This window comes from Strix uralensis, chromosome 16 (genome assembly GCF_047716275.1).
Source record: "Strix uralensis isolate ZFMK-TIS-50842 chromosome 16, bStrUra1, whole genome shotgun sequence".
Lineage (NCBI taxonomy): Eukaryota > Metazoa > Chordata > Aves > Strigiformes > Strigidae > Strix > Strix uralensis.
Window position 1 is genome coordinate 11,711,541 of NC_133987.1, and position 242,533 is coordinate 11,954,073.

The following is a 242,533-nucleotide window of genomic DNA, read 5'->3' on the forward strand; positions in this document are numbered from 1 at the left end:
AATATTCTTTTAATGACTAACAGTAAATTTTTATCTAGGTATTTTCTAACATTGGCAATCATATACTCAATTGGGTATAAAACTGTCAATTTAAAATATATCCAAAGCACACCCTGTGTTTTAAGTATTTTTTTGACAACGCAAAACAATTGATCCCAAAAGAATAGGATGGAGGAGCACTGAAAAGAACATATAAAAAAAGATATTGCTTGTCTCATGACAGGATCATAAAAGCAATTTGTGCTAATTTAAGTATTTTCTCTATTATAGCCGTCATCCTTGTCTTTGTATGCTATTTTGTAATAATATTGTAAATTTTGGTGTACGTCTTTTTCGTGTAGAAAACTCTAATCACCCATCTGTTTTACACTGGACAAAAAAGATCCAGTGGCGGAATAGGTAGGTGGTGGGAAAGTCAGCAGCAGTTTAATATGTCTCTTGAATTTTCCCGTGTTCTTGGTCTCCCCAGGACCACGACATTAGACAGTCTTCATGTCTGCTCAATTTCTGTGCTGTGTCTCAAAGGCCTCAAGAGCTGTTGTAGCAGCCAAGAACAGCAGGAGCGCTGCGATACTGCCCACACCTCTCTTCCACAGCTCCCAGCTGCTGGGTAGAGAACAGTTGCCAGGTCATTGGCAGCAACAGAGTCTTGGCTTTAAGGATATTTAGCTTAAAATGACAAGTCATTTCAGCTTCCATCTGTATGAGGCAACATGGACGTACAAGTGTTGCAAAAATAGCCTGTCAGTTCACAGTGGTAGTTATGATGTTTTCCTTCCTCACTGATGTGAAATATCTGAGAATTATCTTTGCTCAGCGAAAGAAAAATGGAAGACAATAAATATCATGGAATGCTCTGTCCACTGATGAGGTTGCACTGTGTGGTATCAAAATAATTTAGAAATGTTCTGAAACTAATAGGAGATCAAATCACTAGAAGATCACCCGTGATGGTACACTGTATCAGTTTCAGTGAATTCATCAGCACTTTGCTGAAGCAGCACGTGCATGGGCCCTTTCCCCGTACTTGGAGTGAATGGCAACGCAAACGAAGGGAATAGTGGTCACGTGCATCAGTCCAACCAGAAGCTTCTCTGCCAAGTAGAGTTATGGTGAGAACTAATTGTAGAACTTAGAAGACTCCTGGGATCATTGGACCTGCTCTGCTTGACTTTTACTTATTTCCTGAAAATAACTGCTTTGCTTGGGGGGAAAAAAGAAACCCAAGGCGTTGTGTAGCCTGACAGTCCCTGGGCTATCCCATCTTGTGAAGAGTGATTATGCACCGATCTAGTTTAAGACTTGCCAGCAGAGCTTATTCATGTCACGGCGCATCAGGAGGAGGAGGGAGGGCGGCGTGAGGATCCATCGGTGAAGGGAACTGTCATGGCTCCGCACTGTGCTGGCGGAGGGACTGTCCCATGGCTGGTGGCTGCCTGGGGAAAATGGAAACCTACCCATGGTGGCACATCAGGAACGTCACAGGTTGTCTCTGGTAACTGGGCTTACATCCGCTCAGTCTGTAGGACAGACATAATTTCACATTAACATGCTTCACGAGATGTTAAGGATTAGATTGATGCACGATGTTCTGATAGCGGAGGGGTGCTAGGGCTGTGTCAGACTGTCTCGGGAGCGCAGAGAGGATCCACAGTGGTGTCAGAGACAGGTTTTTGTTGGAGAGGGGTTTGCCATGATGTGACAGCGTGGCTGCCAGGTCCACAGGCCTCCAGCGAGGTGGTGGACGGGGCTGGGCGGGACGATGCCCCGACTCGTGTCCGTGACCAGCTGCTGGCTGCAGACAGCCGCGCAGCCTCCCCACTGCTCCCCTGCGGCCTGAGTGCTTGTCTCCCCAGTGCCAGCGCATGACAGCACATTTCAGCAGGGCTCTGAATGATTAAAGGAAAAAAACCAAAACAAAACAAAACAAAAGCGGAAGCCCCTGGCCTGGCCCTGAGGCGGAGGGAGCCGGCGCGAGGCCCCGCCGCCCGCTGCCCGGGTTAGCAGCACAAGCATGGCGGCCGCTCGGGCTCGGCGGGAAGCGGGGCCGAGCGCGGCCGATCGCGCCCGAGGCCCGCCCGGCGCCACGGAGAAACCCGAGCGCTGCCGAAACGGCCCGAAGGCCGCTGGGCGCCGCGCGCCGCCGGCCCGAAGCGGCTCCCCGTGAGGGCGGGGGGTGTCGCCGAGCGGGCCCGAGGGCGGGGCCGCGGGGGCCGAGCGAGGCCCGGCCGGATGTGAGTGGAGCGGCCGCTTCCTGTTTCCCCGCAGTCCTCCCTCTCCCCGCCTTGGGTGGTGGCCGCTGCCTCGTCCCCGCTCCCAGGCACAGGGCGGAGGCGGCCGCGACCTGGTGCGGAGACCGCCGCCGGCTCCCTTCTTGCGCGGCCCTCCCCGCCCCTCTCAGCAGCAGGACCCGCCGCCGCGGCGCAGCCCCGATGCAGGCCATCAAGTGTGTGGTGGTGGGCGACGGGTAAGTCTGAGGGGACCCCTCGGTCGGGGCCTCGCCGTGAGGAGCTCCGCCGGCCCCCGGGGAGGAGGCGGGGGGGAAAGGGGGAAGGGTGTCCCGCCGTGGGGCGGGGAGCGGCGCGGGCCGCCCGGGCCCCGCCGCAAGTTATGGGCGGCCCCCCGCCGCGGGGCCCGGGCGCGGCCCTGCCGCCCCTGAGGGGTGCGGGGGCTCGGCGGGGCCGGGGGTGTCGGCGCCGAGGCGGGGGGGCGGCGGGGGGGTGGGTGGCGGCCGCGGCTTCCTGCTGGTGGCGGGGGAGGGGAGGGAAGCGTGGGGCAAGGCGCTGGCTGCTGCGAGCAAATGGTGGCTGCCTGGGGAGCGGGAGGGCCGGGGTTCTGCGGGGGTGTCGGTAAGCGGTGGGTGTCTCCGGGGCCCTGCGTGGCTGCCGGGAAGGTGCTGGGGCGGTGGGTGCTTGGCGGTGGCCGAATCGTTCCTGCTGGTGCTGGCAGAAGCGGCTCTGCCTGCCCGGCCCAGGCGGGTGTGCGCTGCGGGGTAGCTCTGGCAGGGGCGGGCAGCTTCGCCCGGCTCAGCCTGGAGCTGGCGCTTGCTTCTGGCGTTTCGTGTGTCACTGGGCGCACTGAGGAAATCAAAGTGTATTAAAAAAAAAAAAAAGTACAGTGCTTTTAATGATATGAGAAATTTAATATTGATTTGAAATATTTTTGAAATTAACAAACTTATTACTGTTTATAGCTTGACTTTTGACATCTGATTCTCGCAGTAAAACGAAATGAAATGTGCTGAACTCTAAGCAGATCACAAATGCTTGTGAGCAGAGACTGTTTTCCTGCATGCATACATAGTCTTGCAAGGTTCCTGTTTAAAAGAAACTGATAAAGCCCTTGAAGTACAAATAATTAACAATATACTTGTTTGTAAAGAACTGTTACATTTACAGCACTCTAATGTGGTGTTACTTCCAAGTGAAACAACTTGAGGATGCTTCTTAGCATCGAGTAAAGTCTTTAGGTGTTGGGTTTCAATGTGAGGAATGCTGGAATTGTGGTGGGGAAAGAGTTTGTGTGTCTACTACTTTTGAATGTTCTCCATGATTCTGTTCCCATCAACTCGGAGGCATTCTTTTACTGGATGTCAGAGCTCAGGGGAACATCACAGGCCGGCTGGAAAACAAGACTTGTCTTATGCAGTTTGAGAGGTTTTTTCCCTTAGGAGAAACAAAAATCCCAGTGTAGGCTGAGCATAATTGGTATCACAGCAAACTTCTGTAGATGACAGGAGTGAAGTGTAGCTAAATGGTCTTGCTGCTGTCTGTAATTTCACATGGTGGCTTAATCTTCAAGTTATTTGTGTGGAGTTGTTTTATGTTGCTTTGGTTTTTAAGATGTAGAATACCTAAAAAGGCAGCTAACTATGGTTGAGAGATAAATTTACTCAGTGAGACAACTTTGTTTTGCCTTACTGTATAAGATTTTGAGCAATATGAGCATGAAAGTGGTATCTTAACACAGGAAGACTTTTCATAGTAATGTGATTCTTTGAAGCTAGATAGGATAACTATGGACTGTTCTTTCGGTTATATTGATTTTTAAAGCAAACCAGTTGCTTTCTATCATATATATATTTTTTTTAATTCATCTGAACTGTATTGTTTGTGACAATGCTGTAAATAAATGTGATGCATTATGTTTGGCTGGGGAAAAAAGTTCAGTCTACTTCCTCCACTAGATTTGAGATCTCACCACAGACAAACTGTATAATGTTCAGTAATTCATTCAACAAAACAGTTTTTTTCATCATTTGCTTTGTAAACCATCCCACTGCCGAACATGGTTATTCCTCTCTGTGTTGGAAATGAAAGTCGTGTGACTCTACCTGAGTTTCGTACTTATGTGTGAACAAATTGCAGTTGTTTAATTTGTTTTCCTTTCTCCTTAGTTAGAAACAAATCTCTCTTAAGGCTTCATTCAGGTACTATTACTCAGTTTTGGTAGCTTTGTATCATTCTCCATGCGGTGTTTTTAAGAAATATTTAACTATTTGTGTTTTGTCTGTGCTGCTGCTGCTTCTTCAAAAGTTTAAGTGTTACAGGTATTCTAGGAAATGTGTAATGTTTGCCTTGGATAAGGCTGAAGCTTTAGTGTTTCTGTAAAACAATGCAAGTTAAAGATTTGCTTATGTAATACAAAAGTTAGGTATTGTTTTATGTACCCTCTGCAAAGATCTGCTAGGAACAAAATAAACAAAGCTGTAGAAGTACCTGTGTGACTTTTTTAAATTTGTAAATGAGTAGGCTGTTTCTCATACATAACTCATGTTTGTTCTTGGAGCTTGGACTGGTGTCTGTTTAGACAACTAATCTGACTAGAAAAAAATGGCATGTATGCTAGTTGTGCTATCATATTTTGCTCTTGATTTTTTTCTTTACTGAGGATTGTTTGGGGAAAAATAAATGGCAACTGTTGCTTTCACTCCTTGATGATACAGAGCAGTAGGAATGTGCAGGACAGATGAAGAGCATTCCACTTGAGTAACTGCAAGAATTGCTGTTGATTGACACTTGAGAAAAAGCATTGGTGTAAGTTATTTTTAGCAGCTTTTGTTTTCACTCTGAAAAGGCAGCTGTTAAGTGGTATGAAATCTCCCGTGATGTGGTGTAACGTTAGGGGAAGTTATGCATTTTGGAGAAATGATGACTAGATGCCACAGAAATGGTCACACTTCATGCTCTTTGGTAGACGCTTTTAAATTGTAGAAATGCTGCAAGAACAAGAACAGTGAATTAAGAGTCCCTGTTTGGAATTTTGCTTAATTTAAGGCCTTAGCTGCTAAAGCCATGTTGTATTTGATTTGATAGCTTGTTGAGAAGGGGGGTGGGGTGAGGTAGTTGGCTTCTTACTGGCTGTAATGCAGCGTTTGTGGAAGATGCAGAACACCTCAGGTCCCTCCAGTGCAATCTGTAGGGAGTGCAGTGACTTGAAATGTGCTAACTTGTGTTACCGAACTTTTGAAGTTTAAAAATGTTGTAGTATTGTAGGTACTGAACAGCATATTTGGGACAGGGTGTGTCATAGTGAGTAAAAACAGCTTATCTGGCAGAGCCGTATGTAACTAAATCTACTATGGCAAAAATACTGAACTTTTGATCTGAGGGTGTACTAGAGAAATCTCAGCTACTGTTCAGTGTTTGAGTGAAGACCTGGGCTGTGGTGCATCATGTCTGTTAGGGAGGTAGCTCATGTCGATCAGAGAAAGAAAGAAATAAATTACATAAAGCTTTTTATGAAGGCTGCCACCTGTTTGCAGATATCGGTGTTTCTGCAATTAAACCAGCAAGCACTTCAGCTGGCCTCCATTACCATGGCTGCAAATGGGAACTAAGTTCTCACAATTAGTTTTTAGTTGCGGGAGAGCAGGAGGCTCTAAGCCTTCTGTACAGCTCTGGTGCCTTTAGAGTGGAGGAAATGCTGGTGCAGGTCCTCCAACAGCATTTTCAGTGCATGTCACATAGCATGGCTCCAAGCAGCTCTAACACAGTGGGGAAACTCCATAAAACTTGTTAGCATAAATAATGGCAGGAAAGAGATGACATGTTTTGTTTTCAGGAATTAATACCTATGTGGTTATATAAATACATTGATTCCTGGATGACACCAGGAAGCAATAAGGGATTTGGTGCTCTCTTTTTTTTTTTTTTAAGTCTTTCACTTATTGTTAAGTGGTTAAAACGCCAAACTTCTGTAGGCCATATTTTTAATTACAGTCAAATGTTACTAGTTTCATTATGTAATAGTGGGTGGACAGAGTTATGATTAAGTAGTTGCTAGAAATCTTGTTATGACTAATCTTGGTTTGATGTTATTTTAGTTTCTTAGTATCAGCCTTTATGTACAAGGATTTATATTTTGCCAAACAGAATTCTCTTTAGGGGAGTTGCTTTAATACAGAAGTTGGAAGTCTAAAAAAGTTGATAAAGTACTTGGAGAATGTACTTTATTTATAAAGGTAGGCATTAGTGTTTATTTTTAAGACTGGTGACCGATCTGATTCATAGGGCAGTGAGCCAACAGGCAAGAAAGGCAGGAAACCTAGATGGAGCAACTCTGAAACAGAGTTGTTGAACGTGTTTTTTCTTGTTTAAATGACTCTGGCTGATTGGTGTTGCAGAAACACACTACAGGCACTTCTAAGCTTGGAATGAAATCTCTCACCACCTCCTTCCTGCACTGTTTTGATTAGCCAGAGCAGACTCACCAGTTTCAGTGCAAGGTGAGCAAAGGAGCCTGGGTGCAGAGAAAAGTTCTTGATTCACTGCTGAAAATGTTGAGTTCAACATTAATTTGTTAGAAGCTTAAATTACCTATAATGAACTTACTGGAAGATGAAACAGGTTCTAGAAGTGTGAGAACGTGTAGCCTCTGCACCTCCAGAAATTTCCCAAAGAAACTGGCTTTTGCTTCTCTTGGTATTTTGGAGGTTTTCACATTTGTCCTTCTTAAGCTGGACCAGCGTAGCCCACTTCATAGCGTTGTGAGTGCAAGTCAGCAATATGATCAAACTGATCTGACTGATAGCTCAAGCAGCTAAAACAGCGAGTTGTGTGAAGAGCTTTCCTTAAGTCCTTGTTCTGGCTTGTTACAGAGTCAGTGAGTGCTAGTGCAAGAGATAAGATGGTATCTCCTCTTTTGACAGCTGTTAAATTAGCTAGCTGCCTTGTCATACTGCTGCCCAGTTCTTTCCCACAGAAGTTTTTGAAGGGTAAATACCTCTCCTGCTTTTGAGCACAAATATATCTCAAGCTTTTGACTACAGGAAAATGTTCAGAGGTTGTACTTGTCAAGAACAGAATTAAATGCCCCCTTTTTTGTTGTTGTTACAGCTGGGTAAAAGGGAGTGCATGGTGAAAGGAAAAAAAAAGTCTCAGACTGTACAAGGAGCTGGAATCTTGTTTCCTTAGAAGCAGGTGTGAAAAGTAGTGTGGAAAACTGCATGGTATGATCAGAGAGAGTTGCAGCAGATGGGATGTTATGCTAGGTGTCAGCTCAGAAACATAAAATTATAATTAAAAAACGGACATGTAGGATAAAATCCTAGATAATTTTGCGCACCGAAGCAAGTCTTTCATAGCTCAGGCATTTAAGGTAATGTTGTCAGATGCTGCTATCTACTTCTTGAGCCAATGCAGTATGGAACTGCTTGAAGTTTAATGGAGAGACTTGTTACAGATTGAGCTACAACAGAGGTGGTAATTTATGGTTGTGACAGAGCTCAAATTTACTTAACCTGCGAGTCACTAGGTAAGGCTCGTTGGTTAATACTCAGTGTTAAATCATTTTAAGTAATGTTTTGAAGATGGTCTTTGGTAAATGAGGGGACAGTCCATGTGCTGACAAACCAGAAGAAATGCAGTGATTTAAGTGGAAGATACATAGTAAAATCCAGATATGAATGCCTCAAGGTTTGCAGCTGGAGAGCTAGTAAGCCCTTGAGTAAAGTTTGTTCCTGTGAGTTTGGTTTTTTTTTTTCTTCTGCAGAAGCTAAAGGATAATAGGATATTTTTAGCAACACCATTTGGTTCTTGGGTTTGGTTTGTGTTTTGTTAAATATTAACTGTAGTTCTAGACTAAAAATTTAATGAGTTCCTTCAGCTTGTGGAAGGATTTAGTTCAGGAGGTTCATGAGTCAAATCTAATACAAATGGCCAGATTATATGTGTAAGTACAGTAAGGCTTCAAAGTTACTGCTGATTTGCTTTGAGCAAATTGTTGTAGTGATAAAACATCTGCAAGACAGTGCAGTTTTCCTTGCATGGGAGTTTGTTTGAGAAAAGTGATCGGGAAGACTGTAAGTCTGGGCGTTATTGCTTTTGAGGAACTGGTTGTACACTCACCCCCTGGAATCTCTTGCACTTCTCAAGTGAGAAGTCACCGTGAGAACCAGTCTGCAGTGTCAAAACACCTTTGCAGAGTCTATTTTAAAAAAGAAATAGGGTCCAGTTTCAAGTTTTACAACCCTTTAATTGAAACTGTAACAAAAATTCAATGGTGGTGGTAATCTAATGTTTGACTCTAGATAAGATGTGGCAGGGAGGGTGGAAAGAGAAGGAACTGGCTGCCAGTTTTGAAAGAAACCTGGAGCAGAACCTTGTCTTGCCCCCATGTGAGGCTGTTCAGAATTAGATCTGTGGGGAAAGGTCTGGTGTTCCAAGTTCTCCAATACTGGAATGTAATTTATCTATAAATCAGTTTATGAGATGTTTGAATAGTTGATGAATGCATGTGGGGAGTAATTTTGCAATAGCAATAAATATTGTGAGGATTATAATTTGTGTATTTTCCTCAAATACTCAAAAGTAACGATGTGTTGAGAAATTGTACTTCTCAAGGTTTTTCAAACTTATGTGGAAGTATACCATTTTCTGGAAAAGGTAACAGTTTTGGAATTGTGTAAAGGGTATCTGGAAATACTCTTCAGGACTTTTTTAATTTCAGAGAGCTGGAGTAAGGTGGTCTTGAGTATTCAGTCAAGTGACTAGCAGATATTAGTAGTCTTATTAATACTTGTGGGGTTTTTTGTCTAAAGATTATCAAAATCTGTTAATTTACGCTTCAAAAATGGATGCTTGTATTAGGTGTGTGTTCATTGCCAGTAATTTCAAGGCTACAGTCTATTAGCTCTTTTCCTGCACAGTAGTGACTACTGACACTCAATTGTTCCTTAGATGACTGGATATAATCAGTCTTTTTCCCTAAAAGGAATACTATTTATCATTATTCAAGATGAATGTTTTTTACATGTGCACTTTGTCTTTTTACAGTGCTGTAGGTAAAACATGCCTACTCATCAGTTACACAACCAATGCATTTCCTGGAGAATATATACCCACTGTGTAAGTACTTATAAAATCCTAAAAACTCTTATGTCAACTTCTCTGTGCTTACTGCCATTCCAGATTCCTTATTTGAATTGGCTGCAAGCACCCTCACTTTCATCTTAAAAGTGTAACTTGAGTATCTAGGTGTCAGGAGAAGCACTTTGGGCTTAGTTGTACCTGTGCCTGTTCATGCTCCATCAGTTTAGCCTCTCTGACCTCTAGGCCTAGCTTATTATATACTAACATTTATCAGATGTTGTTCTTTTAAAATAATGTGTTATTTCTATCTTTGATATCATTCATAATAAGCAGTCCCAAGGCTGAACAGCTTGTAAAACATCGTATCATGGTCAGAAATAGTTGGTTTATATGACTAGAGATTTTTTTTTGTTCCTTCCACTTTTTGTGCTCCTGCCAATCCTGTGCTAAGCCAGCCATGGCTCTAGCTTCAGGCATGATTGTGGGGATTAATTTATTTTGGTGCTTCCCATTTTCCTGCATGTAAGGATTTGTCAGTATCGGTATTAGTGGAGTTCTCTTTTTGATGGCCTGTTGGGGGGAGGTGTTTATACAGAGCAGCTTCTTTGCTCTTTTTGGATGTCTCTATCTGGCTATCTTGCTCTCTAAGTATTGATGAGTTTTTCAGATAACAAAATATATTCTAGTGAGATGTACAGGTGACTTTACCCTTCCAAGACCTTGTCTTAATTACTCCCATTTCCTTTTTTCGGTCTTAAACTCTCATTTTTACATCACCGTGTGCTTGTGTTCCAGTCAACCTAGTTTAGCCTTCACAAGTCATTAAAACCTTTGCAACTATAGTAGTGATGAGGTAAAAATCACACCTCTACTGGCCCCTCGTTATTAATTTTGATATTTTATTGGAGAGGTTTTTGATTAGCAGGATTAATAAGTTTTGCTTACCTACTGTTGTCATTAAGGATTCCTTGGTTGTTGCTCAAATCTCCTGTTCTGAATCTTACAAAATGAAACTAACTTGCTGGATGTCCCACTAAGACTGGAAAGGGCTTGCTAAGTGCATCACCTGCTTTTCTGTACTTACTGAGATGAACACTTCCTTTGGAAGAGCAATGAAAAAGATGACTTCTATTCAGACTGGACCAAGTCTGTTGTGCATATTTTTTCTTTCCACTACCCCATGCCAGGCTCAGTATTTAAAGAACAACTGTAGGGTTTCTGGGGAGCAGAAGGATACAGTAAAAATGTTTCCCTTTGTAGTGTTCCCAGTCAGGACTCTCTAGGAAAAAGACCTTGGGTGCCCCATTTCACTGCAAGCTAATGCAGTTAACTCTTTATTTTTCAGTTTTGACAACTACTCTGCTAATGTAATGGTCGATGGAAAACCGGTCAATCTGGGTTTGTGGGATACAGCTGGTCAAGAGGACTATGACAGACTACGTCCACTCTCCTATCCGCAAACAGTAAGAACTACAGTGTGAAACTAGAAAAAAAAAATCTGTACAGCTTTGTCTAACATAAAGGTTTTTTCTTTCTGAACATAAGGCCAACGTTGTCACACGTGGAGTTGTATTTATTAGTAACAGTGACTTGTTGCAAGCTACCTTCCTTCATCTTACATGCTGTAGTTGTAATGTTATAATCCTTGATGTGTGTACAGTTGCACAAATGTTAAAATTTGCATGCTTGTGTATTCGCATGCACTGATACATGTTGGCTTTTGTGTAGCTGCAGCCTCAGAAACAACTGGAATGCTTGATTTAAAACAAGAAACAAACAAACAAAAACCCCAAAACAAACCAAAAAAACCCTCTGTGAACAGTCCCATCAGCTAGTCCATTGATTTTAAGTTTAGCATGCCTGCCAAAAGCAGGGTTTGTTTTTGTTTTCAGGCCTGCTGTTTGGCTGCAACCTGACACTGTCACTGCTAAGCACTTGATATTGTTTAGTCTCTGAAGATGTTCTAAATGTGAAAGAGGCAGCACTGAATGAAGATATTATTGGTATTGACAGAGGCTGCATCAGAACTTTCGAATGTACTTAAGCCTGTGGTTATTTTATTATTTACTGTAGTTTGTGCTATAACATCAATACAAATGTGCTTCTGTCTTCCATGCTTGCAATTGGTTAAGTCCTGTCGGCATGCTGCATCTTTCCTTGTCTAAGGAAAATGCTGAAGTAATCTGCTCTCTTCTTTCCAGTGTGACTTCAGCTACAGTTAATCTTTGTAGAGGCTGGTTTTCTAATCTCTTCAGAGCAGTTACTTTTATCTGGTGGAGCTGTGCTATAGGTAAAGAAAGGTGGTAATTTACAGGGTTTTTTGGCATTGATTACTGTTGTTGTTAACTGTCAAATATATAGTCAATGCTAATAATGTAAAATGCAAAATTGTTCCAGTTATTCTACAGCATAACTGCTCCCTTGAATAATGTGAATCTTACTTAATGAACTCTGGTGCTTTTTTAGTAAACTGACTTAATTCACAATTTTCCTTAATTCACTGCTCACTAACTCTTACAATTAGGCTTTTCCATCAGTTACGATACCCACGATGGATATGAACTTGCCAGTTGTAGGCAACTCTAGTAGAAATGGCGGAAATATCTGCCTTTCCTAGGAAGAGAGACAGTGGAAAGCTGTTTGTTTCTAATACTTAGATATTTATAGGATACTTAGAACTTAAGCTTTGCTTAACATTGTGAAAATATTTTCAAAAAAGTATCTCAGGGTAGAAGGAGGTATGTTGAAAGATTTCTCAACAGTGTGAGAAGGCAGAGTTGTAAGGCAGAAGATTGTTCTTCCCTGTGACAAAGGGACAGAATGCATGTGCATGTCTTCAGCCTGCTAAAAGAACTGTGGCTTTTTGATAGACTGCAAAAGAATTCCATGTCAATCTGAGCGTACTTTTGGGAAAAAATCTCTTCTGTACAAGCATGTATAACTGTTAAGTAAAGGTTTGAAGTACTTTCAGTTACTTGGATTGTGTTTTACAGCAGAAAATGAAACAGGGTGGTAAGTCTTGGATTTACGAAGCAGTCCAGATTTTTACACTTACACAGTATGTAAGCTTCAACATCACTTAGGGAGAAAACCCCACAAAACTAACAAAAAGCACAGAGGAAGAGAACAGTGGAGCTGATGAAGCCAGACTTTTTTTTATCTGTATTCAGCCTCCCCCTTCCTTTGCTATGCTATTTAAAACTTGCCCCTCACATGTTCTGGTGGCCCTCTCTTTCCCTATATGGGCACCTGAACTAGGTTGTGGGCAAGGTGAAAGCAGGTATTGCTGATTACTTGGCCAATATGTGTATCTCGATTAGCCAACTGGCAGTTCGACAGCTGTTAACTTCACAGGAAGAACTTTGCCATAGCGGAGGCATTAATTTATATGTTTTTCCCTTATTCATATTTTTATATTTTTCAGATTTCTCTCTATATACTGAAATTTAATACCTTCTCCTGAATGTATTTGAAATCTACTGGTATTTCAAAATATTGGGGGAAGGACAAAGTTGGGACAGAAAAGGTGGTTAACTTCATTTCCTCAGGAGACCAAATCAAAAAGAAAAGCTGGGAGGATGCTTTCCATGAGGGGTTTGCTCTTGCAAGTTTCCTCTGACAATGCAGACAGACATTGAGAGGTTTAGGGGGAAGTTTGGTGCTCTGTTCTGGAGGCAGGTAGTTGGTTGTGCTGAATTACAGGGCAGCATCTCTCTCAAGAAGAAGAGCCATGTTGTGAATATTTGTGAGCACACACTGCTGACTGAGAGAACGTTTTCCCTTAAATCCATTTAGAAGTAACTTTATCTCCTACTGTTACTAGGTTGGAGGAACCAATGGTAAGAATCTATCTTCCAGTCTGACAGATCAACCTATTGCCGTATGTAAAACTTTAAATAAACTTCAGTTCCAAGTTCTGTCATCTTGTCTTGCTTATGATAGTGATAAATTGGCCCCTATTTTTTAAACAGCTACTTTTCTTGGAACTATCAAATTACTAGATCTGAGAACTGTTAGCAAATCTCTCTTTTTGTTAGCAAATCTGAGTTGCTAAGACTAAACCTTTCGCAAATAGTTTTTCTTCTTACTTACAAAGATTGGTAGTGTGCAAGACACCTGAAATCTTCAAATAATTCCTCGTGGTTACACTGAATTTTTTGATCTCTGGAGCTAGAAAAGGAGAGGGTCTGCATAATGTGCAGAACTTCAGTCACCACAAACCTGCAGAATTGGAAACCAGAAGTAGTGGCCATAGTATCACATGATTTGATGTTGTTTCTTTCTTCTTCTGGGACACTGCTACGGAAACTTGTTGGGGTGATGCATGAACAACTGGGTTGCAAGTGCTTAGCAGTGCAGATGTCAGATGCTGACCTAACAAAATGCCTTGAAATGCAGCACAATCAACTAACATTCTGAAATGCCTGATTCTGTACCACATTTGATACTGGAATAAGTACGGATGCAGAGGTAGGTTGGGGGATATTGGGCTTGTTTGAGAGATGCTTATTGAGTTTTGAGTCATACAACAAGATTACAATCTTCCTCAGCTTAGATGGAGAAAACGATTCTGAATGCTTGTAGACTACAGTGTCATGTATGAAGCTCACAGGTTTTTGACTGTACAGCAGTTAGTGTAAACATGTGCTCTAAAATGTTTTTACCTGCATTTACTTACAATCTATCTTCTGCCTTCAACTGAAAAGTGAGATGTGTAAGATCCCTGAAAACACCCACTTTTCTCTCTGCTTCCTTATTATTTAGAAAGAGAAGGAGCTTTGTGGTTTTTAATACCCTTCTCAATTCTAATTTGGTTGTATTCTGAAGTCTTTGCATACTGACATTCAGTAGAATTGACAGTTCTACAAGATTCTTCTGATTTGGGCATGGAAGTAATAATTGTGAAAACTATCATTTTATGTTTTTTTTTTTTAATTCCATACTGAGTACTTTGCCATTTAAGACTAATTTAGAGTAGTATATTAGTGCTATATTCGTATTTTAGAAACTGGGGCCAATGGTAACACTTTGCAACACCCTATGCTGATGAGTTGCACATCTTTTGGGGCTTAGATCACTTAAAGGTCTGCAAAGAGTATCCAGCCTCAGGTTAGAGGCCGGTCTAACAACTTGTTGCTGCTTCCTGGGTTTGTCAAGGATCTGCAGTGTTAGGTTTTGGTGGTTTTGGGGTTTTTTTGAACGTCAGTGAGGGAGATGACATTTTGAGGAAAAAAGCTTGCAGTGCAGTGGTATTAGCATTTTAGTTGCTGGCTACTGCAATAGCTGATTTTAAACTTGATTACAGTCTATTTGTTGTTGGTTCCCCCCACCCTTTGTGTCTGCTTGTAGCTGCCTGGGAAGGGATTTCCCTCTGGGAGAGCTACTGCTAATGGTCGTGTGCAGCTGTATCCTTGACCTTGCCTTTTGCAAGTGCGATAGAGGTGCTGTGACACTGGCCTTTTCAGGGTGAGGAGATTTTGTGAAGGTTGCTCTGCTGGGCTAACTTCTATCCACTTGTTTTGCAGGATGTCTTCTTAATCTGCTTTTCCCTTGTGAGTCCCGCTTCCTTTGAAAATGTCCGTGCTAAGGTAAGTACAAGCTGGTATCACTTTGTTTCTAAGGGTTCAGCATAGTGTTCACTTTATAGCAAGTGTCTGGAAAATATTAGGTGATTTTTAGTTACTTTTTTTAAATTTTGGTTTTGGCAGGCAATGCGAAATGTAGTTTGAAAAGGCAGAAATCCATTTGCTTAACTTTTAAGTCACGAAAGTTCAGGGCACATCAAATACTTTAAGTATGAATCATTCCTTGATACATTGATGTGGTAACAGTAGTTTTCAGCCAACAAGGTGGTAAAATCACAAACAGGAACTTCCCTTTTAATGCAATTTAAAGAAAAATACTAAAGCACAAATGCATGTAAAAATTAGGTTGATACTTGCTTCTAGCACCAGCCAGGGGTCGAGCACGTGCTGTGCTGCTGTTGCAGTCTGTCATGCCGTCGGACAACTGAGTGTACGGCACTGTGGAGACCTCGCGAGTAAGAGGTGGTCTCATGGGTGAGGGAAATGCAGATCAGGGGTTTTCTGGTGTGTGGAGAAAGTACAGCCCTTAACAGGGTACATTTTTTAAGTCTATGGAAATACCTGTTGCAAAATATTTTTAATGAAGCCAGCTGTAAGCTCTTTTCTAATACTGCCTTAATGGGGCCTTGTGCTCTCCCCTTTACTCCTTGACTCTTGAAAGGGTCACCAGCCTTTTAGTCGTAACGTTTGAGAGCCTTTGTGGAAATCCATCCCCCCACACAACCTGTGCTGTTTTTTGCAGTGGTATCCTGAGGTGCGGCACCACTGCCCCAACACCCCCATCATTTTAGTGGGCACCAAACTCGATCTCCGGGATGATAAGGACACTATTGAAAAACTGAAGGAGAAGAAGCTGACTCCCATCACCTACCCACAGGGCCTTGCCATGGCAAAAGAGATTGGTATGACGGCAATGGGGTTACTGTTGGCTTGATCTAAATTTTGGTTGTGGAGGATGTTGTACCTTAATTAAAGGAAATGCCTGGCTTCTGTGGTGGAGGCGGCTAGAAGCAGCACTGCTCCCATTGTGGAAAACTTTGTAACTGCCTTTTTGCTCTCCACAGGTGCAGTGAAATACCTAGAATGCTCAGCACTTACACAGCGAGGCCTCAAGACAGTGTTTGATGAAGCTATCCGAGCAGTTCTGTGCCCCCCTCCTGTAAAGAAGAGGAAGAGAAAATGTCTGCTGCTGTAAACGTTACCCTCCCCCACCCCACTCCAAACCCTGTGCTTTGCTCAGAACAATGGAGCATTCACATTCAATGCCAAGTTTTTCTGTTATAAATTAGTTCTCTTCCATAAAGTCTTGAACCAATCAACAATTTCATGGTTTCATTTGTTTAAAGTATGAAAGTTAACTTGCATTCTTCTAAAAGCAAACTCCTGAGAAGACAAACCTATGTAAAGCCTTATTTTTAAAATCCTGTTCTTGCTCAATTAAGTGTTGCCAAACTATCTGCTGAACTAAGTTGCATTGTTGTGCTATGAACACTAAGCACTAAACTGTTTTTTAAAGATTCTTCTTGAAGATGACTCTAATTTCTGGTAGGAAATGCAAAAACACTTTCTAGTTTTTCACAGTAAGTAACAGTACCGTATAATTAGCAAAACACTGCACTCTAATGTGTTTTATTATTAAATGTTTTCTCAACCCAGTCATTGCATAGTGTTGTATATCGATCCTAAATCTTTGACAATGACTGACACCCTCAAGTCACAGTGTAAAATGCTTTATCATTGGTAAGGGCTTGGTTGCAATCTAGTTCTTGCTGCTGTGATTTAAAAAAATAAATAAATAACTATTCTTACTGAAGTGTATCTAGTCCTTTTGACAGCATTGTATTGTGATGGAGAAATGGAAGATTGGGTTGGATCAGATGCTGGTGCCAGACAGTATTTTGACACTGTACAGATGACTTGCACTACACTGCCAGGGTAGCTGAAACTGAATTGACTTCTAGTGCAGGTTAAAATCAGAGACCGTTTTCCCAGAGGTGCAGTAGTGAAGAGGTTGGTGTTCACAGGTAAATCCCGTTGGATTTCAGGTAGGGCATTCATTTAGGTACAATTCTGAACCAGTCATTCCCACAAGTTGTGTAGTAAATGCTTTTTCTTGTAGAATCTTTTCTTACTGAGCAATATAACTTGTATTTTAAAACCTTTCTGATTATAAAATTTGCCTTTTTTTTTTTTTTGGTAGAGTAGAATGTTCAGGCATATTCTCCTTATTTTCCTGTTTTTTCTGACCCAGTAAGTTATGCTTTCTGAGGAGCTTTTAGTCCATTAACTAGGTGTAAAAATCATGTGAAGCAGCTTTACACATTTTAGTAATTTTTATATTTTAAACCTCTATAAACTATGAACCTTCTCAACTGTCACTGCCGCTCTCCCCACCACTGTAACATGACTAACGCAGACAAGTGTTCTCTCTGTCACTCCATGTACATGTGCAGCATAGATTGAGTAATGGTGACTTGGGTCTGTGAGGTTCTGTAAATTAGTGCTAATGTTCTGTACATTCTAAACTGGCAGGAATACAATGTTGAACTACACCCTTTCAACCACTAAAGCAAAATTTAAAAATAAAAGTTGCAAAATTGTGAAGTTTTTACATTGATCTTTTGCTAATGCAATTAGCAGTATGTTTTGCATGTATGACTTAATAAATCCTTGAATCACATGTGTGGTAATGTTTGAGTTTCTGAGCAAGTGTTCTCCTTCTTGTACCACCCTGAATAATCTTCTCTCTTTGGGTGCCTGCAGCAGTGTGGCCTTCAGCTCTCCTCAGGGGCCTGTGTGCAAACCAGAGGCTCTTTCACTGATGCTCTGATGTTAAGAACCAAAATTAAATATGGTACTTTGCAATGTTTTTCAGAGGCTGGCACGAGCATTTGCATTGTTACAGCTCAAATGATGTTTTAAAGCTACAGCTGACCAGGGAAAAACATACCTGTTTCACACCGGTGTATGCAAACAAGAAGTGCTTAGTTAAAAACCTGTTAGTTACTTTAACTGTTTGTAAAACCATGGCTCTGGTGCAGTACTGTTTGTGCTTAAATGCCTCATTTTCAAGGTAGAGCCAGGCGCTAGGGCTGTGAGCACCCCCAGGCTGCCCCCTCCCTGGGGAGGAGCAGGGGCTGGGCCTTTGCTGGGGTGTGGCCTCACCTTGCACAGCAGCTGTAACCTAGTAAGTGGTGTCACACCCAGCACACCTGAACATAAGACAACACTTTTTTAGAGCTCATTTTATTTTGTCTCCATATTAAGTATCACAGCAGGAACATCCACATGGTTATTCTCAACCACATCATAGTACTTCTTTCAGTATTTTTTTAATAAATGCTGCTGAATCTTTCAAAAACAAATGTTAAAATGGCTGCACACTAGAAACAAGGAATCCACTTTTTTAAAATCAGTACACTGGTTAGGCATTTTTGGGAAAATAAGATGAGGGCTCCTGATGGAGCCAGAGCTAGTGACCAAGATGATGCCAGAGCATTCTCATGTTCTCATTAAGTGGTTACAGTATTAGTTCACTTTAAAATCAATAAAAGTAGTCATATGGATCAACAAATACAAAAGACAGGTAGATTAAAGAATATTGCACGTGTATATCCAAGCAGCATTTAACCACAACACTCCCCCCCCCCCCCCCCCCGCCCCCCACTACCCCCATCTGTAAGAAAAATAGTGCAATCAGTCAGCAGTGCCGACTAACAACCAGGGCACACGCCTGCCCGCTCCCCCACCGCACACCTGGGCACTTACCCCCCTCTGGCCGCTGAGCTGCTGCAGCCCCACGCCCTGCCCGCTTGCTCTCTGCGTTCCTTCCTGGGCGCTCCTTTCGTACAACACCCTCGGGGCTTTGCACAGGTCACAGGGCGCTGAGACAGTGGCGTGAAGTGACTCTGAAGCAGAACTGGATTTGGTTTTTTAAGGTCTGACAGGGCTCTGCTCTAGTGTGTTGGCCAAGCTGTCCTCACACCCACCCTGGCTTTAGTCAAGTATTCAGCTGGCGCCTCGGCTCCTGCACGCCAGCACGCACAGGCTTAGCTACAACTTGTGATACTGTTCCGTTTTGTAAAAACCTTCAGCATAAATGCAGAGCCTGTGCTTTAACCAGGATAATGTTACTTGAGGTCACTGCAGAAGCAAGGGTATTAACACCCTTGTTTAGTTTATGCAACACCAGAAAAGTACTGAAATACACTTAGGTATGGAAGTGGAACATGTCCTGAATACTTGAAACCTGCAAAAAAAAAGCCCCCACAGCTCATCTTCAAGCTATGGTTATACTACATTGGTGTGACATTCTCGTGTTCGACAAGAAATACACGATCCACGTTCCTGAGACAAACTGTCCAGAGCTTTGAGCACAACATCTGGCATGTGGTCTGTGATCATCTTGGGACTTATTAAAATGCTGCTGAAGACTGTTTCAGTTGACCATCTTGCCGTATATTTAACATCTGAAGAGCACAACCTAGAAAAACCCAGAAACACCACACGTACAACGGCTCAGACTGCCAGAACTGGAGCTCAACACCAAGCCCAGAACAGGCACCCTGGAGCCTTCAGCCCCTGCTCGGGGAGGCATCAGAACCGTCTGACAGCGGGAAGGTGGGCACCCAGAGAGTGCAGTTCTGACCTTCCACAAACAGCGGGAAACGCTGCCGGGCAGTGTCCCTGGAGGCAGCGCTACGCCCAGTTACACTGCGCCTCAACAGTGACAGCAGCTGTCAAATAATCCTGCTCAAAGAACCACGGGAGAGAGCCTGAGCAAAGGGGGGTGAGGGGTTAAGTACTGCACATTCACACGGTTAATGTCAAATTTAGGGAATAAGTCACAGTGGCAGCAGTAGGAGACTAGACACTAGATTTAAGGCTGCGTGTATGTATTTAGGATTTTATTTTATGGAACAGTGCATGACGGGGGCTCTTGTGTGCTAGTCCAATTAAGAAAAACCATGATTAATTGCTGTGCTGTGGAGTAAATGAAAGAAAAGAAATGAACTCAAAAGTAAGGTAGAAGAGCCGCCCTTGAGAAAACGTGCCAGGTCACAAGTGTTAAAACATCTAACTTGTAAAATCAGTATCAATATTGTTAAACATTAAAGACGTGAAGCTTAAATACAATATTAATCTACTGAACAGGAGGAAAAAAAGTGGATTTCGTCTACAGCCCTTTTCTTCCCTTTTCTGTACAGTACAGATTTTTTTCTCCCCCTGTAAGATGGTCTTGTGCAAGTTACAGATGCTCTTATTTCCATTTGGGAATGAAACAAGAGAGGATATCAAGTACTGCCTAGCTTGTGGGCTGTTTCAGGTTGTTTTGTCTAAAAAAACCAACATCAACAAAACACAAACAAAAAACCCCTAAACACAACACTACCCCAATCCTCACCGTTTCAGCTTGTCTGCCATCTTTGTCTCACCTTCCTGCACCCAGGAAGCAAAGGACAGGGAACTAGAGGCTGCATGGGCACTCTGCTTACTGGGGCAACTGGACCTCTCCAGTCTGGCTGGGCTGGTGTTATGGGCAATAATTTGCCTCTTTCTCATTGGCAATATTCATGTGACTACTCAATAATGAGGTATTTTGTTATCGCTTCACTCCTAGCAGGACATAGACAGTTGCAGGTAGGAACTGCAGCCTGCTAAAGCTGAACCTCACAGTCATCTTGTTTAAAACCATCCCCTGAGCACATGCAGTATCTGGGCAGAGTAAGGCACGCAGGCATGAAGAGGAACAGTTTCCAGGGCTTGAAGTGGAACAGAAAGAAGCAGGGTGGCACAGAATAAAAACTGAAAGGCTGGCTAATGCGTCATAACCACAGATGGGTATTGGAGATGCAGATGAGACGCAAAGCTGGACACGTGTACTTTGAAGTGACAAACAGCTTTAAGATTTTAGGAAAACAGGAGAGCGGTGTTCATTATTCTACTTACCTCCTAGAGCTGGATTCTTCTACAACATGGATAATCTTTCCAGGAAGATACAGATGAGGATACTGAGGCGGTGAATTTAGGTGTGATTCATCCTCAAGGGCGTTGTATGAAGGTGACCGATGAACCATTAAACTCTCCTCAGCTAGGAGTGGCTGGGTAAGGGCATCTTGGTTTCTACCATCCAGCTCAGTTGGGAAGTTATCTGGATCTCCTCCAAATACTTCGTACCAACACCCACGCAGCAAAATCTGGTACTGAAATCAGAAAGAAAAAGAGCTGAACTGAGGTTTGGCAGCTCTTCAAGGAACTTATTCTAGTTGTGTGCTTGCACACACATCATCTGAAACTACAATGAAAAGATTAAAAATTACTGTATGCACATGCTCCCCAAACTTCTTGTTTGAGAAAAATCTCCTTTCTGAATTCTCCCCATGGTAATATCTACTTCACTGATATCTAACCCAAGTCACTAGTAACACTACAGAAAACATGACATCCTTTACCAGTTGAATGTGTGGAATCTGCTCTGCAGATTTACGTTTTCTTGCACCTGTAGCTTCTAACTCTCTGTTATCTTATTCTGTATTTACGTCACCCAGGCCCTCCACGACTCCTCATCCTGGGACTACACAGAAATCTTGTGGGTAAAGCAGATTTAACTTTAGCTGTTCAGAAATGGCAGTTTTGAATCTTTAAGCCACTCCCCTATACCTCCCATCTTGCCCAACATCACAGTGTTTCAGCACTTTTAAAACTGTGTTTTCACACTAACAGTAAAAAGAAGAGGTAAGCAATTAATACTGTAACAGAAAAATGTTTGCTTTCCAAATTAATTCTGAAGACAAAATGTAAGTAAAAGAACTAACTTACTGATACTAAATGGTTATTAAAGGAAGTAATCTTACTGATTTTTCATAATTTTAGCATAATTTTTCCCCCATTTTCATTTTTTAAGTTTCCTTTATCAGCAAATCTAGCAAACAGATAATTTCAGGTCTTGGATGTTACACACAGAGGTATCTTCCAGGTCTTCCTGAATCTTAATTTCCAACAAGACAGCTTTATAGGATAAGAGACTAACACAAACGTCGCCAAATTAAAAACAAACTTTTGTTCCAAAACACAATTGTAACTCTCATCATTAAGATTAAAAATACACACACCAATTGTCACTTCATTAAAGCTGGGGCTTAACCCAGGTAACAATTCCACTGACTTTTAACCAGGAACTGCATTTAGTTACCTTGGGTCTGTTGCAGTTTGCCACAATTCTCACTATTCTCCTCTTTAAATCCTCCATGTTGGGCATACTTAACCTGTATAAACACACGTAGAACAAAGTAAAGCAAAACCTCCTATTCTCTGCAATCTGACACGTCCCTGAAAGAACAATTTAAAAATATTTCCATCTCACCTTGCAACAAGGTCCTTTCCAACAATGACTGAAACAATGAAGTGCTTAGTGTAATCTGCCAGTGATTTGCTTAAAAAAAAAAAAAAAAGATGCGCTTTAGATACACTGAAGAGATATGCACACTTCAGTTTTATGATGATCATTATCTTTCAATAAAAATACAAATATGTGGCAACAGCAGCAGCATTTGCAGTCAGTTCTTCAGTCAGCTTTCAGACCTACTTGCTACAGATGACAGAGTAACTTCAATGCTGATAACAGCATGTGTGGATGTCAAACAGGCCAAGCAAGACTAGGCGGGTGAGCATTTCTGAAACATTTATTTTAAACTCTAATTATACTACCTGACAGATATTTCATTCTGTTATTCCCCCAAGAACTCGACTGTAATTCAAGATTGAGCAAATCTAATCCTAGTGGAGAATGTATAAACAAACTCCTAACACAGTCCAGCCCAGAGTTATCATCTAACATATCTGTCAACTACTTTGAAGATTTTTACATCTTCGACACAGAACCAAATAACAGAAGTCTCTTACCTTAACAGTCCTCCTGGAGGAGAAAAGGCGTAACATCTTAATGTTGGGAAGGAGTTCCTGAGCATGATCGCCAATATAGAAGCTGTTCCACCACCCAAACTGTGACCAACTATCACAAGTTTATATTCCTACAGACAGAAAGAGAAGTCTGAAACACAGACGGACACAGAAAAAGCTTTGAGTAATTTTTCTGGCAAACCAAATTACTTGGAAGGTAACTTACTGGAGCAATTGTAAAAGCCTGGTTTAAAATTCCATCATTTATTAGCTTTCGATAGATGTAATTTGCAGCTTGAGTTATTCCCTACAAGACAGGATTTAGTTAGAAGAGTATATCCAATCTGAAGTGTGATACATGTATACTTTAAATACGACACCATCACAGAAAAACTTTCTTTTTGCAGAGTTGGTCTTCTCTTTTAACATGCTCCTGACAGAGGTCTAGTTATAACCAAGTGCTCTTGTACATAATGGTTAAAAAGTTTTTGGAATGTTTAATAAGGACATAAAGTCTGACAAGAGGATTACAAGTTCTACCTTGCAGTTCCGGAGGCAGTATTTGATGCAACAACCAAGTCACTGAAATAATTTGTGCAATCCATCTCACAAGGAGAATACTCTTCCATTTAACTAAAGGATCTCAGGTGTTCACAGTTTCCTTACTGCTGAGATGATTTAAAACAGCTACAGACTGCACACACCTTATGCACAAACCCATTCTCTAGAACATCCTCCAGCGTCAAGTCTTCACAATCTGCTGACAGATCAGTGAGAATGTCCTGTAAACAAGAGCTTTTGTCAGAGCCCTCTGCAGGGCTTCACGGCTCTTGGGTCCCGCTCTGCTACTCGACACTGTCACAGGGACATCACCAAGCCGACTTCCAAGTTTGTAAGCAACACAACACTACCCACCATAAGCCACCACCCAGGCAAATATATACAGCAATCACAATTCTGATTTCAGCAACTATTTCCAAGCTGCACAGACAGACATTACAAATGCACCTCCACTCACAGTGAAAAGGAATTACCTCTGCCCGCCCTCCGTGCTCTCTCACAGCGGCACAGGGAATATCACCCCTCCAAGGACAGGAGGGCTGACAGCTTAACCCTGGAAGACTCATACCTGAGAGTGAGTTGTTTTCCCATGTGCCCGTGTAACAAAGTTACCTCTAGAGTTCACCCATTTCTACAAAGCTAATTACATAGATCAGATGGATGATACCTCGAAAGACAAGGTTCCTCTCACTGCAACCACAATAGCTTCTTTTTTGTGATCCAAAGCAACAAAAAATGGGATCTCATAGATCTGGAGGGGAAAAATGTAATCAGTAAAGACACCAACTTTTTATAAGAGTAAACATTTGTTCTCACCTTCTGAAAGCTCTCTTACTGAGCTCTCTTCAGTGTATTATGGAAAGAAGCTGAATTATTTTCTTATCAAGTTATTATAAGTGTCTTTATTGCAATACTGAGACAGATTTATGTCAATGGTTTTGTGGCTGTTCCTTTAGATTAGGAAAAAAAAATCAGAACTGAATGTTTCAGGGCCTGTTTTCATTTGGCTTTGCATCTTGCATGTTATAAATGCTGAAGGCAAAGTAGAAACTCCACCCCTTGCTTTCACTGAATTAATCACTAAGTTTTTTTGCTGAATGCCTGTCCAGATTGTTTACCTTGTTATGAAAACTGATATGAATGAAGTCTCTGTACTGCAGTCCTGTTATTTTTAGGATGGATCCAAAGTGAAAGTTATGACGATCACTGCCAGTTATATCAGAATCTGTTGGTCTATTTCCGCAACTAACAAACACAGAAGAGAAAAACTTTCATATTCAAATTTTTAGGTTTCCTTTCAAGGAATCAAACTCAGTTACATTTGCAGAAGATTTCTGCCAGGAATCAAATGTTCTTTTTAAATTTTTTAATTTTTTTTTTTTCCCAGTAATACCAGTAGTCTGATACAAGATGTTACCTCCGCCCACAAACCTGGTTTTGCCTGAGCAGCATGCCATACATTTTCAGTTCAAGGACTGGCAAATACACTGTTGCTACAGGACTACAAGCAGGGTAAACAATGCAATAAGAATTCTTAAGACTACAGGCCAATGACAGAAAATACAAACAAGCAAAGAGGAAATTAAAAAAACTTCTGTACAGCGGGTTTATCTCATGTTTTATCCATTGTATTATGTGATTTGGGTTTTTCTCCAAATCATTTTTATTTCAGTAGGTTAAATAATTTCATGTTACTAATTAAGAAAATCATGATTACAGTCACAAATGTCAGTGGTCACTTAAATATACAGTAATCCTACGCAGCATTATGCATACTTCAATACTGACTGTAAACATTTTTTTTAGTAAAGGGAGAAAAGGGAATAAAAAAATGGAGGCTGGAGGGACAGGTAACTTTTGCTAATCCTTTTAAGACAGGGAAAACTGTTGATACACACGTATTTCTACACATACATATGTGCCCAAAAGGTAGCTCGAAAAAGCCTCATTTGAGAATGTTGGGTTTATTTCCAATTCTTCCTTTGTCATTTTGCTAAATGAATTTTATCTCTCTCAATCACAAACTTATCTTAAGAAACAAAAGCTAATCTGTTTCTGGGGGTGGAAAGATGTTAGAATTTTGTTTCTACTTTGATGTTTGAATTTGTGAAAGATAACTCCACCAGTCAAGCTCATGTACTCCCAAGAGTGATATAATTTAATGCAACAAAAATTTTGCTATTGAAACTATTTTATTTCTGCTAATGCTAGTTAAATAAAAGGAAGTTATGTGTTTTTAAGCTCTTGATCGAACCTACCAGTCACCACTGAGCTTACAGAGTGCAGTAAATGGGTTGGTGTATATGTAGTAGGGCCAGCCATAAGCAGCTGCGGCAAACAGCATGTAGTGAGCAGCATTCTCCAGTTCAATATCCAAATCGTCTGTCTGAAAGGACACAGGGAAAGAAAAGGAAGGAGAGGAAGAAAGGGGTGTTAGGCAGCCCCAGAATAAAACCTGAACACATACTAGTGAAAATCAAGGCATGATGAAATACGCACTACCCAAAAGGAAAACCTCAAGGTCTAAGAAGAATCAAAAATAGCCACTCATATTCCAGGAATAAGTCTGTTTATTTACATAGCTACGCAGCTCAAGGATCTTGAAAAGCTCTCATTAAATTAATTTCTTCCGATACTTATACACCAATAAGCTCAATACTGAACACAGCATTCACTCCAAATATGTTAATTAAGGATGTCAAAGGAATGGCTAAAGAGCCTGTAGCAGACCTCTCTGGTACGCATGACTCCATCACACTGGCTGGATTCAAAAGGAATTTGATAGAAATTGGTTGAAGTAGAATTAACATACTTCGATGAAACACAGACCAGAGAAGGTGAAATAATTTACAAAGGCATTTTACCATAAAGGACTAGCAAAAATTAGCAAACTGTAACCTGGTTTTGCTTCTTATCTTGTCTGGGTATTTGCAGTAGACATAATTTAAACAGACCACAATACTAAAAGACTAGCTTTTCAGTTCTGTGCACATACTACTAAATACTAATTTTCTGTTTCCTTTCTCTCCCAGCTCTTGTCATCAAATGTCCTAAATGGCTCCTTTTTGTACTTACTTCCCCATTCATGTAAGTTCTACTTATACAAAAGCAGACAAATGTTTTGACTGCAAACTCATCAAGATGTCTTCACTGCATGTATTAATAAACTGTTGTGAATTTTTATAGCGGTGTTTAATTTTGTTAAACAAACAAAACCAAAACACCCTTGCGCAAAGAACTGCATTTCAATTTGATCTGGCACCATCTCCTAGAGTAATTGCGCCAGGCTGCAATGACCCTATCTTACCACAAGGGATGATGGAGAATGACACAGGACTTCTTCAGGCTCTTTTGGGCAACTTTCCATTTTATCTTGCTCTTGATGGAGCAGAGTCAAACCAGCTGCTATGTCACTTGGCACCAGATCAGTGTCCTGTACAAAGAAATAAAAGAGCGCTTAAAACCATCCCACACCTCAACATGGCAAGACTCTCATAAGAAAATGCACACGGAATTCTATTTTTTCAGTTTATATAAATACATTTCACTCAGAGACAATGTGCATTGGAGAAATAGGTCACAGCAGCATCTAACCTCCCACCCCTTTTGTACACATTGAATGTTTTCTTCAGTAAGACCAATGACAATTCTACACCTGCATTTCATCACTTAACGAGCTACCTGACAGAGCACTTGCTCAGCCATACAGCAAATAGTGGTCCAGAGATTATTGATCACTGTTCTATACCTCTATGTGGAAAGTCCTCTATGCTGAGAACAACTAGGAAGGATTTTACACAGGAGAAGGCTGAAGGGTTTTTATTCAACTATCTGGGGCAGTCATCTCTCTGTATGACTCACACCCTTTAGCCTATAAACCACTGAGTAGGCTGTAATCAGCATGCCCAAGTACTGCTTAATAAACAAGAACTGTTAGTTTTGAAATCATGAACAGACTTCAAAGTCAACATTGAACTCTGACTGCCCAAGCAGCAGGTGACATAAACTTCAGCTCAAACAACACTCTGATTTGGCAGACGCTCTCTGTTGCCAAAAAGCAACTTCCTGCATGTGCACGCTCTAGTCTGGCACGTGCTCAGAAGTGGCCCAGAATGGGAAGGCTGCCTTAACATACTGTGGGGCTCATTTTTTTAACAGTCAGAAAGTAGTCCGATTCTTTGCTATGGGTATAACTCCTTACTCATTGTCAGTAGGAAAAATGCCTCGATCTTCATAAATTTAGGAAAAGAAAATCCCTTGTTGTCCTGACTAGTTACTCACCTAAGGAGAAAGAATACTGTTTTCTCACAGCCCTTCATGCTTGTGAAGGGAGAGAAAAATCAGTGTTGTATACCTTGTACAAGAATCACCTTTAATTTTGAAAGTGGCATATTCAAAACCTGATTTCAAGGCACAGGCTAGCAGGGACCTCTGGCTGAACAAAGGTACATGTGTGCTGCAATGTCTGCGTTCAGAGCTAGACAAAAGAGAAAAAAAAGCTTTCCATCTTACTGAGAAGTAGTTGCGGAAAAGCTCTGCGATACTCGTAAAAGCCACTCGATGATCATCATCTTGCACAATACAACAACACAGTAACCTGATTCTTTTTTCCCAGACTCTGGTGGCCGTGTTCTTCACGTTATACAGCAACTGCCCTGACTGACTGCTTTCCAGGTTCCGATTTACACTATCGGTGAGGTAAAACGTCTTTTTCCCCCCAAGTGGATCAAACACGATTACAACTCCAATGATGGTAAAGATGATGATAACCCAGCTGCAAAACAGAAGGAAGTGGGATAAAAAGACCATGAAACCAGATACTTCTGACAAGTATGCAAGAAAACACAACTATAGATCTTGACAGACAGAAAACAAAGTTAGGTATGAACACCGTCTGTTACGGTCTTAAGGGTGCATGTTTTGTTATCAGGCTTTCAACGCACTAGGCACAGGAACAAGGCCGTTGGCTCATTTCACACAGGGCACCAAACTCAAAATCACAGCCCTGTGCTTTGGAAATAGTAACCCAGAGGTGCGAATGCTCCATTTTTCACTACCAGTGAAGTGATCTAGTTACTACCCTCTTCACACTTACCCAGCTTTCTACATTCCCACCTATCCCTCTTACCCTTTCTGATCTTCACCTCCTTTCCTTCACTCTAGCATGTACTCTCTCAAGGCCAGTAGCTCAAGCTTGTTTAGGGAAGGATACCAACTCATTCTAGCTGTCTAGATTTAAAAATTCTTCTCCTTTCTATGAGAAACCACAATAATTTATAAGAAATATCAAAGTCTCCAACTGCTGGAAAAGCCTTCAATAAATACATACAGAAAACACGTCAGCAGTATTTTCCATCTCACCTATACTGTCAAGCTTAGATTTGGCGGGGAGGCATCTTTACCTTGCAATAACTGTCCCCATGATGACATTTATCACAGTCTTCTCACAGCGCACACTGCTGTCTGACACCCATACAGCTCCTAAAACCGCCCAGATGAATTCAGGCAAATAGAGAAGTAGGCGAGTATAAAGTAGCTTGGGAAGTGATTTTCTTGGGCCTGGATTAGAAATTGTTCCTGAAATGACAGGGAGAATTTAAAACAAGAACTGTTCATAAATGCATCTTAAGTACATAAAGTCCTACCTGGATATATGAAGTTTCTGAGCTCTACAGAAAGTAAGAAACTTAATTGAAACTATAGAGTATTTTCACACTAATGCAAAGCTATCACTGAAGCTGAGAAAAGAAAAACAACAATAGCTGTGGTTCTTAGAATCTACTCTACTAATACCCAAAATCACTCTCTACTCTGAGACAGTTCTGCAGTGAACTTGAAGCTGTAGTGCTGCACCCAGCAGAAGCCAAAGCAGCATACTGGAGCACTGGCTCACCTACACTTCCTCATGACTTCTGGTGCCTGCTTTTATTATTTTATTTAGCTTTTAGTTGGCTGAATATTTCATTTTTAGATGCTACTTTGCTGTGCTACAATGAAGTTTGAGTCACTAAATAATAAATTCACTCGTATTTTTATTTAGGAAAACAGAAGTAGCACCATTACCAGGACAAATACTTAAGACTATTTTCTGTATTGTTAGCATATTAATAAAGCTCTTCCTTTCAACACTCTTAGGCAATAAGAAGGGAGTAATTTTTGCCCAGCTCAACTCCTTAAACCAGTTTGTTGATCACAGAGTAACGAGGTGGTGGGGTGTGTGTGCTCACGTGTAGTCAGGGTAATTTGTAAAGGCTTAAAACACTGCAGAACAAAAAAACCTTTGGAAACTATCTTCCAACTATCAAGCTGTGGTTCATATCCAGTGACAAAGCTGTTTAAAAAGCCCTTGATCCAGTGGCCACTTATTCCCACTCCTGGGTGGTAGCCACAGCAGCAGCACAGATGCTTACACAGACGCAATCAGACGGAACTGTAGTTCCTGAAAACAACTTCTTTCCCAGCACCACAACCCAGGGTGTGAGTTCTCCAGTCAGGATCACCACTGGCATCAGTAACCCCCTGTCAGTACAGTGCAAGGGGTGGTGCAAGAACCAGCGCTCCCAAACCCACGCACTATAACCCCAGTCCAAGACATCTCACCCTTAATTTTCTTGGAAATTCAGCCTCAGAATTCTTCAATTTTTTAGTTATTATGGCCTTGTAGATGTACTTTTATATCAAACAGCTCTTTTCTCCCTGGTATTTACATCTCTCACCTCCTCAACTTTGATATAAACATAAGCAGTGTAACTCGGCTAATTTTCCTTTCCCTCCTCTGGAAACTGTAGGAAAACCAGTGGTTAGATTCAAGGACAGGATTATCATCCACATCTCTGGTCTGTCATAGTTTCTCTTCATGTACTCTTTATGTGTCTTTCCATTTAAATAATTTAAATACTCTCTTATTTACAATATGATGTCAGAACCAACATATTAGAAATTGTGGGGTCTCATCTATTACTCCAGAGACCTCACATATATTTCAAATTAATCTTCCTAGCATTACTTTGACAATGAGGTGCCTCACCAGGAAAAAAGCTTTCCTAGCATTTTTTAATCCAAAATGAACCATTTCTACAAATGACTAAAAGTTGCATTGGCGTCCTTACTTCTGTTTAGCCATTCACTTCAAGTGGTAAGTCCTGCTCTATTCAGAAGTACTTACTGCGTTAGTTTGACATTTATATGGATCACTTTCCTGCGTGTGTTTTTTCCTAAGCAATCCACTGCAGCTAATGAACTTTCACAAGACATGACTAAATATGCCTATGCAAGGCAAAGCTAACGTGGTACTTCAGATGAGAAATTGATTTTGAATAAATTCCCCTAAATTCCTGTCAGAGAGGTTGAGCTGTTCCATTAGAGGTCACGTATTGATGGTGAATGCAGAGGGAGTTTTCAAGATGCTCTGATGGCAAAGAACATGTCACTATTAGCTGCACTAATCTATTGTGTCCATTTATTATTTTAGATTCCTAACAGAGGTAATACTATTAAAGCAAATATGTTAATGCTGACAGTTTCTCAAGTTTAACTACCATTAGAGCACTTGAATTTGATTTTTTTTAATGTCAACTCCAGAGTAAAAAAACCATCTATATTACAATCCTACTAGGCAAATATAAAATATTATTATTAACCATTTACCTTGCATACTGATGTATACAAGAGCAGATAATGCGCATATTATAGAAGCCAGGAGAATGAGGAGGACGAGCAAGTAGCTGTGCAGTAATCCTCCCCCAGGACAGTTAAACTGCCCCTTATGAACTGTGTAAAGAGCAAGAATTCCAATCCACCTACACGGAAGAAAGATAATAAAAGTTATAGTTGGAAGGGAAAAGTGCATACTGCAAAGTGATCACCTGATATATAGTTTTTATCTTAATGAAAGCATTCCGCAAAGATTAATAGAAAGGGAGTTGTTATATAACGAATTTGTCAGAATGAAACGACCGCACGAATACTCAGCAGTAATTACAACAAAGTCGTCTGCAGACCGAGCGACAGATTCCCTTTAGGGCACTGCTCATTTCCGCAGGTGCCAAATATAACGGAGGCCGATCTAAACAAAGGAATCATCGTATTAATTCTTGAAGTAACGAAACGCCATTAGCGCTAGTCAGCGATTAAATACAACCAAGCGATTATGGTTCCGTGCGTACAGAAGACAGCGCAGTGATTATATGACGCTACGTGATTATCTAACTCAAGGGACCCTTCACAAACCCGCCGCTTTCCTCCCCGGTGATTCAACGCTTCGGATGAAGGGGCCAACGCCGCAGCTGACGGCCGAGGGAACGCCTCCGCCGAGAGCCGCTCAGCCGCAGGCGGGCCGCCAGTGCCGGCGGCGAGCGGCTGCCGCGCCGGGAAGCGGCCCCCGAGGCGAGGAGAGGCGAGGCGGCGGCGAGCGCCTGCCCGCGCCGGCCCCGCGGGCGCTGAGGTAACGGCCCCGCGCGCCGCCTTACCACACCAGCCTGACGAAGAGCTCAAAGGCCCCCGGGAGAACAAAGTCGTCGCTGCCGATAGCCCAGCGCCTGCCGAACACCACCAGCCCTGGCATCCTGCGGGCCGCGCCGCCGCCGCTCCGCCACGGGCGCCCGAGGCCCCGCGCCGCCGTCCCGCCGCCCCTAAGGCCCGCGCGCTCCCGCAGGCCGCGCCGCCCACCCGGGGGGCGGGCGCTACGTCACGGCGGCGCGACGTCACGACGCTCCACGCGGCGCCCCAACCTGCCCTGCGGGACTGCCCCCCCCCCCCCCCCCTTCCGATTGGGCCAAGCTGCGCACGCGCCCTGGCTGGCGTCGGCCAACCCGGCCCCGGCGGGGCGCGTCAGGCGCGTGCGCGACGGCCTTGCCCCGCCCGAGGCACAGGCGCATGAGCAGAGCGGCGCCCGCCGGCTGGTGCCGCCGAGGGGCTGCGGCCCAGGGGACCCCGCCGAGCCCAGCGGCACGGGCGGGCCCCGCCAAACCGGAGAAACCGCTGCGCTGCAGCGGCAAGTGAAGTCAGCTTGAGAGCTGCTGGCTTGTGTTGGAGCGGCCCTGCTCCACTCTCGGGCACTCGCCGGGACACACACCCGAGAGGGACCCTGCAACTGAATCGAAGGACAAAGCTAACCCCGAGGAAGTCAGTAACCTACGCCGACCCTGCAGAGTGCGCTCTCCTACCAACAGGCACAGACCTCACGTCGCTCTGGGACTACAGCTAGAACTGTGTTTAGTTACAGGGTCAGACCTTGTTTTAATCAGATCTGAACAGCAACGGGATACTCAGTGTAGTGTCCGAGATAGGAGAGCGCAGCATCTTGGCATATGCACTCTGCAGATAAAAAACACTATTCACATTTGGGGCTAGGAATGATAACCATCGCTAACTAGGGGGGCAATGATGGTAAACTAAGTTAGAGAAGATAAATGATTTCTTGAAGATACACCAAAAACATATACAAGCACCAAACCCTCCTCCACAGTAGCCTGGAGACTGACCTTTTACGAAACAAGCAGAACGAAGTCACCATTGCTTCATCCAGTGATAATGCCCCTTGTAGCCTTAAAAAGTTAATTTCAGCAAACAATGACATTAAGTAACTTGTCCTTACTACAACTTTCCATCCAGTCCCAGGCTAACAGAAAACTTTAATTCAGGAATAAAAAAAACCATTTTCACCATTTCATAAAGTGTTTATTGAGGATGGTAACACAGGATAAATCATGCAACAGCTCAGTAAAAAAAGGGAATCATTTAAAGGATAAAGAATGGTAACTGGTGCTGCTGATTTTGAAAAGTTTATAAAAAAAAAATATTAATTGTCCAAAAGTGACATCAAAAACCACTTGAAGCTGAACATGGAAGTTGCTTATAAAGCATTCATTTAAAAGAAAATGTAGATACTGTTTAAAATGATCACCTACAGATTACTGTAATCAACAACTTACAAGTCTCCCGTTTCTATAGCTGCAGTGGTGTAGCAGGGCTGTACATCCCAGATATTTAACCTTCTTTTCCTGGACAAAGAATACAGTCACAAACATTTGCCACTAAGCAACACAACTGCACCTCTTACCCTTCACGACCTGCGCTGCCAAGTGCTTTCATCCCTGGGATTACCTTCCCAAACATCATGGCAAAACAGGAAAGGGCCCATCCTTGTGGCCTCAACAGATTTCCTTACTGTCCTCTTGCCATCAGCCTGTTTTAGAAGGGGAACAGCTACAAAATGTGACTGTTTCCCTTCTAGCACCAACATATATTTTAAATAAGGAACTCCATGTCAGCAGATGGCACAAAGACTGGGCACCAGCACATCACACTGAACATCGGTGGTTTCAGATTTAGAGTTGACATATATTCACCTTTTGGAAAAAAATAAATATAGTGGAATGAAAATTGAATCAAAGGGAAAGAACAGATGACTACCATCCATCAAGGATGCACATATCTGTGCACTGGGAAAAAAAAAAAAGAAAAAAAAAAATCAGTCATTTCAAAGAAATTCTTGAAAATTAAAAAAAAAGTTTGCACTTGTTCCTGGTCATAAACAATCTCACAAAAATTTCACTTTTGGAACTATTCCAATTGAAACTATACACTGAATTTATTAATACAGTATAAGTTTCTTTATGTAAAAAATCTTTATACATAGTAATAAAAAAGATAAAGGCAAGATGCATCAAACAGAAATCTGCTGGTTGTTTTTCCTCCGTTCTTACAGAGCCGCTGATGACTACCTGCACTATAAAGAGCTGTGTTTCTGACTTTCTGTCTCAAGCATCTTCGCCTTTGCTTGTGATAAGGATTGTTCTGTCCAAGCATCCAAAAGGACAGATGCTGGTGATGGTTTTTTTGGCACTTACGCTGGCAAACTGAGCTTCTTTCCCTTGAGTACTGTAAGGAAAAGTAGGAAAGAAAACAATTAGATCACATCTTTGTTTTACTAGGAGAAGCACATACTGTTTAAACTTCAAAGGGACCAAAACCTGCCACACAGAGTCACTCGGTTACAAAACAGGTGCACCGCAGACAGTCCTCCCAAGCTTGCCTCTCTCTCTTTAATACATACTACTAAAACTATGATAAATTAACAACTATTCCAATCCTGCCCTCTTGTGGCACCCTGGAACTCTCACTTTTCATCCTCACAGGACCTACCAGCCTATGACTGTGGTTTCTTAATAGTTAGGACTAAAAAAAACACAGCCCCATATAGCTTTGTAGATACATGATGGAAGCTGGAATGTGAATAAGGACAGAATTACCAATGCACTCAGCAGAAATGACTGCTTCTACACTTAGCATAAACAGAAAGATCCAAAATCCTTTGGACTCTGAGTATTTAAAACACTGAGAAAGGTGTCTGTAAGCATGGAATCTGCACAGAACAGTGTACGTTGTCAGGAGAAGCATAAGGATCACGCTCATCGATGGAAGACAACAGCAACATGTATTTAGCCATACTTATTTTAACCTTGTCAATTAAGTTCATCAGACCACTTATACTCTATCCATACTCAAAACCAATCCTCAGAAATGCCCCATGCTAGCAGGAAGTATGTTTCATAAATCTATCAAGGAGGTTCCAGCGATAATTTGCACACAGAATTAACAACCTAGTAATGTCGATATGGCAGATTCCTGTGAACGTGTTAATTGCTACATTCCACAACCTGAAGTTATTGCACTACTTACCTTTTGTAACATACAAATAGAAGAAGTCACAGTAAAGAACGGTCTGGACCACACCAGCAACAACAGCTATGAGGTCAAAAAATCCCTCAAAATAGTAGCGCCAAATCCAGTTGACTAAGTACAAGGCACGGTACAGACCCAAGAAGAAAAGGTAGTGGGTAGTGATGGTCTCTGCTTCCCCAGTTTTGCTGATCATAAAAAGTTGAGGGAGAATAGCAACCGATTCAAGATAGATGGAGAAGGTCCACAGTATCTGAAAGAAAAAAAAAAAAAACAAACACACAGATATATTCAACTGCCTTACTGATAACAGAAGCACAGAAAATATTTGACTTGGCCTGACTTTTGACTCTCTAACAACGTTATGAAAAGGTACAATATTCTGGCAAACTATGCTTGGTACAGGAAAAACCAAGTGAAAGCTTCATAATCAACCACAGGATGATATAGGGAAACAACTCTCCTGGCAGACAACAGACTCTCCAAACCAGCTGTCTAGTGAGCTGGCAGGTGTAGGTTTACTCATGAGAAAACTTATGTGCATCCATGAGTTCAGGATTCAGTCCCATGAAACACAGCTTACAGAGCTGGTGCTGTAAAAAGCTGCAGGGAAGACAAAGTCCTTTCTTCCCCATGTTATTCCAATTTTTTTAATCTACTGGTTTAAAGAATCAGTTAATACGGAACAAAATTTGAAATAGTGTCTCAAAGTATTGCAATTAAAATTCCTTTATTTTCTAATAAAATCATTTTACTGTAATAAATACAGAAATGCAGCTCAGCGCACTTAAAATAAGCATCTAAAGTTATTCTCCATTTTGTGGGGAAAATTACCTGTTTGAACTCTCTACAATTACATTTTTAATATACTTTTTCTCATAGGAAACCACATAGCTGCATTTCAAATACAATACAATTCTTTCTAATACTCCTGACCATCTGTGTTTCTACAAAATTTAAGAAGTATTATAATTCCTTTTGTTTTCACCAGGTGGCACCAACTATTCACAAACTGCATTCTGGGACATTTCTTTAACAAATATAACAAAAGAAAGGATACTTTTGAAATAATATAACCATCAGAGCATACTGTCTTCTGCTTAATAAAATAATCAATGTTGATAATAATGCTAGTCTCATGAAGTGGCTTAAATTTTCACAGAAATCTACACTGTAAAGATGCTTTAAGGAAACAGGATTAGCCTGAACCTACTAAACATATGCATCTTTCAAGCATTCCTCAATCAGCCTAAAAATACTCACCTTCATATTTTGGAGAAAAAAGTACAACCTCCTGGCCACAATCAACTCACCTCCAGAGGAGAGAAGTCATGATTGACAAGAAATGAGAGTCCACCAACAGGAACTATCAGAAACTCCACTCTGAATGTATCATGGTTTCCATCATAGGTGGCCTTAAATTTCATGTAGATCAGATACACAGTGGCATACGAGCAGGCAATGTAGATAAGCTAGAGCAAGGGAAGAAAAAACAAAAACAAAACAAGACACAGAAGTTGCAGGATTAGATCAAACTCACTGAACAAAGACATTCCCAGGCACTAAGAAGAATTAAGTGCTGTCTTTTTTGGTTGTTTACATGCTTTTGCAGTTCCAGGCTATGTGGTAGTATTTATCTTTCCTCAGCAGAGTGATAATTCAAAACCAACAACTCTGGCTCTAGTGGTTTTGTTGCTTTAAAAGCATCACCTTGCCTCTGGTTGAAGTGACTGTCCACAGTTTCTTTACAGATCTTTCCTGAGTAGACAGAACTAAGGAATTGACTGGAGAAGGAATACCCCTTCTACTACTGTGGGAGAAGCATTGGCCCAAAACATTTACATTAAAAGCATACATGTAGTAATGATGAAAGGGGTCTTCTCACATTCAAAAAGCCTGGGAGTGGTGTGGCCTGTGTGGCAATCAAAAACCTATTCGATAAGCCCCATTAGGACTCAGCCATTTAACATATCACAAATTAGCTGATTTCATTTAGACCTTTAACCATCTCTAAAATCTGAAGAGTGGCAAGTGGACTATGTTCTCCACCAACCAACAGGCCATAAAACCTGCAAAACTAACAGACTGCTAGAAGCACTGAACCAGAGCTCAGTTTCAGTTGATGTCTAATGTTACAATTTTTAATTGTTATGATACGGTAGACTTCATAGTTATTCCCCGTGGAATAGGCAAATAGCTTTATTTTACAGAAGAGAAAACAGAATCAGAGAAAATACATGACTTTCTAAAGGTCAATCTGCCATCATCAGGACAGAGCCCACATTGTCCTGGAGACAACACAGTACAGTAGGACTAGACAAATAGTTTAGCTTCTGCCTTAATTTCATCACAAAGATTAAATATTCCAAGCCATTTATCACATTAAATATAGGTTCTTTACTACTGAAAAGTAACAGATTAAACCCCCACTGTATGCAGATCTACTAATCACTAAAAGCGCTGCTCACAGATACAAAATGTTACAAATGCTGTATTAAGGCGCTCAGAATCTGAAGACTCGACTACACTCGCACCCTGGCTGACTGGAGATAAAGGACCACAGGACAGGATATCAGATATAGGAAACCCCTACTACAGGTGTAAACTAATCATAATTGGTATGGTCATAGAAGTCACTAAGGAAGTGTGAATGAACTCCTTATTTATGATTTCTTCATGAGAATTATGGTGTGTTTTGGGACACCCAAAAAGTTTTCATTTTTAAAGATAACAAAATAAAAGAATGGTAGAAAAATGACTGCAGAGTGCACCAGCAGAAATGCATCTGATACTCAGATACAGGTACCATGAAAAAGAAACTGTAAGATATACAACACTACAGATCACAAAACTTAGTTGCAGGTCGTTAAGAAAGGTAGGCAGTGCCAGTTTGTGTATTTCTGTATATATTCCTGGAATGCAGAAGAAACTCATTTTCCTAAATATGTGATGATCACTGCCAAATACAGCTAGTTGGCACCTGTAGTTTAATAAATATTTCTCTAAATATATTGAAGAAAGTCCTAATTACAGAAATGAATACATTTTTTGCTGCAAATGACAGCACTTTCCTCAGATTAGAAAGTTCATCTAGTTATGCTCTGGGTAATCTTCTTTGTATAGTAGTTCCTGTTCTTTACAACTGTGTAATGTTATATACTCCTAAATATATGTAGATAGAACAAGAAAGCTGTGTTGGGACACTCGAGCAGCTTTGTCTTGGCACTACAATAATGGGCTCAAAGCCAATTACATCTAACAGTCTCTCTAAGCAGTAACCTTTAATAGAGGCTTACGTTTTGCAAGTTAATAGTGGATTTGAACAGAGGACCACTCTTTCATTACTGGAAAGACTCAGTTCAGTATGAAGCTATGTATCACAAGTGTAATTTCCCATATTCATTCCTTTTCTGGGTAGGAGGGCTGCAGAACAAAGACATGGTCATGACCCCTGAATCACAACCAATAAATGAAATGCAGAAAAACCTAGCTGCTCCTTCAGTGCACCCAACAGTAGCTTTCAATATTCTCAGAAATCACACAGGGAAAAAAGCTTGTGTTTCAAGAATATTTTACTTAATCCACAGTTCTGCATCTAGACTGTTATTATTAAAGCTTAAGCATAAACATTTGACTTGTTAGAAGACAAGAGTGTGAGTTTAAAATCTAAAATTTTATTTTATGGTATTATTCCCCTAATTCTTCAGTATGTTTTGCATTATTCGCTACCTAGTCTTTCCTCTTGGCAAAGTTATACTATCCTCTATCTCAGCTAAAGTTGAAGAGCATCAAGAAAATCCAGGAGTAAAGGAACTGGATTAATAATGTGTCTGCTCTGGTGCCACAAATATACCAACCTGTACTGGTGCCACAAACATGCTGCATTCTTCCAGTCTGCTGCTTTATTTTCTTGTACTCAGCACCAGAATTTGCAGGAATAAATAAGAAATAACAAAACCAAATTTGGGCTCACTAATATGCAGTGGACAAGCGAACAGGATATAATCTGATGGAAGCTGCATTTGTAAGAACGTACTCCTGTCAACTTTTGATCAGCCTCTGACCAGACACTAGCTGCAATTCTGGCAATGCATTTTGAATACCAATCTACCTTGGAGTGGATAAAAAGAGATTTACTTAAGCTCTAATGTCTCAGTTGAGAAATACAATTTATTTGAACCATTTTTCCAAAAGCTTTTATTTTCAATAACCAAAACGTCACTTGTTCTAGATGTCACAGTCCCCATACAGTTTTTAATAATTGCATGTAGGGTGTAGGAAAAAGTAGGGTTTTGAGTCCATCTCTCACATTCTTTATCCAAAGCTGGTCTAAAACTTATCTGTAGTAACTGTGCAGTGGGCCATTTAAAGAGGCTTTTATTAATGAAATTATGCACTCTGCATGCACCATTACTAGCTTTTCTAACTCTTCAGTATACTCTACCTTCATAGATGTGTTATACAATGAAATGAATGAAGTGAAGAGGTCCAGATAACGGGTAGTGAAGACCAGTGCAAACAGAAGCTGGCTTTTCCCAGAAATACCTAAAGCAATAAAGGAAATAATTAATTATTCAAAAAGTGGTGATGTGCTTTAAAACACTTGATGCCAAGGAGGAGAAAAGATATAGCCTTTATTTCTAAGCAAGTTGATTACAAAATTAGGACAAAATCCAGGCTTCCAAGCTGTACAAACAGAACTGTAAGGTCATATATCTCAGTAGCGTGCATGTAAGTTACCTTGTACTGGAAGAGGTGCTAGAACTACACAAGATTTAGAAGTTACTCACAGCAGATAGCGTGCAGGTGATATATTTGGAGATTACACTATCTGTTCTGCATTATCATTGGGCACTATGCAGCATGGCTGCATTAGCTTTCAATTCTCAGAGTGCTGTCACATGCCTCAGTCCATTCTTTAGATGCTGAATAGCTGGAAAGGTACAAGGGCAATAGATACTACAGATCCAGTGATAATCAGAAAGTATGCCAGCACCAATAACATGACTTTAAAGGAATAAATCGATTTTAAAACATAAGGCAATTAAATTCAAAAACTTAACTGATCACATGGGGGGGGGGGAATCAAACAGTCAAATCCAGATGTTACTATGTACTGTAACAAAATTTAAAAAAAGAGAGAAGTGAGCTAAAATGACAGACATCTACACTGCATCTTCAAAGTAACTTTCAATTTTAGGCCAAAGCCCCAACATCAAAATTTGTTTATACTTAATTTCAGCCACTAGAGCAGAGTTAGAAGCATAAAAACTTTGCACAATCACTCACTAAAAGCTTCTGAAAACTGAGGTGAAGCATCACTCCATAATACTGATGTGGTGGTGGTGGTGTCACAGCAGGGGGACAAAACAACCTAGCCTGTGCCTCTATCTTGTTATTCCAATTATTCTTGTTTTCAGTCACCCAGGGTGAAAATATTTGAATCTGTTCAGCTAAGCATGCAAATATTGTTCAAAAAACAGGAGGGAAAAATAGTCTTTAGGAGAGGGTTACGATGCACGGCTGAAAATCCTTGTCTCTTTATACAGTGATATTTCTGAGAAAGGCTTTTATTAACAGTGCCATAAAGCAATTAGAAGAAAGGCTATCTGCTGTGGTTATTGAACTCCTTTTCCACTCTGGCTTAAGAAACACTGAATAAACTGCCCCAGATGAAGAGACTTTATGTTTATACATAAAGTACAGGAATGGCTGAAACAGTAACAATTAAAAAGGGTTTTTGTTTGCAACTTTCATACGTGAAATGTCTGTGAGGTGAGCCTAATGTATTACCTGCAGAACAACCCCACTGCCCATAAGCAACTGTAGTACAGGAAACAGCCAATGCCTCAAAACCTACAGTTCTGTAGGCTGAAAAACTATAAAACAAAAGCTGTATTTTAAAAAAAAAACAAACAACAAAACAAAAACAAACCCCCAAAACAAACCACTTTGTAAAGTTTAGAAAAAAAATAGGTTTGACATTTCTTGAACTAGAACTATGCTGCAAAGACAGCTGAAGCAGCACTCTCAGCTGCATCCCAGGTGCACTCGCTGACATTACAACTCTTGACAGAGCCCTGCTCTCATGCCAGTAAAACCTCTCAGCAAGGAACGGTGTCCTAAGGTCAAAACCTACAGGACAAAGAAATCCACCTGGACAGATTACAGTACAACAACCATGCTACAGCATATAGTTATGTTAAATTATTTAGCATGCTGTTTTCTTTTAATAAATAGCAAACAGAAAAAACGGGGGAAAAAGCATGTAATATACATTAACAATTGATAACAGCTATAAATTTGTATCTGGAGGTATTGTCACATAAATACATGTAATATGCTTGACAAATTCCTCTAAGCCATTGTCAGCCTCACCTACCCCCCAAACCAAAAGTTGTAGTTTTTATTAAGGCTTTCAGTATTTTCACTGAATTTTGAATCTTTAGAACAGTCAAATTTTCCTGAAACACATTCTAGTCACAACTAATTTTCAAGTTAAGTAGGCTAGACTAAGCAAGGTTCAAAGTTTAAACCAAAGACCTACAGAGCGACAGGCAAACTGGGAAAAAGATCTACACCACTAGCAAAAATGAGGGGTGTAAACAGGTAAACACTCTGCCACATGAATTTGATGCATTTCAAAACTTTAGGAAATACAACAATATATCTGCCAGTGCTGACCTTGGCTTATGGCTGGCAACTGCAATACACTGGGCTCACAATGCCGTTCCCATCCTTCTCCCTCTGCTTTTACTCCCACAAACATTACTTAGTTCTTGAGCTAAATAAACACACATTTTTATTTCTTCTTCCCAAGCTCTGGGGTCAAATTTTGAAGAGTCAAACATCTCATTTTTGTTTCATCCTCACACATGGAAAAACTTCCCTTCTGCACTCTGGCTTGGCTAAAAGCAATAGAATGAAACTTTAATTCAAAAGCTCACCTGATTTTCACAGCCAGGGAAGACAGCAGAGCTGAAATTGTAGTACTTTCTCATCGACTTCAATTTGTTATTGTGAATTAGGTAAAGAGCAATAGGCAGCAGCAGAGGCATTCAGTCAGCCTGGCTGTGGAGTGTATATGCTACTTACTAACTATGAACTCCATATCACAACCATAAAATCTACAAACAAAAGTTTTTCTAAGGAAAGCCAGTCCATACTTTGTCATGAAAACTTCACAGACTTTTTGAAGTATTCAGCAAAAAAAGTAGCTTTGTTCATTATGAAGTCCCCATCAGCCACAGAACCGCAACTGCTTTGGTTCTGCTAATAAAGTACTAACATTAAGAATCCTGTACTTTCAATTAAAAAACCCAACCTAACTCTAAACACAAATTTGTCAGTCGAGAAAGGCAAAATTTTCCTTCAAAGAGAGAGAAGAAATTCCAAACCTACCTAAAGCAGCATTTTTTGAGACATAAATTGGCAGCAGACAGTGGCAAAGCACTGTCTAAAGTCTTCAACATAACATACAATCTGGTCCATACCAGACAAACAAAATTATGAGAGACAGTTACATTATGTAGCAAAAGTATTACACATTTACTATCCACACTACTTTTTTAGAGTGTTCAGCATATAATTTGACAAGCCTTGCAACTGCAGGTCACCTTTAACACTTGACAAATGACACTGAGAAAAGCAAATCAATTTTCAGGCAGTAATTCACAGTGCAAACAATCTAATTTGACTTGGAATGGATTAGAAAATACAGTCTGAACATGACAATGTTTGAAAGCACAGGATTCTTAAAGTCTCATGAATTTCCTAATTATGACATGAAGTCAATAATGGAGTTAGCTGCTACATTCTCCATGGCTCCTAGTAATTATTTTTGAGCTGTTATTTGGAGTGGCAAACATTTTTCCAAATTCTAAATTTGGAAACTCAAGTAACCAGTCATGCAAAAAATTGCTTCCCTGCCAGCTCTGAAATCATGACTTGATTTGCCTTCCCCTTGTTCTCTTTTTAACATATTGACTAAATTAGGATAGAAAAAAAAAAAAAGTTTGTCAAACACTGAAAACACAGACTGCTTCATAATGTAGATTATCCTAGCTTCACCTATTTTCCTCAATTAGAGGAGTCACTTCTTAGGAAAGAAAACAGGGATTGATGTGTCTTCAGAAAACAGTAGGTTGCGGCAGAGGTACACAGGCTGTCTCCCTGTTGTTTCCAGCTGCTTTTACAGGCCTCTGAGCTCCTCTTGGAACAAAGGCCTCAGACACACACAGATGCAACCAGAAGAGAGGAGTCGGCACCATGTGGTTTGCCAGCTCTTCATGGATCACAGCCTACAGTTTAGCAATCAGTTAGAAGCCTTATTTATTTTCTAAGCTTCTACTGCTTCAAAAGTGCACAGTTAAAGCAGCAGCTGGTTTGCCCACATCTCCTTAGTCACCAATAACCATGAGGTATAAGTTTATTTAATTTATAAACTGCTCTAATATGCAACGTAAAGGAATCACAGAAAGCCCACTAACAAGAGGCATTTAGCAGCTGCTCAACATTAACTGGTAACGATTTACGGGTTATTGTTGTGTAGGACTTTAAATACATATTTGCATAAAATAAGTCTGTATTATGTTTTTATTAGTAGAAACCACAACTGACAACAACAAACCACTACAAGGAACAGGATAGAGCCCCAAAAATAAAATTCCATGCTCCTTTGAGGTGCTCTTCTCATTCCAGACAAACTTTTTATGGCCTCACAGAATCACAGAATCATCTAGGTTGGAAAGGACCTTGAAGATCATCTAGTCCAACCATTAAACACTAAAAAACACTAAAACCTCAGACACTAAAGTCGTAGAAGTAATATGGATCTGGATTCACTCCTAGGGACTCAGGCAGAACTGGAAGACACCAAAAAAACAATCCCAGACAAATGTATCACCCATTTCACTTTTGTTTTTTCTCAGGAAAATGAATGAAGCAGACGTTTTCTACTGAAAGATTCCACGCATGTCTGCTTGTGTTCAGCGACGCTGGCTAATATTGTAAAGAGAAGAGTTGAGGGACCTATGTAATATAGGCCCATTTACTTTTCTGTGTTGGAGAAAGTAGTACCAAAGATAATGATTGGTTTGAGTGTACTTTCTTATAAATAAATCCCTAGTAACAGAGATCCTCAATCACAACTGATTTAAGGAAAACATCAGATCACTTTTTAAGCAGAAAGATGGGACTAGGTTTCATTGTACTATACTGTGTAAATAACCTCATGTCCAAAGGTCACTTAACAATCTCTTGGCTAAAACCCTATTTGAATTTTAGCCTTGCACTAGAATTTCTCATTTTCCTTCTTCAGAGAGCAAGAGATATTTAGGTTTTACATCATTAATTGTGTTGTTACTTGCAAACTTGACTGCATTTCTCCAGTAAGGCAGAGGACAGAACTCTACAGAAGAGCTGGAGAAGGCCAGGCCCTCTCCTGCCAGATCCAGACAGAATTCCTGATCCACTAGAGTGTGAGCCAGGGAAGTTCGTTAGGAAGGAGCTCTTGCTCCATCGCCTCAGAAACAATACTTCTGCACTACCACTGCATTTGGACTGCGGAGGCATTTGCTTGAGCTCTTTTGTAAAATTAAGAGCAGTTTTTACTTTATGTGTGTTTAAAACTAAAGCTATTAATCTTGCTAATCACTTGATAGTGCAAAAGAAAAAAATAGTAGAAGTGACTTGGCATGAAAACATACAGAAACTGTACTTCCTCTTACCTGTAGTGCAAATCTCTTTCATTTCCCCATCCTCAATTCTTTCAGGTTGCAGCTTAAACTAATTCTTCACGCTCTTAACTGAAGACTTTACAGATACATCTGTTCAACAGTGTTAACTCGGTATTTGAACAGTATTTCATGCCAACACATGGCAAACTGATTTCAAGAATAATCACTCTTACTAACAAAGGAGAAACTCACAAGAAAGAAGGCAAAGTCAAGCTCACAGTCAAACCCCAGGACACAGCAAAAACGTTATTTCCAGGGTCGGTGGCGTGATCCATTTAACACACATAGCACTGAAATGCCCATTTTGAATTACAACAACTCCTAGTTTTCTGAAAGAGATCAGCTATGTTGCAGTTAGAAGAACTGCTTGCAATTCCCTCCAACCGCCACACCGTACACTCGAAGCGAGGAAGCAAACCACATCACACGGAATTCGAGCAAGCACGTACAAAACACGGGAGGAAGCACAAGCGTTTCTCCCCCGGGCTGGCAGCGGAGCCGCGGGAGCGGGGCTTCGCCCGGCGCCCATCCCGGAGGGCGGCCGGGACCCAGCTCCCTCCCCGCCACACCTCTCCCGCTGCCACGTCAGAGCAGGCCGGGATCTCGACCCAGAGCCTATTCTCTCCAGCCGGGAGCCTCTCTCCTACAGCTTCCTCCTGCAGCTGGCCAGGCAAGCGAGAAAACACCCCAGAAGCCTTATAAACGGCACGAATCGCAGTTTAATTCTTCCCGCAGCGAGGGCGGAAAACAAAAGGGAAGAAGAGGGCGCGGTAGTCTGCCGCGAACGCAAACCTGTGCGCGGAGGGAAAAGGAGGGAGCGAGGGAAACTTCAGCATCTGCAAACTGCAAGTCAGCGACTCCCAACGCTGCACCAAAACCAGCTTTCACGCACCAGAGAGGCGCTTAAAGCTGCCAAGCAAACACGCAGACGGAAGGCTGTGCGCTGTCAGGAAAAGCGAGAAAATAAGCTCTATCTCCTCTTTCCCGATAGTGGCGGGGCGCGGGGAAGGGAGGGAGGTTGCCCGCCCCGCGGGGGACGCATTCCTCCCTCCTCCCCTCCTCCCAACCTGCCTCCCCATTCATTCGCTCGCCACCGGGCAGTTACATAAGGAAGGGGCGACCCTCCCGGGGACAGCCGAGGTGGTGGTGCTCGGGGATTAAAGTACAAATAATGCCAACCACCAAACCTTTAACGAAATCGCTGCTCCCCCGAGTGCGCCCCCACCCCGGAGGAGGGGATGTGGCTCCCCTTTCCTCCCGCCCGGTTGCCCACCCGCTTCCACGCACCCTGCGTTTGGAAAGGACTGAGTTAGGAGGGAGGTCAGTCAGGAGGGGGGCTGAGCCCCCTCCCGCCAGCGCTGAAGGGAGCGATCGTCCCTTTTCACCTGCCCGGGCGAGTTCTGCCCTCCCGCCCTAGGGGCCCTCAGGCGGCGACTCGAGGGGGACACAATTCCCTCCCCCCCCCCCCGCCTCTCCTCGCTTTACCACAGCCGCCTCCGGGAAAGTGGGGCAGGCGGGACCCCCCCGTGCTGCCCCCCCCCCCCCGGCTCGGCTGAGCTCTCTTCAGGAAGCGGTCCCTAAACTGCAGCAGAGGTGATCGCAGCACGGCCCACCCCCCTGCCGCGGCGAAAAGGCGGCGATCGCGCCCAGGCCCCAGCGAGGCTCCCCTCAGGCACCGCGGCCCAGAGCTGCCCAGCCGGTCCCGCCGCCCTCCCTTCCCTTCTTCCCCTCCCCTCGCCCGCCCAGCGGCCTTCCGCACGCACCCGCGCAGGAGCGGCTCTTCCAGATCTTGAGCAGCAGGATGATGATGGCCGCCAGGTGGGACAAGTCCCCGGTGAGGCGGAAGATGTTCATGGCGGCGGCAGAGGCGGCAGCGCAGCCCGGAGCCGGGGAGCGAAGATGGCGTAAGCTCAGCGGGCACCGAGCGACGTGGCCCGGGGACGTGGCCAGACAGCCACCGCGCCCGGTGCACCCTGGGAAACGGGAGGGGGCGGCCCCGCCCCTCCGCGCCGCCTCCCGCGGGGGCGGCCGAGCCGTTAGCCCTGAGGCGAGCCCCGGCCCGGCCGCCCGCGGCGGGGGGATGCGCGCGACCCTCCGGCCTCCCTCAGCCCTCCCAGCGCCAGCCCTGAGGGGAGCGGCCCGTGCCGGGCCCAGGGGCGGCGGGGTCGGGCTCCCGCCGGGCCCCGAAGGGTGAAGTCCTCGCTTCGGGTCCCGCGCTGGGTGTCCGGCACCGAGGGCGGAGTAGGCCACGGTCCCTTTTTTTGCCTTAAACTCTTCAGAAGCCCTTTCAGACGGATAATTTCGCGGTTCTTTGTTAACCGGCAGTAAGCAGAGAACAGAGCTGTGAGCCAGGAGCGGCTCCTGCGCGGGGGACGCTCCGGCAGCACCAGGCAGCCGCCGGCCAGTGGAGCAAGTACCGGGGATGAACGGGGAGAGAAACCGCCGTGAAATTCGGCCATCAGGCAGCTGGCTAGTGCAGCAGTTGGTATTTAATAGCTATTGCCACGTTTTGTGCAAATGAGCTTGATTCATGGTTAGTGGCCCAAGAGAGTATGCGAATTTCTAAGAAAAGTAATTATTCCTTGCAACAATAAGGCTTTGGGAATTAGTGTGCTGCCTCTTTGCAGTCCTCAATCCCTTAACCTGAAGGGTATCGCCATCATAGTTGTGCAGTGTGCAGTTCAAGGAGGTATCCCCTCTTAAGCACGGCTTAATCACCAATGTTCTCTAAAAAAACCAGCAGTCAAAACAGTAACAAAGCAAGCTAGAAAACTTCACAGGAATAGGATTTCCAATGACTCTGGAAAACAGGTTATCCCAGCTAAACAGTGGTGCTTTGCTTTTTTATACCATTTCAGAAAGGGGAAGTTATTAAAAATCTCCTGGTTTGCATTGTCTCATGCCCTGTTTGAGGAACTAGAGTAAGGACTTCACTGTTACAGAACAATGTACAGAACCACGTACAGAAAATTTCCCACAGTGGAAGGTTATGTCTGGTTGGAAACTATGAAAAAGATCCTAAGTGCAATCTTTCATTTTCTTGTTTAAAATGTAGCATAAACACTGAAATCTTTAAAGGGCTTACATATTCCCCAAAAGAAGAGAGAACTGATTAGTACTTCCTATTGAGTTTACCTTTTTTTAATAAGTACCCACAGTGTGACAGAAACAAATGTACTTATTTTCAGAGATCAGGCATCAAAGTCTGTCCTCTCAAGTCAGGTTATATGTTACATTTGAAAAGTTTAATAGATTTGAACTCTAAATTAGACTAATTATTTTAAACAGATATTGAATAACTTTAAGCATCAAATAATGTTTGATGTAATTACAAGCAAGTTGCTTACCTGAGGACACGTTAGGAACAGAAATCCAGTACTTGGGTAATTTGTACTGAAGACAACAGCATTTGACAGAATCCCCAGGTCCATGGTGTAGACTGCAACAGTGGGGAGAAAGTGCAACTACGTAAGTCCAACCTCTGTGGCTGCAATGCTGTGGCACTTTCATCACTATATAAAAGTGTAACAATAAGGTCCGAAAGTACAGTTTATGTCTTAGAGCACTGGCTGAACTAGCCAGATTAGCTGTTTGACACAGGCTTGATTGAAATAGGCACATTTTAATACGTTAGATGTAAACACTTCTAAAAGGACGACTACTGAAATAAAAGTAGCTAATAAAAACACTGACAGATGCGTATCTGGAATCTATTTTAATAGATACATTAAAGGCAGAGAGCTGACATCCCTTCTCTCTCAACCCCTTTCTCAGTTCATGCAGGATGTATTCAGAATTTGTTTGTGATCTAAGTTCTTTTCTGACATCTGATTAAATATTGAAACATGTCAGGCCCCAGTTAAAGATGACCTAGGGCAGCTTTAGCTTGTGCATCAAACCAACACATGATTTTAACTACAGCAATGGCTATTCTTTGATAAATCAATACAGTTATTTTCTATACACGAGTTTAAAATTATCGGGGAAAGGGGTACCAGGAAATATTATCCTGCTGTATTTGTGACAGATTAGTATTTTCCACTATTTTCATATTTCTCCTCTAGGAATTTAGTCCTGGCCCCTCTTCTCCTTGTCCCCCAAAGAGAATATCGGAGATATTAAGTGAGATGCTGTTAAATATTTATAAGGCTAATTAATAGCAGCTAAAACATTAGAAGATAGATGTTACACTGTTGCCAGCAAAGCAAGAAATCCAGCAATCACAATTCCTCCATTTAATACTCCAATGTACAGTCACTTGGATTGTAAACTCTGAAAATGCCTTGTGTTCCTGCATCATGAGGGCAAGAAAATCCTCTCATTAATCCGATTGGAAAAGCAGACTGATGCTGAACATGAAGGGGCAGGAAGAGACAGATGGACATCGGCTGCTTGCTACTTATTGCAGAAAAAAGTGTAATACATTTCTAGACTATCTATTTCTGGGTACGATTAAAGAACCAGATGTGAATTTTGATAAAAATATCCTATGGTACAAAACTGCTACAGGTCCTGATACCAGACAAGGTCAGGTGGGGTGTATGAGCTAGTCTCATAGTTTCTCTGTTTAGGGACTGAGTAGATAGATAGGGAAAGACAGTCTGATAATGGATCAGGCACTTTACTAAAATATGATGATCTGGATACCTGGATGGTACACAGATTTATTTTGTTCTTTGAAAAGTTTGTCATTTATCTGCACTTTTAAAAAAACAATGCACAAAATACTGTTTCTGAGGAGCAATTTCAGGTGTTCTGGGGTACCGATAAAAGAAATTTAACTTACATCGGAGTTTGTGTTTATTCTGTGCAGACCTGTTTCCCTCCTGCCTTACTGGAAAGGGAAGTCAGATCCCTCACCTCAACAGCAGTGGAGCAAGCAGTCCATGAGGCTGTCCCACATTATACGACACAGGAGAGAATATTTTACTAATTTGGACTGTAAGGGAGAAAAATAAGGTTCTTAGCCCATGTATCTACAGATCATGCTTTAAAAAAAACCCCAAACCCACACACTTATCAAAAACATTTTCACGCAGATAAAGAGACCACATTGCTTAATGTTGTGTCCCAGCGTAGAATATCAGCCTTTTTTGAGGAGAAAAAAAAAAAAAGAGGAAGAGATTATTTGAAATTTGATTTCTACTTCTCTCTAGGGAAGATGGCCAGTCACAAGGGAACAAGGTACTGCAGTTCACCGAGTCCTCGTTCCTCGACTGACATGCCCTAGTTGGCTGTGTGCACGCTCGGAAGCAGCGTGCAATATCGATAACCACAATGCAGTAAGAGCCGGAACACCAGCAAGTGCACTGTGGCCAAAGCTACGGGATTACCTGCTCAAGTGACACATTCCAGGCGACTATTCAATTCCTTGCTTATTTGTGAGTGTCATTTCAGGTAGCTGGACCTCTCCCATAAGCCCAGGTGCGTTTGGCTGGCACACCTGGGAGGCACATCTCACATCTGCTTCAGCGTGGGCAACGGGACTCTAACAAGGTCCCAGTCGAATATGATGGGGCTGCAATCTGTGTTATGGGAAAATAAATCAGGTGGTGATGATCCTAAGATAGGTGCAGCAGTCAAATGATAAGCTGAATCTGCCATAATGCAGTACATATTTGAGCAGATTATACAGAGGCATCTTAAAATTAAAGAAGGATGCCATTTTTTTTAAAGCGGTATTTTTAGAGCCTCACACTGATAGGAGTTGCTTAGCTCTGATGTGACAGATTGAGATCACTGGGAGTCAAACATTCCATGTACTCTACAAAACCTGACAACAGCCATAATACCAGCTTTAACAGGGACAGTTTTCAGATGCTGTGGATGGGTAGTTGTTTTCTTATCTTCAGGGATTGAAAGATACCACAAATGTGGCACTTCCTCAGTACCAGGTAGTAGGGATCTTTTCGCTATTGGTGATCCAGAACTAGTAGCCCCTTTCTTTTTTCTAAATGCAATTCAGAATATAAAGGTGTCAGGCACTGAAATAATAAACCAACAAAGTACTTCTTCCCATCTGTTAACCCCTTAAGAATCCTACATCCAATCAAATGAATTAAATTAAATACCTCCTCATACATACTGCCGGACAGGGCCACCTGTCACAGAGTTCACAACACTCCGAAGAGCTAGGCCTACACCAGAGTTCTGTCAGACTGTCAACAGTCGGGTGTATATCCCACGGTATGTACGGCAGTGCCTAGCAACCATCAGAGTAGTCACAAGTGGAGAGGAGAGCTACAATTCTCACAATATGCAGATAAGAAAATTATTGTCATGGTATATATTCAACAGCCAGTTTATGCATTAATCTGATTTTTTTGTCGTTCTCAAATATAAATGTCAGATCTAAAAGGATATAGGAAAAATTAAGCTTTGTTTGAACAAATGTTACCCACATCTACAACAAACAGCAACATGTCTTTAAGGATCAAAGAAATCTTTCTCTGTAGTATATTCTTCCCTAAAATCCTGATGGTGTGAAAAGAGAGGGACTCTGAGACATTTTTCCCATGAACGTGTTCCAGAGAAAGTGATCATGTGCATTTTGTATGTAATATACATATGCACAGGGCACAGATCTGTATGACTGGCAGTATCCTATGGCATGGATGCCTGCATTAAGGGATTCTGTGGTTTGTTTCACAGGAGTAAAAAAGAAAAAGTACATGTTTCAGTTTCTTCTTAGTGATAGAAGTGTGCTAGATTATGAATGGATAGCAAATTACATACATGGATTACATACCATGCATACTAGTGCTCTCCATCTCTCTCTCCATCTATTCTTCCCACAGAAATTCAGTTTCAACAGTTTTGAAGGAGGTATCTCATGAATCACAGTTTTTGTAGAATGGGTTTTTCCATCAGTGACCTTTACAAGAGGTACATTGGCAAAAGTAAAATTGCTTTTCTACAATTCTCACCATCCAAGATGCTCGCACCATTTTATGAACCAAATAGGATTTGTAATCTCACCGTGAAGTACAACATTAAGTGGGTGCTCCACATTTACCCCTCCTACACTACTCTTGTAAGAAATAGGTATGTCTTTGACCAAATGTAAATGCAATGTCAAAGTCATTAACATAATTATTAATTTAATAAAATAAATAAATAATCAAGGAGTTCAGCTATTTAAAAGCACTTGTGCTTGAAAGAAATTACAGCACAGATGGCACAAAACAAAGAGCTCGCTCCTGCTCCAATTAAAATCTAAACTCTGACTCACATAATGGTAGACGGAATCACTCCCAGGTACATTGACAGAAGAAGATCATTTTCAGCTCATATAGATTTTTGAAGTGCTTGGGATAGCTAAGTCACATATCTGACTTAAACAGCTGAACTGGAAATGTTGACTGTCTTCTTGACTATGAAAATATTCTCCTGCATCTTCACTGAAGTGCACACAGAATTCAAGTCAGGCAATTTCTAGAAATCAAACAACTTTTTAGTACTTTCACATCTAAATGAGGCAGAACTTTTTAATGTGAAAAAACAGATAAATCTTTATAATGTATTTGATTCATTAAAGCATTTTTCGGTTTCAGTGGGCATTCGCATGTATTTGCTGGGATTGATAAAACAATTTTTTTTCTATTTAAATAAATGTCGCAATCTACTGTTTACAGGCAGAAAAGGAAATGCAGTGGGAAAAGCTGGAATCTTATCATTAGCATTAGAGAAAAAGGTACAAGGCAGTAGCAATAGTAGTTCTTTGCTCATAAAATGCAGAACTAAAGCATGTAGTATTATCTGTAACATCATGTCACATTTGTTAGTTATAGGCAAAGGTAGTTCCTAGAGCAGCAGATTGCTAAAGGGGGAGAGGGAACAGGAGGGAGTGAAAAACAGCCATGCTCTCACTGCCTACTTTGCCAGTAACAAAGCCCTGAAAATCAGGTGGGCTCCTGCTGCTGCAGGAATTACAGAATATATGGGACCATGGTGGGAGCTGTTACTCTCAACAGCAGCACCAGCTAACATTCGTCCTTCCCCCAGCACCAGCAAAACCAGCAAGCCTCTTCCCTCCAGCGCTCCCTCCCAGCCCCACTCCTATTGCTTCACCACCTGTAGCAAAATTTCAATTCTGCTTTCTGTGCTGAGAAGCTAGATGTAATGTTTGCCATAAAGAGATACAAATAAAAGTTTGAAAGGCATTTACTACAGTACGGCCCTAAGTGAAAAAGCTAAACTTTTAAGTCTATGCATTGCCTTTTTTAGTCTAGAAAAGATAAAGACTTTTGCAATGGCAAAATGGAAAACTGTACCATGCATTCTTGCCATAAAATCACACTGAACGACATCAAAATGTATGTTCACATGCAGAGGATTTTTAATATATGTTTTTTCCGTTGTTTAAAATACTGAGGCATGGCATGAAAAATATTAGACATGTAAGCTATACGTTGATAAAACATATTAAAATATTTGTCATTTATAATTATGAGAAATTAGTTATTACAGAGCTTGTGAAAAGTACTGGATTGACAGTCCTAGTAGTGTGTAGACCCAGTGAACAGTTTTCCCTTAATATTCCCAGGTGTACGGTTCAACCCTACCTGAAGCGAATGGACTACCTCATGATGAACATAAGCAGGTTTCCATGGTGCATTCTGTTGCATGAAATAATCACAGTATTGCCAATGCCCTCTGTGTCAACAGGTCTGTGTTGAATACATACAGCCATGGGGAACATTCCACACAGGTGCTTAAATTGTAAGAACACGTCATCACTTCTTATCTGAGCAGGATTTAAACCAGGAGCCCAGAGATTAAGTTATTTTATTGCAACAGCAGTAACTTTTAGTATGTTTTCTACTACGTCACACAGAAGGATAGTCTCTGTCCAGAGGAATGTACACTCAAAGTATGAGAAGAAAACCCAACAGATGGATACAATACCGTGACCAAATTAGCCAACGTAAAAAGCACTGGGTACAATACATCACTCTCCAAATAACAGGCTCCTCCCTAACACGTAAACATATCTTTCAGTGATTTTCTCATGAGACAGACAAGCCATTTCCCGTTTTGAAATTTGTCTGAAGTACTTGGAGGGCTCCTGTCTTACTTGTTAATGGTAAAGGCAGGGAAAGGGGATACTTCACATCACGGTGGCAGATGTTGCTTTTCAGAAATTAACCACTTTGCACTCAGGCATCTCAAAGCTTCTTGATTCTACTATTCATGCTGAGCTGCAACTCTTTATCTCTAGCATCTCCTTTGTAAGCTCCAGGACACTGAAAATCAAAAAGCGAAGAGAAATATTAAGTCTTTTGATGTACCTTGATTTGCAGTCTTAAAGACTAAGTAGAACACTTAAGCGTTTGGTTTGCTTAATTGGAATTTATACCTTAAGCCCACCAGTGCTCTTGTTACATTTTAGCCTGTCAAAATAGTAAAATCCAATGAAAGTTAATGGCAACATTCTTTTAACTGGAGGATATGAAAGTGGTTGTGGAATAAAATCTTATCAATAGACTGGAATAGGCAAAATACAGATTAATACCAACAACATGTTCCAAATAACAATGCAGTAATGGATTGGTGTTACATGGAATTTTAAATATACTTTTCTTAATGTTAAGGTTGGCTTTACAGTAAAGTGCTTTACCCTTGATTAGATTCTAAGATAGTCTAACAGAGGTACAAGACACCTTTGTAATACAGAAAAATTATTCAGAAATTGTTGTCTGTATTCAAAGCAGGAAGAGGGTCTCATAGTCCTTCACCCTGTGTTGTTCACTGTTACAGGTGAACTATGTTTCTTTTATAAAGCTACCTCTTGTTGAAAATACAACTTACCTTAAGCTTAACAATCGTGGATTCAGAAAGGCAGGTGCAGTGTAAACACAGCACACAACCAGATGCCGAAGCCACTCAAACAAGGAGCACCTGAAAAGCAGAAAGCATTGTGTCTTAGTGTCACAATACAGTCCAGGTCTAGTACAGACTTACCCACCCCAAAGAGGTGCAACAAATTCCAACATTTGAATCCCAATTACATTCAGCTGCTCAAAAGATGACAGTGGCCAGAACGGTCACTTCCAGTTTAATGCACACAGCTCTGAAGAGAAGCATTTCATAGGGGTGGTACTCATTAGAGATAAGAATAATGAATGAGAAGCTCAAGAACTCAGGTGATATTTACCCAGAAAACTCCTCCCTTTGGCATATCTACAGAGAGAACAGGTCACACGCATAAAGGAGCTGGGCTGAGAGCACCACTTGTGCTTCTGGGAAGGTCTGCTCTAATTCCAGCAAGGGCATCATAGCAATTTAGTTCTCCTTACTCCTATTTTAGCACCTCACTATCCCTCTCTCTTCTTCAACAGCTTATGTCTCGCTGGTGTCACTAGAGGCAACAATATTTGCTGTCTGATAGGGATAAATTCTCAGCGTTGGCTTGACTATGTGCGAACTCTTACTCATTGTAGAATGTCCATTAACATACTTGTCAGGATAACTTGCCCAGAATAAACTGCAATATGGAGAAGTAAAATGTTAAACCACTGAAGCAGAGTACTAAGAAGCTGTAATTCCAAATAGGATGGAAGCAGCAGGAAAAACTATTCAAGGGGTCCTACAGTCTGGATAAAGATGTTAATCTACCTCAGTGCTACCTCCTTTCACTTGCAGCTCTGCAAACAAGGTTCTGCTGCAGATAAAAGTTGTGATCTGAAGGTCCGGAGATGGAGAGCCCTGCCTTAAATTTAGGTAAAGAATATGGAAAGAAGGAGAGTCAAAAGCTCTCTGTTTCAAGACTACATTTTACACAAGCTAGTGCTTAGCATAGTGTAATGCTTCTAGCAGCATATAGCTGCTAATGCCATCTGACAGTCTTCCTCCATTATCTCTTGCTGTGGGTAAATCCAACAACATCCTTGCTGTTTGTCTTGGTCAGGCATGTGATTCAAGGCATGAGTTAAATAGTTGATTAGAAAATTCGCTGTAACCCACCTTCAAAATAGAGGTCTGATACTGGTGGATGCTGCGAGACTGCATCCCACTGGTGTGTGTCCCCTTCCCTTCTAAGCAGGAGGAGGGAGTGACTCTACTCACCACTTGCAGCTGGGGTTTGCATTGCCTGGGTAGTGCTTGCACCGCTTTGTGTCTCTGGGGTGCTTGTCCTGGCTCCGTCCAGTGCCAGCTGAAGGCTCTGGAGCTGTGATGCATTCAGATGCTCACGCTGCGATCTGGTAACCATGGCGGCATTTTCAGGGCCCAGGTTTGCTATTTGTTCTGGGGACAATGCCTAGGATGAATAAAAGCCAGAAAAATTGGTTTAGGCTGTCAATTATATAAGGCAGGTAAGGACTCAGAAGTCAGCATTGTCTTGCATTTGGAATGAGGGGAAACAGCCTTCAACATTGTGTTGCTATAAAAGAGCTCAATAGAGCTTAAAAAAAATCCTCTGCATTTACTTCACTGACCACTCATCTATCTTTCACCCTTCTCTTTGCTGCTGGGATCTGACAGCTTGAGAAGCTTTCTATGCCAACATTGTATTGGACACTTCTTCAATATATTGCTGGAGTTTAATTTTCCAGCCATTTCTTTTCTGATTTGTTCAAAGACTGATGACATTGTGCATCCTCTTGTGTTTTCATTTTCTTCCTCTTACATCTGCTCTCAAGCAACCTCACTTGAGCCTATGTTTGAGCTTTGATTACAGTTAGCAGCAGAGCAATGAGATGAAAAAACCCCCATGCTTAAATCTCATTATTCAATTTTCTCTTTTAGACTGAACATCTTCCAAGTTTGGTCATATTAAAACTTGTGTTAAAAATGAAACACGGCAATCATAATCTTATGGTAATTATCTTGTATCACATAGCAATTAACCAGTTTGTAAAGCCTGCATATATTGGGCATGCTGGATTGCTTTGATTCTAGTTAACATTCTGCAGTCACAAGAATTTTAGCCCTCCTACACAACAAGCCTTCTCTGCCGCAACAACTCTGCATCCAGGTTCTGCTTTAGAAAGACTAAATTCCACTTCCAAGTAGGTCAGAGATTGGAGTAAACCCTTCTCAATTTTTCATTGTCTATTAAATGGTGTGCTCTTTTAAACTGAGTAAACTCACTGAAATGCCTACAGATCCAGAAATTTTGAACTGAGCCTCTTCTTAACTCAATTAAAGTCCGTAATACAATTTAATTTTTCATAAATCATAATCTGAATAATGTATGCAGCTGTAAAATTAATTTATACAAAACCTGTATAAAAACAATATCTGCTTTGCATCTTTCAAATACAGAAAACTCTTCTGAGAAGGTGCCCTGTTATTTGTTAAGCACATTTTGTACTATCATTACTATTCTTACTAACAAAAATGTACGCTAGTTGAAAGAAATTCCACAAGGTGCTATACATCTTCAGTTTTGCCTGTTTTTCAAAGAAATAGTTTCACTAAGGACATTTCAGGCTTATCTAAACTGTGGTACTGTGAAGAACAGTTAGTGTTCAAGTTTTTCTATTTTATGGAAGCTGACACAGTTAACTATCTGTTTAGTTCATCTGTCCATAAGTACATTCCTTGCCCAAGCATCTGAAAAGAGACCAGCCTAAGCAGAATATTAATCTTGTCACTAAGTCAAATAAAGTCTGGGGAAATGATCTCAAGATCCATGTTCTAATTTCTGGTCCACATTCAGAACTGCTGTAATTAGATGTAATTCCTTTCCGATCTGTATCTGCCTGTACAATCTGTTTTTCAGAGCTAACTCAGGAGAATGTTGCCAGATTTTAGGATAATAAAAAAAGCTCTTACACAGTCAGCAGAGAAATTTGTAGCTATGATAGCATCCTTGTAAATGTTAATAAATAGAGAAGAAAACTCAGATCTGAGTACAGTGTTGGAAGAAAGAGAGTCCATTCCCTGCTTTCTGTCCCTAGATCTTGCTTTTTCCTTGGGACACATTCAGAGGAATAAATAAAGCTTCTCTAGCATATTTTATGGCCATCACAAATACAGATGATATAGCTGAAAGTTAACGTTTCAGATCCTTGACTGCCTCTCATTTAACACACCATAGAAAAATTCTTGCTGAAACCCAAAACCAAACTATAAATCAGTGCTGTGGTTTGTTTACGCTAGAGTAAAAATGATAGAAATTTGGTTACTTCTTTAGTAATCAAGCTCTTACTTGGAAAATTTCAGGAGGTATACATCTTATTGCTATTGGCTGGAAATATGGCATCAAGTTTTTATCAAAAGCTTTTAATTCATCCTCATTTAAACCACCTAAAAAAAACCCAATAGGAACAAAACTCAGTTAATATTCCTTTTGTTAGATTTATTTTTAGGCTAATACAAATTTTAAGCATTTATACAAAATATCTGAGAAATGGTTTGCTCCAGTGCATTATGGAGAGAGATACTGTTGGTTTTTTTTTTTTCTTTCTTTCATCATATTCCAACATTACAGATCATCTGACCTTAACCATTGGTATGGAATGTACTCTACCTGAGTTACTTTATTTTGGAAAAGAGACAATGATAAAAATCAATAAAATCATAAGCAGTGTTATCAGGGAATGCTTGTTCACAGCCTCTTCTGATGCAAGATTAGGAAGCGCAAGCACGCAATGGGAGTTAATTCTTCACCCATTAGGTACTTACAGCATGGAATCATTGCTGCAGGCACTGGGGATGCTAAAATTTCTGAGAGTTCAATGTGCAGTTAAAGGATCACAGAGAAAAGAATCCATGAACAAAATTGTGTGACCTCTGGCTCAGGAAGTCTCCGAGCCTGTGAGAGCACTCTGGAGAAGTTATCACTCCAGGCTAACCCTGCTCTTCCGCTCTTCCCTGGGCAGCCCATTCTTTCCACCGTTGGAGGCAGGATGCTCGGTCAGCTAGAGCACTGCTCTGACCCCATACAGCCACTCTTGTAGCACCATGGTTCACAAATAGTGAGTGGGTCTGAAATCCTGGTTGGTTTTGCCCTCCTTGATTTACCCTTTCCAAACTACAGGACCCAAACAACTTCAGGCTGTGCTCCCCGAGGTCGGTTTGAGCAGATTCAGAGAACCTTATGGACAATATCACAACTTTTCCTTAGTGCTAATGAAACTGCTGGATGTCCATCCCTGCAGGTGACTCTTCTCTGGAACAAATGTCTTTTGCCAGTCTAGAAAAATGCGCTGCTACGTGAACCTGTCTCTTAATGCTTAATAACAATGCTTCAGAACCATCACCATCTGGAGTCTGAATTTTGTTACCTGCTATAGTACCAATCTCCTGTAAAATAGAGCCATTCCAGCTGGTAGCAGTGCCAAACACAGATTCTGTCATCTTCTTAAACTGTCTCAGAACAGGAGTGCTACAAAACAACAGGCCAATTCTTGCAACAGCAGCACTGCAAAAGGCAACAAGGTTAATGTTAAATGCTGCAATTACATGCAATGCTAAATATGCCCAGGATATACTTAGTCTGCTGTAAGAACACTGTAAACCCATTTTCAATTTAAAATATATGTACACAAATTGCATACAAATGTTTAATGCTTTGAGCAAAAACCTGGGTTTCACAATGCACCACTTAAATGGTGGGATATAAATGGCAGAGGAAACCTAAAATAGAATACATTTTAAACAACTAGTGTACACCTTCTATAACAGTTATTGCCTTTCTAAAAGCATTTAAAATGTAAAAAAGTGTCCTTTAGGCTCTGGAAATCTTGAAGGAAAACAAATTGCACAATAAATTTTATCAATAGAGATACTAATAAATATTTCATTAAGTATTAAATGCAGTACCTGAATTCAGCAGTCCTTATGGACATTATTTCTGTGGAGTTCAGAGCACAGAGAATAGCTCCTAATCCAACTAAATCAAAGCTTTTTAGTGTACTGATCGTCTGGCCAGAGTCTTCTAGAAAACCTTGCAAAATAGATCTCGCCTACAAAAGCAGTAAGATATTATGCATGAACAGAGTAAATATAATTGAAGATTTTGTTACTAGAATCTCAAAATCTTATGAGAAGCTACGGACCACATATAATCCTGAGCCTCCCCAATGTAATTAATTGGAGTTTTGCCATGGCCTTCAGGAGGAGCACTGTCACCACCTATACGTGACACTTAAAAAGGGCACTGTTACACAACCACTTCCCAAGTGCTAGTGACTTGAAAACACTCTGTGCCTCTTCTGCTGCGTCACAGGGAAACACTTCACCAGAAGAAACAGGCGTTGAACTGCCTAGCAGAACTGCCCAATTCAATGAAATTGCTAGAAGACAAATTACTCAAGGGGATCAATATGAAATTTTTAGTTTTTCTAATACTCAGGTTGTCTTGTCTTATTTAAGTATCATATATAGGTGGTGACCTGTGTTTAGGATTAATTTTCAGATGTGAATGGGATATTGGTGTCAAAATGCCTTTGCAAGCCTAAGTCATTTAGGATGGTGTTCATTCTAAACTAATAATTTAAAAACTGTGTGTCTAGCTTAAGCCTGCCACCAAGGCTTCCTACAAAGTCAGTGAAAGAAACAAGCATCTTCCAAGATTTCCTAATCTATCCACTATTCTGAGCCTCAAATGACTAGCTCAAATTGGCTGCCTAACTTTTAGACAACTGAAGTTAGGCAGGATAAATCTCTTTTAACTAGCTATTCTTACCAACAGCAGGAAATCTCAAAAGCCAACTAGTATTGTATGAAATTCTTCCAAGTGCTTCCTTCTGATGGTGCTCTTCAGAACAAGAATCTATTAAAGAGATTTGTGATGTTCTGCCAAAGCTGGCTGCCACCATGTCACCACCTGTGCAGCCGAGGTGCCCTGATGGTATGGGTCACAGTCAGAAATATGCTCTCAGTTGCATACAAATAAAAGCTCTGAACTCTTATTATGAAAGTCCCATTGACACAACTAGAAATTATTCAAGGAAAGGAAGAAGAGAGGAGCATATCTGCTAATAACTTAGACTTCTAGGGCAATGGATGCTGGGGTTGGGGGGCACACTACCTCTTCAGTGATTACTCTTAGTTAGGAAGGGCTAATACCTCCTAGCAGCAGTGTCTATTTTGGGGCCAGCATGAGAAGAGCTGCTGACCTCTGTCTACTACTTAGTGGGCAAGTGCTAAAGAACACACTCGTCGCCACCACAATTAACAGTGATTGATGTCCTCTTGGCCATCTCACAGGGAAGCCAGCAGCCAGCCAGACATCAGCACTGACCTACCTGCCCACTTTCACTGGGGTCACAGCTGCAGAAAAGCAGCAGGGAGTATGGATTGCTCTATATGTTTCCTAGGTGATTCCAGGACTTCAGTCCCAAACGGTGTGAATCCCGAGCCTTTCACTAGGAGCACATGCAAAAACATACTTACCTGGGTAAAAGTCCATTCTGTTTGCTGACTAAGTACAGAAATGGTGTCGACAGAATGCAAATCCAGCTCTTTGATTTCATGTTCAGTGAGTGCCAGAGCAGTGCGGCCCAGGGAAACAATATGATAACTCTTCCAGTCTGGCAGCGATCCCCAAACCTTTAGAAGAGATTCATTAATGTCTGTTGGATCATTACAAATCTTCCTCTATATGCACCATTCTCAAAACCCTTGGTTTTAAAAGTTCCCATAGCTGAAGTATGCCTCTTTGCACACAAAAGGCAGAGCTTAGGTATTGTGAAGGTTTTCAAGGTTCTACACTAATAATGATTAGTTTATCTAAAAACGCTGCAATTTGTACAGCTTGAGCTTGTTGATAAGTCAGCGCAGGGACTGCTGGAAGTGCTGCTGTAGGAGCAAGTACCACTGAACACAATAAAAATGCAAGTCTGTGTGAGATCCACACTGTTACACAGCTACCACAAAAGCAGCACCCGGACTACCCAGGCTTCTACAGCAGCTGCAATTACTCCAGTGGAGTGACTTTAAATTGCTTTTGTGACCAGTCATTCTTGCTCAGTCATTGACAAGGAAAGCAGAAATCGAAAGTAGAGAATTGGGTAATACAGTCAAATAGCCAATTCCTAAAGTTCAGATTTCTAGTTTGTGTGCATACAATATTTAAAAAAAAAAAAAAGTGTTCGTACAGATACAGTTAAATCTGTAAAGCTCTGTAAAGACAAAGAAATAAGCAGGGGTTCTTCTAAAACAGTACCAATGTATTTAAACTGTCAAGTTCCACTGCTCTTAACTTCATCTGTGATATAGTTACAGTGATTCAAAAGCTGCCACAGAGCAGCCCTAAGAAAATTTTGATTTCAGGAAAAGGTCTGCCTGAATAAGGAATAATGAAAGTCCATCAAAAGCTGAATTTTCAGAGGCTAGAACTGTCAATTACATTTAGTTGAAAATGATAGAAGACAGTAATGAGTGGTCAGTATCTCTCAGGATGTGGTCAACTGTCTTTACAGAAGAAAGACACTGGGTTTTGGCTGGAGGAATTGACTTGAACAAGATAAGCATACATTTAAAAAAAAAAAGCACTCCCTTTAAAATTCTCATATAGTTTAGCAACTTTGCTTTATGTCAGTCAATACATGACAGTTTTCTGGTACACGATTGTGCTGCTAACTTCACACAGAAAAATAAAACTAAAAGCCTGGTCCTGGGCTAAGTTTACCAATCATGCTGTCTGATTCATGGAAATATTTATTCCATTTTCAGGATATCTACAATTTAACATTTGTTCAAAAAATCAGAAAGGTCAAAGCTAGTAAGGACTTGCAGAAGGAATATCTCTGCAGTTGCCTACTAAATTGTGTTTGTACATCCAGATACATATGAAGCTGTACAACCTGCATAAAATTTAAAAAAAGGGCTAGATCTCTAGAATAAGATACTCCTTACGCAGAGTTGCAGACCATCTGCTGTTCATACCAACGTGCATATCCAACACAGGGCAGCCTCAGGACTGCCGAGGTGCTCTTCTCAACTATGACCCTCGGGTTAAGGATTTGTTTAAGAGATACTTTGCTGGACCTGCACCTCCTGACTGAGTTTCCACCGATCTTTTATGTTGGTTTTATGATGTCATAAAAAAAACAGAAAAAGGGTCTAAGCCTGGGAAATGTCAATCTTTTCCAAAGAAAACAGATAGTAAAAACCATTAGCCCAATTTTAAAGCTCTTAATTCTCTAGCTTAAGAGATACATGAAACCCATGCAGTTAAAAATGTCATGTGTCTATTTCCTGATCTAGGTCATAAACTACAGAATTTGAAGTATTTCATAAATAGTGTTATCTGACAGTGCTGGATGAAATCTCAGACATAACGCTATAAATAACACAACACATGAAACTGAAACACTCTTTTGTCCTCAGTCACCTAGAGACTACAGATCCATACATCTGTTACTATCACAAAGCTTGGAGACCTTCCACTTACAAGTGAGCTAAGCTTCTTACTTTCATTAAGACACAATCTGATAACTAGACTTTCTGAATTAGTTTGGGACTGTGAGTAGTATGCAGTTTCTTTTAGGGGAAATCAATCAATTTAGGAGAAATTAAAGCTGTCTTAATCAAACCTTTAGTCAAAGATGCCCTTTAGTTAATAACATAACAGCATCTTATGCACATAATTTCAAAGAGCTTTGCCTGTACTCTCTGATTTCTCGTGCTTCACCTTCAGTATTAACAGCATGCTGCATATTGCAGATATATAGGAAGTCTGTCTTTGTCTAGCAGCAATCTGTCTTACAAACACTCACACAGACAGACTATAGTTTCATTCAGTGCACTACAAATCTGTGTATCTTTGAATTGAATATAGCTGGGATGTAAGTGTATTAACCTTGTTGGCAATTTCTCTACACAGATATCACTCTGTAAGTATACCATTATGTTGCACTGCTGTAAAATATTTCAGTTCCCACTATCTCAGATGAGCACTGTTTTTATTTTCTTCTAGAATTATATTTTTTTTTCCTTTTTCCTACTCACATGTCTCTGTGCAGACAGAGCGAAGCTGTCTTGGGAAGAAAGCATTTGATGCAGTGGGCTGTTGTCCTACTGCAGCAAGGCAACAGAGGCAGAATTGCAGAGAGTCACCATCTGCTTTCGAAAATCTGGTTAATGCCACTTCTCTTTGAGCACCTGCAGTTCAGGAGTTTAAAAGCTGAGCTTCACTGCTAAAAACTGCACTGTTGGGCTTATCTACCCAAAAGTCATGGTCAGCTCCACTACTTTGGCTGCAGCTGCTGGTTTAGGGAGATGCTGCCCAGGCCCACCTTGCCCCCTGCTCCAGCTTTCCTCCAGAAGTCACAGCCCTCAGATCTCCAGGCATCTGCACTTGTACTACTTGCAGCCAACTGCACTCATAGATGCTTCCTAACCTCATTCTGTCAGAATGACGGAGCCTAAAAAGGACTTTTAAAACATTGGATCATTTTGACAGAACGGGATTACAAAGTAGCTAGCCATGCAGAGATAGAAGCAGAGAGCAGACAACCTCCAGCAGATGCTGGTGACAGGAAGCTGAAGATAGGCTGGGGATGGTAGCTTCTTCACCTCTGGGTTTTCTGCAACCAAAACAATTTGTCTTATTGCACCCTAAGGCTTTTTCCTGCTGAAACAAAAGTATGTTTGGGACACTACCTGTTCCTTGGCAGTGCAGGCAACCACAAAGCAGCAAAAGGAGGTCACCCCCAGGGAGGACTGCAACACCAGCAACAAGGATGGAGCGAGTTCTGACTTCCAGCCCACAGCTGGCCAATGCACTGCTGATGCTCTAACACCCTGCTGATGCTCTGCCCCAGACACAGCGTGTGAACTGCACCCAGCACTGCACTCTGCCCTGCATACTCTGGCACAGATCCTGTGCTGCAGTGCCAGATGGGGAGAAGCTTTAGTCCCAGGATCCTGCACTGCTGCTGCAGCACGGGCATCAGGTACGGGCTGAGCACAGGGCAGAGACCTCTCTGAGGAGCTCAAGAGGAGCTGCATTGCTGCACTCTGAAAGAAAGAGGTGACAGCAGTGCTGCAGGAGTGGTGACAAGAGCTGAGACTGCAGCTCTGTTCCTCTCCATGAATCTACAGCCTGGCAAAGATAGAGGTCTTCTTTCTGCTGTGTTTCCCTAACTTGCACTCACCAGTAACATCCTAGTAAATACAGACTAAATGCATGTGGAGTTTTCTCCTCCCTAAAATTTCCTACTGATGGGTTTGTCCCTGTCTGTGACAAAAAGGTGGGAGAACAAACTTTATTCAGCTAATAAGAGCCTCTTTCAGTCAGTTTGGTTTTACACCACTGTAAACTATATTTAACATTGATGTAGACAGTTTAACATGCAGCACTTAATTCTCAGCAGGCCAATCAACAGCCTATAGTACTGCTTGCTGATTTTCCATTTCTGAAAGAAAAGTGAGATGCAAGCAACTGGAAAACAATTCAAAAGTAAAAGTAGTCTTTTTTTTCAGCTGCCAATAACTCAGAACCACTTGCCTGTTGACTCCTGCAAGAGCAATAGTCTTCTATCACCATCTCACATTATTTTCCCAATAAACAACAGATATTCTTGCAGTAGTAGTGACATTGCCATAGCACGGTTATTTTAGAAGTGCATACTTCAATAGCAGCAAATCAAATTATGGATTTAATTTTCTTTCACAGACAGAATAGTTACCTGCTTGGCTTTTTCCTTCAAGACAATAAGCTGGGAGCTGTTAAAACCTGAGACAGTCCCAAGAAGTTCCACATTTTTGTCAAAAGTCCCTGTGTCCATGCATTTCAGTTCCTGAACTGACCAAAAGACATTTGCTTCTGCTAATTTAATAATTTCATCTGAAGAAGGAGCTCTGGTTCCCAGGCAATCTGGAAAAAAAGTCAAATAGCAAGAGTTTTCTTCAAGGAGACTGAAAAAAGAAAAGAAAACAAAGCAATATAGAGATTTAAGAGGGTGACAGACTATGAATTAACTGCAGCTGATGTCATACTGACAAATTAATTATCTTGCAATGAAATAATTTCTTTAAATATTTACATTGTTAACATCCTGTATATAAAACTAGAACTTGCCTAACTTGCAAGAAATGGTATATTCTTTGTCCTCCAAAGGCAGCGCATGCTGGGAAAGAAAATAGGAGCAGACATGTATTTCAGAACAGTTTCAATATAGGATGCCACAATAAAACTAAAATCTGGATGTGTGCAGTAAGAGTAACCAATATCTTGCAAGATTCTTTCAAGTCTAATTCCCTAAAGGCACCAAAACCCAGGCAAGGGCTTATTCTGAGGTAAAACCACCATTTGCTGTGAGCCTTGTTTGAGTAAGAATGAAATGCAAATCTTTGGGATGGCCTCAGTGGAAGTCTCCATACAGCTATGTCATTGCTCACAAAAAAATGTTGCAGCTGAATAAACTTCTCCACGTTCCAATAGCACATATGTGAATCTAGCTCAACAGGAAAGTAACAGACATGAGAGGTCCTTTTACTCTGAAATAGCCTGACAAAGATGTATGTCTTGTAAGACTTGCCTGACATTTAAACAAGGTGAAGACAGAAGCTGGATGTGTCAGAGAAACACGGTGCTTGTTCTTTATGTCAAGCATGTTGTTAAAATGTCAGGATCCAGAGAGGGCTGTTCGCTTACAACAGAACTGTTTGGGCAGACAAACTCCATTTAAAAATCTTATTTATGGTGAGGTTCTGGCCCTATGCATGATCAAACAAAACAGTTTCCACTGTGTGTTTTAACAAATCCTGGTCTTTGTTGGCATAATCTACCTCTAATATTGATGGAAAGCAGAAATTAGAATCCTAATGTGGTTGCTTACTGCTCTCTCTTCTGTCACTAATTTAGGAAAACCGTATTAAATAATTATCTAAACCAAATAATCCCTACATGTCTTCAGATACGGTCATTACCAGTAAAAAGCAAGAATTTCACAGATGCTGTGCCTGAGCTAAGCTCCCCCAGATAAATAAATTAAAGCGAGGATGTACAAAGTAGATTTGTACTTTGAAAGGAGGCAGAGGAGGGATTTATTTGCATCAAAGGAAGCTGCAGTAGTGGGTAGAACACTGAAAAGATTGAATCTGTTGAGCAAACGAAAATGTTGTTCAGCTTCCACTGTACCAGCTGATGTTCTGCTCTCCCTTTTCACCGCCCTCTTGTGAAGCTGCATTGTTTCACTTTCCCCTGCTGCAAAAGGTCAGCTTTTATCATGTAAATACTACCCATCCAGACACAATGTCGTTCCCTTCCCCAAGTCATGAAAACCTAATATTTTGTGTTCTTGGAAAAAACATTCATTTTATTATTTGTAACACACCAGCTACATTGGCGTGATTACAGAGGGAAATACTAATTAGACTCCTGGCTTTGCTTCCTGTATCTGATGCTACTTCACTCTTCCTTTTGCTATATAATCACATTTAGTTTGATGAAGAACATATTATATATATAATAAATTATAACATCTCAGTGCTTAAAGTAAGCAACTTGAATTCTTTTTCCAGCACTGCCACTGCTTTCTGGTAGCATCTCGGACGATTCCTGAATTTTGTCTCATATGTTCCATTTTGCCTTAAGCACCACCTTTGTCTTTATCTTAATGTAGACATAAATGTAAGAATTCTGTCACTGGTAACTGTTACTGTTATTAATATTAGTTCACAACTGGACAGGGGGAAATGTAGAATAGCAGGTTGGTAGCATGAAGAGCATCAGTGTTATTTAGAGCCATTTTCATAAGACCCAATTTTCTAGTGATTTGCAAATCAGCCATAAAACTCCATTCCTTATTGCAATCACCGTGTGAGTTGTGTGGAATTGGTAAGATTATGTTTGGTAACAGAACTTCAATACCACACTTGGACTGCAGAAGTATTTCTTAGACTAGCACAAACAATCCTTCAATTTTTCATCTCCCAGACTCTCCCCTCCAGCTGAGCTTGTGTACCCCAAGTAAAGAATGAAAAGCCTCCATAGCCTTGGAGCCAAGTTATCCTTTGACAAAGGTCATTAGCTTCACTGGCAGGTTTATATTGGTCTTGCAATGCAGATGTGACAGCTCTGTAACTGCACTGGCCATGAGTTAGTCTGATTAGAGAAGTCTTTGGGTTGGAGACCATCTAAGGAACCTGAAGGTGCACAAGTCCATGGGACTGATGAGATGCATCCACGGGTCCTGAGGGAACTGGTGGATGAAGTGACTAAGCCACTATCCATCATATTTGAGAAGTCGTGGCAGTCCGGTGAAGTTCCCAGTAACTGGAAAAGGGGAAACATAACACCCATTTTTAAAAAGGGAAAAAAAGACGACCTGGGAAACTACAGTCTCACCTCTGTGCTCAGCAAGATCATGGAGTGGATCCTCCTGGAAACTACGCTAAGGCACATGGAAAATAAGGAGGTGACTGGTGACAGCCAACATGTCTTCACTAAGGGCAAATCGTTCCTGACAAATTTGGTGGCCTTCTACAATGGGGTTACAGCGCTGGTGGATAAGGGAAGAGGAACTGACATCATCTACCTGGACTTGTGCAAAGCACCTGACACTGTCCCACACAACATCCTTGTCTCTAAACTGGAGAGACAGGGATTTGATGGATGGACCACTTGGAGGGTAAGGGATTAGCTGGGTGGTCACACTCAAAGAGTTGTGGTCAACAGCTCGATGTCCAAGTGGAGAGCAGTGACGAGTGGCATCCTCAGGGGTCGGTGTTGGGACCGACGCTGTTTAACATCTTTGTTGGTGCCATGGACAGTGGGATCGAGGCACCCTCAGCAAGTTCACCAACGACACCAAGCTGTGTGGTGCGGCCGACACGCTGGAGGGGAGGGATGTGCCATCCAGAGGGACCTGTACAGGCTGGAGAGGTGCAAACCTCATGAAGTTCAACAAGGCCAAGTGCAAGGTCCTGCCCATGGGTCAGGGCAATCCCAAGCACAAATACAGGCTGGGTAAAGAGCAGACTGAGAGCAGCCCCAAGGAGAAGGACTTGGGGGTATTACTGGATGGAAAACTGACTATGAGCCAGCAATGTGTTTGCAGCCCAGAAAGCCAACCGTGTCCTGGGCTGCATCAAGAGAAGCATGACCATCAGGTGGAAGGAGGGGATTCTTGTCCTCTACTCCACTCTTGTGAGACCCCATCTGCAGTGTTGTGTCCAGCTATGAGGACCCCAGCATAAGAAAGACAGGACCTGCTCAAGCAGGTCCAGAAGAGGCCATGAAGATGATCAGGGGGCTGGAGCACCTCCCTTATGAGGACAGACTGAGAGAGTTGGGGTTGTGCAGCCTGGAGAAGACTCCACGGAAACCTTATAGGGGCCTTCCAGTACTTAATGGGAGCCTAGAGGAAAGCTGGGGAGGGACTCTTGATCAGGGAGTGTAGTGACAGGACGAGGGGTATTGGTTTTAAACTGAAAGAGGGCAGATTTAGCTTAGATATAAGGAAGAAATTCTTTACTGTGAGGGTGGTGAGACACTGGCACAGGTTGCCCAGAGAAGCTGTGGCTGCCCCCTCCCTGGCAGTGTTCAAGGCCAGGTGGATGGGGCTTTGAGCAGCCTGGGCTAGTGGAAGGTGTCCCTGCCCATGGCAGAGGGGGTGGAACTAGATGATCTTCAAGGTCCCTTCCAACCCAAACCATTCTATGATATGAGTCTATGATTCACATTGTTGCTACCCAGAGGCCTAAAAAAGCACATGTAAGGACACAAGCATACTGAAATACCCGATGCTGGATGCCAGTCCAGTCCTGTGGCCCATGTCTAAAGAAACATGATTTATGATCTGATGGTTTACTTGTTTAAGGAAGAATGAATGTCATGCATACAGATGGACTAATACTCTGCTATTCCACCAGCTTGATCCTGCTTTTTTAGAGCATGATAATTGTGTAATGACTCCTCTGATCAACAGAGGTCATGTTTTTTTTTCAGGCTATACAAAAATACAACTCTGTGGAACACCCTCTGTCTGTCTCTGTACATGAATACAGCACCATCAGGAGCAAATTCATTCCCAGAGACACACAGTCATCATTCAGAGTTGCTGTTATACAAGCAGATGGATTTCCATGGTGCCTCAGGGCTTGCTGAGAGCTTGGACCTGTATTTTGTTAGGCAGAGAACCAAATGGGAGATTTTCAAAGACATAAAGGCAGACAGTACCAAACTCCTTGAAATTGTTGGGATCCAAATTCCCATTAGTGCTTTCAAAAGCCTCCCCCACAGCAGGGTTGTTTTCCATGGCACAGGATGGCATAGCTTAAAAATTCTGCCTGGGTGAATTTCAACTACGAGAAAGGATACAGTTATAATAATAGAATATAGTTAAAGTATGTACCTTATACAGAGAAAATGATCCATTTGTGACCAGAGATTCTAATAAATTAGTTTGGTTGCTAATTAAAATACCTTTTAGATTATAACAAACTTTGTCCATTTGGAGAGACAAAACACAGTGCCACCCATGTCAGATTCAACAACAGCCGAGTCAACATACGCTCTTGTCTGGCAAAGGATTAACTATGTGCAACCTTCTGGCACAAAAGTAACTTGCCACCTTCACTGCTTTTTAATTCAAGGATTTGCACTTAGATTACAAAGGAAAGTAAAAATAAACAAACCCCTCTAATACAAATCTTTCATCTTTTTCCTTTGGGCACTGAGGAACATTCTGGGAGATGCCGAACCATCCTGTAATGAAATTGTTTCAGCAATCAGCCAATGCATGAGACAACTACAGGCAACAGAACGAAGACTCACTATTTTTGCTAAAAGTCTGAACCTCTTTTAAGTTACTCAGTGCTCTACTTCTTATTGTCCAGTTTCTCAGAATGTATTTGATGACAAGGTGAAACAAAAAGTCTGTTTGAACTGCACCACCACTGGCACTTTGTACAGATACCAGGTGAAATACTGACCAGGTCTGGTGATAGATGATTCAATGTTGGCAGTGGCATTGGAGACAGATTCAAATACAGTTGAAAGAAGCTCTTCAGCTGAAGAAATTGGTCCAATTGTCTTTGCTATTTGTAAAATGGTATCAGGGAACTTCAAAGGGAAAGGAAGAATATAAGTAAGATTTCTTTCTCCCTTTTAAAACAAATCAATTTGCAGAGAAAAACTTGTGCAGACCTCAGCAAAGTAGGAGTTAGTGATAGCTCAGCCTCTGTCCTATTTGTGCAGATGTTTCAGAAGAGGAGAGTAAATTGGTTGCTACTGAAAGGTCAACAGCGTAAGTTTGAGGAGGAAAAAAAAATTAGAAACAAAGCAAATTCTGAGTGATTCTCCCCCTCTTGCATGTCCTCTCAGGTTCTGGCAACACCTGAGCCCTGCCTGATTGGAGTCTGTGTCCAGACCCTTCTGTAGCAATGAGTTCCACCATTTTAGTATGTGCAATACAGAAAGTACTTAATTCTGTTTGTCTTACATTTGCCAGATAAGTATAAGAATTGAGGATAGGGACCCAATTAAATGATGAGAAATAACTTTAACCTGTTCACCTCTTTTAGGCTTTTTAGACCTCTCTCCTCCACGCTGCTAGACACCTTCCTTTCAGTTGAAGAGTCCTATTCTATTTGGTCAATTATGAGCATTATCTCCTGAGGAAAAGTTGCTGACTGTGCTCACATATTTCTGCTGAGGAATGAATTCCTCATTCCAGTATAGTTTACCACCATACATAAAAACTATAAGATTATAAGAACTAAAGAGGGCAAAGAAACTACAAAGTGCAATGCTGAGGCTATCAGTTATTGTTACGTGTGCTACACCGGCCCTAGGGTAAAGGGCCACATAAGTAAATGTTAATTTGATCAGTATGTTCCCATTATTAACAGGATAAGAAACAAGGTTTACAGCTGGAAGGCAGGGGAATGGAGAAAACAACATTGCAAGGTGTAAAATACCAAAAATGTTTGAGTCTGCATCACTATAAACACACCCTTTTTTTTCTACATGTCAATGTACAATCATCATTGTGTACATGCAAATAATTGTTTATACTATCATCACATTCAAGAAGAAATCTCAGAAATTTTGATTGAGTCGAGAATGTGTGAAACATTAACACATGGCTCCTTGCCAGGAGAATTATCTACCTAGTTTAGCATTCAGGTTACATAATTTAGACTGCAATATGACATTCACAAATCCAAAATCTAATATTATCTTTTACAAATTTAAAAATTATAATAAAAGCATACCTTTTCAGCAAGGACATTTAATTCCCCTTTTGACAGCAGAGCTAGGAATGGTCCAACATCTAATGTTGTTTCAGCTGTCCAGTTGTTTGGGGAGCTGAAGAAATATTTTGGAAAATTATGTTAATGAAGAATGTTTGCAATCAAAATTATAGTAAAATTTCAGTTTTTCTTATACTGTATCATATAGGAAATACAGATACTCCTATGCCAATGTGATGATTTATGCTTATTAACATTAGATTGCATTTTCTCATCTCTCTGTGATATACAGGGCATTAGTGGAATTCTCAATATATTCAGAGAAAGCCTTCAAATATTGTGGTAACGGATATCTCTCTCTCTCTCAATAGTCATAGTATTCTTAGCATTACAGTGTTCAAGCAAGAAGAAATAATTCTTTTTTTAAAAGAAATTTTACCATTTTCTATCAGGTTCATACTGCAATAGTAATCCACAAAATGGTATCAAAAGAGAAGTAGAAACCTCATAACTAAAATTGAAACTGTCATTTTTTCAAGAATCTTATCCTAAGGACCAATGTGGATAATACTTCAAGCAAGCAATACTTATCAGTACTTGCTTATAAATTAAAAAAATATATATCCTTTATTCAAATATTTAACTATTTGCAGGTTTACAGTGGCCATTTTTCACTGCTGTTGGGCAACTGTAGCTTTCTGTGATGCCAGCAAGAGCTATGGGTGCTCAATGTTTCTGAAAAACAGGTCCATCACACATGGGAGAAGTGGAGTTTCCTTCTCATTCTGAAACGATTGAGTTCACTAAACAACTTGGGAAAGTAACTCAGTGTGGCACCAGTCTGCTGCCAATGCTGCCTTTTTAAAACTAAGGGAGAGAAACATGAAACACAGGTGATGGAACAGAAGATTTAAATCCACACTTTATTAGCTCTGTATTTTTGTCTGCTATTTCATTCATATGCAATGTCAAGAGTTACAGAAGGCAGATCTAACACCTGGGAGAGCCACATCTAATGACACCTATGCCATTTCTGTATGAGAGATCAATTCTATGATAGGTACCGTATCCCTTGAAATAATATGCTAAATTATTTGTGGGAATTTCAGGTCTTAAAAATTAAGTTCAGGTTCAGTTCTGAGTGGTGCTGGGTGTTTCAAAATGTATGTAACTTAGCACTATACAGATTTGGTCTGTTTGATACAAATCTGACATATGTTAGCCAACCCACTTGGTGATTGACTCAAGAAAGCACTTGGATAAATAATTTTTAGTCTGAAAGAGCCTGAAGAAGATAGTAGTAACAAATCTATTACTAGCACATATTTTCACAGAAAACTGTTATTTGGTTTGCTGCTCCACTATTAGGATGTTTGACTAGACAAATATTTTCTAAATAAAATAAAATGAAATATTATTTAGCACAGTGTGTCATGATTCAATGGAAAGGATCTGTATCAAGATTAATGCAGGGATGGGATCTGGTGGAAAATACAGCTATTCCATTACCAGAAAAATGCTGACTAGGAGGAAGCTGAATGAGCAACTGAAATGATTAGGTGGATCAAGTGACAGACTTCAGGGCTGAAGGGATGGTTAGAAACTATGCATTCGGTCTTCTGTTTCAAATGTAAGATACTTCTAAGAGACAATGCAAGAGAGAAACAGTATATTCTTGCCAGAGAGAGGATGGCTTTGTTTTTTGCATGACTGATACAGCAGTGTGGTTCCAATCAGCCTCCTAATCTGAGTCATTAATGACATCTAACACACTATCTGCTTTGTTACTTCAGTTGGTTGAACTTTATATCCCTCTGCTTCTTCTCTAACTCTCTCCCATTGCCACAGGTGCTTGCAGTCTTCTTTATTTCTCTTCTCAGACCAACACAGAGTATCACAATTCCATTTTCCCATTCTTTGCATTCCTGCGCCATTTTTTGCCTGTAATGCCCTTTCTCTTGCCGTGCCACAGAGTCCGTTTGCCTGCCCCTCCTCAACCATTACACTTTCTCTCTTTTTCCTCTGGGACTCAAGTCATGCAGGGTGTTCCTGGGGTTGTATTTTGTTCCACAGTTATCACGTTACACACAAGAACAGAAACATCATTCTAGTGGACAGAGACCCCAAGCTTGGCCAGTGATAGAAGTTGCTTTGTGCTGTTTTCATTGCAGTTCTATCTGGGCAAAACAAATGGTTGGTATTTGCATGGCTTAACCATCGGCATAAGCAAGGTGGTATATCTAATACTTTACCCATATAACTCAAGGAGTTTGTATTTAATTTCAGTCTTCTGCTCGTGGCTGAGCTGTTGGCAGAGTTTGAATTGATGAAGGGCTGTAGCCATTGCCTTCAGGGACATTCTGCCATGTAGAAAGGCTGGAGGTAAGTGGCAGATTAGATTTCCAAGTAGGTCAACATCATATTCATCAGCCACGGAGCCGTTCTGAAACAAGAAGCATTTACCTTGTTGGCAGAGCTAATCTTGGCTCTTGCCCTGTATCACTCAACTGCATCACGACACATTTAAACTCTGTGACCCTTTAGGGAACAAAGATACAACAGTTTGCACTGGCAACTTAATCTATAATTTCTGCTGAGACTACTTTATACTTTTTGCTTTTACCAATGCAACTGGTGATACTTAATAAGCACTTGTCAGAGCTTTCAGTGTATCCTTTATTCTATATTGAAGCACACATAAAAATAATTAATTCTGCCACGATCTCTACATCCAGGTGACCACCCAACACCTGCACGGGTGGTGCAGTTCTGCCTGGCAGCACAGCTGTCACGTGGCCCCTGTAACAAAGGGGCCACAAGCTCTTGGTGTCACAAGGCTTAGCTCTGACGGGTTTCTCAAGCAGCTGCCAAAACACTAGGGACTATATGATTGGTTAGAACGTATAAGGACATGAATACTCACAGCTACATCAAAGAACTAGTTTCCCCTAAAAAGTGGTGATTGCCACAGCTCCCAGTCAGCACAAGTCACAAAAACCTCCTGATCCCACCACCTCGCCCATGGAGCTTCCTGTGCCACACACAGCTCTACAGGACCAGCACCACTTGGAGCAAGGGGGAACAGCTCCAGGTGCAAACAGGTCAGCTCCAGGCTGTCCCGGACAGTTTGCTGTAGTCAGCAATGACATTTCATGAGAACACTTTGTAACAGGCATGGATTCAAGGAAAATTTTTAAGGAAACTATAAAAAGGTTTCCTTAAGCAGGGAACAATAAAATTGAAAGAGTACACGAAAAAAACGTGAGAATAAAGATGGATAAGTCAACAGCTTACGTAGAAGGTGACTGACATTACTATATGAAATGCAGTACAGTAACATGTGCCAACAGAACCACAGAATGGCTGAGTTTGGAGGGGATCTCTGGAGGTCTACCCCCACTGCTCAAAGCAGCTCAGCTACAGCAGGTTGTGGGGACCTTGGCACTAAGAGCTTCTCTGAGCCAGGCGATAGTCTAAGCTGCTCTTGCTTGTGATGGTGAAGAAATGAGCATGCAGTGTTACTGCCTTTTGGCCTCTCAGAGTCCATCAGCTCTGGTTTCACCGCACAAACACAGAGCAGGACAGCCTGTGTCTCAGGTGGCTGTCTGTATACAGGAGACCACGAGCGTGTGCATGCAGACTGGAGAGTACAACTAGGCAGGACAACTTTGTGAAGCACTACATGACAATAAAGGGAGAGAAAACTCATCAACCGCTCTCACTTAGTTTGGAATTGACAGTGGCTAATTAGAGATTACTTATTTTGCAGTTCACTCTCCACTGCTGACCCCTCCTAGCCATACCTACCAAGCACTCCTGTACTTTTTGCAGGACAGCATTCTTTTTGTGAAGGCTTGGATTCAAAAGATCCATCTCAGTCTTCCCCAAACTTTCAATGAAAGAGACACACAGAGGGCCTGAAACATACTCCAAGTACTCAATCCTGCAGAAAGAATTCAAAATTCACATAAACCTGACCTTCACACACCCATAACAACACCCATAAAATCTGTGATGACAGAAAAATTTAGAGACAAGTCTGGACTTGAAAAATTATAAACCGGCCAGGCCAGAAAAGCTGTAATTAATCCACACCTTACTTTAACTTACATCTTCTTCCAGTTCATCAGCACATGAACCTCACGTCAAAAAATGGCTAAGGGTTATAAATAGCTGCAAGTGGATGAAAGTGCTCTGAGATGCTTTAACACCACATGAAACAAGACTGTCTACAGTTCAGAAACTTTTCCTCTTTCTCCTTTCTATTAGAAATAAATCTCTGATGCATGAAGATGTGGTGGGTGGGTTAAGGACAACAAGTAGTTTTAGAGTAGGTTTCCTTTTTATCAAAGTCCAAGAAAGCCTGCCAAATTAAACAAAATGATGCTCTTCTCCACCCAGAGTGACAGGCAGCCTTTGCAAATAAAGTCGTATCTCAAAGCTGCTCAAGCCCAGCCTTACCAGGGTTTGTAGGCAAGAGCACCAGTGACTTCTGATGGTCCTGAACAAGCAACATGCAACTGTTAGCCAAATAACTTGCTGCAGTTTGTAGAAAACCTTGTATTAAAGTCTTTCTACTATTATTTTATTATTTTTAAACAGAGTCATGCCTTTTCAAACAGAATCCTTCTATTTTCTTACTTTTTTTCAATTAAAAATATTCCAAGAAAATAATAGTTCTCATTCACGTTTTTATCCCTTTAAACATGTAGGAAGAAAGAAATGAAGAAAAAGGAGAATTAACAAGTTGTACAATTCAGGAGTTCCTATCAAGGTACAATTATTATTTTTTTCCTAAGCAAAAACAGCTGTCACTGAATATTACTTGGCTATTTACATAATGCAGTTTTGCTAGCTTACAAAAATGTCTTTAAACACACTGAAAAGTTTTAATGAATTAACCCCTTTATTTTAGCAGACATCAGCAACAGTATAAGCAGCAACATTACAAGCTTTTTCATCGTTGCCACACCACTGCACCATGATTCAGTCTGCACACAGGGCGCTTCAAGGGGGACTGATTTCAAGGATGCAAAGCAATCCACAATTGTGACAAAAATGGGCTGTACTAAAAGACACCAAGTATTACCAACTTTCACTTGACACAGATTTTGGCTAGTCAGTGACCACTTTTTATAAATTACCATTTGTTTGAATCATCAGTTATCTTAGGACTGAAGAGATTATCAAAAAGTGCTCAGAAGCACTACTCTGAGTGTACTGCTACAAATGCAGTAACTTAAGATGTAGTAAGATGTAACTTACGGAAGCACCAGTAAGAGAAAGGGAGGAATAGATACACTGGAGATTTTCCAAAACTTCCAAGCCAAACAATTAACCTAAAAGCAACAAAAATTCAAGATCTTAGGCATATGGAAATTTTGAGGAAGAATGAAAGTATGGTTTACTTATTATAGCTTATAAATCTCTATCTCTATCTATATAAACCTCTGCGTGTTGACTTCAGAGGGTATTTTTCTTTGGCTTTTTGCAAGCAGTTTAGAGTTTTCTTTTTGTAGACATCAGTGATGAAACATCCTATATTTGGATGCATGAGAGCATTTGTATATTTTCAAACTTATGTATATTTCCAAACAGATTACTCATGAATTAGCAAGTCAGAAGGACTGTAGAAATTTCTTGCTTGTGACTTGTGACAAACGAAATTGTCAAAATAAAGTATGATAACAGACAAATTCACACATAAAAGACTTCAATGAAATATGAAGACAAGTTCACACATACAAGATTTTGAAAAAAATTAAAATAGAATTAAACAAATTCTAATTTACCTACAGTTTGGATATTGGGTAGTATGTTTATGTACACAAAGTCTTTTTTTACTTTTACCTGATATGGAGAAAGCAGATGAAGATTGTTTTCAAAGAATTTAAAATTGTTTAAAAAAAAGTCTGTGCCCATACTTTCAACGAGTTGACAAGTTACTCCTTTCACAAGCTGTCCTGTGCTGATAGGAAAAGCAGAGTTCAATCTTTTGAATATTCAAGCAGGATCTAGTCCTTACTCCCCACAACCATGTCCTAAGATACAGTTTCTTCACCACCTCTCTTCCCCATTTCTTTTAATTGAAAGGCTATTGAAAGTAAAAATGTAATCAAATTGAAAAATATTGACTGAGCCTTAAAATACCAAAACCTCTGCAACACTTTCATACAGATTTTGGATTTGGAGACCCTTTTTAATGAGGAAGGTGAATTATCCTGTGGTACCAAGGAATGAATAAACATAAGACGGTAAAAAATAACCACATAGTGTTTATGCTTACCTCAGTCACTCTCATCACAAAACTAGACTTAAACCCCATTTCAAGAGAGACTATTATCCATACCTTAGAAGGTCAACAGGATAGTTTTTCTTAGACAGTAATTCATACAGATACAAAGCCTGAAATAAAACCCACCATATTTAAAGTTAACCTTAAGTAATTCAGTTGCAAGATGCAATAACAGCCACAAGATTTTTGTATGCTTAACTCTCTTATGTACTCTAAAGGCATTTCTATGGTCCAGCTTGGCCAACCAAAAGGTTGGCATCCAGTGCTGAATTTCTTCTTCAGAAGACATCACTGACTGGCACTATGAAATGATGTTAAATACAGTGACGGCACACAATCATAGAATAATTTAGGTTTGAAGGGACCTCTGGAGATCATCTGGTCCAACCTTGCATCTCTCTAGACAGAGCCAAAGGGCTGACTGTATGTGCAAAAGTCTAGTATACAGTACTGGAAAGAGAAAATTTATGTGGCAGAATCTTGAAGACTTTTAAATTCAGCATATTAATGCTTCCCTTTCTGTAACATTGTCTCATAATGTTGCCTAGGCTCTAAGTGACCTCTGGTTGTTTATGTCAAGATATATTTGGGGCAGTTCTTTCCTTTTACCTATGTTCCTTGAACACATATATATTAGAGCACTTCCTATTCTCCCATCATACTAAACTGTAGTGGAATGGGAACTGTATAATAATTTTTACCTGGCTTCTTCTTAGTTCTTTTCCTTTCATCATTGAAGAATTATATCCAGTCTGCTTCCATAAATCAGAAAGAGATATTTCCTTAAAGAAAGCTCCTTGTATATCTTTGACTGATGAAGAAAAATCTCCAGATGCAGCTATCTAAAAAGAGGAACAGATAAATACATGGCATTTCAGAACTGATGCTTAGATTTACAGGATTTGCCCTTCTTTCTGTTCTGTGTAATATTTCTCTTAAGAGGATAAAGGGAAAACATGCCAGTATTAAAAATGCCACAGGACTAAGCAAGAGACAGCCTTCAAAATATACTTGGTGTTCAGAAAAAACACTGGAAATATTAACCATTGAGGTAAAACACAAATCTTGGTGACAACATTGTAAATCACGCTCTGCATATCTGGTTATTGTGCTCTTGTACAGAGAGAACCTGCTACACACTTGAGTTTATAATCACCTTTCTGAGGATCCCTTGCTGTTGTGCAGGTGATAAGTCAGATAAGTATTGTGATGTTGTGCCTCGAATAATCTGAGAAAGCTCCTTTGGGTTCATGCTGTAGAATGACTGGGTGCTAATACCAGTTACCAATGCACCCATTTGACTAACATTATAAAATGATAAAACCTGCAGAGATAACAGCACAAACAAAAAGAAAGTTTTCTGGCTTGTGAACAGCAGATGTATTTAAAAGCAAAAGTTAATAAATAAATCAAAACTATTATTGTTGAATACTTCATACATTTCTTGCCTGGGGATGCACTTTTCTTAGATTTCTTTCAATTCTGACAAGACTGTCCAGGGAACAAATGCGACAGTTTTCTCAGAGGCTCCTTTTTTTGAAACTTCAGAGAGGACCCTGATTCCTTCCATTACAGTATATTTGAATATATAGTCTGGGATCTCTGATCATGCAAATTCTGCTTAAGGCAGTAATACAGACAAAATAATATATACAACTGCCAAACGCAAATAGTCATTCTCTCTGTTACTAAAGAATTGCTTTGGGAGGTACAGTCTTGGATGTTTTTATTTGTTTTACAGTCTTGGATGTTTTTATTTGTTTTAAACAAAATTTTCATACCACTAACAGTACTAAAAAGTCATCTTTGTACTAAACTTTTCAAAATCTACAGTTATCATTGAAAAAAAGCCATTTCACTTTTAAAAATAGAAGGTAGGGAAGCTGTTATCAGAGGTACCTTTTCATAAGAGAGGTATTTACTGGATAAAATCATAACTTGGCTTTTTGCCCACCCAGAGACTTGGTTTAATGTTGCAATAGCGTTATGCACCGCTTCAGGTGACAAAGATTCCAGTTGACTTGAAGTTAGTCCAACCACGGCATCTGACAGAGATCCAAGGATATCATTCAATGTCTGGTTTTGCATGGCAATGTTCAGGAGCTGAGATTTGAGCTAAAGTAAATAGAAACGCAGATGGGAAATAAAAATCTGCCAAGAACCAATTTTCATTATCACACAAAATAACTGGAGTTTCTGGAATAGGCATTGGCAACCATTTAGTGACCACACACTTCATAAAAATTGAAAAATAGAACCACAGTTGGTCAAAGGAACATGGAATGGGAGGAAACAATGATAAAAGAATAAGCACTGTAAAAAACCAGAAATGGGCTTTTATTCTTTACATTTTATGACAGAGAACTATTTCCACTTATTTCTTAGATCCCAGTCATTTTTCACTCTTTTCTTTCCAAATTCAAGAAGAAAGTCCCTCCTCCTCTGTTTTCAGGATTAGGTTAGGCAAGAAGAATGAGCATTGCACCCACCTTCTGAACCTCAGCCTGGAAACCTCTCAACTGATTGCATTTAATCATTTGATGAAGTAAAGCCCGAGCCACAGCAGCATCCATCTGTTCCATGTCATCATAAAAGCAGACCAATAAACCTAGCCTATATAGAAGAAAATACATTAGCTAACTTCTGACATAAAAGGTGTAATTCTCAGAAAACCGAAATAAAGCATGGAATACCCTACTTGTGCTCAAAACTTCAATCATTTCTGTTTATCACTAGTGCCTTAAACTGCAATCTTTAAAACTCTACATGGCCTGAAACTGGAATATGTGACATATGCACTGCTCTCTGTATTCAGCTGAATTCTACCCAGATTGCTTGTGCTGTCAAAAATTTAACTTTCCTGGTTCTATTTGTTTGTGGCTGGATTTTCCCAGCTAAGGACTCCATGTCCCTTGGCAAAACTTGCAGTATAATCTCTGCTTTGAAAAGGACAGAGGGCTCAATAAGTCTCTAGAAGTGGCTTGCTGAGTTCTTATCTGGATTGATTGGATGTTTTGAACTCTAAACCCTGCTTGGATTTCACATGCAACATAACTCATGCATGTGTCAGAGCAGCAGCTAGAGCACTGCATAGTCTCTTTATCATTTCAGATTTAAACAAAGCCTGGTTGGTGTATTTCACATCAAACATATGACTGGCCGATGGACGAAGACCTGTCCAATTCAACACTGGCTAGGAGAAAACGCGCTGAGGCTCGCTGTCTTAGTTGTGCCAGCACAGCAGTTTGCAAGGCAGTGTTGTGAACCAGACATGGAGCTCATTTTCCTCCACAGTGCCTGTGCTGTAATATTAAATTCAGCATTTCCATTAACCTCTGTAAAGTGCAACCACAACCACAGTTGGTGGAGAGTGGTCATCATACCACCAAGGGTAAGCGTCTGCTCAAAGTGTCCTTCTGACCTGGGCCTGGTGCTTATTTACTGCCATTACCTGCAGCCCTGCAAAGGAGGTCTGAAGTGTGCATCCCTCTCTCTGGACTTTAATCACTTGTGATGGTGATGAATTCATTTGTAGGAAGCCTGAAACAATCCCCTGTCACTGTCGACAACTAGCCTTTGCTTTCATAATTTACACAGGACAAGAACCTACAAAGCCCAGCTTTCCTGCTACAGTCTCTGGTTTTTAGCAATTCAGTGACGCAGGCATAAGCAGAGTCTAGGCAATAATGTCCAGATGTGAACTAAATAAACAGCTGCACCACTATCACAAACTCAGTAAAACTCTGCAGCGCAGAAAGGTTTAACTTTTAGTTCCTCTAGTCCCTCAACAACAACCTGCTTAGCAATATAACAGAATACTGCTTCAGCAGCCCATCTGAATTCATGGGACATCATCAAACTAACATACAAATCAAAGAAACATCTATAAATGCATTTTTATAACAAATAATTACCTTCTGATGCATTATTGCACAGCCACCAAGAGCTCTTCGTCTCCTTTGAGATTAGCGGCAATGAATAATACTACTTCTTAAAAGTGCATTTAAATCATCAGAATGGTTAAAATGAGTAATATAAAATGAGTGCGTTGTAAAAATGGAATATATTAAAGATTATGGAGCATGACATTTCTCTCATCTGTGAGAATGTGGCACCTCTCATGAGTGGTAAAATAATTTTTAAGTTTTCTGACGTTGAAATTTAGAGTGTGGGCACAACTCTTCTCTCGCTTACATCTCTGACAATCAGCAATACTTCATGGAAGTTGGTGAGTTATATTGCAATAATGACAGGAGCTCTGAAGCCATAAAGCATATTCTCCATTAGTTTAAAACTCCAAGGTATCCCCCAAGGAGACTACAAATAACTTCAGACAGTGGCGTCTTGGGACTAAATACATCCATTTATATGACAGTGTAAATGGAAATGTGGAGTACAGCACTTTCTTGCAGGTAGCTCACTGCATATTTATAAGTAGGAGCAGTTTATTTTGTTTTTTATTAAAGTAAGTTCAGTGCTGATTTGACAGCCCTAAAAATGCAGTTTCCTGCTTACCCACATAACAGTCACATGCGTTTTAAATGTGGCTCATCTCTACCCCACAGGACGTAAAGAGGACAGCAGGGTGGGCTTTATACCTCTTCACTTCGTGACCTCTTTGGTGACACCCATGCCAATTAAAAAACACTTGCAGTCCTGGCCAGCTTGAGCTAAGATTTCCTCCTTCAATCCTAACTGTAACATGATTTCCACAAAATACCTCCATCTTTTGTGATTCAAACAGTCAAGTCAACTCATGTCCTGCTATCCCAATTTATTTTCTCACTGTACTGCACAATGCAACAGAGCCTTGACTGGATCCCCCAGATACTGCTGTAGTCCTCCTACTAGTATTACAGACAACAACTCGCTGCAAAGCAGGAGACAAAGCATTAGCTAATTAGGCACACCTCCAGAAATTCATAAAGTAGCAATTCTTCACTGTTGCTAACTAGGGTTGGATTTCAGCCTAGATTTTTCTGCTGGAAGGAAAAAGCTATGCCACATCAACAATTTCATCAGCTACTTATTGCTCCTCTCTTTTCTCTTTACTTATTCGTTCTCTCCATATGCAGCCGTAAACGAAAAAGAAAAGCAGTCTTGCCTGTAGATAGTTGAAGTGTTTCTCATATCAAATCCTGATGACTTTATTCTTTCCAGGAAAGCTTGTGCAAGCTCTGGTGTGATATCATACACTGTGTCCAACTGCTTTGTTGCGTTGTCATAGCTAACGAATAGTCTTATCTGACCATTACAAACAAAATAATGTGTCAGGATTGTGAAAAAATTACATCCAATAAAATATGTTTGACACTAAATTAATTGACTCCATGTTATAGAGAAAGGGAGAAGATGGATTTGGTTAATACAGTATCTCTGAAGGTAAAGCTGAGTGAATGATTCTCTGTCAAACTGTCAAATTATTTAAGGGTCTCCTATCATTGGTCCCCATCTTTCGGTACAAGTCACAGAAGTCTGTTACAGATAAATAATTACATATTAATCATAGGCACTTTCAAATTCCAAAACCAAAAGAATATTTGGTTGACCATGGATTTGGATTCACTTTATATTTAAATAATTAAAACATAGAAACTTCTTTTTCATGTTTAAGTTTGCATTTGTGTTCATATTGTTTGTAAGTGACATCACTTGACGATATATCCAACCACAATTTGTTACTTACTTCACTGAGACTAATTTTCAGAATTTCTTCTAACGGCAGATGGACCATGTATCTTCCCAAAATCCATAAGTTTTCTGCACTGACCCAAGAAGTTGATTCATTGAAAGCTGTTTCGTACAAATAAATACTCACTACAATGTTAAGAAAGTAATTATTTTTCAAATATATTGTATCCAGTATATTGTTTTTGGCAAATAATCAAAAAAATATCTGCAAATCAGAAAAATCCTTAGCAGAGTGTCAGGTTCCCTCCATTAGCTAGAGTCCAGCACCACATTTTTATGAGCCTATACATTTTTTAATGAAAATGAAATAATGTTTTAAATGTCTCAAATTTTCTCATACGAAAATGATTAATGTTTTATGTTGTCAAAATAGAAAATGGATAAAGTATGAGACAGGAAAAATTAAACCAATAATATTAAATATGGAGCAGCATTTTTTAAATTCAGTTCTCCTAATCAAATGTATTATTTATGAACACCAGGAAGGCATGATACTTTGTAACACTTTATACATCTTATATATTATTATTGATGATAGCACTTATTTCAGCAATGTGCAATAGCAATAACGGAGAAAATGAAAAATCATTCATATACCTATATGGAAATAGGTTGGCAAAAAAATACAAAATATTGCATAACAGTTAAAAGATGTCATTCATTTATAACATTCTCCCAAGGATTGAAAATTAAATCAAGATCCAAATATCCCTGAGAAAAAAGTATTTATGGACTAGGTGGATACTCTGTGCCACAACAGTATTTTCTCCAAGGTGTCATAATTTGGATGGCTCAATGTGTGATACCTCTGAACATATTCCTTAGCAGTGCTGATACTCACAACTCTGTTAAAATAAAATCATCAGTGCACTTTGAAGAGTTTTCAGTATCTGAAAAAAAACAGGCTACAAATATCAGAAGCTGAAGAACCCCATTTACTAAGTGATTTTTTTGAAAACACAGATCTAAGCAGCTTAGCTGAGACAAGATGATGCTCCCAGCAGACCTGTCTGTCAGGCCTGCTTTTTTAAGTGATATTATCTCCCATTATCAGGAATATTAAGAGAGCTGAAAGATATGATAGAAGAGTTAAACAAATACTAGCACAATTTAAGGATGTTGACTGTGGCCTTTAGCAGAACAGACTTCCAGTTACTAACCACGGCAGCCATGATCCCCAAAAACTTTTGCAATTTTTAAATAAGGTACAAAATTCAAAAGTCACAGCCTCTTATTTTTGCAAGGGCTACCAGCATGCTTTCTCTCTGCATATCTCAGCATTTTTAATATGAGTGGCAGAGAAATTTCTTGGAAGGTTTGACTCTTAAAACATAGAAGCCACATGTCCTCCTGCTCACCCAGGGATCCAGCTGCAGGGGCTGCCTGACACCATGAGGAGATATGGTATGATGGAAAAGCCCTCTGCATTTCTTCCTTCTGCAGGCACAACAGAGACACAGAGATGAGCTCTCCATCACCAAAACCAGCAGAAATGCTTGGGAGGTGGCCCCATAAGCACCACAAATATGAAGCTTCTTTCAAATTTCTTTTCTGCTGAGCTTCAGTGAGGAAGATGCTGCTTCTGCAGAGGGCTGATCCCTTTCCCAGGTGGTCCCAGTGCTGCCCACATATAAAGTGAACAAATCAGACTATTGCAGGACTCTTCTGTTGTCCCACACAGCGTATGCTGTGACCCATGGCGTGCCGACAGACTCGAGTGAGCTTTAAACTTGCCAACCTGGGTGTTGGTAGCAGTCCAGCTGTGCCTGCTCAGGGCTGATGGGTTCTGCAGCTCATACTACCAGAACTAGCTGGTCCCACCTAATGCCTTCAGGAGTGGATTCATTTTATCTGCACTGCTTTGCATTTGAAGCAGCAACCAGGAGGTACGAGAGGCATGGTTAGTCCCAGTCCCTCCTTAGCTGGGTGATGTTTTACAAACTGAAGGTTCACTGATGTTTCAGACACAACCCAAGACGTCTGATGCTGTGGGATTTTCCCAGGACTGCCGAGTATCATCAGGCAAGTTCTGCATCTTTGCTTCCTCAGTAAAGCACTGGCAGTAATAACACTTCATAGCAGTGTCATGAACTTCCTCTCTACCACTTAATGGGTTACGCCGATACTGAAATGACAGAAGTCCCAGGAGCGAGATTTTGCACCACTGAAGCAAGTGGGCATTTTGCCTTTGATTCCCAGGGAAAGAGGAAGAACATACACATCTAGAAGTCTAAAATGCCCCGCGACAGCACTGCTGGGATGTTCAGTGAAACCCAAGCATTGGTTCTGATATGTCAGTGCCGCTGCCGCTTTACAGCCCCCTCGTGGAACCCGTCCTGCACTGTCCCAGCTGTGGCACATCTTCTAAAGATATATTAACAAGGCAAACAGATGTGGTAAAATGCATAAAATCAGAATTAATTAACTTTGTCTTTATGTTGTCCCTTTTCTGAACGAGACCGTGCCAGGTGCAGTTGAATTTTCACACATCCTGCATTTCTTTTTTATTTTTAAACAGTGCATTGGCTAATGTATTCTGAGACGGATCTGTTTTTCTAGTCTGAATAGGAGTTCAGAAGTGAACAAGACACCTGTGCGGAGTTCCTGACAACTGTATCCTATTTAAGTCTTAGAAAAAGGACTTGAGTATTGAGACTTTGTGTATAGCTCTGTGCAGAAGAGGTGAAGAACAAACATCTTTGGAGAACTATTTGCCATGAATAACAAATATATTACGTTTACTGTATTCTGGAGCAAAGCTATTCAAGACAGTTACTCTTAAACAGACCTGTGCTAAATTTGGGAAACAATTCAGTACAATGTATAGGCCTTTTGCTGACTGTTTTTCTCTTATGATAAGCAAAAAGAAAATACTTTGTATATAACATACCACTCCTGTTATAGGATGTTTGTAGAATCTGCTTCATCCAGCCATACAGAGCTCTCTGTGTATTTGCTGAGGTTCTGTCATAGAGGTCCTTGAATACCGTTGATCTAAGTGATACAAGGGCGTATTAGTTCACTAATTAGTTAACTATTTTTTTTTTTTAAATGACACACATGGACAAATGTTTTTAGAAACAGCAACACATAAGCAGAAAGCTATATCCGGAAAATAGACTGAGACCAACCTCTTTTTAAAAGTGTATATATAGTCAGCAAATGCTACGTAGTATTAATTGTGTCTGGAAAATAAATGGCTTACAAGTTTCTGAAAGCATCCTCCTGCAGAACATTTGGGAGGCTCCCAATGATGTCAGGTTGGAGATAGTTCACTGCCGACACATGCAAAACCTGGCTTAGGATATCCACACAGTCCAAAGCACTCAAAGCCAGAAAGCATTTATCCAGTGTTATAAGGAACAAGGTCCTGTTTACTCCTGGGCTTTGAAAAAGTATCTCTCTAGTCTTGTCCCAGTCAATAATAATATTTCCCATTTCCTGCAAGCAACAATGGGTTAAAAGAACATATCTTTAATTAATTCACTATATTGTTCATTTTGAGGCCTGGCAGAAAGCACTCTACAAACAATATGGTGCAAAATACTGTCTGGTTGCATTACTTCAGATAACTCCTTTTGGCATTGGCCAGAGACCAGCTTGAGTCTTCTGACAAAATCAAAATGAAAACCAGAAGAGTAATCCAAATGGCTGAAGTTATAGGGCACGCTCTCAAGAACAACTTAGTTACTTGGAAAATGAAAGGATATCGGAATTGAACGGGTATTAATTCATAGATAATTTAATATGTAGAATATCTCTATTCTATTAATATGAGAACATCTCTAGAATAGATCTTTTCCCATGCAGTATTTCTTGCACCCATTACTACAAACATCTCCCCCAGAAGATGGGGCAACATCAAAGAACGAAGTCGAGGGAATAAAGTCACCCTGGTTGGGGACAGATTATTAGGTTGATCCATCTCATAAACTGACATGTCTGGGACAGACGGTTCAGAGCTGATAGTCCTGGGCCTCGTGATTTGTTCATGCAGTATTATTTTTAAGAAGACGAAATTTACTGTTTATTGAAAGGGCTTATGCTCTACTGCTCTGGCTCCCAGTGTGTGCTGCACACCTATTCTGTATGCTCTGGCAGCAGGAGCTGTTTGAATAGCAGATTACACAGTGTTTGTTCTGGACACTCACCTCCTGTGTCTGGGGAAACACTCTCCCTTTCTCCTGGATTAATCTCCACCCCCTCAGCGATAGCCATGCTGGAGGCCCTTCCTCCCGGCAGGGAAGATGCCGAGTGCTTTCATACATCAGGCTACGATCCCACCCTGCAGAGATCCTCTCTGCAGGGGGAAACCTCCCTGCGTGGCACTTGCTGACTTTGAGTGAGACTTTTAAGATGGATCACACAGGAAACACACCACAAAGGCAAGTAAATTATGTTATGCTGCCTCCCTGCCAAATTGCCTAACAATTTGCTTGCACACTCCCATAAGTAATTAACAAGATAACTAACTTCACCTTCTTTAGTCATCTTGGCTCTCTTTCTAGCCACTGAAGAGAAACAGATACTCCCCGAGAACAACTGGTCCTACCTACCTCAGATACTTGCGTAGGAAGGTAAGTCATTCTCTGGAGATGCGTTTCTCTCCACTGATTACAGAGAAAATCTAGATGACTGACTTGTCACCAAACTTTTAGACAACAAGATTTAAATGAAGGAAGTCCAACCTAAGGAAAAAGGCTCCTGGAATCTAATCCAAACCAGATAAATAACTGCATGGCGTGCACTGTGAGACCCACAGTCTGGCCCTTTCCCATTTATCTAACCCACTGACAGCAGCTTTTCTTTTTCACAAGTGCAAAGTGACTTACAATATGGTGCTTTCTGCTGTTGAAGAGATATTTCATTGCAGTTTGGAACTGCTGCTGATCAAGCTGTTGAAATTCGGATAGTAGTTGCCTAGGCTGGTATAAAAGGTTCTGCAGGTAACTTTTTATGGACACCTGAAGTATAGAAGAATATGTGTAATATACATAAAACTCATACTATTGTACTGGGGCATTTTTTACTCCCTGAAAATCTCTGCTTAAGGAGAGGTAAGTGCTTAGCTCCTGTCTGTGTTGTCAACGACTAGAATAACTATACTCAACAAAAACTGTAAACAAAAAAAAATCTAAATGTAATCCTGAAAGACAATATTTTTTAAATCCTATTCTTGGCTTCATCAGTGAGTCCTCTCCAGTGAGTCATTTAACAAAAATGCCCCAGTTTCTCACTTCATAAAACAAGAGTAATAATGCTTTTCTGCTTCACACAGCAGAGCTGTGAAAATGAACCTTTTAAAGAGCTCAAAAAAAATCAGGTTCTGCGTACATATTATTATTACTTAAAAAAGGGAAGGAAACATGCAATTAGATGGGAGGAAAAGTGTACCAGGTCATAAGGCAAAAATATTTTCTCACATCATACTGCATTACCAGTTAACAATCTCATGCCTGTTTTGAAAATCTAAGGGGAATTATAACATTGGAACAGAAAGCACAGTAAGGCTCATTAGCACCAGACTGGAGTAAAATCTCTTCTAATTCCTGACAGAATTATTTCAGAATTGGTTTGAAATTTGAGTTGAAACTGTTCTTTGCTGTCCTTGCTTAGCTTGCATTGCCACCAACAAATATTAACATAGTTAGGTCCTTGTTGTCTAGGGGGTTCAGGCCTGATTACAGCCTTAAACTGTTAATAAATCTGATCAAACAGGAAGGGGCAGTGTTAGTCTCCTGTAGGTTTGGATGAGCTGTGACAGTGAAACGGAGCTTGGGAAAAGGTTTGAGCGCTGTGGAGCTGCATGGCCATGGGCTTTTGGGAATGCCTGAGGCTCAAAGATTGCACATTTGACACTTTCCTTTTCCAGAGTGTGTGTAGGGAGGAGGGAGGGGGTCAGGTTTTGATTAGCAGACTACAGTTCTACTTAAACCATGTCCTAACCAATCGTAATGACCAGGGATAAAGACCAATTACTTTTTCCTATGTCAGAGTTCAGAGGAGCCTTAAAAGGTCGACACATTTTGTAGGATGCTCTGGAGCCTCTCATTCCATCAGAAGGAGTGCAAACTACAGCTGTGGTCAAAATTTGGGAAAACCCTGCCATTTTGTGGAGAAATACACATACTGATGTGTATACACTCAATTCAGAAACAGTCACTGAGCCTGAAAACTCCTAATTTCTGCTTTCCATCAGAGAAGAAGCAAAAAGATCTTTCTTATTATTTCTGCCTTGCATTCTGCTGCAATCTGAAAAAGACGAACAAAAAAAATATTCCTAGTTCCTATTTATCTGCCACACTGTAGATCTGTTAGTTATCTCTATTATTGACAACCTAGTTCTGGCTACAGAGATAGGCTGCTTTTTTCATTCCTTTTTAAATAAGAATTTTCATGCATTTTAAATGGCACAAACCTGTAGGCTGCTAAGAGTAAACATAACTTCCTGGGCATGAAAATATGCCATGACTTTTGTAAGCATATCTGCTGTCCAGACATTAGAACTGTAACAGAAAACAGGACCAAAAATGCCAGTAAAATAATATAACATGTAAAATAGCAGATTACAAAACAAGAATAAGAAAAGCAAACACTGTTACTAACACCATAATGACATGAGTATTCAGCTTTTTGGCCTAACAAGACTAACAGCTAACCTATTTAATGCAATGAAAATGTGTGGTTCAATGAGGAACGGAATTAATTAGTTATGGGGTTTTTAATCTAACTCCACAACCACCCAAAATAATCTCAATTTTCCAACATGTTGCCATCAGTACCACCTCCAGGCATGAGACAAGCTGTGCTGTGGCTAGTCTGGAGCTATAGGTGTGCTTCCTGGCACCCCGTTATGCCTGTTCTGACCTGCTTGTAGAAAGAAAGTACAGTGACTAATGGCTACTGCCTTTCCTTCAGCAGAGTCATTAATTTCAGTGTGTCTTCTCTACACAGCCATTGATTTTCTCAAAATATGTAGGAGTGGAATTGCCTTTGAGGCTTATATTGCTCTTTCAAATTTAGCCAGAATTAGCAAATAATTCAAAAGTCACCGAGAGGCAGAGGAAGTGGGATGGATGGGGGATGGAGTAGGACTGAAAGAAGAAGATGGACAGAAAGCTGGAACTGCATCTAATTTCCTTAAGAAGCCCCTCTGAAACATATAAACAAAGTTAATTATCCAAACTTTTGCAAACTGTAGCAGGTATTTATTCTCAGCCTCATTCTGTGCCTGGTTTTGGCTTTATCATGAAAACCAGCTTTTTCCTTGTTAAGAGGAAATACTCCTCACAGGAGATCTAAATCAAAGTAATCGCATGTGCCAATTTCATTCTACCCATAATGTTCCAGTTTCTGTGGAAATGAAACAGATCATATCTGAAGTGCAAGGTAAAACCGAAAATCAAGATGGTGAGAGTAATACATTACCTCTGAAAATGAAGTATATCAAGGATGGCTACACATGAAAAATGAACATAAAAAGTTATGGTGAGATACTGAGTTTTAATTCCTTTTAGAAGCATAAGTGGGAACAATTTTGTACATTACCATTCAGATATTTCCCAGTTATTACTTCCTCCTAAGGAAAAAATGATAAATATATGTAATAAATTATTATTTTTAGATTCTAGTATAAAATGTTAGTAGAGAGATCAAATAAAAATACTAACCACAGCTTTGTGTAATAATGGAGGCAAATCTGTAAAAGATTATCCTGTTACTAAAAGCTGATTTAATGTTTTACCATTCAACTGTGTTATACAAAAATACATGTATTATATGCAGTGAAACTACATATACACATATAATTTATTTATAAGCATTTAATGCAGTTTTGATTAAATGTATCTACAGAAAAACAGTGAAAATAAAAGGCTATTAAATAATAAGCAATCTTGGTTAAATTCTTTGCTGGCATAGCTCCATGAAGTCAAGAGAGCAGAGAATATGGTCCTAGTTACTAACCAGTACTGCATCTATTTTACTACACATAGCTTCTTCCATCCACACAAAATACATCCCTCATGCAGGAGTTCTGGTCTTACCTTCAGCATTCTGACTGTGTACAATCTCAGCATGATTCACAGATATCAATAAGAAACATATCTTCAAAAGTCTGGACATTTCTTCTAGTGTTTATTAGAATCAGAAGATATTTGGATTGAAAAGGAAAATAAAAAGAAGAGAGTCAAAAGGCCATATTCACCCAAAACTTCCATAGCTATAAATCAAAGACAGCCTAAGCTACAGAGTACAGATAGAGATCAGAATGATCTAAAAGTGCTTGCTCCCAAGTTTTTAATTTAGATATTTTTCCAGGATAGAGATATATTTTACGCAAATACAAGTCTGTCAAGTGTGCATGTGCAGCCAGATTTATTCCCCTTAGTTCCCTTTTACCAAGTAGCTCTTTTAATTTTCTTCCTAGTAGTACTGTTTATTTACTAAGTCACATTTCACCTAAACATGACTTAAACACATTTTTGTTAAAGCAAACAAACAAATCCTTTTAAACTCAGATAACACAGAAAAGAAATAGAGGGAGTGAAAAAGGAAATAGTAAAGAAGCTCCAAACAAACCCCAAGCTTTTTCTAGCTCGTTAAGTTGCCTGCGTGATTACTGCGGACTAGGTCTGGGACCATCCATTTGCTGACCTCTGAACTCAAACAGTGGGAGGGCCTGGCCCTCTCGCTTGCCCCATGTCAGTGCAGGGTGCTGCATGCAGGGAGGGTGATGGAGTGCTCCCCTCCCCTGCTGCTGTCGCTCTGCAAAAAGGGAGAAAATGTCCTTCTGCCCTTCTGAAGCACAGGGAAAGCGACACATTTGGGAATCGGAGTTCAAGACCCTGCCACTTCATTTAGATGGATCAAAGCTGTAGTCTTGGTACTCATCCGAAGTGTACCATCAATTTTTCACAATCAGATAGGACATAGTTTCTATGGAAATATCTGTTTTAGTAGCTCTTGCTATCCCTGCTGCTCTGTGCTATGCAGCATGAAGATCACTGAAGGATAAATTAGCTGGAAGGGTAGTAATGGGATACCTGGAGCTTTTCACCAGGGTGTCACTCATTCTCATCAGAAAAGACTGACAGTCTCACAGTTGTCCTCTGTGAAATTAATTTGTTGCTTTTGGTCTAGCTCCTGAAGGACAAGGATACACATTGCAATAATGCAGCAGGAAGGAAAAGAAGCAGAAACTGAGCAGGTCTTGCTCACACAGGTGTTTCTGCAGCCACTTCCCCACTGCAGCCCTAAGGACCATGAGCTGCTTTAATCCACATTGCATGAAGTTTAAGGCAGAGAGGATTTTCTATGTCTGCACCCTCTGCCTGGCCCTCTGCCCAGCCATGAGAGTCACCATCCCCACAGGTAAAAGAATTAATTAATCTGAGATATTAGATGATGCCCTGCTCTACAGATTGCAGTTTATTACACTGGGATTAGTCCCTGATTTTAACAAATGACATGGAGGGCCTCATTAGCCAACTTCTCTCTGGCCCTGAGATGACTTTGTCAGGCTTTCTCTCCCCTTCCTTCATTTCAAGTGCAGCCACACTTAATTTCTGCATTTCTTTTTGCTGTTGAATTTGGATCCATTATTTATTTATTTATTTATTTAAAGTTCTCTGCCATGGCTTGAGTTACAGATCTGAACATTTGATAAATACGAACGCCTTTTTCAGATTGTTTAATCTCATCTATCAGCAAGGTACTCTTTTATGAAAACGTCTTTCAACAGCCTCTAGCAATACTTCAGTCTATTGCAAATACTTAACTCCAGTCTTGAAACAGGAGTGACACAAACTGACGGATGACAAAAAATTTAAACATTAGACTTTAGGAAGCTATTGCCTCTGTCCTGTTCTTGCACGCACTGAAACCCTTTTCAGCAATTCTTTTGGGACTGCCACAGTACATGTCTCTCATTCAGACATATCTGGTTTCCTAGACAATGAACTTTCTTGTGTTTGTTTCTGCCTTTGCCCTATTAATTTTGCAGTAAGGTTTGATTACTCTGCATAGTTTAAATCATGCTACCAATGTCAATCCTGATTTGTTTATTCCAGCTCATTCACTTTGATTGGGGAGTGTATTTTAATTAAAACATGCTAAATTAATATATAAGGAGATTAAATGCTAAGGAAAGTGCTTTTTTATCCTGACTAACTCCAGTGGACAATTAGCAGGTGCAGAAAAAGTCTGCTGGGAAATAGCCCTGCCCGGTAAGAGAATCTGCGGGATGAAATAGTTCCTTTTGTCTATGAAACTAATCTGTGTGCAGAAATTCACTGCAGCTTTTAGACAATCCCAAATCACCCTGTGGAGATCTCTTGCAGATCCCATCCAGCATTTCCTGAGATCGTTCCTTGCACCACGGCAACACATACTGTGACCAGATCTCCGAGATGTCACCCTTGCAGGACGCTGGTTATGAGCAGCTCCCAGACTGCTGTCTCCTCTTGCTCCCTAAACAGCCACTCTTCCATGTAAAGAAATCCTAGACATTTTATCACTCACTCCAATGCAGCCGCTGCCTTATCTGAAGCTTGATAACCAGAAAGCTAACCTCATGATCAGGAGTCTTGCTGATAAGCCCTTGCACCGCCAGTGCCCACCCTCCCCCTTGCAGCCAGGCTCTCAGCACCTCTGAAAAAAAGCTCCGTATGCAGTGAAGGAACCCTCAAGGGGTTCAGGTTGGAAAGGGAGAGAGGGAAGTAAGGAGAGGGCAGAAGAGAAGGAAGAGATGGTGGGTTCTTGGGGAGAGCCAGGACCCCACGGCACTTTACCCGCCTCCGCCGTGTGTGTCTCCTTCCCCGCACTCCCAGTGCAATGAGCTGGGCGGCTCCAGCCAGGGACCCCGAGAGCGGGGGCAGGGACTGGGGCCAGCACCGCCTCGCAGCCTCAGGCGTCTGCAGCAGCACCCAGCCTTCCGCCGGAGGGGAGGGGAAAAGTCTCCTCTGCTGGGGGCTCAGAGGGTGAGGGACTCCGAGCAGGTGGAAGAAGATGCTTCCCCTCCCGAGGTGAAGGGAGCGCCATGAGCTGCGTGGGGGAAACACACCGGGCCAGGCCGGTGGTGCCCAGCGCCCTGCTCCCCCCAGCTGCCCACCCCAGCTCGGGCAGGTGGCCCTGGGCTCCTCGGAGCAGAATACGCACAGACTGTACCTGGGATCCCCTGGCAAAAGGGGGCTGTGGTTTCTGTGAGACGAAGTTGTTCCAACTTTGTGTGGAAAATTTCCGACTAAATCATGCCCTTGCACGGCATCTTTTTCCTGCGATGCAACACATCCAGTGCCACCTTGACAGAACAGATAGTTTAGTTACTCTCCAGGGCAACACACTGCACATTAGTGAGAACACTGAACACAAGACAGGAACAGCGGAGGGACGAGGCAGGTTCCCCAAGGCCAGGAGTAATGAATTTGGACACTGGACTTGCAATAAACACTCGTCGCCTTGGATGACAACTTAAAAGTATTTCAGGCAATTTAGTCAACTACTGGACTCAACTTTCTTTACACAGGGCTGTGTGAGCTGGCATTAACTGCACACAAATGCACTCTCAAGGTCTGGAAAGAGAACTCCGTTCCTTCCCTGACCCAACAAGTCATGCTGTGCCCCTGCCTTTGCAAGGAATTCCCATTTTAGAAGTACAGTTCTAGGTACAGTCCCTCAGGGCTACTCTGTACGTTCAACAGGACTAAGGATTTTGACCCTGTTGAACATGGTCCCCTAGAATTTAAGCATACTCTGTTCATAGCTTTTCCCTGTTATTGCTCACGCTTTAACTAGTGTCTTAATTTCCCATCTCAAGTGTAAGAATACTTGTTTACATAGAGGGAACAAAATAGGAAGTCATTAGGAAAAACCCACTATTATTTACATTGCACCTTCTGTGCCAAAACCTCTCAAAGCAATTACAAACCGAAGTCCTAAGTGACAAGACTAGAAAATAAGAGAGACAAAAATGCAGTCTCTTGTGTGATTTTTAACCTGTGGGATTAAAACACTTAAGTAACTTTGAAGAAGTTTGTCTTAATACATATTTGCTACATGAAACTAAATTCATTACACATTAAGAAACATATTTTCCTACTACTAAATGAGTACAAAGGAAGGTAACAAAACAAAAATGAATGGATTCACTCCAAAGCATACATAGCTCATTTTTCCAACAGACAAATCTGATTGTACTCTGACAAAATTCAACAGCACATGCTGAAATGAGAATACTACTGAGCCTGAATTACTGTTGAAAAAACCCACCAGAAAAACCCTTCACCCCATACTACAGAATACTTACTATTTCACAAAGATTTCTCAGTTGAGAATAAAAGGCGATTAAATTAGCAAGAGAAATCACTAACCATCAGGCAAAGGAAGTCGAAGGTAAGCTTAAAAAGACATGCTGAAGCATCCTACCTGGTGTAAGATCACCCATCGTTAAAAAAAAGACAAAAAAACCCACAACACACAACTTTTTTAGACTTCAAAAGCAAAAGATAAGTCAGCTCTTACTTTACTTACCAGCTGATACACAAGCTGAGGTTTCTCTGCTCTCTCACAACACTTACATCCCAAGCAGCGCAAGACATACGCCTGCCAGTTCTGTACTACTTATGATGCCGCTTGTTGTTTTAAAGGAAGGTTATATCCCAACTGCCAGAAATTATCCATTTTAAACAGAGTTTTTAAAACCACGACATGTTAAAATAAATAGCATTTATTGAGTGTTCCTGAAGAAAAGAAAATGTCCCAAACTAGCAAAACCTTCAAAATCAGGTCCCTAGAGCCTGATCCTCAGGCAGTTTGACTCAAAATTTGCAAGAAACTGCCTGCAAGTTTTTTAAGCTGAAAACTTTCGGGAACAACTTGCCTAAAAAGTTTGTTATAAAACCCATCAGTTTAAAGTGCAGTTTTGGCAAGTTCTACCATAACCCCTTTAGCTGGAAAATGGCATATGCAAAAGCAATGAGGATTTATGAGGCTTTGAGAGGAACATGAAGGAAAACCAACCAAAAGTGATACGGTTTTTGTGGACTCTTATCCCTTTAAACAATACTTAAATGCTGTAAATAAACACAAGGTTGTGCTGCTACTGAGAGCTTGATTTTCAACACAAAGAGCAGCTGCTGCAGACAAGCGTGGCTATGGTTACAAAAATGAACACAAAAGTTAATGCAAAAAGTCATCTCAAAAAAAGTTTATTAGCATGATTAAAAACATGTGAAGAATGACAGTAAGAGAGAAAGTAACTTAGCATGGAAGAATATCCATTTCAACAGTTTATATTGAACAAGGCTTGAACTGAATGGATAACTTTATTGCCAGATTTCACTTGATTTCTTTAACAACAGTTCACATTGAATCAGTTTCATCATTATTAGGACTATTGCTTCTGTTTGGATCTGATCCCTGTTGCAGGTAAGTATAAAAAAATATCCCCCATTACTGCTGGATTGCAGAATGTATTGTTGGTTTAAGAGCTGGTAAAAAAAGAAATTCTCAACTGGAGTCTGTTTAAAAAACAACCCTTTTTTCCTAATCGCACTACAAGGAAATACATTAGTATTTTGGCCTTTAAATTTCTTACATGGTATTTATTTAGCATGGCAGTCCCCGAATTCCCTCCCTTTAAAGTAACCATAAATCAAACCCCTCTTTCAGAGGCTGCTTCTTGGGTTAGATTCTGGAGATTTACTTCGTACACGCTTACACTGGCTTGAGGACGAAGACAGCATCATCTAGTACATAGTAGTCATTATACATATCACCTTCACATAGGTATGGCAGTCTGGTGAAAGCCTCTATGGCAAAACCAGCTTTACTGAAAACTTCTGGCAGGCTATTCACCTGTTCTTCCCAAGTGTGCCCTTTGATTTCCAAAACTTCTGAGGGCTTTTCCCACTTGCCACCTACTGAGAAAACAAAACAGTTTTGTTTAAATTAGAAAGAAAACTTTATTGTGTGTTGTATTTTCTTACAGAAAGCATATGACACAGATTATATTCCATTCCACTACAAACAGGAGGTTGACAAGCCATTTGTAGAGCTGTTGCAAGATCAGTTCAAGTTTTTGCCTATTGTTCAGAAGCAGCTCCTTCTTAAGGTTATCTTTTGTTACATTTTTAACTAGCAGTTCCAAGACTGGCTGAAAAGTAACTTCCACTAGTGAGGCTGGTGTTCAGCAGATTCTTTCTTTGTGCCCACTGTCTGGCCAAAGATGGCTTCAGGTAATTACAGTAAATAGAGCCAGCAAGTTGAAAATTATGATTTGCTGTGAAGCTTCCATCAGCGGACCACCACACTGTAACAGATGGCTACAAAACCTTTGTTCCTCTAGTGGCCACCTACTAGCTGATACAATTAACGGCTGCTTAGGGTCAAATAAAATTAAGAAGCTGAACATCTGTAGCATGTTGGAAAATGTGTTGTCATTTGTTATATCCAATGAAATAATCCGAAGGATTATAGGTACAACTCCCAGAAATTCAAAATTTAAAACTCTTCACTCATTTTCCAAGTAATATAATTCACAAATAACAAATGTTTTCTAGTTTGGTCTGTACCTTTAACCGGTTTGCTAAATGCAATAGTAAACACCCTTCTTAAACAGGAAGTTCTAAATCTTGTGATTCAGAGCGTTCTGCAACTCCAAAGATTTCCTAAGTTCCTCTTCCTTCAAGCAGAATCGTTTCCAGCGAGATACAAGAAATGGCATCTTTCAACAAATTAAAAAACATGCTTATGCTGGCATTTGACTGGATTCTGTACGGTGCTGGTAAGATTTTTCTTTAAGCTTCTTATATTTTCTCATGTAATAGCAGTTAAACAAGATTGAAAATGTTGTGGTTATGATTTGCGACATAGCTACAAAATAAGATCAGTAAAAAGTTTTACTGAGAATCAAGCTAATTTCTGCTATCTTCATAAAACTTTCAAATTAAACAACTGTCAGTAAGTGCTTTTTCTTCTAAAAATCTGAAATGCTCCTGTAATCTACAATTGCTGGGTCAAATCCTACTGCACTTCTCTACAAAGAATGCTCTAGCAGCAGCAGCACGGTTTCAGTGCAGCTGTGCTTGTTTGGGAGAACGGTTTGGGAAGTTCAGCAGACAGTATCTACATGAACTGAAGCCATGGAGTTCTGCTCTGCAAGGCCACCCAGAGCCCTAGAGTAAGGTGGAAAAGAGAAGGGGATCAGCTGCAGAAGCACAAGCTACTGCCTTTCACCACACAGGGTGCAAGTACACCAACAACTTATATTACTACAATTTTCAGATTGCTGTAGCTGCTATGGAATGGCTCTGATGTTGATCTGACACAGAAGTAGAGCTTCATTTTATTCCTGTAGAAGTCACAGACACTGAATCTGCTTGGATTTAGTCCATAAAACACTCAGTGAGAAAAACGATGAAGTGACAATGCTGATTATCCACCATGAACAGGCTTATAAATTGTGTATCAGCAGTAGATTAAGAAACTTCAGTTTATTTTTCTTCTAATTTGTTATATTCTAGGAAGTAGAAAGGGATGATGTTAAACTACTACCTTAATTTTCACTGCAATAATCTCAATTCCATTGTTTAAATAACTAAGCTATTTATTTGAATAAAATTAAATATATTAAACCAGTATTTAAATTATGGATTTCAATAAGGACTTAAAAAGAAAAATCTCTCAGACCAGTCATATTAAGCCTTACATTTCAGTTCCTTAATGAGAATTCTCTTCTCTGAATAACCTTCCTGTTTTCTCTGCACATTTTTAAATGTCAGAACTCACAAGCAATATTATTATCCTTAGAAACCCAGAGTCAATATATGTGATGAAGTGTCTAGGAACTATTATGAATTCTAATCAATGTTATGAAATTGCTAAATTATAAATGTCTCCCTTTATGACATTTCCACTGCCTGCCATCAGGCTGTTTCACTTGACTCAGATCAGGAACAGTGGAGGAGACACAAACCCTCGCAGAACTACTCCACTGGGCATCTAGAGTTATGTCACACCACACCACCCCCACTCCCCTCTTACCCCCCCAAATCCCCAAAACACTCAGGACTAATCTGAGGCAGGGAGCTACACAAAGTATTCTTTTGGTCTTCTCCAGGGCCAAAGGAGACATTTACGTATTTTAGACATATGAATCTTCTCTATACTGTTTCAGAAAAACAGCACGCCAAGCACGTTACCACATAAGTAAAACTGTTAAACGAACACATGGGCAAGCTGTAGGAATTAGCTAAAAGAAAAGTCTGCAGGAAACAACCTTAAATATTTCCAGTTCGAAACACAGTTGGTTTTCCTCCTTTACTCCCACTTTTTCTTGAAAGAACCAGAAGTAGCTTATTTTCTTTTCAGATTGTGCCTTGCTTTTTAACTGTCCCTCACATTACCAATTGTTTATTCTCAACAGGTGCTACAGATACCTGCCAAGTCACTGTAACACAACCCAGATTTCAGGAAGCTGACTACTCCACACACACTGTGTTCCTAACATGTGCTTTCTCTGCCTCTGGATGCTCCTCATCCCCACCTCAAGTCCTATGGTTTCGCTTTTTAACTAATAAACATGAGGATTTGTGTACTCCTGGATGCACAGATCAGCAGAAGTACAAAGTACATTTATTATCAGAAAATAACATTTCACTTCAGATCAATGATCTGTCTGTAGATGACAATGCTGTTTATATATGTGGAATAGCATTTTCAGATTCAATTTCACCCCGTTCTAAACAAGTAGGAGATGGAACAGTACTAACGAAAACAGGTCAGTTGATCATTGCTTTTTAATGAAGCATCTTAAAAGAAATAAATTACCTTTCCTAAATATTCTTTTTATTTACACTTTCAAGAATGGCATTTAAGATGGAAATACCAATGAAACTGTTAGGAGTATTATGACTATATTAAAACATTAATAGTAAAACCATGGAGGGATTCTACAAATAAGCATCTTAACCTCATTTGCTAATTACTGTTCTGTCGTATGATGTAAATGACTCTAGAATTCTAGAAAAGAAAGAAGTTTTGTACTCGTGTTATCTCTACATCCTCTTACATAAAGAGTTCAATTGCTATCAGAAAGGAAGTACCAACAGACAAATGAGAAGTAGAGAAACCGACATGTAGTGGAAATACACGCCACAGAGTACAGGGTCTCAGAACTGGGGATTCGCTGTGCCAGCTTGAGAAAAAAGTTTTAGTTCTGAGCCCCTGTATCATTTGCCTTTAGTTAAGAAAGGTATGAGACTTCCTTAACTACATTTAAGTTTTACATGCCTAAAATAGGGGGAAAAAAACTACAAAGCAACCCAGCTACTTTCCCTATATTCCTTCCTTCCTCTGTCTAATCACATTTCTGAACAAAAGCCTGTAAGTTTTATTCAGATATTCCTTTATGAGAGCAGAAAACTGAATTCTATTCTCCGTCTACCCCTAAAGGAAAGGTAGATAATCAAAAATAACAAGTCTCCATTGCCCTTGCAAACATTCAGGGAAACAAAAGAAAGTGATCTCACGAAGGATTTAGACTGAAAATGAACCAATAAATATTGATGGGTGTAAGGCTTTTTAATTCCTCAGAGGAAGAGGGCTGAAATGCAGAATCTTAAGCAAAATTATGTGAATCAGAAGAACTGTCCTTTATTCTAACACTCACTTTTAATAAAGGAGCAGAGAAGCAGCACAGCAATGGAAAACTCGTCTTCATCTTCATGATCATCGCCTCATCCTTACTGTTTCTATACAGCACTACTGTACTCACATTCTTTGTAGTCTACAAGGTAGGCTTGAAGTGATTTTTCTGATTTTGTTCATTTTTGTAAATCTAAGCAGTTTTAACATCTCCATAAGACATTCCTAGATTACATAACTTTTATGATTAAGTTTTAAAGAGGTGGTTGGTTGAAGTTCATATGCTGCACACATCTGCAAACTCTTGTGTGCCACATACGTGTACTCTCAATAGCAACCACATTTTCTTTTTTCAGTAAAGTCTCTAGAAGAAAAGGTATTCTGAAGTTAAAATTATCCTGAGAGTATTAATCAGCAAGTTGGAGATTATCTATCAAGGCACATTCAAAGAGCAAAACTAGAAATCACCATCATAAATCATCAACTCACTGGATTAGTCTCCAGTAAAAGTAAAATAATTTAGATTTAATCTCAAAGTATTTGTGAGCTGCAGTAAAGTTACTGCAGACTGACTTTACCTGTGTAATGAAATAATATTCATACATTATACATACACAGAAGAGAGACCGTGGTAAAATTTTAAAATATCAGACACTTGGAAGAAGTTTTATGATTATATACTAACAGATTAGAATGCACCCAGTTAAAAATTACATAACTACTGGATTATTTTTTTAAGTCTAGGACAAAATTTGTGTTCAGTTAAAAACAAACACCCAAAGCTGCAACTGGAATCTTTACACAGTAATGAGACTTTGACATGCAAGTGAGAACCTAAGTGGTGTGATATGGTAAAAAGGTTCTTTGCTGTAGTGATCACTGTCTAAGCATAAAGACAAGACAGTCTTTTTGATTTTTGTTTTTCTTTAAACTAGGTGAAGTAGTATAGTGGGGAAAATTAAAGCAATCACCTCACAGATACCAGTTTTTCCCCTGAGGAAGGTTTGATTATTTTTGAAAATTGGGTAATGCTTCAGGCTGGTCCCACTGTACTCAAAGCAAAAATGCTTGCAGTATCTACTACCAGAAGCTGAAAAAGGCCTTACATGCTTGAAAACTTCTCTGATTTTTCCAATGGTATAATCTGATCTAATGAAAGACTTATCTACAAACTGTTTGATGCCGTAATAGGGCAGTGCTTTTAACTATTCTGCTACCTTAGCAGTTGGCTTCTCATCTTATGTTTTCATCATTTTTTATTATCCCTTCCTCCAGTTAAAACCAGAGCTGCTAAAGAAAAGTGGGAATGAAGACCAAAGAACAGAGAACTGTGTACGTTAACACTTTGTCTGCTTTGTCTGTGAATCAGAGGGGTTTTTTTCCTGTCTTAAGTATATTTGTCATCAATTTTGTGATTGATTATTCAGTTAAAGAGACGTTCAGAGCTATTAAGGCTTCACTTCAGATTTGTACAAAACTAATTAATGATTTTACATTTAGCTAATTGTAACAAATTAGTTAAAATTAATTTATTTTTAATGAATTGCATACAGGATAAAGTCAATCTATGTAAAGGCCATCTCTAATACACAGCTTCCTTTACATTTTAAGTAAATTTTGTTTGAATTTCTGAAAATAACAGGTTTTGCTATTAATTTTTTGTTTAAACGGTGCATTCAGGTAAGCCCTAATGTATTTAAAACAAACCTATTAAGAAGCTCTATCACCATGTATCCTTGCATAAAAATCAGAAACCATACATTTGAATATCCATTAAAGATATATATATGTTAAGAGATGTAATATTAATGTAATTTAAAACCATTCTGTCTGCCAAACCGTATGTTCTTGAAGTGTTATTTAGTAACATTCCCAAAGACATATAAAGGGGAAAAAATCAGAATTATAAAAGGTAGAAAAAGATGTTTCCCCCAACTTCAAATGTAGCACTAACCTAAAATATTTTTAAATAATTTTCAGAAAATCAGTAGTGGACGAAAAATTTTTCAAGCAATTGCCCAAGAACTGCAAAAGCAGAAGTACGCTGAACACTGGCGACAGCCTGTGAGTATCCATCTACCAGTACTGGTATTTATGGGGCAAAAGAGGAACTGGGAGTTTTTAAGAGTACGCTGTTTCTATTTCCAGAGGAAATAGACTTTTTTTTTTTTTTTAAAGTTGATAAAGGGCTAAAAAAAGTATTCTGCACAACAGTCAAAGACATTATAAAGCATTCTAAATGACCATACACATAATTTTTAAATATATATATATATGAGATAGTATATACCTTATACAATGTATGTATGTACATTTAAAAATGAAGCTTCCATAAATCTGTATTTTGCCAAGAAGAGGTCTCTGCAAATGGCTCTGGACTGTTTGGTAAAACACACAGAGCTATGAAGAGTTCATTTTTGAAAAATATTTCTATTGTAGTTTCTTTTGCTCCCTTAGCCCAGGGTAACTAGCTGACAGAAACGTAACAAAACTTATAAAAGCTCTACATCATTCTTACAGGTATTTCCCCCTCCTTCAACTTACAGAGCCCAAACTAAGTATTCAACATAATTGGGTAAAGCCACACAACTTATTTCGTCATTCCAAATTTATGCCAGTAAGTCTTATATGACCATATGACAGTAATTTTGCATATGCCATGTAAGATATAAAAAATAACTTCAGAAGTCACAGGTATCTGCAAGCAAAGAAAATGGCTTCAAAAATGTTGTTTCTCTTGAGAAACTGTGTAAATTCTTTCCTATTCTGAGCATGGACCACACCACTTCAGAGATGCAAGAAGAAACCAAAAGACACTTCTGCTCTATTCATTTTTACTTCATGTATTTCCATACAGCCCCAATTGCTTTCCTGTGTAATTACCCCTTTAAAGACTTCAAGTCCCTGCTGACATGACCTGGTCCTTGGTTTGAGCATCAGATATGAACACAGTAAAAACAATGGATATGTTTTACTGCCTCTGTGCTCCCTGGAGATTAGGAAAAGCCTAGAGGAAAAGAAATATGTTTTGAATCCTGTAGATGCCACACGGATAACAGCAACTGGATAAATGGGGAGACAGGAGTTTACAGAAACAGTAAAGGGATGGAGCTTGCATCCATAAAGGAAATTCTGCCTTTTTTTTTTTTAAAAAAAAGTTCACATCAGTAATGAAATACTTGTACATTCTTCCCCTAGGATGATTTGGAAGACGACACTGTTTATCAGAACAGATGAGCATGTGCAGCAGTTCAGATTTGTTCAATATTTCTCATGCAAGCAAAGGGGCAGATGAAGTTAAGCTTCTTCACAGACTTCCTTTGCTTTAAAAAGAGGGGAGAAAACCCTGCAGGGCAGTGTTCTTCAAGAGTATTTTCTAAACAGATCACCAAAACCAAGCACATTGTACATTACATCTATGTCACGTATTACCTCCATTTTCTATTCTGCAAGAATAAGATCGTGGGAAAAGACTTCATCTTTCATAAGATAATGCTAACGCTTTATAGACGTTTCCTTTATCAGTCTAGATTTAATTCTATGTCTTTTTTCTTTTTCCGTAAATTTACATGTATTCCTTTTACATGAATTGAGCATTGTGAAAGATGTATCATAATTGACAGCAACAGAAAATGATCTTGTTTCATTGGTGAAATGCTGGGTTTAGTCATGTTAATGTGATAGCTATCAATGTAACAGATGTACAGATCAACAGCTACTGTCTTAACCAGAGCAAACCCTATGTATTCTGTAGACAGGCAAGCAGAAAAAAAAGACAATATAAATGCATGTATTATTATACTAAAGCTCATTTGGGATGGGAGCTCCTTCCTAGCCTATTTAGGAAAAGAAAGTAGTGGTCATAGTGAGAATGTTGCTCCTGCAATATTAAAATTCACTTGCTAGACAGACAACCCCCATTTTCCAGTCCTACCATCCAAAGTCAGGATTACATGGAGCACCAAGTTTTGTCTTCACATGCCTATTCAACATGGATACAAGCATGAACAAAAAAGCATATTATCTACACAAGGTAGTATACTTTTTTTAAAAAAGTAACTTTTTTTTAAGCATTTACTACCTACCCAATCTACAAAATCAGCACTTTTACAAGAGATCTGTTAGTATCAGACATTCTCCCTACTAAAGAATAGCTGTATCTTTTATCATCATTTAAATAAAGCAAAGCTTTGTTCAACAAATGAAACAGCATTTCTCACTTCAGTGAGATGAGAACAGACAACTGGGACAAAGCAAGGGTCCATCTAGCACAGTACTGTGATTCCAGCTCAATTACTATCAAGTATTTCAGGAAGATGGAAAACACACCTTTGTCTTCTTATTCCTGTCAATCAATCACAACGGCATTATTGTGTTCAACAAGAAAATTTCACAATCCCAGGCTGCTGGTGTTTACTACTTCTGAAGCATGGTGTCTCTATCATTTTTATTTTAGAGGAACTTAAACCAGTCTGGTTATATATTATCTAATAATGCCTTTATATAAATATGATGTCTATATTGGGAAACACAAAGGATTTTTATATGACCCTATGGGATACCTATTAAAAATATAAAGTTATAATAATACATGTTCTTATGTGACTAGTCTAATACCTTTATGATTTATCCCGCTTACTTACCAAATTTAGACATGTGCAGTAAGTGCATTACTTGTTGTTCTGTATGTTGAAAATAAAACTCTGAAAAGCCCCAGAAAGAGTTTGTGATTAAGCTACTTTGGACTCTAGATGTCACTATAATTCCAGAAACAGTCAGCACAGAAATATATTTTACCTCCTCCTCCACCTTGCTTTGTTCTCTTAAAGCATGTTTTGTGTTATTCACATAGACAGTTTCCACAATTACCCTCCCATTACATTACATGAAATAATCCAAATATCTCATATTGATTAAAATAATTTCTTCATTTCTAGCAACTGATTTATACACTGATCAAACACCTCACCTGCCTCATCTCTTCTCCATTCGTTCCCCCCTCTAAAATTCAAGTTTCTCTAGGTGGGTGCAAACTGTTTTTAATTAGCTGCTACAAGAAGTTACTCGAGCCATGAAATACTCTCCTCTGAATGTTCCAAGTATATTTTTTTTGTTAAATATAAAGCATATGTACATATCTAACGCTTTTTAAAATGTATCATCTTGTAGAGAACAGCTGAACAAAAATACTGAAATTCTAACATAATTTGTACATCATGAAGACAGTCTATTTCTTTAGACTACAGTTAAACAGATCTTAAGTGGGAAAGCTTCAGTGGAGTGACAGTAATTTTTGTGTGTGCTAACTTCCATTGTCTAAAGAAGTTTATATGGGCCCATATCCATGACAGTGATAAATAGACAAACTGAGTATGTTTTTAAGTTTCAGAACATATTAAGGAAACAAAACTGCCTTAAGCAAAGTGACTAATCTGCTACAAATCCCCACCACAAACAAAAGTATGACTTTGGTTTACAAAATATCTTACAACAGATTTCAATTTTCAACAAGTAGGAATGACCAAATTCAACAATCACAGAACAGGTTTCCAGTCCCTTGGGATTTATAAATTTAACACTCTACTCTCCTCCCAGTATACTCTAGGAGATTAATGAAGAATATAAGTGGACTTAGCGTACTTTCTTCCTCAATTATCTACCTCCTGTTGAGTCAGGAAGTTGCATGTGGTCTGTCATGTGGTTACCCAACAACATACAGAAAAGTAGATGCTGGGTGCAACAGCGATTGCAAAACATAATGGCACTGGTTTTGAAGATATGCAAACAAAAAAACCACCCAAATAACTTCTTCCATTTCTAATATGCCAATAAAAGACCAGAAAGACAGTGCTGTTATTCAGAGTTTTAAAGCGTTTTTAAAAGAGGAAGCCATATTGTTCCACGTTATAAGAACAGTAAGTTGTAACCAAATATGCTTGAAATACTGTACAGATGCATAAGTCAACTCCCCTATCTCATTTAAGACACACAACTTTTCAGAATAGTTAAAAAATTATATGCTCAAATACTGTATTTTAAGCAGTTCTTCATCTGATGGCATTATTTTTTATACTTAAAACCTTTCCCCCCCCGCCTCCCGTCAAAATACCACTGGCACATAGAGGAAAACAGATTCAGTGTGATGCATTCGGAATTGTCAGAATGTTAAGGTTATTAGTTCTGTATTTTCTGGGCATACATGCCTTTCCACAGACAAGTCTTAATACTCAAGGAGAGCAAGTGTCCAACAACGACTTTCAGCCACCAGCCTTCTGGAATTCAAACCATCTTTAGGGTGCCTCAACCTGAATCCACAGTCATAGGCACCTAAAAAAAGTTTCTAATCTCCTTTGAAGTTTAGTCATATGGAGATATTAACATGAAAATCTCTCATGTATTTCTTTAAAATGCAACCAGGGGAAATAATGGAGTTTTGGCACTGAATTTTACCTTTTTATTCTAATTACTAATACAACATAAATAGTGGTTGATACTTTGTATTAGTAGGGGTCTATATTTCACTTTGAGAACTCATGTTGGAAAGTGAACATTATCTCCCCATGAATTTTTAGGTGTGGTTCATCTGGAACACTTGAAACAGTTTGACCTAAACTGCTCTATTCACCATTAGACAGTTCTGATGGTTTTGCTCAGCTGGTCGCCAGAGACAACTGGGGTTACCTATATGACAGCAGCAGAGGGCCCTAATCAGAGATCAGTTTTTCCATGTTGCTCCAACACAGCTCAAATGTGGCACCCTGCAGAACAGGATATGGGACTTTAATATTTGAGCTTTTTGTTGGTGCCAACAACATATGTTGGGAAATTAAGAAAACAGCTTACATCATGTGGCCTATTTCCCTATGATTTCATACTTCTGAACATGTACCATACGAGTTATTTGTAAAAAAAACAAACACAAGAATGCTAATTGTTTATTAAACATTTCATTTGGGATACTATAACCTACAAACATTTTCTTTACCTGCCTAAATAGCTATTAATCTGTGTACTTACCATTTTCCACATACGGGTGAAATGGCAGAACTAATGCTAGAATGACTCTGCCTCTAGTTGGCTCCAGTACACTTCTAATATCTTTTAATACAGTCAGCGGTTGATCACAGCGATCCAGCAAATTCAAACAGCTGATAACATCATACTGAAATCCTGTGTTTTGCCATTCATTTATACCAAGCACCCTAAAAAAGGAAAGAGAAAGAGATACAGTCTGTTAAACAAACATAAGCTGCGTTCAGAGAGAACCACTGAACACAAAAATTCCCTATGGATGTGTTGACAGTGCAGGTAAGGTCAGCCATCTAGGCAATGAGAAGAGACAGGCATGATCCTTCTGGTCTTTTGGAAAAGAAAACTAGATCAACAATGGGCATGGATATATATCCAGCCATATGAACCTTTATATTGCTTTAGAACCACCAGGCAATAAAGGAGACAAAAAACAAAGCCCCACGTATTAAAAAAATGTGTTGTCCTAGAAGATGCTTCTCAAGGAACAACAAAACTGAAATATGATTAATGGCTTTCTGCATTCTATCCACTCTGATTTACCAGCGTGCAAACCCATTTGCAAAGTAGCTGTTATGTTCCCACTCAAGGACAGGTGAAGAAGAGAAATCCACAGTTCCTTCATTCCTTAGGTTGAAGTTTAGGGTTATAGGGCCTGAAATACTAACCATTACTCAACAAGACTGGATCTACTGCCTGCAAGAACCTCCAGGAGCTGCGTTGAGTGCATGAACAAAGTTCTGAAAGTGCTAAGGTTTTTGTTACTAGACGTGATTCAATCTTAACAGCAGGAGCTAAGCACAGCAAGAATAAAAGAATCTTTATACAGTTGTGTATACTGTGGTATTAGATAGACACAGATTATTGAGGTATCCCTATTACCAGGATTCAGTTTGCTTTCTCTGCAGTGCCTGTGTCTTCCTCTTGCAATTCTGGACTGTTCAATTAGACTGTTCATCTGAACTTCATCTTCCTGACTCCCTCGATTAAAGCAATTTATGCAAGCTATGAAAAAGAGACTTGGTTGTTGCCCATTTTGTCTTAACGGTAACAGGGAACATCCACATAACAAAAGCATTGGTAAGAAGGAACATCAGATGTGTTTGTTTTCCTGCTTTTGCACAGGTTAACCTTTTCTATAACAAACAGTAGAAGAATTGACTGAAAATACTGAATATTCATTAAATATTACAAATAGATTACTTTGCTGTAACATCTGATATAAAGGATGTCGGAAGCATTCAGTACAATACCTGTATTTCTTCTTCTGAAGCTGCCATATCATAGTTTCAGACAACTCAGTGGCATAGATTTCTTCGAAGTGAGGACTCATGACTTTAGTGACTTCTCCATCCCCAGCCCCTAAATCAAGAAGTCTGTGGGATTTCCATTCTGGATTTATTTTAAGCAGTCTTTGAAATTGTTCTGGGGAAAACACAAACATCGAGCCCCTTCCCAGCAGCCTGAAATGTAAAAACGAGAAATGACAAATTTTGTACACACTTTAACAGAGAGGGCAATGAAGTAATTTAGAATGTGCTTTGGCAGCAACCAGTCACATATAATAGTAGACAAGGTCACTGCTCAAATAAATTTTAAATCCAGTTCAACTTGCCTTGCACTCGTCAGAGATCAAACACATAGCCACATGCAGTTACAGTGGTTAAGACTTCAGGAGGAATTTGATTAGGTAAGGGAGAGCTCACGGGGTGCAGCTCAAGAAAATGATCACATTAAAAAAAAAAAAAAAGAGGGGGGAGAGGAAGAGAGGGAAAGATAAAGGCTGAACCTTATTTGTCACATTTGCAGATTTGAATCTCTGCCACCTACAAAAAAAAAAAAAAAAAGATGAAATAGCAGAGGAAATAAAATGGCTGCAGACACAGAGCATGCACAATGAATGAGGAATAGGATGTGGAACTAGGAGGGAAGCCAGGGAACAAGTTTAAAGAAAGGATGGGGGTAACACTGACGGAGTGGCAAAAGAGATTTAATCGTATGTTACAGTGGCTTTTGCTGCTATCTGCAGATCCTGCATTCAACATGAAGAGCTGTGGAATAGAAAATAGGCAATTCATTAAGGAATTGGGTAGACATGACAGTCGGATTCCTTATGGATCAAGTCAATGACATACCCGTCCGTAACTGTTTGAAGACTACATAGTGACAGATATCAGCTGTCATAGCAGAATTCAGATGAAAGAGTTAGGAGAACAAGCAGAGGAAAAAGAACTGGCCAGTAATAGACTGAAGGTAGATAAATACAGTTCTTCAAACTAATGTTGGATAGCAGGTTAAACTTAAAGACAATGAGCAGAAGTCTTTTATGTTCAAGGGGAAAAAAAGGTAAACAAAAAGAATCAAAGAACAGAAAAATGTGAAAAGGAGGTGGCCTAGGAAAGACTGACTGTACTAAAAGACAAAGAAACAAAAAGGATAGAGTATACAAAATCATATAGGAGAAACTAAAGCAGGATATTAAATGTATGAAAATAAACAGAATACAGCCAATTTAAGTAGAGCCCCCTTGCAGCACACTTGTGTCAGTCCACACTGTATAATTGGCTCATAGCTATTATTCCTAACAGCACTATGAGGTGTTATTCAAAGCACTGAAGAGCCTTTGAAAAAAAAAAATGGAAGAGAAAGGAAGAAGAGGAGACCAAAGGAACCTTTATATAAAGCTACAAGTAACTAAGAACACCACAGGGAAGCTCATAAATTCATCTGGTTAGAAAATAAGGAAAAAGATTATTTTTCCAGCCTTAGTAGACAGCTACTATCCTCGTATCAGACTGTGCAGATGTATGTAGTAGGTGCAGAGGTGGGGATGGTGGAGAAATCAGGTAAATGTAACAAAATGCATTCTTCATAAGGTCAAAACTGATAAGCTGTTAAACATACAACTAAATGGGGTGACATGAGCAAAAAAAGGCACTGACTTCTTTTGAAAAAATTGTAAAGCATTGACGAATGACTAAAGTCCCCTGAGCAGACACAGAAGAGACTGATGCAGTAAGACTAGAAGAATATTGTTTTATAAACTTCTCTTTTCCTGCCTTCCTGATGCTTCATCAGTCAAATGTGCTACATCAGAAGTTACCTGTTCAAGTACAGCTTAAACACAAAATGAGGTGGAATTAAATTTTACAGAACAAGAGACAGGGCAGAATTCTGTTCCACATCAGTGTTACCAGACACAACACTCAGACAACTTCTGCACTGCTTAGAACGCTGCCTAGGTTTGCAGTGGGTGCGCACACACTCTCTAGGAGAAAGAGTTTTAGAGGCAGTACAGAAGTGACTGGATATAGCCACCTTCAGCAAGGACAAGTACAACACTAACTGATACAGATATGGCAGTAGGTTAAGGGCAAGGGGGCGGGGGGAAGGAAAGCAGAGGGAAGAAGGATATGTTGTCTAACACAAAGAGAACGATCTCTTATTCAGATGGAAATTAATACAAGTAATGGTTATAAAATACAATTAGAGTCCTCCAACCCTCTCTTATTAATTGCAATTACCCCTTCTGTCTCCCCCATACTGGAAATGGTGTTCTTCAATTAAGAGGGCTGGGCATGAAGAGCACAGTATGGCATTTCAGATCTGTTAGACTGGCAAAGGGAAAACCACAAATTCAAGAAAAGCTGACAGATCAGGGGGTAGGGCTGAACACTTGAAAACTCTAAATCCAAACTGTATTTAGTTTACCTAAGATTGACTTTTCACTTACCCATTGATAGATGTTCTAGACATAAAGAGGCTAAAAATTGAGGACACAAAAGAGTGATAGAGCTGGATAAACAGCCAGCCTGATTTCTCAATGCTGTTGTTTAAGAAGATCTGTGTTCCTTGGTCAAGGTAACTCTGGACAAAAATAGGCTGAAGGGATTCAGACAACTGTTCTGTGTTGCAGACATACCACTAGAGAAAGAGATAAAGGATCATTAAAAAGTTCAGCAATATAAAACCAGAAGTAGTTAAAACAAATTGAATACATGGAAGGGTAGTATCCATTTCCGTAAATATAAAAATTTAGTTTTTCCTACAGACTTTTCAACAAGCTTCAGGATTAATTTAACTTAGATTTGAACTGTAATCAAGTGAGGACCAATTACTTGCTAAGAAACAATGCTTTTAATTTTTGTCTTAATCATTACCCTGTACTTTGAAGAAATCGACAATGTAAATTCCCTAGAAAGTAAGCAGAGGTCCTCTACGGAACAGAACCAGGCTGATAAAATAGTATGGAGTGGGACAACATTGTTTTCTATCTTCCAATTCACTCTCAACTTTTCCCCAGGCATCCTCTGAAAAGAAACCAGCAATATTTTTCCAGGAAAGGAAAATAAAGAATCCAATCAATACTTTAGACCGCAGCTTGTCTGTCTTACAGCATTGCTGGACTATGTGTCTTCACTCAGCAGTACCAACAAGCAGGTCCACAAGTCTTTGGAAACAATTAGGCCTATATGAAGCCACCTCCCAGCATCTCTACTGAACAAAGGAATAGGTTCCCACATCTAGGAAGTGATCAGCAGCAGCTGAAAGGCAGTTCTATACTTTTATATCAGCAAAATCTAAAGCCCAAGCTAAAACGGGCCAATGATTCCTTTCGCCTTGTGTTACTCAGTAACCACTCCTATACAAACTAAACTAACTCTGATATGCAAGCTATTGTTAATTGTGAAGAAAAAGAATGCTACTTTTTGATATCAAATCTAGCTGGAAAAGTAAAAAACTATACAATATCCTAATATTTTACTATCCATGTGTAAGGCATATCTAAACTTAATGCCTGCTTTACATTATTTTAAATGCAAAAAACTTGTTCAAAACAAGGTAAACCTATAGAAATTCTGAAATTTTAGGACCCTCATGGCCACCTTCTGCACCCCCAGCAAATGCCTCTAATGCTGTACCATTCTGGAATGTCAGCACTGGTAATAAAATTCAAAAGGTTGCTCATTGCTAGGTTACAATGCCAAGCTAAAAACCCCCTCCACTCAATATGCATAAATTACAAAAAAAGTTTTCAATGTAATTAAGAATGTCACTATTATTTTTCACTCTCCTACGCTTATGCAGAGTTATTGTCAGCCCTTCTCATGGGATGTCTAATGGCATTGTGTCTGTTTTCTCATATCAAGAATTATTCCCTACAGCTAACACGCTTTTATCTCCCCCTTAGATCTTGCAATAATGCTCCTTAATCTGGCTGCGTGTGTTTATTGTGCAGATAGGGATTTATAAGTATCTTAAAGAGAAATGGAGAGTTTTAACAGAATCATGTAAAAACGCATGTAGAGGGACAGCAAACGGTCAGCTGGGGTAACTCCCCAACAATTTAACACCTAAGATTGTGTCTATAGCCATACTATGCAAAAGGTATGCTTGTAACCTGATCCCTTCACATTTGTTGTACCTTGTTGGGAGAGGAACAGTCACTTAACACATTTGTATACAGTGTTCAGCACAATGGGACTTTCAGTCACTACTGTAATACAATAACGGGACAGGATTCTTATCCCAGTGTCCTGCCGCTTCACAGTAATCCCAGCAAGCAGAGGGGAGTAGACAGCTGCACCAAGACCATTATGCCAGATTCATAAACAGGGGCTCCATCAAACACTGACTCAAGTAGCAAGGGATATCGACACCCTTCACCTGAGGAGCAAACATATGCCTGCCTAGGTTTTCTTTGAAAACTACTTGCATAACGGGTACATTTTTGTCACAATCAGGCTCTCAACTCTGTTTTCAAATACAGTTGTAGGTAGCACAAGTAAGTGACCCTTTCCTCTAAAAACCAGATTTTGAGCAAGTACATACCACATGATGGAGCCTGGCACAGGGATCCCCAAGACTGCTGATTTACCAGTTTAGGTCTTTTCTCACTGCAGCGCAGTGCTAGTTAAATGAATCAGCACAATCCAGTGATTCCCAAAAGGAATTCTCAGTGAGTCGTCAAAAACCACTAAAGCAACAGCCTGTGTACTCTGTACATCCATCTTCAGAAGCCAATTTCAAGTGCCTGGCAGAAGCGAACAATCCCAAGGAGCTGAGGAGCAGGCTGGGATACATGTCAGGTTCATTCAGGAGGCTGCTGCCTAGCTACACTGGACAGGTTTGGAGTGGCTCAGATATCTGCCTTTTTCAATGCGTGGCCATTTTCAATCCAGCAGAAAATTTATCCAACTATCAAAGCCTTGGGAAATAGGCTTTGTTCCATAAGCAGTATGACCACATATATGCTGTACCTGAGCTCATACACCTTGGATCTGCACTGAACCGTCACCCGTAGTGCCAGGATCTGACCATAGAAACCAACAGTCCTACAGTTCTTGTCATTGAGACTTCTAAATATTGATATATGTTGACATCACCATTGGCAGAATGATGATGGTGACAACTGCAAGAAGCTTGTTCCCAGAAATTAGGCATTGTTCACAGACCTCGTCTAATTTCTTCTTCATGATTAATCTCACCAATAAGGTTGTTGGCAACTATGTATAGAACACTAGTGAATAACAGAAATGATAGCAAACTAGAAGAAGAAAAAAAAGCAGCACAGGATAAAACCAATACAAATTTCAAATGACAAAACTGGTGAAAAACAGCTTAATTCTGAAACTACTTCCTCAGAACAGAAACTGCTTTTGTTATCCTCTATGTACAATATCTGAAGAGCCCTTTTCAGGCCACTAGTTTCATGACAGAAAGCATATGAATCTCTTATAGCATAGCAGTAGAAAAACTACAGCACAAAAATCTGAAAATGTATGTTAAGACCTTTGTTATAATAAAAATTATAATTATTGACAACTCTTGACTAATATTAGTGAAAGGAAGAAAACGTTCTTTTAGCTAACTTATGTAAAACTAATGAAGCCAGTAAAACTGCAGAGAGTGAAAGTACCTGGGGCCTCAACATGCAATCCTTACTTATGAGTAACCCCACAAACTCAGTAATCACAAATCTTACTAAATTTAATCAATACTTTAGGTTTAAAATCTAGATCCCATAAATTAGAAACGGAGAGTATCCACTGCAGACCATCTACCTGTGAATGGCAATCATCTCCATAACACATTTCCTTGGTTGACTCGTCCTTCTAGTATGGTTTTTAGCAACACAGGAGACTTGCCAATTTTCTTTGTTTGCTAGAAGGAAGTTTTTTCTGTAAATCTAAATTCTACTTCTCCTTGTACTTATGTACTGAATGATCCAAACAGCAGACTGTATTATAAAACCCCAGTGATACACTCACTCACTCAGTAGCAAGATTCTGTATGTCAGTGCCCACCCAGAGCACTAAAAAATGCCCTGGTAATGGATCAGCTTGGAGAATTACGGTGTATAATTATTTTCTTTCTTTGTACAGCAGTCCTCAAGTACTTATGAGTCTTCTTCATTAGCTCAGCTCTGTATATTCTACTTAAAGTCAGTATTTTCCTTCAGCACTAAGCGTTTGTATTAACCTTCTAAACTCCTGTCAGATTTTCAGTAGCATTTTGGTAAAATGTAGCGCAGATCTGAACATATTCCAAATGCAGTCATATCACATTGCAAGGGTATAGTCCCTAACTTCTTCACGAAGTACTGATCCACGTGCCTATACTGCCCAAATATAGCACTAACCTTTTATTGCAGTCATATCACATCGCAAACTCACTTCTAGCTTGCCATCTACTACTGTTCCAAGGCCTCTGTGAGCCTCACATTTTTCCAGTTGCTCACTTTTAGAATTTTCCTCTAGATACAGCAGCATTAATTCAAAACCTCCCTGTGATTACAAACCCGCGCCATTCAACACCACCTGCAAACTTCATCCGAGTGTACTCACGGAGTTCACCAGGAAAAAAACGCAAAAGGAAGGTTTACATTTCTCAGGAGCAGCTCTGCCACCCCAACCCGACGCATTATCAGTCTCGGGACATCGCGTGGGCTCCCGATCCCGCCGCTAATCGCCGGACTCGCTCCGACGACCCTCCCGCGGCGAACAGCCAAGCCCACAGCACGCTTCGCCGGCATCCAGCCCCGACCACCCTCCCCCTGCGGCTCCGCAGCCCCGGTACCTCACCTCACCTCCCCAGCAGGGTCCCGGACGTATTTCACGCGGAGGGCACACGTCAACTTTCTCACCAGGAGGACCGAGCCGTTCCCTCTCTCTTTGTCTGGCGCTGCCCGGCCCGGTGCCCTCCTCAGCCCGCACCAGGGTCCCCCGCTCCTTCCCCCCCTGCCCCCGCGGCGGCCGGTACCTCAGGGCGTCCCGGCAGACGAGGCCCCCCCCGCGCCCGCTGCCGCCGGCGGAGCTCCCTTGGGACGGCGGGGGGTGAGGAGGCCCCTGTGCCTGCCGGCGCCGGGGAGCCCCCCGGCCAGCCCGGCCCCGCCGGGCACGGGGAGGGAAGGCGGGGTGGGGTGGGGGAGGGGAGGGGCGGCTGTCTCTGCGGCTGTACCTGGTGGTTCTCCCTGGCGCCCGGGGCTGGCTGGCTGTGGCTGCCCATCATATTCACGTAGAGGGACCTGGATAAAGGGCTCCTCAGGTACCTGGCAGGGCCAGACCACATCCTCCTCCTCAGCACCCACAGGAACAGGGTGTAGCAGCCCAGCCAGCCCAGCCACAGTCTCATCGGGGGAAGGGGCGCGGAGTCACCCCCTCCCGCTGCCGCCACCTCCCCTCTCCATGGCAGCGGCGGCGCCGGCAGCACGCAACTCGCCCAGCTCGGCTCGGCTCCCCTCCGGGGCCCGCACACACGCTCGGGGCGGAACGCGCGGCGCCGCGGCAGCGGGGGCCGGCCGGACGGCTTCGCTGCGACACGCCGGGGCCTCCCGCTCCCTCCCTTTCTCTCGCCAATCGCAGGGCGGGCGGGGCCGTGGCGCGGCACGGGCCGCCCCGCGGGGCGCTGCTTTCAAACCGGAGCGGGGCGGGCTGGCGGCGGCGGCTCGTCCGTACCCCTCCTTCCTCCCGGCTCCGGTCACCGGCGGGGAGCGCGGGCGGCCCGCCAGCTCCCCCCAACCCCGCCTCAGCGGGGCTCGCGCCGGGTCCCTCAGGCGCGCACGTGCTTGGCGCCGCCCTGTCACCCGCGCTGCGCGTGCGCCGAGCGGCCGGGGCGGGAGGCGCGGGGGCGCCGAGGGCGCGAGGCTGAGGAGAGGGGCCGCGCCCGGGACCCCCGCCGATGTCGTTGCCGCGCTCCCTGCCCGAAACCCTCCCTGGCATCTCCCACCTGCTGCCTTGGCAGTTCAGATTCCTGTCGGTCCAGGGGACCTTCCTGGAATTAGTACCTTTCTTTAAGGTTCAAAACTTTGGGAGGAGATCATCAATTTCAGAAATTCTTGGCTGCTACAGCAGTAAATGCTGAGAGATGGAAGTGGTGCTTCACATAAAGCTGTGCTTGGTTTCCATTATCTTCAGGTTTTTTCTGTACACAGAAATTTAAGGTCGATAAGCATGGAGGTGACAATGGTGTCCAAAAAGCGGATTCCTGGCCTGGTGTGCAATAGGTCAATAATCACACACTCAGGAGAGACACTGCTTATTTATTTTAGGGCTGCACAAGCCTAGGTTCTCCGTGGTTTCCCACAAATCAAGCATGCCAACAGGACTTTTCACACTATATTTATACACACAAGTCGCAGAGTTAGTAGTTTTCCAAGTCCACCCTCTCTATAATGATTGGTAATTTACATACAATTATAATACTGCTGACACTGTACTTCTACTACTATGCATGCTCAGGGGAAGAGTCTCCACCTGGGCAAGGGTCTTCTTGACCTATAGGTGTGATTTTTAGTATTATAATGAGGGTAGTTCAGCTAAGGATACATGGACCTTGAGTTTGCTTGCGAAGTTAGCAATGTATCCTCTTCAAGATCTAATGTGTCTGTGATGTCCTTGCTCAAAGAAGGCTACCTACTTGTTCTTCTGATTAGGGATGCCCTTGGCTTTATCATATACAAGGAACATCCTTCTTGACCTAAGCGCAATATTGCTACATTGTTCTAAAAGCTTAATCTTCAACAGGAAGATTCCTAAAAACCCCAAACCACAAGCATTTAAAGATAAATTGGGTCATTACAGGACTTGCTCTTCAAAAGGGACTTCAGTCTGCAGATGAAAGACTACAACCCTTTGAAATATAAAATTCAGCTTCAAACCCTCAGACATTGCAATTTTTCTTGTAAACAACTATTTTGCAATGGCTCAGAGTAAACCTTATTGCTGGAATTTCTGCAACATTTTGTTTCATAAAGCCTTCTTTACAAAACTTGCAACGTGGGCCCTGTGGCAGGAGCCTGTGTCACTGCACAGGATCTAAGGCCCTCAATCCAGGATTTTTTCTCCTGAAGCTGTGGGATGTGCATGCAAAGGAAGGAGAAGTCATCGTGTAGGCAGGAAAACAAGAACTTCAGAGTTGGACTCCTGCATCCTATTTCTGTGAGTGGGGATGCGGTGGGGCATAGTGGAGACTCGTGGATAAAAATATGCCCTTAATGCAACTAATACCCTAGAGAGGAAGGCTAGCCTAGAACAGACACATACTTATCAGAACATTTTTACCTGGGACAGGTCAAGCTAGCTAAACACCTTTTGGCTTTTCATACATTAGCATGTGCTTTGCTAGAACAAAAGCCATAGTTACTGTGAGTTTGGGTTAGGTACTACTGTTCTCCCTTATGCTCTAAGAAACATATGTTATTTGTGCTAACAACGTAGGAAGTGAGGAATACTGTATACAATTGAAACTGAAAGAAAATCTAGACAAAGCCTACCTCATTAATCAAATTCCAGCTGTGTATGGCATCAGGGCTATCATCTCTCATCTCAGAAAAATGTTTCTTAACAACCACAAGCAATCCGTATCTTTCCTTTTGATCAGATTTGAAAGGCTGCCCTTAATTTCCTGGTAAGGATGACACTGGAAATCAGACCACTGTGGGATCCGGGCTTCTACCTGGAATATCCTCTGATCAAGTACTAATCACATCCAACCTTGCTTACCCTGGGAAATCTGCAAAACCAGAGCAACAACAGAATACTGCCAGAGGATGTTTCTGTTCAGTTCATTTTCACTGACGTTTAACCTCCTTGAGGAAAGTTTTTGACATGAGAGCTTTAGACAGTTTTCCACATGACGATTTTTATTTTCTCCAATAGCTAGATGGGCTAAGATGCCTTTTTTGTCTATTTCTTTTTATTTGGTTTGGGATTAAGACTGTCCTTTCTATGTATGTTCTTGTTTGTAAAGACAGATTAGCTTATTTTTTCCCTCCAGGAATAAAAAAACCTTTATCATCAAAATCCAAAATGCAAAAGCTAAATTTGCTGCTTTTTAAACAGACATCTGCTCACAATGTGTAAACCAATAAATAAAATTGTTTCAGGTTAGTTACATGTTGTTCACAGGGAAACATATCCTAATTTTATCACATGTAAGATACAGGTAATAAATTGCATACCAAATAAAGTAAGGAATATGCTAGCTTTTGTCTTTGCATTGTTAGTATAAAACCTGGGTATGTTTTAATGAGATTTTTCAAAGTTCCTACTCAGTGTTACATTTGTCATTAATATTCTGCTGCAGTAGTTGTATACTAAGCATATTTTTCTCTTGACAGGCTACAAAAAACACACTATTCATGCATATTTAGGTAATAATTTTGATGTATTGTCATTTGCATATAGGCTGGTGGAACTGTAACCAATCACTGGACAATGTCAGAAAACTATTTGTTGTGTAAGTGTATGCATACATCATTCAAAGCAATAAGTGTGCTGAGAGAGGATTTCCAGAGAAAAAGGAATCACTTTTTTTCTACTTTCTCCTCAACTGTTTACATAGTGTTTCTTCTTTCTCTTGATGGAAAATTTCTATAATTGATTGAACACCTAGAGTCCAAAAGGTCCAAAACATACCCAAAGGTTTTAACACAGCCAGCATTTCATTTGTGGTGATCACAAGGAGCCTGGTCTGCTGGAGCAGGACTCAGAGTGACAGGGCTGGCTGCACAGCCTCACGTATTCCAAGATGTAAATCTGCAATTTTCCTGATCAAGTACAGCGATAGAACAACTTTCCCTTCTATTATTTAAATAATATTAAGAAAGTGATTACCAGAAAGAGGTCTTTAAGATAAACATAGATATCTAAAATCCTCTCCCACAAAGGTAACCCAGGAATCCCAGTTGTGGGTCTGTCCAGCTCTCTAAGACAACTCACCCCCAGTCTCACTTGTATGTTCCTTTACAAAACCAGCTAGAATTAATTTGACTGCATGTACTACTGAACTTTTTCCTGAGTTGGCTTAATTCTGTAAGAAAGAGCTCAGAAGTATTTACGGAGATGTGGCTTATCATAACTGTTCCTTCCCCTTCCTGCTTGTCTTTCCTGACAGCACCCATTAAGCTGTACAACCCTATTCAAATGTAAACATCCTACTAGCCATGTCAACATAGTATATTCATGAATTACTGAGCAGTTCCAAAATCAGCACAGCAGGGGACTGGGAAGGTCATTTTGTACAAGACAAGAACAGAGGCAGGCCTGTAAGTGCCACAAAACATAAATCTAATTTTTTCCTACTTAAAATTACATAGGCTTTGCTGCCATTTATTCAATGTTTTCACTCTATCACTAACCATATATTATATTACTACTATACTAGACTAACATTCCTTAGTGTCTATTAGATAACATCCTTTTAAATCTAGTAGACACTTTTACCTATTGATTTTCAATAAATAAAATTCATTTAGTGTATTAAGATCCAAATTCTCAGAATTTATAGAGAAACTCTAAGAATGGGATTCAAGCATAAAATTTCTCATTCTCTGAAGTTATCACAGCATTTCATATTTTATATCATACACACTTAAATTCTCTTTATCAGTTATGAGACTATTTTAGACACTCTTAAATTATCAAGATTAAATTGGGGCATTTTTCCAGCAGCAGGACTTCAAGCTCAGATACTATTAGCTAACAAGGAGAGAAAGCAGACAAACCAGCTGTTGCAAGACACTGAACTTTTGCCTTTGATCATCCTTTACTTGATTCAGGGCCAAAAACAATCTCATGTAGGTTTAGCGAGGATAACAAAGTTTAGCGGGTGACAGAGAAATGGAGAATAAGCGATGTCAATCATAATATACTGTCAACCTTCTATTCTTGTAATAAGAATACTACCTGAATTTAAAGCACTTTGCCAGTCCTCTTTTGGATTGACTATTGGTGTGACAAAAGACGCTTTTTTCCTGGAGAGACAAATGGGAGAATAATAAATAAAAAATTTGCAAAATTATCAATATTTTACATATTAAATAATTTGTACTGTACTTCTCAGATTTGTTTTCTAGACTATTTTACACAGTTAATCTCTCATATCTTAATGATGTCTTGCTTAGAAATCTTTGACTATTTACTTAATTCTAAAGATGCAGCAGTTTATAGAGGCTATTCAAACTATGCATTCAGTCATATCACCCCTTACTTTCTTATTTCAGCAAATAAAATGGTATCCTTACCAAACATTAAAAAAAAAAAAATCCAATTGTTTCAGAGAATTCTTGGTGTAATTTTGACCCTTAAAACCACTTACTAATTTTCCTGTTGTATAGCACAGTACTCTCCCCATCGTACACTATGTTCTAATAACTTAGTATTCGATCTAAGTAATAAACACAGTCATCTAAGAAAACCTATTTGTGGAACAACAACATTTTCACCTATCAAAATATATATTCTATGAGGATAGGATGAACATATCAACTTTAGGAAATATAGAAACAGTAAAGAAAAATAAAACTATGTTAAGTTATTTATTACCACTTTAAAGGAAATGTCAGGGAGAAGACTGTTTCATATAATGAATCAAAGATTACATTAACTTAAATTCCTTCAGATTTTTGTCCCTTGGCTTTTGCTCCTTTTGCCTTTCAGGCATACATACAATGCAGTAAATCTTTTAAAATTCAGAATCTAAACACAGAGTCCATATCTGCTTTGGTATTTGTGTAAATATTCTTTGGATCTGTAAATACAAGTGACACTAGTAAGTGTACCTAATGCTATTAGCACGTACAATGCAAATGAATAATGATATCTCTGACAAGACAGAGATAAAAAACAGATAATGCAACTTAAAACTTCATGACACTTCTGGCTTCTTACATTTTAACATAAATCTTCATACTCCTATCAAAGGGTTCATTTGGATTTCTAAATATTTAACAATGCTATCCCACTTTTTCACTCATCACTTTGAAAGCACTTTGTATTTCAAAAAAGGCAAGGAAACAATGTTTTCTACTCTGCAAATGTAAAAACTGAGGCACAAAAGACTATTTTTTTTAACACTGGTATTTAAAATCTCAAACCTCTTCATTAAATTATGCTAGCGTCCACCAAAATGCAGACAACTTCTTACACTCCCTTCTTCTCCAAGTTACCTATCACGATAAATGTAGAACCTCAGAAATGAGCTGGCCCAGCATTTTAAAATCAAGATACATACAATGCATCTTCTTGTACTTTCAAGTGACTGGCACTCCATAACAAAGGTGCTTCTAAAATTACATTTGCCCAGACAAAACAAAGAACAAAAATGAAGTGATTATATTATACTTAAGCTATCTATCACTACAAAATTACACACTGGATATACTGGAAGAAAAAGAATATTTATTAAACAGGAAAATTGTAAACATGCTAATGTATCTTATCATTACAACGTGTGAAATAAAAGAGAGGATTCAATGTTTCTGAAATTTTATCAAAAAAACTTTATTTTATAAAAATCACAGGATCCATTTAAAAGTTTAACTGAAAAGATTTGGTAATAATCAGAAATCAACCAACTTCAACATGATTAATCAGAAATTAACTTCAACTGTCAGCACATCAAATGAGTTTGCCAGTGTAACACTACTAAGTAGGTAGAGTGTGATTCAATATGTGTGTGCTTAGATTTGTCCAACTAACTGAACACTACTACACCCATACACTAATGTTTTTCTTACCAAAATGACATTCTGTATTAAGTACTAACAATATGGTACCTTCAAAATAATTTTCCCATTTAAAGACAGAAAACTGCATCTACCTACCACCAACTAGAGACATCCGGAAAGCCAGTGAGGATGCATGGAGCTTTTTCCATATCTGGCAACACTTTGAACAGCATTTGAATCTTTTTCGTCTTTAGCCTTACACAGACTTTTACAGGGTAGTTAATTACGCTTGACTTTTCCTGTGGTAGCTATCTTGATACTGGTCAGCCAGACACCATCTAAATTCTTCTCTTCATCTCCCTGCCATCCATGAGGGATGTCCACCAGACTCTTCCAGATTAACTTCAGAGATCTGCCATTTTATCAGTATGGCAAAATTAATTCACCATCTTTCAGTAAGCTTAAGAAAATACAGTCCCCTTGGATTCCAGGTGCAGGGTTGGGATTCCTTTACCTCTGCTATATCAATTCTTCAGAGGAGTTAGCAGTGACCACTATATACCAGAAATGACTTTATTTGGTAATTAAGGATAAAGCTCATTAAAGGCAAACAACTGAGGTAGTAAAAAACTCTGTGTAGGCTCAGCATTAAGGCTGAATGTGATCTGTGTTGTAGTCTACACAGACTGAAGAATGCAACTGTATTGAAATGGTTCAAACTGTGTTTGGTCCAATAGTCCATTTAACACAATTTTGCTTTTTCACATTTAAAACATACTAAGTCTTTTGTGGTACAGTTCAGCAGAAGATTTACTGACCAACTGCTACAAATTTAGCGTACAGCTGTCATATGACTATTCTGGATTGAAAAGCGAGTCCACGTCAGGATCTGTATGACTGCAATGCAAAGTGGAACCAGACAGATCAAATAGAACATGGCATCATGAAGACCTAAAAACAAACTGGTGAAGAAGATGAAAACACAGCTTTCAGCATGAAGAAGATTAACTTTCATGGTCAATTCACAACAAATTATTTTTCAAGCGTTCACATTATATACACATATACAGCATATACACATTACTGTGTATTATCTATTCTAAATAAAAGAAATATAAGTATCAGATATTGAATGTAATTCAATTATATTTTCTAATTCTACATACAAATATGAATTTTATGTTGTTTGCTTCTTTCATAATAGCTGGGAGGAAATTAGATAATTAGCACACAAAGAGTTAATGTTAGTAAACTGCAGGCAACCTAAGAAATCCTGTTCGCTACTGTAGTACACATCTGTATTACGTAATCTAGAAATCAATTTAAGTGATATAATCCAATTATAGAACAGAGCATCTGAAAAGCTTTAATAAGACTGAAAAATCTGGAAGAGAAAGAAAGCAGAAAATGGAAGCAAACATTTTAATATGAAATTATTTTATTAAGTTAAAGTCTGTGCTACTAGCTATCCACATAGTGTGTTGTTATAGTCACCCAGTGCTACATGGAAGTCATGATTAATGCACAAAATTCAGGTATGGTGTAAAGGGCTGTTTGAAATATCAAGCCTTATTTCATTTTGTTTTAAAATTAATGATTACAAGATAAACCATAAAAAGAATACATGTGAAATTAACACTCATTCTCATTTATTCTCACAGATGCATGGTATTTCCTCATCTAAATCTTCTCTAAGGACTAAGAGATAAAACATCAACAAATATGAATCAAAAAATAAAATACAGAAGTTAAATGAGTTCCCTTTTATGAGCAATATGGTTTCTGACAGCTCAAAACATACATTTAGGCATTCATCTAGTAGCTAGAATCATTATCTACTGGCGTTGTTAATTATTGGAGTCTAATTACTTAAATATCAGGAAAGTCAACTCAAACTGAGAAACAGGCCCTAAATGAACTTTCTCTCCATGAGGCAGTTTATGTTATCTTCTATTTTGTTTCCTTAGCATTCAGGGATGAGAAAGGAGACTCATGGAACAGCTATGGACATGACCAAAAAAACCTGAAATCTATGAAAAAAAAACTTGAGCAGGCTTTTGAATAAAACCTAAGACTTTCTCTGAATCATAAAAGAATCAACTCATGTCTCACTGTGTTTAACAGAAAAAATGCTTGCAACCTCCAACATAGCCCAGATTTATTTCTTAGTACATACACACACTCATACGACAATCACAATTTATCTCAAGTTAAGTACGTGCTAATGCTACATAAGAAAACAAAAAAACACAGGCTTACAAGTGAATTACTTAATCACTTGGGCAACTGCATTTAAGACTGGAACTGTTCACTAGTAGGTCACTGGTCCGTAGCCAATGTTTATTGGCAATGACAGTAATTTACCATTTGGATGTTGTTTCCTGGCCTGTACTCAACTGCATTTTCAGTCCACCTACAAGTAAACAAGGGCCCACATCATGCACACCACTGTCACAACTGCCGATAGTTAACTGTATGAGCAGTGTCAGCAGGGAGGCCACAGACCAATTACTTACCTATCCAAAGGTGAAAACAGGACTAAGACACAGTTAACAGGATTTGGGGGCTTGTACTTGGCTGTTCTGCACACTAAAGAGGATTGTGGTTTTCAGTACTAAAATTATTCTGCCTTTACACACGGACTTCAGGAAGGACAAAAAAAGAAAGAACATCTGCCAAATCATGCACACTGGTGCCATCCTGATTTGGTTTCACTGGAACAATATTGCCTTAAGAAAATAATATTACCTATTGTACTGTAAAACCTTGAGTTACTGCAGGAATTAAGAAAACTATCTATAGTATACAGAACAAGGAATGGGAAAATATTTCATTAAGGGACTGGGATAAATCAAGAGCAGAGCTCAGATTTCATCATAATAATAGCTGAACCAGTAATTTCAGAAATTTCCTTGCCTACAGTTTTTGCACACACAGGAATAAAACAGACAATCTTTCACTAAACTGCCCTAATATCACTCTGAATAGAATGTGACGCAGTCCAGTAATTCAATATGAAAGCATTAACAGTTTAAAGTGCCTCCAGTAAATAATGAAGAGTTGCTGTCAAATAACTTCATGCTGAAGAACGAATTTGAAAGGCACACTTCCAATAGAAGTTAGTTGTAGTTGCAGTGGCTTTCCAGAAGAGGGAGTTTTAAAACTAGCTATCTTTTCCATAACAAAAAGAAAAAACCAAACAACCCACCAAACTAAAGAAACCCAAACCAAAACAAAACCCCAAGGCAAACGGGTCAGGTAATGCTTTGCTAAGATGATGGACCAAAAATAAAACAAACAAACAAACAAAAAAACCAAAACAGGACCATTCCATTCTGCAAGCTATTGCTCAAATTTTAAGGATATTAAAAAATACTTAAGGTAGCTTCCACTACAAAATGCTTAATTGATGTGTAGTGACCACATTTCCTAAGAATGTGGTATAATGTGTGTATTAATGTATACAGAATCATGTGTAACACATATGGAATTGTGTACAATATATAGGCCAACCTCACGTGTGAAAAAGGTTACATCAAAAAGCAAGATGACTTCTGGAAGAGAGATACACTATGCATCGCAGAAGTCACACTTCAGAGTTACAATACCACAGGCAAAATCAAGAGATACTGGATTGCTCCTAAGGAAGAAGGCATCACTGTGACTAAGAAGTCACATTGAGGCAGAAGTAAATACTGGTACTGGTAAGTAAGAAGTTGGTGATGTTAATGGTCAATGCAAAGGCTTCACTACAGAGGAAGAGAGACAGTCTAGGTCTTTGGAATGCCTGGTCTAATACAGTACTGGCTTCACTGTTCAGTGATAAGCATATTTTCATTTCTGATCAATCTTAACCATCCACCTGGAGGTGTTATACCTCATAGATGAAAGAAAAAGGGGACTGAATTTTCCTTTCTTCTAGAATCTTACTCTGTATAAAACCTCTTCACTGTCTTACCAGCTTGGGTGCCCTAGAGAACACAACTGTAACAGAAGCCACCAAGATGATGATGAACTATTTTGTCTCAGAAGGTCTTCTGGGATAAGAATTTCACTTATAACTCATCAGTTGCCCTAATAAGCTGCTCAGGAATGTGGTCTTTACTGAGTCAGAGAACATATATGTGTGAATTGCTCAACAGCATGATGGCAACAAAAGACAGCAAAGCTTAAAAACCAGCAACTTATTGTTGGTTGGTACTCTTTAACAGAGTTTTGGTCCTCTAATGAAGCAATAATGAAATATCCTGATCTTAGAGGATGTCAATGAGTCATAATACCACATAACTGAAGAACCAAAATGTAATCACTGGAATGATGAGGAGGTGTAGGTGAGGTAGTGTCATCTTCGAGACTTTTTGCTGGAGGCATAAGAATCAGAAGATATATGATTTCTCCCAGCAGATAGCTTTTGATAGATTTTTTTTTTTGAAACAGTGTAAAATGAGCACCAAAGACAGGATATTTATGAAGCCCACTTCTGACAGCAGTATGCTATAAATAAAATGCTATCAAATGTATAAGATAAATAAAGAAGGGGAGAAGAAACACCCTTCCCCTGCAAGCTGTGAACTTTTTTTTTATGTGGTTGGAGTCATCCAGAATGTTTGAGAGCTCTAGCATTCCATGTGGTCTTGAGTAAGCAATATACCAAGAAATGAGGAAATGAAATTACAGTATTACACAAAAATCAGTGTGAACAAGAAAAGCTTATTTCCATAATTTTCAACTGTAAACTCATTGCTGGCAAGTGTGTTTTATGACAGCAAAAGCCTGGAAAGTTGCTGAGAATACAAAAAACAATGTTCAGACTTTTGATGCTGGAGGGAAAGATAAGGGAGACATCTGGACATTACTGAAGGAGATCACTGATGGTCTGCTAATACTTTTCTCCATTCACTCCACAGTATATTAACACACAAAACAAAACCCAAACTGAACACAGATAATAAAATACATCTTATTAAGATTCTTCTGCTTTGTAAGAAGTTCTGTGAAATAACCATGGAAGAAAACTAATGCGACAGACAGTAACTGTATATAAAAAGCAACTGCTTGTCTATAACTGTAATATACCCATATTTTCACTATCATTAAATAACGGAACTTTGTTCACAGAATCAGAATCACAGAATGGTTGAGGTTGGAAGGAACCTCTGGAGGTCATCTGCTCCAAACCCCTCTCAAGCAGGGCCACACAGAGCCAGCTGCCCAGGACTGTGTCTAGATGCCTTTCAAATATTTCTAAGGATGGAGACTCCACAACCTCCCTGAGCAACCTGTTCCACTGCTCAGTCACCCTCACAGTAAAAAAGTGTTTCCTGATGTTCAGAGGGAACCTCCTGTGTTTGTTTATGCCCACTGCCTCTGGTCCTGTCACTGGGCACCACTGGAAAGAGCCTGAATCCATCCTCTTTGCACCCCTCCTTAAGGTATTTATATACATTAAGAAGATCCCTCCTGAGACTTCTCTTTGCCAGGCTGAACAGTCCCAAGTCTCTCAGCCTTTCCTCACAGGAGAGATGATCCAGTCCCTTAATAACCTTTGTGGTCCTTTGTTGGGTTCTCTCCTGTATGTCCACGTTTCTCTTGTACTGAGGAGCCCAGAACTGAACACAATACTCCAGATGGGGCCTCACCAGTTCAGAGGGAAGGATCATGTCCTTTGACCTGCTGGCAATACTTTGTCTAATGCAGCCCAAGATAACATTTGCCTTCTTTGCTGTAAGAGCACATCGTTAGCTTATGTTCAGTTTGGTGTCCACCAGGACCCCCAGGTCCTTTCCTGCCAAGCTGCTTTCCAGCTGGGTGGCCCCCAGCATATACTGGTGCATGGGGCTGTTCCTCCCCAGGTGCAGGACTTTGCACTTCTTGTTGAACCTGTCAGCACATTTCTCCAGCCTGCCAAGACTCCTCCGGATGGCAGCATGACCTCTGGTGTATCAGCCACACATCTCAGTTTTGTGTCACCACCAAACTTCCTGAGGATACATCCTGCCCCATCATCCAGATCATTAATGAAGATGTTAAACAGGACTGGACCCAGTATAGAACCCTAGGGTACACTACTAGTTACTGGCCTCCAACTAGACTTCATGCCACTGATCACCACCCTCTGGGACTGGCCATTCAGCCAGTTTTCAACCTATCTCACTCTCTGCTCATCCACCCCGTATATCAAAGGCTTGTTTATGAGGATCTTATGGGAGACAGTGTCAAAGGCCTTACTGAAGTCCAGGTAGACAATATCCACAGCTCTTCCCTTGCCTACCAGGCTAGCCATTTCATTGTAGAAGTTTATTAAGTTGGTCAAGCAGGACTTCCCCTTGGTGAAGCCATGCTGACTACTACTGATGATTTTATTGTCCTTAATGTGCCTGGAAATGGTTTCCAGGATTAGCTGCTCCATCATTGTTGCTATAGTTTAATTTTCAGTTCAAGAAAAAATAAATAATTTAGAATTTACCAGTTTATGGTTTTGGACTGCATTTTTTCTCTTCTCCCAGTAAAGAACATTGCTGGAAACTCTTAAGACATACTTATTCAGGGCCCAAATATTTTCTTAATGTAGAATAAGGGTCCTCTGTGCTATTTTTACAATTCACTACCACTACATCTAATAAAGTAAATGCTTTCCAGAACACTTCATTATATATAATTCATATGTGTGAAATTTTTTTTTTTTTTTTTAAAAACAGTTTGAGCATATTTAAAGCAATCTCCTGTATTCAGTTTGTTTGTCCCCACACAACTCTGTCCTGAGGCAAGTGTATTTTAGCTGTCTATGGCTAAAATCAGCTGATAGGGTTTTAAAATGTGTAAGTAATTTTAGCTCAGTCAATGGTCTGAGTACCTTGCCATTGAGCAAACTGACTCCCTAGAAACAATTTTCAGTAGTCTGGTCTTTGTGGACTGTATGTTCACACTGTAGTCCATTTGCAAAGCAAAGGACAAGCACATTCATACATGCATATACAGAAAACACGTGCAGACTGCTTCATATTTAAGAAATTATTTTTGAAGGGACAAGCAAGAGAAATATATCGCATATTTCAGGTGTTCTTTGATTAACTGGTCTCAGCTTTGTACCTTTATGCTGTTCCTTGCCCTGGTGAAATAAATCAAATTTCAACATGGCTCAAGTGAAAATATAGGTTTTAGAGATTGAACATTCAAAGTATTTCAGTTCTATATACAAGAAATTTATTGTTGCTATAGTCCAGAGGCTACTTACTGGGGAAAAAAAAGATTTATCATTACTGTGATTTAAAATGCATCCACAAAGGGATCATTTCTCTGATTGAAAGAGATCAGAACTGCAGTTTTTATGTGTCAAATCTGAATTTTTCTGAAACATCAAGATTCATATATTCAGCCCTCTCCTATCCACACCCAGTTCAACCTACCACTCTTCTGCAAAAATCACTCATCTTATTTGACATTATAATGAGGTTCATGTTCTCCTCACATCATCTCACTGGCTGGCTATCTACAGAATGCATTAAAATAAAATCAACTGTTCTCAGACGTAGCCTCAAACTTAAGCCTTCTTTGCTTGTGTCAGGATGCTTTTCTGAAGACCACCTGTTGTCCTTTTATGTCATGCTTTTCCTCATACATTTTTTTAAGAATTCCTCAAATGCAAAACATTCTCCTAGTCAGTCCTTTCTCCTTCAAGAGCTATCTCCGCAGAAGTTCATATACAGTTGTCTTCTATGTATTTTTTAAGGTTTCTACTCAAAATTTAGGAGAGCTATGTAGTTCTGAGGATATTCATATTGTTCTCTCAAGCAAATCCTAACCAGGACTGATTTTTGCCTTTTATTCCTGACTTCAGTTATTCCTTATGTTGCCACTTCCTCTTGTTGGTCATAAATAAACAGTCTATGACCCTTTCAGTGTACTGACTCCCTGTTAATTTGTTTTTATAAAAGGCCATGCATTTCCAATGTGCTAACTAGCAACCACAGCTTTATGCTGTGTATTAAGGTCTCCAGGGACTGCAATGAAATCATTAGCATTAGAATGGTAAGTAGTATTGAAGCCAAAATTATACTCCTACTTGAGACAGATTCCCTCCCTCCAGTGATTATACTGCTTTCTCTCAAACAAAAATGTATCTTAAATGCAACCTTATTAGGATTATATATTTAACGAAGTAGGCTTATGAGATAAACAAAATGCAGAAGACAGGACAACATGTATCTTAATAAGAGGTATTAGGTGATCTCAAACATTTTTTTCTCTTTTTTGCAATAGAACTGGGTATGGTCAACTACTGAAATGTATTCTTTGTCAAAATTCGGTAGATATCCTCATGTGTATTGTTTAATAAACTATTTATTCTTTAAATAAATTTCTACACAGATAAAAACAACTGGAAAATATTTTTTAAAGCACTCATATTTTTGAAGTGCAGTTGATGCAAACTAATTGCAGATTAATTTGCTTCTTAGATGACAGGATTATTTCATGTTAATTTCTATGATTTAAAGTATCACTTTTGAACTCACCTTGGATCAGGTTGAGCAACTTCATTATTCAAGTTCTCATATCCAAATTGATTTAGTATTGTAACCACAAGCATTGGAGCCAAAGATTGGGCAGGCTTGGTAAATAAAGCATTGGTACCAAAAACCATAGAGGAAAGTGGTGATCTAAAATATTTAGGGGAAAAAAACAAATACGCAATACAAACTTATTAGTATATTGATTACAATAGTGATTTTAAAAATCCTGTTAATATGCAAATGCTAACTGTCATGATCCGTAGCTTTATATGGTTCACACATTCTAGCAAACAGATCAGCTATTATAATGAAATTTAAATTTCTTTGGAAATGAAAGGTAATAAACCTCTGGGGTATATATACAGCTTGGCCCCAATTCTGAAAGGACTTGCACCCAAGTTCAGCTTTGTGCACATTGAGTAATTACTGAAGTTAAGTTAGACTGAACAGTGCATGGAGAATTAATTACAACTTAAGACTTTACATGCATGAGGCCAGAAAAGGAAGCTTTTTTTTCTTCATGAAAGCAATAGCTCTCACCTTTGAGGGGCAAGTCCTTTAATACAGTGACTAGGATTGAATCTTTACTTATATAAACATTGATGGAACCAACAGCAAGTTATCTGCACTTCGATAAAAATCCAAAAGGTCTATGAGCTGTAATATGCTATGTCACAGCAGGTTTTATCAATTTTTATTTCAGAGAGGTAACAGCAACCAGTTAGACTTTGAAATTTGCACTTTAAGCAGCACAGGCAAAGCTTTCTAAACACCTTTTCCATGTTAGAAAGGCCTTATTCAAAAAATTCCATAAATTATAATAGATGTATATGGTTACAAAATAATTCAGTTGAAGCTAACAAAAATAAAACCATAAAAAACTGAAGGACTTGGCTTATACTATAGTATAATTAAAATTAGAAATTACCTAATAATCTGCTTAAATTATGCTACTGAAGTAACCACAGGAAATTTTATTCAAGTTCTTATCTTTACTGTGCCAAGTCACTTTTACAGCAAGTACTTCTGTGTCAAGGATCCAAGATCATTTACTGTCTTTACTTTCACATAATCTAACTTACGAAAGAGTAACATGGCAAATAGCATATTTAAAGAAAAGTAGTTACTGCTGACATACCTCCGCTTGTGCTTTATTAAATCTGCATCAACAATATCTGCCAAAGGCAAATTGAATAAACTAAATGAAGCTTGTACAATTACCCTAAAGAAAGACAAAAAGATGTTCATAGTTCTTATACACACTTTCATAATGAAATTGTAACTGACATTCTAACACATACACCCCAACACTGACATTTCCGCAAACACACAAAGCTGAGATGTTCTTTAAAACATGGTGATTTATCTGTTTAAACAGCAGTTCTGAAAGCATTATTAGATCTGTTCTTAATTGAGAATTAGAAATCAATATGCAAACCTAAAAGCCGGGGATTTTTTTCTTTCTGTACTGGACACTGGTGCAAAGGGTCATAAATACTTGCTTGAGATTATCAGTGAATGTCATTTAAATGACACGGAGAAAAGAAACACCTTAGAAGAAAGAGAAACTGAAAATTTCCTCTTGAAATCTGAAAAGGACATGAGCATTACAGGAAAGATTACATGGAAGACAGACTTCAAAGTGGGAGAATTAGAGTAGTAAAAAGACTTTATGTGCATTCCTATGTATGTATTTACATTATATATATGCATTTAAACACACATACACACAAAGCCGACTCTTAACAAACTGCTAAACCATAAACTGAAATATTACGATATCTATGTCTTATTAAATTCTGGGTGTGATTAGCTTTTACTTATGAGAAGCTTTGAACAATCAGCACTTTAAACATAAGTCTTTAGGTACCTTAGAATTTTTCCTGGGGAAATCAAAATATATCTTCATCATTTAAAGTATGCAGGTAATGAAATTCAATTTATTGTTTCACACAATTCAGTGTTACAGTAGCCTGTGACTGAAATACTGAAAATAAGAATGAAAAGGGGGGGGGGGGGGGGGGGGAAGATGAAGAAAAGAAGGGGAGGAAAGAACATGTAGAAAGAAACCAATTAAATAGAAAATGAAGAAATAAAAACTAATAGTTCTAATGATATTCTGATACAAACAGGTCTTTATTTTTAACTAAGGTTTTCCATATATCATAATATACTTCTGTGAAAATAATACTTCTTAGCATCGTACTTACCCAGTACCAGTGAAAATGTGACTTGGCATTGGTTACCTAACAGATACCTGACTTATCGACATTTGTTTTACAGTGCAACACAAAATGAGGTCTGAGCTTTCCTAGCAGCCTCTGAAGAGTTCCTCTACTGAGATCTTGCGTGTCTATGTGGATGAGAAAAGATTCTACTTCCCTTGAATCTCATGTTAAAGCAGATAAGTGGCTGGAGGCATGTGACTGCAAACCTGAATTACTGTTCACATTGAAGGCTTTTTTTTTAAAGCAGAAATTAAAAGCTGAGGTAAAATAAAATTAAAGCTGAAAAAAGTTGTAACTGGAGTTTCAACTTTTCTGACAAGTGAAACAGAACAGAAAGAAAACCACAAAAGCAGTGGCAAATTCTTCATGTTATTAAAAGTAAATGTCCACTCTGTTAGAATTATTTACGCCATATCCATGAATAGGGAGGTGTATTTACTTACATGTTTGTTGTGAGATAAAATGCCAACAGATAATAGTGTTCTGGCCCTAGAACAAACATGAAAGCAGCAGCTACTCCTTCAAAGTAAAAGGAAAACAAGATGATTCTGTAATAACCAAACTTCTTCAACGAAGCTTGACTGAGAAGAACAAGGCACTGAAAAGATAAAAAATACACATATATGATGAAAGATATAGTACAATATCTCAGCATTAGGAGAGCTATAAAGCACAGACTAGACATAAATTATTACTACCCACTGAAGAAAAAAAAAAATCAACAAAAACCCCAACCCCTTCTAAAACATTTAATCCAAATCAAAAAATAGAAATTGAACAAAGAGAACTATCTACTGGGTCATTCTATGCTACCTCTACAAGGTAAGAAGTTTCACTCAGAACTAGCCAGCTGAGAACTACTTTATCCTGAGGAAAATAGTTACCCACATTGCCTAACTATTAGTTAGTGCTCATGATCTTTATGTTTGATATCCCTTAAATAATTAACTTTGCAGTATGTTAACTGTAAACCAAGCATCTTGCCATTTGAATTTTAACTGCTAATCAAAAATATTTTTGATAATTATTTTTTCATTTTTTCACAGCTCGTCTAAGCAAGTTAGAGGCTTTACTAGCAAGCAGAGAAAGTCAGATGCCAGTGGACAACATGTAGGGATGCATTTTAATTCCACCAGTCTTAGCAAGCAGTAATCTGTGTGAGAAGCTAGTGACAGGCAAACTCGTGAAAATGGTATTAAGTGCTGATTATAGTATGAACAAAGTGTAAGCTTTTGTAGATTGTTCCTCACTTTCCACTTTAAATAGGACATTTTGTAATGCATTATGTTCTTTTTTATTATATGAGCTATGTCACCATCTACATGTATGTGGTACTCATCACTGTCACAAAAAATACTCACAAACTCTACAGAGACACACATTTTCTCCTTCCTTCTATGATACAGAGATGAACAGTGTAATACTCAGATGAAGAACAGGAAAAGTTCTCCTTGTACATTTATTTATTCCCACATTTAAATGCGTTAACATAGCAAATAAAACCAGGATGCTACAGTCAGACAAAGACTACTGTGGCAAATACTATTTAAAGAAACTCAAGTTTTAGACTTAAACCAATGCTCAGAGAGGTAAAACAAATCTGGAAAGTTGGTATAAGAAAAAACTCTGGTTGTAAGAAACCTAAACATACTTCTCCTCCTGGCTGTTTTCAGGCATTCTGCAGAAAAGTTGCTTACACTGGAAATGGTAAGGAATAATAGAATGCCTGTTATTGTAAAAACCATAACCTTGTCTCCCTATAATTGAGAAATAACCCTGTCTCAGGAAGTACTTATAATTTTAAAAATTCCTTATTACCTGCATGTTTCTAAAACTGCATATTTCTAAGAAAAATACTTAGTGATGCAAACTTAAATTTGTTTGCCTATGTTTCAGCAACAAGGTTTCCCTTGTAGGCAGGTTTTATTCTTCACACCCACTACTAAAAGGAACCTAAGACAGAAGCATTCAGTTTAGTACAAGCCACTGAAGCACAGTTCATAAGAAGGGGCTTTATTTTACATGGGTTGGGTGCTTTTCCAGTAAGTGAAGTTCAGGACATTGCCACCAGAGAATTCTCTTGTTATATCTTGAGCTCAAAGGGACAAAACCTGAGAAAAATAAGGTCACAGCAAACTCTCTACGGTTCAGTGACCTTCTAGACAAAGAGGCTCTGGGGAGCAGAGAGAGATGCATTTTCTGAAAGATTGTTCGTTTCACTCTGTCACACTGATTTTATCAACAAAAGTGATTGCTATATATTGAGTGTAAAATTATTTAAGCTTTCCTAACTTCTGTAGTTTCTGATTTATTTCCAAAGTGCATCAGCTGTTTGAGCTACAGAAAAAAAAAAAAACCACCCTGTTAAACTTGTGGTAAGGATAAAAGTTGAAGTGATAGATATTTAGGATTTATGGAACAGAGAAGGTATGCTTAGGATTTGTATGTTATATATGCAAAAGCCAAAACAGTAACTGAAATTGAGTTGTGAATTCCAGCTGCACTTTCATGTACTTTTTTTTACATATTACTTACTGAAAGCCATTACAATTTAATGAACATAACAGCCTGATTTTCAGAAATTCTGAACCCCATCAGCACCTATGACGAAAGTCAGAATACTCAAAATCCTGACTTTCATCATCCAGTAAGTAAACACAGTGAAAGTTTTAAAAGATCCAGTGAAAGAAGTTAGAAGGGAACAAACAGGAAGAATTTTTTTACTCACTGCAGACAAGTATGTTTACATTCTGTGGGACATATTTTTGCTGCTTTTCTTGTTTTCACACACTACTTGTTTGGGTTCTTGCTTCTTTCTTCCAGTTCATTACTCCTCCCCCATCCCTGATTGGGATCTTGAAAGTATGTCTCTCTACCCAGTAAATGTAGATGACCAAGACAGCAAATGACAAAATAAATGGGAATGTATTATTCTCCAAAAGCAGCTATTTAGAGTTTTGTTTGGTTCCCATGACTGAGATACCACATAGTTCAACAATGCTTTTAATACCTAATAATTTTTCTGGTGTTTTGTGCAGTTTATCTCAGAAACTTCCTGAAGAAGAGATTGTTTTCATCACGTATTTCAAATCAAAACCAAAGAGAAAAGAATTCAGAATTCTATAGATTTTTGATTTTAGAAACTTTTTATCTTGACCATGTTTTTAACTCCTTTATACTTAGGTATTGTAAACCCTGTAGGATACAAAACATTCACTCCTTGCATACTCACATCTCACATTCTTGTAAACAGATACTGTACCAGCCTGCCTGCTTGTCCATTCTCACTACCTGACCCTTGTGTTTGGCTAGCGTGTACACAGAGGTACTTTCTTCTTTAGAGTATCGGTGAGCTAGATTTGTTTCACTATGGCCAATGGCTTATGCCGGATACAGAATTTTTTCAACAAACAGTGTAAATAGGTAGCTTAAATAAAAAACTAGTAACACCATGTTTTCATATTTTGAAATAAAAAAGGGTAACTGCCTACCTGAGGACAAATAAAGCCTGCTCCATACATGATACTTCTTACTGAGGAAGAAAGGGCATCCTTAGGAATAAGATTATCCGCAAAGATCATCATAAAATTGTTGCAGAAGGCTAGGTGGAAGACTTGGAAGAAGTTCATCGTTACAAAAAATAAAAAGTTTTTCTCTGTCATAATCTGTTTGGTCAATAAAATTACTGAGGACCAGGAGAGAGCTCCATCACCATTTTCCAGATTAGCATTCTCCATACAAACTGCTCTCTGCTCATATTGACTAGTACTGTATTTGCCTGTGTAACACATACAAACTGTTGCTAATGCTGCGACCAAAACAGCGAAAGCCTGAAAATACGCAAAATTTTCCATATTATCTGATATGAGACCACAAAAGAGAATGCTTGTTGATCCGATTAATGTTGCCACTTGGTTATATTTAATAAGCTGAAGCCTACTTTCATGCCTTGTTGAAATTTCTGCAAAGAGTGCACATTGCGCTAGAAGCACAAATGTAAGCAAACCATCAAAAGCACATAACGCAACAATGAGGTGAAGACCACTTAGCCAGTCACCTTCTTCATAATGTTTCCAAGGAAACCAAGGAAGCAAAAAGGCTAACGCATATAAAGGAGCTCCATATAAAATTGAGAACTGGCGTCTTGAGCAGCACTTGAATTTGGAGTTATCTTGAATATACCCAAAAAGAGGATCATTAATGGCATTCCATATCATAAATACAACCTGCAACAAACAAGTAAGAAGCACAACAGAATTTATCATCAGTGTGATTTTTCTGCAGAGGTTATACAAACACAGAAGTAATACACACCATACTTATTTAAAATAAATCTCTATTCAAAGAATAAAGATGAAAGCTTCACAGGTCAAAACAGACTCCAGACCAAATTCTTAAAGATATTTAGAGGTTTATAGTAATTTTGAAAAACAAGATGAATAAGTAGGCAGGTGCCCAGCTACACACGAAATAAACCCCTGTCTCTAAGACTTCACTCCTTCAACAGCTTATGTATCTGGGCTTTCATCTTGGAAAGCCCAGATATTACCCTCACAGCAAGTAATTCAAAACATGAGCTGGCCCATTACTTTCAGGAGACCATTTACGACAAGAGTTGCTCACGTGGATAATGACTTGCAGAATAAAGGCAGTATTAAGTACTTAAACAGTCCATAGGAAAGCACTAATGTCAAACATATCTATGGAGCTGAGGTGCAAGATTAATTTAGAGTATTACTTCAAGCTATCAAAGGTAAAAATCTTTCCAGCAATTAAATTCTGAAGATTTTTAGTCTAAAGACTCTAAATGATGTGCCTTAAGTGTACCTTCAATTACTTATAGATTAACTAAATTTAAAATGCACTTACTGTGTAACTATTTGCAGTGCATCCAAAATTAATTCATAAATTTAAAAAATGCCTTCATTATGATAACACAGACACATAGCACAACATGGTAACCAAAACATTCCATTGTACAATACCTGTGCTTGATGAAATGCTACTTCGGAAATTTTGTATCGGTTTAGGAAAAGCTTAACGTAGTAGAAATTAAAGATACTGTTCATCATTCCAGCACCTAATGTAGTCATGGAATATGCCAGCGCATTAGGATGAATTCCCAAACCAAACTTCATCTTCCACAAGTCTCTTCTTCCTCAAGTTACAAAAAAGAATTACAACCATTGGTAGAATACTTTTCCAAATTAAAATGACATGGGAGATTTGCTTGTTTCAGAGGTGTGGAAATGGATTCTTAGAGGAAAACTTCCCCATTCGTACTTCCTTTTTTTAAAACGAGAAACACAAGTTTACTGAGTTACAAGACACTAAGCCCAAAACTGAACAGATGCAAAGTATTAAGAAGTTGGTGACATTTCTAAATATAATCAGTGCTTAAAAATCAAACAAACAGGTAGACAAAAATTTTAAATAACCCATTCTTAACTGTTGCACAGACTCAATATAAAAATCTGCTATTGCAAACACCAGTCTTGGATGTAGAGTTCAAGTAATTGCATACATTTTACATCCTTCTGGGTAGCTACATAATTTTAAAATTATGGACTGTGTAGGAATGAAGTGACTCAATTTGTATCCTTCCATATCCCATTGCTATGAATGTCAAATGCAGCATGCACTTACATGAATATTTCTTTCAAACAAATACCAAGTTTTGTCCTTCTATTTTTAAATGTTAATTGTTATCAAGCCATGGAAGCAATATTTTCACCTAATAAACTAATGAAATATGAATAGAAACCATAAAACAACCAAAACACCTTGTAATAGCTGAAAACATTTTCATTGTATAAAAGACTGCATGTAAATAAAAACTAGCAAGTAACACATGTACAGCATTCAAAGTAATGTCCAAATAACAGAGACAGCCCAAGAATATAGAGTTCTTTAATATATCAAACAGATCTTCAGACAACAATTTTATAAGATGCTGACTTTTCCCGTCTATCTAGGAATTACCTTCATCATGTTTGGTACAAACTATCCCATGAAAATCGCTAGCTTCGGGGAACATCTACCTTTTAAAGCAGAGTAATGACTACCTAAAGGTAGTCCTTCACCACATTAGATTCTATAAGCCCAATACAGAAAATACTTCTCCCAGGTATGTTTTTAACTGAGGCTTTACTCATCTTTAATCTGTTTGAAAGCAGCTGTCTGCCATTAATTTGGAGATACTTCAGGTTGAAATTTCAGCCTTACTATGCACACTAACTCCAGAGCTTTACAATCTGCTTTTTGTCAATAGTCCACACTTTGCTCCTCAGCATATTAACTATTTTATCCTAAATGCAACTTTCAAATATCCATCAAAATACTTAGTTTGAATATCTGCTCTTCAGTCTGCTAAGCAGATCTATAAGTAACTTCCTGAACTCCTCATAAAAATGATCATGAAAGAAACAGGAAATGAAAACCAAGGCTGTTTCCAACCTTCCTGTGGTTTACAAAGTGGCTGAAGACAGGCTGTTGTGAGGGAGGATGGTAACTTCCTAATCACCAGGTGAGGGCCAGGCAAAAGCCGCACATCAGGTAGGCACTGAAGAAGTGTCTGTTCTGGCTAAGGCAGCCGATTCAACAGCAGTTTTTCCACCCCCCAACACAGAAAATGAACTCTTGAAGCGCAAATAAAATGTGGATGCATTTTTGTGTACATATTTAAGATGCTCTAATATGAAACAAGATGCATTGAGTAGATAACTTCACTTTACAGGTAAGAAAAAATATCAAGCTGACAACAACTTGGTTCAAATTTTTTTCTAAACCCAATTTATTTATAAGAATGTGACTGAATTTTTAGATACTTGAGGATGATTCTCATGTATATTTTAAAGTTTATTTTTTGGAGAGCTACAGCTGTAGAGACAATTCCATTTTCAGGTGATGAAATTTTGTATTTTTGTAACAAGTTTGGTTTCACAAACTTTTACTGAGAAACCTAAAGTGAAGAATAAGGTTATTGAAAAGATGTCCATTTGAAATGTTTGTTTTTTAAAATAAGTTTGGTATTGCTGTGAAAGTCATTACAGTAAGTATGTTATTGACAAGTGTCACTTTTGTTTTTTTAAAAGTGCGTGTTCAAGCCTTCACAAATATACTTAATGATTTATGTAATAGGGCTTTGGAAAGGTAGAAATTTAATCTCTTTGTCCATGGAGCCCCCTGCACGGGTCTTCAAATGAAAACTGAGAGACTCTTTCCCTCAAATTCCATGAGCACTGTGAATAAATATGCTGCACACTAACATTACCAGCAAACTAACAGTCATTTCTCAAATCATGTTTGCCTCAGTGCCTTCGTACACACAAATTAAAAAAAAGTCCCCTCAATTTCATAAAATTTGAAAGTAAGAAATTTGAATTTTTTTCAACAAAAACCTTCTAACAATGCACAAACAGGCCTCTTGCCATGACTAATTATAATACGCAGGATCTGACACAACTCTTTACACTAATTGGTACATCTGTCCCTGTACCTTGTTTATGAAACAGGTTCAATTAGAAGTTGAGGTACCACACTTCCTTTCCCAGAAGATGTGCTCTTTAATTGTACTACAATGAAATCATGCATGAGTATCCCCTCCCTCTTCTTAATAGTCAGCCTTTATATTGAATAGGTTAAAGCACAGGTGTTGACATTTTGTGACTCACAGAAGGCAAATCAGTTTCAGAAATTTCTAGTGCTTACAACTATGTTAATAAGATGAGCCAAAGGAACAGACTGCTTAAACCAGTGAGACACAGTATGACATTACTTGCTATTCTCCCAGAGCTGGGTGACAATCACTAAAATAAACTAGAGCACGAGTCTAAAGAAGAAAGTGGATTCCCGAGTGATAATAAATGTTGACTGAAGCACACTAGCTCACATCACACTCTGCTGTACCGGGTCCCAGACTGCAGCGTAACGCTCCCAGTCCTGACAAACTGGTTGGACACAAGTTATCTTCCTCATCTTTCTTCCATGACTTTGAACCACATGAAGGCAGAACTAAGAATAAACGCTTTCCTAATCCCGAGGGGTAATGCTAAGGGCAAACGCTGCTGAAGCAGAGGGGAGATGCAAACAAAAGGCACTTGGAGCAGGAGGGCAAGTGGAACCGGTTGCGTGCCGCGCTCTTCCCAGCCCGCGATGCCATGGCTGCCCAGGCGCTGGGACTGTGACTCCTGGAAGGCGGGGGACACTGAAAACTTGCAGGACTGGAAGTTTGGAGGTGCTCGTCTGTTAAAACTGGGCAAATCAGGCTAGGTTCTCCTCAGGAGCTCCCCAGATACGGGACACGGCTCCCTCTTCCTTGTAAGGAAGAGAGGCGAGAGCGAGCGGTGACCGCCGGAGCGACATGGGAGCCGCGGGGCTGGAGACTCGCCGTTTTCAGACATGACAGCAGCGGCCACGGCCGCCTGCTCCAGCGGGGCCACACTCTCCTCTCCCCTCTCCTTCCCTTCCGCACTCCGGCGCCAAGGCTCCCCGCGGAGGCGGCGGGAACGCGACCCCGCACCTGGGCGCGACGCCGGTGAGGAGCCGCGGCTCAGGGGCCGAGCCCCTCGTCCCAGGCTTTTCCCTCAGCGCTCCCCGCGGGCTCCCAACACGGGGCGACTAGGAGTCACGGCTTCCCCTACGTGCAGTGGCGCTGCCCCACCCCGGGCTGTGCCAGCTCTGCTCCGCCGCAGACCCCCCGGAATACCCCACAGCACCCGCTCTCCGCCATTAACCCTTCAGAGCCCCAGCAACCGCCGCCCCCTCCACAGGCACTAACCCACCTCCTCTAACTGGAGGCTGCGCAGCTGGATGCTGGGGCGGGGCGGAATTAGCCCGGGCCAACCTTCTCTTCGTTCTCATTGGTGGCTTGCTACGAATTCGCTTTGTGATTGGTAGAGATTCCTTTCGATCTGTCTGGCGGGCGGCTTCCCATTGGCCTCCCGCAGGGGAGGTGAGGGTGTTGTGTTTGAATCGCGGGGAGACGGGGGGCGGGTGGCTGTAGTTTGCCACGTTGCCGCCGGCGGCTTCGCGCAGCCCGACCAGAAGGGGGAGAGGTTCGGCAAAGTCCGGAAACGCTCGGCAATGGCCGGAGGCGGCTTTTAAGGAGAGGAGCGGCTGCCGGCTCGCCCTGCCCCGCCGTCGCTCGGTGCGAGGGGACTGGTTCGCGTGGGCGCTGCCGCCCGGTCCGCCTGCCGCGCCGTGAGGGGAAGGGGCGCGATGCTGGCCGACAGCCTGGTGGAGGAGTTCGAGATCCGCGAGGATGAGCCCTGGTACGACCAGCAGGACCTGCAGCAAGGTGAGCCGGGGCGGGGGAGAGGCGGTGGGCGGCGGGGTGCTGCTGCGGCGGGGGGCGTGTGAGGGAAGGGGCCGTGGCGAGGAGGGTGTGTGAGGGAAGGGGCCGTGGCGAGGAGGGTGTGTGAGGGAAGGGGCCGTGGCGAGGAGGGCGTGTGAGGGAAGGGGCCGTGGGGAGCCGCCGCGGGGGGCGTGTGAGGGCAGGGGCTGCGGCGAGGAGGGCGTGTGAGGGAAGGGGCCGCGGGGGGCGGTGAGGAGGGTGTGTGAGGGAAGGGGGTGGCGGACGGGCGCAGGGCACCGCCACAGCGGCGGAACGGAGCCTGGGGGGACGCCGGGCACTCGGGCGGGGCGGCGGGAAGGGCGTGAGGGGGCCGAGGCCGCCGGCGAGGGTCGCGGGGTGGCGGCGGGAGCGGGGCTTGTGCCGCCCCGCGAGTGTCGCAGCCGGGAGCCCGGGCTCCCCGCACGGCCGTGCTTCCCGCCGCCTTGGGCGCGTAGGCAGAGGGATCGCCGTTATCGATAAAGATTGCAGCCGTCTTTGTTTGACGGAAGGGGTTGCTGCAGCCGAGTGGAATCGTGCCTGGGCCCCTCTCCGCCCGGGAGGGAAGCGGCTCTCCGAAAAGTTGCACCTTGACAGGATAATAAAGCAGCTCTTGAGGGTAGGCGCTGGAAATAGCGGGCGCTGGAAGCATCGGGGTTGCTGTATTGCGCCCTGTTGAGCCTTTTTGTAAGGGCTTCCAGTCAATGAAGTTGTAAATGTGGCTATGCTCGATTAGTTGCAGATCCATTATTAAAAACTTTCTAAGTTTCCTTATTAAAATATACGAATAAGTACCCTGTGCATCATAATTATACATATATAGCTCCTGTATGTCGGTCTGTCAATAGGTCTTAAAAGACTATAAGCAAAAGGTAAATGCTAGTCCCATTTCAGAGATGAGGGAGTCACAGGAATATACCAAGTATAATTGCAGTAAAAATCTTCTACAGTCATGATATGGAAAGAATGTGCAATTTCCTTAAGAGCTTAGTGGCATTTATGACTGGTATTTACTTAGTTCTACTTTCTGTTATTAATCCCGAGTTCGTTTTAAAAGGCCAGCTTAAAGCTGTGAAGTGGCTTCCTGCAAACCTGCTCCAGCCATACGGTTTTTGAGTTCTTGGGATTGGTAGGTGCTCCTGGAGTATAAACAATAAAGAACGATACTTTCGAAAGCTCTTCCTCGCGAAGCAGTTTTCACACTGAGATCAGGCGTCTGACAGCAGAAACTTTTTTTGAGACAGGAATAGGTCTCTAATTGTATGCTTTGACTACAAAATAGCTGTTTGAAAGCTGTATTTAGGTACTCTTTGCTCAAAATAGATGTTTTCATGGCTCTAGGATACAAACCAATCAATTTAAATAAGATTCTGAAACTGTAGTTTGCTGTCAAAGGGAAGAGAGTAGAAAATTTGAAGACATGATTTAGCAGTTTTTACTATGTAAGTGTTTATGGGGTAGAAGACCTACAAAGAGACTTCACAGTGTATAGCAACTGACTTCATGCCTTATTGATGTTTCTTTAATTTCATATTTTAATTAAAATGAGTGAAATAATCACCATTTGGCTCTCTGCTGTGAGCTTTTAAGAAACAGTATTCCATTCTAGAGGTTAGTGCATTTTGAGGGTTGGCTAATGCTCTCTCAACATTTGAACAATCTTTTTCTGGGGATTATCTCTTTACAAGCCTAAATTGAAGTGACTGATAGCCTTGCCAAAAGGGAAAGGAGGAAAATAAACTGATGGGCAAATTGTAAGGAATTTCTTCTTTGCATTTCAGGAATGTTTGTTTAAATGTTCTGTTACACTTTATTCCTGGAGTCTGAAAGATACTCTTCCTTCTCCTAAGACTAAGCAATACCAATGTATGTAAACAGAGTAGTAAGAATGCTTAAGGATCAAGGTCTCTTGAAACTTTTCACAACCTAGTCAGTGCACATGTAAAAACTGAGTAGGTTTATGAGAAAACCTAGGTTGTAAAACCTTAGGAAGCACCCTGAAACAAGCTTGAAGTCCTTGTCAGCCAGTCTTTGAAATCTAAATTAGGGTAGGGTTTTGGAAAAACTTTGACAGTCTTTGTGTGCACCAAAAGCTTTTGCCTTAACAATGGAGGTGGGCTTTTCTGGCATGCTGTTCATGAGAACAGAATGCTCGTGGAATTCCTTTAAGGATGGGAACAGCCATCCTTGCTTCGGCAACATCCATGTTGTGCTGTAGCGTGCTGACCTTTGAAAAAGAATTTTTATACGACTGCTCTTTTTACATCTTGCTGTTCCTCACTTTAACAGAACAGAAGGCAGTCTGAACATGGAGTAAGAAATAGGAAGCTAAGTAAAAATTAAGAGTTTAATTTTATAGTTAGGTAAACTTCAACCAGGCTCACTTATATGTACCTTGCACTACTAATGCCTTTTGCTGTTGAAAAGAACAGGTTTATTTTTACATTGAAAATTATCTGAATCATTTTGTTAAGTGGGTTATGAAAAAGTAGAAGAGAAGGATTTTGGTACTGTTTTTTATTTTTTTCTCAATTATAGTAACACTGTCAGAAGAGATTGTGGAGAAGTGCTGCTAAGTGAGGGCTGTTTAATGTCACAGAAGACCTATTCTTGAAGTCTTGTTTTGGTTTAGAGATTTCTGATGGAGCTGTTAAAACACCAGTACAACTGATCTGATTTACTGAAATGAAGATCTTAAGATCTGAACGTATGCAGTTTGCATTATTAAAAACCTCCCTGCTTAGATCTTCATGGTGAAAAGGAAAAATGCGTGTCTGTGGCAGAACTTAGCTGTTACTTTACATAAATTTACAACAGAAAATGCAGTGTGCTTCTAGTATTGTACAGTAACTCCTGAGAAATGGGAATTAACCATTTTCCCTCTGTATCTAGAGAACATATATATTGCACATCTCATTCTTAAAATTTGCTCATTATAGGGCTTATAGGTACTTAACAATGTAGAAAAATGGACACTAAGCAAATTCTTAATTTTAGAAGAGGTGAAATTCTTTCGCAGTTCTTGCTTTCTCTGGGGATAGCAGTTAGGGTTTTATTGCATGTTCCTGAGCTCTTCCACTTGTATTCTCCCCCTCAGAAACAAATTGCCTTAATTACAAAATAGCATGCTTCTCCCATAGTAACTCATTTGTGTTTCTGCCATTCTAAAGAACAGAATGAGTGTGTAAGTATAATGACATGAATTCTATTACTCACATTGTATTCAAAGTACCGTGTGGTACGTGCTACTTGATTTAGTAGATGAGGGGGCATTTAAGAATGAAACTATCAACTCCTAAATGTACTTAAACATCAAAACAAACTTTCACTTTGGGAAGGGAAATGGCAGCAAGTAATGCTATTATGCATTATGTCTTTAACATAATCTTAAATCCTCTCTAAAGCTCTTATTCTACTGTTAAAATAAAAGAATGGACTACTTAGTCTTTGCCTCAAATGATGCCAGTATTGTTGACTAGCTTTAAAGATTGTGGCTTCTAGTGAAGATTTGTGTAGTATGGGAACCTGTGGATCAGGACTCCATTTTATACAGGACGACAGATTCACTGGATTTGAAGACTATATTGTATTCTGTAATCTGATAGAACAAACAACTTGCTATTTGGGAGTTACTCTGTCTATGAGTAAACAATGTACAATCTCTGTTTGAAAATGGGAAAAACTTAAGCAGGACACCTTAAGGTTTCCTTATCCAAGTATTTTAAACCCCAGCTCTAGAACAGGCTGTGTTTCTTAACAAGTGCTATGTGAGGATAAACCCGTAAGTATAGATCAGTCCGCCATGTGCCTCCTAGTCATGCATCTTTTGAAACTGCAAGGAACTCCCATGCAGTGTGACTTGTTTCAAATAATTTTTGTGGCATTTATTCTAAGAATCTGACCTTAAGGTAGGAAACAATGCACTGTAGCTGTAAAGAATACCACAGCTGTTGTTTTGCTAGAATTGGACATCTACAACTTAATAGACAAATGCTCCTACTCACTTGTCCTTGTAAGTCTGAATTTGGTCTTTGGCTTATGTGTGTAGATGGAGTAATCATTTTGGACAGGCTGCCAGACTGAAGGTTAGCACAGAGCAATCTTGGAACAGTGTTCTATCTGTTACAATGACTAGCTGATAAGATAATTGGGAAAGGACAGGAAAGAGGTAAGATAACATGTTAAAACAAGGGCATCTTAATCAAATGAAAATGGAATGTGTTTTCTCATTTAGCTGATGCTAATTTAGATGATGCAATACATGTCTCATTAATTTAAGTCTTCTTGAAGTGAAACTGAGTTTTTCTTGACTTTTCTTCTGTCTCTTTCCCATTAGTGATGCTAGTTCTATGTGAAAACTAACAAGATTGTATTGCATGCATGCAGGAGACAACCTGGTCATAGTCCAGGTGATGGGAAGGAGGTGGAAGATCAGAGATTTTCAGAAATCTGTTGGATTCTTAACATGTAATAAACTGCATAGAGTAATCACAATTTTAGCAGTAACACCAAGATTTGTTTCTTTGTCGCATTATGTTAGCTTTTAAATTACACATCTTTAAACATAATAATATAGAATATCTAGCACTACTGATGCTGTTGAACAAATATCAAGCTTCCCTCTAGAAAGGAACTGAGTGTTCAGATGACTTATTTCTTAATTTGAAACAACTACAGTCACTGCACCCTGGAGGTGATTGAAAATGACTGAAGTGAAATTGAGATTAAGTGCCTGAGAACAAATGACATTTAAAATCATGTTTTGGAGCACAGAAAACAATTCTTGTCTCCTAGGTTTATGAGCTTGAAAAGCAGAATAGCTACATTTCTTTATCAGTTTTATGTCTTTTGATATTATTGTTTCACCATAAAAAGCATCTGAAGCTTTCATTTAGCACTTTGATCCTGTATGACCCGAGCTCCTTGGTGAAAGAGTAATGGGGAAGAATAGCAAAGTAAATAAGAGTGCAGTCACCTTTGGCCTGGGTCTAGCCTGATGAACATTTACAGGGTCTTTTATGCTTATTCTTCTAAAATATGAGTGCTGTAAACATGAAGTGTAGCTGACAGACACCTTCGGTAGAGATGCTGGTGCAGTACTAGGCAGATGGTGGGAAGTGAAGATGGCTGGATGTGTCTGACCTGTGGCTGAAGGACCAAAGGAACTAAGGAAGCTTCATGAAATAAGAGTATCTTCTAGGTTTCAGGACTGACTTAGACTTGCATTATAGATGGTATATGAATGTTCTACTTAAGCTAACTTTCTTTTTGGGTCCTGGAAATAAAGCAGTTATGACAGCAATAAAAAAATGACCAAGTATATGGTTAAAATGCTTTACAATTAGATTATATTACTGGCTCTATAACTTACATGCAAACGTGATTTCTTTGTTTAGATCTTCACCTTGCTGCTGAGCTTGGGAAGACACTACTGGACCGTAACACTGAACTAGAAGAATCTTTACAGCAAATGTATGCAACAAATCAGGAACAACTGCAGGAGATAGAGGTAAATGTTTAAGGGATCCAAGTGTTAAGGCACCTATACCTGCAACATAATAGTTGAGATCAATACAGAAGTTGAGATCTAAATTTCTTGACACCTGATGGACACTTTAAAGAAAAATACTACACAATCTTTAACCACTTCTCCTACTTTGAGAATTTGAGGACCTGTATAGGCTTGATCATAGTTAGAACTGTTTGTCTGATTACCGGAAGCTTTGTGCCATTAAACTTCATGTTGGATTTGGCTTGTTTAATGACAGCTAGTATTTTTCTTTATCTACAGAAAAGTTATTTTTTATTTTATTGCTAAACTTTGCTGACCTTGCCAGGTAAAATGACATTATATGATGATAAATTAATAATTTAAATTATTATATTAAAATGTTAGTGGTTATAGCACTGAAATTTAAATGCTAGTAAGTGCAGGAGAGAGATTTAAGTAAAATCTGAGGATATGTACTTCCACTAACCTGAGCTGTGGTAAATGGAACTAAAGTCTACTTCAATTTAAAAAAACCCATAAACAAAAGAACAAAAAACAGCAGCAAAACCAGACACTTAAATAGTATCTAAATACAGGACGTAGTGGATATATTGTTCTGTATTTTCCAGGATTAAAAAAAATCCATAATTGCCCTTTCAAAACCACTCATCTTTGTGTTACTTGGTGGAAAAACCTGGCCATTTTTGGCTTTTTTTTTTTAATATTGCTTGAGTTCTTGCAGACCTAGCATTTGTCAGCATAATGATTTTTTTCTCAGCTATTAGAGGGCAATGCATGGTCTCTAATAATTAAATTATTAAATATTCAGTACTTTGCTGACTGACAACATACTGGAAATGTAGTCAGCATTTCAGTTAGGTTCTGCTGTGAATCATAGGGAATGGCCTGACTGGTACACACTAGATTTTTACAAAATCTGAGTTCCTTTGTGCAAGCAGTACTTATGCAGTTATGGACGCTGGGTGGATTTTGTACAACTGCCACTTAAGATTTAAATCCCTTATCATTGTAATGGTAACAGGTAACTTAAAGAATCCTAAGCTTAATACTTACAGATATATAGGTGACTGATATATAGGTGTCTTTATAGTAGTCATGTTAACACAAATGCACCATTTTTATGAGGTGATGCACAATTTCTGGGTGCAGGTCATTTTCTTTTTGATAAGATACTTCTGTTTTATACCTCATACTTTGGCTTTCTCCTCTATTATATGCTAAATGTCATCTTTGTTATCCTATTTGTTCTGTGATACAATGATTGGAATGGCTGATATTTATGTTAGTGCTGCAGCATTACAAAAATATATATTTACTTATGCAGAGACTTGAAATAACTCATTGCCATTAATGGTTTTTATACAAAGATTAATTCTTAAGATCTAGAGAGGACAAACACTTCAAAGTGCTATACAAATGCTGTTCTACTTAAGGTTCAACACCTGTATGAACAACCACGTTTAAGGAAGTGTTTAACATGGTTACAACACCCCTGTTGAAATAACACTGCATAACGTTGTGATAGGTAACTCATCTGGCTCAATGAGTGTAGCTACTTAATAAGCAGCTGTATTTTCATGCTGTCTTAAAATATTATTGAAATAATACATTTATATTAATGTTGAAATGTATTATTGCTAAGCTGCATTCATTTATAAAAATAGCCTAGTGCTATTAAGGATGTAATATCCTGTTGGTTTATTTGCTTAAGCTTTTTTGGTGGGTTAGCACTGATTGACTACATAAGAGACCTTCAGCACCAGGAAGTGGCCAGAAGTGTCCTTCCAGCAGTGATCTATAGTTGGGGTGTTGCAGGGTCAGGTATTCCAGGTTCAGACAACTTCAGATGGTGACAGACTAATTTATTTTCTCAATATCTTACTTTGCTTAGCCAATCAAACCAAGTCAAGACTTGTGCAATACTATTCTTTGAAGGCTTTATCTGATACCTCTTTCCTCTCTTTACTGTTCTCCCCCAGCATGCATTAGAGTGTGTATTGGGTTGTCCTATTAGCTCCCTCCAAGAGGAGGGATAGAGAGGTGGGAGAACAGTTTTTGTGATGCTTCTGACATAAGTAGTGCCTGCACCTTTATTTGCCCAACTTACTTTCTTGAGTCAAAGAACCTGTAGACTGTACTTGTATCTGCTGTAATAACACAGTCTTCCCAGTTCCACCACCTGTCTTAAACTTGTGTCTTTTCCCAGTGCAGTTTAAAAGTGTATTAGCAACTCAAAACATTTCTTCCTTCGAAGAAGTCTCTCTTGCATCTGGATTTCTGGTAGAAGAGAGAAAATCAAATTAACCCCTTCTTCAAATACCCAGAGAGAACCTCAAGATGGAGGAACTGAATGTATTAGCTTACTGGCAGAAGGGATTGTTACAGCAATTCACTGAAACAAATAGGAATAAAATTAGCATATGCAAAGTGCAGTACTACTTTTCAGCTTGTAAAAGCAGTTCAGTCAGTTATTTTCATACCTATATTTCTGTTTTCTGTGGGAATGCAGGATATCCCACTGCACAGGATAGATGTGCAAGTGGCACATACAGTCTCTATTCTTGATTTCCCCCCCCAAATATTCAAGTGCTTGTCTTTGTAACCTAAAGGTGATCTTTCAGCTGTTCCTGTAGCTACTCTGCTGCATTTTTGACTAGCTTTTTCAGTGTAGTATATTGGCGTAAGTCCTTGTGGGGTTTTTTTCCCTATTAATTCACATTTTTTGAGTAGCAAAATCTAGAACTCACTAAGAAATCATTCTGAAATATGGTACTCTCTTGTCTGCATGGAAAAGGAAGGGTCAAAGGTTTTGCAATGCTTAAGATTACATCTAATATATTAAACGCTAACGTATTAAGCGTTTTACAGCCTTGGATCATTATATCTGACCTCTGTGCTGACACGTGTGCCACTAACTAATCATTGTAGATGTAGTAAACGCTGGATTGAAAGGACAACTTTATTCGGGTCTGAATCTTGGCACTCCAACTTCAGAAATACTGACACTCTCCTTTTATCATGTGGTAGAATGCAAGAAGTCTCAACTGCTGCTTCATGTTAGGTGCTTAGTTGCAGGGGAGGTGGAATAAATGTGAACTTCTCAAGTATTTATTACCACATCTATACTTTGTTTTGGTGGCCTGGTTATACCAGGCCAACTTGACCCCAGCACTAAAGACAATGGAGACGCAAAGTGGAGAAAATGGTGCTTCACCTCTTCCATTCATCTAAAACTTCTGCAAAAGCCCATTGCAGTAAGTGGTAACATCTAATTCTGGCATCAAAGTCCTGGTTTCTGTGCTTAGCCATGCAGGTGTTCCTGAAGAAAATCTGAAAATCTCCAGCTCCTTCCCAGAATAACTAATAGGGAAAGTTAATCTGCAGTGGGTCACATTGAGATTCTGCTGCTAATCCATGTACTATTTTTGTGTAAATCCTCTGTCATGTGCACACAGGCTACAAAAGGATCTAGCCAACTGCTACCATGTTGATCTTCTAGAATTCTGTCTGTAGCAGTTACCAGCCCTAGATTAACTTATTACCTGTTCTTAAATTGCCTAAAATGTAAACCCATCAATCTTTTAATGAGGTAAAAGGTTAAGTAGAATATTGGAAGGTTTCAGTATGTAACAGTACTACATAAAGAGAAGTAATTCTGCCTAGAAGTCTGCTGGGTGTTCCTACTTGAAGTTTACTTTTCAGTAAGTAGCATGTAGTAATACACAATATATTGCAAGAAATAAATTCAATGTAAGAACAAAGTATTTCAGATTTAAAGGGTTAGGTTTTTTGTTCAAGTCTGTCTGATACAAACTCTTGTGTGGATTTTTAGAACTGGATCAGTCATGTCCTGGGTGGGACAATAAAAGACACTTGTATTAAGAGCCTTAGGTGATTGTTAACTACTCTTAGACTGAGAATTCCAAGCTTTCTGACATTATTCAAGAAACTTAACAGCCTATGCTCTTAATTGTAAAACTAAAGAGGATTAAAATGAGAATACTTCATGTGGAGTCTTATTTAAAAAAAAAAAAAAAGGCAGGAGACCTTTATTTGGGATTACAGTAACTGGAATAGTTCTCTGTAGGTAATTGAATTAATTCAGTAATTTGATTGTACTTCCTGACACATAGTAGCCCACACATTGTCTTAGCTGTGACCACAACCTAAATTCTGTTCTACTGAACCTAATGCTGCCTCAGACTGGAAGAACTTAGGTCAGCTGAAAAGAAACTTAATTATGGATGGTGCTACCCAGTATTTCAGTTTTAATGCTGAGAAAATTGTTGGGTCAACACTTAGAAAATTTCTGTTGAAGCCCACTGCAACTTTTAGAAGGACTCAGTGGATAGTTAAGGGCTGTGTTGAAGTCTGGATTCAAGGCTCTATCAGTGACGACTGCAGTACAGCCAAACCCAATCCAGAAGGCTTGGGTACTGGCAAAAGTCTAGGTGCAGCAAGGACAGAGAAACCCAGCTCCTCTGGGTGAAAGGCTGGTTGATGAGTGGGAGTTGACCTCCATGACAGAGGCAAGCTGGCTGGGATACTGGTAGAGCCTTTTCAACTGAACACTTAGCAAAGCAACCACTGGAATCTACATTTCTGAAACTTATTAGTTTCTCTATGAATGTGAATAAAAATGCCAAATAGTAGTCCTGTCTTTGTTTCAAGTGTAAACTAGTAACATCAATACTGTCTTGCAGTACCTCACAAAGCAAGTGGAGCTCTTGCGTCAGATGAATGATCAGCATGCAAAAGTCTATGAACAGCTGGATGTGACAGCAAGAGAACTAGAAGACACTAATCAAAAACTAGTTGTGGAGAGTAGAGCTTCACAACAAAAGATACTAAGGTAACAGACTTATACTAGATCCCCACACCCCCCCCCGCAGCTGATAATATGAAAAAGAGCAGTCCAAGTGTATTTGTGTAGTTATTGGGTGGCTGTCTCTGTCTAGTGGTGTTCTACAATCCTGCTAAATTGAAAGGATCACTTTATTTAAAGGTCTCTTGGGGCCAAAGAGCAGCCTTCAGAGAAGAAACTACAGTATGAGGGGATGGGAAATTCCCATGTCCTTGACTAAACACTCAAATGTTTTTAACAGCAGTCCTTCACCTTTTAGCTTGACAGAGACTATTGAAAATCTGCAAACACACATAGATGACCTGCAACGACAAGTAGAAGAACTGAAAAAGTCTGGACGAGGCCGGATGAACCATGAGAGATCTGACCAGCCAAGATCAATGCATAGTTTTTCATGTTTGAAGGAGCTCTATGACCTTCGCCAGTAAGACTTTTTATGTTGTATAGCAAAGAGAATACTGAAATTATTTTAAGCAAAGCTTTAAAAACTAAGACACACAAGTACAGCTGTCAAACAAGCTACCAGAAAAAGATCTAATGTTCTCAACTAGCAAATACCTGCACAGTCCTGCACTGTGTGGTGTTGCCACTGCTTCTGGCACACTTCTAGATCACATTACTCTTTGTGCAAGAGGAACTGCAGGTACCACCTTCTGTCTTGAAAGGTTCTCTCCTAAAGTCTCCAACCATATCAAATTGTAACCTAGAAAGCTTACAGCAATTTGCACCCCACTTTTTTTCCATCAGATAAAAGCATACACACAGATAATCAGAAAAACAAACATCCTAAATGCAAAATATTTTCTGTAACTTACCCTTTCCTTGGATGTCTATGGATATTTTCTCTTCAAGGAAGGCAGGATTCCTGCAGTAGCTTTCCTGAACTTAAGCTGGTTAAAATGATGCTTAAGCTGGTAAAATGGTGCCTGGAGCTCTGGGCTGCTTTTTTAATTTAGAGCAGTTTTGCCCATCAGGACAATCACCTGGGGTAAAAGCTGAATAGCTTCAATCCTAGAAGGGAATTTCCTAAGTGAAGCACCTCCACAGACAGGCAGAACAGGCTTTTGTGTCTGGGCTTCAGCACTACGTGGAGGTAAGACTGTAGAATAAATCTGTATGACTAAAAAGAAGTTATTTCTTGACAATTCAAAAGATAAGTGGATTCCTTCAAACTGCCAAAGGCTTGTGGAAATACCAGCCTACAGAATTGCCTTGTCAATTTTCAGGCTTGTTTTCCAAAATCAATAATGACAAAAGTCACACAAGAGTGGAGTGCTGCAGAAAAAATCTGAGTGTCAGACAAAGTATTGCATGATACATGGAGGCAATGTTTATTTAAACTTAAATTGTAGGTCTAGTTATTCAATAAGCTTATCTGTAACTTGAAACTGTTAATGAGCTGCCATCCTGCTTAAGCTGTGAGGCTTGATTTGATGGCACTTAAGTATTTACAAACTCTGTTCTGATTATTAAATCGACTGATAGGTCAGTCCAATGACTGCTGTGTATACTTGGAGGTGTGTTAGCACACAGTTCAAATCGGTCATTAGTTACCCAGGACAGGAAAAGCTGAGGAGGTGTGGTCAGCTGTACTTCCTACATTTGATGATACTTACTTTGTTTCTGCAGGTATTTTGTTTATGATCATGTGTTTGCAGAAAAGATTACTTCGATGGATAGTCAGCTAAGTCCTCTAGAAGAAGAAAATGAGAACTTGAAAAAAGCAGTTACAGTTCTGCAAGCCCAACTTAACCTAGAAAAAGAGAAGAGGGTAACAATGGAAGAGGAATATAGTCTTATGGTGAAAGAGAACTGTGACCTTGAACAGAGGCTTGTTGATACAGACTTGTATCGGGCTCGTGCAGAGGAGTTAGAAGCGGAAGTAGCTGAAATGCGACAAATCCTTCAGTCTGAAAACACACTCCATAATGCAGAGAAATTGGTGCCGGAATCCTTTTTCATTTCATTCAAGGAATCTTTAGAAAGGGAGCTTGGTCAGAGCCCAGCAGATGATGGACTTCTGACTGTATCGGAGCTTGAGAAGAAGGCACTGAAACGGAGCAGCAGTGAATCTTTCCTAAGCAGTGCTGCAGGGGGGGACATCCTAAGGGGCCACGAAGAAACGTGTATTAGGAGAGCTGAAGCTGTGAAGCAGCGAGGAATCTCTGTACTTAATGAAGTTGATGCGCAGTATAATGCTTTGAAAGTGAAGTATGAGGAACTTTTGAAGAAGTGTCAAATGGATGAAGATTCTTTGAAACACAAGGCTGTACAAACGCTGAAGCAGTATTCCAAAGACCTACATGTGGGCAATACCCAGTGTGATCTTTCAGCTAGCAATCAAGAATTTGCAAATGTGGAGCTAAGTGACTCTCCCACAAATGCTCTTCCTGAATATAAAGCACTCTTCAAGGAAATTTTTAGCTGTATCAGAAAAACAAAGGAAGAAATAGATGAACACAGAGCTAAGTACAAGTCCCTCTCCTCTCAGCCATAACATTGGACATGCTGCTGCTGAGTTTTCTGTTGATGACTGATCTGTTAGTCAAGAAGGGGAAAACGTTTATATGAGTGTCAGAAGACCCCTTATACTGATGTATTTCTTGAGCACTCAAAATGAATGTTTTGAATTGGCTTGTAGACCTATAGTTAACAAGCTAGTTAGTTAACAGCTAGTCTCCCTGTACCTATGTAGCAATAGATTTTATGTTGTTTAGCACTGTCACACAAACTAGTGGTTGTAAAGCAAACAAGTGTCATAGCTTAATATTACTACTTCACACTACACTTAATCTCTGGCCAGAGCAGTAACTGACACTAGTTTCCTTAGTCCACTTCAAAAATAACAGAGCTAAGAGATCTGTGCTGTATTTCTCACAAGGAACTAAACACAAGACTGCGGCTTCCTTTGGTTCGCAGTGACAATCTAGCCCTGCACTCCGAGGATGTAGAAAATGACCACAAAGCGAGCCCCTGACTGCTCTTGGGGCAGCCTCTCCTCGATTCTCAAGCATGAAGCTGGCAGTCTAGCTGAACTTGCTTTGGCAGGAAGGTGGAGAGCTGGCACAGCAGCTGCACTGTGCTTGGGTTAAGCTAATACCATGTTTTCACATGCACTAAGCTCTCCCACAGATTAGTATAAATGTCGTCCTACTAAGAAAGGATTTGATGTAAAGTTTGCGTGGCTGTTTAGGTATGGTTTCTTATGTAGGGCACTTTGTCTTAAGGCAAGATACTGTGAATTGATTCATGTGTGTTATTTGGGACCTACTGTTCTTTGGTGGAATGTCTGCAAAGTACATTTTTATGTGTATTTGGTAAGATAGAAAGTTGCAGTTTAGCTATTTAACTTTAGTAGTAGCATCGACATAGTGGAATAGCTTTTAATCTTACATACCACAAGCTCCCAAGTGCTTGAAGAAGATGGGCCAGATAAAACCTGAGCGTATTGTTTTGTCTATTGCTTCCAGTGTCGGCTTGTGTGGACCTATTCCATGCTGCCTGGGGGTGGGAGGATGGACACAACACTGCCAGAACATACCCTACTGCAGACAGGGATCAGCTCTTGTTCTTCCTCTCCTCCTCCACTCCCTAATAGTAATTCATATGTATTCTGAAAAACAAAGAACAGGGAGAAGTATGTTCTTTAAAACTGCTTCAAAGTATGAAGAAAACAAAGGCTGAGAGGTAAAGGGGGGGCGGGGGGGAAGGCACAATGAAAGGTGACATCCTTTCCTTATAAAGGGTCTCGTAGCTTAATTTGGTCAGTTGTTCTTGGGAGTCGACTTCCTGCCTGTCTGGGTTGCTGCGATGTACCAGTTGATGCAGAACACTGACAGCTTCTCAGTTTTAGTTCAGGGGCTGCTGCTGCAGTTCCGCCTGCCCTGCGTCCTGCCCTCTTACGCTCGTGTATAGCTGTCCTTCAGTTGCAGTATTAAGACTTCATATTGTGGGAGTTTCTCTAAAACATGTATTGCATTCTGAAAGTTATTTAAAAATGGGAATCTGAATCTTGTGAGTATTTTTCTAAGCAAATAAATAATCCAGTCAAGCTCCATGTGTAACTAGTAATTATGCCCATCTGTGCCAGTCAGATGGTACCTGCATTATCTAGCCTTGCCAGCTTTCCTACAGAGCTCAGATGGAATTCCCATTAAATTTGTATTTTAAAAGGGTTATGCTACATGGAAAAGGATAGGCCTGTCTAGGTTAGAAATCCAGAGGGAACCAAGTAGTTTCTCCTCATTGTTGTGGTGTTTGTCAGTGCTGTTCAAAAAGGAGGGGGGGAAACAAAAGGCAGAAGAGCTGCTGTTCTGCCATCAGGGTAACTGTACTGTCACTGTTTCCCTAACCAGAAGACATATAAAAGCAATTCTGAATTTTTGGTTAAATAGGTGATCTTTGGTGGTTTATTACTGTTGGCTGATGTAGAGCACTTTCATATATACCATTTTTATGCTTTAAAAATAGCAAAAATGTTCTTAGATTTCCACACCACTACTTGATTCTTCTGTAATGTAACAAGCCATTGCTAAGCTCTGGCTGTACTGTACTTTAACACTTAACTGCACATATTGTGCAATAAAAAACTCCAAGGCTGGGTTCTTTCATAACTTCTCTTGGACGGTGCTTTTCCCGGAGAGACTTTACAGCCACAGCCACAGCTAACACTGTGGCACCAGGGCTGTACTGGGGAAGTGTCAGCCACGGGTGTGCGCAACAAACCAAGACAAAGGCTGCAAAAGCTGCCTGAACTTAAATCACCTCCCACTTACATTGATGTCATTAATAAACTACACTAGCTTATTAATAAAGGTAGAGTTTAAGCAGTTTAAAAATAGATGTTTTCCACAGAAATGTGAAATGCCATAACAATATTCTTAGCCAATCTTACCTGGATTAACTACCTTAATCTGCTTATTTTGGTCAACAACTCAACTCGGTCTTTTCTGAACCTAAGTAGATGAAATTAATAGAATCTCCTTGAGCTTCTCATGTGATGGAAATTATAGTAAAGAACGTGACCAGTAGAGTAACCACGTTCTACAGTGCTGATGGTTGGACGTTCCTTATCTTACTGCAGTTAGGCTCCAGTGATGAACCTGTAACCCCGCCGGGTTACCGTACCTCGGCAGCAGGCCCTTCGCTTGGCAGCTGCCCCAGGCACTCCCAAAGAACACGATGCAAGCAGAGCGATGTCGAGCAGTTTGCCATCTACCTCTAGCCTCTACTAAAACAGTCCTGACTTCTCCTTCCTCCGTAAGCCTTCAGGCTATACAAGGAGTGGGGGCAGCTTCTGTTTCTTCTTAGACAAACACAAGGCGGGGTAGAATTGACCTTCAAGATAAAATTTTATTTAAAAAATTACACAAAATAGAGGTTTTACATTGTTGCCATGTGATAACTACAGCTGGATGCCTTCCAGAGGGTGCACTCAGTTACTTACCTCGCTGTATTTGCATACAGTAATGCAAAAACCCCCTCAAACAAAACCCCCACCAATAAAAGAAACCCAGCAGTTGTTCCACATCTGTTTCAACTGTAGGTACTTTGCCAAATCACTCGTTTCACAGACACCAGGTGAGAACAGTTGCTATGTAGTACAGAGTTCACAGACAGGGACTTTGTTCCCCCCTCCCGAGCCTGTCGTTTCCACGAACATGACTTTTTCTAAGGAGGGCTGCAAGGGAGAGCATCTAGGTATTTAACAAAAACTGGGAGGTTTGTAAACAAATTTAATTTATTGGCATTACTTACAAAATAAAGTATTAGACCATGATTTTCCATCATGTCTGTGTCAGTATATGGTTTTATTTTTTTATATTGAAACAGACGAGAATTGAAATACATTAGAAATCCCCAATTAATCGAGCTGCAGACAGGGTCCCGGTTGCTTCCTAGTTGCTCTCGCGCCTCGGCAGCCATGCAAACACGTGTGTGAGTGTGTTGGGATGGGAGGGACTGTCTGCAATGCCCACGTGCCCCAAAGTGGGTCAGATCCTGCCCCACACCCCCGAGGCCACGGCATTACTGTCTGTGCCGCCCGCTGCAGGTTTCCTCTTTCGTCCTGGAGATCACTCGAATCCGCCCCCACCGCTGTCAGGACTGCACCGTCCCCTTAAGATACCACATTCCGCCGTAGCTGACACAGCAGTCCTGGGGAGAGAGGGCAAGGCCGTGAGCTCTTGGGAACCACGGCCTGGCTTCTTTTTGGGAACAGCAACAAAAGTCTCCTCGGCGGTGCACAAGGGAGAGCCCCAGTCCCGAGCAGCAGGTTGTCTCCACCCTGGAGACCATATAGCTTAAACGAAGATGACAAACACAAGCAGGGGAAGGTTGAGAGGCCACGAGGACAAGCAATGGGATGGCAGCAAGAAACCGGGCTTCTGGGGGGAGAAGATGGGGATCGTGCAGAAGGCAGCTTAGGAGAGGTGGTGGGGAGAACAGGGGGTAACACAGGCCGAGGTGGAGAGCCTGAAGGGAGCAGCGGGAAGGGGCTGGGTGTGAAAGCAGCTGCCAGATCTGAAGCCTGTTAAGAAACAACGTTCTATGATAATGAACTGAAACCTCAGAACCGTGCTTGGGTAGTCTGACCACACGTTTGCTAAGCTTCCAGCACGCAAGCACCACAGCAAAGGAGTTCAGTAAGTGGGTTTTCTTGTGGCTCATTTTCTTACTGCTATTAGATGAGCACCAAGGCTCTCAAGTTCAAAACTAATGGCATCTCCTTCTTTTGCTCCCACCCTCCCATTTAGGTAATTCAACACAGGCTTAAGTACTGCTACAGAACTGATGCTGTGGAGCTTAAAGGGAAAAAAGTATCAAGTAAGAAATTTAGTGTGGGGGCTAGAAAGAGGGTTTGCAGACTTGATCTGCAGATGCAAAAATACAAACCCTGTCAGTCTGTTCCTCTGTGTATAAAAAAGGAGCACACGCATATGGGGAAATAGAAGTCAACAATTCCAATTTCATTCAAAAAGGAATCCAATCTCTTGTGGCTTAAAGAAACCAGAGAATCTTCCTATTGCATTAATTCATAGTTCTGAACTTTATTTCAGAAACAAAGATAATTTCACACACTTCTGTGACAAACGTATTCAAGGCAAAGAAGCCTGACACAACACAAGGCTGGTCGCATGATGACTTAATGACTTACATGAAAACAGTACCCTCCTTTTTTAGGAGAAGGTATTTTTTCTAGAAATAGGTTATCTGTTAAATAGCAACAGCATCATGAAAAACTAATGCCAGTGCACTGTCTAGATGTTCCAGGAGAGCTGATATTTGAGCTCATCAGTCGCTTGACAAATCTCCCAGCACAGGCAAGCCACATGAAATACTGTCTAGCAGGCAGAAATGTCGGAGCTTATTTTAATACTAAAGCAACCAGGTTCTTTCAAGCAAGACCAGTTTGCTTATTATCACAGGAACAGATCTGTAATTTTTCAAATATGCTATTATTCCGTTTTCAGATGCCAATGTAATAAAATACATAAGCACTTGTCTTATTGAAGTGGGTGACAGTGAGCAAAGGCCCAGCAACAATGATTAAAGTATTACATTAGTTGGCAACTTTCTACTTCGCCATCCTGCATCGCTTTTAAAGCTTGTCAATCATGGCCTGTGTGGTCCCCACTTTATACCTTAAACTGCTTTAGCAAGTAAATGGAGCATCTTCAAAGACAGAGATGAAAGGATTCAAATAAACATTCACAATGAAATGTGTTAACTACTACTTTGCCTGCTTGTTTTGGCTAGGGTTTTGCTCTGCACACTGCTGCACGTCCTGCTACAGAATGAAATGCATTTCCTTCTGAATATGTGCCACTTGTGCTCTTCGGCATTAACCAACAGCAGTCAGCTGGTAAACTCAAAACACTGTGCAGAATCCTCCCACCTCCTTCATGTTTAACTCCACATTATTCAAAAATAACTCTGAAGTACCACATTTACTACACTCTATTCTCTGCTGGTCCAAGATGACAAAGATTTGTCACAATAATACAAAATAATGAGTGAGACAAAATCACTACTCCTTGGAGGGAAAGAAGGTAGAATGAGACAAGCTGAAAACCAGACTTTGTCCACACTCCAACAAGAATTGTTCTATCATCCTCATCATTTATCAATTCAAGGTAAAATATGATCCTTTGCTCAAATCAAGCATTAAAAATTCATTTATTAATTGGATCAAACCCACAATGGAATAGAAACTTACCTTTAACACTCTATCCACCTCCTGCTTGTTTAGATCTTCTCCACATTCTTGACTCAACTGATTCTGGATGACATTCCTGCGCACTCGATAATTTTTCGAAAAGATTTCAAGCAAAACTTGGCGATGCTTTAAGAGAAAATGTATCATAAATACAGGGAAGAACAATTATTCCTATCTTTCCATATTCAAAACTGCATGCGCCTTAATCTGTACAAAACATTCACTGAACTACATTGGAGGATTCTTGCTTCATAACCCTGAAACTGTCCCACGCAGACCTGCTCTCCAGCAGTGCGCCAGCCTCTGCAGCTCTGCAGGGCTTTCTCCACACCCCGTGGCCAGACCTGCACCTGCCCTGTGACACCTCCAAAGGTACAAGAACATGCTGAAGAAGGGGCTGCAACATATTCCTCTCAAATGCTTTCACAGGACTTCATGTGGTCCTCTCCAGCCTGGAGACTGGATACTGGTTGACTCTTTCCTATAAAAATTTATTTAGATCATGGACACAGGAGTTACATTGTCCATCCACATTTTGTTAGGGGCCTTCCCTTTCACTTCATTTACTCTGATAGCAATTAAAACTCAGGAGATGCTCACATATGCTGTAATCATTTCCTATTCTAAGTATAAACATACATCAGGTAACAACATCATTTCATCTCTGGTTAATGTTGCACTACCATCAAAAGAAAAAAAAAATTGGGACTGGATCCTGGGGACAGGCCTGCATTGGAGAATCCTTTCTCCACACAGGTTCAAAATTATTTGCATTCCACTGAGCTAGTTACTGACATATATTTCCAACACGTTTCTGCCCATACCGCCTTGTCTTGACACAGCAATGATCACCCTGCAAGCCAAGAGCTTCCTCTCAGCTGGAAGTAGGTTGGTATTGAAAACTGGACACTTCACCTGGGAAAGAGGGAAACACTACCTACTGTACCAGTTCCAGAAACACAAATTCAAACAATGCCAAATGCTCAATAACCATAGGTTTGGGAATGTTGTTTATTTTTATCTTTACCTGATCGTAAGTGTCACCAGCTTCCCAAAGTGCATAGACCTTTAGTTCATCTGGTGAAGCAGCAGTCTGTGGAGGAAACTGAGAACAAGAGGCTGTTAAAAATAACCATCTATTTAATGAGTTCTGCTTAATGATTCTATGATACATTATCCCTGGACACCTATTACTGAATCAAAAACATCATTACCATGTAATGAGAACTGCTGAAACAACATAAGCTCCTCTCCCACTCCACGCTTGAAGGGGTGACTTTGCTCTGGCAGCCCCTGTGCCTGCTCAGGCACGGCCCGTCCTGCAGCCACGGGGCAGACCCCTTCTCCCAGGCCTGGTGACTTCAACAGAAACCTGATCTGTGTCAAACCTCTCCTCTGGGTGATCCCGCAGCACAGAGACCCCAAATTAGCGAGGGGCTAACTATGGCCAAGGAAATGGGACCATGAGCACCATGGCACCCCAGTGAGTGCCCAAGCCACGTTTGACTGATGGTTCTGGTCACGGTGGAGTAACCCACACCAGCACCCTGGGCCTGGTCCCAGGTCTGGTACACCACCAACCATTTCACAGCTTTAAAAGGGAACTGCTGGGCATACTGGAATCCCATGAATTTTTCGCAGGGACAGTTTCCCACTGGTAGAGGGTCAACCACCATGTACCAGAACAATCCCAGGGCTTGGACCTCAGCTGGTATCTCATGGCAAGACGTCTAGATTTTTTCCTGTCAGCAGCGTTTGCTTCCAGACCATCCAAAGCAGTATTCAACTGAGAGCACCAAGGGGGTCTTTCTGGAGGTTTTTACATTTACAGTAGCAGGTTTTAGAGATTCAGACTCCATCCTGTATTTATCTGCTTCACTGACCCCAAGTCAGCATTACCAGCAAGCACTGTGTTTCTGCTGTATTTGTCATCTCTGTTTTGGGGCAGACTACAGGACTCCAGAAGACTGAATGGTGATGGTCGGTGAACCAGATGCTTGCTCATTTCAGACTCCAAAAATGAAGTGGTTTTGTTTCTTTTTTTTTTTTCCCCTCCATGTGCCAAGCTAGAGAAATACATTTGTCTTTTCTGAGGCAGAGGCCTCACACCCCTGCAGACAGGAAGGAACACAACTGCCTCCACTTCATGCCCCAAACTCCTAAAAAAATACAATACTATCCATTTGCCTTAACATTTCCCCTTAGAGCAGTGACTAATGAGCAATGCTGGAATATGCCTTCACTCCTGACAGACATCGTCCTGTCTGTCGCTAACAATTTATTCCTTGCTAACCACCCATACAACCTAAATCAATCATCTATGAAAAGCTAACAAGCCAGTCCTGATTGTTCCAGTATCCCTCAATCCTGGCTGCTGGTACAAACCAAACCTTTCTTTCCAGCCTCCCTCACACCACACCAAGAGACTTGTGCATCACAGAGTACAAGATCAGCCTTTCCTTTCACGCTTTGCCTCTGATCTTATTGCAAAGGGGAAGAGTTTTGTCCAGTGGGAGCTGCCTGGTGAGATTAGCAGCTTTGGCTCTCACATTGGTCCAAATGGCTGGAATATAACAAGGTTTTACACTTGGTTTAGAGCCAGGATTCAGGTTAATTAGGCTCACAACACCTGACATAATTCTCTTCTCATAAGGGCGCTTGCTTTTGAGGAATAGAATCTCTTGTATGCTTTCAGCACAGATAAAATCAAATACTTCAGCTTCCCTCCAGAAAACAGCTGCAGCAGGAAAGGCAAATGGCACCAGGAGCACCCAGCCACAAGCTGCCTCGCTCTGAGAAAGTGACTCAACACAGACCTGGAGTGCAAACTCCCCCCTCCTCAGCCACAGGTCTGAAATGCAGCTGTGTTCACCTGGCCACTCTGTGAGGAAGCTGCTTCCAAACCAACACACTACTTATTGGGGAAGAAAAACCCACAGAATCTCCTCCTCTTACTCTGTAAACTGTTGCAAACACTGCTGCCAACAGCACCCTGCTCGCTTGCAGCTGTCATACAGCCTGTTCCCAGGAGCGGGAAATGCCATCAGCCACTCTGAAGACAGACATGCTGCTGTCCAAACTGCCTTACTGTCTTGCCATCCGCAGTCCCTTTGCCATTCTATGTTTATCTTAATCTCTCCAGCCTCACGTTGAAACATTTCTCCACTGCCTTAAAATCCTTCTTTAAAATATTTGCCCATGCCCCTTCCTGCTCTAAGCTGCCAGAGCTAGTACAGGGCTTTTAGGAGATGAACTCCTGCCCCGGGTCCCCAGGGCTGCCACGTTAAAACGGAAGCTCTCGGGGAGGAGCCCTTGGCTTTGGGATGTGTCTCAAGCACTGAGCACGCCCTAAAAATAGCCACTGCCAGGCAGCCTCGCATTATAGCTAAACCAGACTGAAAGGGGCTGAGTCTGCCAGAAAAAACTTATCAGCTGGAATAATCCTAGAGGTGAACTGTTGAGCTTACCTCCCCAGGAGCCTGGCATCGGCACCAGCCCAAAGGGCTCACTGTAAGTGCAGGGCTGCATTCCTCTCCCGTTACCCCAGCCAGGCAGGATGCCGGCAATGGTTACATCATTTCCTGATGCCTCAAAAATATCCTCAAGACTTGGGCAGAACCTTATCACTCCACAGACCATGGGAAGGGAGGCGGCAGCAGCCAGCTCCCCCCATGCAACCCCACCAACCTGCAGGAAAGGGGTGCAGATACTCAGGAGCCAGATTCGGGTGCACATGTTTCCCGGGGGTTGGACACAGGCTCAGCCGGCGCAAGCTCCGGACACACGCGCAGCGCCAGTGTCTGCCGAGGACGCCTCTACTCGCCCTCTCTGACGGCAGCAGCAGCCCACTGCACTCAGGTGTATCCGCCCAGGATTCGCTATTTCTTTTCATGTGCTTTTCCCTCCCATTTGAGGACAATACAAAGCACAGACAAGCACAGCACCGTGCAGGTGTCCCCACAGCCTCATCTGCAGCTGGAGTGGCATCTCTTTTGGCTCCCCACAAATATTATTTATCACATACCCTGGGTGCAGTTGGTCAGCTTTACAATAAATCCTGCATTCCCCTGGTAAGGTTTCAGTCGCCGTTTTCAGCAACACGTCTTCTATAATAGGGCAGCATGCAAGCCAAGAGTGTCTTCACCCCCCACAGAACATCATTTTAATTACCTCAGATCATTGATTTTTATCACCAAAGCACTTTCAATTACAGAAAACTAATGAGCAACTATGAAATCCCACGCTAAACAACCCTCCAGACTTTCCCTGAGCTCAGACATCCTCATTGGGATCTGACAAAATTGTCCAGGGGAACAATCAAGAAATACCAAAATATATGAACCCATGCAAAGAGTAAAACCAGTCCTGGCACCTTTGCCATCTGTGCAGAGCATCAGGGGGAGGGCTTGGGGGTAATGATTTACATTACTGATAACAGTACAGGCTTATACAGGCTCCTGTACAAGACCTCAAGTTTTGCAGTAAATTCTGGGCCAGCAGAACTAAAACTTACAGCAGACCTCCAGCAAGAGACATTCCCGTGACCGCTTCTGCACCTCTGCAGGTCTCCTGTGACAGCGTTTTCCAGAGAGAAGTTTCCAACCACCTCTCTTCAGGAGGATTTTATTTTGGTTTTTGAAAAAAATAAACTATCCCACTTTCACTTCTCATAGCCTTTAAGCAAAGAGTGAATGGAATCATTTCCAAAATCCCCAAATTTCCAAAGCAAACAAGTAATAGAGCAGCAATGACCTCAGCTATTGACCACCGGCACAGCACACACATTACACCACATACAAAGGAGAGCCTAGCCAGCACTAAGAGGCAGTTCCAGGCAAACATTACCCCAGGACTTGGAAGCTGTCAGGAGAGAAAGCAGAAAGCACCAAAATCGGTGGTCTCCCTAGTGGCATTTCAAGTCTGTTACTCAGTTCCCAGGTGCCACAGCACGTATTGTGCACACGACTGAACATGTTATTTCTGCCCCCCCCCAGCAAGCCTTACTCCTCAGTGGAGTTTTAACTCCCATGCTCCAGGCCCGCTCTCATCACCCTGCCTGCTTCCTGCTCTTTCTGCCTTGCCTGCTCTTTTGAGCAGTTCACACGTCTCTTTTCCTCTCTCCCCAAAGGCAGCTGACTCCCAAGCTCTTTCTGGTTGCAACCCAATCAGCACTGCCAGATGTCTTGTAAAATTAATTTCCTTTTAGGCTCTTTCCCATGATGCCAAATTCCTTTTCCTTTCCTAAGCGATCTACTGTCACACAAACCTGCTCTGTCTCATGCAATCACACATGTCATTTCCATAAAGACAAAGAAACAAAGACACCTCCGCACAGTCTAGGAGGAAAAGGACTGACCAAAGAAACCTGCTGCAGATATGGTCTGTCGCTTCCCAGAGGGCTCTGCTGGGTGTGCCTTGCTGCTCCTAGGCAGTGAATGTCACCTTTACCCTCCCAACTGTGTCCCTGTCCCTGAGAGAAGGAGCTTGTGCAAGTCCAGGAGAGCTGATGGGAATCTGGGACTGCCCTAGATCATGTTAACAGGGGCGGTTTGGGACAGCAAATCACTGCAGCCCAACAGCTTGGACGTGGAAACAGAGCCCCCAAGACAACTAAGCTATGCAGCATACTGCAGAGCAAAGAAAGCAGAGTGCAGGGCCTGCCAGAAGCAGGACACCAGACAAACCTCCAGCAGCTTCAACATACCCAACATTGGACAGTTACTCAAAGCACATCTGTTCATCCGGACCACCAGCACAGGACACAAACATTTCACAGCTCAGTTAACTGCCCCCCCAATCCCTCCTCCCCAAAGTACACCAAGGGAAAAACATACTTACAGGCACCAAAATCTGTTTGCAGCCAGTGTCCAACACCATGTCCTGTAACATTTTGTCTGAAATGCCACTGAACAACGTATGTCCTGGAGGCAGACTGGCTAAGTGAAGGTTAAATAACCGTTTAAGCTCACTCAGAGTGAGTACAAATTGTTTCTTAAATGTTGACGACACAAATGCCTTCAGTTCTTGGGCTACCCGGTCAATGCAGCCTCCAGGCAAGTGGCCGTTTAAAGAGTCTGCAGAGTCCTCCTCTGCATGGAGGCCGTTGACAATGCCGTTGTTCATGCCCTCATAAGCCGAGGTATCCATTGGCTCCTCATCACTCACAGGCTCCTCTTTAATGCGGATATTGGAAACATCCATCTTGGCTGAGGTGTCATTTGATTTCATCTCTGCCTTTTGCTTCTGGAACTCCTTCTCCAGCTGCCCATAGTTCTGCTTGACTTTTGCTTTAGCCATGTTGACTCTCTGCTCCCCAGAAACCAGCAATGGATGAGCTAGTAAGAAACAAAAGATACCATAAATCTCACCATAACAAGGGCTCCAGTCTCGCAGAATGTTTCTTGAAGGGCTCATGGTGAAATAAAAGCAGGAAACATCATCTGTTTGTGAAATCTAAGGCATAAACTCAGTTTGTTGATTAGATTTTACTTTAGTTATGTGTTGGGTTTTGGGGGGAGTCGGGGGTGGTGAGGCAGCAGGGGCAGTGAGTGTTTTATTTTTTTAAAGACAAACATGTAGGCAATTTTAAGCCAGATGCTTGGGGAAGAGTGTTCCAGTCAAGGAACCTGAGGCAAAGACAAAGTACACTTTTCCAATCTCTAGGGCCTTTTCTGCAAATCAGGAAACCAGGATACAGACTGCTTATATCTCTCTACTTGTGATCCAAACGCCCAACAATATTTTTTTTTTTTTCAGAGTATCTAGTGGGTGGTGGGGCCTGCTGCAGCAACTGCCAGAGCCAGCACAAGGATATTCTAGAGGTATAGTGAGCAGAGTGAAGGGGTTAACAGTGGACCTGAACACTTTCAGCATGAGGTGCACAGTACAAAAATCTGAGACCCTCTTCTTAGTATTATTACTCCCCAGTGAGGGTCAGAAAGGGACTGGAGGGCATCCTTTCCCATGCAATCCCATGCTTCTTTCTTTCCCTGTGTCCTCTCCACACCCAGCTATCCAAAGGTGAAAGGAAGGGGCGTGTTGGCAGCAGAGGAATCCAGTCTCAATGCCAAAGGAGGGAGTGCTGTGTTTAAGGCACACGTTTAAGGCATGCACAGCACACATGCTGTTATCTCCTCTGCTCTTCGATTCGCTAATCCTCTCCAAATAACCCAACACCTAATCCTTCCAAACAGATCAGACACAGGGTATTGAAATGGATTCATATGCTCGTTTGTCAGTTCTGCTTATACTCTTCATTGGCTCCAGTGTCTGGCAATGAGCCAAATGCCTAGTTAAAACTCTCTGGAATCTCAAGTTTTCACAGTCTTTTAGGATTATGGAACAGCTACTTTAATATTCTCACTAGCATCCCTGGTGGAGAAGGATGTCAAAAAGAGACAGCTTCACACCTCCTTACAGCCCCCTGCCAAACACATTCTTCATTAATTGCTCAGCTCTCAACCACACCACAGAGAGCCCTGTGCAAATCAGGGGAAATAAAAAAATCACCTCATGCACATTAGCTTGCAAACCCAGAGGTGAGAATTACTTGTGCACTGGCCCTGTCCTCTCTTCAGGGGCTGCTTATGCCTTTACACCATACAAGCTGCCTTAAATGAAGAAGTGGATAACAGAACCAGCTGATTTTACACTATCAAACAGTGAGTCCCCAGTGCCAAGGAATCCTCCCTGCTCTGCTACAAGGATGCTACGGGAAGCCTATGTCACCCCAACATCAGTGACGTTAGTACAGAACAAGATCTGTCTCCAATAATCCATAGGAAATGGCAAGAGAGGAAAAATATTAAACAAGACCGGACCCCACCACGCTCAGAAGCAGAGAGGAACTATGAATATGGAGGGATGCATGTGCTTCAAGATGATCCAAGCACAATTCCATTTACCTGATTGTGCCTCTTGTTTCTTTGGTGTCAAATGCTCCTTTAAGAGATTGTAGACCTTTTCTAATCTGAAAAACAAAGATAAAATATACCAGGACAGTTTCAGCTGTTCTGCCTGCATGCAGCCATGCCAGCTCTGGCCATCAGGTAGAACACTCAATTCCTCCAGGGAGCCAAGAAACAGGGATTACTTTAACGATGCAGTGACACCCCCCACCACACCACTGCCTGGTGACTGTGAGGGGGAAATCTTTGAGGCAATACAGATCAAAATATCTATCCATGTCTACAGAAACTTTGTACTAGATAGTTCTCTGGTTTTAGTTTATTCCCCAAAATAAAACAAGTCATTTACTTGGCCTGAATGCCCATCCACAGCATATGTTGCCTCTGAACTATATCTGGATGCTTCTTAACAAAGTCTTCATCGTAAGGGAGCATGAACTCCCAACCTTTGTTTATTCTTGCCACAGACATGTGCTCTAGGAAGTCTTTCACATCTTCTGGGCAAAGCTAAAGGAAAAAGATAATATGGAAGTCAATTTACATAGGACACATGCAGCCATCCAGCAATGGGCATTGTTCCATGAGACAGGAAGAGCTGGGCTGATTGGGTACACCTGGGACACCTTCATGAATACACACCCTGCTAAGTCAGAAATACTCATCCTCTGCAGCACCAACACTTTCACACAATGTTAAAAGCACAGGACTTCAGAGAGCTGTGGTGATTAATCACCTGAGAGTCAAATAGCTCATGGCATGTTTTGTGAAGAAGAGGGAGTTTCCAAACTGAGATGAAAAGACTATTGTGAAGAGAAGCATATTCTACAACGTTAATCTTATTTTAGAGCTGCAGGTCAGACATGCTGCACATGCACAGATTTTAAGCACCACTGGATCTTACATTCCAAAAATAGATGGTCTGTGCATAAATTGACTCCTGTTTTATCATTTTACTGCCTTTTAAGGAAATTATTTTTTGTCCTCTTTACTTAATGTTTCTCATTCACTTGCCAGTTTTAACAGAATATTCAGGTGCCCGAGTTGCTTTAAAGCTTTTATTCAATATTGACAACTGGCAAATGCTGACAGAAGAGTTGCTCTTTTGTAACACACCCAAACCAGAGTAGCTAGTGTGGACTGCACAAGCACTCATCTGCTTTGGTGCACGATCAGGCAGCTTAATTCAAACTGTGTCTGGCTTTCCACTGAAACAGATGAGAGGACAAGATGCATTCCAGTGGCTCATCTACAAGGCCAGTCATATCCTGTGGAGTCGTGGTATCTGTAGGAGCTGCTTGAAACATTTCTAAAAAGAATACGTATCTAAACCTATTCCAAAGCGAAGGCATGCCTGGTGAGCAACACTGCAAGTCAGCTGTAATGCAGATGCTGTGAACCTGAGAAAAGGCTTGCAGCAGCATCCACTACCAACCTACAGACAATGTCCAACACTTATCACCAACTTCTGATTTAGGAAGGAAAAAAAAAAAAACACCAAAAAAACCACTCACTTTTGTAACTGCTGCCACTTCCTTTCTCACAACCCAGCGGTCCTGTGTGAACTTCCACATCTAGGGAGGGAACAAATGAGAAAAACCTAGTAACAGTAAAGCAGTTGCTTTACTCAAGTTGTAGTAACGACCCTGTTCAATGATGTTACCAGAAAAATGGAAACCCCGTTCCTTTCAAGAATGTGGAATTAGGCGATTCTCAGCCAGGTAGTGGGAAAACTTTCTGGCCTGTTCTGTCCCCAAATGGCCATGAACACAGTATCAAAAGCTTCAAGAGTCCACAGTTTGCCTTGGTGAACCTGTGACTACAAAAGCTATGTAGAACCACTTGAACTCAAACTCCATTTAGCTTCAAAACACAACAACAAAAAAAGATCCACTGCAGTGATATTGGGACTCCAGAAGTCATACCTGAGGCTCAGCTTCTCACATACCTCATCATCAACCTAAAGAAACTCTTCATCCACTTCTGTTAATGCAGGGGCCTGTACAGGCTGATGACTTTGCCCTTCTGCAGCACACAGCCACCTAGAAACTGCCTGTTCCCTTCTTCAATGCACACCACAATCACTGACAGTTACGCCGAGATGGCCTGTCACTCACATACTTGTCCCGTTAATGGAAAAGCTAGGTGCTCTGCAGAGCAGCTCCCAAGGTCTAACACTCCAGGAGGCAGCTGCTGAGAGCAGGCTAACAGGATACGTGAGGACTTGAACAGAACACTGTCTGAACATGACCTTTGATTTCTTCCTGTCTTCATTTAAATAGACTACAACCTCTTTTAGTCTGTGTGTATTAATAATGTTGTGCAGAATTCAAAATCTCATTACTGCCAATTTCTTCCAGCCCTACAACGTCATCTGTGCATCCTTCTCTCTGATTCAGCTTCTCTCTGCCCACAAACACACAAAACCACCACGCTCACTTTAGGGCACAGGGTATTTCTGTTTTGAAGCACAAGAAGCTGCTGTCCAAAGGAAGTAGATCTATCAGCTCTCTTTGCACACAACTCTGAGGCAGCCATTTCTCATTAGGCCCTTTACCCTCAACTAGAGCAAATGGTAGTCATGTCCTCTAAACTTATTATGTGAGTCTCTGGGGTAAAAACAGACACTTTCAGAAAAGACAGAAATTACCTTTCCCCCTCCCCAAAGTACAGCATGGAACAGGTGGACACTAAAAGTCACTATTGGCCATAAATATTTTTAACCTTATTAATTACTTTACACAAACGTATACAGAGAAATAAAGTTCACTTTTTAAGCTAGAACACGTTTTCTCCACAGACGTAATACAGCATTAGGTACTATTTCTGAGTCTTATGACCAGACATTTCACTTTGTCTGAAAGCCAGAAATATCGATGCTTTCTATTTTCAAACCTTTTAACTTTTTCCTTGTTGTAGAGCTCATCAGCAAATTACTTGCCTTTAAGATCAACACAGATCCATTTCTCATGCAAAGTGTATTTGACATAATTCAAATGAAAATAATTTATCTTCACATCTTAATCGTTAAAACACTACCGCTTACTTAACTGAGCATAATAATTTCTGGTCCCTAGAACTTTACACACGACGTGTCAGCTAATCTGCTGTGTCCTAAAGACTTATGTCACTGGGTCACCTGAATCCAGGTCTTGGCGTGGTAGTGTCCTGGGCAGACATCAAGACACAACAAAAAGTCAGTTTCAATCACCATCAGTTTTACCTTACACTAGTTCCGCAATATCCCAAAAGTCTCTTGCACAGCATGCTCCTATTCAGAGCTAAATCTCATAAACAACCTTTGCAAACAAGGGAAATAGTCAGGTCTAACTGAAAAAAATGAGAGCAATGCACTTGTCAGCTTCTCTTTGATGGGGCGGAAGCTATAAATTGAATATGAACTTAGGAACCACTTAGGAACTTGATCTTTCCATAGTTAGTGAAAATAAACACAATGCAGAGGTTGTTCCTTTTGCTGTGGTTACATCTGTGTTTACAAGACCTGTATTCATTTCAACTTCCATGTGCAGCTACTGCTCACAAAAGGTGCCTGGGAACAAAGTTCTTTCACTGATTAGCTGCTCTGGGGAATAAAGTCCTTTTTAAAGATCAATAGTGCATGCTCAGGGAGCACAAGGCTTACCCACACTACCCTCCTGAGACCTCACAGTCCTGAGCCCACAGAAATATATCTGGAGAAACAAGAACGTTATTATCCAGACCTGGCTTTTCTGTAAGCCCCACATTGTGGGGGCTATGTGATAGTGGCTCTACAGCATGTGTTAGAAAGGGATGAATACTATTAATGACAGATGATCTGAACCTGCCAGCCAGCCACAATGTCAATCTACACCAACACTCCCATGACAGACTTGTAACAACACCTTCAGAATTAAAGTACAAATAATTTCTTTGGAGGAAACACCTTACTGCAGTGGAGCAGCAGAGTTTTGCAATGCCATGGCCTCTCAGGGAAACTTCACCTGTGTTTTCCTTTAAAAACAACAAACACTTTTATACTTACAACAAAGTCTCTCCCTCTACAGAGCACTTCTGCAGGGACTCCACTATGTGGACTAGAAGTATCTTTCGGATAGAGGACATCACTGTTAATTAAAAAGGAAGACAGATTAGTTACTAGGTACTCCAGAAAAACGGCATCGGTGAAGATTAACATAACAAACATGTCCTCCCTGTTCTGCAGTTAAATTATACCTTTATCCAAAGCATGTTTTTCATTAAAGGAATTAATATTGGTGTAATTACACCACTGCAATTACACTAGTGCAAAAAGGCTTACACCAGCAAAGCACAGCCTTGTGGCTAGCAGATGCATGCAGAGGTACAAGTTCTGCTTTGTTCTTGCAAAGCCTATCCTCCCTTGGATCAGTGTAAACAAGACCAGATTGATCCTAAGAAATGCTTAGGCTAACCTGGTACGCAGCCTTGAAGGCAGCATTTAGCCAAAATGCTGATGTATGGGCATAAGGGTTTTTTATTTCCTTCCCAGCAACCAAGGGCTTAAGAGAACAATACTACAAAATGTCACGTTCGAACCAAACAGCCCTGAGACCAACACTACGCTGTGCCCTTGTCTGCTTGCCAGACCAACTGGATGACATTTGTTAGCGTGCTCTCCAAAGCCTCAAGGCAATCCAGGTTCATGATCTTGATCCTACCCAGGCCAAAGAAATGGGTCTCCTCTCCATTTAAAGCTCTGATGTGTGCATGTGCTGCTCTGTGCCCAACCACCACAAACACGCCACATCTACTAAAGATATAAACGTCCTCCCTGGACAAATAGCAAAGAATCAGCTATAACATAGAAACAATCTGAATGCTAACATACTGTCTTTTAACCTGCTTCCAGCTTCCTTCTGGAATGGCTGGAGGGACAGCAAGGGCTGCTGTAAGAACTGTTCACATTGCTAATACAGGCCTGTACCACAATAGCTGAAACACATCCTGCTAACAGACTTGGACTGGTAGCTGGTGCCACTCAACACACAGAGCTATTCCAGAGACTAGAATTCTCCGCATGCAGTGCTCCACCCAGGTAAAAAAAATCATACTGCACTTTAGGCTTCAATTCCCAGTGGGATGCTTTATCTGAATAAACAGGAGAAGGATACAGAATCCATTTCATGCAGTACACTCAGTACCCCACGCCTGATTTATTGAACAGGTAATGCCTTCTAAAGGGTAGTTTTCAGCTGACAAGAGCAGCATCCCCTGATGAACAGCAAGGTGACTGCACAAAGATCTTTCTTTGACTGAATTTAGCTAAAAAATACTATAGCTGACATTGGTTTAATTTTCCGTGTTTATATTTGATGCTAACCTCTGGAAGAGTTCAGGACAGTCCTCTCACAAAAGAACATGAATGAGGACAACATCAAACACCTGACATAAATTAAAATACAGATTACATCACTGCTCAGCCATAATTTTAGCTGGGGTAGGTACTAAGATATCATCCTTTAGCATCAACCCTTTGAATTTTGGATATCTGACTGCACTAAAAAGCACCAAACATTAAATCATGATTTTACAGTACTGTGAGTTAAGAACATGGCTACTTTGGTACACAAGGAAAATGAGTATATAAAATCTATTGTTCTGATCCTCTCCTTAAAAGCAGAAAACCATGTCCCAGTAACAAAGACGAGCCATACCTCTTCACCACCCAGTTTCCCTGGACCAGCATTGCCACCTGCTGTATACAGCGGAGAACTGCCGTAGAGTCAGTCCCAGAGCCTAGCAAACTCATCAGATTTGCAAATGGCATGACTTTCACTGAAAGGCAAAATACACACCAGATTAAGGGTTTCTTCAATGTACATAATACAGACACAGATTTACAAATCTAGGATACTATGATTTACGTTGAAGTTCATGGTCAACGCTGAAAAAACCCAAAACCTAAGTTCTAAGTGTCCTCCCCTGCACTATAGTTGTCATCTGTTCTAAAAATATCTGCTGGTGTTGAATCAAAGTTGATTAGCTTATCTGGTCCCAAATTAACGCATTAATAAAATTTTTTTAAAAATTCTATGCCTTTGTCAACATCTGGAAACAGAGATACCTGACGAGACAGGAAGCTCCTGAGGCAAAGTCCTCAGGATCTGCTCTCATCAGAGAGAAACTCTGAGGAAACAAAACAAAATTCCTAGATGACACTCATAAAAGTGCCCATTACTGAAAACATCCCAGAAAATGCCAAAGTGCAGCTTGTTGCATTAACCTTCAACTTATGATCCATCCTCACACCTCACATCCCAGGAGATACCTGCAGAAAGCTATCATCAGATTAGAAATTATTCTAAGAGTAAATTGACTGCAAACATACAGATCGGCAGTCAGATCTGCTGTTACTGCTCTCTGCACAGCAGGTCTTCTTAAGGAAAGGTTCGGGATTTGGATTCTTCACAGAATCAGAGCGCCAGGAAGACTGTCTGGTGGGGTGACAGCACTGGTACTACTAGAAAAAGTACCTTATCTCAGGCAATTAGAAGTCACAAAGTAAGGTGCAAATGTATTACAAAAGCTACAAACCGTTCTTCATCAGGATCTTAATCTGATCAGCAAGGGGTAAAGTTCTCAGCTGGGCCATAGAAAGCACATTGCTTGGAGCCATTGGTTTGTCACTGCAGATAAACAAGCAGATTTGCAGCCCATGAAAAAGAGCATCCAGCCAATATGGACTTCGAACATTCTGTACAAACACTTACTTCTCTTCCTCTATGCTTGGAGGCATCAGCATCATTAAATATTCACTAGAAGAAAAGAAAAAATATCCTTAAAATGCTTGTCTTGGGACTTCCCAAGTTTAAGTACAGTTATTCCTTGCTTAGAGCAATCCTACTTGTGTGAATCTACAAAACAAACGTTAGCCTGAAAAGAAAGCTCTCCCCTTTTCTCTCCCATCTTCCTCTGTAAATTCAGGACTAGTAAAAGCTATTGACACTCAACTGCCCAAAGAGAAGGTATGAAATAAATGGGAGTCAGAATTCCAGCTCTTTTGGACAGAAGAGGTGTCCAAACAGAGGAACTGCAAGAGCAATACACTGAACACAGGTGCTCTGACACAGCAGTAAGAGGGCTCCTGTGAAGTCCTGTGGACAGAAAGAATCAGGCCAGCAACAAGCAAAAAGTCTTTTCCAGCCATGTAATTACCAGTGTCTGGGAGGAACGAATCAGATACAAAAGACTTCTCGGAACACCTAGTACTGTTCCACTGAGGTGTTAAATATTAAGAAAAACACACCCACAGCATTAAACAGGCAGAGAGTCTGACACTTTCCTATTACTTGGGCCATGGTTGTATCAGATTATAGCAAAGCATTAGTATTGACTGCACCATGGGAAGATTCCTGTATAACTGCAGTCACCAAGAAACCAAACAAGTTTCAGGTAGTTTCAGGTGTTTCTCACAAATCACAAAAGAAAGTTTTCTAAGATTTGCTAACAACTGAAGTTATTGGCTTCAGAATTTTAATTTAACAAGAAGGAGCTTTTGTTTTACTTTTCCTTTACAGTATTTGCAGTCCCAATAATGCAGGATTGTGATAACATACAAGAGACTACAATCCCAAGTGCAAACAAGTGGTTTTAACGTCAGACTACAGGGAAAGAAAGAAAGCAACCTGAGTAAGTTGAAGGTTAGTTCCTGTATTTTTTTAAACAATTCCAACTTTTATCATGGAGAGAATTATCAAAGAGCAGACTTTTAAAGAATATACCTGCTTATTACTCTGAAAACAATCCTAACAAATTACTGCAATTTCTGTAGGAAACCATTAAACCATTACCTGGGAGATTTAATTAATTCCGTGTTTTCAGCAAGGCCATGACCCTGACTAAATAAATACTGGCGCTCGTGTTCAGAACGGCTATCCTGGAGATATGGAAAAAAGCAAGAGTCACTACCACGTACTGAAAACATACAAAATGCCAGAGAGCTGGATTCCTCATTCCAAACCATGACCACCCTGTCATTACTGCATCACTCAAGTGTTCCACCTCACTAGCTGATGTTCTGCTTTCACTTTCTTGAACAATGCTCATGTGATGTGGGAACACTTCTGTTCCTATGACTCCAAAAATCTCCTGACTGACATGCGTGTGGGTCAAACAGGATTTCTGACACTCAACTGACTGGGTTCCCCAAGTCTTTCACAAAGTTCAGTTGATAATTCAAAGACCTGAGTGATTCTTGTGCTCAGATCCCCCCTTATGTTTGTCCAGCTCTCAGTTTTAAAACTTTTCCAGCATGGAGACCACAAAGCATTATCCAGCGGTGGAGATACAGAGCACTGCAGGGTCTGTTCAAGCCTCCAGGCCTACTTTTCTTCATTATTTTTTGATGATTCCCTGATTTCCATGGGCCCAGATTTAAAAACAGTTCTAGACCTCGCTGAACCTTCAGGCCCAGGCAGCCTCCTCAGTAGCCAGCACACACCAACCTTCAAGCCATAATAGTGTAGATGAACCCAGTGCTCTTCTGCTTGTCTCTTCTGCAGGAACTCATAGGACTGAACACGTCGTTGACGAGCTTGTTCAGTCTCAGGGCGGGAGAACCGTACCTAGATGATTTGCGCATCATTAAATACAGCCCCCAAACCCTTGAAACAAAACCTGCATTACTTATTTGGTAAGTAAGTAACAGAAGCTAGGGGCTGTAGCTCAAATGAGTCACCTCTTGCTGCCAGTGCCATTTTTATGCTTGTGCAACAAGGGCAAGTCCATCTTGCTTCCCCCCTCCCAAGCCCAGGATCACCAGGACTAGCTGAGGTTCCTTTTATTTGGATGTGAATTGTCATGCTTTCTTGTGAACTGTTGCCTGAACTATCATAAAAAGGGAATTTGGACATACAGTAATTTGCTTAACATCATCTTCAGCTTCATCCTGGGATGAATCACCACCTGCCAAAAACCACAACAGAGTAAACACACCACTGCAGTAAAAGAGCCAAAGCCAATCTGTAACTGTCTGGGGGCATGTGCAGGAAGAAAGCGGAAACCATGGGTGCAATCCCAGCTTGCCTAACTATGCAATGTATGACAGCACCACACTGCTCCTATGATAGCTCTCCCATGAGCCTTGCAGTGCAACTTTTCAGCGGCAGTGGTGACACACTCCCTACTGCTGCCCTTTGACACTACCCACCACCTCCCATCCCACTGCCAATCCCCTACACTGTGCCCACGAAACCATTGATGCAGCTACACTGAAAATAAGATCAGTGAAACAATCTGAGAAACGGCCTTATAATCAGTATGTTGTTACAATAAACACCTTCACAATATTATGACTCTTATCAGTAAAATTATAGAGAGAACTTTTATCTCACCTCCCAAAAGAAAACACAACTCATGGAGTATTTACCTTCATTAGCAGCTTCTCTTTCTCTGTGTTTTGCATCAGCCTTGTCCAAGTAGGTGAAGCTTGGCCTCAGCTGAAGAATTCCATGTAGTGGAGTGAGGTGAAGTTCACCTGAAAAAGAGAATTAACATTGGTTAAATTGGTTTTTTCCACTGCACAAGGACAGCACTTTTCATCATCTTCGTATCTCTGTAAGGGCACAGCTTCAATTGAACATAAATATTTAATACGGTAAAACGTAAAAAGGGATTGAAGTGAAAAATTCATCCAGTGCTCAGGATTTCAAAGGAGTATGAAAGACCAAGACCTATTTCTGTTACTATTCTGTGTTGAAACCAGATCTTGTACAGAGCCACATTCTGGTTCAGGACAATCATTCAGGACAATCCCAGTAAAATAGTCACCACTAAGACAATCTACATATTTTCATTTCAAATGATATCAGACCAAAACTCTGTGATGGCATTAGGGGACAAGAGAGTTGAAAAAGTGTTGAATAGGAAATGAGACAGACACAATTAGACGGAGATAGTAATATAAATAACAATGATAAATTTATGCTACAAACGTGTATTATTTCAGGCCACCATGCACTGTTAAGATCCTGGAGGTATCTACAAACCCACAGCGTTCTTATATATTATTTATAATTTTGCTAGACCTTCTCAAGGACTCTGGGGACACTGATAAAGAAAAATTTTCCTTTCTTTAAAGATGCATCAGTCAATTAAAACCTAGTCTGAAAAAAACCCCCCAAACAGGTCTTATTTTAACCCTGAAATGTGCATGTTTCATTGACATGAGGGGTAAGCAAAAGAAACTTACCTTTTTTATAAACAGCAGCTGCATAGCGGGAAACATTACTCGCAGCTTGCGAAGAGCAGAAAGTTTGCTTGTCCATCAGCTTCCTGCAGACAGATGAATACTGTGAGATTGTATTCCACAGGCAATGTGGCATACAGATGTTAAAAGTCTGAAATCACCAGTTCTCAAAATGGAATATTAACAACTGCAGCAAATATATATACTCATCCTTCTGTTTTCAATTCAGAATTCATGAAGCACACCAAAAAACCTAGGTCACTTCCAAGAATACTTGCTATATAAGTGTCCAAAGCACCCCTGAGACTGTACGGCCACTTGGTTCTCACTTTTCCCTGAAGGTCTGGTGGATATACATGTATCTATGCTCACCACAAGAAGGGAATGAAGGCAAAGAGGACACCTACGAGGAATAGGTACTTGTTTCATCTGTACACGTGCCATCTACATTGAGAGCAATCTGTTCTCCCTTGCTGCGACAGTAGTTAGGATTCAAAGTATCAATGGCCATTTCAAGTTCAACCTAAAAAATATGAAAGGAAAGACAGCTGATTACCATGGCAGAACTCCAAACATATCAATTAAAATTCAGTCTCATACTTGATAACATTTTCATAGGTTTACAGCAAATTCAAATACATAAGCAGCATCATTCAAATCCACAGGGCAAACCTCATGCATGGAGTTGAGCATATATATGGGGTTTTGTAGGATGGGGACATTTTAACAATAAGCTAGAGATCTATAAACTCCCATGTAAATTAACAGGAGCAGAGAAACAAAAGTTATTTAGGCAGCCTTGAAATACACCTTCACATTGTTGGATACCTTCCACTACATTACCAGTCTAGTTTACTTATCAAGTAAACAAGCAATATCCCCATCAGTGAGGATCCATTCAGAATCTCTCAAACTTAAGGTATGTTTCCTTCTAGCCTGGGTACCAAGCAGTATAAAGTAACTGTGTCCTCTTCAGAGGCAAAGAGGCCTCAATTCTGGTAAGATTGAGACTGCAGCACTTACCACTGACTTCATAGTTGTTTCTGATTTACACTGGTTGAAGTACAGAAACAAGCTCCAAGCTTTTAGTTACAAGAAGAACTATTCCCCATCTCAAACTTTAAACTTCAGACAAATGTTAAAAAATAAGTGTTTTCCTGCATAGCACTTCTCTTTATATACTATAACAATACAGCATATATTCTTCCTCAGGGTGTTCCAAATCCCTTATAAATCCATATATCACAGCTATTGCCTCATTTTCTTCCCTTTTACATTACTCGCAGACTGAACTAGTTAAAAGTCCCTGGATGAGACAGCAGATTTACAAGTCTGCACAGGGCTTACAATGCAAATGCTTGCTAATTTTAATAGAAGACTTCCTGAACACAACACGCATCCAAACTCCAAAGTTCACCCAAGCACTCTCCTTAACCATTTCCCAGAACAAGATCCTAGTATCACAGACATCTACTGCTGCATTTTTTAAATAAGGCATTTTAAAATCATAGCCACAGTTTTGGGATACATTTGCGAGGAAGTGTAATCAGCCTGGCTTTGGCTATACTTTCACTACCTATACAACCACACTGGTTTCAGAAGGCCTGATGATGATCCACAGTCAGGCAAGAGAGAAATCAAGACCCACACTGACACTGAAAGACAGAGCATGCCTCCAAAGTTCAACCCTTCTCTGAACATTGTAAAGACCTTTAAAATGAAGTTGTATTAGCACAAGCACCTACAGACTGAATTAGCATTATTAACTACGTTTCCCTGAGTGACTCTATATTAAAAAAGTGGCATTTCTATCATGACTTTAATTCCTCTCTTTATAAACTACTCTTATTCTAGACTGTACTTTACAGACACAATGAAAGACTCCCTCATACTTCCAAGCACAGAGATCTGGTCCTGCAAGTAGCTGCATAGTTATAACAGCTTGATAGCACCATGTGCTTTTCATAAGTACACTCTGCACAACATAAAACAACTTTTACAAACTGGACTCAAATGATGACCAACCTTCTGTTGCTTTGGTTTTATCTTCGCTGATAAATGTGTAACATCATCATACGTCATGGAAGCTGGACGAATAGGATACTGGAAAACAAATCCATTTCATAAACTCCTCTTCATTTAAACATCAAAGAACTTCACAGAAAATAAATCAATCTTTCCTGTCCCCTCATGTAGATCCACTTGCCAGATGGATACAAGACATCGAGAAAAGAAATTACCAGACTGATTTGTGAGTCATCAGGGGATTTGGCAGTATGACATAGAAAGCCTGGTGCTTTGCCCCCAGTCCTCTGCTTTCATCACTACACAACCCTCTTCTTGCCCCTCACACACCACAGTAAACTGTAACACGGGAAAATGGTACCACACATTAGTCCAGCAGAAAAAGGAAGCATTAGAAGCAGTTAAAACCCCATCCCTCAGCATTAACTCTCCGGAGAGTTATTAGCGGAAATTAAAATATTTGCAGGTTCACACAAGTGGTGTCAGCTTACAGGACACGGGCCACATGCAGATAGTTAGGACACCAGACCCAGGTTTAGCCATGTGGGTCTCTCTTCTGAACCTCTGGGGCATGCTGAGAGGACAGTGTGGTATCCAAATGAAATCTTCCAGCCATAGTAGCATCCTGCTCAGAGCTGCCACTTCTCCAGAACACCCACAGGCCCCGTCACTAACCAGTGCTCACTCCTGACACGGAGCAACTACGGGTATCCCACAGACAAGGCTGCCCGGCCTGGTCCAGCATGGCTGGCTGTCTCCAGCCGTGCTCGCTGGCACGTGCCATGCAGAGGATCTGTACAGGAGGCAGTGGGCTTGCCAATCGGGCATCACTGGTTAAGAATGAACATTTCATCCAACAGCCTCAAAGGACCTCCCGTTTTGCAGATGGCAAAAGTGAATCACAAGGATAAAAAGATTAGAGAAATTCAGTGGCACAATGGAAAACAGACCTCTACCTTCCTAACATATTTCCACCTTCAATCACTAGTTAATCTCCACAACATAAGGGGGCTCTTCTGATGACTCGCACTGATTTATAAAGACTGATGATGTTTTAAATAGGGCCAGTCCTAAAGAAACGTTTGTTTAGTAAAGATGGCAGAAATCAGTGATGACAGAAGACGGCTAAGAGACTGCAGATTTATCCGAACCACAATAAAAAGATATCATCTACTAAAAGCACTTCCTTAGGGTGGTTAAATGTAGTGATTTAATGACAAGTCTGTGCCATAAATGACCATTCCTCACTTGGCAATGATTTAGTAACAAGTATTTCAACTGACTGAGACCCAAACAAGCTTGCCTATATCCAAGACCTTGGCAGGCTGAAGCAGTAAGAAAAGTTACTGTTCTTTGAATTTATTTTAAACAAACTATCACTGCACAAAAGTTAACTGAAATACCTGAAACAGATACAGTTTCTCCAGTAGACTTCTGGCCAGGAACACATCAATCTAAAAAGCAAAACAAACAACTTTTATTGGATGCCAGCTGTAACTGATAGAGCCTCAGATAAAAGTAGAATCCCTTGAGCTAAAATAGTGACAATACTAGCTTTTCATTACAAACTCTAACACAAAACACATTCATGACTCTCTTGTCAAAGATCTCCTCTCTGCTGATTTTGACATGAAATTCTGCAGTTGGCTGTTTTAAAAAACAAACAAAAAAAATCCACTATGCAGACAGACAGTGGCTCTAGCTGTGTTTTTTCTAAGGAAACTTGGCAAACAAATCTGAAATGCAAGAGGAAAATTTTTTTCCAAGAGGCTGAAGTGAACCTGTTATCCCAATTATAGAAAGAGAAGGAAGTTCTCTCTTTGGCAGTATGACTAAAAGGTAACTTCATTACTAGTATTTTGCCATGAAATCTTTCTAAATTAGACAAGAGACACCCACATCCCAAACCTGATTCAGTATTAGCATTTTGCCACCAGCACCAAAAATCCACAGATGTTTCATGAATATCACATACGGAAGCTGCCATTTTAGATACCTTCAAATACCTTTAGATACCTCCTTCTCATAAGCTTGCCCTTCCTTGTACATCTGCTGTGTAAATTCAGACATAAAGCGAACAGGACACTGTGGCTGCTCTTTGGGACACAGCAGTCCTTTAAAGAAGTCCAAAATCAGAACACAACTCCTTGTTTTAGCAGAAGGCATGAGACATTTTCACTTTGTATTTAACAGATATTAACTCATCAAAGTCATTCCAAATTTTACAGCTCTCAGAGACATGCAATAAAGTCACTGGAAACACACAGTGGTAGAAGCAAGTTCTCCACCTGTGTTCCTCTTCCGACATGGAAAGATTACAAAGGGTAAAAAAACCTGAGCCGAAATCTGCCAACATGGACATCACTATGGCAAAATAAATACCATGACCCATATACTTGGCCCACACAACATATTTCCTTGCACAGAGCAAGCCATTGGTTATAAGACAACCCCTGATGTTGATGACACATTGTTTCAGCAACATAAGAACACTGAGAACTATAATGATAATTAAAAAAAAAAAAAAGTCTCATGTACAATCACTGCTGCCACAGTGCACTTTTACCTCTTGTATAATTGGATCATCTTCTTCATTTGCCATGCTAGGATACAAAAAGCTTTTTCTTGGCTTATTCCTTGGCACAACCTGAAAGAAAACAGAAATGTCATATGAGTCATTACATCGGTGCCACGTACCACGTAGCATAGAGTATTTGTTCAAGTTAACTTAGTTCCTTTCAGTGGTAATCTGTTTAGTCTATTTTTCGAAGGAATGTATGTGTTTGCGTGATCGGGTCCCTAATACTCCACAGTCTCGACAGACTGCCATCAAATTTAAAAGACAAGCACATGTCTCAAAAATAGGTTAAGTTCTTGTAACTCTTCTGAAAGCCAGCAGTTATATAAGAAGGAGAGCACTAAATCAGTGCTCTATGGAGGGAAAGACAGGCCTCTGTATTTGATTAAAGTATATCTTTTATATACTCGTAACTACAACCACAGGTAGCAGCTGGTTTTCCAGCCAGCACATCTCCAGTGCACTGGCTCGCCAGTCAGCATGTGTGAGCTCTGAAACTGCCACTGCAGTCGTCACTGTCACTAAGGACAGTGCCATACGGTTCGCTAGCTTCCCTTCTCAGAAAAATTCTTTGAAAGCAGATAATGCAGAAAGCTCCCAGCTAAAGAGATGGGAGAAGAAAACAGCCTGTGTAAACCGTGTGCTTGGGACCAGACAATATTTCCATCTGTGAATGTGCTGACCTTGATTTCATCTACCTGACATGTTGCAGCCTGGTCTCCTGGCCTACCACTCTTCAGACTGTATTGCTAAATGAGAGCTCAAAAATACACTCCTCAGCCTCTCTTGGAGTCCTCTGAAATCATAAGAACAACAGATTTTACTTCATAACTACACCAACTCCAAATAAAATGACTCTGATATTAACTGGGGACTGGATGCTCTAGAACTAAGAGTCATCATGTTCAATCCAGTGCTGGAGTCAGTGTCATGCCTGGTTTGGACCTTTGAATAAAAAATGATCCCTCAGCTAAAGCAACAATAGTTCTTCCCTGCTGAAATCAAACAAAAGTATTTACAAATTATTTGGGATGCCGTTACATGTTAATTAGTCTAGATCATTTAAGACACCGTCAATCAGCCAGTACTGGTCAAGATAGGCATAAAAAAGTAAGACCTCTCACAAACTAACCAAAGAATGATCAGGCAAAGAAATAAGAACTATGTTCGGGAACTCTCCCTCACTGTCTTCTAGTCCTCAATGCCAGCTTGCTTCTTTGCTGGAACTCTTATGTAGGAAGAGAAAGAGAAAGAGGCAGCATCCAGGATCAGTTGGCAAGAGAGAGGTTGCAAAAGAATGAAGCCAGCATCCATGTTACATACAAGACGGTGGTGTTTTTTCAAATACACAAGCCATCACACAATTAAGCAGCTCAGGATATTTCAGCAGACATGCAGGCTTCTCAAAACATCACATTAATATACACACAGTTATCTAAAAAACCTTTCAGAGAGGCTGGATAGGCATTCTGGATATGAGTGTTATTAACATCACCATGCGGGCAAATTTCCCTTCAGGCAACACCTCTGGTTTACTGACACTTTCTGCCATTCCACCTAGAAATATGACTCCGTATTTTTCACTTACAGGTTCTCCACTACCAAAAAAGTACCCCTCTCAGTAGTGAACTGGAATTTTCCATTTCTTTATACACCAGCATATCCCTGGCTTGTCCCACCATACATCTGTATTTGAAAATCTACCACCTGATAATATTTCAGATTTCTATTTGGAATAATTTTGTAGAAATGCAAAACCTTCACAGCAAAAAGCCAGTACCTTAACTACAGGCTGGGGCTGTCACTGTATGACTGTATGTGATATCTGATTGATGTTAGAGTGTTTTCTGCAATCGGGCACTCAGTTCTACCCAGAAAGACATGCATGAATATGTTGTTTTAAAGAAATGAGATTTGTCAGTTCCAATTTTGCTCTCCCTGTGCATGTCCCCTGGGTGGCCTGACACAGCATGCTTACATAAAGCCAGCCTGATAGCTCTGCACGAAATGGAATAACTGCAGTTTTCATTCAGAACAAAGCTGATGACAGAAGGATGCCCAAGATGTGTGAGCACATGTGATAACATCCAGAATGGGGGAGACTTGGGCCCAAACCCCCCTTCCTTACCCCCATGAGAAGGCTGGGAAACCACCCTTCCCTTCCTGACAGCCTGAGTGCCAAGTATGTGCTAGCTTGTTCTCTCTCTCCTGAGAAAGTTATTCCACTTTCCAGAAGAGAAATTAAGATTCCTTGGGCTAAGGAGATAAAGCAAAACTCAGCCTGAAGGACCTGGTCTCTGGTCTTTCATCTAATGCTGCTTACGCAATTACACACGAAATCTCTTTGTGAATCCAGCTGTCAGTACTCAAGGAAAATGTTGTATTACAGAGATTTCATTTTTTTAAATTCATTTAAGGATAAAGAATAACTACAGTTCCTTTTATTGGGAATATCAGAATGATAGGTCTATAAATAGGAAGCAGTCTGTCCCAGCACAATTTGTAATACTCATGCAACCTGAAGAAATCTTATAAATCAGAGTGAAGCTTTCTCTGAAGGCATACAGACGCAATTCTACGCCTACAGTATGTGTATATATATATATGGTGGTGTTCATTTCTACATTGGTCATATACATATGACACCACAAGAGTTATAGAATGGAATTAAACACTAGGAGGTAGCAAACATGGTCAACAGTTTCAAATTTCCTTCTGGCAGTTCTTTTAAAAGTGACTTTCCTTTAAGGTGCAAATCAAAATATAATGCAAGTTATTAGCATGAATCATTAAACTTCAGAACAGCTTGCAGGAGGGCAAGAGACATAAATCTTCTAATTTCTCCTCCAATGTGACCAACACTAGGACCAATGAAACCACTCATTAGCCACCTGTAACATTAATTTAGAACCAATGAAGAAAAATATTATTAAAGAACTGTAAGAAAAGCAACTCACTCCTACCCCTAAGTTTGAGCTTAGAAGGGCGTTTGGTTACTACAGTTTATTTTTATTACCAGAGACTTCAATATAACTGTAAGAAGAAAAATTGCAAATCTGCATGTCATCTGACACACACAGACTTTTAGCCAGGCCTGCAAGAAATGCTCCAGCATTTCATCGATACCTAAATTTGTCAGTAATAATGGACCCCCAAAGTGCCAACACTGAAACTTGCAATATTCTTCACATATAATTATGCCTTAACCTATAGGTAACAAACCAGTGAAGTGGGAAAAATGTCATCTCCTGAGTCACTACCATAATTTCCTCTGGCACCTGGACTTTCTTCTGTAGGGGGTTCTTTCAGTCCAGCCCTAACAGCAATCCTCTAGCTCAAGGTGGCCAATGGCATACGGTAAAATGGAAGCTGCAAAAAAAGCTGAAGCACCTTCCAAACATTTATGATAATTACAGTTTTGACCCAATTATTTGCTTAGTTTTCTCCTTGCTTTGCTCATCTGCAAGCAGCTTTGCACAGTCACCTTCAGGTAGTGAACCCAAAGAGGGCTCCCCTGCACCAAGACCTCTCTTTGGAGGTGATGTCACTGAAGCACACCTTCAGGATTTAAGAAATTATGCATTAAGCATGAACCTTTCTTTAACACCTCGACGTTTATGTTGCGAAGTGCTAGGCCCGTTCTGCCAGGTGCAGGGATTGAGCTGCTCGCTGCGGTGCGGTAACTCACCCACGGGCAGCCCCGGACCGTGGCAGGTGGGGGTGCCGAGCCCCAGCCTCCAGGCAGGCAGCCCTCCACCTCGCAGAGGCTCGGCCGCGGGCCCTGCGCACCCCAACGCTCCCCGCTGACAACGGCCTCTTCATTTCTGGCAACTTCCGAGCCCACTTTCTCCTGACACAGCAGCCTGGCAGCAGACGCGGAGCGCAGGGAAGGGGGACCTGAGGAGGAAGGCCACGGCCGACCACCCAAACCCGCACGTAACGCGGGGATGAACCAAAGCCAGCCCGGAGCAGGAGGGACCGGGCGCCTCGTCCCCCGGCGGGGCAGGGCTGTGCTACAGCCCCCGCAGAGCCGATGCTCAGGCAGGGGCAGCCAGCTGCATTTTTGGGGGCGTGAGCTGCGCCCTTCCAGGGCGGGAGGCGCAGAGCTGCCAGCCCGGGGCGGGGAAGGGCTCCGGGCCGGCCAGTGCCGCCGCTTCACAGCCCCGGGGGGACCGGGCGGCACCCCTCGGTGCGCCGGTGAGGGGAGCCGAGGGGCAGAGGCCTGTGACCGGACCCCCACCCCGCCCCTTCAAGGGCCCCGCCACGGTGGCCCCGCCCGGACGGCTGCAGCCCCGCGCCCTCGGTGCTCGCCGCGGTGTCAAGTCCTCAGAGAGTCTCGTCTCCACCGCACCCCCCGCAGAGGCAAAGCCCACCTCAGCCCAGGCCGCGCTCCCCCCGCCTCCGCCGCCCGGAGGGTCCCCGTCACCCACGCGGCCCCGCCAGGAGCAAAAGCGGTGCCGCCAGCCTCTACCTTGCGGGCGGGCCGGCGCGGGCAGCGGGGCCGCCGGCTCCCCGGTGGCGGTGCGCGGCGCGGCGGGCGGCCCTCAGGCAGCGGCCATGTTGGTGTCACTCCGGCCGGCACGTGGGGACGCGGCCCTCCTCCTACCCACAATGCTCTCCCGCGCGGCGGCCGGCGCGACCGCCAGGGGGCACTGCAGCGACCGCGGCCCGCAGCAGAAAAAATTCTGCTGGCAGCGGTGGGATTCGAACCCACGCCCCCGAAGAGACTGGAGCCTTAATCCAGCGCCTTAGACCGCTCGGCCACGCTACCGCCCTGAACGCCTTTCTTTCGCTGCCACTTTTACTCGGGACCGGCCTTTCTCCCGCTTTTTCCCTTTCTGCTTCTCCCTTCGGCGGTTCCCCCACCCCATCTCCGGACCCCGACCCGAGCAACGCCTCTCACTACACACCCCTCCCAGCTTAAAAATAAAACACTGCGGGTTTTTAAATCCCTGTCTCCGAGCAGCCGCAGTTGCAGCGGCGCGAGGCCGTCAGGGCCGGACCAGCAGGGAGGGAGGGAGCAGCGTCCCTGCGCGGCCCCGGGCCGCGGGGGGCTGCGGGCGACAGCGCGGCCGCGGGCGGGGCTGGGCCGAGCCCTCCGCGCCGCCCCGCTGCCACGTGGATGCCACGGCGCAGCACGCTCGCCTTTAAAAAAGATAAATCTAAAACCTGGGCATTTTAATTTTCTGCTGCCAAGCTACAACTCACTGAATTTGCAAGTGGAAAGTCAGCAGACCTTATGGTTGGAGGGGGGTGGTTTTTGCTTGCAGCACAGGGACCGGCGTGGCAGGCTGTAGTAGCAGCAGTAGTAGTACAACTTTTGTGAAAAGGGATAGTAGCACACTTTAGCTGCCTGGTGCCCTATGAAGGCGCCCTTGGGAGTCTCTGTCCGTATTTTGCCTGAAATTATTGTAGGTTTTCTTAAGGAATTGATGTTATTCTCACCCCTTAATTCGAGTTGGAGAAAAACTCCAGCTTCTCTAAGGTAGGGCCACAAAGACAATGCAGCTTGATTTAATTCTGTAGTTGTGGCAGTCCGTAGAGAAGATAAACCTGCCAGAGCCCTGCTGACAGCCTCCGTTCACCCACCTCCCAGGCACCTCCGCAGCCTGCCGGTCCCTGCAGCACCCTGCAGTCCCGGCTCTCTCCCCAGGGAGCTGCTGGACGTGATTCTGCCAAAAGGCTGCAGATTTGCACAGTCTTGCTAAAAATTTCATTCACTGCCTGCAAAGTACTGAGGAATAACAGCACACACGTGTAAGTGTGAATGGGATCCTTCTTCAGCACTGCTGCAGTTTCACACCCTCAGTTCAGTGCCTTTTCAGAAAGATGCGGGGTTTTTTGAGAACAGAGGGAGCTGACGCTCCTCCCACGGCCCTGGCTTTGCAGAAAAGCAGGAGAGGTTCAGAGAGGAGAGAAGGTAGGCAGACCTGAACTGGCTTCACACAGCAAAGCACCTGTCATCTGTTCAGGCAGAAAAGTTTAGGGAAATAGTCTGATTTAGCAGTTTCTGAGCACCTGCACGTGCAGCAGTAGACAGGGGTTACTGTCCACAGCACAGCACACTGGGTGTGTGTGGGGAGGCTGTCTGGAGCACATCTTACAAGTGGTTTTCTTATTGCAAGAGCTGCTCGGCACCCCAGGTCCTTTTGCCCAGGCAGTGAGAGGTACCAACACCCTCCTACAGAATTGCTTTTCTGCCCTGCCATGACTGAGCTCAGCCTCTGACCCCAAAAGGTTTGTGCACCTGGCCAGAGGCACTTCTGAACACTGAAGACAGCCTGTGCACCCAAGATTAGTTACATCAGCCACATGTGACACTTACAGGGGTAAGAGTACAGGTCACCCCTCAGGGCTGGCAGTTGGGTCACCAGATTTCTCATTTTACCAGTGCCAATTAAAAGAATCAACTTACAGGAGAACTCAAAATACAACACAAGCTACCAGCCTCATTATATTGCTTTCCTGGCACAGCCAGAGAAGAGCAAAGACCCAACACTCGTATCTGTCTCCAGAGTAAGGACCAGGCCTGATGCTTACAAACTGGGCAGCTGTCCCCATGAAGTGCTCAGGTCCCCAGCAGTGGGAGGCACACGAGAGAAGCCCCTGAATTTAAACCTGAAAACAGCTTGACTCACCACCAGAAGCACTGGTCCTGAATCCAACCTGAGCTTTAATCAAAATCTTCCCTTTTAAAATTCAGATGAAAAGTCCTGACTTAGCTCAAGTAAACTACACCTGTGTCTGTCAGCAGCCACTCTACTCTCAGAAGTGAAATTATACCTGGGGGGAAGAGAGCAAGATTCAAATCAGTCCCACAGACCAGTAATTAAGAAACAGGCAATATTTTTATTTACACTTTCTAAGTGTTGGCTGTCTCCGTACTTTCTGATAGATGCTATCCTCGCTTCCTTTGTTACACTTACCAAACACTCCAGCTCTCAGTAACAGCAGCTAAAGACAAGACTTGCAGTGACAATTTTCACCATTTTTCATCTCAGTGACACTATGGTGGAGTGAAGAGGCCCTGCTGGGGCTTTTGTGTTATGAGATTCTGCTATTTCAAAGTGCCTTTGCTGGAGAACAATTTCATATCGTTTAAACTGCACAGGTATAATAAATTATACCTGTCTAAATAAAGCAATGAAAAAGCAACAGTAAGAGCTCCATTTTTACAGTTTAAAAGGGCTAGTATCAGACAGTTTATTCTTGAACAGAAAGGGGAATAAATCATACTGAAGATGACAGTGTATCATTAGATACTGAAGCCATTACAAAAAACTCTCCCATCTCATAACATAGAGGCGAACTATTTCCATTCTTTTCTCAGGACAAAGCAAAGATGGAAGGCATAAAGATGCCTCTGTAGCAGTCCTGCAAATAAGCACTTCAGTCCTTACATCTTACACCATATTAGTTACAAACACTGCATGTGTAACTGAATGCAAATAAAACAGCACAGCAACCATTTAGTCTTCTCAAGGAAACCAGAATTTGTTGGTACACATCTAGTTATTTCCTCCTAGTTAGTTACTTCTGACAGTTGAAAGTGACTGAAGTCAGGGATGGAATAATAAAAACAACACAGGGTTTCTGGAAGCTTGCAATATAGTAGGATTGAACACTGGCAAGTTATAAAGAAAAAACCAAAAGCAAACCACCACATGCAATGACTAAAAGTCTACTGAGAAAAGTGACAAAAAGAACAACTTTATTGACCAGCCAGAATGAAACCAGGCAAAGTGAATAAGAGGACTAAGAGACACAGACAATCAGTATTTGCATGTCTGACATACAAACAAAGGCTTCCATCTCGTTGTCCTTACCCAAGCAATATTCCCACTGACATCTGGAAACACTGAACCTGGGTAAGTTCTGGCAGGTTGAGCCTCAGATTTATTCTCACATTTTTTAAAAATACATATTTATTCATTGTGAATAGATTAAAAATACAGCATATAGCAATATCATTCCAAAAGTCTGTCAAATATATAGTTTTTCCTTTTCAAAAGAATGTCATAGAATAAGTTGTGCATATTTCTGTAAACAGTTTCCATTTTCAAATTACTGACAGTCTATTTATTGTATAGCTAAATAATATGATACCACCTTAGGACAGAAGGTAGTCTACATCACTAAAAAAGTAGTATTTTCAAACAACAAATTAATCATCATAATTTTTTCCATTGAGCTGTGTGCACATTTACATACCAGATCTACAGAGAACTGTCAGCAACTTTAGAAACTACTGAATTTAGCAAATTAAACTACACGAAAAAGTGTCAATAATTAGACTCTACATCCTTTATGTACACATTTTGGATGGGCACATTCAGTCTCCTCTCCTCCCTACATGGTTGGTGGTGTTGCTACACATGCTTCCTTCTCAAGGAAAATCTCAAAGACTTGGCATCAACACCTTATGAGGAAAACAAATCCTTTTGTCTGAATTTATTATAGCGCCTACACCGTATCAGTTCTGCACAAACACTCTGACTATTCAGCTGTCTTCAGAGGTGAATGGCACATTCACCTTTCATTGAGAGCTGGTATTTTAATGCTAAGAACTGAAAGAGCAAGAAGACCACATCCAAAAAAAAAAAAAAGGCTTTAGACACCTAAAGCAGAACTTTGGATAGGCACTTCAAACATCCATCTGACTTGGGATCCTACAAACTCTGGTTCTATTTTAGCATATTAGGTCCAAAAATTTGTTTTATTACCTAGCTTAGTATCTACCTAAGCCTGACTGAGATGTAGAAATTAGACATTCCTGAATTAATGGGTGAAGAGCTTCACCTTCACTCTCAAAATAAAACAAAAAATGAAATTAAAAGGCCACAAGCACTACTTTTCCACACCCCCTGTATTATACAGCAAGGAGACGTGGCCATGTGTGGCAAGGCTACTCATGGCTACAACTGCCTGGTGGTTACAGTACCCACCCAGAAATACAATATCCAACAATAACTTTTCCTTCCCTCCTAGAAAGGATTCAAATATTCTCATCTCATTTCCTTAATGACCAGGATATCACCTCTTTCAGACAGTGTCAGTTGTTACTAACATCATGCTTGGATACTGTTTAAACAATAATTCAAGATCCACTTGCCAGAGAGAGAATAAATGGGGAGCACAACTTTGGAGCCCGGTGACAGGCACTCGCACAGGAAAGGAAGAACTGTTCCTTGAATAGTTTCTACATTTTACAAGAAATTAATATTACTTGGCTATGCACACAAGAAGGCCCAATGAAATCAACTGTATCATCCAGCAGCTTGCTTTGTTTTAAGCATGCTTTTGAAAGCTTGGCTAAAGTGAGGCTGGTGAGCATTATAGGTCATTCAGCACCTCACAGGGGCTGAATTATCAATTTACACCCTTAGGAGACTCTAAGGCCAAGAAGGCAGAAGCTTCCATCTTAATCTTCTGCAAAACGACTGTTAACCACGACCAAGAAATAGGAGGAACTTCTGTACTATTTGTATAAATGGCACAGCAACTTTCGAATAAAATATTGGATTTGGAAGAAAATTATCTCTATGATAATTCAACCACCACCATGCATTTGTCTTCCCATTACTGGTTAGAATTATGCAAACAGGACAGAGAAATTCAAGTGTTTGGGGATAATATTGTTTTTTTCTTTTTAACCAGCAATTTTCTCTAACTGGTGTTTGAAACCATTTGCGGATAAATCACTACTTTAAAAGCTATTTAAATCAGATAAATTATTTTCTATACATAGAAATAGGTGAATCAACATCCTCTAACCTTTTCAAACATCTCTCTCGAAATGGTGGAAAGTGTATTCTCATTTTAACTGATATGATCTAGCTTCACTGAGAATTGATGTGTCACTGTAAAAATAACTCCAAATTACCCATATATTACAGATCTTGCTACTGTACATCACTGGACAAATATCATACAAGATCAGTAGAACTCTGTACAACTAGGTAATTATATGGTGTAAAATGTGAAAATGAGAGAGGTAGCTGGGTGCTTCACCTCATCAGGAACGTCAGTGATTTTGCCAGCAATGAATAAAGCATATTCCACCCTGAATATCCTCACTGTCAATCTCAAGCCTCTTCCCTGCTCCTCCCCAAACTCTAGGGATTCCACCTGGAATTCATTTCTGAAGAATAATAGAAGCGCCCAACAACACCAGCTAATAGGACGGGTCTAGTTATTAAAATAAGTAGCTGCATGCTTAAATTGAATATTTACACTCACATGCAAATTTGTTGAGATGCACCAAAAATGATGAAGAAATGCTGAGAATTTAGGAAAATGTTTTTCTGTATGTGGAGAGAAGAAAAATGTAAACATACTGATCATCTGCTGTGTAAAAAACAGGACATGTGAAACCTAAACAAACATCAGCTTCATTTTTCATCAAAAAAAATAGGCCCCTCAGTTCTAACAGTTAAAAAAATACAAAAGGTCAAGTGTGTCTATTACAGCTTTAAAACACTAGCAGAAGTACGCTATGGCACCCTACATACCACTTACATTTGTATTTCTCCCCTCAAAAAATTAGAAAACTAAAATACGAAAAGAGAACTGGTAACGCCACATAAAAATATATCTTTTTAGCTGCAAATGCAGTGAGTCTATAAAAAAAATTTATATACAAGAACTGCTTAATTGCAATGTCATTCTTCCATCATTGCCCAAGCCTCTTCTGCTTTTTGGTAGTACTGGTTTGCCAGTCTGCCTTTCATGGCTTCCATTGCTGCTTCTGCTGCTTCTGTGTACAGCTCACCTAGAGGAGAAAATAGTAGCAGTTACGTTAACAGAGTAAAGAAAAAACATCTCTTTATCCTGAAGCAATTAAAAAACAAAAAGAGAAACCAAAGTCAAACTACAGCGCCAGATGTAGGAGTGTATTTTAATAGTGTCAGCAGAGTTACATCAGCTGGGAATCTGGCTTTTGCTTTTCAAGCTGAAAGTTGTGACTGGCTGCTGATGGCTCTTCAATGTATTTGGAAGGACTGGAAATATGACCAGCCTGCAGGATCCTCCAAGGCGACTCTAAGATTTAAGACACCTGACATGCAGATTACACAGCAGCTAAGGCAATGTTGTGTAGGGCCTGGGAGTCATGGGTGTAACTCAAAATACAAGCAGCAACCTGCAGTTTAGTGGCCTCACAGGGAGTGAAGGTTGCTTCCTAGTGACTCAGTGTGTACAGGATTGGACCTGGCATCGCCCACTACCCCCGTCATCTCTAAGATCTCTTCTTTCACTCTTTCCAGCCTTGTATCACCCAGCATCATTACAGCTTCATCCAAAAATCTGCGAGTACTGAACCTGTGCATGTTTTATAACAGCTGAAGCAGGACATGAATTTTTGGGGTACATGGGTCACTGTAAAAATAACTTCAAATTACCCATATATTACAGATCTTGCTACTGTATATCATTGGAGAAATATCATACAAGATCAGTAGATTTTTATACAACTAGGTAAAGAGGGAAGGGAAAGCAGGATTACTGATTACAGAAACAAAACGAGGCCTCACCTGATCTCTGTGGATCCTTATTCAGGTGGAACCCTCCCACCATTAACATCTCTGCTTCCCTGGCCAGGAGCAGATACCGAGGCTCATCCTGAGTGCCATCATATTCACCTCCCTCATCATAGTCGGTCATGTTCAGTGCAGCATTGTACCAGTACAGCGCCTCCTTCCAATCCTGTACTCTGAAGTTAAAAATATTTTTTGAAGATGGTTACCTCAGGAAACGCATGTTTGCACTGAAGATTCAGAATTCAATTTTGCACTGGCTTCTCAGAGCCCGGATGCTCTCCAAGAAAGCAAATGTTCTTATGGAGGCTCACTAACTCTGCACTGCAGAATCAGGTCACTATATTAAAATGAGGCTGGGGTCACTTTATGCAGTAATTACAGAGGAGAAAGTATCATACTGAAGTGTCTTGCTGAACTCCAGAGTCTAAGCTTCATTACTAGTTGTATGGTTTTGGTCTGGCATTTATATTTGTGAGGATAACGGATGTAGAAACAATCTGAAGTTGCAGAGAGTCTTGTTTCATAAGTAATTTAAAACCAGTGATTTTCATATGGAGAATGCTCGGTGCACTTGAATGAGAAGTTTAGTGTTATTTTAAATTTCATCATTGCCAAGAATTTCACTGTTGTGCAAAACAGAAAACTCATGTAAGTAACAAAGACATGCTACAATACAAAAGCAGAAAAATCACTGCCATCGCCAGACTTGGTACTTGAGGAAATTAATATCTGTCCACTTCTAAAACCTCACCTAAAGTGCTAAAAAAAAAAATTAATAATCAAACCAATATACTGTGTAGCCTTCTGGCAAATCACAATCTAGTTCTTAAGTCACAATGCTGCTCCTATCCCTCCTATCAAGATAGAAGCTCTGGCCAAATTGAGAGACTTACTGAGGTAAACTTCTTAAAAGTTAAAATCATCCTTAAAAGTAACATCCTCAGCATTAAGAGTACGTTCCTGTGAAATTTCCATTGCTAGTTTTATTATGAGGAGCAGTGAACGACTACAACTGTGACAAATACTTTGTTCATCTCACTGTCTCTTGTCTATAGTCACTTTACGATTTCACCTATTTCTCCTACAGCTTATTTCACAGCTTTATTAGAAAAACAACCCCACTTTTTTTAAAAAAATCACTACGGAGGAGTACTTTCAAAAAATCACTACAGAGGAGACATGGCAGTTGTAAATACTTTTCACTTATTTTTAGGGTACTACATCTCCAGAAGAACTCTTGTGTTCATTTTTTCCACTGATCCCAGGATTTTCAAGTATGCAATTCCAAGTGAAGTCAAAGGGATCTTTATCACCAACTTCAGAGCAAATAAAACTTGACTATCATAGGGCAACCTCAGTATGAGGACTAAACTCAAACATGCAGGTAGATCCCACACACATGCAGGTGTCCAACAGCAGAAACGATCTCAGATTTTCTTTCTGTGTTGATCTATCATGGCCTAAACCCTGCTTTTATTCATACCTGGGTAAGTCTGAAGTAACTCCAAAACACTACTTCATAGCATCACTTCATAGAATCGTAGAATGGTTTGGGTTGGAAGGGACCTTTAAAGATCATCTAGTTCCACCCCCCCTGCCATGGGCAGGGACACCTTCCACTAGACCAGGTTGCTCAAAGCCCCGTCCAACCTGGCCTTGAACACTGCCAGGGAGGGGGCAGCCACAGCTTCTCTGGGCAACCTGTGCCAGTGTCTCACCATCCTCACAGTAAAGAATTTCTTCCTTATATCTATCTAAATCTACCCTCCTTCAGCTTAAAACCGTTACCCCTCGTCCTACCACTATCGACAACCTATCACTACTTATGACCTAACAGCTCTTTATGCGAATTAAAGACATGCAGCAAGTGCTTCTCCCCCTAACCCCCAGTGGAGTATCACCAAGTTGAGTTACTCAGTCATGCGCAGTACCTGTCTGAACCAAGATTTACACCTGTATCATATGCTCTTGCTACGAGAATCATGGAAGGCCGGTCTCCAGCTTCTGCTGCTCTCAGCAAGTAATCAAATCCTTTATTTCTGTTCTCCTTCGTATCCTAGTAAAAGAAACAAAACCTTTAAAATGCATGTTTCTAAGTAAAACCATCTTTCCCTTCCTCTAACACTAAATGCAGTTTCTCCAAGTCAGTAATGGCTGCAGGCGTTTAGTATGTCTGAGAAACAGGCCCAGCCACAAGAAACTAAGAAGCTGAATAACAACAATCACTTCAAAAACCAAAGGTATGCAATAAGTTACTAGCAAAATCAGGAACAGGTTGCATTTTTTGCTGCTTTGTCCAAGTCATCTATTTTCTCTGAAGAGGCTACAGAACACCTAACTATGGTTATTGTCTTGTCTCCATTTCCTGCTATTCTTATGTTATTTTTACAATGGACCACAATTCTGCATTTTGGCATTTTCTTTGATCTTTGTTTACCTCCAGAGTGACCTCAGAAAGAATGTGATGTGGCAGCTGAGAGCACATGAGTCCTAACCCAACGATTGCTTCCAGCTCCCCACAGTCTGCAGCATGCTCCAGGTGAAACAGGGCTGACTCCTGATCCCATTCCTTGTCTTTCTCACAGAAACGCCCAGCTTCATGATAGCGAACCATGGCCAAATGAACCTAGAACACAATTGCACAGGAAAAGAGACACAAGTATTAAGCATAGATCTGATTCTTCAAAAGCCCTGTGCCTGTACTTTTCTTAGGCACAAAAATACCTCTCTGAGGTGACTACTTAATTGTGTACCTCTGTGACTGAGCAGAGGACTAGTTTGATAATACACAGACTTGGAGCCTGACTTGTACCTGAACAGATTAAACAGGCAAAAAGCAATGATTATACACAGTGCAGCTGCCTCTCCAGTTCTGTGAGCTTAGACACATATAGCTTTATAAACTTGACTACTAGAGATAAAAGACCTAATTCAGCAAGACAGTAGCTGCCACAACATCTTCCCACATCAGTGTGCCCTAAGCAGTGTCCCAGCAGGTTGCCACACCAGAGCACTAGGTCTTAGGGGCGTGTCGCAGCACATCTGCCAGGGCCTGGGAGAACTTTCAAAGGGAGTTGTAGTTAAAGGCACCCAGCCTGCAACTGCCTAACACACCAGCCTGCAGGGCAAATGGCAGTGACTATGGCTCACAGACTTTTATGTACAGCAAGGACCCTCACAGGAAAGGAATTAACCTGAGGCACAGAAAATCAAGAAGGTTATCCAGGGTAAAAGTTTGTACCACTGAAACCTTTATTGTCAGTGGGGGCAAGATTTCACTCCAAATATGCCATGGGATTTTGAGGGGTTTTCTTCCTCCCGTCCCCCAGGGAAGGGCAGGTTTCTTCTCAAACCAAAAGGTTTGAGAACATCTGAGGATCTCAGGATGTTCAGGAAGATCTACACTGTGTGTTCTGAGTGTGGGCTTAAGCCCATACATAAACCCAAACAATTCACATTTGCATTGTCAGGGATAGTCTGGAGTAAAAAGAGTTGGTCCATGCTACCATTTTTCAGAAGCCCAGCCTTGCCTATTTGCAAGGTATGTGGGTCAGGCACACCGTATCCATCCCACTGTATCTCCTCTGTGTGATGCCTCTGGAAAGGCAGACGAGCTGACAGGGTCCTTCCCAAAGCAGTCCAGATGTTGCAAGTCCAAAAGCATATGGAATTCATGGATTCCTGAGCTTAGATGTCCCTTATAAAATATGATTAGGTGATAGAAAGCTATAGATATGTTCTTTATTTTCACCTGCACACGTAATTCATGCAGTGCAACACCCCTATGTAAGTAATAAATACAAGATGTTTTTTTCCAGTTGGAAATAACAAGATTACTAGACCCATCCTACCTTCCCAAGGACCGACTTCCCAATTTTCTTTTCAAGTTCTAATGCATTGAGCCTCTGAATCTCTTGGGCAACACAGGAGGGTCTGTGGATGTGGACTCTGGAAGAGTTGTAGAGATTCCATTTCTCCACACTGATCTGAAATAGAGAACATACTATTATTTCTATCCAAAATTAAAATTTCTGTACTATTCATATGGATGTCCAACACAAACAAGAACAAACAACTTATCAACATAATGGGTGGATAGGAAACAGTAGCCGAAAACAATCCTATCAAAATGAAAGCCTTTGGAGGTAACTCAGGGGAAACACAACAAGGAATGTTATTGGCACAGAACTTCAGTCTGTTAAAGCTGTTTCAATTTCCTGAAACAGCAACATGTAATCATTACAAGCAAATTCTGAAAAGCGTATCTAATTAAATTATTCCTTGTTGTCAAAGCTCTGTTTTTTCTTTTCTTGCAAAATAGAGTTATTTGTTTAAGTTTATAGCCACAGAAACTAATTATCACAGAAACTGTATTTTGTAAAAACATACAAGGTCTGGTCTCCCCTAGCTCAGATACACAGCGGAGAGAGCTACTGTCAGATATTTCAAACACAGCATGTTTTAAAAAATCACTCAACCACATATGGGACACAGTTCCAAAAATAAAGTGCAGAAGGGAAATAGATAGGCAGAAAAAAAATCCACAGAACTATAATTAATCTTTTTAAAGTGAGAAACCCTTGCATAATCATTAATTTATGTCAGGGATCAGTTACAGAAGTGACAATTTGTTTATAACAGTACTACTTTAACAGGAAAATAAAGACAAAACAAAAAAAGAACCAACACAGAATGGTAAGCTAATATTAATAAACACATTCTGTAACTGAAGAGGAAGGAAAACTGACATCTGATTTAGTGATGTGAAGTTAGAAGGCAGACGAGTGGAACAAAGGACAACCAAAGTGGCAAACTATCGTCTATGAACATTTTTGCTTTATTTACCCTTGCAGAGCTTCCCAAACTGTCTTCATCAGATTCATGTCTTCGGTTGTTGTTTGAATGGCCCTACGTTAATGTAAAGACTTGCATCATTTAATCTGCAGCAACTGACGTGTGTCAGTTATCTCTCTATAGACTATTCCTATCCAGCAAAATTAGTGACAATGACCAAAATAGTTTCCACTGGATCCTTTTCTCTCAGTGATATCGCAATTATAAAAAGTAACATACTGAAATGGTGAAGAATATGGCACACCCAAGGCTTCAATCCCGTAAACTGGATATCCCATGCTAAACACCTTGCTGCTTCAAAGGTGACAAAAGGATTGGTATCTTTGGAAGCAGTATGCTCTTTCCTATCTTCTAATTAAATATCCAGTTAAGATCTTCAGGTGAAAAAGCATTTATTTAAAAGTTTGTATTTTAAATCAGCAATGAACTAACCCACAGGAATTCTAAATTTGCATATTATTAACTGACAACATTAAGTTCTGTGTATCTCAAGCCATATAAAGTCATAGAAATTACAGAGGGTAAAAGAGTCTAAAAGTAAATCATATTCATGGATTCTGTATAAAAAGAAGCTGGCTACATTTCTCAAATGCAATACAGAATTCTTAAAAAAACACAAACAACAATATGCAATCAAATGTCATGTTTGAAATTAAGCTCCTCGTTACAAATAGTCTCTTCCCTGTAAAAGTGTCACTGACATTCCCAAGACAAGTCATTTTACAACACGTGGGAATTTCTTTCCAACTGTTTCCTCTGTTTACAAAGTCTAGATCGAAAGGGATAAAAAATAAGATTCTTCGATGGAAACAGTTCAAGTATGAACACGCCCAACTCTGCTAAACCCAGAGTCAGGTTCTTACCCTCTCTCTATGATCCAGATCTTCTAGCTCACTTCTCTTTTCACTGGGATATCCACTATCTCCACCATTTTCAAAATCCTACAGAAGAACAAAACATCACAGCATTAGCACTACCCTTTGTAAGGATCTCAGCTTGACATTTCCCACACAGAAAACCTTCTGCTGGTTCAGTGAGATATGCTGGATGGATATACCGGATGAAAATGATTGTATGTTGTGCTACCTCTGACAGACAGAACAGACCCTGAAGGTGCTGTCCAAATCTGAGTTCTCTCTTAGATACATTAAAAAAAAAATAATCAAGGACTCACATACTTTATTAAACCAAGAGTCTACTTAATACAGTCTTCAGTGGTAGCCAGTTAAAATATAAAACAGTAACTGGCAGCCCCTGGTACTAAGGTCCTAGTGTTGGAAAATTCTCATTGCAAACTCATTGCAGTCTCCTCAGGTGAGATTCTCTTACATCCCACAGTACCAGTATTTGCAGAGACCTAATCAATGGAGATTCTGTTTAGCTTTCATACCACAGCAGTTGGCACTAGTGCCAAAGACGCAACATGCAGGCAGGGGGAACAAACACAGACTTTAATTATCTGTTAAAATACATCAGATACATTTCTGGAGGGAAAAAAATTCCTGGAGGGAAAAAAAAATACTATTTTAAAATAAAATGTTCTTCCTTTACTAGAAACAGAAAATGTATGCAGGTAAAGTGACCTGCAGCAATGACTGCAAGCAGAGCACCTTTACGTGCTTTAACTCAACAAAGCCTTCAGGCAGTCCTTTCAAGACATTCATTAAGGAACTGCAATCTCATTTTCTGTTAGAAAGACACTCACCCTTTGGTTATCAAGCTGATCATAGTCTCTGTGAACCAAGTTATCTACTTCATTGAACACAGGCCAATCTAGGAAGAAAAATATTTGCTTCTTATTGTAAGGATAACATGCTTCAGGAGAAAGCTCTAGATACCACAATCTTACCACTTTTTTTCACAGAAGCATCTGTGCATTAATTAACTACATAGAAGTACTTTTAGTTTTATTTCTGCTCAAAGAGGAATGCTAGAGACAAGTATTCTGAACTAAATACAACATGTTGTTGTGTTTAAAACTAATAAAATAAAACAGGTCAGGAACCCCCGAGGAAGTTATGTTTGAGGCTCACTCACTAAGCATGTCCATCTTTTGGCTGTGAGGGGTTGCTGAGGAAGGAGAGCAGGGTAGAGAGTCAAATGCTACATCGCTCATGCTTTCATCTCCAGAGTTTTCAGACAGGCGGAAGAGCAGAGGAGGCCGACTACCAGAGACTGTTCTCACCCGGCTGCTGCCACATTTTTCCTCTGTGCCACGGAGAATTGTTTGAGCAGATTCCTTGGCAAATTAACAAGAAAGTCCCATGAATAATGCTCCTCTGTATTCTAAGCATGCTCCATAAGCCAACATGAATGTTTGTTAGTCCTCTAGAAAAGGGGGGGTATAAATACGCATATGTATATGTAACTATTGACTTTGAAAAGTTCTACACCCCAACAAAATATCAAGTCCCGGCATTGTTACAGTCAGAGAGAGTTCTGTTTAAGACCAAATTTCATTCAAAGTGTTTCAACAAGTCCCATTCCCACTAATATCAGTTGAAACTGAGATCAGTTAAAGAGGAGCAGTTCTGTTCTTTTTTTCTCCCCAAATCAGCTTTGTAAGATACAAAACTTAATAATGATTTCAGCATTCAAAAATATACTTGGTCCTAAATATACATGTGTTACAAGGTTCACTATTAAAGCTACAGCATTAATTCAGAGACAAGCATGGGTAAACCAGCTTTAAACTGCTGTATTTTAAACTGCAACATTAGTAATTAAGGTGGTTTTATTTGCTATGTAAATAGCCTATTTCAGTTTTATTTACAGGGTTTTTAAAGGTAGAATAAACCAGCTGTACTGCTTAGTTATACTTTTTTCACCAAGCACTTACAAGCAATTTTTTATTACAATCCAAGGCATCTTTCTCTTTGGATGAAAGATCAAATGGTGCAAGCCCCATGCTTTTGCAAATCCTATTGCAGAAATGAGAATGAAAGAACAAGGCCATACCTCGAACACCTACAGCATTAAAAAAAAGTGAAGAAAGGGTTTACTCCAAGTTTATATGACAGTTTACTGAATAAAAGCTAGAAGTCCCAAAGCATCTTCTAAAAAGTCAAAAGAGAAAGAAACAGAGAAAATGCTTTGCAGCACACAGAGCTCAACCCACTTACATTTTAACACCTGTAAGGGCTTTTCACTCTCCAAAGAGAGTGAAAGAAAGTCTGCAAAATCTTCAAAAGCTATATATGCACAGGATATAATATCAAATTAATTTGGCTGTATCACTGCAAAATGTGCCTAAATTTGCTTACAAAACTTGCTGTGTCCTATGAACAACTTCACGTATGGACACTTGAAGCTTTAAAAATATGCAAGGCTTATCTCTCCACATTCAGCTCTATCCATTCCTGCAATGTGGCAAGGAAATTAAAGGCCATGATTATTGCTCTCACATTGTAGTGGGCTACTTAATTTCATTACTTGCTTGGTTTAAGAGTAGGCCAGGAGACATGAGCCATAATCAGCTCTCATTTTAAGTCTGCCCTTGTGTGACAGCAGCCCTGTTCAGGGACTCCTTACAGCAGAACTTCCCCAGCTGTTTGCAAGACCCTCAGAAACATGCCTGCTCACTCAGCCGTGTAACAGCCACTCAGCAGACAGCTGGGAAGAGAAGATAAGCACCCATTAGCATGTGAAACAGGATCATTGATTTTACCTAGGTTGCCATCTCCAAAATCTGTACCATTCTCTGTATGGATCTGAGGGTCCGTGTAAAGATCTCCAACTCCCTGGATATCGACAATAATAAGTTGGTGTCCTGAGCGCTCAAAGGTGAAGTGGCTAAAGGCCTGGGAAGAACCATAGAAGATGTCTGAGAAAACTCTCCCTTGATCTACTGAAAACAGCAACACATATTCACCTCTTATAAAGAAATGGGCAAAGAAGTCTGATAACTCTATTGGTGAAATATAACTGGTATAAACATCATGATGAAAGCAATGAGGGACTAAAAGCATGTAGTAGATTGCTTCTCCAACCTGACCCCACTCAGAGATGGACTAAAAGGGTGAAAAGCAGCAGTGGGAACACGCAGGGGAGAGGAGACTGCTTTATTCCTCCTTCCTGTTCTGAAGATCCTGTCTTCCACTACAGTCTTCACCTTAAGAAGTGGGGAGCTGCCTGGCAGAGGGAACAACAGTACACTCTGAAGCCAGTGCAGAATAACTTCTGCATAAACATCCTGGCTGTGCCTGTGGATCTCCAAGCTCTGCAGCACTGGGATACTGCTTCCTTCTGTCAACAGGCAAGGCTTTGCCACATTTTGGGAAAAAAAAAAAAAAAAGAAAAAAAGTGAGCATCTCCACAAATTCTCCTTCCCCTACTATGCCCTCTGGGAGGTCCCCCTGAACAGCTGATCTGGCTCTACATTCGTGTATCAGATCATAAAATGCACATTTGTACTCTTTAAAGGCAGCATTTCAAGAATCAGGTATAAAAAGCCCTTCTCTCTGGCATAAAGTTGAGACATTAGGAATCTTCTGGGAAGACCTCCAAAAAAGCACTGCCAGGCCTGGGGGAAACGACTAGTGGTGACAGACAAACATTTTAACTGCAGCAAATCTCGCAGAACATTTTGTTCCCAACCTGTGAAAGTATAGCAGTGATTCAGTGTACAAAAGACAGCCCAGAACATAAACCCTCTTCTTACATTAAGCATCATGACAAGTACATTAAAAACAGGGGGAAAAGATTAAAAGAACAAAACCCTAAAGCCCCAGTAAAACACTCCTTTGCTACATGGATCACTTCGCATTTTTCACCAGTATTGTTAAGTTCTTTTATGAGACCCAAGAATCACTTGAAATCGGTACTTGTATCTCCATACAGAATCTCGATTCACCTATTCAGAGGTTGTAGCTGAAAAAACCCAGATTCTTACATGCAAATGGACTAGGTGTTTAGTTACACGAGCTGGGTATCTGCCACCTCCTTTTGTTTATTACATGAGGCACCAGAAGACTGTTTAGCAGATAGTACATAAGAGTTTGAAATATGTCAATGCCTGCAATTATAATTAGAGTCAAAAAGCTTAATGTTTCCAAAGAGTATTAACCATGTTCAACTCAACTAAAATCAACAGACTCTGAAATGCAATAAAGCAGCACTCAGCGCTTGGAAGAGCGGGCCCCAAATAAGGGGCAGACATACTGCAAAAAGAGAAATTAATTTGGCATTGTACTGGAAAGCCTGCAGTTTCCTTTCTTGGCAGTAATGCAAGACTTCTTGGTAGAGCCAAGAAATTCCCTGCAGCAGACTCTATGGAAAGCATTAAACAAAGCCTCACTTGCGGAGTAAGACGAATGTTGTCGTCTCGCACAAATCCAGAATTTGAGTTGTATTTGATGTATTTGCCCTCAATGTAATGTTCCAGATGAAAGAGAGGCTTTCCAGGTCTGTTCTTCATTTCGATAATACAGGTCTGCACTATATCCACCTGGGGAGGGAAAGAAGATAAACAATGACTAACAGAATACTGTCTTCAGATCAAAGTGTGTGTGAATCCTCCAGCTGTGAAAACTTTTCCAGTGAAAGAAGCTGAACAATTGCAAAGATCTGTCTGTTTAACAAGGGGGTGGGGGAAGAGTCACATGCTTCTTAGGTTACTGGAGGAATTCCATAAATTAAAAGCCGTCACTTCAGAACAGCTCAGTTCTGCAACAAATCCCTCTGAAAAATTCTTAGTGTTTGCTTTCTATTTTATTTTTGTGGGTACCTTAAGAGTACACTGCAAAGAGTCTATACCCAGAGAGCTAAACATACAGTAACTACTGCACAACTTGAAGAAATGTCTCTTCAGAGAAGGACTGAAGACTTCTACCATTCAGATATTTCTGTATCCTGCCTCACCTCCTCCCTCTGTCCCAGACACATTCCTAAAGGAGAAACCATCACAACTCTCACTTCGCTTACATTTTCCCCCCCACATGACATTTAAAACTTCTAGATTTCTAGATTCTTCTCTGTGCACTTCATTATATATCTCACTTTGCTGTTGCGAGACAGGTAGATATTAACTAACCCTCATGTGGGAGACAATGGTCCACATATTCAGAAGCACTCGTTTTGGCTATTAAATTGATAAGGCCCCCACACTGAGGCATACTTCTTGACCCAAGCATCTTGTCACGTCACACACAGTCTGTAGTAGAGCCAAGAGCAGGAACCAAGACACCACAGTGCGTGTGCAGCACTCTTCCTACAAGCCACCTCCTCCATCCATTTGAAGTCACAGTTACACTGAGGCATTCAGTACCTACTGCAGATGAAAGGGATTTGACAGCTTCGTTGATACATACCACGGACACACTCGACAAAGAGGAACTACTGGCTGGGAGTGAACAACAGCTGCAGTCCTTCATCCTTGCGCTTGAGTTTCTTGTCTTTTAACAAACTGGTTGCTGCTGCAGGTGTTTTTGTCCAGGACACAATGGCCTGCTTTGACCAGCAGCTATCCAACTTACCAGCATGGAAAAGCACAAAGCTATGTTGGCTGTACAAAATGTTTAGCATGGACCCCAGAACCAGAAATACAGCCAGCAAAGCAGTACAACCACCTCTGCCTGAATCCTACGTGTGTTTATGCATATCCCTAGCACAGAGGGTGGGAACTTCTCTTGATACCCTGAGCCCAGTCTGACATTCCACCCACCTGGGAGTTTCATACATCTTAATGCTTTGCACTTAACACAGTGTGCCAGTATTGTCACTGAAACACTCAAAGAAAACAAAGCCATGGTATCTTCATTTTTTGGAAAATTCTTGACCACTCCTCAAAAGTTTGTATTTGAATAGCTTTGTAAAGTTATTCAGGTTTCCAGCTCTTCTTAAAAATCAATGCTAATCAGGTGTTTAGATAGGTGTACAAGATTTAAACATCTACCTTCCTGGAACACTAACAGTTAAGTGCTTGCTGAGACTTCTGCTGGCAATAAATTCTGTGACATCTTTGGTTATCTCAAAAGCAGCTGGGCAAATATCAAAAAGAGCAATACAAACACCATTTTAGTTTGGTCTTCAGTCAACAGCTGAGAACAGTCAAGACATTCACAAACACACAGCCCCTAATTCTGGAAATATAAAGCAATTTCTGCATTTACTTCATTAAAAATCAGCTATCATTTAACAGAAAACACAGTAGGGCAGAAGAGTCTATCTAAGCAATTAAATTTAATGGAATGTGAACAAGTAATTCCCTCTAAATTTGAAAACTAATCTAATATGAGAACGAGACTGCATTTTCGCTTAGCAAGATCTTTGAATGTACCTGTTTTGGTGGCTTGTGCCGGTTGTACTCTTCTCCCCAGAGTTTTGCTTCCATCTGAAGTCGGACATCCTCAAAATACACATCCCTGCCCACACTCTCTATGTATTGCTTGGCAACATAGTTATAGGCACCTTTCCAGTTCTGCGTGTGTAAGAAGTTGGACAGCTTTTTCCTGAAAGAGAAATCAATCACAGATGAAGGGAAAACCAAGAATTTGAATTCAATCTTCCCCATGTCTTTGCCTGCATGGACAGAGCCAGGTCCTGAGATCAGCATTACCCTCAGTCATTTACCAGCTATACTAGCTGAAAAGTGAAACACAGGTAGGGAGCAAGGGAAAAAGCAACATCCTGTATGAATGGCAGCTAGCGTGTGCCAAAATGCCTCTTGGGTTTGACTGCAGCTACTTCTGCTCTGAACTTCCTCCCTTTCTCATTTCTTTTCCCTCCCCACTTCCCTCAAACCCAGAGTATGAAGGGTTGGTGTCACCTCAACACCCTGTTCTAATGTCAACAATTATTTTCTGCAGTAATTAACAGGAAGTGTCCTTTCAAACATGAACTGAAAACAGAAAACCCTCCTCATGATAAGAACAAACTGCTTCCTTCTCAACAAACAGGGGTGTCTACTTAATATCCCCCATGACCCCAAAAGGAAAACTGCACGACAGATCTTCTTATGATGCAGCTTTTAACTTTTGTGGATGCGCAAATCTTTAATCCATGGATCTCTCAAGAGTGGGGGAAAAAGAAAAAAGGAGGACTTTAGGACTTTGACAACAGAGAATCTGCTGGCTGTCAACAAACGGATTACGCAGGTACCCAGTGGTTGCAGAAGATGCCAATATTCAAGCCAAACGAGGAAAAAACCCACACTGTTACCAAGAATTTCAAAGCAGACAGTGTCTTCTTTCCTAGAGCAACCTCATCCATTTATATGGGACACAAGGGGGAAAGCACTTCTCCTCCTGCACCCTCCAAGAACTTAATTCAACAGAGAGGATGGCAAAAGGGTATAAAAACCCTCTACTGTGGCAGCAGTGGTATTGCTGGAGACCCCAGCAATGCCAAGGCAGTCTGAAGGGGGAGGAGGAGTATGAAGAGAGGTGTCCAAATAAGGCACAGCTGGCTACTGAGCAGTTCTCATATTCTGCTAACAAACAATGGTTCTCCCAAACTGTACATTTTGAGAAGCTAGTAGCAGCACTCAAAGTCTCAGCCCTCCCCCTGCTTCCTTTCCTCTCTCCCTCCCAAGGCCTTGGTGCAGAGGTAGAAGTACACGGACTCTCTAAAGGGAAAGCAGCTCCAGATGGTCTGTCCTCCTGCAGAGATAGGCAGACAGTCACTATAATATAGGCCTTTGAAAGAAGGAATAAGCAAGTGAGATAAGAATTTTGGCCAGAATTTGAAACCCTTCCAGTTCTCTGAAGAAACAAATTTCTCTGCATAAAACAAGCCAGCTCATGTGCTCTTCCAAAGCCAACACTCTGTGAAGTTCACTGAGCCAAGTGCAGCTAATGCTTTCACTGTAATGACTAAAGACTTGCAGAGTTGCAAAAATCTAAAGAGAGCGCTCCAGATGGGAAGTATCAGTGCACCACTGAGAGTTACGGAAAATCCAGGAGTAGGAAGCTGACATACGAGTTGTATTTTCTTTGTATGAGGTTAAGGCAAAGCTGCAAAGATAAATTTCTGTTTATGGCACTACTAAAGATATTCTGTAAAGGGGAATTTGGTCATTCAGAAACAAGAGCTAAAAGCAATGTCAGCAAGTTAAGATTTGTTACTTCTAGGCTTCATTCACTGCTGTCTCTATTTGGCTTTGCACGAACAGAGCCACCAGCACAAACTGATAGTGAAACAATGCCAAACTGGAGGACTAAGGGGTTACTTTCCCCCCCTTTTCCTCAAGTTCAAAAAAATCACATTTCATCATTCAGGAGTTTCTCTCTTTCCAGAGTGAAACCAGACGTGAAATGCAATTTCTCTGGATTGTGCAGCTGGAAAGATGGGGAGTGCCTTAAACACGCACATGCACATTTTCCAGGAAACATTAATTTCCAAAGCCTGGAAAGGGTGGGGTACTCTTCTAGCATGAACTGATTTGTAATAGCTAGATGCTCATGCCTGCAACCATATTTTCTAACACTCTCTGAGGAAAGAATAGTTCCTCCTCTGTCTTCCCCCACACTTTACCCTTCTGAAAAGAGTAATTTAGTATTCGAGCTCTGCCTTACTCTGAACAGGATTATTCTGGTACACGTGATCCGAAGTAAACTCTGGGATGATAACCTTCTAAAGCGAGGGAGGTTTTCTGAGTTGAGATTGCACCATCCTACTATTCTTTCCCCTTTTCTCTGCCTAACTATAGGCCTCAAGTTGGCCCTTAGGCTGCAGACACCTACAGCCTCATAACAAATTCAAATATATTTCAGCACACTAGGAACATGGAAAGTAGCTGCTTCTGTACTTTTATGAGTATTTCGCCTCCAACAGATGGTGGAAATAGCATATATTTATGAATTGCTAATTGATAGGCTGATTATACTTGCTGGAACTGGACATGACTGCACATTACCCATCCCACTGCAGTTCCAGTACAGGCAATGGCTTGGCTTTCCAAAGCAAGCTCACTGAACGCCTGCATCACGCTTGCTTGTGCTTCCTTAAGAGAATGTTCTGCTTTCTGAACCCCACTCCCTGTGCTGCAGCTGGAGTGCAGAAATAGGAATGAACCCCTCAGCTATGCCTTTTAGAAAGGCACAGCAGGGAGCTAACGGGGAGCTGAACTTTGCACAATTTCCACCACACCTAAGTGAAATTCCAGTCACCATAGAAGAAAATACTGCATGGAGGCCAACAAAGATAAAGCCAGAAGATACTTACGTTCTGAAGCACTCTCGCATTGCTCCACGACCAAAAGGCTAGGGAAAAGAAAAAACAAAAACTCAGCATTGCCATTTCCACAAAGTTAATTTCTAACCAGTAAGAGACACAACCATGTCTTCCCCCTTTATAACCTGCAGAAAGCAGTTCTCAAACAGGCTCTATACAATTTTTGTCTCCTCAAAGAAAAGTGAAAACCACTGGCAGTGTAAGTAGGTATCTGGGGAAAAGACATTTGAAATAAGCCCCCCTCCCCTTCACCCTTCAATATCCCATGAAGCAGACATGATATGTCTTTTAAATAAGCTATTTAAATTCTCTCCAGTTTGGAGTCAGCTGTGTTGTGTCTGCCTAGAGAAGATGGCTTTGCAGACCTCATGCTCTCTGCATTTAGGCTTCCGTACAGGATGTGCCAAACAGAGCATCACCTCCCCACATGCCAGATACTATGTCAGCAGCACAGAGCAGGGCAACTCCAACACACTACCAACCCCATGATTTAACTGTGAAGCAATCGTAGCTTTCAGTCTGGTTTCATCCTATGAGCAGAAATTATTTAGAAGCACATAAAATAGCAGGACTATTGCCAGGCAGGGAGATGAGGCCAGCAGGAAATGGGAGGGAGATCATTGGGAAAGGAACAAATGCCTCATATTGCTGATGGGGAAGGGCTGACTCCATGTTCTACTCTACTCTGGGGAAAAAAGGCTGGGGAAAAAAGGCTTTTGGGACGCCAAAACATAATGAATGAGCCGAGAAAAAAGAGAGGTAGCAGAAAAGAATAACATTGAGACTTTAAAACTTCTATATGAGGAAAACATCTTGCTGCCACCATTCAGTAACAGGAAGGAAATGACTAATTTGGCTGCTAATAAACATGAAGGACAGTGTGATCTTACTTGTGAAGCCATCTTGATGAGGACTTCATCTTCAACCCAGTCCCCAGTAACTGCATTGTACCTGCAAAATCAGGAGATGTGCCTCTTAGAAAAATGCAGAGGGAACCCAAATCCCCCGGCCCCAGGACTATCCTTCCTTATCTCTAGCTGACTGCTAAAAGGTGCTGCTGCCACTCCCACACAAAAACTTCTGGTCTTCCAACCACACTACTGCCCTCCTTACTTTGGGTGGGGAAACAAGAAATATGTACAGTTCTTTGATGAGACACTGAATCCTACTGACAATGAACAGATTCCGCTACAGAAGCTGAACTTTTACAACACTACAAATTAGGCTTTATCTGCTTTGACATTACATCTCCTCTGTGATACCTAGGCAGTACACTGGGGGCAGAAAGAACTTTACCAAGCCCTACACACTAGACTGGTGGTCTCCCCCAACCCTGAGCTTGCATAAAACTGGTTCTGGCTGGGAATCTGCTGCAGGGCTGTGGAGGATGAGAGCAAAATGCAGCACCAGCTGTGGCTGTGAAAAGCAGCAGGGCCAAGAACTGCCAAACACTGCACCAAGGGAGGAGCAAGTCTCTGCCCAACCCTATGATAATACAAAGAGTACAACTGTGGTTTCTCCCCACCCCCTTAACTCCCAACACAGTAAAAGCCAAACTGAGAACCACAGTGGTTGAGTCACCAACACATGACTGTTTCCAGCCTGATTCCCCTGACCTGCACCGAGTACTTCATGCATGCAGACACTCCATATACCCCTTGTATGTTCTGTTCACCCCAGTTTGCAGAAGGCAAAAGAGATGGAAATAGGAATGTCAGAGCCATCTCTTTTTAATAGGGTATTTGAGTAGCCCTAAACCAATATTATCACTTATTGGTTTTTTAAAATATGCAAACTATTTCAGGACTGTGTGGCTGACCAGGGACAGATGCAGTCTATGGGGAAGAGCAGCATTGCGTGACAGCGTTATGTGATTGGAAGGGAGGCCTCCCTCAACACTGATGCTAAGTGTAATTAACTGGCCTCTAACTCCTACCCCTTCCACCCAGAAACCCATGTCAGTAGGGTAAACGTTTTGGCAAAGCCTGTGCTAAAGCACTGAGAATAGTTTAAGGGCCAAACTCAGTTTCAGCACGTACACTATGCTGAGCTATTCTGGGCTTTATAAGGATTTAAATTCCAGCCACATGCAGCAATACTGCATGGACAGGCAACAGTGAAACTGCTATTTTGGGAAAGGCACAGAGTGTTATGTTGCTTTTTTTTCTAAACTATTTAAACTAAGTATGCTGCCTTTTTATTGGGATTCATTTCCTTATTAGATTAAATTTACAGCATTAATAAATCAACTAGAAAATACTTTTCAGCCTTGTTTCCTGCCCACATGGTGAAACTCATAGATACTACTTAGGTGGGAAAGAGAGAAGGACTGTGACACTGGTTTGCTGAAAAGTTTATTTTTTGATGATGTACAGTATTTACATATTCCTGGGAGATTCAGTTAAGACATACTCAGTTTGGGCATTATTGAATGTTCTTCAGCCATCTAATTACACATATTCTGCACTACACAAACAGAACCCTTGCATAAACCAGCACATTCTGTTTAATGTCAGCATTAAAAGCAGAAAGACCCACAGACCTGTAACGAGTGGCATGTTCCGTCTCAAAGTCCTCAAGATGAAATTCTGCCCACGGATCAGGCATGTGTTTAGCTTTCTCAATAGCATGTTTCCAGGTTTCCTGAATAAGTTACAAACTGGCGGGTTATTTATAATCAGCAGCAACTCACGACAACAGCATTTCTAGAGCACATCCGGATTCCAACGCTACAAAGATGTGCAACTACACAACCCCCCAAAGCACTATTCAGAGCAGGGACCAAGGGGTACAGAAGATCACTCTGACATTTTAGAGCTTCAAGTATAATGAAACACAGTTCAGAAATATAAAGCATCATGTTTCAGTACAATATGCACTGCCATAAAGTTACTGAGGACAGAACCTGGTCTACTATATACCAATTTGCAAAACCTGTTGTCATTTGCAAGTATCTCTAACATGTTACAAATAGTGATAAATGACATTTAGATGATATTATTTTTTACTGATTTTTAACTTTGTAACTACCAGCATATGCTGGCAGTGTAAGCATAACATGTCCATTAGTGATAGGGCAGTATGGAGGAAGAAAAAAAGTTCTGTAAACCCCAAGGCCCCCAAATTGTGCTTAGCGTAAGAAAGAAGAAATTAGAATGCTGTAAAAATGGATTATTATAACAATTCCAGACAAGTAGCTATTTCAATCTCCACCAAGTCAAGAGTAAAAAATCAAAGGAGTTTTCTGGAATATAAACAGTCTTTTTGTACCAGCCAATTTGGATGCTTGTCTCTCAACATTTTGATCTCCCTCTTTTTACATTGTACTGTTCCAAGAAAACTGGAGATATGATCCTTTGATGTGCCAAAAGCCTTCTGCAAGGTGAGCACGAGAAAAGGCCACTTTGCATCCCTGCCAGTAAAGAAATACTGAGCTCTGAGGTTTTGTTACTGCCTCTCTTACTGAATTTCAAGTATGCAGAAACAGTAACTTCCAAAATACTGGTTCTTTTCCTTTGGAATTTAAATCTCAGTCAAAACTTTTTCTAAAAATGCAGTATAAATCGGTGTCAACAATGACATCAAGGAAGTTTTTGAAGCAGCTGAGCTTTTACATTGTTCATGTTTATTTCAGCTGCAAATCTGCATACCTTGCAAACAATTTAAATACTCCCCTTTCTCACAATAAAACCACAAAATGAACCCAATACTACACTAAATAAAACAAATTTGAAAGATATGCTGAGAAGGATTTCCTATGTGTTTCATAACAAAATGAAGTTGCCTCAGATCATGCGATGATACACATTTCTATGGACCTGGGAACGTCCATACTTGGATATGTATGAAAAAAAACAGGGAGAGAAAGAAACACATAGAACTGCCTGGTCAGTTATCTATGTCAAATCATTCGTGAGTAGGGTCCCCTCTCCAAAAGGTGATTTGTGCCCATGCTAGGTAATGATTTAAATAAATTAATTGCTTGTGCTTGATCTTATGAGGTGCTTTGTACAAAACCTGAATTCTAATCTTCAAACAAACAGAAGTTGGACTTCATGGAAATGGTGCTAGCAGTGCAGTTTTTCTCCTGCTGTAGGCATACGGCTGCCATACAGACTAAGTAGGTGTCTTGCATCCACTCCATTCTTGTCCACAGTAGGTAATACTGTGAAGAAACAACTACAGAAATGCACTTTTTTTTAAAGTGACATTCCAGGGTAAAGAACAGAAGATGGGTATTATTTCATTTAACAGATATCTATTTTAGTTTTGACTTAATGACTTTTATGGGCTGAAACAAGCAGTTCTCCCAGATAATAAAATAATGAATAAAAAAAGGCCATAATAGGGAAAAAACAAAACAGAACCAAAAAAACCTTAATGTATGTTAGATATGGTGTTCACATTTTCTTTTTAACCTACCCGACTATGGTCAACCACAGAGCCGTGCTTAGAACGATGCTGTGTGTCATTCTAAAGGATGCATGAGAAACATAAAAGTAGGAAAATACATATAATAAGACAAATGATTGACAAAGAGTCTCTGTTCTCTTTGTTAATTTAGAAAAAAAAAATTCCACTTAAAAGACACTCTTCAATTTATATTCCTAATTTAAATTCATTCTTAGAACATCTGTGAACAAACCTGTTAAGGTAAGCTGGCAATTTTTTTAATTGGAAAATATGCATTAAAAGAGTCTTGCCTATTAACTAGCTAATTAAACATTGCTCAGTCCTGTTTAAAGGCAGAGAGTTCTACTAACATTTCTATCTGTCTCTGCATTTCATTATCAGTGGCCCACTATTAGCTATTAGCTTTGGGGTTCGAGAGGTAGAGTCTGATCAGACCAGGCTGTGTCAGTTTAAGATGTTATCAGTCCTGGCTGGCTGCTTCACCCTGTGGTAGAAGCCACCATTTCTGCAGCTTAAGCAGCAGTGGAGACTCACTTGCTCTATATCTCAACCCAATATATTTCAGCTGTGACAGAAGCTAAAATGCCAAACTAGACATTGTGGAGCCCAAAGCATGGGCACATGGCAGGAGGAAATACTTGCAATTTCTTACATCTTTTATCAGTTTTATCTCAGGCCACATGACTCAGAACTCACACTGCAAACCCAGAGGCAAGTGTTCAGTACATGCTACAACGTACACACAAATGAAGACTAAGCTTCTTTCAGGTCTTAACTTGCTTAGCATAGCATACACTAAAATCTGTCCCCTTGTCTATACTAAACTTTTACTCTTCACCTTCCTCAGGAGATATGTACCTTCTAATGTTTCTACTAACTAGCCTTGATAAAAATCTTACTGCAGACAAGACAGTTTCACTTTTAATGTGTTACTTAAAATGTTAGCTGACTGAAATAAACCCTCTGGTATCTCTCCAGGAATAAAACATGCATTAGGCATAACCAAGATTTTAGAGTATCTATTAAATAAATAATATGTTAATATTTATAACAAGAAATGTGTTAATAAAACACATTAAATCTTAGTCTAGACAAAATCTAAGAGACATGCCAGTTTACCACAAATGGTGCACATCTGGAATATCTAATCTATGGAGTGCACGTCACTTGTGTTCTTGAGGCTCCACTGCCTGTGGGTTTGCCTCCCCTTGCCTGGCCTGATCTGTGCAAAGGGAGCTGAGTGGAACAGGACACACTGCCAAGGAAGCACCAACTACAGCCCCTCTGACCTCTCTGCAATGCTGTGATCGCCGTTCATTTTAAAAAGGTCAGATACCACTTCAATACACTGTCAGGCATTACTGCCAGTGTGACACTTCATGCCCAAGCACGAGTGTCAACATGTTAAAAGCTCCCCTAAGAAGGAACTATAACCTGAAATCTGTCATTACAATTTTATCATTTACAATTTTATTTGTCCGAATAAAAATATTATGGATTGTTAACTGCTTGGCAAAATCCATAATAAGATAATCTTCTGGCAGACCTCATTTAGTTTACAACACATCTTTTAAATTTCCCGATCAGTGTATTGCTTTCTTAATGGTTTGATCATACTGGCAGTGAATTGTTTGCCTGAAATCTGCTGCCTCTGTAGAGGCAGATCTCCCACTGAACTAAAAGGGACAGTAAGCAATTCAATGGCAGTGTCAGACTACTGGCTTAATGGAATTAACTGCAGGTCTGGAAAAAACAGATGTATTTTTTAATTGAAAAGTGTTAGTTATAAGAGATGAAACAGAGAATTTCTCATGCCAACTAAGTAAAACCAAAACCTCACTGAAGGCTGGAGCCAATACTTACCTTAAAGCTAAAAGAGTTTCTAGGAGAAGAGCTTGAACTGTACTGTTCAGTTTTTGCTAAGTTGCTGTAATAATTGTCAACTTTGATACTAGCAGACTTGTTAGAAACCGGATCATCAGTTATTGGACAGATAAAATAATTGTCTTCATCATCACTATCAGCATCAAGATAATTTCCAGAGTTCGCTGTAGTTGATCTAGCATTATCAATTCCTTCCATACGAAAAATAAGGTCCTCGTCTGCCATGTTTGTGGGAGGTCCGTTTAACTGCTGCAATGATTAAAACAGCCACTATTCCAATGCAGATGCAAATGGAGGGAAGAAGCTGGGTGGGAGGGGGGGGAAAAAAAAAAAAAAAAAAAAAAAAGGGCTGTTATTAAATGAACAAACAATGCATGAAACTGATGTCAGCACACTGGCAGAAAAAAAAATTATTTGCATATGGCTCTATAAAAATGACCCCCAAGTACTTACATGAGGTTTTGAACACCTCAGTGCTGGACCTGGGTTTCCAGAATGCACTCGGTTTTTAAATTGGTTATCTTCTTTTCTCAATCTTGTAGCAAGTATAGAGTAATACCATAAAATCTGAGGGACTGCAAACACCACCTGCAGCCTATGGCTGACATTTGTTAATGTTCCTGTCTCCTTCTTTGAATGTTTTTATTCTTATCTGAAATGCTGAGTTTCACAACACTGGTCTTAGAAACTCAAGAGAGCTTTACCTCAAACACCACAATCAGGTTTTCAATTTTTTTCAGGACAAGCCTTCTCAAGGACATTGCATACAAATAAATAGTCAAAGGAGTTAGAGAGTATATTGGGACAACATAGAAAATTGTCCCACCACTGCCAAGCTTTAAGTTGGCTTTTAGCTCACATACAGCCAACAGTCCACAGTGCAAAGCACGCTGCTGAAAGTGCAAAGAACGTTGCCCAGTTTACCCAGGATGCCCTCAGAAGGACAAAGTACAAAAGAGGCCAAGGAAGGAAGCCAGCCATTCCACTGCTGTGCACTCACTAGTAGACTAGAGCCACAAGAGGAGGTATGTGTAAGGGGTACCTCAATCCTTGTGTCTTCTACACTCTCTGATGGGATTTCACTTTGGACCAGTCCTGTGTGATCTAAACAGTCCTCTTCCAACTCCAAAGACAGCAGATATGACAGCCTGTTCCAACAGCATCAAGCCTCTGAGCTGTGTTCGCTTTAAACATAGAGCTTAAAGGAAAAAATACTCTCCCTGGTTAATAGTTCTTTTCCAAAGAGGTTAGAAAGCTTGATTTTGTCACTGGTTATTTCAACTTTTTAGTAGCTTCCTGGATCCTAAGACAACAGAATAGGTAGGATTTGGCTTCTCCCATGTCCTAGCTCCAAAGTAAACTAAGATAAAAGTAACAGCAACAGTGTGAGGCAGACAGGTCATGGGTTTTATTAAAATCTGCTCAACTATTTCCAAGCCCGGAAGGTGACATTCTAGGTAAATATTTCACTGACGCCTTCTGACACATTAAACAGTGTTAGAGTAAGCAATATGGGGAGTTCCATATGGGTATCAAAACTGCAGCTCTGCAAAGTCTCCCATCTTACTGTACCTTTTCCAAATTAGTGACACCAGTTTCAGGGAGGCAGAGCACACTGTACAGCCCAACTGCTGCAATAAGACGTGCTATAAAAAGAGATAGGTGAATCACGGAAGTATTTTTTCTGGAGCTCGGGTTCCACCCCTGGAGATCTTACAACTGGAACATGCCCAGCAGCCTCTACCCAAGAAACAGTTTGTGATGATTCAGCAGAACTCAAGTAGAAATAAACTCCTACAGGCCCAAGCTACAGGTCAGTATTGTGTCTTTCACACATACAGATGCAAACAGTTTCCATTCTTAGGCATTTCACAGTCCAGAGCCATTGGCAGCAGCACACCAATGCTGACTTTCAGAGAGAAGAGTTTGCCAGTTTCTAGACCTATAAAGTCTCCCACTCCACTCCACAGTTTCAGCAAGGCGGCCTCTGAAACACAAGGGTGCAGGTGGCCATGACACCTGGAGTAGAGTAACACCGCATCTTCTCTGCAAGGGCTCATTTCAGTCTATCATATATAACATATGGTACGTGTGCCTGAGTAGGAAACTGGTGTTACCTGCCAGCAGCCCTGCCTCCTGTTCAGTGTGGTGTCTGCTTCACAGCGCAGACACAGCTCAGGCTCTCTCTCCACACTGCCAGGCTATTTCCTGGATACTCTTGCACTTACAAGTGCTTTTTTTTTTCCCCCTCTAAACTCTTGTCCTTTTTCTGCTGAGCCCACTCACACGATCAGGTACATGTCTATGGAGGTTTCTAGATATCAAGGAAGGTATGAACTGCCAGGTCTGTGATTCATCTAATACCAGCTGCTTCGAAGAGCAAAGAAACCTTCACAGAACAATAACCCACCCCTATTCACCTGCTTTTCTTATTGCTGATAGGGAAGATTTTACACCCTTAAGTTTTTCACATTTTCTGAAACTCTGTTCTCATTAACTGCACTAACTCTAGGTTTCAGAGTCATTTCCTGAAGTTTCTCATGGATAACACCAGCCTTTGCCAAATTCAATTACTTTGTCATGACTTTTATACCCAGTATCATCAAAAGCTCATGCCACACTAAAGAGAACACACAGACTGAAGGGAAATGACCTTTCTGCCACACACTTTTGTTAATAGTTTCTTCTATTGGGAGTACAACAACATACAACTGATTCCCTTATGACCGTATCCTACTTGAGGCTTTCCAGGTCACTCCACTGTTTCCTGTTGCATTTTTATACAATGCTGAAGTTAATCATCAAATCTGATCACAACCAAGCAGACAGCAAAGAACAACCCGAGTCATTAAAACTCACCAGGAGAATCATATGCCTGGGCAAGAACCCAGGAGGCATCAACACAGCACAGCTCCTTCCACACCGCAAGTACCGTGGTGAACTGGGGGCAGGTTGTGTTGAGGGTCTGACATCCCCACCATCTGCCTCTCTGGGATTTACTTCAGACTAACTCCAGTCTGGTCTCGGGGAGCAGATACCACCAGTGGCTGTGCTATGATCTCCAGTTAAGTTTCATAAACAAGGAGTTTAGTTTGCAACATCCGAGACTGCTTTTTGACTTGAATCAAAGTGCAATGAGTCGAGATGATCAGGAGAGTCGCTTCAGAAGCGATTTTCTGATCAGAACAAAAAGCCACCATAGGCTCACCCAGGAGAAGACTGGAAACGGACAGACACACAAGGGACTGGGCTACTACTTGATTTTACTGTACATTTTCCTCCTTAAAAATAATAAAGCAGGTTTACAAAACACACCATGACTCTTAAACCACTATCAGCACTTAAGGGTATTTTTTTTGAAGCAGTCAGAAACCAGTAGCACAAGCACAAACTTCTAGGCCCAGTCAAATTAATGGGAATATTTTCTCCTCATTTTAGCTTTGATTATTCACATTGCTCTGCTGCATGAAAAACAGGAAGGGGTTAGATGAATGCAAAATAATCATCCAAATCTTCACACAGATTTAGCTGAGTTTAAACCAGTATTTGTCGACAAGTCTGCTGCAGTGAATTTTGCTGGCTCTTCAGATGGGTACTGTGAGTATATTAGAGTCAGGTCTGACTGTTTTGTTCTTGATTAGAGGGCAGAAGTAGAATACACAAAGCAGCTTATCTTGATTTGTTTCACATAAGATACAGCTTAAAACCCTTTTGGTCCTGGAGCCCTGAAAACAATGATTTGAGCTTACAGAATATTCCACTTAATTTGTTCTCAATAAAGTATCATCCCTCCTCCCAACACCCATCTAATAGAAGTATCATCTGTTTTACAAGCTAGAAAAATGAGATGTAGGAATAATCAAAGCCCTTGGAAGAGGTGGAAGCCTACATAGATACTTTGAAAATACTTGCACCTACAAAAGAGAGGATTAGTTAGAATTTCCAAAATTCAGCCCTGACACTGGCTGCGCAACAGCATGCAGCTGAAAGCAGACACTTCTAAGTGTCCCATCAATTGCTTAGTTCTAGAGCAATCTCACCCAACCAGCTAAATCAGGGATTTTCACACTGCTAGCCAAAAAAGCAAGGTTTTCAGTTTTGCTTCGCTGTTATTCTCTAGCTCTGTGCAAATTCAACCTTCTTTCTCCATGAAGTAGTACCAGATAAATACACTCCTACGGCAGCGTTCATAGCTGCAGACCTTAGACCACAGCTACTGATAAGATGGTCACCACAGAAGCAGTGCTTTAACGTCTGGCAGCTTTCACCATTAGCAACATTATGTTGGTTACTGGCTTTCTGACAGAGGTAGCATTCCCACGGCTCAGCTAGCAGCACAGGTAGCACCAGAACTCCACCTCCATCGGGCACCATCAGCTACAGTAAACCACTGCTGAAGGAGGTCTGAGACAACTCATCTGACTTTGCACTGAAGCAGCTTTGGAGCATTCATGTAATCTGCTTTTCTAGCAAAGACCACGTGAGAGCTGTCATTTCTGGAAGGAAGCAGTAGCACATAACTGGAAGGGGAAGGAATCCTCAGTTGCCACTACCATTTTTACTGCGATCGTCTTACCAAAGTCTAATGACTACATGAGAACGTTAACCTCTACTGCTTGTCAGCACACACAAACAGCAGATGTAAAATGATGCTTCAAGTACACCACTAACTCCAGGATATACTGTAGCACTGGACTAGCCTCATACCCCCAACTGCTGTCCTGCACTCATTTCTACTACTGCAGTCAAATACACATCAGCAGATCCATCAGGTCTGAGAAGCAGCAGCAACGGGAATGCAGGTTTATGTAGTAGTGATTGCAAACAGTCACGATTTCTGTGACTTGCTGTGTAAATGGAACATCATGACACAAACCAGTTTGTATTTAAAGCTAATGGTGTTTATAAAACTCTGTCAGTTTTTCTTGGAACCATACTTCTTGTAAAGGACTTGTGGTGTTTACTTTGGAAGTGTATTTACTAAAAATTGTCCACATACTGTGCTCTTTAAAACAGAGTTCAATATCCAAACTTTAAACTCCACAAACACTGCTCTAAACCTCGGTTTATTTGACCAAAAGCCCTGAGCTTCATCCCAGGGTTTATATTCTGCGCTTTCGCATCATGGCATAAAGCTGCACTATCTAGGAACCCCCACTTCACTGCTGCTACATTTTCATCATTTAGTCTTTAATATCCATTACAGAATCAAAGCAAAGCAGCAGAGTCAGACTGCACAGAACTTAGGCTGCAAGCCTGCATTATCACACAAAACCTCTAATTTAAACTACCCACTCCAATCTACTTTGAAAATGTATTCCTTTTTTTTAAAATCAATCTTGTACTATGTGATTCAAAATGGCAATATTCTAAAATATGGTCATTCATTAAATCTGCTCAAGTCTCTATGAACTTTTGGGCTTTTCCAATGCCTGTTTGATGTATTTTTCTTTCTCTTGCCTCTATATCCAAGAGTCACAGCACCAGGAGGGGCAGGCAAGTTGCAAGGACAATCCACTGTGTTGCTGAGCACAGTGCATACGCAAACACAGATCATCAGAGGGGAAAACTCACATCACAGCACTCATAAAAATAACTTGTTTCTTGTAGGGTGTCTGTTGTTACAAAACACTCCTGGTTTGGCAGACCCTTGAGCAAGACCCCACAGCTGCCTCAGCACTGAAAACTGCCTTAATTCATCCCAAAGATCTGAGCAATACGAATGCTCTACTCTAGTCAGCAAAAGAAGGGAGAAATGGAGCATCTCCAGCTACTTCTTAGTGGCCGTTTCAGCTCAGACACAGCCCTCTGCACCACTTTAGCACAGGACAGGGGAACACGAACTGCCCTAGAACAGAGGAAGTCCCACCTTCTCTTGTAGAGAAGCATTAAACCAAGAATGACCCCCCTCTCCCTGGCATAATACTAAATCCTTTTTGATTTAATACCACATCAGCTAAAGCCATCTAGCAGGATACCTGTAACAGTAACAAGTATTTTTTTCTTTTAAGAGAGAAATTGCTTTTTTCAGATTAACATTCTTTTAAAATTATTTGAAATTTAACCTAAGCAACTACACAGGCTGTGCACCTTACAACTTAGTGTTATGATCTTCACGAACTATAGACACAAAGCTACATAACATGGTCCAGAACAATCCCACTGCTACATTAAGGTCCTGTAGCACATTACAGAACTACTGCGCTTTCCAAACACCCAACCGACCCTTGTGAAGCAAACGTCTGTTCTCATCTGCACCATGTACTGGCAAGAAAACAGGTTTAGTGAGTCACACTAACAGCTCTGATAAAAAACAAGATTAAAAAAACCCAGAAATGTCTCAACTCACTGGCTAACTCTGACAAACCTGGTCTTACCAAGTACAGATCTTCTAATGAGAAGCCTTTATTTCAGGTCCCTTCCAGCGTGTCACTATCACAAACACCGTGGCGCAAATCACATCCAGTTTGTCTGCAAACACAGCTGGGATAATGCATTGCATTAGCCAGAGAGTGTCAGAGAGCAATGATGCAAAATTCATGAAGCAAATGGGAGAGTTCATCTGGGCCAGCGTGGAGTATGAAGCATTTGAAACTCAAAACCCTGCGCGAGGAAATGCACCGCAGCTTCACAGAAATAGCTTTTAGAGTTGCAAGCAGTAAAGCACAGAAATGACCATTCTGAGTCAAGTCCACCCTTCTGCCAAACATGCAAACAAATACTATGTCAGCAGTTGCCAAAACACAGGGCTGTAAAAGAACAGAAAAGGAACTTTCAAGATAACTTTAAAATGTCCCTCCATTGCCATTAATAACTGTTATTCCAACTGGCTTTAAATACACTGATCAATTATCACTGACTTTTTGTAAGCACTTGCTCCAGTACTTCACATTATTAATCAACCACATGATTAGTGCATATTGAAAAATTATCGAAACACGAACGGTCCCAAAGGCCATTCCAGGCTGCCAGCGGGTATCTGGGCAGCCCTTTACCGCCTGCAGTCCCGCTGCCCGCTCTGCACGCACCAGCACCGCTCTCCCCTTGGGCTGCTCCACCGTTACAAACAGGATTTCAGGACTTTTAAACCGGGCGTGCCCTAAAATTAACTGTCCTATCCTGGAAACACATATGGATGAAACTGTTATCTCCAAGCGTAAGTACAGGAGTGTTGTCCGACACAAAAACATCTGGTTATTTTTAGGTCACCGCACAAGCTCACACTTGGCCGACGGCCTTTTACAGGCTATGCCCGCCAAGTTGTTCACCATTTTCTGTAATTAAAATCGCCCATTCCGCCCCCCGCACTCCACCCGCGACAGCTTTCTCGGGCCCGACCCCCCGCACCACGAAGGCACCTACCGGGTTAGTGCAGCCCAGACCCGCCGCCCCGGCCGGTGCAGAGCAATCCCGCCGCCACCGCGCCGCCGCCGCCCAGCCCCCGGCAGGCGGGCGCGCAGCCGCCCTGCTGAGGGGAGGCGGGCAGCGGAGCCGCCCGGCGGAGGGAAGGCGGGCAGCGGGGCCGCCCTGCACCGCCCGCGCTGCCGCCGGTGGGCGGGAAGGCGGCGCCTCACGCTCGCCTCAGCGGCGGCGCCGCAGGAGGTGCGCGACGCGCTCGTAGCCTCGCGCCACGGTGAGGCGGGGAGCGTCCCAGACACTTTGTTCCTGTCAGAAATACGTTGAAAATTTGAGGAGAAACCCCTCGGTTAGCAGTGCTAGGGGTTAGACACGGGGCAATCCCGGGCGAGAGGGAGCAGGAGGGAAAGCGGCTGTGCCGGAAACCCCCCGAAGCCAGATCTCCCCAGTGCTGCTCCTGGGAGCGGCAGACGACTTTCCTTTCATCTCTTTCTTAGCGTTTGGAGCCCAAAGGTGGGCTTCCGGGGGCAGGTGGTCCCACGGGAAGGGGCCTTGGCACAGCAGCCCCCCCAGACCCCAGCCTGGGGGAAGGCAGGGAGCAGACATGGGCAGTGACCGTGGGGCCTATGGGGGCTTCGTGCGCTTCAGGTTGGCCTTTTCAGGTACATGAAATTGCACAGTGCTTCACTTCCCTGTCAGAAATGGCAGAAGTATGCACCACATTTCAGATTTCCTCAAGTCACTCACATTTACTTTCTTCCTAAAACATCAGCTTTCTGGGTTGAAAACACCCATATTTAAGCTTTTCCTCAAGCTACAATTTGTGGAAAATTTAAACAAAACTCCTTTCATGGATTACATGGAAATTAATGTAAATAGGTTCTGGCTTAATTGTATCACTTGGCAGCCTGCAAAGAATCTGTCCCCTTTACTGTCATTGAATCTTGTATTCATGTAAATAATCCTCATTAGTGCTTTTTGCCATAAGTAGGGGTTACAAAACCAAGATGGAAGATGTGAGTCCATCCTTCACGACAGACCATTTCCTGCAGCATCACAGACAGAAGAACGCACAATCCCTGTTCTCTCCAAAGAGAGGCAACAGAGAGATGCTGCTGCAACATTAGTGCCGAGATAATCTTCAGGAGGAAGATTACTAATATTTAATTAAAAACACACAGAGCAGATGCTCTGACTCTCTGCCAGGAACACCCGCCTACCACCACCGTTACTTACGTAGCTTGGGGACTGGAGGGAGCAGCATGTGCACCCAGGAATGCTGCCAGCAATTTTGAGGGTACCTGTGATTTTGGCAGCAATTTCCAGCACTGAGTGTGCAGCCCTCATTTGAGAATGTAAAGCCAAGACTTGACTGAGCCCCCATTTAATGCTGCTTCTTACAGGCACATTTCTGGGTAGCCTCAAATTCCTGCAGAGTTTAAGCTCAAATGAAGCACATTTACAACGTTTGCGGGTTGTGCAGAAAACCTCGAGGTCCTATTCATCTCCCAGCTGCAAATCACTGTTGTAAATATTAACAACTATCAAAACCAGAGCACTTTTGCCCCATCAGCACCAGAATGTGCATTTCCCCATTTCTCATTCTGCAGGCAGCCCAGCTGAGCACCCTGGGGAAAGCAGCACCCGGCAGGGCTGCCATCGGGATGCCTCACGGCAGGGCCTGGGAAGAGGGCAGACTTGTCAAATTAATTCTGAAGGCCTAGTGGAAGCCAGATGCTCGGTTCCCACTGCATGAAAAAGTGTTGATAATGGTTAAAAAAATCACCATCAGCTATCGTGGGGTACTGATAACGGTGGAATACTGTTACTGGTGTGATATGAGCACAACTGAGCAAGTCACAAGAGTAACTGGCTTTAAACTCACGCAAATACACAGCATTGTTTTGGACTAAAAGGGACCCAGTGGGTAACAGCTGTATTATGCTATATATCCTCATGGATATATTGCTCTGTTGGGAACATAGTTAGGTTATACCATCTCAAGCTACACATTTCTCATGCTTTTAAATAAACCAGCTCTGGTACCCTGATGCAAGGGTGTACTTATTTTCAGGCTTACAACTGGGGCTTCTCTTCTCTATAACATTTTCTTAAAAGAACAATCAGTGATGATGAAATACTGAAGATGTATATCAAAATTACATATCAGATATTAGCCCAGGCATGCTGCATCTTCTAGTTTTAGTTTTCTGTTTAGATGTTACCCATTATATCCTTAACACATGAGGAGTTTGATTCATGTTGGGTGTTTTTTTGAAAATATTAAAAATTAAAATTTAAAATGGCCACCTAGGAAATTAGTGATCTGCGAGTCTAGTATATTATGCTTTCCTTTAGTATGCTCAGCAGTGCTTATATATTTTTTCCAAGAGCACCAAAACTTGCTAAATTCTAGTATGCTCATGTTAATTGAAGTTGTTTAAAAACTGCTGTTATAGGGAGCTGTGGTTTTCAAAAAGAAAAAGGAAAGCATACCCTAGATGATACTTTCAGAGCAGTTTTATTCTGCATTCATTTGAAAATCCAGATGAAAAATTCCTGTAAATCACTTAATCCTATGAACAATTTGTGCCCACATACTCCTATGACAGTCCCTTTTTATGAGGTAAATCCAGTTGGTCATAAACCTCACTTCAGCCATATGGCAGGTGCATATAATATACATGCATAAACCTTCCTGGAGCACCAGCGCATGACTTCCTAAAGGAAGGAGAGCAATGGGAGACATAATTTCTCTGTATTAATTGCACAGCATTTAGTCCAGATATTTTTAGCTCTGTCCATGAAGTAATTAAACAAATTCCTCCTGCAGGCCTCCCAGAGTAAGAGAATTTGTCTTTCTACTCACCAGCGATAGCCTGAATCTGTCTCTGGTTGCCAAACCCAGCTCCCTCATTGAGGTGGACAGTAAAAGCACCTGCTTACACCATGCCCAAGCTCTGCAGCAGCAGGTAAGCGAGGCACAGATGGAGCAGGATGAGCTGCGTATGGACAGTCCTGGCCACCAGCTGCACTTTGTACCAGCCCCTGCTGCTCCATGTCGAGCAACACCGAGATAAAGGCAGCCAGGGGCCTCCCATTTTGGGTGGGAATGGTTCAGCTGGAGGCACGCTGTGGTGCCAAGTCAGCAGCTGGCTGGGAAGGTCACTAGCCCTGCGGTGTGCCGGCAGCTGTGAGCAGCATTTGCGCTGCCGTGGGCCAAGAGGCTACCGTCTGCCTCAGGGAGGGTAGGAGAGAAGGCGGGGGCAGTTCCTGCCTGGCGGGCAGACCGGACCCTCTCCCTGGCAGGGGGCCGTGTGCAAACCTGCTCTCGCGGCTGCGAAGGCCCCAGCGCGGGGCTGCCCTCGGCCCCGCGTGCCCGCAGCAAAGGACGCCCCGAGGGTGGCGGACCCGCGCCACCGGACAGAGCCCTCCTGAAGACGCGCTGGCGCTCTGCCGCTACTGCTGTGGGGAACAGGCCCCCGGGCAGCGCCTCGCCGAGGGGCGGCCCCGTGCCTGCCGAGGACAAGGCGCCCCGAGGTGCGGCCCGACGGCGGGTGCCTCGGGGGAGGAGCGGGGCGCGGCCCGGGGGCTGGCCGGGGCGCGGGGAGGCAGCGCGGGCTTCGCTCCGGGCTCCCCGGCGGCGGCCGCGGGGTCAGGGGTCAGCGCGGGCGGCGCCCAGGCCACGTGTGCAGCCGGCGCCCGGCGCGCGGCAGCGGCGCCATCTGTCGGGCGCGCGCCGGCCGCCCTGGCCGCGGGGAGCCCGCGGGGCCTGGGCCGGGGGACGGGCCCGGGCGGCGCCGCCGGCAGCCGTGGCCACGGAGCTCCTCCGCCGGAGAGCGAGCGGGGCCGCGCCCGGTGCAGCCGCTGCGGTTCTCGGGGAGGGGCGGCGCCGGCCGGCCGCGCCGGAGCGCGCCGTGGTAGTGCAGACACAGGTGGGCAACGCGTGGGAGTGGGTGGGGAGAGCGGCGGCGCCGCCCCCCCTGAAAGAGGCCTGCCGGGCGGCTGAGCACCCAGGCGGTAGCGTGGCCGAGTGGTCTAAGGCGCTGGATTTAGGCTCCAGTCATTTCGATGGCGTGGGTTCGAATCCCACCGCTGCCAAAGCTGTTTTGTCCCCGCCGCAGAGGCGGCTCCTTTTCGCCGCCCGACCACCGAGGCCGCGTTGGCAACGACCGGCGGCGGCCCCGAGGTGCTACAGCCGGGCCGGGCTCGGCGGCCGCTGGGCGGGGTGGGGGTTGGCCGTCACACTCGTTGCGATCGAAGTGCAGAAAGTTGTGGTATGTACTGTGAAAAACGTTACGTCTTTCGGCTTAAAAATAAACTCGGAAATACTAGTTTTGGCAGTTCTGCCTTCCCGCATAGTGTTGGGGTTACTGCTCCCTCAACCCCGGGTCGTTGCTACCTGCCCTGTACAGAGGCAGCCGAGGTGAGGTCTCAGCCCTCTCGCCTTCTCCAGAATTCTCAAATCCATCTAGGATTACTACCTCCCGACCCTGATTCCTCTAGACCTCCCGTTTCATCCCTAGTCCCATCTCCCTTCCCAAGCTTGCTCTTCATGCTCGCATTGTGCTTCCCATGTTACAGGCTGGAAAAAGTGCAGATGGGAGGGAGATTTCTGTGATAAATCATCAGCATGAGTGGCAGGTGGTTTTTAGGCCTATTTTAGCTGAACAGTAATTCAAAAAGCACATTGTTCACTTCAGCTACCTAGGGATTTGCTCAGTACAACTGCTGTACTTCAGAAATCGGGTGCAAAACCATAGTTGTACCTCAGCTGACAAGCAACTAAGCTTTATCGTTAGTTGTCCTCCACTACAGCAGGTAAAGGAAGCAGTACAACCCATAGCGGCAGATTCCTCTACTGTGACATCAATGTACTAATGTAACTTAGTTAACTTCCAGTTTAATTTAAATGTCAGTTTGACTCATGAAAACCCATACCTGCATGTGCCCCCTTAGGCCTCCGGACTGGTGCCAGGTGCTGTCACAGATGGTTCTGCACCACAGGGGCAGGGCGGGAGCGGTTCTGGAACAGACTGCGCAGAGGCACAGGACTGACTAGTGAAGTTTCAAGTACACTTTTATTTTCCCTCATATGCAGTGATACAGCTAATTCACAAAAGAAATTCACACAGTGTGAACTCTCTCTGTAGGGCTGGTGTATGTTATTTACAGTAATCGGTTCTGTCCGTCCCTTTGCTAGTTCCTCAGTTCCCCAAGGCAGTGTGAGCCGTAGCAGCAGCTGTGGTCAATATTTCTCCTTTAGCAATTTTTCTTCACCGGCGAAGCACTGCAGGCTGGCTGTAGCTCTTGCTCATTCTGCAGGTTCTCATTTACTTCAGCAGTCAGTGTGGAAAGTTGTTTTTTTGGTGAAATAAACATGCAATAGTCTTGACTCCAGTGTGTTTCAGTGATTTGGCCGTAATTGCTTACTGTATTTTAATTTCTCAAATACAGCTACTGATGTTACAGTTTTGTTTTTAAATCTAAAAATAACTTGCTGTTTATTGTATTGGGGCCATTAACTATTGTGGAGATTAGAATGAGCCAGGTGGCAGTACTGTGACTGAGTACATGCACTTTATGCAAGTCAGTGTTGTGTCTCTTTAAAAAAATGCAAAACTGAAAGGCCATCAAATCTTAAAGAAAGAAAGATCAAACTTAAACTAACAATTAAAGAAAGCAAAACTTTGAGGAAGATGTGATGATTCCGGGCTTCTGGTCTGGTTTTAATGTAATGGTCCACAGAATCAGCAAATGCAAACTTCTCTGGGCTGTACCCCAGCTGACTTCGTGCCTTGTCAATTCGAAATGTATGAGTTATAGAAATGTTCTGTACCTTTAGGGCAAAAGAGTCAACATACAAACATATGAATACATAGGAAACAGGAACAAAGTCTGTAAAAGCACAATTAAAGGAAATGTTAAATAAAAAACCCCACTACCCCACAACATTATATGAATGTTCTATTGACATTATGTCCCATTATGTTTAAAATTGTTCACTCAAAAAGAGAATCTTGAAAGCCCAAAGAGGCAGTAAAAACTGCAAAGCAGAATCTTCTAGCCTTGAAAACATCCACAAAAAATGTTCTGCACTCATTTATGTATCAAAGGAGGCAGATAAAAGCCATCTCTTAAGTGCTTAAATATCTTCAGAAATTAGAGTCCAACTAACCAGCTAAAGCCATACAGGATACTGGCCCTTGAGAGGAAGGAGCTGAAGCAGCCTCTCCCAGATGGGAAACTTAAGTGCTTCTCTTTTCAAAGATTATGGTAACAAGCATAATATATTGCCTAAACGGTACATGATGCGTACATTTGCCCTGGAAACTGGGTGCTGAAGTAGTACTGGGTGGATTTTACTTTCTACTAACTTAATCTTAAATTGTACTTCAGTATTAACATGTATGTATGCATCCTGTGAGAATGAAGAGGAGTTTACAAAGACTTTACCTCATTTCTGGTCAGCAGTGGAGACAGTTCAACAAATGGTTTCAGCATCAGATGAAGGTATTCCATTATCATGGCTGCATAACAAAAGATTTCTACTTGAGATAAGAATAGTAAATTGCTATGCTATTACGCTTTTGGCATATCTCACTCTGTATATGATAGTGAAGGATAATCACGCCCCTAAGAGCTCAGGGCACCATTGCTAACATCAACAGGGCTACTTGCTCACAAGGGGTTGGATTTAATCTTAATATTTCAGTCAGCCTGAAATAGGGTGCTTGTGTGAAAAGGGTTTGGAGGGTTAGTGACAAGTCTTGTGAAAAACTTGTAAGACTTCATAAAAAAATGGGGTGACAACAAAATACTCAAAGTTGGATTGTGTTTTAGCTGCACATGGGGCTTGATTCTGGAGAGCATGGGATAGAGGAGAACAAGGAATGTACCCATGCAGCAAAACAGATAGTCTTCAGTGTATTTCATGAAGTCATGGATTTTTGCATTTTAACTTTTTATGTTTATACCATTAACAGATGTATAACTTTGTGGAGTTAAGCCCTATAAAAGCTGTTTTTGTGGGACTTAAATAAGAGATCATTCTCTTTTCAACACACTGCGTAGAGCTGAACTACTACTACTGCACCCCTAACTACTGCACACTAGATGAGCCCACAGCATACTTCTATACATGAAAATTTTGGGCAAATTAAAAAAACCCCACCATTATATTACAATTAGGAATGAGGGTCGTGTGGACAGGAAAGAGAAAAGTTGATAAAATATTTTTACCTGATGCATAAACTAAGGAAGTAGGAATACGTATCCGTGGTTTACTGCAACCTAATCTTTCAAACTGAAAGAGATTTAAAAAACAGTGATAAAAACGGAAACTTCAAGCAAGTCTTAAAGTTTCAATACAGAAGATATTTGTGGAAATATTTACTGATAAACCAGAAAAAATTGTCATTGCTGTTACTATTTGAGTTTTCATTTTTCAGGGGATTCCAGTTACATGTCACATGCAGACACTATGTAATTTTCAAGTGGCAGTCTTAAAAAAAGGAAAAAAAAGTTTATAATAATTGATTGAAGTGTCATGTGTGCTGATACCTAATTTAACATTGTGACATATTTATGGTTTTGAGCCCACTGTTAACAATAAAATGTTCTTTTGAACAGACTGTATATTACAGATTAATAATTAGGAGTTATATTTTTTGTGCACCCAAAATAGCCACCATTAACAGATGTGTGCCCGAGAAATGAAGATAATGACAACTCAAAAGAGGATACTGGTTTAGATGGTCCTTTGGTCTCAGTGAGGACAGTTGCTCTAATGTAATATTTTAGGTAGGCTTTGTTACAGCACTAATCACACTGAATTCAAGAAGGAATTAAACCCACATTCAGAACGGAACTCTTACACCCAAAGCAAACATACCAAATGTAACATGCACACAAAAGCTGGAGTTGTATACAGTCAAAGAAATTAATGTATTTGGAGTTGAAGTATATATTGCACGTACAAGTGGAGTTAACCATTCAAAAAGGTTGAATTTTTCGCCATCATTAATGAAATACACCTGGCCACTCTGTTAAAGAGGTAGAGAAAAGTTAGTAAAAATAATACTACATATATATTGACTTATTTTTCTTTATCTCACTCCTTGTGAATAGCTTAAAAATAATACAGCAATATAAAATATGCATGGATGTACATACAAGTCAACAAACTATCTACATGTGTTTCAATCAGTTGTACTAATGTGTGCAATGAAATTGGGGGACAAGTGGTTTATGTGATTAACATGCCTTGGTATAAATTATTTATTACAGATGTGCCTATACAGAAGGGCTATACAGAGATTAGCAAATGCACTGAAAGTGGTGCCATATCTCACTTGTACTGTTAACACAAATTCACCAAATGGTGGGACATGTTCTGCTCTCTGTCTAGTTAAGACTCATTGAAATCCGCAAGACTCCATCTGTGTAACCAAGGCATAAGTTACCTCTTTGCTTTTGCTTTTAGGGTTTTAGAAAAAGTAGTTTAATCTACTTCAAAAATCTTTCTACTAATACTTCAAGGGTAGTGCTTCTAGGTCAAATAAAAAACTGTGTTTACAAGGAGGAAAACAGTTGCAACTATTTTTGAAACCAATCCAGATGAAATGTGCTTTTATTTGCATATGGTATGGGAAGAACTGATTATCACAGTTCAGAACATTAAGCCTGGATCTATATACAGGGGAACAGGGGATAAATCTGCCTGACCTTCCAATTTCATTTCTGACATAGCATATATATAACATTCTTTGCTCATCTTCCAGAAATAGCAAATATTATATTACAAAAATGCAAAGATGGAGATGTTCTTACAGAACTGAATATTCCAACTCTTAACACACTGCACAGCCAATGCTGCCAGGTTCCACACTGTTCATAGCACATTTGTCAACTAAAAATACAGACAGCAACATAAGCTAAAGGACAATAACACAAATATTAATTACTACTACTACAGTAGTTACTACAGTACAGGATAAAGTGGCAGGATCCACTGTCAAAACTGTGGTGCTTTTATTGTTCACTTACAGCTATGTAGTTCTTTTCAGGGGTGAGAGCTTCAGCAGCTAGAATTTGAGCTTGAACAAGATTCTCTGCATGCACCCAGTTCATTTTAGCAGAAGGATCCCCAAACTTGAAGCTAAGTAGCCCTCTCTCAATATTCTTCTGTAGACATAAACAAACGTGAAACGAAAGCAAAATGGGTTTTAAGATGAGGTACAGTGCAGTTTCTTGTCCAGCTAATTGTAGCTTTGTCTCTACTTAAAAAAATACATGAATCAATTAAAAATCAAGAAGTGTAGAGAACTTTAAAAATATTGCTCATGAGGAAGGATCGAAGAACATATTGAACACATTTATGTCCTGAATTTACAAAAAAATACAAGTCTGTTCAAAGGATAAATAAAATACTGTATGGAAAGGTAAGATACAGTTCTGAATGGATCAAAGTATTCACAAAATTGGATCAAATTTAACAAATAGCTTTGGCTGGGAGAAAATGGAAGGTAATGCTAGGTGTCACACTTTTCATTTAATGGGTACATTTTAGAAATTGCAAAATGTGACAGTTGCATAATGCCTTAAAATGGGCTCATAACAAGCTTAAATTCTTACACAGAAATTTAAAAAGACTATATTGGGGGGGGGGGGCTAAAGCAAACATCTCAGGTTTAACTAAAATTATATTTACCATTCTTAAAAGTTATTTTATTTAGAAGATTATAAAGTATATTTTGACTGACTTCAATATAATTCCCTACCTCAGCCACAAAACAAAGATATTTATTATGCGGTAAGCTTGAATATATTCTTTCCTCAAAGCTGTGTGTAACTTTATACTGTACTGATGCTTTTAAAATAACTGACTCATATAATTCTACTGGGATCATATTCTAAACACTGTACTAGTCCTACAATTTAAAACACAGCAAGTGAAAAAGTAAAACAAGAGCACCTCAGCTGTTTGCCCTTTAGTAACTTATTGTACCAGAAGGTGCTTTCGACTCCTTAACTTGTTTCATTGGATCGTGAAAGCTGTTAATAGTTGAGACTGGAAATAAGATATTTTGCTGTATCTCTTTTCATTAATATTTTAAACCATTTAGTGTAACTTGCATGCAAACAGACATTTTAAATATCACAGACTGGCCTGAATCTTATAGTAAGCATTGCATTATAAAGCTGGACTTAACAGGTGTTTGTATTTCAAAAAAGGGCTTTTTAAATGTACTAGGCATTCTTTACAGATATAATATAACAAAGTTGTATCACACTCAGGAGCCAATTGACTTGTTGATTTGCTGCCTAGTAAGAAGGTCAATTTATAGCACAAATAAGTGATGCTGTTGTATATCATAGAAGATTCTGCTGATCAAAAAATTAAAATACATACTGCTAGCCTTGGCAAATGTCTTTGCTCTTCTGGTCCGTAGATTCCTGGTGGGCGAAGAACACATGTATAGAGCATTCCACCTCCTAGAAGAATTGGTAAGACCATTCTTAAGTGACATTCACATGGCTATACCTTTCTTTTTATGAACCAAAAACTGTGGTAGCAGAACTTACTCTGAAATAAATTCACCATCTTAAAAAATAATACATACTGAAAGGTGTTGGATTAGTAGCTGGATATTAAGTTGGCAGAATCAGAACATGCAAACCAGCAAGATAAGACTCAGGGAAGTCCTGCCAGCATAGTTGGATTCCTAGAAATTACCAGATATTTCAAACCTCTCTCTCACCAGTCCTTTTTCTCTGTACCAAAGCGCCAGCTGTGGTGATGAGTTTGCTGAAGTGAGCAAGTTATTGGTAGGAAAGTGGAATGAAACCAATTAATCTCATACAAAAGTATTGATGGGAAACAGTGACTCGCTAGCAGTACAGGGTAGAGCTGAAAGGTTCTCAACGGTAGGCACAGCCCACGAGAAGTGCTGTAGAAGTTCGTGATAATTTCAGTGGGAGAAAGGATGGACCATCATAAAAATCCAATCACTTCCCAAGTATATCAGTTAGCTGGTTCATCATCTGCTAATAGCTGTTCTTAATAGTACTTGAAAACATGCAAAATACTCAATCCTGCTATGGCACAGGATCAAAATGGGTTGTTTGGAACACTGACTGGTTCCAATTTCATCAACAAATGCAGAACTGTGCATTGCTCCTAAAATAAGATGGTCTTTGATGTGAAGAGGAAATAAGGAAAAAGAAACCTTTATTTTTTAAACAAAATAATTCTATTGGAGTGGAATGCCCACCAATGACTTTATATCTCTTTATAGCCCTCTGCAAGTATCAAGTGAAGAGAGTCTTTTCTGTAAGTTGTCTACAGCTAAATTTAGCTCAGTATCACTTGTTCACATAGAATCATGTTACACTTTACATTAGTTTGTTTTGCACTGGCAGTTATAGTATCTCACAGGTGAGCTTAAGTATTCAAGTGTATAACTGGCTTCCTCAACATGGAAAACTTCGGGAAGCACTAATAAATAATTCCAGGCTATAGTATCAGGTGGCTTCTTCAGATTTTAAAATATAACTTGGGGCAGGGTGGGTAACAATTTAATCAGCATTCATGTTTTACTTATGTTGCATAGTACAGTGACATTAAACACTTGTTTTTGTTTAATTTATAGCTGTCTTCATCTTTTCAATTAACATACTGAACTAATTGCTACCATGCTAAAACTTTTTACGGATGCTGTGGGAACTTAAAAACAAAGTGAAAATCTATTAATTTGTGCGAGGGGATAGATAACTTGATTTCATAATTGCACAATTCACAATCTTCCACCAAGGATTGATACAGGATACAGGATGGTAGTGAGGAATAAGAAGAGGAGGAGTAAATTCTATGAATTCGTGCGAGGACAAAAGTACCTGCTAGTGGCGTTCCATTAGCTGCTAGTACCATTTGTTCTGCAATTGATTTGGTTCTGGAATAATGATCAACATGCTACAGAGAAAAAGCAAATATGTTTTTATCTGTTCTTGAAATGACAGGGCAGAGGGGCATCTCTTCTCTACTAGTTTTTACTTAGCAGATGGCAACAAATACCTCAAAATACAGAATTCATGGGTTATTAGTTTAGGGTAAAACACATGCACATTGCTAAGGTAAGCAAGCATTTTTGTTTATGCAAATCCAGTTAATTAATTTTAGCACATTGGAGAAGCAATAAATATATGTATGCTTTGAATGCTGCCAAGAATGTAATTGATCACTACTTTGTAATCCGGATTTCTTTTTCAGGTAACGGAAAAGTCAAAAGCCAAGTTTTAAATACATTATGACTGGTCTGAATTATCTTGTTCACCTTCTTGTGGCACTATCCCAGAGAAACTATTATTTGATATATTATTCAAAATATAAATTCAATATTTTCTCTATCCATCTCTACTTCTTGAAAGACTGTGAAGTACTTGATGGAGAGAGGAGTGAAACAAAAAACAACTGTGTATACAAAGCACCCAGAAATACTTTCTCCTTTTTAATTAAATGCAATAAAACCATATAAAAATAGACTGCTTTTCCATATCAACTCTACAATGAATATACGTCATCTCCAATAAGGGAGAAGCAGAAAAATCATATAAATAATAAATGGCTAAAGAGGCACCAAGCCATATAACACAATCCGTGTGTCCAGGTGGAATTTCATTAATGTTAACGGGACACTGTATGAGTTATTTTCCAAAAGCAAGGCCTTGATAGGAAACAGAGAAATATATACTGCAAAGTACATGAAACTGCTGTGTCAAGGTTGTGAATAGCATCTACGAAGAATGTAAAGAGTTTTCTTTCTTCTTTCTTGTACCTGGATTCTGGCATCAGGCAAAACATGGTCACAAAAACACCAGGCTTTTTCAGAAACAAGAAAGTAAACGAAGAGGAAACTTGAAAATATAATACAACCAAACTACCTTTTCAATTGGAAAATATGGCACAGTTTCCTCATCACCATCTTCAATAGGAAGCCCTCCAAACACCACGTTTACTGTACTGGTGTATATCAATCTAGCGATGTTCCTTTGCTTGCAGGCTGTGGCAATGTGTAAAGTAAATTAGTTTAGTGGAAGATGAAACTATGGAAAGGAAGTTTGTATGAGCTTTTTTCTGAGAAACTGACAAATCTTAAAAGAGCAAATCCTTCCATTTTATGATTGGGTGACTTAAAATGCAAAGCATATTTAAAGGATCAATACCAGTTTAGAATCAAGTGCTTTATAATCTGGGACATGCTAATTTGGATGCTGCAAGCTAACACTGTGCCTCTGGGAGGGCGGCTACCAGCCTGCTGAGATGGGCTTCAGCTCTAGCCAGGTTCTAAGCAGAACCATCTGCTTCAAGGGCTGCCCACTACCTGTGCACAAGCTATTCGATAGCAACGAGGTTTACTGCCACAAAATACACACGGAAACAGTTAACTCCTTACATGGATATGGATTCTGACATCAGATCAAATACGATTACAAAAAGCTGAAGTAGTTGAACTGCAGTGCTGGCTATCATATCACACCCCATAGCAGAATCGAGCATGAAAAAAACCTGACATGTTTCCTCATCTTCTGCCAAAAATGTTAAGTATTTGGTAAAAAACAGTGTGTGCCAAAAAAACCAACTGGCTTTTTCTAAGTGGTGTAATATTTTGATATGCTATACTAACACCCAATGGCAAGGTTAGATACCATACCATCAATGATGAATCTTGTTCCATGAACGTTTACAGTTTCAATTTCTTCTCTGTGCAACTAGGAAAATAAAGAAATTGTGCATTTTAAAATAATAATACATTTTAAATTCAATAGGGGGATGTTATAAATGTCCCCAAATAAAAGCAATGAGTTTAGTGCTTTGATCATAAAAATAATCATTTAGACTGATGTTTCAGACTTCAGGAATTCAAATCATTATTTTTAAACTACGTCTGTATTTTTTTTGCATCTTTACAGACTAGTCTGCTTGAAGCAAAGAGAATCGCGGTGCTTCTGAACACACGTTTCCAGTGATTGTACATCTTGCAGCAATGTGTTCAATATCCATGTTTCAGTAGCACTTCAGTGACCAATTCCAAGTATGCATTGCTCAATTGCAAACATCTTTGAATGAGCTATTTTATCTAGCTGAGGTAATTACTGAAGTTTGTTTTATTAATTAAGGTAAGAAAGGGTATGTGTTTGTAACTTTAATCATAAGAATTGTGGCTCAGTCCTACATCAAATACATCCTTACAGCTTTTTACCCACTAATGGCAAACAGTTAAGACTTGAAATGCAGCCATTGTTATAATTTAGTTATAGAAAATAGTTTAGAATTTACTTCAGGTTTCATTCCTCCCAGTGACCTTACAGCTAGGAGTTCTATGTGAAAGGTTGAGGGAAAGATGAGGGGTTTGGAGGGAACCAGCCTCCCTTGTCTTTCCTTTTGTCCTTGCGCTATTTTCAGAACTCTTCAATGCCATTTCCAACTCAAAAGCCCTCCCAGGGTGCTGGTAGAGCCTCTAATGGGGAGGAAATAATTTTACAACTAGGAAAACAGTACTGTAAGACTGCTTGTAGCTAGCACAACAGTTTGCACAGAGCAATTTACCAAAACAGCCTGGATCTGGATTCAGGCTCTCAGGATAATCTAAAGAGATAAAATCTAACACGCAGTGTTACATCACCGAGTCTCTCATCCTCAGTGTGGACAATCACACAGGAAAATACAAAATGGTTTGGACTTACTTGCTCTCTTCCTGACATTCCATATGAAGCTACATGAAACACACAGTCAGCCCCTTCACAGGCTGCAGATATGGCATCATAATCCCTGACATCTGCCTGTAATACATATGAAAAGATAGTTGGACTTGAAATGAAAGCTGCAGGTTAGCATTTGTCATGCAGCAGGTTAGCAGAGAGGGAGTGCATATCTATCATTGTACTTACTGTACATCCTGGGACTGAAAACTAGGCCCATTTCAATGCTTCCTGATAATCATATGTTCTTCCAGAGAACTCCAAGGACTTTAAAAACATTAATTAAGCCTCATAATCCCCCTATGTTCATTCTACAGGTGATTAAACTAAGGCACAGATGAGGACAGTGACTGGGTCCTGAGGAGTACTTCAGTGTCAGGAGGTGAAGTGGGTTCTCTGTGCTACGCATTACAGGTTTCATTGTTTTCCTTATTTCAGATGTACTTAAATCAGTTGACAAAAAAATCATGTGGGTTAAAAAGGTTATTGAAATTTGCAATCATTTGCAGTTAGGTATTTGGATTCTGTGAAAACTAGTAAGACATTATGGAAAAGGTAAACAAGCTAACTTTGGCTGTTGTGAAAATGTAATTTTTCATACCTGGATACACACTACTCCATTGGGAATTTTCCAGATAGGCTTGTGTATGTCATACAGAACGACAGAAGCTCCTGCATTGGCAAGAGCACATCCCAGCTTGTATCCAAAGTAGCCTCCGCCTCCTGTCACTACTGCTCTCATACTTTTTTCATTCAGTGCTCCAGCATTTCTGTTCACTTCGGAGTTAGAGGTTTGGCGCCAGGGTGTTGCTACCCCACGCCGTGTAAGTTTTCTGTCAGTGAAATACTGTCTTCTATTACCAGACACATGTAACAACTTCTCCTCCATGTTGAAAATTGCTCCATAGCGCTCCTGGATGCAGACGATTCCAGTGAGCTTCATCTTAATAAGCTCTATTCACAGCAGCAAAACTTTCCTTTAATGCAACCTGTTTAAGAGAGAAAAAAGCAAAACACTGGCTACAAAATTTCCAGATTTCAAAGATTTCTTTTAACAGACTAATTTAATTTTTCTGCTTAGATTGTTTAAGAGTTTGTTTAATCGTAATTGTCACATTTTACAAACATTTTAAATGTCTGTATATTATATTAAAGACAGCATCCTGAAAACAAATAACAAAGGTTGCATGTTTTGGACTAAATATTTATTTGCAGATGCTATCCAAAATAATCAAGAAAAGCTAAAAAAAAAAAAAAATTCCCTACTGCCATGAATTCAAATGTTTTCCACAAATGGGTCAAAATTAGAATAACAGTACAGACCATAATTTTTTATTAGTGGAAGAGAATTTGCTGCCTATGTGAAATGCATCTCGTGGTCTTAGTTCAGTTCATTCTGGTTTGTGTCACAAGTGATGTAGGCCCATACCTGAATTTGAAATCTTGAACCGTCAGGAAAACACTAATGATGAACAAATTGCATTTAAGTTTCTGTGCTTAAAAAACAAGCAAGCAGGGCCAAGCAGAACAGCAGCCGAACAAAACTTCCCCTAGAGCAAAGAAATTTTTAATGCTTCTTCCACTTGTCCCCGGTGTACCACAAAGACAGACGCATCTGAGAAAAGTGGTATTTTCAACCCCTTTCTAAGTAGCGGCAGCTGAATGTAAGTTAAGAACACACTGTGTTTTTATCCTTGGCAGCGATGGGGTTGAGATACGTGAGGATTTCAGAAGGAAAGAGGAATGCCTGATACTTACTTTGTATCTTTAGAAGGTGTATCAGAGAACAAGGCTATCAAATCCCTCACTTTCCAGGGGAACTAGAATGAAAGAATTGCTATGTGACAGAAAGGGTCGGTCAGTATATTAAGAAAAAAGTAACAGTGAATCATTTATTTCTTAAACGTGGCGGTTCTTCCCCGACCATACAACAACGGTCAAGGGTTCATCCCTGACGGACAAGGCATTTTAGAGGCTGCAGCTACCGATTGCCTTAGTTACCCGCATCCCTTCCCTGTGCCGCAATGAAAGATTAAAAGTCACCCGAGCTCCTCCAGGTATTCTCTGCATCTCACTTGCAAATGTGCCAGGGCCAGCGCGGTGCCAGGGCAGCGCGGGGCCGGGCGCCAGGGCAGCTCGGGCTCCGCTCCGCCGGCCGGGCCCCTTGCGGCCGTTGGGCGCCGTGGCGGTGCGCGCTGCGGGGACCGGCCGGGCCGGGCGGCGGGAAGCGGCACCGGGACGTCCCGCCGCACCGCAGAGGCAGAGACATGTCCCGGCCCGGCGATCGCCCCCGCCAACCCCCGCCTGCCCCGCACATGGGCTGCACCGGGCTCCTTGGGGGCCCGCAGCGCAGCCTCCCCGGGGCCCCACTCATCCCGCAGCACCGCTGGCACCCCACGGCACCCCCGGGCTCCCACAGTCCCCCCGGGCTCCCCGCAGCCCCCCGCGGTCCCACTCATCCTGCAGCATCTTTGGGATCCCACAACCTTCCTGGGATTCTGCTCATCCCACAGCATCCCTGGGGACCCCACAGCATCCCTGGGGACCCCAAGGCATTCCTGGAGCCCACAGCATCCCTGGGATTCTGCTCATCCCACAGCATCCCTGGGGACCCCACAGCATCCCTGGGATTCTGCTCATCCCACAGCATCCCTGGGGACCCCACAGCATCCCCAGGGTCCCCACAGCATCCCTGGA

The 242,533-nt window shown here is 41.0% G+C and overlaps 11 protein-coding genes and 2 non-coding genes across 24 annotated transcripts; 4 read left to right on the forward strand and 9 right to left on the reverse strand.

The window, feature by feature from the left end:
* The first annotated feature begins 2,219 nt into the window (after positions 1–2,219).
* RAC1 (Rac family small GTPase 1) lies at positions 2,220–17,576 on the forward strand. 2 transcript variants are annotated; one of them, XM_074886436.1, is made up of 7 exons: positions 2,220–2,467; positions 9,276–9,347; positions 10,657–10,774; positions 13,135–13,191; positions 14,837–14,899; positions 15,639–15,798; positions 15,961–17,576. In XM_074886436.1, exons 1-7 carry the CDS (start codon positions 2,433–2,435, stop codon positions 16,089–16,091), a joined length of 636 nt encoding a protein of 211 aa, XP_074742537.1. In that variant the 5' UTR covers positions 2,220–2,432; the 3' UTR covers positions 16,092–17,576. The 2 variants fall into 2 exon arrangements, with proteins under 2 accessions (XP_074742537.1, XP_074742536.1); XM_074886435.1 differs by lacking the exon at positions 13,135–13,191 and having other exon boundaries at positions 2,245–2,467.
* Positions 17,577–18,552: 976 nt separating this feature from the next.
* Positions 18,553–32,008, reverse strand: DAGLB (diacylglycerol lipase beta). The gene is made up of 15 exons (XM_074886434.1): positions 31,825–32,008; positions 31,004–31,155; positions 28,759–28,933; positions 27,869–28,130; positions 26,664–26,789; positions 25,615–25,742; positions 24,475–24,601; positions 24,024–24,107; positions 23,500–23,577; positions 23,022–23,102; positions 22,799–22,926; positions 22,260–22,328; positions 22,089–22,161; positions 20,846–21,099; positions 18,553–19,379 (listed from the first exon to the last, which is right to left on the reverse strand). Exons 1-15 carry the CDS (start codon positions 31,917–31,919, stop codon positions 19,187–19,189), a joined length of 2,025 nt encoding a protein of 674 aa, XP_074742535.1. The 5' UTR covers positions 31,920–32,008; the 3' UTR covers positions 18,553–19,186.
* A 1,004-nt stretch (positions 32,009–33,012) lies between these two features.
* Positions 33,013–46,743, reverse strand: KDELR2 (KDEL endoplasmic reticulum protein retention receptor 2). The gene is made up of 5 exons (XM_074885671.1): positions 46,539–46,743; positions 39,483–39,583; positions 36,352–36,510; positions 35,039–35,291; positions 33,013–34,237 (listed from the first exon to the last, which is right to left on the reverse strand). The coding sequence occupies exons 1-5, from the start codon at positions 46,627–46,629 to the stop codon at positions 34,203–34,205; spliced, it is 639 nt and encodes a 212-aa protein (XP_074741772.1). The 5' UTR covers positions 46,630–46,743; the 3' UTR covers positions 33,013–34,202.
* Positions 46,744–53,090: 6,347 nt separating this feature from the next.
* On the reverse strand, positions 53,091–95,150 carry OTOA (otoancorin). Its single transcript, XM_074885859.1, has 30 exons — positions 95,030–95,150; positions 91,909–91,989; positions 91,534–91,562; positions 91,412–91,442; positions 91,292–91,319; positions 90,282–90,369; positions 88,696–88,827; positions 87,069–87,304; positions 86,754–86,857; positions 83,859–83,965; positions 83,277–83,416; positions 80,662–80,785; positions 80,072–80,287; positions 79,329–79,496; positions 78,874–79,014; positions 78,227–78,282; positions 77,728–77,845; positions 77,143–77,216; positions 75,685–75,820; positions 74,130–74,320; positions 71,899–71,992; positions 70,615–70,744; positions 65,364–65,551; positions 61,123–61,278; positions 59,548–59,690; positions 59,010–59,146; positions 57,932–58,029; positions 55,843–56,035; positions 54,586–54,675; positions 53,091–54,020 (listed from the first exon to the last, which is right to left on the reverse strand). Exons 2-29 carry the CDS (start codon positions 91,985–91,987, stop codon positions 54,608–54,610), a joined length of 3,405 nt encoding a protein of 1,134 aa, XP_074741960.1. The 5' UTR covers positions 91,988–91,989; positions 95,030–95,150; the 3' UTR covers positions 53,091–54,020; positions 54,586–54,607.
* A 1,902-nt stretch (positions 95,151–97,052) lies between these two features.
* METTL9 (methyltransferase 9, His-X-His N1(pi)-histidine) lies at positions 97,053–117,312 on the reverse strand. 2 transcript variants are annotated; one of them, XM_074885861.1, is made up of 5 exons: positions 116,996–117,312; positions 112,269–112,459; positions 109,789–109,998; positions 108,524–108,708; positions 97,053–97,779 (listed from the first exon to the last, which is right to left on the reverse strand). In XM_074885861.1, exons 1-5 carry the CDS (start codon positions 117,167–117,169, stop codon positions 97,577–97,579), a joined length of 963 nt encoding a protein of 320 aa, XP_074741962.1. In that variant the 5' UTR covers positions 117,170–117,312; the 3' UTR covers positions 97,053–97,576. The 2 variants fall into 2 exon arrangements, with proteins under 2 accessions (XP_074741962.1, XP_074741961.1); XM_074885860.1 differs by having other exon boundaries at positions 97,053–97,782.
* On the forward strand, positions 97,802–106,096 carry IGSF6 (immunoglobulin superfamily member 6). 2 transcript variants are annotated; one of them, XM_074885862.1, is made up of 6 exons: positions 97,802–98,645; positions 100,287–100,640; positions 101,543–101,655; positions 102,782–102,838; positions 103,487–103,570; positions 104,705–106,096. In XM_074885862.1, the coding sequence occupies exons 1-6, from the start codon at positions 98,579–98,581 to the stop codon at positions 104,741–104,743; spliced, it is 714 nt and encodes a 237-aa protein (XP_074741963.1). In that variant the 5' UTR covers positions 97,802–98,578; the 3' UTR covers positions 104,744–106,096. The 2 variants fall into 2 exon arrangements, with proteins under 2 accessions (XP_074741963.1, XP_074741964.1); XM_074885863.1 differs by lacking the exon at positions 100,287–100,640 and having other exon boundaries at positions 97,803–98,645.
* Positions 117,313–123,293: 5,981 nt separating the features above from the next.
* On the reverse strand, positions 123,294–139,361 carry LOC141950548 (transmembrane protein 180-like). The gene is made up of 6 exons (XM_074885513.1): positions 139,209–139,361; positions 137,715–138,449; positions 134,667–134,821; positions 133,134–133,217; positions 131,999–132,142; positions 123,294–124,447 (listed from the first exon to the last, which is right to left on the reverse strand). The coding sequence occupies exons 1-6, from the start codon at positions 139,359–139,361 to the stop codon at positions 124,318–124,320; spliced, it is 1,401 nt and encodes a 466-aa protein (XP_074741614.1). The 3' UTR covers positions 123,294–124,317.
* A 3,891-nt stretch (positions 139,362–143,252) lies between these two features.
* On the forward strand, positions 143,253–159,714 carry CDR2 (cerebellar degeneration related protein 2). The gene is made up of 5 exons (XM_074885555.1): positions 143,253–143,521; positions 148,951–149,063; positions 153,770–153,918; positions 154,190–154,354; positions 155,560–159,714. The coding sequence occupies exons 1-5, from the start codon at positions 143,443–143,445 to the stop codon at positions 156,425–156,427; spliced, it is 1,374 nt and encodes a 457-aa protein (XP_074741656.1). The 5' UTR covers positions 143,253–143,442; the 3' UTR covers positions 156,428–159,714.
* Positions 159,715–159,942: 228 nt separating this feature from the next.
* On the reverse strand, positions 159,943–189,441 carry POLR3E (RNA polymerase III subunit E). The gene is made up of 21 exons (XM_074885554.1): positions 189,334–189,441; positions 184,851–184,931; positions 183,688–183,738; positions 182,285–182,362; positions 180,667–180,782; positions 180,263–180,345; positions 179,441–179,548; positions 178,928–178,977; positions 178,518–178,637; positions 177,864–177,949; positions 176,784–176,828; positions 176,608–176,699; positions 175,728–175,848; positions 174,077–174,158; positions 171,567–171,626; positions 170,405–170,562; positions 170,053–170,117; positions 167,987–168,483; positions 163,176–163,253; positions 162,149–162,274; positions 159,943–160,086 (listed from the first exon to the last, which is right to left on the reverse strand). The coding sequence occupies exons 2-21, from the start codon at positions 184,884–184,886 to the stop codon at positions 160,030–160,032; spliced, it is 2,109 nt and encodes a 702-aa protein (XP_074741655.1). The 5' UTR covers positions 184,887–184,931; positions 189,334–189,441; the 3' UTR covers positions 159,943–160,029.
* A 110-nt stretch (positions 189,442–189,551) lies between these two features.
* Positions 189,552–189,633, reverse strand: TRNAL-AAG (transfer RNA leucine (anticodon AAG)). Its single transcript has one exon. It is a non-coding gene; the product is annotated as a tRNA-Leu (tRNA).
* Positions 189,634–192,556: 2,923 nt separating this feature from the next.
* Positions 192,557–228,132, reverse strand: EEF2K (eukaryotic elongation factor 2 kinase). Of its 9 annotated transcripts, none has more exons than XM_074885675.1 (19): positions 227,946–228,132; positions 217,700–218,024; positions 215,846–215,896; positions 213,966–214,066; positions 212,314–212,374; positions 211,415–211,452; positions 208,530–208,701; positions 206,550–206,699; positions 204,921–205,053; positions 204,093–204,220; positions 203,291–203,492; positions 202,959–203,026; positions 202,117–202,194; positions 201,245–201,307; positions 200,251–200,385; positions 198,837–199,025; positions 198,331–198,455; positions 196,394–196,572; positions 192,557–195,633 (listed from the first exon to the last, which is right to left on the reverse strand). In XM_074885675.1, exons 2-19 carry the CDS (start codon positions 217,943–217,945, stop codon positions 195,524–195,526), a joined length of 2,229 nt encoding a protein of 742 aa, XP_074741776.1. In that variant the 5' UTR covers positions 217,946–218,024; positions 227,946–228,132; the 3' UTR covers positions 192,557–195,523. The 9 variants fall into 9 exon arrangements, with proteins under 9 accessions (XP_074741776.1, XP_074741775.1, XP_074741784.1 ...); XM_074885674.1 differs by lacking the exon at positions 227,946–228,132 and adding an exon at positions 225,083–225,184; XM_074885683.1 differs by lacking the exon at positions 227,946–228,132 and adding an exon at positions 225,083–225,152 and having other exon boundaries at positions 217,700–217,969.
* Positions 228,133–229,095: 963 nt separating this feature from the next.
* Positions 229,096–229,177, forward strand: TRNAL-UAG (transfer RNA leucine (anticodon UAG)). Its single transcript has one exon. It is a non-coding gene; the product is annotated as a tRNA-Leu (tRNA).
* Positions 229,178–230,666: 1,489 nt separating this feature from the next.
* Positions 230,667–241,011, reverse strand: LOC141950791 (putative short-chain dehydrogenase/reductase family 42E member 2). Its single transcript, XM_074886093.1, has 11 exons — positions 240,438–241,011; positions 239,822–239,917; positions 238,789–238,846; positions 238,019–238,137; positions 236,975–237,050; positions 235,491–235,573; positions 234,125–234,262; positions 233,056–233,121; positions 232,319–232,382; positions 231,533–231,606; positions 230,667–230,915 (listed from the first exon to the last, which is right to left on the reverse strand). The coding sequence occupies exons 1-11, from the start codon at positions 240,777–240,779 to the stop codon at positions 230,667–230,669; spliced, it is 1,365 nt and encodes a 454-aa protein (XP_074742194.1). The 5' UTR covers positions 240,780–241,011.
* Between the last annotated feature and the right edge of the window lie 1,522 nt (positions 241,012–242,533).

Excerpts from the sequence above, each read along its gene's own strand:
- METTL9 (XM_074885860.1), bottom strand. The coding sequence starts at position 117,169 with ATGAGACTGTGGCTGGGCTGGCTGGGCTGCTACACCCTGTTCCTGTGG. Across the intron at positions 112,460-116,995 it reads GCGCCAGGGAGAACCACCAG|TGGTATGTCTGCAACACAGA; the intron begins GTACAGCCGCAG and ends CTCTTTCTCTAG. Across the intron at positions 97,783-108,523 it reads TCACCCGTATGTGGAAAATG|TAGGTGGCAAGTGGGAAAAG; the intron begins GTAAGTACACAG and ends TTGTTTTCTCAG.
- KDELR2 (XM_074885671.1), bottom strand. The coding sequence starts at position 46,629 with ATGAACATCTTCCGCCTCACCGGGGACTTGTCCCACCTGGCGGCCATC. Across the intron at positions 39,584-46,538 it reads GAAGAGCCGCTCCTGCGCGG|GTATTTCTGGGAAAAGCCAG; the intron begins GTGCGTGCGGAA and ends TTATTGCTTTAG. Across the intron at positions 36,511-39,482 it reads TGTATAACACATCTATGAAG|CTTATCTACATTGCCTGCTC; the intron begins GTAGAGTATACT and ends CCCTTGCTCTAG.
- POLR3E (XM_074885554.1), bottom strand. The coding sequence starts at position 184,886 with ATGGCAAATGAAGAAGATGATCCAATTATACAAGAG. Across the intron at positions 174,159-175,727 it reads GGAAACTGGGTGGTGAAGAG|TGATGTCCTCTATCCGAAAG; the intron begins GTATGGCTCGTC and ends TTTAATTAACAG. Across the intron at positions 168,484-170,052 it reads GAAACAAGAGGCACAATCAG|CTCATCCATTGCTGGTTTCT; the intron begins GTAAATGGAATT and ends GTTTCTTACTAG.
- EEF2K (XM_074885675.1), bottom strand. The coding sequence starts at position 217,945 with ATGGCAGACGAGGACCTTATTTTTCGTATGGAAGGAATTGATAATGCT. Across the intron at positions 214,067-215,845 it reads CTGTGGTTGACCATAGTCGG|GAAACCTGGAAACATGCTAT; the intron begins GTAGGTTAAAAA and ends TAACTTATTCAG. Across the intron at positions 206,700-208,529 it reads GGCACAAGCCACCAAAACAG|GTGGATATAGTGCAGACCTG; the intron begins GTACATTCAAAG and ends TTCCCTCCCCAG.
- OTOA (XM_074885859.1), bottom strand. The coding sequence starts at position 91,987 with ATGTCCAGACTTTTGAAGATATGTTTCTTATTGATATCTGTGAATCAT. Across the intron at positions 83,966-86,753 it reads AACATCCTATAACAGGAGTG|CTTTCAATGAATCAACTTCT; the intron begins GTATGTTATATA and ends TGTACGAAACAG. Across the intron at positions 56,036-57,931 it reads TACCTCCTGAAATTTTCCAA|GCATTGTCCCCAGAACAAAT; the intron begins GTAAGAGCTTGA and ends TATTCATCCTAG.
- IGSF6 (XM_074885862.1), top strand. The coding sequence starts at position 98,579 with ATGGCATCTTTCAACAAATTAAAAAACATGCTTATGCTGGCATTTGAC. Across the intron at positions 98,646-100,286 it reads CTGGATTCTGTACGGTGCTG|GTGCTACAGATACCTGCCAA; the intron begins GTAAGATTTTTC and ends TATTCTCAACAG. Across the intron at positions 100,641-101,542 it reads AACAGTACTAACGAAAACAG|GAGCAGAGAAGCAGCACAGC; the intron begins GTCAGTTGATCA and ends CTTTTAATAAAG.
- DAGLB (XM_074886434.1), bottom strand. The coding sequence starts at position 31,919 with ATGCCAGGGCTGGTGGTGTTCGGCAGGCGCTGGGCTATCGGCAGCGAC. Across the intron at positions 24,108-24,474 it reads ATATCAGTTTTCATAACAAG|ATCTATGAGATCCCATTTTT; the intron begins GTAAACAATCTG and ends TTTCCCCTCCAG. Across the intron at positions 23,578-24,023 it reads GAGGAACCTTGTCTTTCGAG|GACATTCTCACTGATCTGTC; the intron begins GTATCATCCATC and ends TCTTGTTTACAG.
- LOC141950791 (XM_074886093.1), bottom strand. The coding sequence starts at position 240,779 with ATGAAGCTCACTGGAATCGTCTGCATCCAGGAGCGCTATGGAGCAATT. Across the intron at positions 238,847-239,821 it reads GAATGTCAGGAAGAGAGCAA|TTGCACAGAGAAGAAATTGA; the intron begins GTAAGTCCAAAC and ends TTATTTTCCTAG. Across the intron at positions 234,263-235,490 it reads GACATTTGCCAAGGCTAGCA|AAGAATATTGAGAGAGGGCT; the intron begins GTATGTATTTTA and ends TTATGTCTACAG.
- LOC141950548 (XM_074885513.1), bottom strand. The coding sequence starts at position 139,361 with ATGAAGTTTGGTTTGGGAATTCATCCTAATGCGCTGGCATATTCCATG. Across the intron at positions 138,450-139,208 it reads TAGCATTTCATCAAGCACAG|GTTGTATTTATGATATGGAA; the intron begins GTATTGTACAAT and ends TGTTTGTTGCAG. Across the intron at positions 134,822-137,714 it reads CAGGCTTTATTTGTCCTCAG|TGCCTTGTTCTTCTCAGTCA; the intron begins GTAGGCAGTTAC and ends TTATCTTTTCAG.
- CDR2 (XM_074885555.1), top strand. The coding sequence starts at position 143,443 with ATGCTGGCCGACAGCCTGGTGGAGGAGTTCGAGATCCGCGAGGATGAG. Across the intron at positions 143,522-148,950 it reads CCAGCAGGACCTGCAGCAAG|ATCTTCACCTTGCTGCTGAG; the intron begins GTGAGCCGGGGC and ends TTCTTTGTTTAG. Across the intron at positions 154,355-155,559 it reads GAGCTCTATGACCTTCGCCA|GTATTTTGTTTATGATCATG; the intron begins GTAAGACTTTTT and ends TTGTTTCTGCAG.
- RAC1 (XM_074886436.1), top strand. The coding sequence starts at position 2,433 with ATGCAGGCCATCAAGTGTGTGGTGGTGGGCGACGG. Across the intron at positions 13,192-14,836 it reads TGACAGATCAACCTATTGCC|GATGTCTTCTTAATCTGCTT; the intron begins GTATGTAAAACT and ends CTTGTTTTGCAG. Across the intron at positions 14,900-15,638 it reads TTGAAAATGTCCGTGCTAAG|TGGTATCCTGAGGTGCGGCA; the intron begins GTAAGTACAAGC and ends TGTTTTTTGCAG.